Here is a 288,358-nt window from a genome sequence, read left to right as displayed (position 1 = left end):
TTTTGAAATAAACCACCTGCAAGCCTTCGATATGTGCTCTTTCAACACTCAAAACACGCAGAGATTTACATCAATTAGTTCAAAATTAATACAAAAGAGAATGAAAATGCAGTGCAAACTGTGAGACAAGAAAGAGAGAGGTTGAAAGTAGTGTAGAGAAAGCGCGCACCTTGACACGTGAGATTGGAGTTGCAGGGGCTTGGTGAAGAGATGGAGGAGAAGGATTTTAGCTGTGGTTTATATAGGCGGAGGTGTTGTGGGTTTAGGGTTTTACAAGGAACTTTTTTATTTGTTCAATTTTACCCCTTTATAGTTTGACTATTTTCATTACTGCCCTTCACAAGAATGGGCTTAAAGATGGAAGGAAGCCTTGATGCATGTTGGACGAAATAGCCTAGAAGTTTAATTTAAAAGCCCATTTTTTTTACATGGGACAAAAAAAATCAATCTACTATTTTGAAATTCAAACTCTTAAATAAAATAATGAAAACTAAAATTTATCTTTGAAAACTTTATTCCAATAATTGTATAGTCGGATTTGAGAGATATAGATTTGAAATTCTAGATCTAAAAAGTTTAAAAATGAATTTATGTATTGATAAGTTGTTTAAAAGTGATTTTTAAATGTTAAATTTATGTTTATATTTGTGTTTGGGAGTGTGATTGCGGTTACTTTTTAAAATACGAAAAGTATATCAATAATATTTTTTTATTTTTTAAAAATCATTTTTGAAATTAGTACATTAAAATGATTTAAAAACATCAAAAACATATTAATTTAAAATAAAAAATTTTAATTTTTTTCAAAAACGTTTTTAAAAGATAGTGCCAATAAAATAATCTTAAGTCTTCTTCTTCTTCTTCTTCTTCTTCTTCTTTTAAGAAAATAAAGCCAAAAACTAATATTTCAGCCGAGGTTCTAGGCTTGATTCCAATCCTAGTAGTGATTGGGCTTGATTATAAACAATATATTTTATTTTAATTTAATTTATTATTTTTTTAATATTTTTTTATCACACACATATAAATATTTCAATTTTTAAAAATACTTTATAAAAATATAATTGTATTAAAAGTTTAATTTTCATCAAATGTATATAGAAACATCAATTGCTCAAATAAACAATAAATTATTTATATAATTTAATAATAAGAAACAATTAAAAAATAAAAGAAGGAATTAGAGTAAATTATGTTTTTTAGAATTGAATAAAATTTATTAAATAAAGAGATCTATATTAAAAAGTATAAGAATTAAATTAAGTCTTATTCTATTTAAGTACGAATTTTCTATTTACGTATGGTTTTTATATTACCCATTAGAGTTCCCTCAACCAAACATTAAATTAAATTTAAGAATTAGGATTATTTTTTTAAAAAAATCGAGATTCAATAATGGAAGAATAATGCAATGTGAAATGGCCACTTAGTAACTCTTACAATGATTGAAGAATACTGCAATGTGAAATGGTGCAGGTTGTCGGCTTGAGTTTTTATTCATTTGTGGATGCTTGTCTACTTCACTTATCCCGTTCATTTAACTGAACTTGTGCTGCCATAATCTATGATTTATAAATGGTCACTAGAAATTGAATATATATATTATGTATATATCCTTTTGTTAGAAAAAATGGTGTTTAATTAACATTGAATTTTATTAATAATATGTATTTATTATGTATGTTTCATAATTTATAATAGTTGTATATATTTTAGAAAGCTTTTAATGGTTCATTTGTGTATTTATTGATGATATATATATTATGTATATATATTGATGATATATTGATTATCTCCAAGAACATGTGTTTTGATCAACGATTTTAAAAATCAATTGAGTGATAATTTTGAAATGAAAGATTTAGACGCAACCAAGAAGATTTTGGATGTGAAGTTACATAGAGATGGAAGTTTTAGCAAGTTATATATTCGTTACAAAGAAAATATCTTGAGAAGATACTTAAATATTTGATATTCAAGACCGCAAGTTAAAGAATATTGTTCTTGCATTCCATTTTAGGTTATCTTTAACTTTACCACCAAAAATTGAGATGGAGAAGAAGCACATGTCAGGTGTTTCATATGCTAATATAATTGGAAGCATTATATATGAAGATATAATCTGCACTTATCTGGACATTTCACATAAAATTAATATGGCCAATATGCTTGTGAAAAATCTTGGTAAACTTCATTATTAGGCCATTGAATTGATACTTTTGTTATCTTTGATGTATTACATAAGTTGTTTTGGTAGATGACAACGATTATAGCACTAGAAGTAATGTTGAGAATTTTATAAATTCAAATTACGTTGTGAATTGGACAAGAGGTCACCAACAAGTTATGCTTTAATTCTTTTAAGGTGTGTTATTAGTTGAAAAGAAATTCTGCAATCCACTATTACCTTGTTTAAAATAGAGGGTAAATATATAAACATTGAAAGAGGTAATTAAAGAAGATTTATAGCTGGAAGGTTTGGTTGGTAATTGCTATTTGTTACATAAGTTGATTGTTATGCATAGTAATAGTTAGAGCTCTATTCATTTGATCAAGAATCGAATATACCATGAAAAGACCATACATATTGATGTGAGATATCACTTCAATCTAGATATCAATCGAATATGTTAATGAAGTCTATCTCTACAATGAAGTTCAATAATTGTTTAAACTTAATTGGTTTGTGTAGTACTTGAGAGGTGCTTGGTGGAGGTGATTAAAGAGGAATTCAAGTTTCAAAAGTTTTCTCAATTTAAGACAAATTGAGATTTATTAGGTTTGTCTTAAATTATAGGTTCAAGTGACAAAATAAATAGCTATATACTTAGTCCATATCAAAGTCTAAAATTATCATAGTTCAAGGTAAGACTTCTTTGTATGTGCTTCCATTCTTTATATTTTGTTGGCTAGAGGGAGGACAAAAAAAAAGTGTTGGGTTACTTTTGAATTTTAGTTAAGAGAATAATTTTATGCGACACTTTGTAATCTTCTATTTATAGATATTCACTATAAAAAAAAAAAAATAGAAGATTATAAGGTGTTGAACCACGTAAATTCCATGTATGTTTTTATATGATTGATTGTACTTATTTTTTTTATATTTCTTTACTTACTGGATGAGATTTTAGAAACTATCCCACTACTTTCTCATAGAATACTTGAGTGTGTTTGATATTGTGGTTGTTGTTATGGTTGTGATTTGAAAAAAATTATTTTTATAAAAATTACTTTTAGTTGAGGTTGGTAAAAAAATATATGTTTGATTAAAATTGTGGTTAAAATTAAGATTAAGCAAAAAGTAGTTTTAATATGTGTTGGTTAATAATGCTTTTGAAATTGAGGTTATAAAATAATTTTAAAAATATATTAATATTGATGGTTTTTTAATTTAAATATTGTAGATTTAACTATTGTTATTACATCATTAAATAAATAATACTTTATATAAAAATATTTTTTATTGTTTCATTAAACTATTTACAATTTCATCACGTATGAAATACATCCGATAAGGACTATATTTTTTTTGGTTTCTTAAGCGTGCAACAACATCAGGTAAAATATAATCAAGAATAAAATTGGGATTGCAATCAAATTCTGCAATTGCTACGTCATCATGCGATCTCTGTCTAATTTATATAGTGTCATTGAATAATGTTTAAACACTAGTTTTTCAAATAAAACACAATAAAAAAATAAAAAAATAATTTTTATTTTTTATTTTACTGGGTCGGACCTTGTTCAATGCATTTTGACCTTTGAACCGGAACCGGTCTCACCAGAACAGTGGAGCTAGCTACACTATTCACGTGAATCATGCTAATTAATTAGCATGAACAGTGCAGCATGCTACATTGTTCATGCTAATTAATGAGCAGGAACAGTGCGCAGGAAGGAGCACTTGCTAACTTTTCTTTCCCTTGCGTTTTGGACACAAAAATGCTATGGAACCCATGAATAATAAATTGTTTTTTTCCTTCACCAAATGAGTTGCATCTGCGTTTTATTTAAAATACAAACGTAACCTCGTTACCAAACGTCCTCAAACTCAAATCTTAAAAAACTATTTACCCATAAGAAATTAAAATAAATTGCCCTTGAGAATTATTTTTTAACAGGAAAAGAAGAAGAAGAATGAAAGCCTAGTTAGGACAATTTAAAAAAATGAGAATCACAAAAAGGAACAAGAAACCTGCTCTCTATAGATATTACATAATTCATAATTAATATTGATAATACAATTTTTGCACTAGTGGACTATATTACAAATATCTAGAAGAATTCAATGTTTAAACCACGATCATATATGTTCGATATTTGAATTAGTACTTCGACCCAAAATCATGAATCTTTCTTACAATTGCCATGTGAAGACAATTTTTGAATTGTCATTGAATAACAGAACATGTCTTTTAAAATATGTTTATTCTAGATCTCTAGATCTAGTTACTTAAAAGTTTTTGCTATCATTGCTACAATTAAATAATTAAGTCACACACATCTCCCTTGCTTGGCATCTAAATTGTTCCATCATTTGAGAAGATAATCACATTAATAATGTTTAGATTTCAAATTCCTTTTTCTCATATAATCAAGAAAGTCTTCATAACAATCTTGAGGGGTGTAGCTTAATTGATCAGACTTCAGATTTATTCTCTAGGGTTACCAGTTCAAGTCCCACAAACCTTAGAGCCACTATAGACTTATATGGTCATTAACTTCAGGGCCCGTGGAATTAATTGCAGTGCGTACAAGCTAATTACCCAAACACTCACATTAATTAAAAAAGAAAAGAAAAAAAAGAAAGTCTTGATAACAAAAGCTTTTGTATGGTTATTGATGATCTACTTGCCCAATTATGGAGATCCGCATCATCTTTTGTCATGAAGAAAAACAAAATTTCCTTTTTGAAACATAGATAAAAATAGGTCTCTAGCCAAAACTTCTTGGAGGGGAGGATATACAATGTTTTGGAGAAGATTTTTCTTTTTTAAAGAAAGGTAAGATAATATATGCAAAGGGATTAGAGTTAGAGTTTACAGATGCATGTGTTCTAATTGCCTGTACGGGTGCTTTTGAACGCTATTATTTTGTTTCTATCTACCTAGTAGCTAACAGACATCAGAATTTAAAATCTCAAGGGCTTATCAAGATTAATTTTAAAATCTCAAAGATTTAATTAAAAGAATCATGAAACTCGAACTTTGACACAACTGGAACACGAAACTCATCGCTCCACACAAACTCACAAAAGAAGAAACACACAATATATGTCTTACTAGCTTTGATACCCGCGCGATGCCACGGGTAATTTTTTTTATATAAAAAAATAAAAATTTAAAAATCTTGGGTTTTTCTGCAAAGTTATACGTACTCAAGAATCTTGGGTTTGGCTGCAACGCCTGACCTAAGAGTAATATTTATAATATTAATAATAAAATTAAACTTGCATGACCCAAGTTTAAGTGAGCCTGACTGTAACACCGGACCTAAGAATATTGGATGTGGATCTGGCTATAAGGTCGTGTCATAAAAGTGTGATAATTAAATAGATTAATTAAAAAAACAAAGAAAAAAATCAACAGAAAGGAAAAAACTAATGAAGAAAAAGAAAAAGAAATTGAATTAATTGGGTTAACCCTTTAAACCAAGTTACCTCGCAAAACCTAGGACTTGCATTATGAAAGTTTGATAACTAAATAGAAAAAAAAAAAATGACGGGTTTACCTAGAATTAACCGGGTTAACCCATCAAACCAAGTTAACCCATCAAGCCTAGGATACGTGTCATGAAATTCTGATAATTAAATAGAAAGAAAATTAACTTTAACAAACTAAACCAAATGAAAAAAATAACTCGTTAAATCAGGTTAATCCATCAAACCCGAGATTCGTATCATGAAAATATGATAACTAAATAAAAAAAATTAACATTAACAAATTAAATCAAACAAAAAAATTCATTAAAAAAATTAAAAAGAAAAAAAAGTCATATAATATAATACAATATAATAATAATTATAATGAAAAAACGTGGGGAAAGTTTAAAGCTAAAGCTAAATTCTCAACCAACTCAATATTAAAAAAATAAATTTAACAAAAGATAATTTAAAAAATAAACATGTGGGGGAAACACTGCAGTCAAACAAAAATCATATAAGGGAAACACTATAATAATCCATAGTGTTTTTTTTTTTAAAAAAAAAAAAAACTACAAAACTAAGTTCTCAACCAGCTTAATATATAAAAAAAATCAAGATCCATGTAATAAAAGTATGATAACTAAATTAAAAATTTTTTTTTCACATTAACAAACTAAATTAAACAAAAAACATTCATGAAAAGAAAAAAAAAAGCACAAAGAAAAAAGCAAAAAAAAAAACCCATGGGCAAAACGGGAAAAAAAAAGGAAAACAAAAATGAAAAAAAAAAAGTCAAGTGTTTTACTGTGTGCATAGTTATACATTATATGTAAAAAACAGAAGAAACAAAAGCGAGGAAAAAAAAAGCTGCTACAGTGAAAAACCCACGCGTTAAAAAAATATATGAAAAAAAAGAAAAAAAAGCTGCTATAGTGAAAAAAAAATTAAAAAAAAAAGCAAAATAAAAAAAAAAAAGGAAAAACTGCTATAGAAAAAAAAAACCAAAAAAAAAATGCCATAGAAGAAAAAAAAAAAGAAAAAGCTTTAGCTACAGTGAAAAAGCTACACGTTTTAGAGTTCTTATTAACCTTTCAAACCAGGATAACCCGTCAAACATTAGTTTCGCGTCATAAAAGTTTAATAACTAAATAGAAAAAAAAAATTGACGGGTTAACCCATAATTAACTGGGTTAACTTGTCAAGCTTGGAATACGTGTCATGAAAGTATGATAATTAAATAGAAAGAAATTTAACATTAACAAACTAAACTAAATGAAAAACATTAATTAAAAAGGAAAAAAAATAAAATAAAATATCCAGTTAACTTGTCAAACCAGGTTAACCCGTCAAACTCGAGATCAATTAACAAACTAAATTAAAAAAAAAATTAAAAGGAAAAAAATTTAAGAAAGAAGCAAAAAAAAACCCATAAAGGCATAAAAAAACAAAACAAATACAGGAAAAAAAATGAAAACAAAAAATAACATATATTATAATATAATAATAATAATAATTATATATAATTATTATTATTATTATTATTATATATAAGTATAATTAAAAGGCGTGGGGAAGCTACAGTACTTTCCCCACGCCTTTTAGAGTTCTTTAATGTCTTGCAACGACGCCCTCGACATCATCATGTTGACCCCAGCACTAACGTTATTGCAGGCCTCCAATTATTTTACAAATCATCAAAACATATGCTATAAAAAATGAGTAGATATATATCATAGTTTCTTCAAAGGAGAAACATTTGTGTACTTGACAAATCATCAAACAGCCATGCTTGCCATATTGCGAGCTTTCCGGTTCTCAATCAATTTTTGCGCAAGGCTGCACAAAATCAATGCAAAGATTGCAAAATTAGACCCACATAATGATCAATCCTATTGATTTGGGTGTCCGAAGAAAAAATAAATATTATAAAAAATTATCATTTAATCAAGTTCTTACGCTTCAAGTTCGGCATCGTGCTTCGCTGCAAGATCTTCACCGATCTTCACGAGATTGTTCAGATTTTCTATGCTTGCATCGTCCATCTTGGCCTCAGAGAGTTTCATCTCAGCCTGAAAATAGTGTTAATTATCAAATTGCAGCACATCATTTGAGCATGAAATACAAGTGCATGATAAAGACTGTGACTGAAACTCTCCATTTTAAATAAGTACTGAGGTAAATCTTTGGAAATGTTTTCCTTAATTTCTACACAGCTATATATATATATATATATAGTTGGAAAATATTTAAAATGTGAGTCACTAATACCTGAAGCCGATAATAGTTGTCTTCCCAACCACAATATTGAAAGATTGTGGATATATACGTCGAAATCATCTCATCTGGTGCAGTTGTCAAGATATCAATCAATGGGCTGCCGTTGTTCTCCCTATACCAAAGCCATCTTAAGAGGCCCCATTTGCTGGGATCTCCAACCACATACCTGTCACTCTGGTCAGCTGCTCCAGTTCCAAGTGAAAGAATAAGAAGCTTACGACCATCCATCTTTTGTTCTTTCATCACCTCACACACGGCTAGCAATGACTGATAAAATTTATAACATTAATTGAAAGAAAGCATTCTGACAGTTAAGCAAGTACACAAAACTCAACCCAAGTGTTCCAGAGAGTTTTAGATCCACTTAGCAACGTTAACAACACCTGTATAGCGACATATAGCAACCCTTAACTTACAGGATTGTTGGCTGCAAGACCGCCATCAGCTAAGTTGAAATCAACATTTGTTTTAAAATAATATGGAGGGAAGTAATATGGCGCTGCAGACGTGCCAATACAAACGTCTGCTATTCCATCCGTTGATTTCTCACGTTTTGCCTGCAATTTTATTCACAATATATAGAAGATGCATGAGATCACTATATGTGTGTGTGTGTGTGTGTGTGTGTAGCACCTTCCGGAATATTGGTATGTGTTTATTAGATAATTAAGAAGAATCAATGACCTTTAAGCTGGAGAATATGACTGGCTTAAAATGCTTGATGTCGAAAGTGGGGATTATCACGTTAGTCAGAGCATCACTGAGAAGTTTCTGTCCCACTTCCTCCTTAATTATCTCATGTAGTTTGACGCCATCATACCTTGGAGAAAGTAGACCCCGAAGTTTCTTACGGATAAAGCTAGGAAGCAATCCCCACTTTAAAAGAAACTCTAATGCAGAAATGATAGGATCTACAAATATATTCCTGTTTAAGAGAATCACATCGATTTAATTATGCAGAATTCAAACTTTTTTCTCTGAAAAAAAAATTATGTTAGTATTTTGTCACGATATATATTGTTTAAATAAAAAATTAAGTGCACAATCCCGACCCTTTGATTTAATTCACCTCATTTCATTATTATATTGCTGGATCTGGTTTCTTGCTTCATCCAGGACAGATTTGATCGCAGCTTCATCATCGAAAAGTTCATCGTCTTCATCTTGTACGGTGGTTTGAGGAAATATGAGTTGACTCTTGTCCAGATAAAACTTGACAATGTCTTTTGCTGCATAAGCTGGTCGTTCTTCAGCATTCGGAGTAGTGAGCATGGCAGTCATAAGACCTCCTGTGCTTGTCCCAGCAACAAAGTCAAAATAATCTGCAATCCTCGCATCCTTGTTATCCACATCCAACTTCTATACATACATACAACAAAAATAGCAATTAGTATAAGGCTTCTCTGATCGATGTTATTAAAAGTAGCAAGAGGGTAACACTAAAGTTTTTGATGGATTCAAGAACCTGAAGCTTGGCTTCTAGAGCAGTAAGGACTACGCTAGGAACGATTCCTCGCACTCCTCCCCCGTCAATGCTGAGGATTGTTTCAAAGCCTTGATCATCAAGACCTGATCCACTCGAACTTCCATTCCCTAAGAACAACAAGAAAAAAATTAGCTTTGATTATTACAGAGTCTAATCTCTATGATTACAACTCTAGTTATAGGGTTAATGAAGTGCTCACCCATCTTGTGAAAACTGAAATAAAACTATTTAGTCTGTGACTATTTCTGCTTCACTACAACTTGAGCATCTGCTTCTCTCCCCTTTTATAGCACTACTGTGGCTTCGTACTGTAGCTTAGCAACAAAAGTATTGTCTTTTTTTTTTCTTCTTAATGTTTTTCTTGAATATGCTTAGAACATGATGGAAACTTAGGTTGCCATTGTCAAACGTCATCAGATTAAATTGAGCTGCTTTCACACCGACATCAAAGAAAAATAATTAATACATTAATTGTTTAATTAATACCTAAATAACATATTAATTACTGTACGGTCATCCAATGTACACGTCAGCTCAATGAGCTAAGCGGATTGACATCACCAATAATTAATTATTGTATTGCTGGCCGCAAGGGCAACGACTTGCTGAGCAGTGAGATAAGCTGAACAAAAATGGTCTCCATAGTTGGTGCTTTTGTATTAGGTGCTTTTGTTATCAACAGGGTTGCCACGTTAGAGGGATACAGCTATGCAGGTGAAGCTAGAATAGAGTCAGCCGCAATTTCAGGGTTTAAATCTTGATTTCTTCCATCTAATTGATTTCGTCTCACCAAAACTTTTTTTTTTTTCATTTTAAAATATTTAAAAAAAATTAATTAATGTTTTTTTATTTTTAAATTATTTTATGTGTTGATATTAAAAATTATTTTTAAAAAATAAAAAAAATATTATTTTAACATATCAAAATAAAAATTACTTTAAAAAATAATTATTACATAATCTCAAATAAATGCTAAAAAAAAAATGACAAGATTGCTTTGGCTGCCCGCTGAACATAATCCTCTCTTTTCCACCAGCACATCAATTATCTCTGGAGGTGCCTCCCTGAATGAACTCGCTGTTATCATAGAACTATGTATGAAACTTATGTCAAAAGAGATTGGCACCGTTTTTTTTTTTTTTTTCCTAAAAATATTTTAAAAAAATATTAAATTTTTATTTTTTTTCAAATTATTTTTTTATGTTTTAAAAATTATTTTAACATGTTAATGTCAAAAATAATTTTTTAAAAATAAAAAAAATTATTTTAATATTTATTCTCATCAACTGCCACGTTGTCTCCAGCCATTCAACAACTACTCCTACGGTGTCCTTATTTATTTTTGCATTTCAAAAATATTTTTTAAATAGTTAAATTTTTATTTTTTATTTTTTTTCATTGTCTTAAATTAATATTTTTTTAGTGATTTTAGATCATGATGTATTGATATCAAAAATAACTTTAAAAAAAATAAAAAAAATTATTTTGATATAATTTTATATAAAAGCATTTTAAAATAAAACCGCAACCACATTCCCAAACAGACATTTATGATAGTGTTTGGGAGTGTGGTTGCAGTTACTTTTCAAAGTATTTTTTATTCGAAAATGTATTAAAATAATATTTTTTAAAAATAATTTTTGACATCAACATATCAAAATAATTTGAAAATATTAAAAAAATATTATCTTAAAAAAATTAAAAAATTTTAAAAATATTTTTAAACAACAAAAACTTATTATCCTGAGTCACTTTTGTCCATTCAAGCAGGGTTGCTCTTAATAAATGTGAATCTGGACTCACCGATACAAGCCCAACGTTCGACATCTCCCCCGTTTGTAAAAGGTGGGCTGGACCTTGTACATTTGGGCAACTCAACTCCGATGGGCTTCCTTCCAAATATTCCAAGCCTTCATGGGTCAGTTGATGTTGCTTCAGAAGACTCAATGACCTCAGCTATTGAAAGATTTAACCACAGGCTCCTTGCCAAGTGAGACTGGATCATAAATATCAAATTCATTAAAAAATCGTGACTAATACATTGTTGAATTAAAGGTAAAGCTTCATTAGCGCCTAAAGAACATATTAATTATTGTACGGTCGCCCAATGTACATGTCAGCTCAATGAGCTAAGCGGATTGACATCACTAATAATTAATTATTGTATATTTTCACATTGTCAATGTCTGGTCAAGGAGATAATCATTAAAGGGCAACGACTTGGTGAACAAGGAGATAGCTGAACGACAGAGGCGTACGTGTTAGGACCTGAGATTTTTGCTCTTACTATAATATTTCTTCTCTTCTTTTCAGCTTAATTCACTGTTATCTCCACACTCAATTGGACAATATTGCATTGAGAATCCATCGGTCTCGAAGTTCTTTAGACGAGCACTCATAAAACGTCCGATCACCTCCAAAAACCAGCCAGGCACTTTCCTAGAAAACCATTTAACTCATAAAGGATTGGGTTTCCTGCGATAATTTTAAATGGTTGAAATTAAGAATTTATGAAGGTTTAGGAGAAACCTGGTGTTGCACCCAGCAGGGCTATTCTAAAAAAGAAAATGCCTCTTTCGTACAAGAATAATTTTGCATTTAATATGCTTTTCTTGTAAGATACAATAATTTATTAGAATTTTTGAACGTAGAGAAAACTCTACAAACTTTTAAATCATCTTTTTACTCATTTAAGTTAATAAAATATGAGAAAGGAAGTATAGTAAATTTGAGAGGAAATTAAAAAAAAAAAATCTGTGTAGAGATTTGTAAGAGACTAAAACAGAAAAGTGATTTTAAGAGTTTTGATGGTGAAAATATTATAAGACAGCTATCCAAGGGGTTAGCCGAAACAATAAATCCACAGAAAAAACAACATGAACCATAGCAATCTTGTGCTAGAACTAGTCAAAAAGCTTTCAGGACGTGGCACAATGGCCTCCGTAGTTGTGCTAATCAGCATATATAAATTAAAAATTGATGGTTTTATAGATGAAAAATGCACGTAAATTTTTTTTTTCCTTGTTGGAAATATGCTGATGGAATTATTCCTAATGGTTGAGATACCATGGGCCACCCTCAAGTTCTCAAACATAGTGTTAGAAAGTGTATACATACACCTGATTTGTATCGAGTCCACCAAAGAATCTTGTCTCCATCCACAAATCAAAATCAAAATCTAGGGGGTTCTAATGATCGTCTCTGTATCTCTTTCTCAACTAGTTAGTATATGTCTCTTGAAAATTAAAAAAGAAATCATCAAATTCAATTCAAGAAAATAATAACTTATGAAAGAAAATGGTTGAACAAACATACAACAAAGTGTTGAGCGTGGTTTTTGATGAAATGTTGCACCTTTTTTTGGCGGTTTTCACTTCGCACACGCATCTCTACAAAAAGCTCAATTGGGTTCGGCTCACGTCCAAGAGATGTAGTGTCAAAGAACCATCTCAACCCAATAGCTTAAGCTTTTAGATGAGGTTCCAAGATATGATTTATATTATTCTCTAACACACCCCCTCAAGTAAAAGCCCTTTGGGCTTGAAACTTGCACAGGTCCACATTACCTTGTGCATAATTTTTATCAAATAAATAGGGATTGTGAGATTCGAACTCGTGACCGCTTAGTCATTAAAGCTCTGATACCATGTCAAAGAACCATCTCAACCCAATAGCTTAAGTTGTTAGGTGAGGTTCCAAGATATGATTTATATTATTCTCTAACATGTAGCATGTAAGAGAAAAAATATTGCAAGTTAAATATATTTATAAATAACAAATTAATTAATCCTAAATAACATTAAAATTAATCTTACCATCCGCTTCGTATGTGCAACGAACGAAAAGGAGTCGTCAATGTGCATGGTAACCGAATCATGAATTTAAAGGTTCCAATTCTCGACACCAAACTATCGTGTGAACGTTCAAATGTCATGTGTTGAATATATTGCGCCTATAGCATTCGGGATGTATGGTAGCTTGAAATCCCTCCAAACTAACACATCATTCCAACCTGATAGAGCATTATCTCTAGAGTATATTTTTGCTTTTTTTCTGCACTTCACACCAAAAGTCATGAAACCTACATGATAGAAAAGTATTTTATATGAGTTAATAACAAATTAGATTTTAATATATAATTTTTTTTAAAAAAAAGATCATATTGTTTTTTATGTTACCTGGTTGCAGCGTGATTCTCCCACACACTCCTCTCAACATTGTCATTTGCGCTATCCTACTTGAATTTGTTCTATGTATAAATATTTTATTATAATAAATCAATAATTTGAATATAACATAAAAAATAGTTAAAATTTGACATTAACACTAACCTCAAATCTTTTAAACCATGCATTGATGTAAAGTTAGCAATTAAGATGTCTAAAAACCTCATTCCACTGAAACAATGAAATCTATATCAATGATTTAAACACCAATGTTATTATTTGAGTGGCTTCAATATTTGTGAACCTGAAAATCAATAAAATTAATAAAATATTAACTAGTTGTTCACAAATTACGTTATAAGTAAAAAAGAAAATTAAATCAAAACACATTTACATTAAAAGGTTATCCTTCCAACGTGTCTCGTAGTTGTAGGAGAATTGACCCAACTATGAAGGGACATCACTTTTACGTTGTGGAACCGCACTGGAAGAGACAGTGTTATGAGTCGCCGCAAGTGCATCTTCTTAGTCAGCACCTAATGACATGTCATCATCGTTGCTAGAAGAATTAGCCATGACCATGTGCTTAGGATGTGCAGTTGATTTTGTTTAAAGCATCTACACAAATTTAAAAAATAAAATATAGAAAAAAAAATTATTTCTATATATTCAACTAACATCTATATAAATTTAACAATAACAATTATAATTCAACAAAACAATCAAATACTCTATTATGCAATAAAATTGAGATAAAACAATTTAATTTAATCCTATATATTCAATTAACATTTAAACACAAATTCAACAATAACAATTAAAATTCAACAAAACAATCAATCATTATTGCAATAAAAACAATAAAATAGACAACAAATTAATAAAAAAAACTATAGACTATAGGAATGAAAAAAGCTTACCTTAATTAGGGGTATTCACGGTTCGGTTCGGTTTAGACTTAAAAAACCAACCGAACCGAATTACATTAATTTTGTGAAATATTAACCGAACCGGACCGAAAACCAGTTCAAACCGAACCAGTCCGGTTCGGTTAAATCCGGTTTTTTTGGCAAAAAACCAGGAAACTTAATCCCATCATATATCTTTTCAAACCAGGAAACTGGATCTTTCATATGGCAAGAAGAAAACACAAGCATAGAAAAAATATAGATTTTACAGCATCTTTTGCATAAAAGCCACATAGAAGTTCAAGACTGAAACTTCCTTGATAGAGCTGGATGAAGGATAATTATCTTTAATAACCAAAACAACTCCTCCACGGTTTCCATTGCCATTAATCCCATCGATCTCACCCATTATCACGAATATTTACCATAAGAAAGATCGGCTGAGAGATTCTTGAAATTGAGAAAAAAAAGGCCCTCGGGTCTCGACCCACAAATGAATAGGAAGCAGGGCAAGGGTCTTTCATTAAAGGGGAAAAATAAGGGTGGTGCTTTGTTCTGAGGGGCCGCCTTTCGCAGCTTTAGAAAGGAGAGCCTCGAGTTGCTGGAGTGAAAGAAAAAGTCTCGACCAAGAACTCAAAGTAGCGAAGCCTAAGGTACAACCAAGAATGAAAAGGGAGAAAAAATAATAAGAAGAAAAGGATACAAGAAGTGATAAGGATGCTCACTGTACATCAATTTTCTTTGAATGATTATGTGACGTTGAAAAATGTGATCTTCTCATTGAAAGCTCATCCAACAACCCACCAGAGAGGAAGATTGGGAAACTGAGAAAGGAAAATTGAGAATTAATTGAGAGGAAGATTGGGAATTTTTCTTGGCAAGGCGGCGATTTTTTGTGAGAGGCAGTGAAGTTATGTTAACTGTTAGGGTTAGGTTACAATTTAACTATTTATACCTCAAAGATTTGTGACTTTTGGCTTTTATGGGTCCGGTTCGGTTTGTGCCGGTTTCTGGTTCAAAACCGAAACCGAACCGGACCTGATAAAATTTACGGTTTTGACAATCGGTTTAATCGGTTTTTTATTTTGGTTCGGTTTGTTCGGTTAATTTTTCTTTGGTTTTCTCAGTTAATCGGTTATTTTGAACACCTCTAACCATAGTTTTAAAACCCGGCCCGGCCCGGCGGGTCGACCCGGGACCCGGCCGACCCGGGCATGGGACCGGTCCGGGTGAAGGCCAAAACCCGTTTGGGAATTGGCCCGGCCAGACCCGGTCGACCCGGTGGGTCGACCCGGGACCCGGTTGACCCGGCAAAACCCGGTCAACATCTAGCCCCAAACCCGTTGACTTTTATTTTTTTTTGTTTTTTTTTTTTGCTAAAACGACGTCGTTTTGATTTTTAAAAAAAAAAATTAAATTTTTTTTTTGACTCAGCCGACCCGGCGACCCGGCCGAGACCCGGTGACCCGGTCAAAACCCGGAACCCGGGCCTTGGACCGGGTCGACCACCGGGCCGGGTCTTAAAACTATGCCTCTAACCTTAACAGTGTGTCTACTTTTAAACTTTATCTACATACAAACAAAAAAAAACAAAAAAAAAAAAAACGAAAATATATGGTTAATAAATCAAAGAAAAAATGAAAAATAGAAAATCATTAAGTTGATTCACAATATATACCTTTTAAACTTTGAAGATGAAAATAGAACTAGAAATTGAAGCAAAATCGCTTGAATATAGAGGAAAAAACGAGAGAGATTTAAGTTTTTGAACAAGAGGAAAAAATGAATTGAAGGAAACAGAGCAAGCCCCCAGTCACAAGACACAGCCAAACCATGACTCTTTTCAGCTTAATTCACTGTTATCTCCAGACTCAATTGGGCATTGCATTGAGAATCCATCGGTCTAAAAGTTCTTTATATAAGCACTCATAAAACGTCCAATTACCTCCAAAGACCAGCCAGCCACTTTCCTAGAAAACCATTTAACTCATAAATGATTGGATCACCTACGATAATTTTAAATGGTTTAGGAGAACTCTGATGACGTGTGGCATGCAGCAGTGCTATTCTAAGAAAGAAAAAAAAGACCCCTTTATACAAGAATAATTTTATATTTAATACGCGCTTTTCTTATAAGATAAAACAATTCATTAAAATTTTTGGATGCAGAAAAATTCTCCAAATCTTTAAATCATTCTTTTGCTCACTTAAGTTAATAAAATATGAGAAAGGAAGTACAGAAAAATTTGAGAGGAAATAAAAAAAAATCTGGAATTATGTGTAAAGATTCAATTAGATGGAAGAAATCAAGATTTCAACCCTGAAATTGCGGCTGACTCTATTGTAGCTTCAGCTGCCTACGTCCCCAAAGACGTTATTGTCCCTGAATCACTTCTGTCCATTCAAGCAGGGCTGTTCTTAATAAATGTGAATCTGGACTCACCGTTACAAGCCCAACGTTCAACATCTCCCCCGTTTGTATAGGGTGGAACGGACCTTGTACATTTGGGCCACTCAACTCAGATGGGCTTCCTTCCAAATATTCCAACTAAGCAATTCAGCCCAGGCCTTTCTATTAGTTCAGCAGCAGTAATGTTGGTGTTACAAGGGAAACAGAGCCGAACCATGACTGTTCGCCGTGGAAGGAGAAAAATGAAAAGATTTGTTAATGGTGGAAGCCTTCACGGGTCAATTGATGTTGCTTCAGAAGACTCAATGACCTCAGCTATTGAAAGATTTAACCACAGACTCCTTTCCAATTATGATCACGCAGCAGAAGAGAGACTGGCGGATTCTGGGGAAATCAGTAATATGATTCTAGTGGGGAATTAAGTTAAGTCTTGGGAACAAACATGAACTTGGGACATACACAAATGATCTGCAAGAACAGATTGATAGGGAAAGAGAGGAATGGAGGGCCTCTCAGTAACTTGACGTGCTCTGATGTTTTTCAAGCTTTTGTATTTCTTTCTATGAAGATTGCAGCCTGGAATATTTGTGGTGTGGGTATACGGGGGAATATTCCATTTCTTTCTATGAATATTTGAGGCCACTCGTCAACTTATTCCATTTCACAGCGTCAGTTGTAGTCTTCAACCCTTTTGAAAAATGATGTTGAGTGTTGCTTTTGGCTGGAAACAAAATTACATCACTGTAATGATGGTTTCGTTTCAAGGTTGTGGAACTCCACTGCTGTGAAATGGTGTTGTATTTCCCAAGCAGCGTGCAATAAACAGCATTTAACTTTATCACTAATGAGAGGCACACCAAGATATATACCCAACTGGAACTCACAGATTCTCTATAATTTCTAAGCCATATCCATGTCATAGAGGCAAAAAAGCACTCACACTTTGCAAGATTATGCTTTATAATAACCATATACGCAGATTTAAAAAAAAAAAAATTATGCTCATAAGAACGTTGCTGACACCTCAAATCCGAACCCATAACAAAGCTTGGACGACGAAACTAGTTGTAAAACTAAAACGAATAGGATGCTTCCTGCTCAGGAATAGTTGGGGGAGCCCAAGGGAGAGAATTGCTCATTCCCTTGGGTATGCTCAAGAAAGGAGAGTCATTTTTTGGGGCGTGTCCAAGAAAGAATGGGTCCTTCCGTTTACTCAGCTGAAGGAAAGATGGTTCATTCCTTGACTGAGCCCAAAAAGAGATTAACTTCAAGGTTTTTAGGTCTGTTATAATAAAAACATTAGAATTAGAGTTTATAGATGTATTCTAATTGCCTATACAAGATATTTTCTATGTTACTACTTTGTTATTTTGTTTCAATAAAAATCGAAGCAAATAAACATCAAAATTTAAATTCTTGAAGATTTATCAAGATTAATTTTAAAATCTCAAAGATTTTAATTAAACGAATCACTATCAAGAAATTCAGAATGTTTTTAAATTATCAAATCTTATGTTTTCAAAAAATTTTACTAGTTTATGCAAAATAAATTCTGGCTTTAAAAAGATAAATGACATGCCTTGTCGATGTAGGGACTCTATACCTTATATATTAACTTGACTTTTTAAAACAATGGTATTAAATCTAACCTAGAAAACGACCGCGCAAGCTACTAGGTCTTTGTGTTATCGGTTCAATTATTGACTTTTTAAAACAATGGTATTAATTAATAATTTGGTCACTAATCAAATCAATTCAATTGTACGATAATATAAATTTTTCTTGCAACACATCATTTGAGCATGAAATACAATTAATGACGAACTGGTTCAAATTTTACAATTTAAAATAATTTATTTTACAAATGAGTCAAAGCTTGACCCGTTGGTTAAAGTGTCTAGATTTTATTGGACTTGGCCGGTTTTTGACCAGTTTTGAGAGTATCTCTCGTGGGTTTTGGTCTTTCATCTCAGTGCAAATTGGTTTGATGGCTAGATCACCAGATTTTTGGTCGATCGATATATTGATCCAATTTGGGTTTAATAACACTAATTTAAAGTTCATCTCGAGGCAACTTGTTGAGCATGGAAAGGCTTTTTGGGAGAAAGAATAAAAAGTTAAAATGGGTTCAGTTTGAGAAAATCATACTATTTATCATACGAAAATATGCATTTGAAGTAAAGAACACAAACTTGCTATGTCTGAGACATGCACCCAAAAGACTTCATCACCTTCTATTCATAGCACATGAACTTTTACACACACGACCATGGAGATCCTTTTTCTTTCGTTTTATGGTAAACTCAAGAAAAAAAATACATTATTTTTTTTACACAAAGTCGCCAAGAAGTCTTAATTTCAAACTCATCACTCCACACAAACTCACAAAACTCATCACTCCACACAAACTCACAAAAGAAGCCTGAATTTAGAACACACAACATGGCTTTGGTTTTGCAACGATATTGCCGGCCTCGACATCATGTTGACTCCAGCACTAACATATTATTGCAGGCCTCCATTTATTTCTCAAATAAAAAACATAATACAAAATAGTAGATATCATAGTTTCTTCATAGGAGAAACATTTGTGTACTTGGAATGTATCAACCAGAAATTCTGGCCAAGCGAGCTTTCCGGTTCTTAATCAGTTTTTGCGCAAGGCTGCAGAAAATCAATGCAAAGATTGCAAAATTAGACCCACATAATGCCCAAGGCTATTAATTTTGGTGCAAAACCACCAAAGAAAAAAAGTAATACAAATTTATCATTTAATCAAGTTCTTACGCTTCAAGTTCGGCATCGTGCTTCGCTGCAAGATCTTCACCGATCTTCACAAGATTCTTCAGATTTTCTTGGCTTGCATCGTCCATCTTGGCCTCAGAGAGTTTCATCTCAGCCTGAAAATCATTTGAGCATGAAATACAAGTGCATGATAAAGACTGTGACTGAAACTCTCCATTTTAAATAAGTACTGAGGTAAATCTTTGGAAATGTTTTCCTTAATTTCTACACAGCTATATATATATATATAGTTGGAAAATATTTAAAATGTGAGTCACTAATACCTGAAGCCGATAATAGTTATCTTCCCAACCACAATATTGAAAGATTGTGGATATATACGTCGAAATCATCTCATCTGGTGCAGTTGTCAAGATATCAATCAATGGGCTGCCGTTGTTCTCGCTATACCAAAGCCATCTTAAGAGGCCCCATTTGCTGGGATCTCCAACCACATACCTGTCACTCTGGTCAGCTGCTCCAGTTCCAAGTGAAAGAATAAGAAGCTTACGACCATCCATCTTTTGTTCTTTCATCACCTCACACACAGCTAGCAATGACTGATAAAATTTATAACATTAATTGAAAGAAAGCATTCTGACAGTTAAGCAAGTACACAAAACTCAACCCAAGTGTTCCAGAGAGTTTTAGATCCACTTAGCAACGTTAACAACACCTGTATAGCGACATATAGCAACCCTTAACTTACAGGATTGTTGGCTGCCAGACCGCCATCAGCTAAGTTGAAATCAACGGTTGTTTTAAAATTATACGGAGGGAAGTAATATGGCGCTGCAGACGTGCCAATACAAACGTCTGCTATTCCAGCATCCGTTGATTTCTCACGTTTTGCCTGCAATTTTATTCACAATATATAGAAGATGCATGAGATCACTATATGTGTGTGTGTGTGTGAAGCACCTTCCGGAATATTGGTATGTGTTTATTAGATAATTAAGAAGAATCAATGACCTTTAAGCTGGAGAATATGACTGGCTTAAAATGCTTGATGTCGAAAGTGGGGATTATCACGTTAGTCAGAGCATCACTGAGAAGTTTCTGTCCCACTTCCTCCTTAATTATCTCATGTAGTTTGACGCCATCATACCTTGGAGAAAGTAGACCCCGAAGTTTCTTACGGATAAAGCTAGGAAGCAATCTCCACTTTAAAAGAAACCGTAATGCAGAAATGATAGGATCTACAATTATATGATTCCTGTTTAAGAGAATCACATCGATTTAATTATGCAGAATTCTAACTTTTTTTCTGAAAAAAAAATTATGTTAGTATTTTGTCAGGATATATATTGTTTAAATAAAAAATTAAGTGCACAATCCCGACCCTTTGATTTAATTCACCTCATTGCATTATTATATTGCTGGATCTGGTTTCTTGCTTCATCCAGGACAGATTTGATCGCAGCTTCATCATCGAAAAGTTCATCGTCTTCATCTTGTTCGGTGGTTTGAGGAAATATGAGTTGACTCTTGTCCAGATAAAACTGGACAATGTCTTTTGCTGCAAAAGCTGGTCGTTCTTCAGCATTCGGAGTAGTGAGCATGGCAGTCATAAGACCTCCTGTGCTTGTCCCAGCAACAAAGTCAAAATAATCTGCAATCCTCGCATCCTTGTTATCCACATCCAACTTCTATACATACATACAACAAAAATAGCAGTTAGTATAAGGCTTCTCTGATCGATGTTATTAAAAGTAGCAAGAGGGTAACACTAAAGTTTTTGATAGATTCAAGAACCTGAAGCTTAGCTTCTAGAGCAGTAAGGACTACGCTAGGAACGATTCCTCGCACTCCTCCCCCGTCAATGCTGAGGATTGTTTCAAAGCCTTGATCATCAGGACCTGATCCACTCGAACTTCCATTCCCTGATTATTTAACATGAAAAAAATTAGCTTTGATTATTACAGAGTCTAATCTATTTGATTACAACTCTAGTAATAGGGTTAATATTGAAGTGCTCACCCATCTTGTGAAAACTGAAATGCAACCTTTTAGTCTGTGACTATTTCTGCTTCACTACAACTTGAGCTTCTCCTTTGCTCCCCTTTTATAGCACTACGGAGGCTGCGTTTGGTAGCTTAGCAACAATTGTATTGTCTCTTCTTCTTTTTTTTATATGTTTTTCTTGAATATGCTTAGAAAATTACTGTACTATTCTTAAAATATATTGAAACTTAGGTTGCCATTAATGCTAAACGTCATCATCAGATTAAATAAAAAAGATTCCAGTGACATCAAAGAAAAAAACAAGAAATCTCATCTGCTTATATAATTTTGTCCGATCACATAACATTTTCTCATTTGTCTCATCCACGTACCACTTTATTTTTTCCTGGTTGGTTAGTCGCTGCTACGTCTTATTTTACTTAGAAACATATTTTTGTTTCTTAATAAAAATATTTTGAAACTTTTATTCTCAGCTAGTTGAATTCAAAATAGAGTTTGGGTTCCGACTCATTATTTATAGTTAGTGTTAAGCTGTTCTCGAAGGATATAAAAGACTGAGAATCGAAGAAGAAAATGTGTTTGATTATGGAAACAAACTCAACCAATGGTAATATTTAGGAAATTGTCTCGCCTGGTGAAGCGGGCTCAAGTTCTATGTTCTATAAAATTGAACCTCAGGAAATTTTTAAGAAAAATTAGAGTAGAATACAACCGTTGCTACTAAGAATGGTTTAGCACCAGCAAATTTCATCTTAGATTTACTAATCTATAAGAACATATACTAGAATAATTGTATAATTTGATCTGATTACTAAAAACATTCAGCTTTTTCCGGTGTATTGCATCAAAAACAAGAAATACCGATAGGATAATAACATCAGACATGGAAGAGATTGCTATGTATTTCAGCTTCTTTTCCTTCCGAGACAGCAATGAAATGCTACTTGCTATATCTAAAACTCATAACAATTTTTTTTATTATTTATTAAGATGAATATCTAGATTAGCTTATGTGTATCTTGATTAAAATTAAAAATTATGTAAGTTTTAAGTGATTTTAAAAGAATTCAAACTTATAATTATTAAAAAAATAAATTTAAAATATAATAAGTTAAGTCATTCTTAAAAAGTTTTTTTTTTTTTTTTTTTTTTGATAACCGGGGTGTCCGGGCCAGCTTGCGCGCACCACAACTAATCCCCGGGCCCACTGAACATCCTGCAAGTCCAGTGAACAGGTAAGACACCACGGGGGTGACAAGGGTACTCTTTGAGGTTCGAACCCGGAACGTTCACAAGGATTGAACTTGCAGTTTACCACAGCAGCTAAGCCCTCAAGTGTATTCTTAAAAAAGTTCTTAGTCATACTTTAGTGTGATAAATTGAGAGTGAGATTGGATGTGCATCAAATTCGGTTTAATTAAATGTAAAGATTCATCAATGCCTAAAGAACATATTAATTATTGTACGGTCGCCCAATGCACATGTCAGCTCAATTAGCCAAGCGGACTGACATCACTTATAATTAGTTATTGTATATTTTCCCATTTTCAATGTCTGCTCGAAGAGATAATCATTAAAGAATCCATCGGACTACACGTTCTTCGGATAAGCATTCATAAATGGTTGGATTACCTCCAAAAAGTTAAAAACCAGCCAGGCACTCTACTCTGATTTTAATTTTTAATGATTTTCACAGCGGCTAGCTACCATAATATTTGTTAGGTCAGCTAAATAATAATTAATTATTGTATTGATGCCCTCAATTATAATTTAAGGGCACCGACTTGGTGAACAATGAGATAAAATATGAGAATGGAAGTATAGAAAAATTTGAGAGGAAAAAAAATACATCTGAAATTATGTGTAAAGATTCATGAGAGAATAAAATAGAAAAATGTTTTTAAGTGTTTTGATTATGAAAAGATTACAAGATAGCTATCAAGGGGTTGCACGAAACAAATTCAATAAAAAAAAATGAACCAATATAGTTTTTGTTATCAATATGGTTGCCACGTTGGAGGGCTATAGTTTAGGAGTAATGTGTTGTGATAATTAGGTTTTGGAACGCGTAGCAAATTGTTTTTCTTAAAACTTTTGAATTTTTTTTGTTAAATTTTTTTTATATATTTTTAGTTTTGATGTCATGAAATCAAAAATAATTTTTTAAAAATAAAAATAATATTATTTTTAATATATATTTAAATAAAAAAAATTTAAACTGTAATAATAATTACTACAATTCAAAACAGACCTAAACTGTATTGGTTGTTGATTGGCGGGAGGCAACATGGCAGCTAGAGGGATTTTTTTATTTTTTATTTAAAAAAAGATTTTAATGATACAAAATCAATTAGATGGAATAAATCAAGATTTCAACCCTGAAATTGCGGCTCACTCTTTGGTAGCTTTACCTGCCTACGTCTCAGAGATCGCGTATGGGACTAGTTGTGTAAAGAGAATGTATTAGCATCCAAAATATATCTTATCTACGATAAGTTGTATTTGTTTTATTGTCTGATAAAATCTAAAATCTTGTCGTGTTTTCTAGTTGTTGGTCCATCTATGATTTTAGAAAAGTCCTCTTCGGTAAAGAGATTCTTATCTTATCGGGTCAAACCTAACTGTTCTAATGTCAACAAAAGAATTTAATGTTTGGAATACATCTAACGTATAAGATCGTAACCCCAGATACTAAAAGAAAATAAAATAATTTTTTTTGAAATTTTTGAAATATTGGCCTAGTTATTATGACTTTAGTAAACTAGTTAGTAAAGCCAAAATGCATGCTGATATATATTCTTAAAATTTTTTTTTGTTGTATGAAAATACAATATATTTTTTTTATATATTTTTAAGAGACTTGGCCGTATGCATGAAAACAAAATATATTTTTAAAAAAATATTTTGACGAAAACTATGTATTTAAATACTGGATTTGTATCTTTACAGTATAAAAAATACAACTCAATATTGATCAAAATGGAGTAAATTTTTTTTGAAAAATCACAAATTTTTTTGAAATAATTTTTTTGAAGAATTTTTTTCTTCCAAGTTGGGCCCAACTTGACTCATGTAGCTGGGCTGGTGTAAAATTTTACGCGTGCATGAACAGTGTAAAGATAATTAAATTACCTTCGCAGTCTTCATCCTCCTTCCTGCCAATAAACCACAACGCAGACAACACTTTTTATTACAGGGATTGTGGAAGGAATTAAACATACCTGGTGCTGGAGAGGTGAAGACGATGGTGGTCCTGACCTCCTCTGCTATCTGCGTTCTCTGCTTTGGGTTGCTATGTGTTCCACTATTTTTTCGTTCACTCCTAAAGAACATATTAATTATTGTACGGTCGCCCAACGCACATGTCAGCTCAATTAGCCAAGCGGACTGACATCACTTATAATTAGTTATTGTATATTTTCCCATTTTCAATGTCTGCTCAAAGAGATAATCATTAAAGAATCCATCGGACTACACGTTCTTCGGATAAGCATTCATAAATGGTTGAATTACTAGGGATGTTAAAAAAAACCGACCAACCGATTAAACCGAGAAAACCAAGAAAAAATTAACCGAAAAAATCGAACCAATAAAAAAACCAAATAAACCGATTAAAAATTTTAAAAAAACCACCCGGTCCGGTTCGGTTCTAGTTTTAAAAAGCTTAAACCGATTGAACCGGACTAAACCGAACCTCCTTTCCCTTTGGAACACATTTCAACAATTTAATCCGCCGGCCCCCCCTCCAATACTTTTCCAGCCCACTCACCATCACCCTTCCCTTTTCCCCAAAATCTTTCCAGTCCACTCACCATCCCCCTTCCCTTTTCCCCAAAAGTTTTCTTTTATTTTATTAGTTTCGGTTTTTCTGGTTTCTAAGGCTAAAAAACCGACCCGAAACCGAACAAAACCGGTTCGGTTTGAACCGGTTTTCAGTTCGGTTCGGGTTATATTAACAAGAAATGGTATTTTCTGGTTCGGTTGAATTTTTATGTTAAAACCGGACCGAACCGGACCGTGAACCACCCCATGGATTACCTCCAAAAAGTTAAAAACCAGCCAGGCACTATCCTCCATAATATTTGTTAGGTCGGCTAAATACAATTAATTATTGTATTGATGCCCTCAATTATAATTTAAGGGCACCGACTTGGTGACAATGCTATAAAATATGAGAATGGAAGTATAGAAAAATTTGAGAGGAAACAGAAAAAAAATACATCTGAAATTATGTGTAAAGATTCATGGGAGAATAAAATAGAAAAGTGTTTTTAAAAGTTTTGATGATAAAAGATTACAAGAACCAATATAGGGTTACCCAAAACAAATTCAACAAAAAAAAAACATGAATCAATATAGTTTTTGTTATCAATTATGGTTGCCACGTTAGAGGGTACAGTTTAGGAGTAATGTGCTGTGATAATAAGGTTTTGGAACGTGTAGCAAATTGTGTTCTTATTTTGAATTGTTTTTTGTTAAATTTTTATATATATTTTTGTATTATTATTTTGATATATTGAGGTTAAAAATAATTTTTTAAAAAATAAAAAAAATATTATATTAATATATATTTAAATAAAAAATACTTTAAACTGTAATAAGTAATACAATTCCAAAGAAATGAAAGTTGTATAGGTTGTAGAATGGCGGAGACAACTCGGCAGTGGGAGGGATATTTTTTTTAGATTTTTTTATTTTTTTATTTTCAAAAAACAGTTTTAATGATGTAAAATCAATTAGATGGAATAAATGAAGATTTCAACCCTGAAATTGCGGCTGACTCTATGGTAGCTTCACATGCCTCCGTCTCCGAAGACGTTAGTGTCCCTGAGTCCCTTCTGTCCATTCAAGCAGGGTTGGTCTTAATAAGTGTGAATCTGGACTCACCGTTACAAGCCCAACGTTCAGCATCTCCCCCGTTCGTAAAGGATGGGCTGGAGATGTAGCTTTGGGCCACTCAACTCCGATGGGCTTCCTCCCAAATATTCCAACTAAGCTACTCAGCTCAGGCCTTTCTATTAGTTCAGCAGCAGTAACGTTGGTGTTATAAGGGAAACAGAGCCAAACCATGACTGTTTGCCGTGGAAGGAGAAAAATGAAAAGATTTGTTAATGGTGGAATCCTTCACGGGTCAGTTGATGTTGCTTCAGAAGACTCAATGACCTCAGCTATTGAAAGATTTAACCACAGCCAATTATGATCACACAGCACAAGAGAGACTAATGATGGTTTCGTTTCAAGGTTGTGGAATTCCACTGCTGTGAAATGGTGTTGTATTTCCCAATTAGCAGCGTGCAATAAACAGCATTTAGCTGTTTCACTAATGAGAGGCACACCAAGATATATACCCAACTGGAACTCACAGAATCTCTATAATTTCCAAGCCATAATATCCATGTCATAGAGGCAAAAAAGCACTCACATTTTGCAAGCTTATACCTTATAATAACCATATACGCCTTCTGTTTTTTGTTTTTTTAAAAAATTATGCTCATAAGAACGTTGCTCATGACACCTAAAATCCGTACCCTTAACAAAGCTTGGACGACGAAACTAGTTGTAAAACTAAAATGAACAGGATGCTTACTGCTCAGAAATCATTATGGAAATGCTATCTAGGAAAAACAGTTTTTATCTAGGAGCGATTAAACTTGTGTTGCTGCCTGATATCTCAAGGTCAAGGTGTGAACTAAGCAGGTATTCATTACTAGAATTTCTTAAGTTATATATAAAACGGTTGTTTCAGTACCCTTAAGCACTATTTTTATTGCTAATTCTGTGCTTCGTTAAATTTTTAATACTTTGCTATAATCCTTGACATTGACGGGGGAGGAGTGAGAGGCATCATTCCTACCGTAGTACTTACATCTCTTGAAGCTAAGCTTCAGGCTCTTACATTTTCAGGCCAGCTTTTTCAAAGTTTCAACAATGGGGTGAGTCCACACGTTAATTCAGTCAGCAATTAACTTCTGATTCTTTTGTTGAAGATTTTAATTATATGCAGCGCTAGACAAAAGAAAAGCAAATTAGAGGTGTACAGCAACTTGTTGTATCTTGTCATATAATCTTTGGTGGGTCAAGTTATGGCTTCCTTCCTGCAACTTCCTTCTTGTCGAACAATACAATAATCTTTGCCACTGTAACATTCTCTTCCAAATCTCATCTCATTATACCATTGATTTTCTCAATTTCCCTCATCAAATTTCTTAAACCTTTCTGATGATCAGTGCTTCCTTTTCTGATTGAATCGAATCATCTGGAGCTAAACATCTTGCAACTTCCTTGTTATTTTTAAACCATATATTCTTCTCTGTTGTTGTTTTTCTTCCTGCATACTACTTAAGCAAACCAGCACCTGAAGAACAACTTGAATCCATGTAGATTATTTACAATCCATCTTCTTCATTTTGTTTTTCACATGTAACTATGGTTTGAATCTTTCAAGTAAAACACAAGTTGTAGACTCAGAGTTGATGCTCATGAGAATAGAGGAGAAGCAACACAAAGAACAGATTTAGTGGATCAATTTGCTGATGATGCTTGGGTTCAGATACACTCTGCCCTTTCAAAGGCGCAGAAGCTGAATGAAATCTCTACCTATTTAAAGCATGCAGGAAGATGAGGATGTGGAGCGTCTGCATGATGCATTTGAAACTGTACCGAGAACAGAACAAGTGCAGCATCTGGAGAGAGGCAGCTCTTGTGAGAGGCCATCAATTAATCAAGCTCATGAGCCTCGAGGAGATTCATCCCAACCAACAGATCCATTGTGTCTTGATCATGGAAGATATTATGATCAACTATTTGCTCCATCAGTAAACAATGATGTTATTATGAATCATGTGCACAACATGGTTAGAGTGAGGAAAAAACCAGTGGAGGAGGAGGGCGTGGAGAATAGCGGAAGATTAGTGCAGCCCGGCGCAGGAGCTAGATCTTCTATAAGCCTTAAATACAACACAAGTGAGACTAGAGGAGTTCCATTACCTACTAGCTCTAAGAAGCTAGTGGGTCGAGCATTTGAAGAGAATACGAAGGTGATATGGTCTTTGTTAATGGATGATGAAGTTTCAACCATTGGCATTTATGGAATGCAGGGAGTTGGTAAAACAACAATACTACAACATATCCATAATGAGATTCTACGAAGACAAAATATTTGTGATCATGTTTGGTGGGTGATTGTGTCTCCAGATTTCAGTATTAATAGATTGCAGAATGTTATTGCTAAACGTCTTCATCTAGACCTTTCAAGTGAAGATGATGATATGCATAGAGCTGCCAAATTGTCAGAAAGACTTAGTAAGAAACAAAAATGGATTCTCATTTTAGATGATTTGAGGGACAATTTTGAGCTACATAAAATGGGAATTCATGTCCCATTAAAATGATGCAAGCTGATTATACAACTCGATCAGAAATGGTTTGAAATCAGATGACTTGCTACCACAAAATAAAAGTAAAGCCATTTTAATTTTGGAGTACTAACTAGACATTAAGAAAAAGTACCAATTATAACAAAAAGAGTGGGTTCTAAAGGTCCAACAAAAATAAAAAAGATAAATAATGAGAGGGTGAGTTCAACAACTTAGTGAGTAGATAACGTTCAATACACACACACGAGGTAATACAACAATGAGAAATATATATACAATTATGGCTCTAGGTTCTTATAGGAAGGTTTCTCAAATAGGCCATAACAAGAATATCATAAGGTAAAGCTCGTCAGAAAATCAAAATACAATGAGTATGAGGCTCCGTACTGTGGGATGATCAGTCCACACAGGTTTATGACTCCATCGACCAACTATGGTTCAAATACAATGAGCACAAAGATTAACACTACCCTGTTAGCATGAGTATTCTAACTGGCATACCAGAGGTTCATAATTATAATCAAACAGACATATTCATGTCTCAATGCTCAACTCATGACATCAATCAAATGAGGAGCTATCAATTCACAAGTCAATTCAAAATATATACTGGTTCATATCAAGAATTCATATTCAACAATTGATCATGCTTTATTGTAACAATGATAATAATTAACATATATATTATCAAAGAAGCATGATCCAATTCATATTAACAAATCAAATATATTATACTATTTCTCATGCATATGAAAAACTATCAACTCACCGAACTCAAAAGCAAACAGAACTTGAAAGCAGATACCAAAGTTAATTCTACTAATGTCCCGCCGGTAGAATATTAGGATTATCTGAATAAAAATAAGATATATTAAAAAAAACACTCAGAAAGAACATACAACTATTTAATACACTTAAATAAGGGTTTATTCCATAACCCCATGTGTTTTTAAATTAAACTAGTTATTTTTCCTAAAAACCCAAAAATTAAACGGTTTTCCTTAAATCTAATCCATAATAAAATAAATAATAAGACTTGATAATAATTCACTAAGTAACCCTAGATTATTCATCAATCCAATATGCAAAAGCTAATATTACAGCTAGGGATCAATCTGGAATTTATCATATTTTTAAGGGTCAAATTGTAACTTTGTCAAATTGGAGGACCAAATTGAAAGTGTTAAAAATTCATAACTATATTGGAATTCCACCCATAATTCATCTTTTGTTATGTCCAGAATCTCGTAATATGCTTTAGGGATCGATCTGTAATTTTTCAAAGTCTGGGGTCTAAACTGTAATTTTCTTAAATTGAGGGACCAAACCGAAATTTCATCATCTTCAACCTTAAAACCAGAATTTCCATAGAAAACCTACTATTATATCAAGATTTCTAACTCAAAATTCACCATTTACACAAAGCATAACTCAAAATCATCATCTTTACCTAAAATCTTCCAAAATCAACTAAACAACTCATTACCCACAACAATCAACCCATAACATTCAAATTAATTCATCATTCAACCCAAAATAAAATCTTCAAAACCCTAACATCCAACAAAAACAAAAATTTCAAGCTAAAGAAAACATATTATACACATCAAAACATAAATCTTACCTTTTTAACTTATTTTTCTTTAACTCCCTTCTCCTTCCTTATCTTTCCCTTTTTTCTCTTCTTCTCCTTTCCCTCTCACTATTTTCTCTCTAAGAACACAGCTCTATCTCTTTTTTGTTTTCTCTTCCTATTTATATTTATCATCTCTTTGTTCAATTACTACAATACCCCTTATTCATTTATACTTACTTCTAAGCCTCCAAGGGCTTTGTAGCCTTTTCCTACTCATTTACTTTCAAAACATTATATTTTCAGGTCATGTTCTTAAATAACATTCAAATACTGCATTGTAAATGTATCGATGCAAGAATTTTAGGCTATGTTTTGTCATTAAAGAATGCAACTGATCTGCAGCGCATCGATATTAAAGGTTGTAATAGCATGAAGAGCTTGGTTTCATCTTCTTAGTTCAACTCTGCTCCACTACCGTTGCCATCTTATAATGGTATATTTTCTGGTCTTAAAGAACTTTATTGCTATAAATGTAAGAGTATGAAGAATTTGTTTCCCTCTGTGTATTGCTGTCAAAACCTTGTAAACCTAGAAAGGATTCAAGTTCTACACTATAAGAAAATGGAGGAGATAATAGGAACAATAGATGAAGAAAGCAACAACTCCAATTCAATCATGGAATTCATACTCCCAAAGTTAAGAATTCTGAGGTTGATAAATCTACCAGAACTGAAAAGCATTTGCAGTGCAAAACTGATTTGCGATTCCCTCGAAGAAATTATAGTAGATAATTGTCAAAAGTTGACAAGGTTGCCAATTCATCTTCTTCCCCCTTCTCTTCAAAAAATTGATGTATATCTAAAAGAATGGTGGGAGTCAGTGGTAGAGTAGGAGCATCTTAACGCTAAGAATGTCCTTAGTCCCTTTGTTAAATGACGATATATTATTGAATTACCAATAAGCATCTTGTTTTAATTCATGGTGCTATTGAATGTGGTAATAGAGTTTGTGTGTTGTCCTGATAATTGGGATGTTACAGAGGTTGAGCAGGGTAACGCTGCAGGTTTTGTGATTGGTGATGATGATGTGCTGAGATATAAAAATAGGCTTTGTGTACCTGATGTAAATGATATGAGGAGAGAATTGATGGTGGAGGCACATGAAAGAGTTTACACAGTGCATCCAGGTTCCACCAAGATGTGTAAAGATCTTAAAGTGTGTTATTGGTGGAATATGATGAAGACAGATGTAGTGGACTTTGTTTATAGGTGTTTAACCTGTCAGAGGGTAAAGAGTGAACACTAGAAACCTCCTAGATTGTTGTAACCATTGTTGATTCCATAATGGAAATGGTAAAGGATCACAATGGACTTCATGACAGGATTGCCTAGGAGTCAGGAAGGTTATGATTCGATATGGGTGATTGTTGACAGGTTGATAAAATCAGCCCATTTTTTAACTTAGTTACTTATGGATATGTGAAGTTGGCATAATTGTTTATTAGCTAGATTGTGCAATTGCATGGAGTGCCAATCACGATAGTGTCAGATAGAGGTCCACAGTTTACATCGTGGTTTTGGGTGAAGTTCCAAGAATCTATGGGTACTCAAGTGCAATTGAGTACGGCTTTCACCCTTAGACAAATGGTCAATCTAAGAGGACTATTCAGATTTTAGAGGATATGTTGAGGGCTTGTGTTATGGATTTTGGGGTTGGTTGGGGTGAGTTCCTACCATTAGTGGAATTTGCTTACAACAATAGTTATTAGGCTAGCATAGAGATGGCACCTTATAAGGCTTTGCATGGTCGGAAATGTAGATCACTAGTTTGTTGGTTTGAGGTTGGTGATAAGAGGCTAATGGGACCAGAGTTAATTCAGATTATCTCAGAGAAGATAAATGTAATTAGAAATAAGCTTTAAACAGCTCAAAATAGATAAAAGAGTTACACGGATAAAAGAAGGCGTGACTTAGAGTTTTCAGTTGGTGATTGTGTGTTCTTAAAGGTATCACCGACCAAATGAGTATTGAGGTTTGGGAAGAAAGGCAAGTTAAGCCCTCGATTCATTGGACCGTATGAGATTCTAGAGAGAGTTGGGGCAGTTGCTTATAGGTTAGCACTACCACCAAACTTGTCTGTTATACATCCAGTATTCCATATTTATATATGACTCGACTAAAAGATTGATGTCTTCTCCCAAGTGCAGGAGTGTCGATGTAATAAATAACCCGGCAAGACCGGGGTTGAATCACAGGGAGGTTAACTATATAAATTATAAATAACAACAACACAACAACAACAACAATACTAATACTAATAATAATTAGTAGTAGTAGTAGTAGTAGTAGTACTAATAATATTAATAACAACAACAACAATAGTAGTAGTAGTAGTAGTAATGATATTAATAATAGTAATAGTAATAATAAATAGGACTTTGAGATGTAAGATTAATGTAAGGATTAAACAATAATAAAAACAAATGTCAAGGTTATAGGATCCACTAATGGTACTTCAAACAAGTATAGTATAAACTCTTATTATTCAACTGGAAACCACATACAAAGGAGGTTCCAATCAGATTATAATTGTTCACATGATTACATTAATAATCTTATTCGAGTAATGCCAATACTTGTAAATATTATCAGGTATTCATGGTGATAAATTATGTTAACAACAAATCAAGTTCCTTTCATAGCACAAGTGTAGATTAACCATACGGTTGGGCTATGAAAGTGCCAAGCATTTGTTGTACCAAGGGTTGTTCAACCCAAATCTAGATTAACCATTTAACAAGCAAAGTATTAAGAGTGAACAAGAAAATAAATATAAAACATGTTAGTATCAAGCATTAAAGTCCATGTTGAGTTTATACTATACTTATTCTTACACCATTAGTATAACCTTTTCACCTTGACATAATAGATTTAGCTAAATATAATGAAAGAAAGAAACATAAATAAACAAGATAAGAACATAATTATAAAAATAAAGGAAATGAAATGAAAAGTATAAACAAGAGATTAATATAACATAAAATAAAACTTAAACATTACAAAATACAAAGAAAGAGAGCAAGAGCATGATCTTGATCTGAATACCAAGATGCCTAAATGCATGGCAAATGCCTCCTTTTATAGGCCAAAATTTGGAACCATTGATTTGATGACTAATTGTTGAGTGGGTGGCCAACTCTTGACTTGGTGAAAATCCTTATCTTCTTGTCTGAATAAAACGCCATTGCTAACATCAGAACTGGAGCCACCTATACCAATAAAAGTTCTAGGTAATTGTCTTATCTTTTCAGGAAAAAAAATTGAGGTCATTTGGACTTCTAGAATTCGAGATATGGGTTGAACACTGAACAGTGTCTGAGTTGCAGGACAGATTTGGACTTATCCATTGTTGATATAATTTAGATTTAAAAACGGTCTTTTTAAATCTTAGACTCCACATGAAACTTGTAGGCCTATACCTTACCGAATCTTTCCAAAAAATGGAGGTCATTTGGACATAGTAAGCAATCTCCACTTTAAAAGAAACCGTAATGCAGAAATGAGAGGATCTACAATGATATGATTCCTGTTTAAGAGAATCACATCGATTTAATTATGCAGAATTCAAACTTTTTTTTCTGAAAAAAAAATTATGTTAGTATTTTGTCACGATATATATTGTTTAAATAAAAAATTAAGTGCACAATCCCGACCCTTTGATTTAATTCACCTCATTTCATTATTATATTGCTGGATCTGGTTTCTTGCTTCATCCAGGACAGATTTGATCGCAGCTTCATCATCGAAAAGTTCATCTTCTTCATCTTGTTCGGTGGTTTGAGGAAATATGAGTTGACTCTTGTCCAGATAAAACTGGACAATGTCTTTTGCTGCAAAAGCTGGTCGTTTTTCAGCATTCGGAGTAGTGAGCATGGCAGTCATAAGACCTCCTGTGCTTGTCCCAGCAACAAAGTCAAAATAATCTGCAATCCTCGCATCCTTGTTATCCACATCCAACTTCTATACATACATACAACAAAAATAGCAGTTAGTATAAGGCTTCTCTGATCGATGTTATTAAAAGTAGCAAGAGGGTAACACTAAAGTTTTTGATAGATTCAAGAACCTGAAGCTTAGCTTCTAGAGCAGTAAGGACTACGCTAGGAACGATTCCTCGCACTCCTCCCCCGTCAATGCTGAGGATTGTTTCAAAGCCTTCATCATCAGGACCTAATCCACTCGAACTTCCATTCCCTGATTATTTAACATGAAAAAAATTAGCTTTGATTATTACAGAGTCTAATCTATTTGATTACAACTCTAGTAATAGGGTTAATATTGAAGTGCTCACCCATCTTGTGAAAACTGAAATACAACGTTTTAGTCTGTGACTATTTCTGCTTCACTACAACTTGAGCTTCTCCTTTGCTCCCCTTGGCAACAATAGTATTGTCTCCTCTTTTTTTATGTTTTTCTTGAATATGCTTAGAAAATTACTGTACTATTCTTAAAATATATTGAAACTTAGGTTGCCATTAATGTCAAACGTCATCAGATTAAATAAAAAAAGGTTCCAGTGACATCAAAGAAAAAAAACAAGAAATCTCATCTGCTTAAATTTTGTCCGATCATATAACATTTTCTCATTAATCTCATCCACTTATCATTTTATTTTTTCCTGGTTGGTTAGTCGCTGCTAAGTCCTATTTTACTTAGAGAGATATTTTTGTTTCTTAATAAAAATATTTTGAAACATTTATTCTCTGCTAGTTGAATTCAAAATAGAGTTTGGGTTCGGACTCGTGATTTATAGTTAGTGTTAATTAAGTTGTTCTCGAAGGATATAAAAGACCGAGAATCGAAGAAGAAAATGTGTTTCATTATGGAAACAAACTCAACCAATGGTAATATTTAGGAAATTGTCTAGCCTGGTGAAGCGGGCTCAAGTTATATGTTCTATAAAATTGAACCTCAGGAAATTTTTAAGAAAAATTAGAGTAGAATACAACAGTTGCTACTAAGATGGTTTAGCACAAGCAAATTTCATCTTAGATTTACTAATCCATAAGAACATATATTAGAATAATTGTATAATTTGATCTGATTAATAAAAACATTTAGTTTTTTTTGGCGTATTGCATCAAAAAACAAGAAATGCCGATAGGATAATAACATCAGACATGGAAGAAATTACTATGTATTTCACCTTCTTTTCCTTCCAAAAATAATCATTAAGAACAAATTCAAAACCACTTGAAGTTAAGTTACTTTTTAAAATTACTCATAAAAAGTTCTTAGTCCTACTTTAAGTGAGATTGGATCTGCATGTAAAGATTCATCAATACCTAAAGAACATATTAATTATTGTACGGTCGCCCAATGCACATGTCAGCTCAATGAGCTAAGCGGACTGACATCACTAATAATTAGTTATTGTATATTTTCCCATTTTCAATGTCTGCTCGAAGAGATAATCATTAAAGAATCCATCGGACTAGACGTTCTTCGGATAAGCATTCATAAATGGTTGGATTACCTCCAAAAAGTTAAGAACCAGCCAGGCACTATCCTCTGATTTTAATTTTTAATGAGTTTCACAGCGGCTAACTACCATAATATTTGTTAGGTCAGCTAAATAATAATTAATTATTGTATTGATGCCCTCAGTTATAATTTAAGGGCACCGACTTGGTGAACAATGAGATAAAATATGAGAATGGAAGTATAGAGAAATTTGAGAGGAAAAAAAAAAATCTGAAATTATGTGTAAAGATTCACGAGAGAATAAAATAGAAAAATGTTTTTAAGAGTTTTGATTATGAAAAGATCACAAGATAGCTATCAAGGAGGTTGCGTGAAACAAATTCAATAAAAAAAATATATAAGCCAATATAGTTTTTGTTATCAATATGGTTTTCCACGTTAGAGGGGTATAGTTTAGGAGTAATAAGTTATGATAATAAGGTTTTGAAATGCGTAGCAAATTATGTTCAAGCATGATAGATTAATGATCAATATAAAACTTAAGTCATATGAAGAGAATTCAAACTTATAATTATTAAAAAATAAATTTAAAATCTAACCAGTTAAATTATCTTATAAATTTACTAATAAAAAGTTTTTAGTCATGCTTTAATATGATAAATTGAAAGCAAGATAGGATCTACATCAAATTCAATAAAAAATAATAATAATTATTACATGGTTTAATTAAAGGTGAAGATTCATTAATACCTAGAGAACATATTAATTATTGTACGTTCTCCCAATCTACATGTCAGCTAAATGTGCTAATAAGCGGATTGACATCACTAATAATTAATTATTGTATATTTTCCCATTGTCAATGTCTGCTCAAAGAGATAATCATTAAAGAATTCATCGGTCTAGACGTTCTTCAGATAAGCCTTCATAAATGGTTGGATTACCTCCAAAAAGTTTAAAAACCAGCCAGGCACTCCCCTCTATTTTTATTTTTTAATGATTTTCACAGCGGCTAACGACCATAATATTTGTTAGGTCAGCTCAATAATAATTAATTATTGTATTGATGCCCTCAATTATAATATAAGGGCAACGACTTGGTTAACAATGAGATTTGTGTATGTATTAAAAAGTGTTTTTTAAAAAAATTATTTATTATTTATTATTTATTAATTTAAAATTAATATAATTTTATTGTTTTTAAATCATTTTGATTTGCTAATATTAACAATAATTTTTTTAAAATAAAAAAAATCATTAACATATATTTTAATATAAAAAATTATTTAAAAAACAATTATAATTATAATAACAGAGACTTACATGTTAGGACCTGAGATTTTTTGCTCATACTATAATATTTCTTCTTTTCTTTTCAGCTTAATTCACTGTTATGTCCACACTCAAGTGGACATTGAATTGAAAATCCATCGGTCTAGAAGTTCTTTAGATAAGCACTCATAAAACGTCCGATCGATTACCTCCAATAACCAGCCAGACACTTTCCTAGAAAACCATTTAACTCATAAATAATTGGATTACCTAGGATAATTTTAAATGGTTGAAATTAAAAATGTATGAAGATTTACGAGAAACCCTGGTGTGGCATGTACTAGCAATATCCTAAAAAGAAAATGCCCCTTTTTTACAAGAATAATTTTGCATTTAATACGCGTTTCTCTTGTAAGATATAATGATTGTTAGAATTTTTTTAATGCAATTTTTTTTTCAAACCTTTAAATCACATTTTTTGCTTACTTAAGTTAATAAAGTATGAGAAAGGAAGTATAGAAAAATTTGAGAGGAAATAAAAAAAAGAATATTTGAAATTATGTGTACAGATTCATGAGAGACTAAAATATAAAATATTAGATATCAATATATAAAAATAAAAAAAATATTAATTAAAAAAAATCAAATGTTTTTAAAAACATTTTTTAAATGAAAAACAAAAGTTTTTGGTTAATGGTGAGACAAAAATAATTAGACGGAAGAAAACAAGATTTAAACCCTAAAATTGTGGTTGACACTATTTTATTATCTGTTTGAACGTGTAATTATGGTTATTTTTTTAAAATATTTTTTATTTAGAAAAAAATATAAAAGTAATGTTTTTTTATTTTTTAAAATATTATTTTTGAGATTAATATATCAAAATAATTTAAAAATATTAAAAATATATTAATTCAAAGTGAAAAAAAAAAAAAAAACGTAGAACACGTTGACCTGCCTGCCTACGTCTCCACAGATGTTATTGTCCCTGAGTGACTTCTGTACATTTAAGCAGGGCTGGTCTTAATAAATGTGAATCTGGACTCACCGTTACAAGCCCAACGTTCAACACATCACACTTTTGAAAAGGGTGGGCTGGACCTTGTACATTTGGGCCACCTAACTCTTATGGGCTTCCTTCCAAATATTCCCACTAAGCTACTCAGCCCAAGCCTTTCTATTAGTTCAGCAGCAAACACTTAGTTCAGCAGCAGTAATGTTGGTGTTATAAGGGAAACAGAGCAGGCCCCCAATCACAAGACAGCCAAACCATGACTGTTTGCCGTGGAAGGAGAGAAATGAAAAGATTTGCTAATGGTGGAAGCCTTCACGGGTCAGTTGATGTTGCTTCAGAAGACTCAATGACCTCAGCTATTCTGGGGAAATCAGTAATATGATTCTAGTGGGGAATTAAGTTAAGTCTTGGGAACAAACATGAACTTGGGACATACACAAATGATCTGCAAGAACAGATTGATAGGGAGAGAGAGGAATGGAGGGCCTCTCAGTAACTTGACGTGCTCTGATGTTTTTCAAGCTTTTGTATTTCTTTCTATGAAGATTGCAGCCTGGAATATTTGTGGTGTGGGTATACGGGGGAATATTTCATTTATTTCTATGAATATTTGAGGCCACTCGTCAACTTATTCCATTTCACAGCGTCAGTTGTTGTCTTCAACCCTTTTGAAAAATGATGTTGAGTGTTGCTTTTTGCTGGAAACAAAATTACATCACTGTAATGATGGTTTCGTTTCAAGGTTGTGGAACTCCACTGCTGTGAAATGGTGTTGTATTTCCCAAGCAGCGTGCAATAAACAGCATTTAACTTTATCACTAATGAGAGGCACACCAAGACATATACCCAACTGGAACTCACAGATTCTCTATAATTTCTAAGCCATATCCATGTCATAGAGGCAAAAAAGCACTCACACTTTGCAAGATTATGCTTTATAATAACTATATACGCCTTCTGTTTATATATATATATATATATATATATAAATTATGCTCATAAGAACGTTGCTGACACCTCAAATCCGAACCCATAACAAAGCTTGGACGACGAAACTAGTTGTAAAACTAAAAGGAATAGGATGCTTACTGCTCAGGAATCATTATGGAAATGCTAACTAGGAAAGGCAGTTTTTGAACCTAGCTAGGAGCAATTAAAACTTGTGTTGCTGCCTGATATCTCAAGGTCAAGGTGTGAACTAAGCAGGTATTCATAACTAGAATTTCTTTAAGTTATATATAAAACTCTTTTTATTGCTAATGCTGTTCTTCGTTAAATTTTTAGGGAATGGAAGTTGGAGTGGATCAGATAATGACTGTCAATACTTTGCTACAATCCTTGACATTGAGGGGAGGAGTGAGAGGTATCATTCCTACCGTAGCACTTAGAGCATCTTCAATGCAAAATGCTATTTTGAAAAGCTAAATTGATAAAATAGCATTTTAAATAATATAAATATAATTTTTTTACAATATCTATTCCAATAAAAAAAAATCATTTGAAGAGCCATTTATATTGGAGTGGAAAAAACAAATGTTTTATTATTTTTTAATAAGTTTGATGTTATTTTTTTTTCTACATAACTATATTTAATTGGTTTATTTTTTTAGTAGCCCCACTTTATTGGTTTTGACTCTTTAAAGAGAGATGTAGAAATAACATTTGTGAAAGAAAAGAAGTATTTTAACATTTTGTTTGGCTTTCTTTTTAAAGAATACAAAAAAAAAAACAAAAAAAAAACTAAAATATTAATTTTGTATTTTTAATTTTTCATTTAGCTTCTGCGAGATGCTCTTACAGCTCTTGAAGCTATCTCACATTTCCAAGTCAGCTTTTTCAAAGTTTCAACACACGTTAACTTAGTCAGCAATTAGCTTTGATTCTTTCGGTGTATCTTGTCATATAACTTTGCTAGGTAAAGTTATGGCTTCCTTCCTAGCAACTTCCTTGTCAAACAATACAATAATCTTTGCTACTGTAACATTCATCTCATTATACCATTGATTTCCCAATTTCCCCATCAAATTTCTTAAACCTTTGTGATGATCAGTGCTTCCTTTTCTGATTGAATCGAATCATCTGGAGCTAAACATCTTGCAAATTCCTTGTTATTTTTAAACCATATATTCTTCTCTGTTCTTGTTTTTCTTCCTGAATACTACTTAAGCAAACAAGCACTTGAAGAACAACTTGAATCCAGGTAGATTATTTATAATACATCTTCTTCATTTTGTTTTTCACATGTAACTATGGTTTGAATCTTTCAAGTAAAACACAAGTTGTAGAAATTTTAATGAGAAACTTTGAAGAAAGGATCATCAACAGTTTCCAGAAATGATAATTTGATCTTTCTCAGTTGTAACACTCCGTGCCTTCTGGAGTTCATAATAAATTGACCCCAAGTTAACCTTGAATTCATTGTCTTTTCTTCATAGTTTCTTTGCTGTTTGTAACTTATTATTTTAGTTTCAACCTTCCTTTTCCAATTAATGTACTTCCGTTAATTTTTATTCAATATTTTGACCCTTTTTATGTATAGGACAAAATGGTTAGACCAAATGATCCGTTTTGGAATCATGTTGAAGATATGAATGATGGAAGCATGAAGTGTAAGTTTTGTGGGCATTTATTTGCCAAGTATACTTCCATTTCGAGGATCAAATGGCATTTTTCGGGAGAGAGAGGGCATGGTGTTGGCATTTGTGGTCAGGTGCCTAAAGAAGTTCAAGAAGCAGCCTTTCTAGCTATGAATGGTGGCAACAAAAGACATAAAAGCATAGCAAGTTCAAGCAATGTTGACAGAAGTGTCTCTCCTTGGAGACTCAGAGTTGATGCTCATGAGAATAGAGGAGAAGCAACACAAGGAACAGATTTAGCGGATCAATTTGCTGATGGTACTTGGGTTCAGATACACTCTGCCCTTTCAAAGGCGAAGCTGAATGAAATCTCTACGTATTTAATGCAGGAAGATGAGGATGTGGATTGTCTGCATGATGCATTTGAAACTGTAACGAGAACAGAACAAGTGCAGCATCTGGAGAGAGGTAGCTCTTGTGAGAGGCCATCAATTAATCAAGCTGATGAGCCTCGAGGAGATTCATCCCAACCAACAGATCCTTTGTGTCTTGATCATGGAAGATATTATGATCAACTATTTGCTCCATCAGTAAACAATGATGTCATTACGTATGACGTGCAGAACATGGTTAGAGTGAGGACAGAACTAGTGGAGGAGGAGGAGGGTGTGGAGAATAGTGGAAGATTAGTGCAGCCTGGCGCAGGAGGTAGATCTTCTACCAGCCTTAAATACAACACAAGTGAGACTAGAGGAGTTCCATTACCTACTAGCGCTAAGAAGCTAGTGGGTCGAGCATTTGAAGAGAATACGAAGGTGATATGGTCTTTGTTAATGGATGATGAAGTCTCAACCATTGGCATTTATGGGATGGGGGGAGTTGGTAAAACAACAATACTGCAACATATCCATAATGAGCTTCTACAAAGACAAGATATTTGTGATCATGTTTGGTGGGTGACTATGTCTCAAGATTTCAGCATTAATAGATTGCAGAATCTTATTGCTAAACGTCTTCATCTAGACCTTTCAAGCGAAGATGATGATTTGCAAAGAGCTGCCATATTGTCAGAAAAACTCAGGAAGAAACAAAAATGGATTCTCATTTTAGATGATTTGTGGAACAATTTTGAGCTACACAAAGTGGAAATTCCTGTCCCGTTGAAAGGATGCAAGCTGATTATGACAACTCGATCAAAAATGGTTTGTCATCGGATGGCTTGCCACCACAAAATCAAAGTGAAGCCACTTTCTGAGGGAGAAGCTTGGACTTTGTTCATGGAGAATCTTGGACGTGACATAGCACTTTCACCAGAAGTGGAACGAATTGCGAAAGCTGTTGCAAAGGAATGTGCTGGTTTGCCATTGGGAATTATTACAGTGACAGGAAGCTTGAAGGGAGTGGATGACCTACATGAATGGAGAAATACATTGAAGAAATTGAGAGAATTAGAATTAAGGGACATGGATGAGAAGGTATTCAAAGTATTGAGGGTTAGTTATAATCGGTTAGGTGATGTAGCACTACAACAATGTCTCTTGTACTGTGCATTATTTCCTGAAGATCATTGGATTGAAAGGGAGGAGTTGATAGGTTATTTGATCGATGAGGGAATAATTAAAGGAATGAGAAGCAGACAATCAACATTTGACGAGGGCCACACGATGCTTAATAGACTTCAAAATGTCTGCCTATTGGAAAGTGCTAAAATGGAGTATGATGGTAGTAGATGTGTCAAGATGCATGACTTAATTAGAGAAATGGCCATCCAAATACTGCAAGAGAACTCTCAAGTCATGGTGAAAGCAGGTGCACAATTAAAAGAGTTGCCAGATGCAGAGGAGTGGACAGAGAATCTCACAAGAGTCTCACTAATGCAAAATCAAATTCAAGAAATTCCTTCCAGCTATTCACCAAGGTGTCCCTATCTATCAACTCTATTGATATGTCAAAATCTTTGGTTGCAATTCATTGCAGATTCATTTTTCATGCAATTAAATGGGCTCAAGGTTCTTGATCTGTCTTCTACAAAAATTGAGAATTTACCAGACTCTGTCTCTGATTTGGTAAGTCTCACTGCATTATTGCTGAATAATTGTGAGAACTTAAGGCATGTACCATCATTAAAAAAACTCAGGGAACTAAAAAGGTTAGATCTCTATCATACTTCACTTAAAAAGATGCCTCAAGACATGGAATGTTTATCCAACCTTAGGTATCTTAGAATGAATGGATGTGGTGAAAAGGAGTTTCCTAGTGGGATATTACCTAAACTCTGTCACCTGCAAGTTTTTATACTAGAGGACTTTATGTCTTTCAGGGATTTAAGAATGTATACTCTAGTAACAGCTAAAGGAAAGGAAGTAGGATGCTTGAGGAAGTTGGAGATTTTGGAATGTCATTTTGAAGAACACTCTGACTTGGTGGAGTATATGAACTCTCGGGATAAGAACCTTTCATTATCCACGTACAAGATTTTTGTGGGACTACTGGGCGATGATTTTTATTCCGAAATAAATAATTATTGTTATCCATGTAGAATAGTTGGGTTGGGTAATTTGAATATCAGTAGAGATAGAGATTTTCAGGTCATGTTCTTAAATAACATTCAAATACTGTATTGTAAATGTATCGATGCAAGAGGTTTAGGCGATGTTTTGTCATTAGAGAATGCAACTGATCTGCAGCGCATCGACATTAAGGGTTGCAACAGCATGAAGAGCTTGGTTTCATCTTCTTGGTTCAGCTCTGCTCCACTACCGTTGCCATCTTATAATGGTATATTTTCTGGTCTTAAAGAACTTTATTGCTATAAATGTAAGAGTATGAAGAAGTTGTTCCCTCTTGTGTTGCTGTCAAACCTTGTAAACCTAGAAAGGATTCAAGTTCTACACTGTGAGAAAATGGAGGAGATAATAGGAACAACAGATGAAGAAAGCAGCAGCTCCAATTCCATCGTGGAATTCATACTCCCAAAGTTAAGAATTCTGAGATTGAAAAATCTACCAGAACTGAAAAGCATTTGCAGTGCAAAACTGATTTGCGATTCCCTCGAAGAAATTATAGTAGACAATTGTCAAAAGTTGAGAAGGTTGCCAATTCATCTTCTTCCGTCTTCTCTTCAAAAAATTGAAGTATATCCAAAAGAATGGTGGGAGTCAGTGGTAGAGTGGGAGCATCCTAACGCTAAGGAGGTCCTTAGTCCCTTTGTTAAATGATGATATATTATTGAATTACGGGTAGGCATCTTGTTTTAATTCATGGTGCTATTGAATGTGGTAATAGAATTATGTGTGTAAAGTGGCACAAGTCTTCTTTTCTATAGATTCTTCTCATGTCTTTACGCTAACTAACATGTAATTAACATCTGATTGACGTCGATTAATATGAAATAAATATATTATTTCTGAGTTGGTTTTAAGTTTCATTCCAGTACATGTCAAGCAGATTATGTTATGCAAGCTTTGTGTAGAAGGGTAGCTGGCTATTTCATGGTTCGGTTGTTTTGTTTTATACAGGTTAAGTTAGTCTGCTTGCATCTGGTTGGTATGTGATCGCTTTCTGCACCCTTTCCTCTTTGGAAAATGGAACAAAAAATGGTATCTGTCATGATTAGACTTATGGACCCTTTTCTTTTGAAGCAAAAAAGAAAAGAAAAGAAATAGTCAAAAGATGGTTAGCGGGAATTCAAAAGCTTATAGGGAATTCGAACAACAACGGTACTGCTATATTATAAAAAGAAGAAAAAAAAGTGAAAAACAACTAGCTATATCTTAAAATACTGCAGGTTTTATAATTTGTTTCTTGTATGATTAAACAATAACCAGGGTGGAATTCTGCTGATAAGATTCGGTTCCTTTACCAATAAAATAAACAACTATTTCCCTGTTTCTCTATCATCAGTGGATTGGACAGGAGGAGTTCTGTAGTAAGCTGGCATTGTTGCCGGGAAGAATGTTGCTCTAATTCCTTCTGCCTTTAGCATAGGGAAGATGATGCCTGATCCAACCTGAAAGATGACAAAAATAAAAATAAAAATTTAATTTTGTCAAGGAAACTCATGTTGAGAATAATAGTTCAAACAAATAAGTTTTCTGATAGTAAGAGTAATGAGAGCTGGAGATACAGACCAAAATTAGTTTTGCCGCAATAAACATGCGTTTTGGTGTAGGAAATGGAAGCAATAAGCGGCCAACAGCATAGGCAAGCATGGCAAAGCAGTGGAAAACCAAACTCAACGGGTCAGGGTTTAGACCAGACAGAAGAGCCATCAGTCCTTCTGAGAACACCCCTCCAAGGCTCAAATAATTGAAGAATGCTTCTTTCATTTCCTTCCTTGATGGATCCTGATCCGATGAAGAGAATACTGTGTGTAGGGTGCTTGCCAATGTGTTTATTGCAAATGCCGTTGGCTGCAACCAATAGTAATCGAGTAATTCAAGCAAGTTATTAGTATCTACAAACCGCAAAGAAATAGGTTATTTTGTGTTTCTTTAAGCAATTCCTGTTCAATAAATGTTGTGAGGAAGATTGCCAGAAGAAATATTAGATAAGCATATGCATGCAAGTGCTGATACCTTACGCAGAATGTAAAAGGATTCAAGATATTTGCAAATGGCAGCTCCATCACTAAGATCATTCAGAGGCCTAAGAAGATCTCGCAGTAGAACAACATCAGAAAGTCCCACAGTCATTCCTCCACCAGTTACAGCGTGGCGCATATTCAAGGAATCCCCTATCATAAACGCACCAGGGGTTGGAGAGGGAGACGCAGCCATGATTCTGTTTGGCATTGTTCTTATGTTGCCCTTTTCAATTGCACATATGAAAGCATTGTGTAGCTCAGGTGGCATCTGAAATGTGCAGATCTCTGGATTAGTTTAAACAACATGTATATATTGAATAAAAAGAACTAGCAAAGATGCTAAAATGTCGCCTTAGACTGGCATTTTGAGACATTTTGCATTTTGCTTTCTGATATTATTAACAGTAAATTCGCGATCAAGCATGCTCTATAAATTAATCAGAATAAGCTTCAATTCAGTAACATTATGTCAAGCAACTATACATACTTGAGGTGCCACCACTGTTTTCAAGTAGCTTGCCATTTCACCATTGGCAATAGGTGGTTGCTTCAAGCCAGGTACATCAATTAAACAACGAATTTCATTGCTGCTAATAGGATAAGCTATGACAATTGTATCCTTCAAAATAAAGTATGCACGATTTGCATATGGAAGATTATAGTTCTCCAGGACCAAACCAACAAAGTAAGATGGGACTTCAATCTACAAGAAATGTAACACCACGTGTTAGAGAGTAATATTAAACTAATTTTAGGTTAAATTAGTTTTTTTGATATAATATCAGAAAATATTCAGAGGTTTGAATCTTACAACTCATTCTAACTAATTATATTAGTAATAATTAAGCTGAAAGTAATCATGGTGTAAACAAGTTTCAAGTTTTCAAAGAAAGTATTTTAAAGAGTAATATAAAATTATTATTTCAGATTCACCTGGAAGGTATATCTACTGGTCTATATTCTTATCAACAAAATAAAAAATTATAGTGCCTTCTCTCATTAATTACATCTAAATTTACTCATAATGCAAGATTTTCACCTTTGGATTGCAGAGATTGCGTCGTAAATTTGAAAAACAACCATCACATACTATTGTGAGTGAAGCTGAAGCTGCTAACTCCTGGCCTGCCTTAGTTTTGTATAGCACACCTTTGATAGTTCCATTTTCTTCGACAAGAGATGTTACAGTTCCTTGATCGAGTTTAACACTGGACAAAGATCAAAGAAATATGAGAAAGAAAAATCTTCACATCATGAAATGATACTGACAAACGTATATTCAGTCTATGGCTGGTTATATTGAACTCAATACTCGCAGGCTACTCTGTTCATATAGGGTGCAGGGAAAGGGCGAATACTTGGGAAGAGATGCAGCTTTTTCACGCAGTTTCTGGATGAAGCGGCCATTGTAAAAACCTCTGCCACTCGTATTGGAGGGATATGAAATTGCGGTTCTTTTCCCATCTTTGTGAACAGCAGCAAAACTGAAGACTATCTGAGAATCAGTCCCATCTAGACAGTCTGCTACCACACAACATGTTGGACATAAATAAGAGTAGTTGTTGATTAATTGAACGGAAAGTATGTTCAACAAAATTTCTACAGCTAGTAATTCTTCACCTTCAAGACCTAACTCGGCCAATTTAATGCACCCCCCGGCATGCAGGAGCTCACCAACAATTCTGTCGGGCTCAGTCAAGTCTCTTTCAATAACTTGCACGCGCCATCCATCCTGCAGTTGGAGGAGAAGACAAGGTTTCTGTTGCTTAGCGCACACAGAACAACAATAGCTCTGCTTACTAGGTTTTGATCTTTGAGTTAGAAGCAAGATCAGGTACTTAGAGTTAACTATTTACCATTGTGAAAGAGGTTATTACCTTTGCGAGAGCATAAGCAAGAGCAGAACCAGCAACACCAGCACCTACGATGATCACATCAGTATTTCCAGCAAAATTTGATCTGCACGCTCCATTTCCAGAGCTTTTCAAAGTTTTCTTGCTTCGACTTTTCTCTGAAGCTTTGGTATTCTCTCTCCCTCTTGAACTGTAGAGTATAACAAACCCGAACAAGAAAGCTGCTACAACTCCTCCAAATACATGCATGGAGTCCATTTTTCTCTTTCAGTACAAGCTCTCTTTCTCTCTGGATGTGCTGTCGAGAACCCTGCAGTTCTACCAATCGAGAGCCCTGCAGTTCTACCAAGGCACATAGTATGTTATCATTTATGGGTTTTCTGAGTCACCAAAAAGACTAATATTTATACGGCTGAGGAAACAAAGAAAGCTCCGGTCAAAGGGGGAAGAGAGACGCTGACATGGATAAAATTCATATCATTTTTTTCGTCATACTGTTTATATTATAAAAGCTAGTGATAAAGTGATAGAAAACAGAAGAGGAGGCTATGATATATGGCTACACAATTTTCAAATTGAATTTTAGGATTTATGAGCTTTAGCGGTTATCATAAGCATATGCAGGGGAGCTTCCTATGGACGCAAGAGAGTGACTTTATTGGTAGAAGAGACGTGCAAATGGATAGGTTGTTGATAGGGTTGTCTTTCCTCTGCATGATGAGATTTTTGTTTTCCTTGGAAGTTTATGGTATACCCCATATTCCATAATAATTTAGTTTAGCTGTTCTTTGGGGAAATGAGTCATTTTAAATGGTTAGGCCAATTATTGAAGGAGTGGAAAAAAGAAAAATTGGAAATCAAATAAGAAAAATACTGAATTGTCGTTTTCAAGCTTATTTTTTTGTTTCATTATTGTTTAAGACGACTGAATTGTCGTACGTTTTTCCTGTAAGAAAAACAATCGATAGATAAACAATTGTAATTCGAAGTTTAATATTATATTTTCATCCAATTTTAATTTGTATATTTAAGTTTTATCTGTCTTTATGCATTCTATCACTTTCCCCTTATCAATTGACACTTGTATTCTTGAGATTCCACTTGCCGACAAAATACTTAAATGACTTTTCTCTCTCACAAATACTATTTTTATATATTTCTCCAAAGAACTAAAACCAACAAAGAAAAAAAAAAAAATCTTGCTAAAATGAGATTGAAGTCAAATTTGACGGTTCCAATGAGTTTTCAAATTTCCTATCCAATTGGACTAAGTTGAAAATAGCTAAGGTCTAAATTCATGTTTTGCAATCAAAATAGCTAGGTAGCCGGAGGACAAGTTTTATCTCCTACTCTGGTGGGAAACCGACAATTTTAGGATTCGTATCATTAAGAAGAAATCTGATGGGATGAGAGGGATTTTCTTGATAGCTTTCAATCTCCTAATTTTCTTCCTTGATATTTTATCATACAAGCTATCTATTGGTATAAAAATAGGGGAGATCATTCTGTTACAACAAGAGGAAAATCTTCTTAGCGACTGGAAATTCCTAGAGGATAAACAACTAGTTCTTGAGTTCAATTCAAGGGGAATAGAATCCATCTCCATTAGTTGCTGTGAGAAGTAGCTAATATTACAGCTAGGGACTAATCTAGAATTTATTATATTTTTAGGGCCAAATTGTAACTTTCATCTAATAGGAGGACCAAACTAAAATTTGTCATAAATTCATGAATATACAGAAATTCTGACCATAATTCATCCTCAATTCTGACCATTCTGGAATTTTACCAAATTTTTGGGGCAAATGGTAATTTTTGTCAAATTGGAGAACCCAATTGAAAGTTTTAAAATTTCATAACTATACAGTAATTCTACCCATAATTCATATGTTATTCTGTTCAGAATCTCGGAATATGCTCCAGAGACCAATTTGTAATTTTCCAAAATTTGGGGACTAAACTGTAATTTTCGCAAATTAAGACACCAAATTGAATTTTCATCATCTTCAACCTCCAACCCAGAATTTAACAGAAAGCCCACTGTTCTCTCCAAATTTCTAACAGAAATTCACCATTCAAACAAAATCATAACTCAAAACAATTATTTTTCAATTCAATCTCTCAAAATCAACCAAATAATCAAATACCCCCAACAATTAACCTTATAACCTCCAAATTAATTCATCAATAAACTCAAAACACAATCTTTAAAACCCTAACATTAATCAAAACCAAAATTTAAAGCTAAAGAAAACATATTATACACATTAAAGCATAAAACTTACTCCTATACTTATTTCCTCCAACTCCTTTCTATTTGCCTTCTAATTTCCCTCTTTTCTCTTTCTCTTCTTCTTCTTCTTCTTTCTCACTTCACTCCTGTCGGTTCTCTCTTAACATTTCAGATCCCTCTTTCCTTTTATTTTTTACTTCCTATTTATATTTATTATCTCTTTATTCAATTACTACAATACCCTTATTTATTTATACTCTCTCTTTAAGCCTCAAAGAGCTTTGTTGCCTTTTCCTATCTCTTTATATTCAAAACATTACAATTAGTGAGCCCGAACAACCCATAACCCAAGTATTTAAGGGAACTCATCTGTTACATTAAAAGAGAAATAATGTTTAAATAAGCAATGTGATTTTTGGAGTTTTCTCTATGCAATTTCTTAGGTAAGATCATCCCTAACTCTTCAGGTTTTGAATTATGAACAATAAGTAGACATACTAGGGTTTGATGAATAAATTTGGGGTTAAAATGATTTGATGTTTTTAATGGAATCAATTATGAAAAACTTGTTAGAATATTTTATTATATGTATCTAGACCATTTAGGGTTGGGTTAGAATTATTTTGATATTGCTGAATGTGTTGTTGAGATTGGATAGAATTAGGACAAACTGCAAGTCAGGATTTTCTGGTTTACCCTTTGTTCATGTAAAGTCATATTCACATATAAAGTCATATAATATCTCATATTATATGTTACCATGCATAATAGTTATTATCTCTCACTAAATCACTAAATGTACTAAATGTTTATAATCACCTTTTTATTTATTATTTTTCAGGTTTTTAGTTTAGTTTCAGTTACAAGATCTTTCGTTGTTTTCTTCCTACTACATTGAGTTGGGTATGCCTCTTGTTCTTGAGGCTATTAATTTACTTATTTTATTAAGTTTTGTTCAATCTAGCTTAACTACGCAAATATAAATGTGTTTCCCTATTTATGGATTTATTTAATGTTGAGATTTATGTATTCGGTTTCTTTTTTAGTTTTGTTATGATTATAGATTTCAAGTTTGAGTATTTGGATTTCATGCTGCACTGTTTTATAAAATTATGAATTCAAATAATTTTGTTCCGAGCATTAGCTCAGGATTATCTCATGTTTTAATAGAATGTGCGCACACCTCGTCTGATGTAATTTAGCTTGCTTGTAATTTGCAATGGATGTTATGGTCTTTTCGACTGGAGCAAAATGCAACAAGAATGTGATTTTCAAATAACAATTATTTGGCAGCAAACTTTTCCAGTGGACGCGGTAACTCACGGAGAATTGACATTTTTTTTTTTTTTATGAAATATATCCGAGAGATTTATTAAAAAATTGTTATTGCCAATAAGAACATGGTTTACTGAGAAGAGAATACAAAATCTCTCAAAAGAATTAGAAAACGTACTTACAAGGATAAAACCCCCAATCATAATCATACTTGAAAAGTCTCTTACTTGACAAATTTTTACTCAAACAAGCCGAGATAAAAGAAAAAAAAAATTAAATCCAACGAAAGAAGAGAAAATGGAAGGCAATTCAAATCCCATATCACCACAACACTAAAAAACAATACAAGAACTAGCCATAGAAGGCCAAAAAAATTTGGAAGAAACAATCCAAGCTGATTACCAGATCCACTCGATCTTCTATGAATGATGAGCTTTGCAACCCCACTTTATGGTTGAGAGGGATGGAGAGGCTTGTACTTTTCTTATTTGATTTCCAATTTTTCTTTTTTCCACTCCTTCAAGAATTGGACTAACCATTTAAAATGACTATCATTTCCCCAAAGAACAGCTAAACTAAATTATTATGGATTCTGGGGTATACCATAAACTTCCAAGGAAAAAAAAAATCTCATCATGCAGAGGAAAACAACCCTATCAACAACCTATCCATTTGCATGTCTCTTCTATCAATAAAGTCACTCTCTTACGTCCATAGGAAGCTCCCCTGCAGATGCTTATGATAACCGCTAAAGCTCATATTTCTTAAAATTCATTAGCTCCCTCTTCAGTTTTCTATCACTTTATCACTAGTTTTCTATCACAGTATGATGAAAAAAATGATATGAATTTTATGTCTGTCAGCATTTCTCTTTCCCATTTGCCCGGAGTTTTCTTCGTTTCCTCAGCTGTATAAATATTAGTCTTTTTGGTAACTCAGAAAACCCATAAATGATACCATACTATGTGCCTTGGTAGCACTGCAGGGTTCTGATAGGTCCCAATCAAGCTAAGAATATTGTAGTGCAGATAGTATTCTCTTAGGGTGAGAATTAACCGTAAAAGTTTTTATTGTAGAAAATTAAGCTACCCTTTACTGCTGTTGAAAAGGTTTAAATACAAAGAAGGAATTAAATAACAACCACTCCTAATTCTGAGATTATATCTCTAAGAATTAGGACACGATCACATTATTAAAAATCAAATACTAACTGCAAATCAAATACTAACTGCTAGACCTATTCTTAAGCAAGCATGCTTTGTGGACATGACTAACAACTTAGACAAAGTCTTTGGCAAACATAACTTCTCCTTGCATGTTTCCTGCACATGAAAGTTTACGTGACAACTTCTTTCTGCATGTCTCCTGCACATGAAGTTGGCTTTTAAGTGACAGCATCTTAGTCCAAATACTTTGGGTTCTTCACTGCAACTCTGACGGATCTTCTTGGTTTATCAATACTCCCCTCTATGATACAAACCTTGTCCTCAAGGTTTAAATTCATGAACCTGTCCCGTAAATCTTGAGTGTTTTCCCATGTGGCATCATCTAATGAAAGTTGTTTCCATTGAACTAAACTTTCCTCAATAAATTTGGATCCTCGTTTTACCCAACGGGTATCCAAAATAGACTCTGGCTCTAGAAGCAATTCCCCATCATCAGACACTGGAGGTAAATCAGTATGAGTAGTAATTTGTTCACCAACCTTTTTCTTTAAAAGAGACACATGGAAGACTTGATGAATGCGAGAGTAGTGGGGTAGCTCGAGTTCGTAAGCAACGTTGCCAATTTTCTTTACAACAGGATACAGTCCATAGAACTGCTTGCAAGCTTTTGATAGGCCCTTTTGAATACAGATTGCTGGCAGTAGGGATGGAGCTTCAGAAATACTAAATCACCAATTTGGAATTCAATGTCTCAACGTTTGGAATCGGCCTGTTGCTTCATGCGATTATTGGCTGCAAATAAATTGCTTTTAAGCTGTTGTAACAGAGCATCTCTAGAAGCCAAGTTTTTGTCGACTTCATAAACCGGACACAGACCTTCAGTATACTGAGGAATTGTGGGAGGCAGCCTTCCATAAAGAGCTTGGAAGGGAGTCATTCCAGTAGAGGAATGATAGGTGGTATTATACCAAAACTCAGCCCATGGAAGAAAAGAATGCCACTTACGAGGCTGCTGGTAAGCAAAGCAATGAAGATATTGCTCAATGCAACGATTGACGACTTCTGTTTGCCCATCGGTTTGTGGATGGTAAGCGGAGCTCATCTTCAATTGTGTGCCAGACAATTTGAGGAATTCTCGCAAAAAATAACTGATACAAATCGGATCTCGATCACTTACAATAGACTGAGGCATGCCATGAAGTTTGACTATGCCAGCAATGAATGTTTCAGCTACCAGTTTAGTTGTATACGGGAGTGAAAGAGCCAAGAAATGTGCCGATTTACTCAACCTGTCCACAACAAGAATTGAAGTTTTGCCAGCTAAAGAGGGAAGACCATCAATGAAATCTATGGTGATTGTCGCACCCGACATCGCGGCGGCCCTAAATTTTTTTTTTAAAATCTTTGGAAATAATGGATTTCTGGCATCCTATTCTTTAATGTGGATATTCTTGTTTAAGGAGTCGCCACCTAGTATTATGGTCACTAGGAACCCTAACTGGTCAACAGAGATTCTATGGTTCGGGACTGGTTACGTAAAAGGGAAGATATTATCACCCATTAAACGTCCTGCCTAAGGCAGGCTGCATTGCTAATTTCGTCTTAAATTGCTAAATGTTTATTAGTTTATGCTATGAAAATTTGCTTATAATATTCCTGACTCTGGCGCCAGTGAATATTTAACTACGAATATTTTCAACTCTAGCGTTGATAAATATTACGTAGCTATAAAATAAATTAAATCAATATTTTTTTATTCCCGACTCTAGCACCAGTGAATAAATAAATAAATAATAAATTTATTTTTACGTATGCACATATTTTTTATTTTTCTAGCTAAATAAAATAAAATACAACGAATAAAAATAATATAAATTTAAACTGGTATTTTTATTCCTGACTCTGGTGTTAGTGAATAAACCAATAAATTTACATTATTTTATTCATCTAAATAAAATAAAATACAACGAATAAAAATAATATAAATTTAAACCGGTGTTTTTTTATTCCTGACTCTAACGTCAGTGAATAAACCAATAAATTTACATTATTTTTATTCATGCATGTGCATTTTTTATTATTTTTTATTTTATTTTATTTGTATTTTTTATTTTTTTTGGGGGCTGGGCTGGGCTAAAACCCAGCCCAGCATATGTATCTTTGTGGCTGGGCTCAGCTCAGCCCCACAGGGGCTAGGCTGGGCCCAGCCAGCCCGGCCTTGGTCACTGGCTTGGGCCAGTGACCCGGCTGCAAAAAAAACGACGATGCACGCGTGAAGCACTGTCACGCGTGCATCAACAGTGCGAAGGTAATTAAATTACCTTCGCACTGTTCAAAGGCAATTCAAACACAGGAGAAATAACGAAGAGAAACAGGCGCACCTGCTTCTGGAGATTGCAAAGAAGGCTGCAACGCTGGTGGAGTTCGACTACTTTCCATTTCTGGCGATGGTGAAGAAGGCTATGATACTGGTGTGTGTCCGAATGTTATTTTTTTGTTTCTGGCGATGGTGAGAATTGCAACGCCGGTGTGGGTTCGACCGCGTTCTGTCGATAATCGATGGTTAGGGGATTAATTGCTTTCTTGCAGGGATGAAAACAAGATCAATCTGTGACTCCTCTCAACCTTTCTCTCTTTTTCTGTATTTGTATTTTTTTTGGTTTATGCCCTGTTTCTGTGCTGTGAGTTCTCTGTTCTTGGCTATGTTTTTGGTTTGATTTTCTGCAGGGATGACAACAATGGCAGAACCGGTTCTCCTCTTTATTTCAGTCTTCTGCGTTCTGGGTTTCTGCTTTGCTTTTTGGGTTTCTCTTTCGTTTTTTTTCTGGGTTTCTGCCTCTGTCTCTGGGTTTTATTCCTCCCCGATTCAGCTTCTGTTCTGCCTTTTTATAGAGCTCAAGCTTCCCCCTAAATCAATCCCATCTTTGCAGGATTGTTATTCAAATCACGAGCGGGATCATAGGCAAGAGACGTGGTCCACGATCGATCGAATTTGTTGCAGATCTTCTGCCTGCTGAACCGGGATGGAGAAGACGACCACAGCTGTTTCCAGCAACGGCGACGTTTCAGAAAAAATGGGGATTTTCAATTAGACCCCTGAACTTTGGACATTTCACAATTGGACCCCTAAACAAATAAAAATTTCTTTTAATTTTGCCCTTTTATTGGATAAATTTCAATTAAATCCTTCAAATTGGTGCACTGTTTACAAAACAGTCCTTAATTCCTGGATTATTCAATTTGGTCCTTAATTAATTCTTTTAATTTTGCCTTTTTTGGATAAATTTCAATTAAGTCCCTGAATTTATTTAATTAATTAAATCAAAGTTTAATTAAGTCCTCAAACTTATTAATTCTTCTACTTTCATTAATTATACTAATCCAAAATTTAAATAAATTTCCCAACTTATTAATTCTTCAATTTCTAACCAAATTATTCTCAAATTTGATAATTCCCTCCATGAACTTTGAATTTATGTTGTTTTAACCCCATTCTTAAATATATTTTTATTTTTATTATTTGTTCAAAAATTGGGTTATGACAGTTGCCCCCTCTTTATAATATTTACTATGCAAAGATATTAGAAAATTTCATTTTCTTTTAGCTTTGTGTAGTAAATTTATAAAGAAAAGTAGATATAGAAAGAACTTTTGCTTCTTTTTTAGAGTCTTGAACACTTCGAAAACCAGAGATTGACATATGACTTTTATAGAGAAAACAAGTCATTTGGAAGATAGCCTCTTTTTTTTTCTTTTTTCTTTTTTTTGTAAATGGTCGAGGGCTCGAAGACGCACTGGAAAATAAATAAGACGAGGGCTCGAAGGCGCGCTCGAATGTAAATAAGACGAGGGCTCGAAGGCGCGCTCGAATGGAGGTAGGATAGAAAATGCACTACCTTTGATGGTCGAGGGCTCGAAGGCGCGCTCGAAAATAAATAAGACGAGGGCTCGAAGGTGCGCTCGAATGGAGGTAGGATAGAAAATGCACTACCTTTGAAGGTCGAGGGCTCGAAGGCGCGCTCGAAATTAAATAAGATGAGGGCTCGAAGGCGTGCTCGAATGTAAGACGAGGGCTCGAAGGCGCGCTCGAAAATAAATAAGACGAGGGCTCGAAGGCGCGCTCGAATGGAGGTAGGATAGAAAATGCACTACCTTTGATGGTCGAGGGCTCGAAGGCGCGCTAAAAAATAAATAAGACGAGGGCTCGAAGGCGCGCTCGAATGTAAGACGAGGGCTCGAAGGCGCGCTCGAATGGAGGTAGGATAGAAAATGCACTACCTTTGATGGTCGAGGGCTCGAAGGCGCGCTCGAAAATAAATAAGATGAGGGCTCGAAGGCGCGCTCGAATGGAGATAAGACGAGGGCTCAAAGGCGCGCTCGAATGGAGATAAGACAAGGGCTCGAAGGCGCGCTTGAATGGAGGTAGGATAGGAAATTCACTACCTATGATGGTCGAGGGCTTGAAGGCGCACTCGAAAAGAACTCAGACGAGGGCTCGAAGGCTCGCTCGAATGGAGGTAGGATAGGAAATGCACTACCTCAGGTGTGGAAACTGAAAGGTGGTGGAAGAATAGAGAGATTTTTCAGGTGGCAGAAGAATAGAGAGATTTTTCAGGTGGCCTAATTCTCATGGGCGGCCTGCCCAGGTTGAAAAATTCTCAAAAGATAAAATTTTTCAAAAGCAATTTCAATGTTCGCCATTTCAAGTTGGCCTTCCGCTTGATGGATTCTGTTCGAAATTTTTTTTTTCTAATGCAGAAATCATTGCTCAATGTCTCAAAGTTTAGATGATATGCATGCTTCTTTACCTGATTTGAAATATAGGCCCCCATTTCTTCACAATCTTCTTGTTGATTAGTTAGTGAGATCTTGCTATCTGATTTGAGTCATCTTTGTCGCTTAACTTCCAGCCCACTCGAGTTGGCCCATGTAAATCTACTTCCAAATTTGTTTGCATAACTCAGCATTTGTGGTGTCCATCGTGACCCACTTGCTTGCTAAAGATTTTCTGATTCGTCAAATAATTTGAGAGGATTATTCATTACCCCTCGTCTCACTGCTAAAAACATTCGGTATCACTTATTGAAAGGATCGAGCTGTCTTTTGTAAACCAAAATGCCCCCTTGTCTGGTTGAAGGAAATTACCATCTCCTTTTCTAGAATCTTTCCTTCTAAACACAATGTTGCCCCCTTGTATTGGTTATTGCCCCTAAGTGTGCTTCTGTCAACGACTTAGATAAATAAAGGTTTTAAGAGGCTATTCTCTTATTTGGTGAAGGAATATGAGTCTAGAATGAATCTTGAAATCTTGATCTTGCATTTTGAAAACAAAATTTATTTCAATGTGAGTCCAAAATAATTTGCTTTTGAAATCTTGCAACTCCTTGGTTATTTTCTTTCTGGGAAAAGAGATTATTTGCTCTTGTGTTTGGTAATGAGGTCTTCGGTGAAAATATATCATGAGATGACCTTTTGTTTCGAAGTGAAGGGCTCGAGAACAAGCTCGAGGTTTTGTATGAGAAAAACTTGTCTCTTTTTAAACATTTATTTTTATCAGCATGAATAATAATGAGTAGTTTATTCTTGATGTCATGAATCTTATGAAAAAGTATTCTTTGCATTTTGAGAGCATTATTTATTGTCCTAGATTGCTTGCTTGCTTGATTAGAAAGGACTTCTACAGGCACGTAACATAGGCTGTGGTTTTTGGCTATGAAAGAAAAGGATTCATAAGGCTCAAAGAGTGTTTCAGGGTTTCAAAGACTGAAGATCACGATCAATAGTTTGACTTTTGACATCATTCATATTTTCCTTTGCCGCTTTTCTTTGATTTGCCCCCTTTTTCTTCTTTTTCATTGCTCCGCTAGAGCATACTCATTTTTATCTTGGTTATCACTTTTTCTTGTGATATGGGCATGCCCCCTAGTATTTGAGTTTCTTGGGCTCTTTTGCCTTTTGGCTTTCTCACGGCTTTATCCTTTTTCTTGATCATTGAAATTTCACTTGCCCCCTTTTTTGTGATGTGGGCATGATCACTAGCATTTGAGTTTCTTGGGCTCTTTTGCCTTTTGGCTTTCTCACGGCTTTATCATCCTTCTTGATCATTGAAATTTCACTTGCCCCCAGTGTAGGGTGTGATCTTAGTCGGGATTTTTTTATGAAAGAAAAATTATTCAGGCTCAAAAAGGGTTTGCAAGGGATGTACTTATTTTAGAACGTGAAAGGAATAACAAAGATGGCCTTTCCTCATTTCAAGTGCAAGCAGCTACGATCAATAAACTTTGACCTCGTATAGTGTGATGGTTTATTCTTTGCAAAGATGCATTTCATGAGTTATGAGTAACAAGTTCACTACATACCATTATTCATACATTTAAAAACACATGATTCAAGAGTAATGGGGTAAGGGTGTTTATTCTTTTTTTTTTATTGTTTTTCTAATTTAGTCACCTCAATGATGGAGTTGCTTGATTCACTTGTCATTCTACAAGTAGAATGTTAAAAATGTCGTTTTTGAATAAACATCAAATTATTTTTTGAAATCAAAATGCTAGATCAATTTTTTTCAAAACTCCAATAGGGAAACTGATTTTTGGTAAAGTAGATGAATTGCGTCTATGAGATCCCACAAGGCTTCAAAGATGTGTTTGTGAATCTTTATAAGAAAACTCTCTCAGAAAAAATGAATAACACTAATCGTAAACACGATTGAATGACAAACTCATTATTTTCATTGAAACTTTAGAAAATAAGTTCAACAAGAAAGAACTTATGACAACATCTTGGGCTATGAATACTGGCATGATAACATATAAAGGGTCTAAACATTTAGCGATCATTGATTGGAATTTCTGGAATCTTTCAATCATTCATTCTCCTCGACAAGGGCATCTTTTCAATAGTCAACTGAAATCAAATGTAGATAATTCTCGACCTAATATCACCATAGCTTTATCTTCAAGATAGTTGATTTCTAGGAGTCGATGTGAAGCAATTAGCTATAGAAATGATAATTGTCTTGGCAGCCACCTTCAGTGAAACCGTTCTTCTCAGTCGGGTTAGCAATCTTACCTAACCCAATGGCTTGTTCAATCCTCTCAGCTATAACAACCAGGTCAGTGAAATGTTGTGCAGAGCTTCTAACCAAGTATTCAAAGTACGGAGCTTTAAAGGTGTCGAAAAATAAAGTGATCATCTCTTTTTCCAACATGGGAGGGTTAACTTGTGCAGCTAACTCACTCCATCTCCGGGCGTATTCTCTTATGGACTCCTTGTTGTCCTTCTCCATAGCTTGCAAGCTTAAACGATCAGGTCCCACGTCGATATTAAACTTATATTGCCTCATGAAGGCATCAACTAAATCCTTCCATTTTTTAACCTTGGTATTGTCCAACCGCATATACCAAGTGAGGGCACCATTACTCAGACTATCTTGAAAGAAATGAATCAGCAGTTTCTCATCATCAACCACCTCAGCCATTTTGTTGCAGTATGCTTTGAGATGAGTTATAGGGCATTGAGTTCCCGTATATTTGATAAATTCTGGCACTCTAAACTTTTTGGGAATGACAATGTTGGGCACCAAACACTTCTCAGCAGCCTTTATAGGATCATATAGGTGAATTCCCTCAAATGCCCTCATCCTTTGTTCTAGGGCAATGAATTTGTTCAGCTCATCTTCTTTTACCATTTTGCCCTTTTGAGATTCATTCTCTGTAGAATCAATGGTAAACGACATTCTCGTGGGGTATGCTGGTTGAAAATACGTGGCTTGTTGAAAATCAGATGACAACCCATTTGCCCCTAGATTTTGTGGATTGAAGGAATTTACAAGCATAGGTTCAGGCTGAGCTATAAGTGTTGCTTTTCCAGATTTATCTCTTAAGGCCTGCTCGAGTAGACTAGTAAGCCTTGTGACTTCTTCTTTAAGATTGTCCACCTCTTTTTGATGTTGGGCTTCCAACTGGGCTCTTTCTTCGTTTTCCATTTGTCCTTTCTCGAAAGGGTTTATTATATGTAGGTTTCAAATGGGAACCTATATTTCAACCTGTAAATGTAAATCATGCAATTTATGCAAAAATATTGATTCAATTAAAAATGCGTATGGAATGCAGACACGTCCTTCACGGGATGACAACCTAATAGGAAGATCCTAATTGTTGAGTGCATCAAAGGGTTGGTCATTATCTAGTTTTAAAGGGTCTCTCGCATGCTCAGTGATCGACCATAAAAGGTCGATATGAGGCTTACAAGTAGTGTGAAAATAGAGGCCCTGAGTAATATCAGTTTGGCATATCAACCACTTCCAAGTAAACAATCAAGCGAGAGTTGGATGGTTTCACGAGTCTTACCCAGGCTAAAGCCATTGGGGTACCGTTACTCCCCCACTTATCTTAGATTTTCAGGTGTGTGCTCTCAACGTGATGCATGACAATATAAACATGGATGCATGCTAAAGCAGTAAATTTAAGAAAAATAAACAAATAAACATAACATAAAAAACATTATAACAATTGATAAACAAAAGGCAAAGCTTAGTCCATTAGTCCCCAGTGGAGTCGCCATTCTGTCGCACCCGACATTGCGGCGGTCCTATATGTCTGGCATCCTGCTCTTTAATGGGGAATATTCTTGTTTAAGGAGTCGCCACCTAGTATTACGGTCACTAGGAACCCTAACTGGTCAACAGAGATTCTATGGTTCGGGACTGGTTACGTAAAAGGGAAGATATTATCACCCCTTAAACGTCCTGCCTGAGGCAGGCTGCATTGCTAGTTTCGTCTTAAATTGCTAAATGTTTATTAGTTTATGCTATGAAAATTTGCTTGTAATATTCCTGACTCTGGCGCTAGTGAATATTTAACTACGAATATTTCCAACTCTGGCGTTGGTAAATACTCTGGCGTTGGTAAATATTACACAGCTATAAAAAAACAAAACAAATTTAAATCAGTATTTTTTTTATTCTTGACTCTGGCATCAGTGAATAAACAAATAAAATAAATTTATTTTTACGCATGCACATTTTTTTTGTTAAATAAAAATAAAATACAATGAATAATATAAATTTAAACCGGTATTTTTATTCCTGACTCTGGCGTCAGTGAATAAACCAATAAATTTATATTATTTTTTTCTTGCTAAATGAAAATAAAATACAATGAATAATATAAATTTAAACCGGTATTTTTATTCCTGACTCTGGCATCAGTGAATAAACCAATAAATTTATATTATTATTTTTTCCATGCATACATTTTTTTTTTCTGTCTTTTATTTTTTTATTTTTTGGACTGGGCTAGGCTGGGCCCAGCCCCCACCTATGTGACCGGGCTGGGCTGGCTGGGCCTAGCGCAGCCCATGTGGGCTGAGCTGGGCCCAGCCCCCACCAAAAAATTATACTGTGCTGGGCCCCAGCCCAGCCCAGTCCAAAAAAATAAAAAAAAATAAAAGACAGAAAAAAAAAAAAAATATATGTATGCATGGAAAAAATAATAATATAAATTTATTGGTTTATTCACTGACGCCAGAGTCAGGAATAAAAATACCGGTTTAAATTTATATTATTCATTGTATTTTATTTTTATTTAGCAAGAAAAAAATAATATAAATTTATTGGTTTATTCACTGACGCCAAAGTCAGGAATAAAAATACCGGTTTAAATTTATATTATTCATTGTATTTTATTTTTATTTAACAAAAAAAATGTGCATGCGTAAAAATAAATTTATTTTATTTGTTTATTCACTGACGCCAGAGTCAGGAATAAAAAAAATACTGATTTAAATTTGTTTTGTTTTTTTATAGCTGCGTAATATTTACCAACGCCAGAGTTGGAAATATTCGTAGTTAAATATTCACTGGCGCCAGAGTCAGGAATATTACAAGCAAATTTTCATAACATAAACTAATAAACATTTAGCAATTTAAGACGAAACTAGCAATGCAGCCTGCCTCAGGCAGGACGTTTAAGGGGTGATAATATCTTCCCTTTTACGTAACCAATCCCGAACCATAGAATCTTTGTTGACCAGTTAGGGTTCCTAGTGACCGTAATACTAGGTGGCGACTCCTTAAACAAGAATATTCCCCATTAAAGAACATGATACCAGAAATATAGGACCGCCGCAATGTCGGGTGCGACAGTGATGTCATCCCAAACTTGACATGGAATGAGAAGAGGCTGCAAAAGTCTTGCAGGTGCAAAGTATCATTTTTAGTACGTTGGCAGACTTCACAGGAGGCCACATAAGTCTTCACCGTGTGGAACATGGATGGCCAGTAGAATTGTTGTGCTAGTCTTTTGTATGTACGCAAGATACTGGAATGCCCACCACTGGGAGAATCATGGAATTCATGTAGAAGTTGTGCAATGATGGTGGAATGAGGAGGCACTACCACCTGGTTTTTGTAGCAGACCAACCCGTTACGCTAGCTGTAAGGAACACCAGGATTTGTTGTCGCTTTGGAGCTGATTGTCATCATATATGGATTGGTGCAGGCTTCTGTCTTGACGATATCCCATAATGAAGTGTGAGAAACAAACAAAGAATCCAAACTAGGACTACCACTTACCCGTGACAAGGCATCAACTGCATTGTTATCATGCCCTGGTTTATAAGTGATCTCATAATCATAGCCAAGCAGTTTTGTCACCCATTTTTGTTGCTCAGGTGTTGCTATGTGTTGTTCCAACCAGTATTTGAGGCTGCGCTGGTCAGTCTGGATGTAGAATTTTCTGCCAAGCAGAAATGGTCTCCACGTTTGAATTGCATCAATGATGGCTAACATTTCTTTGGCATACACCGACCATGATTGTTTGGTAGGGCCTAAAGCGCGACTCATGAATGCAATAGGCTGCCCTTGCTGACTCAAAACTACACCTATGCCATTGCCAGAAGCATCTGATTCAATGGTAAATGGTTCACTGAAATTTGGCATAGCAAGTGTTGAAGTGGTAGTCATGGCTGTTTTGAGCTCCGTAAAAGCACTTTCAGCTGCATCAGGCCAACCAAACTTTCCCTTTTTGAGCAGATCGGTGAGGGGACGGGTAATAAGACCGTAGTTGGGAACAAATTTCCGATAATAACATGTAAGTCTTAAAAATCCACGTAAATCGGAAACATTAGTAGGTCGAGGCCAATTTAGCATGGATGTAATTTTGTTTTGATCCACCTTAACTCCTTGGGGAGTTACAATATGCCCCAAATACTCCAATTCTTGCAAACCAAAGGCACATTTGCTGAATTTGACAAAAAACTGATGATGTCGTAACATTTCAAAAGCTTTTTTAACATGTTCAAGATGCATGATCCAATTGGGGCTATAAATTAAAATGTCATAAAAAAAGACTAGTATAAATTTGCGAAGGTAAGGGCGAAAAATGGAATTCATAATGACTTGAAAAGTAGACGGAGCATTACAAAGACCAAAGGGCATAGCCAAGTATTCATAATGGCCATTATGAGTACGAAAGGCAGTTTTAGGAATATCGGTGGGATGTACTCATACCTGATGGTATCCTGCACGTAAATCAAGTTTGGTGAAATAAATAGCTCCATGAAGCTCATCGAGCATGTCATCAACTGTAGGTATCAGAAATCTATCTTTGATGGTTACGGCATTAAAGGCTCTATAGTCAGTGCAAAACCTCCAGGATCCATCTTTTTTCTTTACCAACAAAACAGGAGACGAAAAAGGACTAGTACTAGATTTTATTAGCCCTAATTTTAACATGTCATGAACTTGTTTTTCAATTTCAGCTTTTTGAAAGTAGGCATACCTATAGGGCCGCACGTTAATGGGCGTTGTTCCTTTATGTAAAATGATGTGATGATCCACTTCCCTTGTCGGAGGAAGTTGTGTTGGCTCCTGGAATAAATCTTCAAATTCTGCCAATAGATGTTTTATTTCCGGATTGACATTCTGTGATGTTGGACTAGGTGAAGATTGAAGGCAAATTGCAAACATAGAACTCCTCTGCCTCAAGTCCTTAGCAATAGCTTTCATCAAAGTAGACTGAATTGATGTATCCATCCCCTGCAACTTATCAGTTTGGTTGTGCCACTGGAACTCCATTGTGAGCTGCTTCCAATTGCATACCACCGTGCCCAATTGTTCCAGCCAATGTACTCCTAAAACCAAATCCAATCCCACTAATGGTAAAGCATACAGAGTAAGGACAAAAGGGATACCTTGGAGTGTAATATGGACGTTTTCAAATCTTCCTTGACATTTTAATGGTCCTCCATTTGCCACCCGAACATTGAAGGATTCTGTTGGAACAACTGGTAATTGTAGAAGATTCGCCACCTTTTCACTGATAAAATTATGAGTAGACCCGCTATCAATGAGAACAACCATCTCATAGGATATCCAATTTTTGCCATCACCCGCATGGTTTTATATGCTGTCCATCCAGAAAGTGCATGAAGTGATATTTCAGGTTGAAATTCCAATGAGCTTTCGATGTCATCTCCCTCTGGATATTCACAGCAGCCTTCTAACAGTAGAAGCTGTGGCCCTTTGCACCTGTGGCCAGGTGTGAATTTCTCTTCACAGTTAAAACACAGACCTTGTGCTCGCCTTTTCTGCATTTCATCCCAAGAAAGTCTTTTCATAGGTGAGCTGTTTTGAATCTTGTTAGGGGCTGGAAATCTGCAGGAGTGCGATGGGCCCTTTGCACCTGTGGCCAGGTGTGAATTTCTCTTCACAGTTAAAACACAGACCTTGTGCTCCTTCTGCATTTCATCCCAAGAAAGTCTTTTCATAGGTGAAGTTGTTTTGAATCTTGTAGGGGGTTGGAAATCTGCAGGAGTGCGATGGGAATGGTAGTCTGCAGGAGTTCGATGGATTGATCGCACACTTCTCCTTTGGTGATTCAACTGCTCATCTCTCATTCTTGCAAGGCTGCTAGCTTCTTTTAATGACTTTGGTTTGAACATTCTAATGCCATCCGCTATTTCAGGTTTGAGGCCCTCCATGAATGTTCCTACTAAAGCTTTATGTGGCCATCCGTGTACCCGATTACCCAGCCATTCAAACTCCTTCTGATATTCACGCAAGGAGCCTTCCTGTTTCACCTTTGACAAGGCTTCATCAAAGTCCTCACATTCAGTAGGGCCAAACCTCACCACAGTTCTTTTTGAAAAATATCCCATGTCACCTCCCTGTCTTCTTCTTTATAAGATCATCTCAACCACTACCACCATTGATTAGCTTCTCCCTGTAGGTGGAAAGAGGCGAGAGACACCTTTTAAGGTGCAGTGGTGCCTTGAAACTCAAAGAATTGATCCACCCTTGTGAACCATTCGGTAGGGTCATCTCCAGAAAATCGAGGGAACTCCAGGCTAGCTAATTTTGAAGAAAACAATGGTCGGCCTCCTTCTGAAATTTCTCGCGATTCCTCTCATATGGAACGAGAACGTCCATTAGGAGAGCTGGTAGTAGGGTCAGAAGGATTGCTAGCTGTTACAGTTGGATTAGCTAGAAGGATTTCAGAGAGCTTGCTAAGAACATCTTCGATGTGGTGTAATTTGTCCATAACACCCACCTCCATACGACTAAAACTGTTTTGGAGTCCACCCAAACCAGCTTCTAAACTCTCAATTCTCTCTTTATTTGTTCCCATGCTCTGATACCAATGATAGGTCCCAATCAGGCTAAGAATATTGCAGTGCAGATAGTATTCTCTTAGGGTGAGAATTAACCGCAAAAGTTTTTATTGTAGAAAATTAAGCTACCCTTTACTGATGTTGAAAGGGTTTAAATACAAAGAAGGAAATAACAACCACTCCTAATTCTGAGATCATATCTCTAAGAATTAGGACACGATCACATTATTAAAAATCAAATACTAACTGCTAGACCTATTCTTAAGCAAGCATGCTTTGTGGACATGACTAACAACTTAGACAAAGTCTTTGGCAAACATAACTTCTCCCTGCATGTTTCCTGCACATGAAAGTTTACGTGACAGCTTCTTTCTGCATGTCTCCTGCACATGAAGTTGGCTTTTAAGTGACAACATCTTAGTCCAAATACTTTGGGTTCTTCACTGCAACTCTGACGGATCTTCTTGGTTTATCAGGTTCTCGACAGCACATCCAGAGAGAGAGAGAGCGCTTGTGCTGAAAGAGAAAAATGGACTCCAAACATATATTTGGAGAAGTTGTAGCAGCTTTCTTGTTCGGGTTTGTTGTCCTCTACAGTTCAAGAGGGAGAGAGAATATCAAAGCTTCAGAGAAAAATCGAAGCAAGAAAACTTTGAAAAGCTCTGGAAATGGAGTGTGCAGATCAAATTTTGCTGGAAATACTGATGTGATCATCGTAGGTGCTGGTGTTGCTGGATCAGCTCTTGCTTATACTCTCGCAAAGGTAATAACCTCTTACAAAATGGTAAGAGAGTTAACTCTAATTGCCTGATCTTGCTTCTAATTCAAAGATCAAAACCTAGTAAGTGTTAGCACAACACACTCTGACAGCAAGCATTGTGAGGATTAAATGGAGAGATAAGGTTGAAAAAGCTACTGGAGTAATAAGGCAGAACTCTCCTACGATGCTGCCAGTGGATGCCTACAAAATTGGCACCTTAGCTGGAGAAAAGTTAGGGATAAAGATGCTTCAATGACAACAAATTCAAGTCAGAATGGTAGTCTAACAAGATAAAGAAACTGTTGTGACTCTCCTGAAACTAAAAGGATTCTATGATGATAAATCCTGATGCCACTCCATATCCTTATCCATGCAGAACAAGATAACTGCTATCAAACTGTATAGAAGATAATCTCTAGTCATTAGCTCTTAGAATCCTTGTAAATGTCCTCTTCTGTACTCTTTAAATACCCTACCACCATCACTGTAAAACTATTCTCGAGATTTATAGCTGCAAGATCTATCAAGCATTGTATGCTCACGTTCTTCATAAATAAAGAATAGCAAAACAGAGAAAGTCTTCACTCACACCTACAGTTTTCTTCTTGGTATCAGAGCTTGTGTGAGCATACAAAAACATAATGTCTTCACTGTCTCTAAATGTTGGAAACTTCATCACTCTCAAACTCACTCCAAACAATTATCCCTTGTGGCGTGAGCAAGCCTTAGCCCTTGCAGAAAGCCAAGACTTAGTTGGCCATCTAACTAATGAAGACCCTGCACCCATTCAATACACCACACCAGATATTAGTAATATCACATCCGGAGAACAACTTGAACCCAAACTAACAGAAACCTTCATTGCCTGGAGGAAAGCAGACCGCCTTCTGCGAGGGTGGATCATTGGAACACTCTCTGAAGAAACACTAAGTCTTGTTGTAGGACTTGACACGGCACATGCTGTTTGGGAAGCATTTAAAAATGCATATGCACAAGATTCACAAGAACGTGAATTCACACTTCGGCAACAAGTAACATATTTTCGTAAGGAGGAAGACCAAACCATAGGTGAGCATATTCAGAAATTCAAGAGATTATGTGACAGTCTTGCTGCCATTGGGAAGCCTGTTCCTGATAAAGAAAAAGTCTTCTGCCTCCTCACAAGTCTTGGTCCTCAGTACGAAAACTTTACAACTACCATGCTAAAACCACCAAGACCATTATACACAGAGTTAGTCTCACAACTCCAAAATCTTGATCAACGACGCAGTTGGTTTTCCAGCCATTCAGATACAACAAACTCTCCATTCAGCCCGCAGTTAGCATTTTATGGACAACAGCAACAACAACACCATCCCCCTTACAGGTATCGTAATAACTCACACAGATTTTCATCTAATGGAAGAGGTTTTCAGGCACAGCAAACCCGAGATGAAGGACAAAACCGCAATGTTGATACTCCACAACAACAACGTCCTCCTCCATTAGGAGAGCGTCGTATGACTCTAGTGGAAAGAAACCTCTACCGTAATGAAAAATGCCAATATTGTGGCACCACAAGTCATATTGCCAAAATTTGCTGGTGGGTGCCCAAAAAGTCTACAAAACTTGATGATATCCCACAAGCCCTTGCTGCACTCACTCTTGATAACACGGTAGCAGAAACTGAATGGACATCAGACACAGGAGCATCAAATCATATGACAGGTCAACCAGGTATGTTGTCTAATATTCGTGAATATTGTGGCACAGACTATGTTATTATAGGAAATGGTTCTTCCCTACCAATTCTTGGTATTGGTGATACTCTTGTTAAACAAAGGAATACTGCTCTGCCTCTCAAGAATGTTTTGTTTGTCCCAGATTTGAAAAAAAATCTGCTTTCAGTAAGTTAACTAACTACTCAATTTCCTGTTAATTGTGAATTTTCTGATGTTGATTTCTGTGTTAAGGAACGAGCAACTGGACAACCAGTAATCACAGGACAACGCAAGGGTGATCTTTATGTTCTGCACAACTCACCAGAACTATATTTTTCCCATCGTTTTAAATCTGGATCAGCAGATATTTGGCATCAACGTTTAGGACACCCTCAATTTTCCACCCTGCAGTTATTAAAAAATAAAGGATTGATTGATGTCATCGGAGCAATGAAAACTGAACATCTCTGTGATAGTTGTCAGTTAGGAAAACTCAGTAGATTACCTTTTTCTAGTTCTGAACACTCAAGTACTGATATTTTTGAAAAAGTTCATTGTGATTTATGGGGACCTGCCCCTGTTTTATCAATTGGAAAATTTAGATATTATGCTTGCTTTGTTGATGACTTCTCTAAGTATACATGGATAATCCCTCTCAAACTTAAATCTGAATTTACGAATACATACTTAGCATTTGAACAGTATGCTAAAAGACAATTCAACAAACAGATCAAAGTTTTTCATTCAGATGGAGGTGGAGAATTTGTCAACTCAAAACTCTCCTCTCATTTTCTCTCCACAGGAGTTATCCATCAGGTATCATGTCCGTATACCCCTGAACAAACAGGTATGGTCGAACGACGCCATCGCGTCATACGTGAGCTAGGTATGACCATGCTATTTCACAGTTATGCACCCTTATCTCTATGGGTAGAAGCATTTACTACTGCTGTTTATCTCATTAATCGATTGCCCTCATCATCAATTAATTTTGAAACTCCATATTTTAAGCTACATCATACTCATCCTGATTATTCTTCACTACGTATCTTTGGCTCAAAATGCTTTCCCTACACTTGGGACACACGGGTCAATAAATTTGATCCCAAAACTGTTCCTTGCATCTTCGTAGGATATAGCAATACTCACAAAGGATATAAATGTTTCCATCCAACGAGCAAAAAGGTTTTTATTTCACGACATGTGGTCTTTGATGAATTATTTTTTCCATATAAACCTGTCAGTAATTATGCTCCTACTCCTCCTTCACAACTTGCTCTTAGCATATATGATGCATGGCTGCCTTGCACTAACATTTCTGCAGAATCACCTGAGCCAGCTGAAACACCACCATGTCAGAGCTTATTACCCACTGTTGACACATCTACTCCAGCAACCCTTGATGAAACACCTTCATCTCTTGCTCCTTTAGGTCTCTCCAATAATGGCACCACACATAACTGTGTGCGAGAAGAGGCAAATGTTTCTCCCACAGCTAGTGCAACATCTGCATCCTCTACTCCTTTAGTTCCTGCCGTTGTGTGCACAACACAATCTGACAATTTTGTTGAACACACAATCACACCTACTGATTGCACAATACAGCAGACCGTGAGACTTGCAGATACTCATGCTTCAAGACTTGAATCACAGATACAAGATCAAATCCAGCAACAACTGCAATCAGTGGCCTATCATCCCCCACCTGTTGTGCCTCATGAGGAAAGCCAATTTGTTCTGCCTGAATTAGAAGCATTGACAGCTCCTATGCCTATGCTTCATCCAGATGAGCATACCAGTTTACATCCTTATCAATCTGCTCTCACTGATGACTCACCTAGTCCAAATCAGTCTCCCCAGGTCTCTATCCCCCCATCCATGACCACACGCTCACACCATGGGATTGTTAAGCCAAATCCCAAGTATGCTTTGTCCATCATATACTCTCCTTCTATCCCACGAGAGCCTCGGACTACACAGGCAGCATTAGCTCATCCAGGCTGGCGAGCAGCAATGACTGAAGAATTAACTGCTCTGCACCAAAACCAGACATGGATACTGGTTCCTCGCACTTCTGATATGCATGTTATTGGATCTAAATGGGTACTCAAGACAAAGCTCAAACCTGATGGCTCTCTAGACCGACTAAAAGCAAGGGTTGTTGCCAAAGGCTTTCATCAAATTGATGGCATTGACTTTACTGAAACGTTCTCTCCTGTTGTCAAACCAAGCACCATTCGCATGGTCATTACAGTAGCCCTTGTTCAGCGGTGGTCCATTCGACAACTTGATGTCAAAAATGCTTTCCTATATGGCTTCCTCTCCGAAGATATATTTATGGAACAACCACCTGGAATGTCAGATTCCCAATATCCACAACATGTCTGCAAGCTTCAACGCGCTCTATATGGCCTTAAACAAGCACCTCGTGCTTGGTTTGATCAGTTCAGCACCTTTTTACTTAAATATGGTTTCTTGTGCAGTTTTAGCAGATCCTTCTTTATTCACCTATCATGCTGATCATGGCTCACTAATTCTTCTCCTCTATGTTGATGACATACTACTCACAGGTTCAGATACATCACTTGTTACAGATTTTATACAAATCCTCATCAATGAATTTGCCATGAAAGATTTGGGACATGTTCATCACTTCCTTGGGATTGAGATATCTCAATCATCGGATGGCCTTCACCTCTCACAATCTCACTATGCCCTTACCATCCTTGAACGTGCGCACATGGTCGACTGTAAACCCATGAGCACGCCCCTTGAAGCAAAGACCAAGACCTCATCAGCAGACACTCCTTTGGACGATCCAAGCTATTTTCGGGGCCTTGTTGGCTCTCTACAATACCTTACTCTCACACGTCCAGATCTTTCGTATAGTGTTAATTTTGTATCACAGTTTATGCATGCCCCAAATACCACACATTTAAAAATGGTCCATCGCATCTTACGTTTTGTGAAAGGAACATTATACTCTAGGCTACATTTTACTTCACATACTACACTTGATCTCTCTGCTTTTTCAGATGCTGATTGGGCAGGTTGTCCTTCCACCAGACGCTCTACTACTGGATATTGCATCTTTCTTGGCAAAAATCTTATCTCTTGGTGTTCAAAGAAACAACATACAATCTCTCGCTCAAGCACTGAAGCTGAGTATCGCTCCATGGCTAACACAGCAGCTGAAATCACTTGGTTGACATTTCTCCTCAAAGATCTGCACATCCCACTCACTACCCCTCCAGTCCTATACTGTGACAATTTGAGTGCACTACACATGACAATTAATCCAGTGTTTCATGCTCGCAGTAAACATATTGAGTTGGACTATCATTTTGTACGAGAACGAGTTGCTATTGGACATCTTATCACCCGACATATAAACTCCAGTAATCAGATTGCTGACATCTTTACCAAACCCATTTCAAAAGCTGCCCTCCATTATTTTCAGCCCAAACTTTGCCTCCAGCCCCGGCCAAGTTTGCGGGAGGATGTTAGCACAACACAATCTGACAGCAAGCATTGTGAGGATTAAATGGAGAGATAAGGTTGAAAAAGCTACTGGAGTAATAAGGCAGAACTCTCCTACGATGCTGCCAGTGGATGCCTACAAAATTGGCACCTTAGCTGGAGAAAAGTTAGGGATAAAGATGCTTCAATGACAACAAATTCAAGTCAGAATGGTAGTCTAACAAGATAAAGAAACTGTTGTGACTCTCCTGAAACTAAAAGGATTCTATGATGATAAATCCTGATGCCACTCCATATCCTTATCCATGCAGAACAAGATAACTGCTATCAAACTGTATAGAAGATAATCTCTAGTCATTAGCTCTTAGAATCCTTGTAAATGTCCTCTTCTGTACTCTTTAAATACCCTACCACCATCACTGTAAAACTATTCTCGAGATTTATAGCTGCAAGATCTATCAAGCATTGTATGCTCACGTTCTTCATAAATAAAGAATAGCAAAACAGAGAAAGTCTTCACTCACACCTACAGTTTTCTTCTGTAAGCAGAGCTATTGTTGTTCTGTGTGCGCTAAGCAACAGCAACCTTGTCTTCTCCTCCAACTGCAGGATGAATGGCGCGTGCATATTATTGAAAGAGACTTGACTGAGCCCGACAGAATTGTTGGTGAGCTCCTGCATGCCGGGGGGTGCATTAAATTGGCCCAGTTAGGTCTTGAAGGTGAAGAATTACTAACTGTAGAAATTTTGTTGAACATACTTTACGTTCAATTAATCAACAACTACTCTTATTTATGTCCAACATTTTGTGTGGTAGCAGACTGTCTAGATGGGACTGATTCTCAGATAGTCTTTAGTTTTGCTGCTGTTCACAAAGATGGGAAAAGAACTGCAATTTCATATCCCTCCAATGCGAGTGGCAGAGGTTTTTACAATGGCCGCTTCATCCAGAAACTGCGTGAAAAAGCTGCATCTCTTCCCAAGTATTCGTCCTTTCCCCTGCAACCTATAGGAACAGAGTAGCCTGCGAGTACTGAGTTCAATATAACCACCATAGAATGAATATACGTTTGTCAGTATCATTTCATGAGGTGAAGATTTTTCTTTCTCATATTTGTTTGATCTTTGTCCAGTGTTAAACTCGAACAAGGAACTGTAACATCTCTTGTCGAAGAAAATGGCACTATCAAAGGTGTGTTGTGCTATACAAAACAAAAGCAGGCCAGGAGTTAGCAGCTTCAGCTTCACTCACAATAGTATGTGATGGTTGTTTTTCAAATTTACGACGCAATCTCTGCAATCCAAAGGTGAAAATCTTGCATTATGAATAAATTTAGATGTAATTAATGAGAGAAGGCACTATAATTTTCGATTTTGTTGATAAGGATATGGACAGGTAGTATACCTTCGAGGTGAATCTCCGATAATAGCTTTTATTACTCTCTAAAATATTTTTTTTAAAGAACTTGAAACTTGTACAGGATGATGATTACTTTGAGTTTAATTATTATTAATATAATTAGTTAAAATGGGAGTTATAAGATTCAAATTTATAACTGAATGTCAAAGAACTAATTCAACATAATAATAATTTAATATTACTCTTTAATAATGCAACACATTATTGTTACATTTTATGTAGATTGAAGTCCCATCTTACTTTGTTGGTTTGGTCCTGGAGAATTATAATCTTCCATATGCAAATCGTGCGTTCTTTATTTTGAAGGATACAATTGTCATAGCTTATCCTATTAGCAGCAATGAAATTCGTTGTTTAGTTGATGTACCTGGCTCGAAGCAACCACCTATTGCCAATGGTGAAATGGCAAGCTACTTGAAAACAGTGGTGGCACCTCAAGTATGTATGGTTGCTTGACATAATGTTACTTGATTGAAGCTTATTCTGATTAATTTATAGAGCATGCTTGATCGCGAATTTACTGTTAATAATATCAGAAAGCAAAATGCAAAATGTCTCAAAATGCCAGTCTAAGGCGACATTTTAGCATCTATGCTAGTTCTTTTTATTCAATATATATATCTTGTTTGAACTAATGCAGAGATCTGCACATTTCAGATGCCACCTGAGCTATACAATGCTTTCATATGTGCAATTGAAAAGGGCAACATAAGAACAATGCCAAACAGAATCATGGCTGCGTCTCCCTCTCCAACCCCTGGTGCGTTTATGATAGGGGATTCGTTGAATATGCGCCACGCTGTAACTGGAGGAGGAATGACTGTGGGACTTTCTGATGTTGTTCTACTGCGAGATCTTCTTAGGCCTCTGATTGATCTTAGTGATGGAGCTGCCATTTGCAAATATCTTGAATCCTTTTACATTCTGCGTAAGGTATCAGCACTTGCACATATGAAAGCATTTATTGAATAGGAATTGCTTAAAGAAACACAAAATTAGTTTAATATTACTAATAACTTGTACATACTAATAACTTGCTTGAATTACTCGATTAATATTGGTTGCAGCCCACGGCATTTGCAATAAACACATTGGCAAGCACCCTACACACAGTATTCTCTTCATCGGATCAGGATCCATCAAGGAAGGAATGAAAGAAGCATTCTTCAATTATTTGAGCCTTGGAGGCGTGTTCTCAGAAGGACTGATGGCTCTTCTGTCTGGTCTAAGCCCTGCCCCGCTGAGCTTGGTTTTCCACTGCTTTGCCATGCTTGCCTATGCTGTTGGCCGCTCATTGCTTCCATTTCCTACACCAAAACGCATGTGCATAGCGGCTAGACTAATTTTGGTCTGTATCCCCAGCTATCTTTACTCTTACTATCAGAAGCTTTTTTGTTTGAACTGTTATTCTCACCATGAGTTTCCTAGACAAACTAAAATTTTTATTTTTGTCAATTTTCAGGTTGGATCAGGCATCATCTTCCCTATACTAAAGGCAGAAGGAATTACAGCAACATTCTTCCCGGTAACAATGCCTGCTTACTACAGAACTCCTCCTGTCCAATCCACTGACGAAAGAGAAACAGGAAAATAGTTGTTTATTTTATTGGTGAAGGAACCAAATCTTATCAGCTGAATTTACGAAGCATGCGGTACAACATGAACAAACATGAAACAATCCTCATGATGTACCTCATGAAATGAATAAGATGAATCTCAAAATTGTATCTCCATTGTATTTTGAGTTTTCCAAAAATAATAATAATAGAAATAATATATATAAATGTTGTTTTTAATGGTCATGTATCCATTTAGTTAAATAACGTTGAGAAAGGGTTTTGATAATTATTTTTCCCTTTTTCAGCTGAAATCAGCTATGCCTGTAATGCAGCTGGGGTGGGAATCATTCCTTTTTTTGCATGGGACAGGCTGACTCATCAGCCCTGATGCATGTATATAATAAGCCTTCCTTTCTCTTTGTAAAATGAGAACATAATAAGAATAAAACACGAAGCTTGAAAGCCTTTTAAACCAAAACGTTCTTATTCTCTGGTCTTCTTCTTCTTTCTTTATTTTCTTGGACTCTGCAACCTCTAACATTTCTTTCAGGTTTTGATAGTTATTGCACACAAACATGAATGAGCTTTGTCTTCACGATTTGACTCCAGAAATAGTCATCCAATTCCAGATGAAATATATATTGATAAAAATAATAAATAAACAGAGCAATCAATAAACTAAAAGAAGAAGAAGCTATAAGGTTTCGAAGATAACAACAAAAATATGGAGTGTGAAGGCATCGAGAAAACCTTATATCTGAAATTGCCAGAAATGGATGAGGTGTTCCTCTCTAAACGTTTTACTTGTCTTCATCTTCAGTTTCCAACTTCCTCAAGTATGCTACTTCTTTTCCTTTAACGGTTACTGGAGCTGCACGCCAAACACCAAATCCATCGAGTACGAGGACTTGCAGGTGAGGGAGTTTAGGCAATATCCTGGTAGGAAACATCTTCTGACCGCATGCATTGAGTCCAAGATACCTGAGGTTGGATAGACATTCCATGGCTTAAGGAATCATTTCAAGTGCAGTACCATAGAGATCCAACCTCTTTAGTACCCTAAGCTTTCTTAATGATGGTACATGTCTTAACATATCACAAGTAATGCAATGAGCAATGAGCAACAATGCAGAGACTCACCAAATCGAAAGACAAAATTAGGCAAATTATCAATGCGCAAGATAGATCAAGGACCTTGAGCCCATGCAATTTTTTGAAAAATGATTCGGCAATAAATTTCAAGTATTTATTAGTGCATGACAGTAGAGTTGAAAGACTGGGACACCTTGGTGAATAGCTCGAAGGAATTTCTTCAATTTGGTTTTGTATTGGTGAAACTCTCACAAGATTCTCTGTCCACTCCTCTGTATCTGGCAATTCATTTAATTATGCACCTGATTTAACCATGCCTTGAGAGTTCTCTTGTTGTAGTTGGATGGCCATGTCCCTAATCAAGTCATGCATCGGGACACAGCTATGATCACCATATCTTGTAGCACTTTCCAATAAGGAGACATTTTCAAGTTTATTAAGCATCGAATGGCCTTTGTAAACTTCTGCCACCCTACTCTGCCGTTTTATCACTCCCTCATCAGTCAAATAAGCTATCAAATCCTCTCTAGGGAATACATCCTCTTCCATATCATCTTGCCTAACTCTTGATTGCCTCAGGTCCTCTAAAGCATTCCTCCGCTCGTTAATGTCATCCACCCCCTTCATGGCTCCAGCCATTGTTATAATTCCTAGTGGCAAACCATCACACTCCTTTGTGATAGATTTTGCAATTTGTTCCACTTCTGGACAAAGTGTTATGTCATGTCCGAGTCTCTTAATAAACAAAGTCCAAGCCTTTTCCTCCAAAATAGGCTTCACTTTGATTATGTGTAGGGTATCCATTTGTTGACAAACCTTTTTTGATCGAGTTGTGAGAATAAGCTTGCATCCTTTTTTGATCCCTGCATCTGTAACTCAATAGTGTTCCACAAATCATCTAAAATCAAAACCCATTTCTGTTTCTTCATTAATTCTTTTCTCATTTCAACTGCTCTGTGCCGCTCCTCGTCTTCATTAAAAAGATTTAAACCAATACATCTACCGATACTGCCCTGCAATTTTTTAATGCTGGTATCTTGCGAAACAGTAATCCAGTAAACATGAGAGAAAGTATCTGGTCTACATAGAAGCTGATTATACATATACATCACCAAAGTTGTCTTACCCACTCCGCCCATGCCATGGATTCCAATACTTGAAACTTCATCGTCATCAACCAGGACCAGATAGTCTTCTTATGGTCTTCGAATGCTTGACCCACCAACTTAGTCGTTGGCAGTGCATCATCTGCTTCAATCTCATTTGTGTTGCATGCAAGCCCTCCAGAAGAGCTAGCTCCTCCACCAGGCTGCGCTAATCTTCCTCTATAGTTCTCCACATCATCATCATCCTCTTCCACTGGTTGTGTCCTCACTCTTACCATATTCTGCACATCATTCATAATTACATCATTGTTTACCGATGGAGAACAGAGTTGATCGTAATGTCTTCCAAGTCCAAGACACAATAGATCAGTTGGTTTGGATGAATCTCCTCTAGGCTCATTTTGACTAACTGATAGCCTCTCAAGAGAGCTCCTCTCTCAAAATGCTGCATCAATCCCATGGTTTGGTTTTCTATGTTATTGTGAGTGACGTTATCATCCACAAAAAAAGAACAGAGATCACAGATTCCTCGTCCGCACTCTTGACTTGCTTGCTCGGTTATTGGTCTAGTCTCCGGTGCAATATCCACAAGTTCAATCCCTCCAATCAAGTCATTTGCCCATGCAAGTTCTCCAGCGAAAACAGCTTCTCCTTGTTGTGCTATTTCTACATGTATCACTTCATTGTTCTGTTCTTGTGAAGAAGTTGAAATTGCATTAGTGACCTCATTATTGCTTGAGCCTGCTACAGTTTTCAGTTTTTTTTCCAGAGGGCCATCGATTACTGCAAGGGCTGCATTTTGAACTTCTTCTGGAACATTTTTACAAATTTTAACATCACGCCCTTTCACTCCTGACAAATGCCATTTGATCCTCGAAATGGAAGTATCCTTGGCAAATGGATGCCCACAAAACTCACACTTCACAATACCATCATTCATATCTTCAACATGTCACCAAAATGGATCATTTGATCGAACCATTTGTCCTACAGAAAGAAAAAAAAAAATCAAGATATTGAATAAAATTAATGGAAGTTATATTAATCGGAAAAGGAAAGGTTTAAAACAAAAATAATAAGTTAAAAACAGAAAAAGAATTGTAAAATAAATAAATTCAAGGTTAGGGTCAATTCAGAAAGAACTCCGCAAGGCATGAAGAAACTATTGTATTTTGCTTGAGCTTCAAACAATAGTTACACAGAGTATAAATAACAAAAACAACAGCAAAATGAAAAAGATAAAGTACAAATAATTTACCTGGATTCCAGATGTTCTCCAAGTGCTGGTTTGCTTAAGCAGTATTCAGAAAAAGAAAAAAAAACAAAAAAATACAAAACCACAAAGCACGTGCTTGTAAGCCCTCCAGAAGAGCTAGCTCCTCCGCCAGGCTGCTCTAATTTTCCACTATTTTTCTCATCAACTGGTTCTGTCCTCACTCTAATCATGTTCTGCAAATCATACATAATGACATCTTTGCTTAGTGATGGTGCACAGAGTTGATCATAATATCTTCCATGGTCAAGACACAATGGATCTGTTGGTTGGGATGAATCTCCTCGAGGCTCATCAGCTTGATTAGTTGATTCGAGGCCGCATGCACACAAGCAAAAAGGCACTGGCATGTATTGAAATGAAACTTAAAACCAACTGAGAAATAATCATAATTTAAGCTGCTTTGGAGCTCTTATATAATTGTACGACATACATTTTCAAGCTCCACACATCAGTCAAGGAGTTCGTAGTTCAACACTATATATATATATATATATATATATATATATATAATATATATATATATATATTTATGCCTCTCTTTCAAAAGATCTCAGAATCGAACTTCTCCATCATAATCCAACAACATTAGCTTATCTGCTATCCCTTTTAAGAGAAGAAGATTTCGAATCAGTCCATTCATTCCCATCTGTAGGCATCTTTCTCAAACATTAAGGAGAATTACTTCTTGATTCTGAGTTTCCACTAAAAAAAACCCTTATGAAACTAATTAATCTCTCAGTCCTTAAATTAGTTTCCTCATTGTTTTCACAAATTTGTAAGAAAAAAAATGAAAAAATACAATAAAAAAGGAAGAATAAAAATATGATCTTAAGCTATACATCTAACACTCACTTGAAAGAAAATTGATAACCATGCAAGCAGTTTACATGTCAGTATTTGATAAGGGGTGAGAAATATTGGAGACAAATTAGAGGACACAAATAGAATGTATTTGGTGAATTGCCCGTGCGGTGCGCGGGTTATAGCATGAACTGGGCAAAATCTAAAAGCATTGAGATCGAAATAAAAAGCAAAGATTTGCATGTGGCTAGTGAAGTAGACTGATGCTGGCAAATGGAACTCCATGAAGAACAGCTAAAATAGCATGGGATTTTTGACGGTGCCGCTCAAAAGTGCGGATGCAAGGTCTGATGCCCAGCAGGTCTCCTGTTGCGAGGAAAGAGTGTTAGCTTTCATCTAAAAGATGATAGGTATTGCCAGGCCAACGCTTAGGGAAAGCAAGGTAATGTGCAAAAGAATTGGAGCAATTAGTTTGTAATGTTAAAACTTTGGAAAGCAACTAAAAAAGACTAAAAGCTATTTGAGGCAACACAAAGCCAACCAACATCACCCCTACAGAATGGGATAAAGCTCATAATCATTCTGGAAAAAATAAAATTTTAATATGATAATATTAAAAATAAATTTTAAAAATTAAAAAATATTATTTTAATATATTTTTAAATAAAAAATACTTCGCAATGAAACATGTATCTTAATGAAACATGTATCTTCATGTATTGTGGATTAACCAATCTTTTTAGTTTTCTTATATTGTTCATAAAGACTGAAAAAACTTAAAAATAAAATTTTAAAAATCATGAGATAAAAAAAATAGGATGAAATTTTTATTGAGGAAAATAGATAGAGGTGTGGATATTTATTCTAAATATATCCTTATAAAAATTTCAAAATTTCAAGTATTATCATTCTACTTTTAAAGTGTCTTCTCTCTCTCTATTTTTCTTTTCAATTTGTATTATATATTTTTTAAAAAATAATTTATTGCTAGTTAATGATATAAGATGATTTATACTAGTGAATAGATCTATTATTTTATTAGGTTAATAAATCAATATAGTATTTTTTTTTTTTATGGAATTTTCATCTTAAAGATACTCAATACGACAAATATATAATATTAATTAAACTTCAAAATTATAATTATTTATCTATCCAGTTAAAAAAAAATATATAACAGTTCAATGGTCTTAAGAGATGATGAAATATATATAAAAAATGAAAAATGTTATTTATGTTAATTGTAAACACACGATATAAATAAGAAATATTTCATATTAATAAACGCTTAACGAGTCCAATCAATCAGAAATTAACATGACAAAGATAATGCTTACCCTTTGTTCTATATTATATATATTTTAAGGGCAGAGTAGCCTCCTCCTCCTCCCGAAACATTACAAAAGGACCAAGGACATCCTTCGCATTAGGATGCTCCCACTCCACTACTCTCTCCCACCATTCTTTTGGCCTTGCATTGATTTCTCTAAGAGAAGGGGGAGGGGATAGCTTGCCATTTTCAAGCAACGGAAGACAAATTGCCATCCTCTTCAGCTTCTCACAATTGATTACACTAATATCTTCGAGAGAATTACAAATCAATTTTACGCTACAAATGCTTTTCAATTCTGGTAACCAACACAAATTCAAAGATATTAACTTTGGGAGTATTAATTCCGTGATGGAATTGGAGGTGCTGCTTTCTTCCTCTGTTGTTCCAATTATCTCCTCCATTTTCTCACAGTTAATAACATCAATCAATTCCAGGTTTGGGAGCAACACAAGTGGGAACAGCTTCTTCATATTGTTACATCCAACACAATAAAACTCTTTAAGACCAGAAAACATAACCTTATATGATGGTAATGGTGGTGGAGCAGAGCAGAACCAAGAAGATGAAACCAAGCTCTCCATGCTATTGCAATCCCGAATGCTGATGCGCTTCAGTTCAGTTGCATTCTCTAATGACAAAACATCACATAAACTTCTTGCATCGATGAATTGACAAACCAGTCCTTGAATGCCATTTAAGAACTTGACCTGAAAATCTCTATCTTTGTTAATACTCAAATTACCCAACGCAACCGTTTTACTTGGAAAATCATCAATGCGTTCCCAAAAATCCATCATTCCTACTGAAATTTTGTATGTGCTCAATGATTGGATCCCATCCCGAGATCTGAGATACTCCACGAAGTCAGAGAGACCTTTGAAATGGCATCGCAGAGTTTCCAAATTTCTCAAGGATCCTACTTCCTTTACTTCAACTGTTATCCTTCGATAAGAATCCACAAAACACTCTTCTAGTACAAAGACTTGCAGGTGAGAGAGTTTTGTTAATATCCCACTAGGAAACTCATTTTTACAACATCCAGTCATTCTAAGATACCTTAGGTTGGACAGACATTCCATTCCTTGTGGCATCTCATCAAGAAAAGTATGAGAGAGATCCAACCTCTTCAGTGCCTTGAGCCTCTTTAATGATGGAACATGACTTAAGTTCTCACACTCATTGAGCAATAACACAGTGAGACTCACCAAATCAGAGACAGAGTCTGGCAAATTTTTAATACCTGTGCAAGCCAGATCGAGGACCTTGAGCCCATGCAATTGAATGAAAAATGAATCCGCGATAAATCCCAACCTTTCATTATCACGTAGAAATAAAGTTGACAAATTTGGACACCTTGGTGAATGGCTAGAAGGAATTTCTTCGATCTCGTTTAGCATTAGTGAGACTCTTATGAGATTCTCTGTCCACTCCTCTGCATCTGGCAACTCTTTTAATTGCGCACCTGCTTTAACCATGACTTGAGAGTTTTCTTGCAGTATTTGGATGGCCATGTCCCTAATCAAGTTATGCATCTTGACACCCATACTGCCATCATACTCCATTTTAACACTTTCCAATAGGCAGACATTTTCTAGTCTATTAAGCATCGTGTGACCCTCGTCAAATGCATCTCCCCTGCTCCTCATTCCTTTAATTATTCCCTCATCGATCAAATAACCTATCAACTCCTCCCTTCCAATCTCACAATCTTCAGGAAATAATGCACAATACAAGAGACACTGTTGTAGTGCTAAATCACCTAACCGATCATAACTAAACCTCAATAACTTGAATACTTCATTGTCCCTAAATTCTGATTCTCTCAATTTCTTCAATGTATTTCTCCACTCATGTAGGTCATCAACTCCCCTTAAGCTTCCTGCCACTATACTAATTCCCAAAGGCAAACCAGCACATTCCCTAACAATAGCTTTTGCAACTTCTGGTGAAAGTGCTATATCACATCCAAGTTTCTCCATAAACAAAGCCCAGGCTTCTCCCTCAGAAAGTGGCTTCACTTTGATTTTGTATTGGCAAGCCATCCGATGACAAACCGTTTCTGATCGAGTTGTCATAATCAGCTTGCATCCTTTCAACGGGACAGGAATTCCCACTTTTTGGAGCTCAAAAGTGTTCCACAAATCATCTAAAATGAGAATCCATTTTTGTTTCTTTATTAGTTCTTGTGATAATTTGGCAGCTCTATGTAGATCATCAACCTCCCTTGAAAGGTCAAGATCAAGATGTTTAGCAATAAGATTCTGCAATCTATTAATGCTGAAATCTTGAGACACAGTCACCCACAAAACATGATCACAAATATCTGGTTTTTGTAGAAGCTCATTATGGATATGTTGCAGTATTGTTGTTTTACCAACTCCCCCCATCCCATAAATGCCAATGGTTAGGACTTTATCATCCATTAACAAAGACCATATCACCTTCGTGTTCTCTTCAAATGCTTGACCCACTGGCTTTGTAGAGCTAGTAGGTAATGGAACTCCTGTAGAATTGTTGTATTTCAGACTTTTAGAAGATCTAGCTCCTGCGCCAGCCTGCACTACTGATCTTCCACTACTCTCTACATCCTCCTCCTCCACTGGTTCTGTCCTCACTCTAACCATGTCCTGCTCATCATTCATAGTTACCTCATTGTTTACTGATGAAGCACAAGGTTGATCATATCGTCTTCCAATTTCAAGACAAAATTGGGATGAATCTCCTCGTGGCTCTAGAAGCTGCACATGCTCTGTTCTTGGTATAGTCTCAAATGCATCATGCTGAAAAGATCCTTCACCAGTGTTTTCTATGCCATTTTCTACTTGTAAATGCGACTGAATTCTCTCTTCTCCGGGACCTTGTTCCATGCCCTGAACTCCCACTTGTATCCTTCCAGCACCCCCTGCCAAATTGCCAAGTACTGCATTGCTTTGTTCCAACGCTAGATCCACTGGTTCTGTCCTCTGTCTACTCTCGAGTGCCTCTTTGGAAACTCTATCTTCATGTGCTATCATTCCTGTCATGCTTGCTTCGTCGTTTCTTGCTATTGCATGTGAAGAAATCCTCTCTTCCCCTACTCTGGGTTCTACAACTTGAACTTCTCTTTGTGCCCTTCCAATACCTCCTCCCATGTTAATCTCAATGTTTTGTTCTTCTGGACAAGTTGAAATTCCACAATAATTTATAATATTGATTGAACTTTCTATGATTTTATGTCTCTTGCTGACATCATTCATAGCTTTCGAGGCTGCTTCTTGAACTTCTTTAGCCACCCCACTACAAATGGCAACACCATGCCGTCTCTCTCCTGATAAATGCCATTTGAACCTTGAAATGGAAATTTTATTGGCCCATGTACGTTGACAAAACTTACACTTCACGCTACCATCAGCCCTATCTTCAATATAATTCCAAAATGGATCCTTTGATCCAACCATTTCAACCTATAGAAAAAAAAAGTGGGTCAAAAAAAAGAATAAAAATTGATGGAGGTTACACCATATCCAGATGGATGAGAAACTACTTCAGCGCTGTTACCCTTATTTTGCTATTAAAATTGATAGTTAGTTTATTGCACAATCATAGAGGGGGGAAAGACGACAATAATTCAGTTATACTTCTTACTTGTTGAGTATTTAAACCCCTATTTTGACTTTGCAGGGAAGTCTCAAGGCCAGGATTTGAGGCATTTGGCGTAGCAGTTTGATTTTGCAATCCTTTGACTTGGAGGTCATCCTCAGATTTGGAGCTTACTTCGTCGTTTCTTGCTATTGCATGTGAAGAAATCCTCTCTTCCCCTACTCCAGGTTCTACAACCTGAACTTCTCTTTTTACCCTTCCAAAACATCCTCCCATGCTAATCTCAATGTTTTGTTCTTGTGGACAAGTTGAAATTCCACAATCATTAACATTGATTGAACTTTCTGTGCTTCTATGTCTTTTGTTGCCACCACACATAGCTAGAAAGGCTGCTTCTTGAACTTCTTTAGTCACCCCACTACAAATGGCAACATTATGCCCTTCCTCTCCTGATAAATGCCATTTGATCCTTGAAATGGAGGTTTTATTGGCAAATGTATGTGTACAAAACTTACACTTCATGCTACCATCAGTCCTATCTTCAATATAATTCCAAAATGGATCCTTTGATCCAACCATTTCAACCTATATAAAAAAAAGGTAGGTCAAAATAAAGAATAAAAATTAATGCAAGTTACACCATAACTAGATGGATGAGAAACTACTTCTTCAGTGTTGTTACCCTTATTTTGCTATTAAAATTGATAGTTAGTTTATTGCACAATCATAAGGGGGGAAAGACGACGATAATTCAGTTATACTTCTTACTTGTTGAATATTTAAACCCCTAATTTGACTTTGCAGGGAAGTCTCAAGGCCAGGATTTGAGGCATTTGGCGTAGCAGTTTGATTTTGCAATCCTCTGACTTGGAGATCATCCTCGGAGTTGGAGCTTACTTCGTCGTTTCCTGCTATTGCATGTGAAGAAATCCTCTCTTCCCCTACTCCAGGTTCTACAACCTGAACTTCTCTTTGTACCCTTCCAATACCTCCTCCCATATTTTCAATCCTAATGTTTTGATCATGTGGACAAGTTGAAATTCCAGAATCATTAACATTTATTGAACTTTCTGTGTTTTTAAGTCTTTTGTTGCCACCACACATAGCTAGAAAGGCTGCTTCTTGAACTTCCTTAGTCACCCCACGACAAATGGCAACATTATGCCCTTCCTCTCCTGATAAATGCCATTTGATCCTTGAAATGGAGGTTTTATTGGCAAATGTATGTGGACAAAACTTACACTTCATGCTACCATCTGCCCTATCTTCAATATAATTCCAAAATGGATCCTTTGATCCAACCATTTCAACCTATAGAAAAAAAAAAAAAAAAAAAAAAAGGAGGGTCAAAATAAAGAATAAAAATTGATGGAGGTTACACCATATCCGGATGGATGAGAAACTACTTCAGCGCTGTTACCCTTATTTTGCTATTAAAATATTTTGCTATTAAAATTGATAATTAGTTTATTGCACAATCATAGGAAGGAAAAAGACGACGGTAATTTAGTTAGACTTCTTACTTGTTGAGTATTTAAACCCCTAATTTGACTTTGCAGGGTAGTGTTAAGGCCAGGATTTGAGGCATTTGGCCTAGCAGTTTGATTTTGCAATCCTCTGAGTTTGAGGTTATCCATCTGTGACCTGTATAAAAATGAAGTGATCATATTATAAAACCCAAAATCAATGGTGTATCTAATTAACAAAAAGGTATTAATACTGTGTTAAAACACAACAGCTAGACTAGAAGTCAATCAGTACCTAGTAGAGTTGCCAAAGTGCCGAGGCACGAAGTTCTCTTGTTGTATATTGTCTATGCTAGGAATTACAGCAGCTTGATTAGAAAAATATTGACTCCAGAATCCAAAATCATTCGCAAACAAAATGAAGCATTACAAACTTATGTTTAGTTTGCTGGGTTCATGTTAAAGCTATGATGTTTCTTTCCTGATTGAAAAAATAAACTTTTTTACAGGTGGTGGGAACTCCTTCCATCTCACCACAAGTACATGATAACTAGTACCGGAGGTGAAAAAAGAACAGAAAGCACATATCAGAGAAGATTATATACATATATAGTTTTAAAAATGACAAATCTGAGAAAAAGATCAATTCATTTATTATGGATTAGGTAAAAGATTCAAACCATGTTACAAATATAAAAACAAAAACACCAACAAGATGAAGAAGATTAAGTACAAATAATTAACCTGGATTCAAGATGTTCTTCAAGCGCTGGTCTGCTTGAGCAGTAATCAGCCAAAAAAAGAGAAGAGAAATCACAGATCAGAGAAGAATATAAGGTTTAGAAAAATAATAAAGTTGCAGTATACATAAATCTAGTTCGCACTGGTGAGATGTGGAAATGAAAATAGGTAGAAGATGATTAGTACGTCCTGAGGATTAAAAAGAGAGGAGAAATCACAGATCAGAGAAGAGTATTATATAATTTAGAAAAATAATAAAGGGGCAGTACTGAGGGGGAAAGCAAAACAGAGAATGGTAATAATAATAATAAATAAATAATTATTGTATTGTTAAGGAAGTTGCTAGGAAGGAGCCCAGCGCTTACCTACCAAACATTATATTATAAGATATAGGAAGTTAACGTGTGGACCCCCCTAATGTTGAAACTTTTAAGAAGCTGCCTGGAAAATTTAAGTTGCTTGGAGATTTGATTAATCAAACTAATTTTTTTTTTTTTTTAATGTTATTATATAAAAAACATTAAAAATATATTTTTTCAAGACTAATAAATTTTTAAAATATATACAATTTAAAATACAAAAAAAAAAAATTATATTTTAATTGTATCGTAACAATCTTCATCTTCAAAGATAAATTATTAAATGATTTAATATTAAAGAACAAAAAAATAATTTTCAATACAGATTAATGAAAAAGGTTTAAATTCTACAAAGAGCAGATAGTCGGAATCCCTGGCACGCATTTAATATTTTAATTATTTTTATTTTGTTGAATAACTCAATTTGAAGTTTAATTCCCCAAAGTTCCACTTAAAAGGTTTAAAAGGTATAGATAATTAAATCAACATAAATGTAACCCTTTTTGAAAAATCATTCACCACTTTCTTTTAAATACGCAAATGATTTATCCCAATTAATAAAAATTCAATGACAACAACAATATACACCAGCAGCAATATTATAGTAAAATAAAAAATAAAATTTAAAAGACCCAGTTTAACTGATTAGATTTTAAATTTATTATATAGAGATCACTTGTTCGAGTCCCACAAACTTCGGGACTACTAGAAACTTACATGGTCATTAATTTCAGGATCCGTGAAATTAGTGAAGGTAAATACAAGCTGGTCTGGATATCCATATATATATCGGCAAAAAAATTAAATCAATACATATGAATAAAATAATTAATCCATTCAGTAGAAAAAGCGTGACTGAATGCATAAACTGCATAAATCCTATTATTATTTGGAGAACATCAGCTATGTAAATTAAGATATCATCTTATAAGTATTTTCGATAGCAAGCTATATTGAATGTATAAAGAAAATTCAAATTTCCGACCTTTATAAGAGATTTTTTTGCAGGGAAGACGACCCAATGCCATCTAAACAGAAAGACAAAGACAAAGGCTTAAAAAGCAGAACAAAAGTCCAGATCATGGGCTCAAATGGTTTCAGATGAAGATAAAATTTTCCAACTTGACAGAAGCAAATTAAAGGTTCTCCCTTTGGAAACCTTGATCATGTCGGATACCAGCAATGAGGAGAGACTAGTGATGATGGATCATGTTACGTAACTTTAATCATGTCCGATACCACCAACAATATTCCACCAGGTAATTAATAATTTCATTCAGATAGTTCATCAATGAATCTTACATAGCTGCTCATTTCTCATCAGTTGCGTTAATATGGTCCACCAAGTTTGACTTAGTTTGAAAGTGAGCCAACAATGCTACCAATTCCTCAGTCTCAAAACTAACCTTCTCATCCAACAACTGGCCTCCTCACCTCTTGAATATGAGCCAAACCATCATATAGACTTTATGCTCAAGGAATCGGCAACAACATTCGCCTCTCTCGGGTAATAATGAATCATGTAATCATAATCACTTAACAATGCTATCCATCTTCTTTGTCTTATATTCAGATTCTTCTATTGGAAGATATATTGAAGACTCTTATAATCTGAAAACATTTCACATGTCTTCCCAAACAAGTAGTGTCTCCAAATCTTAAGAGCAAACACTATTGTAACCATCTCCAAATCATGTGTGGGGTAATTTTGTTTATCTTTCTTCAATTTTCTCAAGGCATAAGCAATCACATTATCATTTTGCATTAAAACACAACTCAACCCAATTCTTAATGCATCACAATATACAATAAAGGCACTGGACTCTGATGGTACTATCAAAATCAAAGCCTCAAATATCCTTTTCTTCAACTCTAGAAAACTCTTCTTACACTATTTTGGCCACCACATTTTGACTTTTTTATGTGTGAACTTAGTCAATGAAGCTACAATTCGTGAAAAGCTCTTAATGAACCACTTATAGTATCGTGCTAAGCCCATGAAACTCATAATCTTAGATACTATAGTTGGTCTAGGCCACTTCTTAATTGCTTTCACCTTTCGTAGATCAACCTCAATCCTATTTTTCAACATCACATGTCCTAAAAATCCAACATTCGCTAACCAAAACTCATTTTTTAAAGACTTTTCATAGAACTGATGATATCTTTGAGTTTAAAGAACCAGTAACAAATGCTTTTCATATTCCTCTTCACTTCTCAAATTAAATACACCAAAATGTTATCAATGAATACATTAACAAATATATCAATAAATGGCCTAAAAACTTGTTCATCATCTTTATAAAGGCTATTAGTGCATTCATTAACCCAAATGACAATACTAGGAACTCGTAGTGCCCATAACAAGTTCTAAATGCAGTTTTAGAAATATCATCATTTCTAATCCTTAACCGGTGATTCCTGAATTGCAAATCAATCTTTGAGAAACATTTAGCTCATTATATTTGTTATGATAAATTTCCTCCAATTCATGCGTAGTTTATGCTCATGTGTCAATATATGTGAGCTGTTAACGTTACGTTTTGTGGTGTGCGTGTATCAGCACTTGCAAATTAGAAACATCATCAACATGGTTAACGAGGGTTTGGGCCCATTATAGCACAAAAATGCTCGTGAATTATACCAAAACTACTAGCTAATCAATCACCAACATGGTTAAAGAGGGTTTTGGATCAATATTTGATGGCAACGAATCAGCAAGAGGAGATATGCTTCTTTCCAAGTCCTTAAATAAGAGCTATCAATATTCAAGAGCACAGTAAATCAAACGACTTTGAGTTGCATTACTCATTAGCACTTTGATAGACAAATTAATATTTTTAAAACAAATAATAAGTAAACAGAGCAATCAATAAAGTAAAAGTAGAAGAAGCTATAATGTTAATGAACTGAAGCATATTATGATTAATTTATAGAGCACGCTTGATCACGGATTTGTTTTAATAATCTCTGAGCTATACAATGCTTTCATATGTGCAATTGGTAAGGGCAACATAAGAACAATGCCGAACAGAATCATACCTCATTTGCTGCTGAAGAAGCGTTTTTTGGAGTTGAAACGATTGAGTCAAGATCAGCTCCCACAAGTTAGGAAGTTAGTAGCAAATAAAGCTGCTGTAGAACAACTCTTATTCTATTAAATCATGTCATTATTTTTCTGCGATTAGTTATCAAAACTCTTGTCTAAAAGAGTGATTCAATCAATAAAAATAGTAATGATTTTGAAGTCTCAAAACAACCCTTTATATGTGCTGGTTTTCTCTGTTTTTTGTGTCTCTATTCTGCTAAAAACTACACTGCATCTCCCTATCCAAACCCTGGTGCATTTATGATAGGGGATTCATTGAATATGCGCCACGCTGTAACTGGAGGAGGAATGACTGTGGGACTTTCTGATGTTGTTCTACTGCGAGATCTTCTTAGGCCTATCCTAAAGCATGAGGTTGGATCAGGCATCATCTTCCCTGTACTAAAGGCAGAAGGAATTAGAGCAACATTCTTCCCGGCAACCACGCCTGCTTACTACAGAACTCCTCCTGTCCAATTCACCAATGATAGAGAAACAGAGAAATAGTTGTTTTATTTATTGGTAAAGGAACCGATTCTTATCAACTGAATTTATGAAGCATGAGGAACAACATGAAGAAACATGAAACAATCCTCATGATGTACCACATGAAACGAATAAGATGAATCTCAAAATTGTATCTCCATTGTATTTTGAGTTTTCCAAAATAATAATAATAAAAATAATATATATAAATGTTGTTTTTAATGATCATGAATCCATTTAGTTAAATAACGTTGAGAAAGGGTTTTGATTGTTATTGCACACAAACATGAAAGAGCTTTGTCTTCACGATTTGACTCCAGAAATAGTCATCCGATTCCAGATGAAATATATATTGATAAAAATAATAAATAAACAGAGCAATCAATAAACTAAGAGAAGAAGAAGCTATAAGGTTTCGAAGATAACAATAAAAATATGGAGTGTGAAGGCATCAAGAAAACCTTATATCTGAAATTGCCAGAAATGGATGAGGTGTTCCTCTCTAAACGTTACACTTGTCTTCATCTTCAGTTTCCAACTTCCTCAAGTATGCTACTTCTTTTCCTTTAACTGTTACTGGAGCTGCACGCCAAACACCAAATCCATCGAGTCCCGGTTGCTGTAGTACGAGGATTTGCAGGTGAGGGAGTTTAGGCAATATCCCGGTAGGAAACATCTTCTGACCGCATGCATTGAGTCCAAGATACCTGAGGTTGGATAGACATTCCATGGCTTAAGGAATCATTTCAAGTGCAGTACCATAGAGATCCAACCTCTTTAGTGCCCTAAGCTTTTTTAATGATGGTACATGTCTTAACATATCACAAGCAATGCAATGAGCAATGAGCAACAATGCAGAGACTCACCAAATCCAAAGACAAAATTAGGCAAATTCTCAATGTGCAAGATAGATAAGGACCTTGAGCCCATGCAATTTTTTGAAAAATGATTCAGCAATAAATTTCAAGTATTTATTAGTGCATGACAGTAGAGTTGAAAGACTGGGACACCTTGGTGAATAGCTCGAAGGAATTTCTTCAATTTGGTTTTGTATTGGTGAAACTCTTACAAGATTCTCTGTCCACTCCTCTGTATCTGGCAATTCATTTAATTATGCACCTGATTTAACCATGCCTTGAGAGTTCTCTTGTTGTAGTTGGATGGCCATGTCCCTAATCAAGTCATGCATCGGGACACAGCTATGATCACCATATCTTGTAGCACTTTCCAATAAGGAGACATTTTCAAGTTTATTAAGCATCGAATGGCCTTTGTAAACTTCTGCCACCCTACTCTGCCGTTTTATCACTCCCTCATCAGTCAAATAAGCTATCAAATCCTCTCTAGGGAATACATCCTCTTCCATATCATCTTGCCTAACTCTTGATTGCCTCAGGTCCTCTAAAGCATTCCTCCGCTCGTTTATGTCATCCACCCCCTTCATGGCTCCAGCCATTGGTAGAATTCCTAGTGGCAAACCATCACACTCCTTTGTGATAGATTTTGCAATTTGTTCCACTTCTGGACAAAGTGTTATGTCATGTCCGAGTCTCTTAATAAACAAAGTCCAAGCCTTTTCCTCCAAAATAGGCTTCACTTTGATTATGTGTAGGGTATCCATCTGTTGACAAACCTTTTTTGATCGAGTTGTGGGAATAAGCTTGCATCCTTTTTTGATCCCTGCATCTGTAACTCAATAGTGTTCCACAAATCATCTAAAATCAAAACCCATTTCTGTTTCTTCATTAATTCTTTTCTCATTTCAACTGCTCTGTGCCGCTCCTCGTCTTCATTAAAAAGATTTAAACCAATACATCTTCCGATACTGCCCGGCAATTTTTTAATGCTGGTATCTTGTGAAACAGTAATCCAGTAAACATGAGAGAAAGTATCTGGTCTACATAGAAGCTGATTATACATATGCATCACCAAAGTTGTCTTACCCACTCCGCCCATGCCATAGATTCCAATACTTGAAACTTCATCGTGCATCAACCAGGACCAGATAGTCTTCTTATGGTCTTCGAATGCTTGACCCACCAACTTAGTCGTTGGTAGTGCATCATCTGCTTCAATCTCATTTGTGTTGCATGCAAGCCCTCCAGAAGAGCTAGCTCCTCCACCAGGCTGCGCTAATCTTCCTCTATAGTTCTCCACATCATCATCATCCTCTTCCACTGGTTGTGTCCTCACTCTTACCATGTTCTGCACATCATTCATAATTACATAATTGTTTACCGATGGAGAACAGAGTTGATCGTAATGCCTTCCAAGTCCAAGACACAATTGATCAGTTGGTTGGGATGAATCTCCTCTAGGCTCATTTTGACTAACTGATAGCCTCTCAAGAGAGCTCCTCTCTCAAAATGCTGCATCAATCCCATGGTTTGGTTTTCTATGTTATTGTGAGTGACGTTATCATCCACAAAAAAAGAACAGAGATCACAGATTCCTCGTCCGCACTCTTGACTTGCTTGCTCGGTTATTGGTCTAGTCTCCGGTGCAATATCCACAAGTTCAATCCCTCCAATCAAGTCATTTGCCCATGCAAGTTCTCCAGCGAAAACAGCTTCTCCTTGTTGTGCTATTTCTACATGTATCACTTCATTGTTCTGTTCTTGTGAAGAAGTTGAAATTGCATTAGTGACCTCGTTATTGCTTGAGCCTGCTACAGTTTTCAGTTTTTTTTCCAGAGGGCCATCGATTGCTGCAAGGGCTGCATTTTGAACTTCTTCTGGAACATTTTTACAAATTTTAACATCACGCCCTTTCACTCCTGACAAATGCCATTTGATCCTCGAAATGGAAGTATCCTTGGCAAATGGATGCCCACAAAACTCACACTTCACACTACCATCATTCATATCTTCAACATGTCGCCAAAATGGATCATTTGATCGAACCATTTGTCCTACAGAAAGAAAAAAAAATCAAGATATTGAATAAAATTAATGGAAGTTATATTAATCGGAAAAGGAAAGGTTTAAAACAAAAATAATAAATTAAAAACAGAAAAAGAATTGTAAAATAAATAAATAAATAAATTCAAGGTTAGGGTCAATTCAGAAAGAACTCCACAAGGCATGAAGAAACTATTGATGATCCTAACTCCAAAGTTTCTCAATACAATAAGTTGTATTTTGCTTGAGCTTCAAATAATAGTTACACAAAGTATAAATAACAAAAACAACAGCAAAATGAAGAAGATAAAGTACAAATAATTTACCTGGATTCCAGATGTTCTCCAAGTGCTGGTTTGCTTAAGCAGTATTCAGAAAAAAAGAAAAAAAGAAAAAAAAAAAAACCACAAAGCACGTGCTTGTAAGCCCTCCAGAAGAGCTAGCTCCTCCGCCAGGCTGCTCTAATCTTCCACTATTTTTCTCATCAACTGGTTCTGTCCTCACTCTAATCATGTTCTGCAAATCATACATAATGACATCTTTGCTTAGTGATGGTGCACAGAGTTGATCATAATATCTTCCATGGTCAAGACACAATGGATCTGTTGGTTGGGATGAATCTCCTCGAGGCTAATCAGCTTGATTAGTTGATTCGAGGCCGCATGCACAAGCAAAAAGGCACTGGCATGTATGGAAATGAAGGCCCTGTTTGTTTGCTGAAAGTAGTTTTTTTTTTTTAAAGTGAATTTTAGAAAAGTATTTTTTAATATTTGGTAGTGTAATGAAAAATAAGTTGGAAAATACTTTCTAGTGTTTGGTTATGTCATGGAAAATAACTTATTAATATTTTATTTTTCTCAAGTTTATTAAAATAATGAGGAACAAATCTTACAAATTAAAAAGTTGAAATGAGAATGAAATTGAAAAAAAATATATTTTTCATAAATTATCTCAAATAAAAATAAATAATAGAGATCAAATCTAAAAAATTTTAAAAAAAATAAAAGATGAAGAAATTAAAACAATAATAATCAACATTTCATAAAATTATTTCAAATAAAATAAATAACAATCAAAAGAATGAGGACCAAATTTGATAGATAAAAAATTTCAATAAAAAAATGATAAGGAAAAGGCAAATAGTAATTATAAAAATAAGGATCAAAGTTAATATAAAAAATAAAATTTTAAGAGATGAAATTGAAAAATAAATATTCAAAACAAAATATATATATAGCAATCAAAAGTTTGAGGATCAAATTTGATATAATCAGCAAATAATGACATTTCTAAATTTTTCACAACTTCCGGAAAGTATTTTCCCCCCAAATTTTTCAGGAAAACACTTTCCTGAAAACTAGGCCAAATTTTTCTTTTACTGAAAAGTGTTTTCTATTGACCAACTTTCCTACTGGCAAACAAACACAAGAAAGTTTGGAAAGTGATTTTCTAGAAATCACTTTCCGGAAAAACAAACACAGCTAAATGAAAAACACTTTCCTGAAAACCAAGTCAAATTTTTCTTTGACTAAAATTGACCGGAAAGTGTTTTCCATTGACCGGAAAGTGTCTTTCGTTGATCGGAAAGTATTTTTCGTTGACCAACTTTTCTAATGACAAACAAACATAGAAAAGTTTGGAAAATAGTTTTCCGGAAACTTCTTTCTAATAAACAAACATGAGAAATAATCATAATTTAAGCTGCTTTGGAGTTCTTATATAATTGTACATGACATACATTTTGAAGCTCCACACATCAGTCAAGGAGTTCGTAGTTCAACACTATATATATATGCCTCTCTTTCAAAAGATCTCAGAATCGAACTTCTCCATCATAATCCAACATCATTAGCTTATCTGCTATCCCTTTGAAGAGAAGAAGATTTCGAATCAGTACATTCATTCCCATCTGTAGGCATCTTTCTCAAACATTAAGGAGAATTACTTCTTGATTCTGAGTTTCCACTAAAAAAAACCCTTATGAACTAATTAATCTCTTAGTCCTTAAATTAGTTTCCTCATTGTTTTCACAAATTGTAAGAAAAAAAAATGAAAAAATAAAATAAAAAAAGGAAGAATAAAAATATGATCTTAAGCTATACATCTAACACTCACTTGAAAGAAATTGATAACCATGCAAGCAGTTTACATGTCAGTATTTGATAAGGGGTGAGAAATATTGGAGACAAATTAGAGGACACAAATAGAATGTATTAGGTGAATTGCCCGTGCGGTGCCGCGGGTTATAGCATGAACTGGGCAAAATCTAAAAGCATTGAGATCGAAATAAAAAGCAAAGATTTGCATGTGGCTAGTGAAGTAGACTGATGCTGACAAATGGAACTCCATGAAGAACAGCTAAAATAGCATGGGATTTTGACGGTGCCGCTCAAAAGTGCGGATGCAAGGTCTGATGCCCAGCAGGTCTCCTGTTGCGAGGAAAGAGTGTTAGCTTTCATCTAAAAGATGATAGTTATTGCCAGGCCAACGCTTAGGGAAAGCAAGGTAATGTGCAAAAAAATTGGAGCAATTAGTTGTAATGTTAAAACTTTGGAAAGCAACTAAAAAAGACTAAAAGCTATTTGAGGCAACACAAAGCCAACCAACATCACCCCTACAGAATGGGATAAAGCTCATAATCATTTTGGAAAAAATAAAATTTTAATATGATAATATTAAAAATAAATTTTAAAAATTAAAAAGTATTATTTTAATATATTTTTAAATAAAAAATACTTTTGCAATGAAACATGTATCTTCATGTATTGTGGATTAACCAATCTTTTTTAGTTTTCTTATATTGTTCATAAAGACTGAAAAAACTTAAAAATAAAATTTTAAAAATCATGAGAAAAAAAAATAGGATGAATTTTTATTGAGGAAAATAGATAGAGGTGTGGATATATTTATTCTAAATATATCCTTATAAAAATTTCAAAATTTCAAGTATTATCATTCTACTTTTAAAGTGTCTTCTCTCTCTCTATTTTTCTTTTTTAATTTGTATTATATATTTTTTAAAAATAATTTATTGCTAGTTAATGATATAAGATGATTTTATACTAGTGAATAGATCTATTATTTTATTAGGTTAATAAATCAATATAGTTTTTTTTTTTTTTATGGAATTTTTCATCTTAAAGATACTCAATACGACGAATATATAATATTAATTAAACTTCAAATTATAATTATTTATCTATCCAGTTAAAAAAAATATATAACAGTTCAATGGTTCTTAAAAGATAATGAAATATATAAAAAAAAATGAAAAATGTTATTTATGTTAATTGTAAACACACGATATAAATAAGAAATATTTCATATTAATAAACGCTTAACGAGTCCAATCAATCAGAAATTAACATGACAAAAGATAATGCTTACCCTTTGTTCTATATTATATATATTTTAAGGGCAGAGTAGCCTCCTCCTCCCGAAACATTACAAAAGGACTAAGGACATCCTTCGCATTAGGATGCTCCCACTCCACTACTCTCTCCCACCATTCTTTTGGCCTTGCATTGATTTCTCTAAGAGAAGGGGGAGGGGATAGCTTGCCATTTTCAAGCAACGGAAGACAAATTGCCATCCTCTTCAGCTTCTCACAATTGATTACACTAATATCTTCGAGAGAATTGCAAATCAATTTTACGCTACAAATGCTTTTCAATTCTGGTAACCAACACAAATTCAAAGATATTAACTTTGGGAGTATTAATTCCGTGATGGAATTGGAGGTGCTGCTTTCTTCCTCTGTTGTTCCTATTATCTCCTCCATTTTCTCACAGTTAATAACATCAATCAATTCCAGGTTTGGGAGCAACACAAGTGGGAACAGCTTCTTCATATTGTTACATCCAACACAATAAAACTCTTTAAGACCAGAAAACATACCCTTATATGATGGTAATGGTGGTGGAGCAGAGCAGAACCAAGAAGATGAAACCAAGCTCTCCATGCTATTGCAATCCCGAATGCTGATGCGCTTCAGTTCAGTTGCATTCTCTAATGACAAAACATCACATAAACTTCTTGCATCGATGAATTGACAAACCAGTCCTTGAATGCCATTTAAGAACTTGACCAGAAAATCTCTATCTTTGTTAATACTCAAATTACCCAACGCAACTGTTTTACTTGGAAAATCATCAATGCATTCCCAAAAATCCATCATTCCTACTGAAATTCTGTATGTGCTCAATGATTGGATCCCATCCCGAGATCTGAGATACTCCACGAAGTCAGAGAGACCTTTGAAATGGCATCGCAGAGTTTCCAAATTTCTCAAGGATCCTACTTCCTTTACTTCAACTGTTATCCTTCGATAAGAATCCACAAAACACTCTTCTAGTACAAAGACTTGCAGGTGAGAGAGTTTTGTTAATATCCCACTAGGAAACTCATTTTTACAACATCCAGTCATTCTAAGATACCTTAGGTTGGACAGACATTCCATTCCTTGTGGCATCTCATCAAGAAAAGTATGAGAGAGATCCAACCTCTTCAGTGCCCTGAGCCTCTTTAATGATGGAACATGACTTAAGTTCTCACACTTATTGAGCAATAATGCAGTGAGACTCACCAAATCAGAGACAGAGTCTGGCAAATTTTTAATACCTGTGCAAGCCAGATCGAGGACCTTGAGCCCATGCAATTGAATGAAAAATGAATCCGCGATAAATCCCAACCTTTCATTATCACGTAGAAATAAAGTTGACAAATTTGGACACCTTGGTGAATGGCTGGAAGGAATTTCTTCGATCTCGTTTAGCATTAGTGAGACTCTTATGAGATTCTCTGTCCACTCCTCTGCATCTGGCAACTCTTTTAATTGCGCACCTGCTTTAACCATGACTTGAGAGTTTTCTTGCAGTATTTGGATGGCCATGTCCCTAATCAAGTCATGCATCTTGACACCTATACTGCCATCATACTCCATTTTAACACTTTCCAATAGGCAGACATTTTCTAGTCTATTAAGCATCGTGTGACCCTCGTCAAATGCATCTCCCCTGCTCCTCATTCCTTAAATTATTCCCTCATCGATCAAATAACCTATGAAGTCCTCCCTTCCAATCTCACAATCTTCAGGAAATAATGCACAATACAAGAGACACTGTTGTAGTGCTAAATCACCTAACCGATCATAACTAAACCTCAGTAACTTGAATACTTCATTGTCCCTAAATTTTGATTCTCTCAATTTGTTCAATGTATTTCTCCACTCATGTAGGTCATCCACTCCCCTCAAGCTTCCTGCCACTGTAATAATTCCTAATGGCAAACCAGCACATTTCCTTGCAACAGCGTTCGCAATTCCTTCCACTTCTGGTGAAAGTGCTACATCACGTTGAAGCTTCTCCATGAACAAAGTCCAAGCTTCTCCATTAGAAAGTGGCTTCACTTTGATTTTGTGCTGGCAAGCCATCTGATGACAAACCGTTTCTGATCGAGTTGTCATAATCAGCTTGCATCCTTCCAACTTTTCAGGAATTCCCACTTGGTGTAGCTCAAAATTGTTCCACAAATCATCTAAAATGAGAATCCATTTTTGTTTCGTCCTTAGTTCTTCTGACAATTTGGCAGGTCTGAGCTGAACATCATCTTCCCTTGAAAGATCTAGATGAAGATGTTTAGCAATAAGATTCTGCAATCTATTAATGCTGAAATCTTGAGACACAGTCACCCACCAAACATTGTCACAAATATCTGGTCTTTGTAGAAGCTCATTATGGATATGTTGCAGTATTGTGGATTTACCAACTCCCCCCATCCCATAAATGCCAATGGTTGAGACTTCCCCATCCATTAACAAAGACCATATCATCTCCGTATTCTCTTCGAATGCTTGACCCACTGGCTTTGTAGAGCTAGTAGGTAATGGAACTCCTCTAGTCTTGTTGTATTTCAGACTTTCAGAAGATCTAGCTCCAGCACCAACCTGCACTGATCTTCCACTATTCTCCACATCCTCCTCCACTGGTTCTGTCCTCACTCTAACCATGTTCTGCACATCATACATAACGACATCATTGTTTACTGATGGAGCAAATAGGTGGTCATAATATCTTCCATGATCAAGACACAATGGATCTGTTGGTTGGGATGAATCTCCTCGAGGCTCATCAGCTTGATTAATTGATGGCCTCTCCAGATGCTGCACTTGCTCTGTTCTCGGTATAGTTTCAGATCCATCATGCAGACGCTCCACATCCTCATCTTCCTGCATTAAAAACGTAGAGATTTTATTCAGCTGTTGCTCCTTTGAAAGGGCAGAGTGCATCTGAACCCAAGTAGCATCAGCAAATTGATCCACTAAATCTGTTCCTTGTGTTGCTTCTCCTCTATTCTCATGAGCATCCACACTTCTGTCAACATGCTGAAAAGATCCTTCACCAGTGTATTCCATTCTTGAACTTGCTATGCTTTTATGTCTTTTGTTGCCACCATTCATAGCTAGGAAGGCTGCTTCTTGAACTTCTTTAGGCACCTGACCACAAATGCCAACACCATGCCCTCTCTCTCCCGAAAAATGCCATTTGATCCTCGAAATGGAAGTATCCTTGGCAAATAAATGCCCACAAAACTTACACTTCATGCTTCCATCATTCATATCTTCAACATGATTCCAAAACGGATCATTTGGTCTAACCATTTTGTCCTATAGATCAAAAGGGTCAAAATATTGAATAAAAATTAATGGAAGTACATTAATTGGAAAAGGAAGGTTGAAACTAAAATAATAAGTTACAAACAGCAAAGAAACTATGAAGAAAAAACAATGAATTCAAGGTTAACTTGGGGTCAATTTAGTATGAACTCCATAAGGCATGGATTGTTACAACTGAGAAAGATCAAATTATTTATTTTTGGAAACTGTTGATGATCCTATCTCCAAAGTTTCTCATTATAATTTCTACAACTTGTGTTTTCCTTGAAAGATTCAAACCAGAGTTACATGTGAAAAACAAAAAGAAGAAGATGGATTATAAATAATTTACCTGGATTCAAGTAGTTCTTCAAGTGCTGGTTTGCTTAAGTAGTATTCAGGAAGAAAAACAAGATCAGAGAAGAATATATGGTTTAAAAATAACAAGGAAGTTGCAAGATGTTGAGCTCCAGATGATCATCGGAAAGGTTTAAGAAATTTGATGAGGGAAATTGGAAATCAATGGTATAATGAGATGAGATTTGGAAGAGAATGTTACAGTAGCAAAGATTCTTTTATTGTTTGACAAGAAGTTGCTAGGAAAAAAGCCATAACTTTCCTACCAAAGATCATATTACAAGAGACAACAAGTTGCTGTACACCTCTATTTCGCTTTTCTTTTGTCTAGCGCTGCATATAATTAAAATCTTCAACAAAAGAATCAGAAGCTAAAAATTATTTTAAAAAAAAAACATTTTCTGACAATAATGCCAAACACTTTAACTCGTGGACCCACCCCATTGTTGAAACTTTGAAAAAAGCTGACCAAAGTCTAGGACTTCGATAATACTTAAATAATAGTAATGTTCCTACAATAACAATGACGTTACATAACTTAAAGAATATATATATATATATACATAACTTAAAGAATACACACACACACAAAGCAGCACAAATAATAATAATAATTTTGGATGCAAAACACAGGCTGCAACGCAGATAAATTGAGAACGCTAGTTTCATTCATCAAAATTATAAGTTATTCCAACTTTCTTTCTATCCCAAGAAATTGAGAACGCTAGTTTCATTCATCAAAATTATAAATCCTATATTTAGATAAATTAGTATAAGGACAAAAATCCTAGTGCAAAATACCTATAAACTATATTATAAGATATAGAAAGCTAACGTGTGGAGTCTGTGGGCCCATCCAATGTTCAAACTTTGAAGAAGCTGCCAAGAAAATGTACACACATGAATATGAGAAAGAATATTATATTTCAAGTTTCTTTTAAAAAAACATTTTTTACTTAAAATAATATTTTTAATTTTTTTTTATCACCTCAAAAACAATTCAAAAATATTAATAGCAGACAATCACTTGATACACTTTTACAGGCTTTTGATTAGCCTCACTCATCTTAGCCCTGTTATTGTTTAATGGTTGCCCTCCCTGGAACAACCAAACCAAACCCCTAGCAAAAATAATAATAATAATAATAATAATAATGCTGTTGAACCATGCTTTTAAAATAACTTGATATATTTTTAATTTAATTTTTTTTATTATTTTCACATATTAATGTTCAAAATAAATTTAAAAAATAAAAAAAATATTATTTTAATATATTTTTAAATTAAAAATATTTTAAAAAACAATTACTGTCATAATATCAAATATTATTTTAGTCACATCTTACCTGCTTTTCCGGTTTTAAAAAATAATTAAAAATAAAATTCAAGATTTGTGTTTTTTTTGGCAACATGATGCACTGCTGTTATACCTGCATTTAGCCAATAAAAATAATAAAATTGTTGTTTTTTTTTTATGGTTAACCTCCTTAACAAACGAGGTTTTAATTAACTCGGATTGTTGGAATAACTTAATCTTATGACAAAGTTTGTTTTTAAATATATATTCTCCAAATCCTTACTAAATTATCAAAATAACTTTACAGCATTTTCAAGTTACTTAATTTATTTGGTTTAAGATAATTTTTTAATATAATACCATAACTTAAGAATTATTTATTAAGTTAATTCAGATTAATTATTTTATTAAAATAATATCATTTCATTTTTTTTAGTAATCCAATTAGATATGAACTAGTTTGGTTTGATTCATCGATTAAATTCCACCCAATCAATATCTTATTTAGTTTAATTACAAATCCAATCCAAGTTAAATTTTAAATTTTAAGTTTTTAAAATAAACACGGTTTAACCTAAAACTTTGAAGTGTGTAAACTTTCACACTCGGTGTGTGTGTATATTATTCAACCAAATAATTGCTTGTGCCATATATGTGTAGAGCTTCCTAGTATTAAAAATCTTAGATTATCAAATAATTAAACTTTTAATCCAAACCAATAAATTTTATGTGTCTATTTTAAATTTTGGTTTTAAAAAAGAAAATCAAATTAATATATCAAACAGTACCTATAAATCTTTTATATTACAGATTAGCTATAACCAGTGCACCCATTTATCATTCTTAAGGTCAATATTTGAAAATAAATGAATAAATAAATAAAAGCTACGTACCAATATTTAATTTAAGTAACCTGAAAGACTGCTAATTTAGTTTTTTTGATATTAAAAAGGTGTATATTGTTACTCTCTGCCTAGTGATGAGGCAAATATCAGGTCTTCTATCTGCATAATGGTTAGATGTGGAAAGGGAAAGAGGCAATTTTTTTTTTTAAAAAAAAGCAAAACACCTTGAATTACGTACTATTTTTATATAGTGATTCTCCAAGTCTCTTAGCTTTTCTTGTAATGAAAATTAATAACCTTATAATATCTTTCTTGTGGATGCTCTGTCGTTGCTAAATTAAAATATCTTTTTTTATCTACAACTATGTGAAACTTTTTAAAAATAAAAATATCAAAAAAGATAATGTTTTTAAAAAATATTAATTGTTATTTTAGTTTTTTTTAAAATAAATACCATTGTTTTAGTTTTTATAAATAAATAATATTATAGGGATCAAAACATCTTGTTTTTTTTTTGGGTGACTTTTTTTCTTTCATCTCAAATTAACTTGTGAATAAAAAAAAATAAACAAAATAAAATTTTAAACCAAAATAAAAAATAAAAAATATAAGATGCAAAAAATTATAGGGATCGAAATTTTTAAAAATCACGCCTATGCTTCTTTTTAGTTTTAGTATTAAATTTGTTTGTAGATGTTTCATTTATTTTAATCAATTAAATTGAACAAAATCTTGTCAAGTCAAACATCAACTCTTTATTGAATCGTCTTTTCTTTTTGGATAATAAGAGCTTCATAAAAAGCTTATTAAAATAAATTATTAAATGAAATTAAAAATAAAATGCTTTTTTATTTAAAAAAACAAAAAAAAAACAAAACAGAGAGACATCTACCGTGTTTTCTCTATTGGTACATGGTAAAAGTCTGAACATATTTTTTTATTATTTTTAATCTTACTAATAGTACTGTTATTTCTACAGCCAAGAAATCAAGAAAGCTAGCTAATTTTTAATACAATGCTAGAGTTCTTAACTTTGGGAGAATGAATTCCGTGATGGAATTGGAGGTGCTGCTTTCTATTATGCACTGATCATGAGATGTGGAAGAGAATGTTACAGTCGCTATCTCTTTTACATAATATTATTTATTAGTAAGGTCGCCTCAATAATAATTAACTAACGTATTGTTTGATATATTATAAGATATATAAAGTTAACGTGTGGACCCGCCCCAATGTTGAAACTTGGAAGAAGCTGCCAAGAAAATGTAAACACATGAAATTTTCTAAAACCAATAGCATAATTAAAAAAATATTTTTTATTTAAAAATATATTAAAATTATTTTTTTTATCAGCACATCAAAATAATTTAAAAATATTTAAAAATTATTTTTTAAAAAATCAAAAATTTTTAAAAAACACATTATGACTGTAAATATAAACCAGTCAATATTCTCAAGGTAGCAATTACTAATTGGGATAAAAAGAAATTAAAAGACAAATTAAAGGTTTTGAGTCAACGCCATTACCAATATTCGCTTGCAGGTGTGTATGGTAGTTATTATGCTTCTGCCTTCGAGTGTGTATATTAGAGCAGAGTGATTTTATTTAACCATGAAAATTTTGTGAGACAAATTATAGTGAATGTTTTTCTATTTTACCAATATACCCAAGGTGTTTATAATAGAGTGATGCTACATGCTGAGGTGGATATTAGCAACAGAGGAAAGCATACAAAAAGTAACAAAAAAAAAAAACATCAAATGAAAAGAAAAAAACAAAAAAAACAACCTTTAGAAACACGCGTCTTTGGATTAACCAATTCTTTTAGTTTATTTTTTATGTTGTTCATAAAGACAGAAAAAACTTTAAAATACAAATTAAAAAATCTTGAGGAATGGATTAACCAATTCTTTTAGTTTTTTTTTTATGAGGACAGAAAAAACTTAAAAACACAGATTAAAAATAAAGATTTAATAGAGAATGAAATTTAATTTTAAATGCAAATTAAAATAAAGCAGAGTGACTAATGGAGAAAGTACTACTGGAATTCTACAAAGAGTAGAGCGTCGGGAATCCTTGCACACATTTGGTATTTTAATTATTCTTATTTCGTTTAATAACTCAATTGGAAGTTCAATTCCCAGAATTTCCGCTTTTTAAAAAATCATTCATCACTTTTTAAATAACGCAAATGATTATTAAGAAAATTCAACGACAACAATATACTCAAGAGCAATATTACAGTAAGGAAATCAAATCAATATAGATAAATAAATGATCCAAATATAATCAAAGAATTAGTCCATTAAATTGAAAAAACATTACTGAATCCATAAAGTTAGCAAAAATATACAAAATAACATCAATTTAATCTCATGTCACCTCACCTTCCATTTTTTTTTATGGTAGCAACAAGTCCAAGAAATAATATCCAAATATCCCACCAAGCAAGACATGTATTTCAAGTTCTCTCTGAGTCTTTGTCGTCTCTCTTTATAGTTAATAAATAGTTAGTTTAAAACACAATATTTATCTCTATATAGGTATTCATATCTCTTATTTTACTCCTTTAATTCCTCATCATCTACCTCTGTCTTCTCATGGTTTCGATCCTCCGATCATGCTTTCCCGGCCTAAAATACAGTATAAGGCTTCCCCATACCCAAGATTCTCTAATGCTGGTGTTAGTCTGCTAAGATTGAAAATTTGAGATATGTAGTGGAGTGTTAGGGGACTCGAACAGGGAGGCAGTAAATTTTTTAACTTTTGCGGGTTAAAACTCGAAATTGGTCAAACTCGGTCTGATTTTATCGATTTTAACCGAGTTTGACCGTTTTGAATTTTAACTCGATTTGACATGTTATATATATATTGACTCGTAAAATTGTAAAATTTTAAGAGTCAACTTGTAATTTTTACAATATTGTGTGAGAGCTTCATAATAAGCATACTAAGCTTATTGAAATAAATTATTATTGTCGCACCCGACATCGCGGCGGCCTTAAAAATTAATTCTCGAATCTTTGGAAAGAACGGATTTCTGGCATCCTTTTCTTTAATGTGGATATTATTGTTTAAGGAGTCGCCACCTAGTATTATGGTCACTAGGAACCCTAACCGGTCAACAAAGATTCTATGGTTCGGGATTGGTTACGTAAAAGGGAAGATATTATCACCCCTTAAACGTCCTACCTGAGGCAGGCTGCATTGCTGATTTCTGTAGCAATTGTCAACATTTTCTCAACCACCCTCTCCTTTACTCAACCACTATCAACCACTCTCTCCTTGCTTTTTGACCACCATCACTTCCCACCAAGGCTCTCCTATAAAGATAGAGACGAGAGAGTGCAGAGAAGGGATGAAGAGAGGAAGTGTCAAGTGCAGAGGAAGGTGTGGTGAGTGCAAGTGAGTGCAACTGTGAGAGTGAAAAAATACAGATTTGAGAGAAACACCGAGTGTAGAGAGAAACACTGGGTTTTGGGTATGTATTGGGGTTGAGTTTGAGTGTTTGTATTATTCCTCCAAATATATACAATCTGCTGCCTCCGTGGACGTACCCGGTTTTGGGGAACCACGTAAATCTGTTGTTTGTGTTTTATTTTGTGTTTGCTTTCGATCCAGTATGCACAACAAATTGGTATCAGAGCATTTGGGAAGCTAGAACACTGAAAAAAACACGTTTTTCAGCTCTCGGTTCGAAGTTGCAGAATTTTCAAAGTTCTCAGATCTTGATTTTGACCAGCTGCGGAGATTCCTCTCGTCGATACGAGTCCGGCAATATAAAGATCATCGAAATCGGAGTTAAAACGAGCCCTGTAGAGCTCGCCGAAGTTTCGCCGGAAATCTGCCGGAAAAACCAGACTGCCGGAATTCTTGCCTGAGAAGACTGCCACGTCATCCGCCACGTCACCAAACAGTGACAGAATATTCTCTTGACAGAATGAGAATATTCCGCTAACAGAGACAGAATATTCCCTTGGCAGTGACAGAATATTCTCTTGACAGAATGAGAATATTTCGTTAACAGAGACAGAATATTCTCTTGGCAGTGACAGAATATTCCCTTGGCTTTGGCAGAATATTCTTTATCAGAGACAGAATATTCCTTTCCTGAGTCAACTCGGTCAGATTGGTTTTTTGGCCAACTCAGTGATTTTGTAGCCCGTTTTTTGGCCGAGTCAAGCTTGTTCCTAGCATTTTCAACAGTTCCGGACGCAACCGTGGTGTCCGTTTTGTGAAACAGCACACGGAAGTTACTTTTTTGGCTCTTTTGAGCATAAAAGTGCATGTTTTAACAATTTCGGGAGTCCATTTGTAATCCAAAGGCGTCATAATGGCTGATGTTCCAGAAGAAAAATCAGCGGGGAATGCTAGTATACCTCCACAATACATCCCGGTATCGAATACCAAATTTGAGGTGGAGAAGTTTGACGGGAAAGGTAATTTTGGCATGTGGAAATGTGAAGTTATGGATATGCTTGTCCAAATGAATTTGGATTTCACTCTAGAAGATAAACCGAAGGATTTGGATGAGAAAAGCTGGGAGAGGATAAATCGGTTAGCTTGCAGTTCCATCCGACTTTGTCTTGTTAAGGATCAGAAGTACGCCTTTTCAGAACAAAACTCTGCAAAGGAATTATGGCAAGCACTAGAGGACAAGTTTATGAAGAAGAGTATAGAGAATCGTCTCTACTTGAAGAAAAGAATCTTCCGTTTTCAGCACAAGAAAGGTACTTCCATGAATGAGCATCTGAATGATTTCAATAAAATGATAGTTGATTTGAAGAATTTAGATGTGGAAATAGATGATGAAGATAAAGCTCTGTTATTATTGAATTCACTGCCTGACACATATGAACATCTCGTCACCACTTTACTGTATGGTAAAGAAAAGATTAAATTCATTGATGTGTCCAATGCTTTGGTGAACAATGAGTACCGGAAGAAGGACCAGATTGTTCACAAGGAGTCAACGTCAGAAGCATTGACAGTTAGAGGCAGAACAAACCCTAGAAGATTTCGAGGGCGAGGGAGATCTCGCTCAAAATCTAGAGGAGAATCATCAAACAGGCGATATCTTGCAAAAGATGAGTGTGCCTTTTGTCATAAAAAGGGGCACTGGAAGAAAGATTGTCCAATCAAGGGCAATAAGGAAAAAGATGAACCAACTGTGAACGTTGCACGAGAAGAAGATGAACGAGACTCTGCATTTATGGTCTCATCACCAGAAAAACATTGTGGTGAATGGATTCTTGATTCTGCATGTTCTTATCACATGTCCCCTAACAAGCACTTATTCTCGAGACTTGAGGAGTTCGATGGAGGAGTTGTGTTTATGGGCAATAATAATGTTTCTGAGGTCAAAGGGATTGGGACTATCCATCTGAAGATGCATAATGGGGTAGTCAAGACACTAACAGAGGTACGATATGTACCTGACTTGAAGAAAAATCTCTTCTCACTTGGAGTCCTTGAATCCAGTGGTTATAAGATTATCATGCATGGTGGAATCCTAAAAGCAATCCGTGGTGCATTAGTTGTCTTAAGAGGCACGAGGATAGGAAACATATATTTCCTAGATGGATCTACTGTTACTGGTATAGCAGCTGTTTCCAAAAGCTTAGAAGATGCTGAAGCAGATAATTCCAGACTTTGGCACATGCGCTTAGGGCATGCTGGTGAAAAGGCTTTGCAAGGACTAGTCAAGCAAGGTCTATTAAAAGGCGCCAAGACTGGGAAGCATGGGTTCTGTGAGCATTGTGTTCTTGGAAAACAGACAAGGGTCAAGTTTGGCACTGCAGTACACAACACAAAAAGGATTCTAGATTATGTTCACACAGATGTATGGGGACCTTCAAAGAATGAATCTATTGGAGGTAATCGTTGGTTTGTTACTTTTATTGATGATTTCTCAAGACGAGTATGGGTGTACATGATGAAACACAAGGATGAGGTCCTTGGTATCTTTCTGAAATGGAAGAAAATGGTGGAGACTCAAACGGGAAAGAGAGTTAAGACTCTTCGGTCAGATAATGGTGGTGAGTACACTTCAGATCCTTTCTTTGAAGTTTGCCAGGATGAAGGGATCAAGCGACATTTTACTGTGCGCAAAACACCACAACAAAATGGAGTAGCAGAACGCATGAACCGCACACTGGTGGAGAAAGTCCGATGTATGCTATCACATTCGGGACTAAGCAAAGTGTTCTGGGACGAGGCATTAAGCTATGCCCGTCATATTGTTAATCGGTTACCTTCAGCAGCATTAAATGGAAGAACCCCCTTGGAGGTATGGTCAGGCTCTCTTGCAAATGATTATGACTCTATGCGTATATTTGGTTGCTCAGCATATTATCATATTACTGAGTCCAAGCTAGATCCTAGAGCCAAGAAAGCTATATTTTTGGGCTTTAGTGGAGGAGTAAAAGGTTACAGACTCTGGTGTTCTGAATCAAAGAAAGTGATTTTGAGTAGAGATGTCACTTTTGATGAGTCTGGCATGTTACAGCAGGAGAAATCACAGGAGAAGGAAAAACAGTCTGGTGATGCACAACAGGTGGAGTTGGAGACTTCAGTCATCCCTATAAAGACTGTTCAGACAATCCCTACTGAAGGAGATTCAGATGAAAGTTCAGATGAAGAGGATGCAACAACTCCAACAACCACACAACAAGAATCCATTGCAATGAGTAAACCAAAAAGAGTTATCAAGAAACCTGCTCGGTATTGTGACATGGTGGCTTATGCACTTCCAGTGATTGATGATGGAATCCCCTACACCTACAAAGAAGCAGTACAGAGTGTAGAAAGTGCAAAATGGAAAGAGGCAATGGATGAAGAGATGAAATCTCTCCACAAGAATCAGACTTGGGATTTGGTACAACTACCTAAGGAAAAGAAGACAATTGGTTGCAAGTGGGTATATGCCAAGAAGGAAGGTAATCCTGGAAAAGACAACATCCGATTCAAAGCAAGATTGGTAGCAAAAGGCTATGCTCAGAAGGAGGGGATAGATTATAATGAGGTATTCTCCCCAGTTGTTAAGCATTCATCAATTCGTATTTTGCTAGCCTTAGTTGCACAATTTGATTTGGAGTTAGCCCAACTTGATGTGAAAACTGCCTTCCTACATGGAGATTTGGAAGAGGAAATTTACATGTCTCAGCCAGATGGTTTTAAAGTCACTGGGAAAGAGAATTGGGCTTGTAAACTGAAGAAGTCATTGTATGGCTTGAAACAATCTCCTCGCCAGTGGTATAAGCGATTTGATAAGTTCATGACAGAACATGGATACACACGGAGTCAGTTTGACAACTGTGTATATTTTCGCAGACTTCTTGATGGTTCTTTCATCTATTTGCTCTTATATGTGGATGATATGTTGATTGCATCAAAGAGCAAGGTGGAGATTGATAGACTGAAAGCTCAATTGAGAACTGAGTTTGAAATGAAGGACCTTGGAGAAGCTAAGAAGATTCTTGGCATGGAGATTCAGAGAGACAGAAGAAAAGGCACAGTCTGTTTGACACAGACCCAATACTTGAAGAAAATTCTACAGAGATTTGGGGTAGATGGTAAGACCAAGCCGGTAAGCACACCTTTAGCTCCTCATTTTAAGCTAAGTGCTTCAATGTCTCCACGCATAGAGGAAGAGCGCAAACATATGGCTCAAATTCCGTATGCAAATGCAGTTGGTGCATTAATGTATGCAATGGTTTGTACGAGACCAGATATTTCACATGCTGTCAGTATGGTGAGCAGGTATATGCATGATCCGGGAAAGGGTCACTGGCAGGCAGTTAAGTGGATTCTACGGTACATTCATGGCACAACTGATATTGGTTTGAAGTTTGAGAGGGATGATAGACTCGAACAAAATTTAGTTGGTTATGTGGATTCGGATTATGCTGGTGACTTAGACAAGCGTCGTTCCACAACAGGCTATGTGTTTACACTTGCTAAAGGGCCTGTAAGTTGGAGGTCAACTTTACAATCAACAGTAGCTTTGTCAACAACTGAGGCAGAGTACATGGCAGTAACAGAAGCTTTCAAGGAAGCTATTTGGTTACATGGGTTGATTGAAGATTTGGGAATTGTTCAAGAGCACGTGGATGTCCATTGTGATAGTCAAAGTGCTATTTGTCTTGCAAAGAATCAGGTTCATCATTCCTGCACCAAGCACATTGATGTTCGATTTCATTTTGTTCGAGAAATTGTGGATGAAGGGGATATTCTGCTACAGAAGATTGGTACCGCAGATAATCCAGCTGACATGCTCACAAAATGTGTCTCAGGGATCAAGTTCCAACATTGTTTGGACTTGGTCAACATCTCTCGGTGTTGAGCACCTTCAGGGTGCAGCGCCATATGGCGCAATGGAGGCGGCATTGATTAATCACGAGGATTGGATGGAAAAATCTTGCCAAGGTGGAGATTTGTAGCAATTGTCAACATTTTCTCAACCACCCTCTCCTTTACTCAACCACTATCAACCACTCTCTCCTTGCTTTTTGACCACCATCACTTCCCACCAAGGCTCTCCTATAAAGATAGAGACGAGAGAGTGCAGAGAAGGGATGAAGAGAGGAAGTGTCAAGTGCAGAGGAAGGTGTGGTGAGTGCAAGTGAGTGCAACTGTGAGAGTGAAAAAATACAGATTTGAGAGAAACACCGAGTGTAGAGAGAAACACTGGGTTTTGGGTATGTATTGGGGTTGAGTTTGAGTGTTTGTATTATTCCTCCAAATATATACAATCTGCTGCCTCCGTGGACGTACCCGGTTTTGGGGAACCACGTAAATCTGTTGTTTGTGTTTTATTTTGTGTTTGCTTTCGATCCAGTATGCACAACAATTTCATCTTAAATTGCTAAATGTTTATTAATTTATGTTATGAAAATTTGCTTATAATATTCCTGACTCTGGCGCCAGTGAATATTTAACTACGAATATTTCTAACTCTAGCGTTGGTAAATATTACGTAGCTATAAAAATAAATTTAAATCAGTATTTTTTTTATTCCTGACTCTGGCGTCAGTGAATAAACAAAGAAAATAAATTTATTTTTACGCATGCACAATATTTTTATTTTTCTAGTTAAATAAAATAAAATACAATGAAAGAATAGTATAAATTTAAACCGGTATTTTTATTCCTGACTCTGGTGTCAGTGAATAAACCAATAAATTTATATTTTCTTTATTCATGCATACATATTTTTTATTTTTATTTTTTACTTTTTATTTTTTTGGACTGGGTTTAGCCCTATCGCGTACGGGCTGGGCTGGAACCAACCAGCCCAAACCCGGTTACTAGCATAAGCTGCTAACCCGTTTTCCTTTTTGCTTTCATTTTTTTTTACCTGCAGGCGTGCATAAACTGCTCACTCACGCCTGCTACAGAAACATGGTAATTAAAATGCAGACCGAAGCTTACCTGTTGCTGCACTTGAAGATGAAGATGACAGTGATGGAGGGCTGGACAGTTGAAATGTTTTCTTCTCCTCTGTTTTCTTTTCGTTCTTCCCCTGGTCTTCTTCCCGTGCTCTCCTTGTCTCTACTGCGCTCCTCCATTTTCCTTCTCACTCTTCTGGTTTTCTTTTCATGCTACTGCTGAGGAGGGAGGTCTGCAACCGTGGTTGAGAAGAAACAGTTGTTGTTGCTCAAGGTGGCTGCTGCTTAAATCACTGAAATTCGTGCTGCCACTACTGAAAAGAGAAGGCTGCTGCTGGAAGTGCAGGGGTGTAGCTGACGCCGGTGATTGTTGCTTTAGGCGAGGAGGAAACAAAAGATGGGTTCCCTCTGCTGTTGTCGCTGTTACTAATCTTGACTGCAAACAATGTTGAGGATGGAATTCTCAGTTGGAGGCAACACTTTTTAATGGCTGAGGATGGAGTCCTGCTGCTGTCAACGTGAAACAACTTTGCTGCTGTATTTCTCATGAATAGGAAGCCAGCCGTGAGGGGCAGGGATGGTGCTATGCAGAGAGGATGGTTTGCTAGAGATACGGCCGGTGCAGGATGGACAGCTGATGCAAGGGTGGAGACGCACGGTTGCCGCTGCGTTGCTGCTGGAGTTGTAGGAAATACATAGTGCTGCGGCAACAAGTTGCTTTTTGGCAGTTTTGTTGTTTTAGTTTCTTGTTTCCTCTCGTGACCGTGGGGAAGAAGATGACAGGGAAAGGGTTCCCGGCTGTGAGGAAAGAGCTTTTCGCTCTCGGAGGGAGCGGCCTCAGGCTGAGGAAGATGGCTTCTTTTTTTTTTATTCTGCTCTGTGTAGGTTATAGGGATGAGCTGAGGTGGCTCGGGCCAGAAAAATAAAGGAAAGGAGCTGAGGGGGCGGCGGCTAGTATAGGGTTCGCCGCCCCCTTCTCTCTGTTTTTTTTTTTATATTTTTTTCTTTTAGGATTTTTGGTAATGGCTTTTCTCTGGAGTTTCCTCAGTTTAGGGTTTTTTCCTTTAATTTCCTCTCTCTTTTTTGCATAGACTGGGATCAATATTTATAGTGCAAGAGTCTCATCGCTTGTAAGAAGTACAGTCTCAATCAAACTCATTCTCTTTTTTGAAGTTCGAATTAGAATCGAATTCGAAATCAGACAACTATCATTATCTTGAAGGTAAGGATTATCTCGAAAGTAAGGATTATCTCAAAGATAAGGATAGAATGACAAAAGCACATTATAGTCCTTAATTTTCACGAAAGTTGACAAATCACACTTTTCATCGAAACAAGTTTCTGATATTTTAATTTTACATTTTAAACCCTGTAAAAATTAAATTAAAAAATCAATGGGCTAAAATTGGGTTATGACAATTATAATGAAATCAAAAACAAAAATGCTTAAAAAAAACAACAGAGAGACGCCGTGTTTTCTCTATTGCTACATGGTAAAAGTCTGAGCATATTTATTTATTTATTTTTATTTTTATTTTTATTTTAATAATATTACTGTTCTATCTACGGCCTACAAATGAAGAACGCTAGTTTCATTTAAAAGATTCTAAAGTTCATATTTAGATAAATTAGCAGAAAGGGCGAAAACACAACAAATCATACCCAGAGAAGCAAAAGCCAGAAACCAGCTACCTCAATTCTTGCTCCACCTCCAGCAAATGATTCCAAATATCTTCTAAAAAGAACAATGAAATATGTTTTTTTATTTACTGTAAGGAAAGATATTAATGGAAAAAATAAAAAAATCAATTTAAAAAATATATAATAAGTCAAAATCTAGACTTAAAATCTAACTCGTATCAGGTTACCAGTTTAATTGAATAATTGAATAAGAAGGTGGGAAAGGGAGACAGCGAAAGGTACCAAAAAAAAAAAAAAGATCCATATTGTGGCCCGTAGTAGTATTCCAGAGGAGAGGGTCAAAGATGGCGGCTGGTTCAAAGGACGAGCTTAATCTCATGAATCATTTTTTAACCTTTATCGTAAGACTTGACACGTGTCCTCTAAACCCTCCTGTCCCTCTTCCGATCCTTGCTAAAACCAAACCCTTGTTCTGGTCGTAATCATCCATTAGCGTAAACCTAAGCTTCTCTTGACTTTGATCCCAATAAACCAACCCATAGAGTTGGTGGTAATGTAATTTGTATTACTTTTTAAATTATTTTTATTTAAAAAATATTAAATTAATTTTAATATGCTGATATTAAAAAAAATTAAAAAATATTATATTAATATATTTTTATTTGAAAAATATTTTTAAAAAAACCGTATGTAGAATTACTAAACACCCTTAAGCCAGTGGACGAAGACACAAACGACAAAATACAAAGTAAAAGGGATAAAAACAGATATTTGGAGATGACAAAAGGGCATTGAGATCAAAAGAGGATAAGTTTTTCCAGTGATGGGACTGGATGGTGATGAAGGATTGTGTGGATAAGAGCATAGTAATTAATCCTTTACTAAAAAGTTCTTCAATGACCTAATTCTGTGGCCCAACAAAATTATCATTATCCAATTAACTATTTGATTAATTCAGTGTTGCTTAATCCCAGTTTGCTATTTCGTTTTAAATGGGTATTGGTTAAATTTAATTTTTTTATTTAAATTTTTTTATTTTATATTTATATATGTTCTGTTGCTATAAAATAATTTTTTAAAAATAAAATTTTTTATTATTTTAATATATTTTTTTAATAAAAAATATTTTTAAAAAATTGTTACAATGATAATTTTTCTTTATTGATTAGTGAATCTGGTTAGACTTAAGCCCTACGAGGATCACATGTTGCGAGGCGAGCAACTCCATTTTATTTTCCAGTTCAGGATAGTTTTCTGAAATAATAATAATAATAAAAAAAAGAGCTATAACACAAAAATCATCTGAGCAAAAAGCCAAGAAAAGTGGCCCACGCTGCGTAAGTATTTTATTCAAGAACCTAGCTAGAGCTTAGCTTCAAGAGCGGCAAGGACTAAGCTAGGAATGATGCCTCTCACTCCTCCCCCGTCAATGCTAAGGGTTGTTGCAAAGTAAATAGTAAACTTCATCCATAGACAAATCTGTTCTGATCGGGTTGTGAGAATCAGCTTGCATCCCTTAACTTGGACAGGAACTCCCAGCTTTTGTATGCCAAAAGTCTCGCTCATACCATCTAAATCAGAACCCATTTGATAAGAGATATTGGAGACAAATTAGAGTACACAAATAGAATGTAAAATTTAGAAAACTGTTTTGAAAGCCATTTGATAGCTAAAAACTCACTAGTTTCCAAGAATCAAACAAGTTGCCCTATATATTTTTATCGAATTGCAAATTAATTTAACTCCATCTGCTATCTCCAGATCATTACAAACCACCTACTTGATTAACTTCTTTACCCGTTTTAATTTCACCAATATCAACTAAATGTTCAATTGTAGCTGTTTGAAAAACTTGTAATTACGCTTGCAAGAAGTACTAACAATGTTAACAATAAAATTCAAGTTTTGAAAAAAAATATGAACATCGGATATTTTTCTAGTTGCAGCAATAAAAGCCAATTGTAATTGATGAGCTAATCAATGTACATAATATGCATAAGGGCAATCATTAATAAATAAAGCTTGCAATCCATTCCACTCTCCTCGCATATTACTAGCATCATCATAGCATTGACCCCTAATATTTTCAACATCAAGATTGTGATGAGATAAAACAAATAAAATCTCTTTATTAAGAGTTGAAGCAGTTGTATCTTTGACATGAACTATATCAAAAAATCGTTCTCGTATAAATCCACTTCTATCAACAAACCTAATAACAAGGGTCATTTGCTCTCTTCTGGATTCATCTTGAGCTTCATCAACAATTAAGCAAAATCTTGCATCACCAATCTCATGACGAATTGAAGACTGAACATTTCTAGCAAAGACATGCAAAATTTCTTTTTGAATTTGAAGCGAGGTGTATTTAACATTTTGTGGAGCATTATCCAAAACAAGAGCACCTATTTATTCATTGTATGATGCTAAAAGTTCCAACATTTTAAGAAAATTACCTTGGTTGTTTTATTCTGAACGTTCACAATGTCCTCTAAAAGCACATGCTTGAAATGTGAGCCAACAAACAATATCTATTGAAGCTTTAATACGCAATCAATTATTTAGAATTTCTTGAGTAGTTTGCCTCTTAACTACTTTCTCAATATGACATGACTAATTTTTCAAAATTTTCAAGCACTTGGTAGCAAATCTATAAGCTGAATTCAAACCTTTTTCCATATGAGTTAAAAAAACACATCGTTCTCCATCATTAACTTTCTTCCAACAATTGAATCCTTTAACAGTAAATGTGTCTGATCTTGGCTTTCCAGATGACTTACTTGAAAATAGATAACAAGGGAAACAAAATGCAGTATTTTTCTCTAAATATTCAAGCCATGGATAACTTTTGAACCAATTAATGAGACTGGAATCGACGAGGATGTTTTTTTACCAGTCAGCGGATATTCAGAAATCAAATGTTGATATAGCCCCAAATTAATGCTTGCCCTTCTAATTTTATCTTGTTGATTAATCGGGTATTCTTAAATTTGAGGACGATTGCTTGGATCTCTGATCAGATGAGCAATATCAATTCTAGTAGGAGGGTGCTCATTAATCAATGCAGGTTCTTCATAAACTGAAACACATTGGGGTTGTTCAACCATAACTTCAACATTACACATTAAAGTTGATTTACTAGGTTGTGAGTTATCAATATTTTTTTTCTCAAAAAAGGAATCAATTTTTCTTATTTTGTTTGTTGCTACCCAATTTTTGACCCATGTTTTGATTTTTAAAAACATATATAAAAAAAAAACTAAAAAATAATATAAATATAAGGGTTTACATGTGGCGATAACCTAGAGTATCATGGCTAATATGGAAGCAATATGTCAAGGAGGTAATTACTAAATAATAAATAATTTGGTTTGATTTGTGCTGGTTATGAAAAATAATCAATATAATATAAAATATCATAGATATATGATTTGATTCGTACTGGTTATGGAAAATAATTATTGCAATATAAAATACCATAGATATATGATTTGATTCGTGCTGGTTATGGAAAATAATCAATGCAATATAAAATACCATATATATGGGATTTGTTAGTGCTAGTTATAGAAGACAATCTCTGCAATAATTATTGCAATATTTCCTTGAATAGCACACATAGAGATTTTCTATATAAATGAACATCAAGTCATAAAAAAAGGGGGGAGAACAGAAAAGAGAAAATTGGAGAGGAGAAAATTTGGAGGAGAGAATTTTAAGACAAAAAATTAGGGCATCTACAAAACCCTAAACCCATCTCTTTTAAGCCAGCCGGCTGCACACCCTCTTTTTTTTTTTTAAAAAAAAGAGCCACCGCCCAAGGAAGCTCTCTTCCTTCTCCTTTCAGCTGACAAAGCTTCCCTGCACTCTCTTTTCCCTACCGCCAACCAATCAAACCAAGAGCTAACCTCCAAACCACAACAGCCACACACTTCGCCTCCAGTCCCTGCCTCGCAGGTAAGTCTTGCAAATTTTGAGAATATATTCACATGGTTTCTTGTCTTTGATTGCGATTAACTGTGATGCTTGTGTTTTTTTGACAAAAAATATAAAAAATGTTTTTGTGTGTTGCATACGGCCAATACCCTAACATGTTTTTTTTAATGTCTTAAAAAAAACAAATATTTGGACTTTCAAAAATGTGTTTTCGCATGGATTTCTTAAACACAACAAAAAAATTATTTTCTTGCATTTCTGGATTTTACAACATATTTGTAAAACTCCAAAGGGTATTGGCCAATATTCCAAAAAATACAAAAATCTTATTTTTGGGGGGAATTTATTTATTATTCACCGTTAATGTTTGGATAAAGAAATCCCAAAGGGATGAATATCCAAAATATTATTGGGAATAACTTGTTATTATTCACTGTTAATATTTGGATAAAGAAATCCTAAGTGGTAAATATCCAAAATAATTTTCTAGGAATAATAAGTCACCACATATCATCGAAAGAAGCCTTGATTATAATTGAGGACATTTCAAATTTTTTACTCCACGGTTTACGAGCCGTGAAAGTATAAAACACACATCCTTGAAAGAAGCCTTGATTATAATCAAGGACATTTCAATTATTTTTACTCTACGGTTTACGAGTCGTGAGAGTATGAAACACATGAGGCAAAAAAATAGACTTTTAAAGCACCATGAAGTTCCTTTGATTTCTAAATTTTTATCCCTCCTCATTGCGATATACGAGTCGCAAACTCTTGAAATACTAAGGGAAAAATGAGCTTTTAAAGCACATGGAATCTCCTTGGATTTCTATCTTAATAAATTTAGTTTGAATCAAACCTAGGAAAAACTGATGGGATTACAAAACATTAACACCGTAACAATTATAAAGAAAACCAAACACCAAGTAACTTACCTTAGGTAGGACGTACTAAGGGTACTAATACCTTCCCTTTACGCAACCAGTCCCTTGCCTTAGAATCTCAAAAAGACCAGTTAGAGTTCCTAGTGACCATAATACTAGGTGGCAACTCCAAAGAAATAATACAAAGCAAAAACAAACGAAAAAAATCACCATCGAACGCCGCGCGGGGGACGTGCGACATTGTTCATGGTTCAACCTAAAATCAAAACATCATAAATTTTTATTGTTTCCTATTTAAAAAATAAATACAAATAATGATGTGTTAAAGCAATAATCAAAACCAAAAATATTTTTTTTACATGTAAACCACAAAGACATATGAAAGCAAAATTAACAAATTAAAAAAAGAAATTGATATATAAAAGCATATCTAACATAAAAAAATGGGATTACTAGTTCCTAAAAAAAGAAAACTTACACTGAATCAAAGTTGGGTATGTGCTCTTCAAAGAACTCAATTTGGCTACAAAGATTGTGTCTAATTGTATATTGGACCTGGTGATAGTAATGTACATGTAAGAAAAAAAATTAATAATTTTGATGGCTCTGCTAAAAACAAAACATAAAAAAATCCAAACATAATCAAAACAAACTCATAAAATATATCCAATTAATTAGAAAAAATAACATTCACTATAACAAGAAATAAAAAATGATAAAACTAGTAGATCTGGAAAACAAAAATAGCAATATATATATATATATATTAAATTCTTAACAAACATTAAAAAAAAAATTAAGTCACTAATTATTTTATTTTGATGAAGAATTAATTGGCAGCTTTGCTTTAACCTTTATGCCTTGTATTATTAATTTTTTTGGTTAGGGTTGTAGAGAAAAAAGAGAAAAAGAGAGTAAAGAAAGAAAATTAAATTAAAAAGCTTATTTGTCCTTTTTGTTTTCCACTTACATAGAGATACAAGGAAATATAGTTTTAAAGTAAAACATAACTAATAAAATAATAATTTAATAATAAAAAGTCTATTATTTGTTATATTTTTTTTTAAAAAAGTTTTGCAGGCCCGGCTCTGCTGGCCTTCCCTTGGTTCCGCCGTTGAAACTCAGAATCCATGAAATGAAGTATTTGGCAAAGCCTTCCCCGTGATTGTCGACGAAATGGCTAAAATTGTTTTCCTCTTAACTAATCATGCTACGATCTTTAGCAATTTATCTGAGTAAGGTATAAGTTTGATCTATTACTATCAACTGCCAGAACTCCTGACAAGTAATCACGACCAATTTTTTAACATCCAAGTTCTTGTACTCTCACAAACACTTGAGACCCAAACCCAATTATCAACAGAGAGAACCTTTATTTGTTAAGGCTCCATATACTTTCTCGACAAGAACCGGAGGACGAGGCTGTGGGGTGTTCGATGGTTGAAAAGGGAACGTGAATTATGCTGGAGAGCATGCCGGCGGCGATGTGTTTGGAGCTTAGCCTGGTGTTTTCCGACGGTTTCAACTCATGCATTCAATTCCAAGGCAATAGCTGAGATTTCGTAATCTGTATTTTGAGCGACTTTTTGGAGAGGGAGGGGCAGCGCGGGAACGAAAAGAAAGGGTAGCAGTCTCAAGCCTCGCCAATAGCCCAAGAGTAAAAATAACCCTTCTCCTAGCCCAAGCCACCCAACATCACCTCCAACAGATTGGTAAAATGCTCACAAGTCACAACCATTTTGAATTTAGGATCCTTTTAATGTCAAAAATAAAATAAAAATCTTAAAAGCTAGGTATTATCAAAATGAGAAGGGTGCAAAAGCTAGCTTGGAGATTTTGAGATTATCATAGAAATTACTATTAAATATTATGGCAGAAGGTATACTTAGACGCCACCATTGAAGTAACACTGATCTAAAAAAATTATATGCCACACCACAAACTAATAACAATGGTATACTAGAAAGTGAAAATAAATCGGTATTAATCATGAAAAAAATCGTAAGTAGAAACCAAAAAAAATAAAAATTGTTCATACTACTCCATCTTATTGATGGGAATGAATTCTAACCTGCATACATATGTAAGGACTCCGGCCAAAATTATCTGATAAATTATCTTGAAAAAATTTAATAAAGTCAGAAAAAGAATAATGAAATGCTTTGTAAATTAAAAGTGTGTTTGATAATGCGGTAGCTGTTTGTGATTGTGGTTCGAAAAAAAATTATTTTATAAAAAATATTTTTAGTTGAGGTTGGTTTGAAAAAATAGGTGTTTGGTTAAAAACTGTTGTTGAAATTGAGGTTGAACAAAAAGTAGTTTAATGTGTTTTGGTTAATAATACTTTTGAAATTGAGTTTATAAAATAATTTTTAAAAAACTATATATTAATATTGATGGATTTTAATTTAAATATTGTAGATTTAACTATTGTTATTACATCATGAAATAAATAATACTTTATATAAAATATTTTTTATTATTCCATTAAACTATCTACAATTCCATTACGTACAAAATTTATTCGAGATGAACTATAGTTTCTATAATTTTTTGTGCTTGCAATAAAATTAGATAAAATATTATCAAGAATAAAATTGATTTGATATTACAGTGCGAGTGAATTTAATTCACTCTACACTAGTTTTTTGGGAAAAAAATATTGTTCACATGACAGTGTGAGTGAATTTAATTCACTCTAAACTAGTTTTTTTTTTAAAAAAAAATGTACAAAAAATAAACATACTAGAAAAAAAAAAACTATTCACACGAATAGTGCAAGTGAATTGAATTATTCATTGTTTTAAGTGAACAGTGCAATTCACTGAAACACGGAGTGAAGAAAAGCAGCCAGGAGTTGCTTCGCCAAAATCATGCTGCAAACATGAATTATCATGGGGCCCACCAAAAATAAATTATGTTTTTTACATAACTAAACATTTGTTTTGTTGTGGTTGCTTCAAACGTAGAAGCAACCACACAAACAAACGGCCTCTTAAACATGAAGAAAACTCAGCTAATAAATGTTCAATTCACTTTCAAGCTAACGGTAAAAAATGAAAGCATTTATATTCACTAATACTTCTTGGCTCACAAATAAGCTGACAACAATTATATGAGAATCAAATCTCCCCAATCACATGATCGTATAAAATGCTAAGCACTCAGAAAGCAAATTTACAGAGTAACAAATCTAGTAAACTTTTTGATTTAGAGCAACAAAATAATGTAAACAAAATGTAAAAGTTGAACTCACTTTTTCTCGGAAAGGATCCAGATCATCTGTCACCAATAACTTCTGGATTACTAGGTTAACTCTGTTTAACTGTGCAGGTGGACAACAAATTTACAATCCAAGAAACAAAATTAGAAAGCATTCCTCAAACAAGTTGGAAAAGATACCATAGGCAACAAGATTATAAGCAATAATAGCAGAGAATATAGAGAGCATTATCCTGGCAGAAAAATATGATATAATGACAAGAAAAGCTCATCCTAACTTCTCTGGCTAGTGCTTATGATGGCAGTTTCAGGTTTAGAAACCAAAACTCATCCAAAAAATAAATGTTCAGTTCATACTCTCTCAGAGTCATTTAATAGAGAATCTTAGCCTTCCTCATTTGATCTCCTTAGAGCATACTCGTTCTACTACTTCATAGAACTCATTGAACAGAGTTTTTCAGTTATTTTTCCAAATCGAGTTGATAGACAGGAATTAGCTTTAATTTGATGAATTAAGCAAGGTTGGAAAGGGGAAGAGTGCTACATCTTGTGTACGTGCAGTAGTTGTACTGAAAGTCACTGAGGTAGAAGATTACTTTTGACATGTTTACAATGTTTGTTGTGATTTGGATCGACCAAAATTCAAGAATGTTCAAAGACCCACTTCCTCAAACAAACAACTATATAATTCGATTATCATTCTTTTTTTTAAAGTGTCTTCTCTCTCTTTATTATTATTATTATTTTTTAATATGTGTTATATATTTTAAAAAATTAATTTATTGCTAGTTAATGATATAAGATGATTTGTACTAATGAATAAATCTATTATTTTATTAGTTTACTTTAATAATAAATCAATATAGTATTTTTTTTTTTTTGGGATTTTCATCTTTTGAAAAACTCAATAGGATGAAAATATAATATTGATCAAACTCAAATTATAATTATTTATCTTTCGAGTTAAAAAAAAAGGTACAAAGGCACGAAGGATTATTTCAATATTAATTAATAAGAATATCCTTGTTGATTTAAAGGATTATTTTCATCATTCATATAGAAAATAATTATGTTTTGCACATGATTTTTAACAAAAATGATTGAAAGAATGATATATTATTGAATATGAGCAAATTTAAGGTTACAATCAATTAGTATTCTTACAACGAAAGGATTAACGAAAGGATGAGATGGCTCCTCAAACTAACCCAAACTTTACAAAGGGATGAAGGACATCCTTTGCGTTAGGATGCTCCCACTCCACTACTGTCTCCCACCATTCTTTTGGTTCTATATACATTATTCTTAGAGAAAGGGGAGGAGATGGCTGGCCATTTTCAAGCAACGGAAGACAAATTGGCATCCTCTTCAGCTTCTTAGAAAACGTTACAGTAATATCTTCAAGAGAATTGCAAATCAGTTTTGCACTACAAATGCTTTTAAGTTCTGGTAAATATCTCAGTCTCAGAGTTCTTAACTTTGGGAGAATGAATCCCGTGATGGAATTGGAGGTGGTGCTTTCTTCATCTGTTGTTCCTATTATCTCCTCCATTTTCTTACAGAGCATCACTTCAATCCTTTCCAGGTTTACGAGGTTTGGCAGCAGCACAAGCGGGAACAACTTCTTCATACTATTACATCCACTACAATAAAACTCTTTAAGACCAGAAAACATACCATTATATGATGGCAATGGTGGTGGAGCAGAGCAGAACCAAGAAGATGAAACCAAGCTCTCCATGCTATCGCAATCGTAAATTTGGATAACCACCAATTCAGGTGCATTCTCTAATGACAGAACATCACATAAACTTCTTGCATCGATGCTTTCACAAACCAGTTCTTGAATGTCATTTAAGAACTTGACTTGAAAATCTTTATCTCTGTTGATACTCAAATTACCCAACCCAACTGTTTTACTTGGAGAATAATCACTATATTGCCAAAAATCTTCATCCACCATTCCTACTAAAATTCTGTATGTGCTTAATGATTGGGTCTTATCCCGAGATCTGAGATATTCCACAAAGTCAGAGAGACCTTCGAAATGGCATTCCAATGTTTCCAAATTTCTCAAGGATACTACTTCCTTTACTTTAACTGTAATCGGACGATAATATTCGTCTAGTACAAAGACTTGCAGGTGATAGAGTTTTGGTAATATCCCACTAGGAAACTCCTTTTCACCACATCCATTCATTCTAAGATACCCTAGGTTGGTTAGGCATTCCATTCCTTTCGGCATCTTTTCAAGCGTAGTATGAGAGAGATCCAACCTCTTCAGTGCCTTGAGCTTTTTTAATGATGGAACATGTCTTAAGTTCTCACAATAATTGAGCAATAATGCAGTGAGACTCACCAAATCAGAGACAGAGTCTGGCAAATTTTTAATACCTGTGCGAGACAGATCAAGGACCATGAGCCTATGCAATTGCTTGAAAAATGAATCCGCAACAAATCTCAGCCCTTTATTATCACATAGAAATAGAGTGGACAGATTTGGACACATTGGTGAATGGCTGGAAGGAATTTCTTCGATCTCGTTTTGCATTAGTGAAACTCTCGTCAGATTCTCCGTCCACTCCTCTATATCTGGCAACTCTTTTAATTGTGCACCTGCTTTAACCATGTATTGAGAGTTCTCTAGCAGTATTTGGATGGCCATGTCCCTAATCAAGTCATGCATCTTGACACGTCTACTATCATCATAGTCCATTTGAGCACTTTCCAATAGGCAGACATATTCAAGTCTATTAAGCATCGTGTGGCCCTCATCAAATGCATCTTCCCTTCTTCTCTTTCCTTTAATTATTTCCTCATCGATCAAATAATCTATCAACTCCTCCCTTTCAATCATATAATCTTCAGGAAATAATGCACAGTACAAGAGACATTGTTGTAGTGCTAAATCACCTAACCGATCATAACTAAACCTCAATAACTTGAATACTTCTGTGTCCCTAAATTTTGATTCTCTCAATTTCTTCAATGTATTTCTCCACTCATGTAGATCATTCACTCCCCTCAAACTTCTTGCCACTATAATAATTCCCAATGGCAAACCAGCACATTCCCTTGCAACAGCTTTCGCAATTCCTTCCACTTCTGGTGAAAGTGTTATGCCACCTCCAAGTTTCTCCATGAACAAAGTCCAAGCTTCTCCCTCGGAAAGTGGCTTCACCTTGATTTTGCGGTGGCAAGCCATCTGATGACAAACTGTTTCTGATCGAGTTGTCATAATTAGCTTGCATCCTTTCAATGGGACAGGAATTCCCACTTCGTCAAGCTCAAAATTGTTCCACAAATCATCTAAAATGAGAATCCATTTTTGTTTCTTCATTAGTTCTTCTGATAATTTGGCAGCTCTATGCAGATCATCAACTTCCCTTGAAAATTCTAGATCAAGATGTTTAGCAATAAGATTCTGCAATGTATTAATGCTGAAATCTTGAGACACAGTCACCCACCAAACATTATCACAAATGTCCAGTCTTCGTAGAAGCTCATTATGGATATGTTGCAGTATTGTTGTTTTACCAACTCCCCCCATTCCGTAAATGCCAATGATTGAGACTTCATCATCCATCAACAAAGACCATATCACCTTCGTATTCTCTTCAAATGCTTCACCCACTAGCTTTTTAGAGCTAGTAGGTAATGGCACTCCTCTAGTCTCACTTGTGTTGTATTTAAGAGATCTAGAAGATCTAGCTCCTGCGCCATGCTGCACTAATCTTCCACTATTCTCCACACCCTCCTCCTCTACTGGTTCTGTCCTCACTCTAACCATGTTCTGCACATCATACATAATGACATCTTTGCTTAGTGAAGGTGAACAGAGTTGATGATAATATCTTCCATGGTCAAGACACAATAGATCTGTTGGTTGGGATGAATCTCCTCGAGGCTCATCAGCTTGATTAATTAATGGCCTCTCACAAGAGATAAGTCTCTCCAGATGCGGCAGTTGTTCTGTTCTCGGTATAGTTTCAAATCCATCATGCAGAAGCTCCAAATCCTCCTCTTCCAGCATTAAATAGGTAGAGATTGCATTCAACTTCTGCTCCTTTGAAAGGGCAGAGTGTATCTGAACCCAAGTACCATCAGCAAATTGATCCACTAAATCTGTTACTGGTGTTGCTTCTCCTCTATTCTCATGAGCATCAACTCTGAGTCTCCAAGGAGAGACACTTCTGTCAACATGCTGAAAAGATCCTTCACCAGTGTATTCCATGCCACTTGCCGCTTCTAAACGCGAATGAATTCTCTCAGGCCCAACACCTTGTGCCAAATTACCAAGTACTGCATTGTCTTGTTCTTGTGGACAGGTGGAAATGTCAACATTGCTTGAACTTGCTATGCTTTTATATCTTTTGTTGCCAACATGCATAGCTAGAAAGGCTGCTTCTTGAACTTCTTCAGGCACCTGACCACAAATGCCAACACCATGCCCTCTATCTCCTGATAAATGCCATTTGATCCTCGAAATGGAAGTGCCATTGGCAAACAAATGCCCACAAAACTTACACTTCATGCTTCCATCATTCATAACTTCAACTTCCTTCCAAAACGGATCATCTGATCTACCCATTTTGTCCTACAGATAAAAAGGGTCAAAATATTGAATAAAAATTAATGGAGGTACATTAATTGGAAAAGGAAGGTTGAAACTAAAATAAAGTTATAAACAGCGAAGAAACTAATAAGAAAAAACAATGAATTCAAGGTTAACTCGGGGTCAATTTAGTATGAACTGCATAAGACATGGATTGTTACAACTGAGAAAGATCAAATTATTTATTTTTGGAAACTGTTGATGTCCTATCTCCAAAGTTTCTCATTAGAATTTCTACAACTTGTGTTTTACTTGAAAGATTCAAACCAGAGTTACATGTGAGAAACAAAATGAAGAAGATGGATTATAAATAATTTACCTGGATTCAAGTTGTGCTTCAAGTGCTGGTTTGCTTAAGCAGTATTCAGCAAAAAAGACAAGAACAGAGAAGAATATACGGTTTAAAAATAATAAGGAAGTTGCAAGATGTTGACCTTCAGATGATTCGATTCAATCAGAAAAGGAAGCACTGATCATCAGAAAGGCTTAAGAAATTTGATGAGGGAAATCGGGAAATCAATGGTATAATGAGATGAGATTTGGAGGAGAATGTTATAGCAGCAAAGATTATTGTATTGTTTGGGAAGAAGGAAGTTGCTAGGAAGGAAGCCACAAACTTTACCTACCAAAGATTATATTATAAGATATGGCAAGTTGCTGTACACCTCAAATTTGCATTTCTTTTGTCTAGCTCTGCATATAATTAAAAACTTCAACAAAAGAATCAGAAGCTAATTGCTGTCTGAGTTAACGTGTGGACCCACCCCATTGTTGAAACTTTGGAAAAAGCTGGCCTGAAAATGTAAGAGCCTGAAGCTTAGCTTCAAGAGCTGTAGCAAAGCATTGACCGTCATTATCTGATCCACTCCAACTTCCATTCCCTACAAATTTAACGAAGAACAACATTAGCAAAAAAAAAAAAATCTTGCTTAGGGGTACTGAAACTACCGTTTTATAGATAACTTAAGAAATTTTACTTATGATTACCTACCTACCTAGTTCACACCTTGAGCTTGAGGGATCAGGCAGAAACACAAGTTTGATCGCTCCCAGAAAGGTTCAAAAACTGCTTTTCCTAGTTAGCATTTCCATGAGCAGTAAGCGTCCTATTCGTTTCGTTGTCCACGCTTAGTTTCGAGGTGTCAGCAACGTTCTTCTGAGCATAAATTCTTCTTTATGAGTTTTTATCTTATGATTCAACAAGTTTATATTGTAAATTCAAGAATTTTAAGTTTATAGTCAATTTTATAGTTCATAAAAATATTTGATCCCCGAATTAGTTTTCCAATTGTGTTTTTAATTCCTGAACTTGTTTTCTAATTGTTTTGCATAAATTCTTAAGAAAAAAAATAAATGTTTAATTCACTTTCAAGCTGAAAGCATTTCTATTCAATGATATTTCTTAGCTCACAAATAAGCTAGCAACAATTATAAGAGAATCAAATCTCCCCAATCACATGCTCAGCACTCAGAAAGCAAATTTACAGAATAATAAGTCTAACAAACTTCTTGATCTAGTGCAACAGATAATTCTAAATTTATTAAATAGACTCATTAACATTTTTTATATATTTATTGACATAAAATAATTCTAAATTTATCTAAGTAAAATAATATACAAAACGTGGTTAGTATAACTAAACACACTGACTTTTGGCTACCAAACTAGCTTTTGGCATTAAGTGGCTTGTCCCCAGAACCTGCTCCCAAAATGCCAGCAACCGAGCATGAAAAGGTTTCAACCCTGTGCCTTTTTCCTTGTAAAAATATAAATAAAATTTTAAGTCAAGGAGGTCCAGTCTTTAAATGCTCCAAACATTATCCATGTCTCAAGCTTATGTGATCCAAGAATTCATATTTATTATAAAATTATAATTTTATATGAGTTTTTATCTTATGATTCAAGAAGTTTATATTGTATATTCAAGAATTTTAAGTTTATAGTTAATTTTTATAATTCATAAGAATATTTGATCCCTGAATTAGTTTTATAATTGTTTTGCATAAATTCTTAAGAGTAAAAATATTTTAACAATAGTTTTCGTGCTAAAAAATGATACTCTATTCGACTTTTAATTCAAATTGTATTTTTTAAGTTTTTTATTTTTGTAAAATTGATTGGAAAAAAAAAATCAGGTCATGTGGACTTAACTCGAATCCGCAAAATCAAAGACACAAGTAAATAATAAATTTCAATATTCAGAGTTGAAGACCAGTGGAGCAAAAATCTGACTATGATATAAAACGTGTTGAAAACATCATGCAAATCGTGTTCCTTTAAAAATTTTAATTATTATTTTTTAAATTAATTTTTTTATATTTTGAAATCATTTTGATATGCTAATGTTAAAAATAATTTTTAAAAAAAATATATTATTTTAATATATTTTTAAGTAAAAAATACTTTCATCCGCAATAACATTTCATGCTTGTTTGGGATTGGCAAAGTCAAATGTTTAGACCAGTCATATAACAAACTGTCTTTATAAATTGGATCACATGTAAATAAATTTTAATTAGTGTAGAGACACCATTGAGTAAATTGGGACCAAAGTCTAGGACTTCGATAATACTTAAATAATAGTAATGTTCCTACAATAACAATGACGTTACATAACTTACAGTGTGTGTGTGTATATATATATATATATTGGATGTGCAAAGCACAAATAATAATAATTTTGGATGCAAAACATAGGCTGCAACGCAGATGGAATCCAAATATAAGTTATTCCAACTTTCTTTCTATCCCAAGAAATCGAGAATGCTTGTAGCTTTTGATGTTTAAGAAATCGAGATAACCATTTTTGAAAGCAAAGGCTTTAAATATTCAAAACAAGGATCCACTGTAGCTTTTGATGTTTACGGGTTTTGGAAATGCGCTTACGCTTTTAAATGTTTTTTTATGTTTGTTTTTAAAAAATAATAATTTGATAAATTTTTTCGTATTTTTTAATAATTTTAATATATTAATATTAAAAATTAAAAATAATTTAAAATTTTATTTTTTTAAAAAACTTCTAATACATACTTTATACCACAATACCAAACACTTTTTTTTTTTTTTTTGGATTCGAGGAAACCCCACTCTCCGGAAAGCGTACTTTGTGGGTCTAGATAAGTAAGTAAAACCCCGGCTGTCCCAGGCTCTTACAAGAAGTACACGCCCTGACTCGAACTCAAGACCTGCTGTGCAGATTTCAAGCCTTTTGACACCACGCTACACCCCTTGGGGATACAATACCAAACACGTGAAAACATTGAAGTGAAGTAGTAGGATCTTAAATGGTCCCAACATTAGTACCGCAAAGGCTATTGGTGTTTGATGAAATTAGTTGTCACTGAAAATAAAATCATTCTTTGTGAATTAATTAATTACTCAATTAATCCCTAAATTAGTTTTCTTGTTTTTCACAAAATTTTTAAGAATAAAAATATTTTATTAGATGTTTATTATAATATTTTATTTAAGTTTAGATTTTTTATTTTAAAAATTGAATTTTATTTAATGTAACAAATATTATGGATTGTTGTTTTATTTGATGACGACGATCAATTCTGAAATATTATTTGATTTTATTAATTTTAAAAGAATATAATATTTTATAATATAATGAAATGTTGTGTGAATTTTATATGTATTTGTTTTATTGATTTAATTTTCTATTTCCTGTATATGCTACGCAGATGAATTAATCTTCATTTTATATGCTACGCTCCTAAATTCTTACATTTTTGTTAACAATAAGAGATGAAGAGGAGGAGTTGGGTATGGAGGTGAAGGTATAATGTAACCAACAATCGACACAATTGTCCCTTCCACTTTTTGTCTCTCTTCCTTGAACTCTTAACTTAGCATCTATCCCTTTTACTCAGACAAAACCACCTGGCACCAGTGGAAAACTTCATTTTGATATTTTTTTTAAAAAAATGAGGTAGCTTGTTGCCGCCAATATGCAGTTTTTGCACCCTTTAGAAACATGCGTCTTTGGATTAACCAATTCTTTTAGTTTATTTTTATGTTGTTCATAAAGACAGAAAAAACTTAAAAATACAAATTAAAAAATCTTGAGGAATTGATTAACCAATCCTTTTAGTTTTTTTTTTTTAATGTTGTTTATAAAGACAGAAAAAACTTAAAAATATAGATTAAAAAATCCTGAGAAATATAGAACAATAGAATGAATTTTTGTACGAGGAAAATAGAATAGATAGAGGTATGAAATTTTATTCTAAATATATCCTTATAAAAGTGTCTTCTCTCTCTCTCTTTATTCTTTTTAATCTGTATTATATATTTTAAAAGAATAATTTATTGCTAGTTAATGATATAAGATGATTTGTACTAGTGAATAGATCTATTATTTTATTAGGTTACTTTAATGATAAATCAATACAGTATTTTTTTTTTATTTTTGGATTTTCATCTTGGAGAAACTCAATAGAATGAAAATATAATATTAATCAAACTTCAAACTATAATTATTTATCTATTGAGTTAAAAAAAAAAAAGGTACAAAGGGACGAAGGACTATTTTCATCATTCATATAGAAAATAATTATGTTTTGCACATGATTTTTAACAAAATGATTGAAAGAATGATATATTATTGAATATGAGCAAATTTAAGGTTACAATTGATTAGTATTCTTACAACGAAAGGATTATCAATAGTCAAACTTTACAAAGGGACGAAGGACATCCTTTGCATTAGGATGCTCCCACTCCACTACTGTCTCCCACCATTTTTTTGGATATACTTTGATTTCTTCAAGAAAAGGGGGAGGAGATGGCTGGCCATTTTCAAGCAACGGAAGACAAATTGGCATCCTCTTTAGCTTCTTACAACGCGTTACCCTAATATATTCAAGAGAATTCCAAATGATCAGTTTTGCACTGCAAATGCTTTTCAGTTTTGGTAGCCAACCCAATAACATAAATCTTAACTTTGGGAGAATGAATTCCGTGATGGAATTGGAGCTGCTGCTTTCTTCATCTGTTGTTCCTATTATCTCCTCCATTTTCTCACAATCACTAACTTCAATCCTTTCCAGGTTTACGAGGTTTGGCAGCAACACGAGTGGGAACAGCTTCTTCATATTGTTACATCCACCAAAACTAAAGTCTTTAAGACCAGAAAACGCACCATTATATGATGAAACCAAGAAGATGAAACCATTATATGATGGCAATCGTGGTGGAGCAGAGCAGAACCAAGAAGATGAAACCAAGCTCTCCATGTTATTGCATCGCATAATGTCGATGCGCTCCAGTTCAGTTGCATTCTCTAATGACAAAACATCACATAAACTTCTTGCATCGATGCATTCACAAACCAGTCCTTGAATGCCATTTAAGAACTTGACCTGAAAATCTCCATCTCCGTTGATACTCAAATTACTTGGATAATAATAATAATTCTCTTGCCAAAGATCTTCACCCACCATTCCTACTAAAATTTTGTATGTGCTTAATGATTGGATCCCATCCCGAGATCTGAGATACTCCACGAAGTCAGGGAGACCTTCGAAATGGCATTCCAAAGTTTCTAAATTTCTCAAGGATCCTACTTCCTTTCCTTTAACTGTTATCGAAGCATAACATTCCCCCGAAAACTCTTCTAGTACAAAGACTTGCAGGTGAGAGAGTTTTGGTAATATCCCACTAGGAAACTCCTTTTCACCACATCCATTCATTCTAAGATACCTCAGCTTGGTTAGGCATTCCATTCCTTGCGGCATCTTTGCAAGTGGAGTGCGAAAGAGATCCAACCTCTTCAGTGCCGTGAGCTTCTTTAATGATGGAACATGTCTTAATTTCTCACAATAATTGAGCAATAATGTAGTGAGACTCACCAAATCAGAGACAGAGTCTGGCAAATTTTCAATACCTGTGCAAGACAAATCGAGGACCTTGAGCCCATTCAATTGCTTGAAAAATTAATCCGCAACAAATCTCAACCCTCTATTATCACATAGAAATAGAGTGGACAGATTTGGACACCTAGGTGAATGGCTGGAAGGAATTTCTTCGATCTTGTTTTGCATTAATGAAACTCTCGTCAGATTCTTCGTCCATTCCTTTGCACCTGCTTTAACCATGTCTTGAGAGTTCTCTAGCAGTATTTTGATGGCCATGTCCCTAATCAAGTCATGCATCTTGACATATCTAATATCATTATAATCCATTTTAAAACTTTCCAATAGACAAACATTTTCAAGTCTATTAAGCATCGTGTGGCCCTCATCAAATGCATCTTCCCTTCTCCTCTTTCCTTTAATTATTCCCTCGTCGATCAAATAATCTATCAACCCCTCCCTTTCAATATAAATATCTTCAGGAAATAATGCACAGTACAAGAGACATTGTTGGAGTGCTAAATCACCTAACCGATCATAACTAAACCTCAATAACTTGAATACTTCCGTGTCCCTAAATTCTGATTCTCTCAATTTCTTCAATATATTTCTCCACTCATGCAGGTCATTCACTCCCCTCAAGCTTCTTGCCACTGTAATAATTCCTAGTGGCAAAGTGCTACATCACGTCCAAGTTTCTCCATGAACAAAGTCCAAGCTTCACCCTTAGAAAGTGGCTTCACTTTGATTTTTTGTTGGCAAACCATTCTATGACAAACCATTTCTGATCGAGTTGTCATAATCAGCTTGCATCCTTCCATCTTTTCAGGAATTCCCACTTCGTGTAGCTCAAAATTATTCCACAAATCATCTAAAATAAGAATCCATTTTTGTTTCTTCATTAGTTCTTTTGACAATTTAGCAGCTCTATGCAGATCATCATCTTCGCTTGAAAGGTCTAGATGAAGACGTTTAGCAATAAGATTCTGCAATCTATTAATGCTGAAATCTTGAGACACAGGCACCGACCAAACATGATCATAAATATTTGGTTTTTGTAGAAACTTATTATGGATATGTTGCAGTATTGTGGATTTACCAACTCCCCCCATCCCATAAATACCAATGGTTGAGACTTCCCCATCCATTAACAAAGACCATATCACCTTCGTATTCTCTTTGAATGCTTGACCCACTGGCTTTGTAGAGCTAGTAGGTAATAGAACTCCTCTAGTCTTGTTGTATTTCAGACTTTCAGAAGATCTAGCTCCAGCACCAACCTGCACTGATCTTCGACTATTCTCCACATCCTCCTCCACTGGTTCTGTTCTCACTCTAACCCGATTAATTCTCTCTTCCCCGGCACCTTGTTCCAGCACCCCCTGAACTCCCACTTGTATCCTTCCAGCACCCCCTGCCAAATTGCCAAGTACTGCATTGCTTTGTTCCAACGATCGATCCACTGGTTCTGTCCTCGGACTGCTCTCGAGTGCCCCATCGGAAACTCCATCTTCTGGTGCTTTCATTCCGGTCATGCTTACTACGTCGTTTCCTGCTATTGCATGTGAAGTAATCCTCTCTTCCCCTACTCCGGGTTCTACAACCTGAACTTCTCTTTGTACCCTTCCAATTCCTCCTACCATTGTTGAAATTCCACAATCACTAACATTGATTGAACCTGCTGTGATTTTCTGTCTTTTGTTGCCACCACACATAGCTTTCCAGGCTGCTTCTTGAACTTCTTTAGGCACCCCATGACAAATGGCAACATTATGCCCTTCCTCTCCTGATAAATGCCATTTGATCCTTGAAATGGAGGTTTTATTGGCAAATGTATGTGGACAAAACTTACACTTCATGCTACCATCAATCCTATCTTCAATATAATTCCAAAATGGATCCTTTGATCTAACCATTTCAACCTATATATAAAAAAAAAAGGTAGGTCAGAATAAAGAATAAAAATTGATGCAAGTTACACCATATCCAGATGGATGAGAAACTACTTCTTCAGTGTTGTTACCCTTATTTTGCTATTAAAATTGATAGTTAGTTAATTGCACAATCATAGGAGGGAAAAAGACGACGATAATTCAGTTATACTTCTTACTTGTTGAGTATTTAAACCCCTATTTTGACTTTGCAGGGAAGTGCCAAGGCCAGGATTTGAGGCATTTGGCCTAGCAGTTTGATTTTGCAATCCTAGCTCGGACTTGGAGGTTATCCATCTGTGACCTATATATAAATGAAGTGATCATATTATAAAACCTTTCCATAATTGGTAGTCTCTCTTAAGCAGTAAAAGTTAATACTGTGTTAAAACACAACAGCTAGAAGCCAATCAGTACCTAGGCACGAAGTTCTCTTGTTGGACATTGTCTATGTTAGGAATTACAGCAGCTCGATCGACTTGTCCTTGATTAGAAAAATATTGACTCCTGAATCCAAAATCATTTGCAAACAATATGTTTAGCTTGTTGGGTTCATGTTCAAGCTATGATGTTTCTTTCCTGATTGAAAAACTAATTTTTTTTATATAGAAAATACAAAACATGAAAAATTGGATACCGGGGAGCAGGAAAAGAAGGTCCAGGTTGAATGAAGCCACCATGTTCTGAAGTGGTTGCGTTCGGTGTCATATAGCCATGTCCCGGCTGTGGTTGATGAATATTGGAGTACTGATGCCTGAATGATATTCAAATAGTTAAACTTAGAACTGTTATTCTAACTTGGTTGATTTTCTAGTTCCATTATGTGCACACAAAAAAGAGAGATAGAGAGCTCAAAAAGACTTGAAAGATCCTCGTCAATTATGGTCAAGTTCATTGTTTTCATGATTAAAAAAGTACTCACCATGGTTTCAGGAAATGAAATTGGAAACTGAGTTGTTTGTTGAATACTATCGTTGACCACATTGTTCTGTCCACCTTGATCATTGCATGATATGGAGCCTTGGTTGACGTCAGCCGGCCTGCTTCCATGGAATAATATAGAGGATAAACTGAAGAATAACTAAATTGCAAGCAATCATCTTCTGATAAAAAATGCTTAAGAATGACGTACGAGAGAAGCTCAGACATATTGAATGGATCTTCTGATTGAAAATACAGTGATTCAAGATCGAACTCTGTCAACTCATCCATAGAAGATGGTGGGAACCCTTCCATCTGACCAAAAGTACAAGATGATTAGTACATACTGAGGTGAAAAAAGAACAGAAAGCACATAGCAAATTATATATATATAGTGGATTACTGGGTACCACGTAAGTCAAAACAAATGAAAAACAAATAAATGGTGAAAAGCATATTTTAATGGCAGTCCCATTAATTGGAAAAGAAAAGGGTGAATCTAAGAAAAGAAAAGCCTATTTTTTTTTAATATTAATATATAAAAAATATTAATTTAATATTTTTTTTTAAAATAAACAAATTTTCAAATGCACTCAAGCATAATTCTGAGTACAAAAACAAATTATATTTTTAATTGCGGGCATAACAATCTTGGCAGTACCGTTGCCGTTTTCTAGTTTACTAGAGAGAGGGCAGAAAGCCTTAAGAAAATAATCTAACATTCTCGATCTGGAGTGTCGATTCCACATTGAAGCAAATTAAAAGAATAAAAGCAAATATTAAATGATTTAATAAAAGTGACTAATGAAAAAAGTGCTTAAATTCTACAAACAGCAGATGGATAGTCGGAATCCCTTGAACACATTTGATATTTTAATTATTCTTATTTTGTTTAATGTAAGGTAATTACCGATCAAGTTAATTCTTTGAATCATTGTAAGAAAAAAAAAAAGTTGAAAAATATTGAATAAAAATGAATGGCAGTCCCATTAATTGGAAAAGAAAAGGAGTACTTAAAAACACTACTTTACCTACCCAATTATGAAGCTTAGAAGAAGATGCCTAGAAAATGTAAACACATGAATATGAGAAATAATAATATACTTTGCTTTTTAAAATATTTTTTTATTTAAAATAATTTTTTTATTTTATTAAAATTTATTTTTAATAAAAAAATAATAATTTAAAAAGAAAATAATTCAAAGTTTTTGAAAAGCATGTGCTCTAACAATAACAGATTAAATATGTGATTAATAGCATGTGATTAAAGGTTTTCAGTCGATGCCATTACATGCAGTCAAAGACTCCATCCTTGCTTTTAATAAACAAAACCTACACTCAATAATATGTCCTAGTTTTTTAAAAAATATAAAAAATAAAATGTTAAGAGTGAAGAAAGTTTGTTGGCGATATTATTAAATCTGGTTAGGGGAGTTGATATTAAAATCTTTTAATCTAATTTTTTTATTTAATTTAAGTTTTTAATTAAATTGTATGGAAATTAACTTAATTTAAATCAATTATATATCTAAATATAATTTGAAAGTCTGGTAAAGCATGGCTTAGTTTTTTTATAAAAAAACTCTAAACAACAACTTTTAAAAAAAAATATTAAAACAATAATAGATTTGATCGATCTCGGTCTCTCGTGACCTGGGTCATGAATTCTATTGGGTTTAATAATTTTTTATAATTTTTTTTATTTAATTATATGATAAAAATAAATGCTAATAAAATTAAGTATTATTCTTAAAATAAATATTTATTTAAAATTGTGATAATTTTATAGAAAACAAATAAAAATAAATCATGTTGTCTATTTCCAAACCAATCTAATATTAAAAGATAAAATTAAAAAAATTAAAAAATAAAAGAAAAAAAAATATATCAAAGAAATCACATAAGGAGTTGCTAAGAAGGAACCCGCCGCTTACCTATAAACAATATATAAAAGAAGTTAACGCGTGTACCACCTCAGTTATGAAGCTTAGAAGAAGATGCCTAGAAAATATAAACACATGAATATGAGAAACAATAATATTTTTTAGCCCAGAGGTTTTACAGTTCCATTGAGGAAAAAAAAGAAAAAATCAATATAGTATTTTCAGGTTATGCTATTTTCTAGTTTTAGTATTAAATTTAATATTTAAAAAATGTGTTTATGAATATGGCAGTTTCAGGTTTAGAAACCAAAACTGCCATATTCATACTCTCTCTTAGACATTTTAAAAATATGTGTAGATTTATAATAGAGAATAGATTTATTATTTTATTAGGTTACTTTAATGATAAATCAATATAGTATTTTTTTTATTTTTTGGATTTTCATCTTGGAGAAACTCGATAAGGATGAAAATATAATATTAATCAAACTTCAAATTATAATTATTTATCTATCCAGTTAAAAAAAAGGGACGAAGGGACGAAGGATTATTTCAATATTAACTAATAAGAATATCCTTGTTGATTTAAAGGACTATTTTCATCAATCATATCGAAAATGATTGAAAGAATTGAATATTATTGAATATGAGCAAATTTAAGCTTACAATCAATTAGCATTGCAAATCTTCAAACTCTGCAAAGGGATCTTCAAACTCTACAAAGGGACGAAGGACTTCCTTTGCATCAGGATGCTCCCACTCCACTACTCTCTCCCACCAGTCTTCTGGATATGCCTTGATTTCTTTAAGAGAAGGGGGAGGGGATGGCTGCCCATTTTCAAGCAACGGAAGACAAATTGGCATCCTCTTCAGCTTCTCACAATGTATTACCTTAATATTTTCAAGAGAATTGCAAATCAGTTTTGCACTGCAAATGCTTTTCAGTTCTGGTAAATCATACAATTCCAGAGTTATTAACTTTGGGAGAATGACTTCCGTGATGGAATTGGAGGTGCTGCTTTCTTCATCTGTTGTTCCTATTATCTCCTCCATTTTCTCACAATCACTAACATCAATCCTTTCCAGGTTTACGAGGTTTGGCAGCAACACAAGCGGGAAGAGCTTCTTCATACTTTTACAGTGATAACAAACAAACACTTCAAGACCAGAAAACGTACCGTTACATGATGGCAATGGTGGTGGAGCAGAGCAGAACCAAGAAGATGAAACCAAGCTCTCCATGTTATGGCATTCCCGAATGGTGATGCGCTCCAGTTCAGTTGCATTCTCTAATGACAAAACATCACATAAACTTCTTGGATCGATGCATTCACAAATCAGTCCTTGAATGCCATTTAAGAACTTGACCTGAAAATCTCTATCTCCGTTGATACTCAAATTACCCAACCCAACTGCTTTACTTGGAAATTCTTCAATGCATTGATCTACATATCCACCCACCTCTCCTACTAAAATCTTGCATGTGCTTAATGATAGGATCCCATCCCGAGATCTGAGATACTCCACAAAGTCAGAAAAACCTTCGAAATGGCACTCCAAAGTTTCCAAATTTCTCAAGGATCCTACTTCCTTTCCTTTAACTATTACCGGAGCATTCGTAAACTCTTCTAGTACTAAGACTTGCAGGTGAGAGAGTTTTGGTAATATCCCACTAGGAAACTCCTTTTCACCGCATCCATTCATTCTAAGATACCGCAGGTTGGTTAGGCATTCCATTCCTTGCGGCATCTTTTCAAGTGCAGTACGAGAGAGATCCAACCTCTTCAGTTCCCTTAGCTTCTTTAATGATGGAACACGTCTTAATTTCTTACAATAATTGAGCAATAATGCTGTAAGACTCACCAAATCAGAGACAGAGTCTGGCAAGTTTTCAATACCTGTGCAAGACAGATCGAGGACCTTGAGCCCATGCAATTGCTTGAAAAATGAATCCGCAACAAATCTCAACTTGTCATTATCACATAGAAATAGAGTTGATAGATAGGGACACCTTGGTGAATAGCTGGAAGGAATTTCTTCTATCTCGTTTCGCATTAGTGAAACCATCGTCAGATTCTCCGTCCACTCCTCTGCATCTGGCAACTCTTTTAATTGCGCACCTGCTTTAACCATGACTTCATATTTGTCTTGCAGTATTTTGATGGCCATGTCCCTAATCAAGTCATGCATCTTGACACATATAATATCATGGTACTCCATTTTAGCATTTTCCAATAGGCAGACATTTACAAGTCTATTAAGCATCGTGTGGCCCTCATCAAATGCATCTCCCCTGCTCCTCTTTCCTTTAATTATTCCCTCATCGATCAAATAACCTATCAACTCCTGCCTTGCAATCATATCATCTTCAGCAAATAATGCACAGTACAAGAGACATCGTTGTAGTGCAAAATCACCTAACTGATTATAACTAAACCTCAATAACCTGAATACTTTCTTATCTATGTCCCTAAATTCTGATTCTCTCAATTTGTTCAATGTATTTCTCCACTCACGTGGGTCATCCACTCCCCTCAAGCTTCCTGCCACTGCAATAATTCCCAATGGCAAACCAGCACATTCCCCAGCAATATCTTTCGCAATTCCTTCCACTTCTGGTAAAAGTGCTATGTCACGTCCAAGTTTTTCCATGAACAAAGTCCAAGCTTCTCCCTCCGAAAGTAGCTTCACTTTGATTTTGTGGTGGCAAGCCATCCGAAGACAAACCGTTTCTGATCTAGTTGTCATAATCAGCTTGCATCCTTTCAACAGCACAGGAATTCCCACTTCATCAAGCTCAAAATTGTGCCACAAATCATCTAAAATGAGAATCCATTTTTGTTTCGTCCTTAATTCTTCTGACAATTTGGCAGCTCTATGCACATCATCATCTTCATTTGCAAGGTTTAGATCAAGACATTTAGCAATAAGATTCTGCAATCTATTAATGCTGAAATCTTGAGATACAATCACCCACCAAACATGATTACAAATATCTTTTCTTTGTAGAAGCTCATTATGGACATGTTTTAGTATTGTTGTTTTACCAACTCCTCCCATTCCATAAATGCCAATGGTTGAGACTTCATCATCCATTAACAAAGACCATATCACCTTCTTATTCTCTTCAAATGCTCGACCCACTGGCTTTATAGGGCTAGTAGGTAATGGAACTCCTCTAGTCTCACTTGTGTTGTATTTAAGGCTTATAGAAGATCTAGCTCCAGCGTCAGGCCGCACTGATCTTCCACTATTCTCCATATCCTCCTCCACTGGTTCTGTCCTCACTCTAACCATGTTCTGCACATCATACATAACGACATCATTGTTTACTGATGGAGCAAATAGTTGGTCATAATATCTTCCATGATCAAGACACAATGGATCTGTTGGTTGGGATGAATCTCCTCGAGGCTCATCAGCTTGATTAATTGATGGCCTCTCACAAGAGATACCTCTCTCCAGATGCTGCACTTGTTCTGTTCTCGGTACAGTTTCAAATCCATCATGCAGACGCTCCACATCCTCATCTTCCTGCATTAAATACGTAGAGATTTCATTCAGCTGCTGCTCCTTTGAAAGGGCAGAGTGTATCTGAACCCAAGTGCCATCAACAAATTGATCCACTACATCTGTTCCTTGTGTTGCTTCTCCTCTATTCTCATGAGCATCAACTCTGAGTCTCCAAGGAGAGTCACTTCTGTCAACATGCTGAAAAGATCCTTCACCAGTGTATTCCATGTCATTTGCCGCTTCTAAACGCGAATGAATTCTCTCAGGCCCAACACCTTGTTCCATGCCTTGAACTCCCGCTTGCATCCTTCCAGCATCATTAACATTGCTTAAATTTGCTATGCTTTTATGTCTTTTGTTGCCACCATTCATAGCTAGAAAGGCTGCTTCTTGAACTTCTTTAGGCACCTGACCACAAATGCCAACACCATGCCCTCTATCTCCTGATAAATGCCATTTGATCCTCGAAATGGAAGTACCATTGGCAAATAAATGCCCACAAAACTTACACTTCATGCTTCCATCATTCATATCTTCAACTTCATTCCAAAACGGATCATCTGATCTACCCATTTTGTCCTATAGATAAAAAGGGTCAAAATATTGAATAAAAATTAATGGAAGTACATTAATTGGAAAAGGAAGGTTGAAACTAAAATAATAAGTTACAAACAGCAAAGAAACTAAGAAGAAAAAACAATGAATTCAAGGTTAACTTGGGGTCAATTTAGTATGAACTCCTTAAGGCATGGATTGTTACAACTGAGAAAGATCAAATTATTTATTTTTGGAAACTGTTGATGATCCTAACTCCAAAGTTTCTCATTAGAATTTCTACAACTTGTGTTTTCCTTGAAAGATTCAAACCAGAGTTACATGTGAAAAACAAAATGAAGAACATGGATTATAAATAATTTACCTGGATTCAAGTTGTGCTTCAAGTGCTGGTTTGCTTAAGCAGTATTCAGCAAAAAAGACAAGAACAGAGAAGAATATACGGTTTAAAAATAATAAGGAAGTTGCAAGATGTTGAGCTCCAGATGATTCGATTCAATCAGAAAAGGAAGCACTGATCATCAGAAAGGCTTAAGAAATTTGATGAGGGAAATCGGGAAGTCAATGGTATAATGAGATGAGATTTGGAAGATTATTGTATTGTTTGAGAAGAAGGAAGTTGCTAGGAAGGAAGCCACAAACTTTACCTACCAACTATTATATTATAAGATGTGGCAAGTTGCTGTACACCTCAAATTTGCTTTTCTTTTGTCTAGCGATGCATATAATTAAAAACTTCAACAAAAGAATCAGAAGCTAATTGCTGGCCGAGTTAACGTGTAGACCCACCCCATTGTTGAAACTTTGAAAAAGCTGACCTGAAAAGGCTATGAATGATGCCTCTCACAGATTCTCTATGAATGATGCCTCTCACTCCTCCCCCATCATTATCTGATACACTCCCTAAGAATTTAACGAAGAACAGCATTAGCAAAAAAAAAAAAAAAAAATAGTGCTTAGGGGTACTGAAACAACCGTTTTATATATATAACTTAATAAATTCTACTTATGAATACCTACTTGGTTCACACCTTGCGATTGAGATATCAGGCAGAAACACAAGTTTGATCGCTCCTAGAAAGGTTCAAAAACTGCTTTTCCGAGTTAGGATTTCCATAATGATTCCTGAGCAGTAAGAGTCCTATTCGTTTTGGTTTTACAACTAGTTTCGTTTCCCACGCTTTGTTATGGGTACGGATTCGTGGTGTCAGCATAAATTCTTCTTTAAAACAAAAGCCATAATCCTGCAAGTGTGAGTGCTTTTCTGCCTCTATGACATGGATATGGCTTAGAAATTACAGAGAATCTGTGAGTTCCAGTTTTGTATATATGTTGGTGTGCCTCTCATTAGTGAAAAAGCTAAATGCTGTTTATTGCACGCTGCTAATTGAGAAATACAGAACTCAGTTCAACCCAGCAAGTTGCTGCATCAGAGGTAAAACTCCATAGCAGTCAGCACAATCTATGAAGATAAAATTGAAAACAAAACAATCAATGACTAAAATTAAAAAAAAAATGCATCTAAGGCTTAGAAAAAACTGAGATAAAACACTATTTTTCTCTCTTGATACATGGTAGAAGCCTGAGCATATTTATTTATTTTTAATTTTAATTTTAATAATAGTTGTGTTCTTTCTACCCCAAGAACGCTAATTTCATTAAACAAGATTCTAAAGCCCGTATTTAGATAAATTAGAAGAAAGGACTCCAACCCTAGCGCAAAAGACCTATAAACTACTAGCCTAACAAATCATACCCAGAGAAGCAATATGTTTATTGACATAAATAATTCTAAATTTAATAAGTCTATTTAATAAAAAAAAAATTGAGCTAGCTTGTTTCTGGCTTTTGCTTCTCTGGGTATGATTTGTTAGGCTAGTTTATACTTTATAGGTCTTTTGCGCTAGGATACGTGGTTAAAATCAAGGTTGTCAATTTTGTTCCGTTTTGTTCTACTCGGAATGACCGAAACATTCCATACCAATTCAAAAAACAGAACAAAACGGAACAAATTTCACATCATTTTAAATCTCTGTCCGTTCCAGATTTTTTGGCTAAATTTCACCCGAAACGTTCCGGTTTCATTCCACATGTTCCGTTCCGCTCTTGAAAAGTCATTGAATGAAATTGAACCTTACTCAATTTCATTAATTAAACCACCCAATTATAAAAAGCTCTTTTTCATTACTATTTTCAATAGTAATGATATTAATAATAATATTGAAATTTATTATTATTATTTTCATTAACAATGATATTAATTTTTTAAAATTAGATTTATCACTAATATATATGGTTTATATTCATGTTTTTTTTTTATGTTTATACTTTGTAGGAATTTGAGTAAAACAATGGATGCTTTAGATTCCATTAGCCACTTGATAACATTGACCTAACTTTACATTTAAAATATTTTTGTTAAAACATTTTACTTTCATGATATTTTGATATTTTGTTTAAGTTGAATTACTTTAAGTTAAAGATCTATTTAATCTTGACTATTTAGAAATATTTTAAATTTTAAAATTATATTTGTTTGGCATTGTATTTGTATTGCATAATTTATAATTAATTTATCTTGAATTTGAATTATGTTTGTTGAATATATATATATATATATATGAACAGTACAACCCCGAAACGGCACGCCGAAACACTCCGAAACTGAAACATTTCATTCCAATTGAAAAAACAAAATACCTACCGAAACGGAATTGACAACCTTGGTTAAAATAACTAAACACATTGACTTTTAGCTACCCAACTAGCTTTTGTGAGATTTATTTATTTTTTTAAAAAAAAATATTTTAAAAAAAATTTAAAATTTAAAATTTAAATTTTTTTATTTAAAATTAATATTTTTTTATATTTTCAGATCATTTTAATGTACTGATATCAAAAATAATTTTCAAAAATTCAAAAAATATTATTTTAATATTTTTTCAAATAAAAATACTTTAAAAAACAATCATGACTGCACTTCTAAACAACTCTTTTTAACCCAAAAGGTCAAGTACATGTCCCAAATGCCAACAACCGAGCATAAAAAGGTTTCAAACCCATGGTGCCTTTTCGTTATTATAAATATAGAATAAAAATTAAGTCAAGGAGGTCCAGTCTTAAATGCTCCAAACATTATCCATGTCTCCAGCTTATGTATGATCCAAGAATTCATATTTATTACAAAATTATAATTTTATATGACTTTTTATCTTTATGATTCAAGAAGTTTATATTGTAAATTCAAGAATTTTAAGTTTATAGTCAATTTTATAATTCATAAAAATACTTGATCCCTGAATTAGTTTTCTAATTGTGTTCTTAATCCCTGAATTAGTTTTCTAATTGTTTTGCATAAATTCTTAAGAATAAAAATATTTTAACAATAGTTTTTGTGCTAAAAATGCTACTCTATTCGACTTTTAATTCAAATTGTATTTATATAGTTAAATGTTTTTCTCTTTAATAAATCCATTATTGGATTTGAAATTTATAACTTATTTTATAATTCAAAATGGAGATTTGGTTTGTTTTTTAAGTTTTTTTATTTTTGTAAAACTAATTGAAAAGATAAAAAATTATATCAAGTCATGTTGGCTTAACTCGAATCGGCAAGATCAAAGACACAAGTGAATAATAAATTTTAATATTCATAGTTGAAGACTGGCGGAGCAAAATCCGACTCTGACCTAGAGCGTTGCACTGCATTCTTTTAAAATTTGATATTGTTTTTTTATGTTTTTAAATTGTTTTGATGTCCTGATGTCAAAAAATAATTTTTAAAAAATAAAAATACATATTATTTTAATATATTTTTAAACAAAAAATATTTTAAACCATAACTATTATTATATTACCAAACACACCCTTCCCGTTCCTTTGTATAGACCACGTAATTTCCAAGACAACCTTAGCCATTCCTTTATGCAAGTGCACGCTTTGCCAAGCAATCCTTTAGGATAATGGGTTGCCCTCCGACGGCTTGCCATAACAGGACTAATTTCGACTCTTCGTTGGCGATAGCAGTGATGGGAATGATGACACTCCTATGCATCCTTGACCATTTCAATTCCGAGAAACTCCCCCACCATCCCATAAAAAAGTAGTCCTTTTTCTTTGAAGGATTTTCCCAATTAGTCCTTATATTTTAGATATGGTCTTCAACATGCTTTTACAAGTTTAATTACTCTTAAATTACCCTTAAGACATTTTCTAACCTATCCTTTTAATAAGTATCTTTGTTTAAGCTAATAAAGATAAAATTATTAATTACTATAAAAAACTCAATCCTACCTAATTTATTAAAAAAAAAATAAGATTTTTTTTATGTTAATTTTTTTCTCATGGTTATTTGTAAAGAAGAAACTGTATCTAACCATTAACATGTTATTTAATAATTAATTAAATTTCAAATCTTTTGTTTTATTAATTTTGACTTAAACTAATAAAATCAACCCATGACACTATTGATTTTATTATTAATTAATTTTTCCCAAACAATATTATTTTAATTTAAAAAAAATAATTCAAAATTCTTGAAAAAAAACTATATTAAATTGATTGGTTAATTTACCAAACTCATAAATAAGTCATGTAACAGACTATTTTTATAAATTTAATCACTTGTAAATAAAGTTTAATAAGTCTAGAGACACTATGGAGTAATTTGGGACCAAAGTCTAGGACTTCGATAATACTTAAATAATAGTAATGTTCCTACAATAACAATGACGTTACATAACTTAAAGAATTGTTTTTTTTTTTTTTTTTGGATGTACAAAGCACAAATAATAATAATTCTGGATACAAAACACAGGCTGCAACGCAGATGGAGCAAGAAATTCCACCCCAGGAAAAATATAAATCAATGAGAGGCGAAGAGTTCTTGGTGTTTCTGCCATTATCAATTTTATTTTATTTTTTACTCTCTTCATGTGAGTATATAAACTATCTTAACATTTACAATTCAAGCCAAAATTGATAATGGCAGAAACACCAAGAACTCTTCGCCTCTCATTGAAGACCAGGCTCCTCCTCGCCGCCCACTCCTTTGGGATTCGCGCCGCCAGCCGTTCCGACCACACCGTAAACCGCAGCGTATTGAACATCTTCGACCCCAAGGCCGCTGCTTCCGCCAAACCAATCGATGGGGTCTCCTCTTTCGACATCACTATTGACCCTACCCGCAACCTGTGGTTCCGCCTCTACGCCCCCACATCTACCGCCACTACCGATGCTCTGCCTGTGATCATATTCTTTCATGGTGGGGGCTTCGCATTCATGGCGGCTAACTCAAAATCTTTGACGTACTCTGCCGGCGACTTGCCCGTGAAATTAATGCAGTTGTTATCTCTGTAAACTATCGGCTTGCTCCTGAGTACAAGTACCCATGCCAGTACGAAGATGGCTTTGATGCATTGAATTACATCGATGAAATGACCTTTGAGAATTTCCCAGCAAATTTGGATCTTGGAAGGTGTTTTATTGCCGGTGATAGTGCAGGAGGTAACGTGGCTCATCATGTCGTGCTCAAAGCTTGTGAACACACATTTTCTAACATAAAGATCAAGGGACTCATAGCAATGCAGCCATTTTTCGGAGGGGAAGAAAGAACAGAATCAGAAATCAAGCTTGTTGGGGTTCCTTTAATATCAGTGGAAGGTACAGACTGGATGTGGAAGGCGTTTCTGCCTGAGGGATCGGACCGAAACCACTCGGTGGTTAATGTTTTCGGACCAAATGCGGTGGATATTTCAGGCGTGAAGTTCCCTGCGACGTTACTCTTTGTCGGAGGGTTCGATCCCTTGCAAGATTGGCAGAAGAGGTACCATGAGGGGCTGAAGAAATCTGGGAAAGAAGTACATTTGGTAGAGTATCCAAATGCTTTTCATGGGTTTTATTGCCTGCCTGAATCGCCTGAATGTTCTTTGTTGATCGGTCAGGTGAAGAGTTTTGTGCAAAAGCAGTCATCTCTTACATAGGGTGAGGAGACGACGATCTCTATTTTATTATTATATCTTATTTTATTCACATTCAATAATTAAATCGTATTTAAATTGCAATGATTTTATTTACTATTGAAGATAGATTATTATATGGGTATTGAAATGTTCAATTATTTGATGTATTAGATTTGACTTTTGAGGGAACGGTAATTTGTTTTAAATGGTGGAAGCACGTCTGGTTGGAAAAATATTAAATTAATATTGTTTTTAGATGTTTTTTAATATATTAATATAAAAATATATTTTTAATTAAATAACAACATTAAAAAAATATTTTGCTTTCCATTACTAATCACACTAAAATAATGTTGTGTCCTTTGAGCCATTTGGTGAGGCATGGTGATGGTGGTTTTTTTGTTTTTTTTCATTTATACTAATTCATAAGTTGTGGGGTTGCCATGTTAAATTTTTATTTTTAATTGAATAATATTGTTTTAGAAACAAAACTTACACAACATTCTTTTAAATAAAAAAAAAATCTTTGGAGTTCATACTAGTAGATTTCACAATAGTTGACTTAGAGAGTCATAAATTAATCTGTTAAGTTTCTTGAGTGCTAATTGATTTGTTAAGTTATTTAAATTTAATAAGATTAATTTGATTTGTTAAGTTATTTAAATTTAATAAGATTAATTTTTTATCTAGATGAAAAGCAAACTCGGTTTGAATCAAATTTCAAATCAATAACATCATCGAGTTGACCCAGCTAGCTGGTTTTTTGCAGGCTGTTTTTTTGTACATGTGGAGGGGAAGGGAAATAATGTACAATGAAATGTGCTTGACAACTGGGTTGATGGTTGATAGTTTGACACAGTTCATTTTTCATTGTATGTGGGAGAGAAGCAATGAAGAAGAGAAGAGGACAAGATGCCAAGAAATAAAACGACGACTTATTGGATGCTTGGGGGCATATCAAAAATTTCAGGCTGTAATGTAATTTAAAATATTTTTTATTAAAAAAATATATTAAAATAATATTATTTTATTTTTTAAAAATTATTTTTAAGATCAGAACATTAAAATCATCTGAAAACATTAAAAAAAATTAACAAAAAAAATTGAAATTTAAAGGAACACTATTTCAACCGCGTTCCCAAACACTCTCTTCATATTTTTTCAATGATAAAGTTACCATAAAAATAAATGTATATTTGGTATTATAGTATAAAAAAAATTTTTGCTTGAAAATATATAAAAAATAATATTTTATTATTTTTAACATCAATATATTAATATCATTGAAAAATATTAAAAACTCATCAATTTAATGTTATTTTGAATCAAAACACATTTTTAAAAACATATTTAAATACATTTTCAAACCCAAAAATAAATGATATCTTTATAATTATAGTTCAGGAAACAATCTCCTACATCCAAGCATAAAAAGGTTTCGAAGTTAAAAATAATCTTATAGAAGCATGTGTATCGTCTTAACTATAGATGTAGTAAAATGATTTGATTTAGTAAATATGTAATTTAAAATCAGATTCGGGTTAAGTTTTAATTTACACTTAGTTTTGGTTAAGTTTTAATTTATATTAATTTTGATATTAATATGGTTAATCCCAAATAATCTTCCTACAATCCAATTTACTCTCGTTAAAACTCAACCAAATCAAAACTAGGAAATATCTTTCCTTATAAAAAAAAAAAAGGTTTTGAAAATCCAGATTGATCCTCTAACTCATAAATTAACCAAGTGACTTGAGCTCTTTTCGAGATTTTAAGATCAGATCCCAGGCCAGTTCTGACTACTATAATCTCAAGTGACTGGCCCAATTCAAAATCATGTTTTCGACGTTTCTCGTTGGATCAAAGTGGGCTACCCTTTGTTCCTGAATGCTGAAAGTTTACTATTTTTTCACAGAGATGAAAGCAATTAGTAAAAGCAACTGAGCCAAGAAATATCCAACCAACTTGAGCACATCTGGAAGATTTAGTCTCTGTATTATTTCACTTCTCTGAATAATTTTTCAGGTTCCTTTTGCTGTTATATAAAAATTGCTTTCTCTCATGAGTCAATATCCATTCTATGAAATTCTAGCGTTAGAGAGAGGTGAAAGTTTACACTTTGTATACCATGTTTGTTTGATTTAAGAGCAGTGATGACCCTTGAAAGATTGCTCTATAAAACAATGTCCGGTCATCTTTACAACTTATTTTCACAATCCTTCGCCGGCCCGCTGAAGAACTCTTTGAAGCTCATCTGCCATCCCTTGTAAGAGAACTGGTTATCGGATCATTCCATTCATTCCCATCTGCAGGCATCTCTCCCAAACATTATCCTCAGCACTGGAAGTCACAGCTATAATCAATGGCCAACTACGACTTCGGATCTTCCGGATTCGCGTTGCCACTTCGAACCCATCCATTTCTGGCATTTGAATATCTAAGACAAGTAGTCTGAAAGAATTTTCAGCAGAGCTAAGAGCACTAAGGCATTCAAACTCGGATGAAACAGCAGTCACTTCACAAACTAACTTCTCAAGCAACTTCTTGGTAACGGTTCTGTTTAAAGCATCATCATCAGCAAGTATAACACGAATGGAACTTGGTTGTTCTGAGGAAAGTCCCGAGGCAAATGTGGCTCTTCCATAAGATGGTCGAATTTGAAACTGAAGAACCAGAGTCATGCTTTGTGCAAAACCCAGAGGGTTCAAAGATATCCAGATATTACCTTGCATCATCTGCATATACACTTCTTCTTAATATTGTTTCATATAGTATAGTTCATGCATCTTAAATCTGCTACAGGAAGATAAATTGGAAAAAGAAAACAAAGCTCTTTATTTCAAGTATGCTTTCATAAAAGCCACAGCGCAAACAAAGGCATGATATAGTGTTACGATCCTAGTCTCCTAGTCTACTGATGGGGAAATCTGTTGAAGATATTGTTTTACGCATCTTTTGTTTGAATTAGTCAATAATGTTGCTGTTAAATTCCTTAGAAGCAGGAGTCAAAATAATTAGTTTGTTAAGTAACAAACTATGAGTACAAGTAGGCATAAACTGAGGAAACAACTCCTCTGATTCTCTGTATTTAAATCTTTGTTGGAAATGAAATAACATGCAGAATTCAATCCTTAAGAAAAGACCAATTGTCTTTTGGAGGCTAAGCTATCCTCGAAGTTAGTTTACATTCTTTTCTATATTTATTAGCCAGCTCCAGCTAAGAAATATAACAGTGGTATCAGAGCCAAACTTCCTCTACCATTTTCATCAGTAACCTTTAAACCCAAAACCCCTCCCCTTCTTATAAATATGGCTAACCAAGACGCCCCAGGAACCCGTTTTAATGTCTTATCAGAAACAGTTTCCAGGCAAGGTTCCATGTTGCAACAAATCAACACCCATATGACCGATATTCAACAACAAATTACAGCCCTCACCTTATCCATTGAAAAGCTCTCCAAAGAACCACAACCTGTGAGAGAAGAACACAGTGTTGGACCTTCAGTAAGGCATTCACTGGCTTCTGATTCCAGCGGGTTACCAACAAAAGGGCTAAAGATTGATCTATTCAAATATGATGGCACTGAAGACCCTTCTGGCTGGATTTTACTAGCTGATCAATACTTCCTGCTACATCAGATCCATCCAGCACAACGTCTCCTCTATGCTTCTTTCCACTTGAAGGGAGCAGCACTCCAATATTACAAATATTTACAACATGCAGGTGAGCTTAATGATTGGGTGTCGTTTATCCAAGCCCTTGAAAAGCGGTTTGGACCTACAGAATATGAGGATCCAGAGGGCGAACTGTCAAAACTTCGTCAAACTTCCACAGTTGCAGCTTATCAAAGTCAGTTTGAGAATTTGGCTCAATGAATCGATGGTCTTCCTGACAGATTTCTCACACGCACTTTCATCAGTGGTCTCAAAGATGATATAAGGACAAATGTTAAGTCATTCCGTCCCACTTCTTTAAAAGATGCCATCGGTCTCGCTCGTCTCCAGGAGAAGAGTTATTCAAGAGATCGTAGAAGTTTTCCAAGACCCAAGCATTCACCCATGCAGTTCCAGACCCAAAGGTGAAAAAGATATCTTTTGAAGAGATGAAAGAGCGCCGGGAAAAAGGGTTGTGCTACAATTGTGATGAGAAATTCAAACCTGGCCATAAATGTAAATCTCTTACTCTCTTCCTTATTGATGGAAACGATTATTGTGATGAAGATATGGACTGCTCTCCTGATAGCGATGCTGTTCCACATCCAGAGATATCTCTTCATGCAATTGCAGGTGCTGCTAACCCCCAGACGATGCGTGTCACTGGTTATTATCACAATAAACCTCTTTACATATTACTGGACTCTGGTTCTACTCATAATTTCTTGGATCCTTCAGTTGCATCAAAGCTTAATATTCCTATATCTTGTAAGACCTCCTTTAATGTCATGGTGGCTAATGGAGATCGCTTATATAGTGAGGGGCAATGTCAAAATATATTCATTGACATCCAAGGAGTTCCAGTTACCTCAGATTTTTATCTCCTTTCCCTCGGAGGATATGATGCTGTTTTGGGTGCACATTGGCTGCAGACCCTCGGTCCTATTTTATGGGATTTCTCCAAGCTGACCATGGAATTCTGTTCCCAAGGGAAAACACATATGTTGGCTGGTATACCTACAAAGGAGTTGTCCGTCCTCTCATGTCATCAACTGGAGAAACTTTTTCGAGTCAGATCACCAAGTCTGCTTCTAAATGTTTCACAGATTTATGCCATCGACAACGTTTATCAGGTTCCACCCACCATTCAGGCAGTCATTGATGTTTTTTCTGATCTGTTTTGTCCACCATCAGGTTTGCCTCCTACTCGGTATCATGATCATCGCATAATACTTCCTCCAGGCACATCGCCTACTAATGTGCGCCCATACCGGTACCCGATGCTTCAAAAGGCTGAAATTGAACGCATGGTCAAAGAGATGCTCCATGAAGGAATAATTCGTCCCAGTCGCAGCCCATTCTCATCTCCTGTCCTGTTAGTTCGCAAACATGATGGCACTTGGCGATTATGTGTTGATTATCGTGCTTTAAATGCTGTCACAGTCAAGGATCGATTTCCTATACCTGTGGTAGATGAGCTTCTTGATGAGCTTCATGGCGCAACCATTTTCTCCAAATTAGACCTAAGATCATGTTTCCACCAGATCAGGGTAGCTGACGAAGATATTCCTAAAACTGCATTTAGGACCCATGATGGCCATTACGAGTTCCTCGTTATGCCTTTCGGTCTCACAAACGCACCATCAACTTTCCAAAGCCTCATGAATGAAATCTTTCGTCCATTTTTAAGACAATTCATTCTGGTCTTCTTCGACGATATCCTGGTTTACAGCCATTCAGAGGAAGAACATGTCATTCATCTTCAGAAAACTTTGGAGATTCTTCGTCTTCATAAGTTGCATGCTTAACTATCTAAATGTCGTTTTGGGTGCTCAGAAATTGATTATTTGGGCCATGTGATTTCTGCTGCCGGGGTTGCTGTTGATAAGAAGAAGATTGAATCCATTCTTCAATGGCCTTTTCCATCTTCGCTGAAATCCTTACGTGGATTCCTTGGCCTCACTGGATATTACAGAAAGTTTGTGCACGGGTATGGACAGATTGCAAGACCTCTTACAGACATGCTCAAGAAGGGGGCTTTTCAGTGGACTCCTACATCTGAATTAGCTTTCAACGAACTTAAAATGGCTATGACTCGGCCGCCAGTTCTAGCACTTCCTGATTTCTCAAAAAAATTTGTTATCGAGTGTGATGCATCAGGAAGTGGGATTGGTGCAGTTCTCATGCAGTCAGGACGTCCCTTGGCTTATTTCAGCCAAGCCTTGCATGGTAAAAATCTCCAACTTTCTACTTATGAAAAAGAGCTGCTTGCGCTTATTCTTGCTGTTCAGCGATGGCGTCCTTATTTGCTGGGTAGCTGTTTTATAGTTAGAACTGATCATCACAGCCTGAAATACTTGCTTGAGCAAAGGGTGGGAACTCCTTCTCAACAACGTTGGTTGTCCAAGCTTCTGGGATACGACTTTACTGTTGAATATCGCAAGGGATCACTGAATGTGGTGGCAGATGCACTCTCTAGGCGTGATCCTGAAGTTGCTATCCATTTAGTTTCTCAGCTGGAACCAATTTGGATTGAGGCAATTGACAAAATGACTCATACTGATCCATATATTATTGACAAGCTACAGTCTTATGCAAATGGCCAGCTTGATCAATCCAAATTTTCTGTTCACAATGGCAGGGTGTTCTATAAGGGAAAATTGTACATTGGGGCAGATTCATCTTTTCGCAGCTTGATCTTAAAGGAGCTCCATTCCAGTCCAGTTGGAGGTCATTCTGGTTTCCTTCAGACACTACAACGAATTCGACAGAACTTCTACTGGCCTCACATGCGCTCCTTTATAAAACAGTATATTCAGGAGTGTGAAACCTGTCAACGCAACAAGTCAGAAAATGTTCATCCTGCAGGTCTTTTGCAGCCACTTCCAATTCCACACTAGATTTGGGAAGATATATCGATGGATTTTATCGATGGGTTACCCAAATCCAGCGGTAAAAATGTCATTTTTGTTGTTGTGGACCGCTTGTCCAAATATGCTTACTTCATCGCGCTGTCCCATCCTTATACAGCCTCCTCTGTTGCACAAGCCTTCTTTGATAATGTGTTCAAAATCCATGGTATGCCTAAAACCATAGTAAGTGATCGTGATCGTGTTTTTCTTAGTGACTTTTGGCAGCAGTTATTCAAGTTACAAGGGACAAGTCTCCATTTCAGTTCTTCCTATCACCCTCAAACGGACGGCCAGACAGAAGTAATCAACAGGTGTCTTCAGAATTATCTTCGGTGTTTTGTTAGCCTTCGGCCTAAAGATTGGATGCAATTCCTCACATTGGCAGAGTATTGGCATAATACTAACGTGAACTCCTCTACTAGTTATACTCCATTTGAAGCAGTTTATGGATGTAAGCCTCCAAAGCTAATTCCATAGATTGAACAGTCCTCTTCTTTACCTCAGCTAGATGAACTCCTAAGGACTCGTTCATCTATTCTTCAAATGTTGCGACAAAATCTGCTTGAAGCTCAAAACCGCATGAAGACTTTTGCTGATAGAAAACGCACTGACCGTGAATTCGAGGTTGGTGATTATGTTTACTTACGCCTACAGTCGTATCGCCAATGCTCAGTTGCACTAAGAAGATCTCTCAAGCTTTCACCTCGATATTATGGTCCATTTCAGATCAAAGAAAAGATTGGGGCAGTGGCTTACAAGCTCATTTTGCCTTCATCTGCAAGAATTCACAATGTTTTCCATGTATCCCAGCTAAAGAGGAAGTTAGGTACTGCAGACGTATCACAAATTTCCCTTCCAGATATTTCAGATGAGGGAATCCTGAAGCCCAAACCAGCTCATGTGTTGGATGGTCGCATAGTTCGTCGGGGTCGACGCAATGTTACTGAAATCCTAGTTCAATGGGAAGGCACTTCTCGAGCTTCTGCAACCTGGGAGCGATTATTTGATATGAAGAGGCAGTTTCCTGAACTTAACCTTGGGGACAAGGTTAGTTTTGAGGGGGAGGCATTGTTACGATCCTAGTCTCCTAGTCTACTGATGGGGAAATCTGTTGAAGATATTGTTTTACGCATCTTTTGTTTGAATTAGTCAATAATGTTGCTGTTAAATTCCTTAGAAGCAGGAGTCAAAATAATTAGTTTGTTAAGTAACAAACTATGAGTACAAGTAGGCATAAACTGAGGAAACAACTCCTCTGATTCTCTGTATTTAAATCTTTGTTGGAAATGAAATAACATGCAGAATTCAATCCTTAAGAAAAGACCAATTGTCTTTTGGAGGCTAAGCTATCCTCGAAGTTAGTTTACATTCTTTTCTATATTTATTAGCCAGCTCCAGCTAAGAAATATAACATATAGCACCAAATTATTTATAACCTGACCCCCCCTAAAAAATAAAAATAAAAGCTTTTGAGTCCTATATGGAGGTGGCACCAACTGAAAAACAAATGAGATATGGATGAAGAGTCCATTTGGTATGACTTACAGAGAATCTTTTTTGACTTCGAGTCATAATTCTAAAGTTAATTGTCATGAATGACTTCTGACAAAAATAATTTAAGTTGGAAATATCTTTGGGAGGCATTGGCTGAGAACAATTTCTTTTCGAAATGGAGATGGTAAAAATTAGAATCAATAGGTTACAAGTTAGAAATTTCAACTTTTAACTTGATTGTAGAAATAAGTTTTTGATTCAAGAAAGTTATTTCAAACCAAACATATGGTTTTTCTTTGAGTAAAAAACAAATAAAAACTTAGATAATTTGCAAAAGTCATGCCAAACGAAATCTAAGTTGAGTAATATTTAGTGAGGTTATTTGGAAGCGGAAGTGAGTTATAATTTCCAGAAATGGAACTAGCTAAGAGAGATTGCCCATGGAACAAGGTCATATTGAAACATTCTGCAAGGGGAGAATGCCTCAAATCTCATCAGATGCATTTACAAGAAGTTGTAAACTTAGAAAAGAAAGTTTTCTTTCGTAAATTTTACTAGCAATTCTCTCTGTGCAATGCATTTTCATCTCTAGATTTAGGTGCATAAAATGACATCATTTCACCTCACAGGGTGTCTGCTGCCATTGCCTCTATTGCACAATAAGGCAGCAATAATTATCAACTACTGGCATGTGTAGTCCACGTAAAAATAATAATATTTGATGCCTCACCTGTATACAAAATCAAAACCTTTATACACACACAAGCACTTAGCAAGGCAACAAGCTTCTTTGATCATGGAGCGTAGACGAAAGGGCACCTTCCGGTGTTATCTTCTGCTGAAATATCCACCACATCGTTAATCAAAGTTGAAAGCACATTGCTGGTTTTCACCAATGTGTCAATAACAATCCTTTGCTCGACGCCCATATTATCATTTTGGAACATAAAAAGCAATCCCAGGATTAAAATAACGCCCTTTACGATACCTTTCCAACGCATCAAGAATCACAGCAATCCGATATGTGTGTGGAAAGTTATGATTAAAATACTTTAAGTGTATCTAGGCTGTTTCTAAGAAAAAGAACATTACTTTTAAGTTTATCCAGGCTTTTGTTTAAAAAGTCAAGAAAATAAAGTTCTGGATTAAATTAAATAAAATAAAAACTTTAAGGAAAAGAAAAAAAAGCACGCCTATGAAGCTTGATAGTATATCAAATTAAATAGAAGCTCGATTAAAAAATGCCCTTTAATTTCTATTATTTCTATTCACATTTTAGCATTTTATTCCAATGACAGAGCATTTGGAATGCACTTTCATAGACTCATCAAAACCCCAGGAACGCCATCAAGCATTAGCTTCAAACAACCAGATCCGGAGCTTCAGTGCAGTAGAAAACTTTAACATCTACTATGAAGCTTGATTTGCTATCCAATCCACACACAAGTTTTCAATTGATACAAAGATATTGTATTTTTAACCGTCTAGTAAGTGATTTAGTGGTAAGAGATTTGTTATCCAATCCTATAATTGCTAATATTGATGGTCACTGGAGGCTTAGTTGGTCATTAACTTCAAAATCTGTGAGGATTAGTCAAGGTGCATGCAAGTTGGCCCGGACACCCCTAATAAATAAATAAAAAAATACTGTATTTTTTGTTGTCGGCAAATTATCAACCAATAACTTTTTATCTTTTTCCAAGTTTTCTAGGTGACTTTGTTTTCCTCTCAAAATCATGGATAAGTGAATAAAATAAAATTTTGAATCATAACTAAAAAAAAAAAATAATAAAAGATGCAAAAAGTCTAGGGATCAAGATTTTAAAAATCACGTCTATGCTACTCTCTAGTTTTAAATATTCAAAACAAGGCTCCATTATCATATATTCATAGAGACATACCAATGTAGCTTTTGATGTTTACCGGTTTGGGTATGTCCATATGCTTTTAAATATATTTTAAAATTTATATTTTTCTTAAAAAAATATTAAATTAATAATTTTTTAGTTGTTTTTAATGATTTTGATGTTTTGATATTAAAAACAAAATCTAAAAAACTTATTTTTAAAAAATTCTCTATATAACAGTATCAAACACATGATAACCTGGTCCAAAAGCTTTCCACCGAGCATAAAATGGTTTTCAACCCAATCATACTTTTTCCTCATTATAAATATAAAATAAAGTTCAAGTGAAGTAGGGTCCAATCTTAAATGGTTCAAACATTTTTTTTTTATTATTATCGTGGGTGTTCGGGCCAGCTTGCGCGCACTTCGACTAATCCCACGGGCCCTAAAGTTAACGACCATATAAGCCTCCAGTTGTCATCATATGAGCAATCTAGAGATTAAACCTGAGATCACAAAGGAAGCAAACCTCTTGGTCTCAAGCTTTTACCGTCGGGCCACCACCTAGATGGTTAATGGTTCAAACATTATTGTTAGAACGTGACAGTGTCCCAGCATTAGTAGTGTAGCACGTGCCATGTTAAGCTTATGTGATCCGAAAACAAGGCAATTGGTGTTTGATGAAATTAGCTGTCACTAAAAATAAAATAAAATAAAATCCTCTTCGAACTAATTAATTACTCAATTAATTCCTAAATTAGTTTTTTATTGTTTCTCACAAAATTTATAAGAATAAAAATATTTTATTAGATGTTTTAGATACTCTACTATTATAATATTTTATTTAAGTTTAGATTTTTATTTCAAAATTGAATTTTATTTAATATAACAAATATTACATGTTTTATTTTTATCTGATAAATTTTGAAGTATTATTGGATTTTATTAATTTTTAAAAAATAATATTTTAAAAGAGTACGAAATGTTGGATACGATGTTTTTACAATAACGCAAAACACAACAAACATTGATGCTATGCTGAATCCTTGAAACCGTAATATACACTTCATAAGAAACTGTAATATAACAAACAGAGGATCTGTAAGTTTCAGAGAACGACATCAATTTAATTACGCGAAGTTCAATCCTTTTTCCTCTACAAATTAAATCATGTACGTAAACCTGTTAGCTACATTTTGTAATATTTCTGGATCTGCTCTTTGATTCATCAAGGACAGAGTTGATTGCAGCTTCGTCATAGAAAAGTTCGTCTTCTTCATCTTCTTGGTTGGCGAGGAAATATAAGTGGAAGTATTTGATAGCTAAGAACTCAAATCCATGAGATGAAGTATTTGGCAAAGCCTTCCCCGTGATTGGAGCAACCTCACTAATTTATCGACGAAATGGCTAAAATTGTCTACCTCTTAACTAATCTCTAGCAAATTATCTTAATATGGTTTTACCAAAAAGAAAATAATAAATTTGTTCTATTACTATCAACTGCCAGAACTCCTGACAAGTAATTACGACCAGTTTTTTAACATCCAAGCTCTTGTAATCTCACAAACGCTTGAGACCCAAACCCAATCAACAGATCAGAGAACCTTTGGAAAGTTCTGGCAAAAGAATACATTTTGGAAAGTTGAATCATGCTCCTAGCCCAAGCCCACCAACATCACCCCCAGTAGATTGGAAAAATGCTCATAACCATACCGGAAAAAACACACCTAGGCTACTATGGTATACTAGAAAGTGGAAATAAATCGATATTAATCATGAAATAAATCGTTAGCAGAAACTAAAAATAAATAAATAAATTGTTCATGCTACTTCATCTTATTTATGGGAATGGCTTTTGACCAGCATACATACGACTCTGCTAAAATTATCTGACAAATTATCAGGCTTATAAAAAAACTTAATAAAAAAAAAATCATTTTTATTCAATAAAATAGAGAAGAAAACTCAGGTAATAAATGTTCAATTCACTTTCCAGCCTACAATAAAGAATGAAAGTATTTTTTATTCAATAATACTTCTTGGCTCACAAATAAGCTGCCAATAATTATATGAGAATCGAATCTCTCTGATCACGTGGTCGTTTAAAAATGCTCAGCACTCAGAAAGCAAATTTACAGAATAATAAATATAGTAAATTTCTTGATTTATATATATATAATATATATATATATATATATATATATATATATTACTCAACTAAATAATTGCTTGTGACATATATGTTGCTAGCTTCCTAGTATTAAAAATTTAAGATTATCAAATAATTAAACTTTTTATCCAAACCAATAAATTTTATGTGTCTATTTTAAAATTTGGTTTTAGAAAGAAAATCAAAATGACATATCAAACAAAACCTATAAATCTTTTATATTACAGATTAACTATAACACCCATTTATCATTCTTAAGGTCAATATTTAGGAATAAATGAATAAAAGCTTCGTATCAATATTTAATTTAAGTAACCTCAAAAACTTCTAATTTAGCTTTTGATAGTAAAAGGGTGTATGTCGATACTCTCTGCCTAGTTGATGAGTCAAATATCAGGTCTTCTATCTCCACCACTCCCTGCTAACTTTTTGCCTCATATCTTATGTTATATCCATCAAGTTTGCTTAATTAAGATGGAATATTTATGTTATATCTTATGACTTTTATATGTATTAAATCAATATAATTGTTTTGACTTATCATGATAAACATGAAGTGATCATATTATAAAACCAAAAATCAATGGTGTATCTAATTATCAAAAAGGTATAAATATTGCTAGGAAGTTAACGTGTGGACCACCCCAATTATGAAGCTCGGAAGAAGATGCCTTGAAAATGTAAACACGTGAATATTGAAAACAATAACATACTTTCCTTTTTAAAATGTTTTTTATTTTAAATAATAATTTTTTATTTTGAAAAAAAAATTTAATAAAAATAATAATAATTTAAAAAGTAAAAAAAATTCAATTTTGTTGAAAAACGTTTGCTTTAACAATGACATATTAAATATGTGATTAATTAAGAGCATGTGATTGCTTTTGTTTTTAGTTGTTTTTTCAAAAAAGATATATAGATTTTTTTAATGTTTTTTTTATAATTTTAATGTATTAATATTTAAAATAAAATAAATAAATAAATCATGTAGTCTATTTCCAAACCAATCTAATATTGGAAATCGAAATTGAAAAAAAAAACCAATTAAAAAAATTAAAAGATAAAAAAAAAAAAAAAAAAACATATTCGATCAGTGAGTAAATCTATCAAACCTGTGAATCAGGTAACTTGAGCTAACACATCAAACTCATTAACAAGGTTATGGACTCTAGTAGGATTATATTTTTTTAAAAAAAAAATTATTTAACAATATGATAGTAAAAATGGATAATTATAAAATTAAACACTAGCCCAATACTAATATATATTGTTTTAGACCGCAATAACATCATCCAAAGAAAAATAAACTAATTATGAAACTACATTCTAAACCAACTCAAATATGAAATAAAAAAATTCAAAAAATTGATAACCAAAAAAAAGAAAGGGAAAGAAAAACAAGAAGTAAAACACTATAGATTATTATTGTAATTCATAATGAAAAGGGTGTGAGTGAGTATTGATTCTCCTACACCGTTTAGCTTTTTTTTTTTTAATTAATAAACAAAAAAAATACTTCATTAAACAAGTAAACTAGTATAAATCACGTTAACTTTATAAAAAGATAGAATAAAAATAAATAAATTATAAAATTGAATTTTAAACACCCAATATGAAATAAACAAAAACAAATTTTAAAAAATAAAAATAAAACACATTGGATTACTTATTATAATTTATAATGAAATAGGTGTGAATACGTCTCTTAACTATTCGTGAGCTTCTTATTCGTTCTTAGTTTTTCTTGAAGTTATTATATTGAGGAAAAAGAGAAGAAAAAAACCCTACTTCTTATTTGTAATGATTTCATACCAATTCAAAAATAAAATAAAACAAAATAATTTTCATCTCATTTCAAATCTCGGTCCCTTCCAAATTGTTCGGCTAAATTCCATTCAGAATATTCTGGTTTCATTCCACATGTTCTGTTCCGGTCTTAAAAAGCTATTGAATCAAATTAAACCTGATTCAATTAATTAATTAAACCATTAAAGTATAAAAAGCTCTTTTTCATTACTATTTTCATTAACTATGAAATTAATGTTTTAAATTTTGATTTATCACTAATATATATAGTTTATATTCATGTTGTTTTTTTTTCAAGTTTATACTTTGTAGGAATTTAAGCAAAAATATAGATGTTTTAGATCTCATTAGCCTTGATAACATTGACCTAGCTTTATATTTAAAATATTAGTGTTAAAATATTTTAATTTCATAATATTTTGATATTTTATTGAAGTTGAATTGTTTTAAGTTAAAAAATTATTTAATCTTAACTATTTAAAAATATTTTAAAATTTAAAATTATATTTCATCACGTCTCCATGATCCCCGTTGTGTCAAAAACAAATTGCCTAAATTTTAGGCTTTAGCAGTTCCTTTTTTTAAAATCCTCATTAGTGAAATTTTAAAACTCACGCCTATGCTACTTTCTAGTTTTAGTATTAAATTTAGTATTTAAAAAATGTGTTTATGAATATGGCAGTTTCAGGTTTAGAAACCAAAACTGCCATATTCATACTCTCTTAGACATTTTAAAAATGTGTGTAGAAGAATACTTTCATTGATGATTTATAATATTAGGTTACTTTAATGATAAATCAATATAGTATTTTTTTTTATTTTTTGGATTTTCATCTTGGAGAAATTCAATAGGATGAAAATATAATATTAATGAAACTTCAAATTATAATTGTTTATCTATAGAGTTAAAAAAAATATGACAATTCAGTAGTCTTTAATGAAATAAAAAAATGAAAAATGTTATTTATGTAATTGTAAGCATACTATATTATATTACTTTACAAAGGGACGAAGGACATCCTTTGCGTTAGGGGGAGGAGATGGCTGGCCATTTTCAATTAAGAGAAGGGGGACGAAGGACATCCCACTCCACTACTGACTCCCACCATTCTTTTGGATATACGTCGATTTCTTTAAGAGAAGGGGGAGGAGATGGCTGGCCATTTTCAAGCAACGAAAGACAAATTGGCATCCTCTTCAGCTTCTCACAACACTTTACACTAATAACTTCAAGAGAATTGCATATCAGTTTTGCACTGCAAATGCTTTTCAGTTCTGGTAAATCAAACAATCCCAGAAATCTTAACTTTGGGAGAATGACTTCCATGATGGAATTGGAGGTGCTGCTTTCTTCATCTGTTGTTCCTATTATCTCCTCCATTTTGTAACAGAAACTCACATGAATCCTTTCCAGGTTTACGAGGTTTGGCAGCAACACAAGCGGGAACAGCTTCTTCATACTTTTACAGTCAAAACAAAAAAACTGTTTAAGACCAGAAAACGTACCGTTACATGATGGCAATCGTGGTGGAGCAGAGCAGAACCAAGAAGATGAAACCAAGCTCTCCATGTTATGGCATTCCCGAATGCTGATGCGCTCCAGTTCAGTTGCATTCTCTAATGACAAAACATCACATAAACTTCTTGCATCGATGCATTCACAAATCAGTCCTTGAATGCCATTTAAGAACTTGACCTGAAAATCTCTATCTCCGTTGATACTCAAATTACCTAACCCAACTGTTTTACTTGGAAAAGTTTCAATGCATTGCTCTAAATATCCACCCACCTCTCCTACTAAAATCTTGCATGTGCTTAATGATAGGATCCCATCCCGAGATCTGAGATACTCCACGAAGTCAGAAAAATCTTCGAAATGGCACTCCAAAGTTTCCAAATTTCTCAAGGATCCTACTTCCTTTCCTTTAACTGTTATCGGAGCATTCGTAAAATTTTCTAGTACAAAGACTTGCAGGTGAGAGAGTTTTGGTAATATCCCACTAGGAAACTTCTTTTCACCACATCCATTCATTATAAGATACCTCAGGTTGGTTAGGCATTCCATTCCTTGCGGCATCTTTGCAAGTGCCCGACTACCAGAGAGATCCAACTTCTTTAGTGCCCTGAGCTTCTTTAATGATGGAACATATCTTAAGTTGTCACACTTACGGAGCAATAACGCAGTGAGACTCACCAAATCAGAGACAGAGTCTGGCAAATTTCCAATACCTGTGAAAGACAGATTGAGGACCTTGAGCCCATGCAATTGCTTGAAAAATGAATTCGCAATCAATTGCAGCTCTTTATTCTCATGTAGATATAGAGATGACAAATTTGGACACATTGGTGAATGACTGGAAGGAATTTCTTCGATCTTGTTTTTCATTAGTGAAACAATCGTCAGGTTCTCCGTCCACTCCTCTGTATTTGGCAGCTCTTTTAATTGCGCACCTGCTTTAACCATGACTTGAGAGTTGTCTTGTTGTATTTGGATGGCCATGTCCCTAATCAAGTCATGCATCTTGACAGCTCTACTATCATCATCATCCATTTTAGCACTTTCCAATAGGCAGACATTTTCAAGTGTATTAAGCATCGTGTGGCCCTTATCAAATGCATCTGCCCTGCTCCTCATTCCATTAATTATTCCCTCATCGATCAAATAACCTATCAACTCCTCCCTTTCAATCTTACCATCTTCAGGAAATAATGCACAGTACAAGAGACATCGTTGTAGTGCTAAATCACCTAACCGATCATAACTAAGCCTCAATAACTTGAATACTTCATTGTCCCTAAATTCTGATTCTCTCAATTTGTTCAATGTATCTCTCCACTCATGTATGTCATCCACTCCCCTCAAGCTTCCTGCCACTGTCATAATTCCCAATGGCAAACCATCACATTTCTTTGCAACAGCTTTCGCAATTCGTTCCACTTCTGGTGAAAGCGCTATGCCACGTCCAAGTTTCTCCATGAACAAAGTCCAAGCTTCTCCCTCAGAAAGTGGCTTTACCTTGATTTTGCGGTGGCCAGCCATCCGATGACAAACCGTTTCTGATCGAGTTGTCATAATCAGCTTGCATCCTTTCAACTTCTCAGGAATTCCCACTCTGTCAAGTTCAAAATTGTTCCACAAATCATCTAAAATGAGAATCCATTTTTGTTTCTTCATTAGTTCTTTTGACAATTTGGCAGCTCTATGCAGATCATCATCTTCCCTTGAAAGGTCTAGACGAAGACGTTTAGCAATAAGATTCCGCAATCTATCAATGCTGAAATCTTGAGACACAACCACCCACCAAACATGATCACAAATATCTGGTCTTTGTAGAAGCTCATTATGGACATGTTTTAGTATTGTTGTTTTACCAACTCCCCCCATCCCATAAATGCCAATGGTTGGGACTTCATCATCTATTAACAAAGACCAAATCACCTTCTTATTCTCTTCAAATGCTCGACCCACTGGCTTTATAGAGCTAGTAGGTAATGGAACTCCTCTAGTCTCACTTGTGTTGTATTTAAGGCTTATAGAAGATCTAGCTCCAGCGTCAGGCCGCACTAATCTTCCACTATTCTCCACATCCTCCTCCACTGGTTCTGTCCTCACTCTAACCATGTTCTGCACATCATAATATCTTCCATGATCAAGACACAAAGGATCTGTTGGTTGGGATGAATCTCCTCGAGGCTCATCAGCTTGATTAATTGATGGCCTCTCACAAAAGCTACCTCTCTCCAGATGCTGCACTTGTTCTGTTCTCGGTATAGTTTCAGATCCATCATGCAGACGCTCCACATCCTCATCTTCCTGCATTAAATACGTAGAGATTTCATTCAGCTGAACCCAAGTGCCATCAACAAATTGATCCACTAAATCTGTTCCTCTATTCTCATAAGCATCAACTCTGAGTCTCCAAGGAGAGACACTTCTGTCAACATGCTGAAAAGATCCTTCACCAGTGTATTCCATGCTTTTATGTCTTTTGTTGCCACCATTCATAGCTAGAAAGGCTGCTTCTTGAACTTCTTCAGGCACCCGACCACAAATGCCAACACCATGCCCTCTCTCTCCTGATAAATGCCATTTGATCCTCGAAATGGAAGTACCATTGACAAATAAACGCCCACAAAACTTACACTTCATGCTTCCATCATTCATATCTTCAACTTCATTCCAAAACGGATCATCTGATCTACCCATTTTGTCCTATAGACAAAAAGGGTCAAAATATTGAATAAAAATTAATGGAAGTACATTAATTGGAAAAGGAAGGTTGAAACTAAAATAATAAGTTACAAACAGCAAAGAAACTAAGAAGAAAAAACAACGAATTCAAGGTTAACTTGGGGTCAATTTAGTATGAACTCCATAAGGCATGGATTGTTACAACTGAGAAAGATCAAATTATTTATTTTTGGAAACTGTTGATGATCCTAACTCCAAAGTTTCTCATTAGAATTTCTACAACTTGTGTTTTCCTTGAAAGATTCAAACCAGAGTTACATGTGAAAAACAAAATGAAGAAGATGGAGTATAAATAATTTACCTGGATTCAAGTAGTTCTTCAAGTGCTGGTTTGCTTAAGTAGTATTCAGGAAGAAAAACAAGACCAGAGAAGAATATAAGAAATAACAAGGAATTTGCAAGATGTTTAGCTCCAGATGATTCGATTCAATCAGAAAAGGAAGCACTGATCATCGGAAAGGTTTAAGAAATTTGATGAGGGAAATTGGAAATCAATGGTATAATGAGATGAGATTTGGAAGAGAATGTTACAGTAGCAAAGATTCTTTTATTGTTTGACAAGAAGTTGATAGGAAAAAAGCCATGACTTTCCTACCAAAGATTACATTACAAGAGACAACAAGTTGCTGTACACCTCTATTTTGCTTTTCTTTTGTCTACCGCTGCATATAATTAAAATCTTCAACAAAAGAATCAGAAGCTAAAAATTATTTTAAAAAAAAATATTTTCTGACAATAATGCCAAACACTTTAACTCGTGGACCCACCCCATTGTTGAAACTTTGAAAAAGCTGACCAAAGTCTAGGACTTCGGTAATACTTAAATAATAGTAATGTTCCTACAATAACAATGTCGCTACATAACTTAAAGAATATATATATATATAATAGTAATGTTCCTACAATAACAATGTCGTTACATAACTTAAAGAATATATATATATATACATAACTTAAAGAATACACACACACACAAAGCACAAATAATAATAATAATTTTGGATGCAAAACACAGGCTGCAACGCAGATGGAGCAAGAAATTCCACCCCAAGAAAAATCCAAATATAAGTTATTCCAACTTTCTTTCTATCCCAAAAAATCAAGAAGGCTAGTTTCATTCATCAAAATTATAATTCTATATTTAGATAAATTAGTAGAAAGGACAAAAATCCTAGTGCAAAATACCTATAAACTATATTATAAGATAAAGAAAGCTAACGTGTGGAGTCTGTGGACCCACCCAATGTTCAAAACTTTGAAGAAGCTGCCAAGAAAATGTAAACACACATGAATATGAGAAAGAATAGTATATTTCAAGTTTCTTTTTAAAAAATATTTTTTATTTAAAAATATATTAAAATAATTTTTTTAATTTTTTTTTATATTAACACCTCAGAACAATTCAAAAATATTAATAGCAAACAGTCACTTGATACACTTTTACAGGCTTTTGATTAGCCTTACTCATTTTAGCCATGTTATTGGTTAATGGTTATCAACAACTCTCTATCCCATGACGTTTCCGGCCCTCCCTTGGAAAAATAATAATAATAATACAGTTAACCATGTTTTTAAAATAACTTGATATTTTTTTATTTTAATTTTTTTATTATTTACACGTGTTAATGCTAAAAATAAATTTAAAAAATATTAAAATTATTATTTTAATATATTTTTAAATAAAAAAACACTTAAAAAAATAATTGTTACCATAATATTAAATACTATTTTAGTCACAATTTACCTGCTTTTCCGGTTTTCAAAAATAATTAAAAATAAAATTCAAGATTTGTGTTTTTTTGGGCAACATGATGCACTGCTGTTATACCTGCATTTTGCCAATAAAATAAATAAAAATTGTTGTTTTTTGTTATGGTTTACCACCTTAACAAACGAGGTTTTAATTGACTCGGATTGTTGGAATAACTTAATCTTATGACAAAGTTTGTTTTTAAATATATATTCTTCGAATCCTTACTAAATTATCAAAATAACTTTACAGCATTTTCAAGTTACTTAATTTATTTGGTTTAAGATAATTTTTTTAATATAATATCATAACTTATAAATTATTTCTTAAGTTAATTCAAATTAATTACTTTATTAAAATAATATCATTTCAAATTTTTTTAGTAATCCAATTAGATATGAACTAGTTGATTTGATTGATTGATTAAATTCCACCTAATCAATATCTTATTTAGTTTAATTACAAACACAATCCAAGTTAAATTTTAAATTTTAAGTTTTTAAAATAAACACGGTTTAACAATTATTTTCTTATTAAACTATAGCTAAAAGGACTCAGTCTTTTACTATAGACTGCATAGTGCAGTCCACAGTAAAAGCTGAGCTGTATTTTTTTTTTTTTCGTTTTTTTTTTTTACTTTGTGTTTTTTTTAAGTTGTTTTTTTCTTCATTTTTTCTTTTTTTAATGGATATTTTTTAAAAAAAAATTTCTATTAATGTTAAAAAAAAATTTCTATGTCAACTTTTATAACACGCATTCCGGGTTTAACGGGTTAACCCATATTTTTTTTCTGGTTTTTCTTTTTAATTAATTTTTTTGTTTAATTTATTTTGTTAAATTAATTATGGGTTAACCTGGTTTCATGGGTTAACCAAATTAATTATGGGTTAACCAATCAATTTTTTTTTCTATGCAGTTATCAAACTTTCACGACGCGAATCCCAGGTTTGACGGGTTAACTTGGTTTGAGGGTTGACCTAGTTAATTCAGATTTTTTTATCTTTTTCTTCATTGGTTTTTTTCTTCATATTGATTTTTTTTTAGTTAATCTATTTAATTATCACACTTTTATGACACAACCTTGCAGCCAAACCCCCATCCAAGGCTATTGGTCTGGTGTTGCAGTCAGACTCATTTAAACTTGAGTCATGTAAGTTTAATATTATTATTAATATTATAAATATTACTCTTCGGTCAAGCGTTGCAGCTACACCCAAGGATTTTGGGTATATCTTTGCAGAAAAACCTAACACTCTTAGATCTTAGTCTTTTTTGATATTTTTTATGAAAGAAAAAAAATTTACCCGTGGCGTGTGCCTTTGTTTTTTTTTTCTTTTTCTTTTTAAGTCTTTTACTGTGGACTGCACAGTGCAATCTACAGTGAAAAAACTGATGACTTTAGTTTTTTTTTCTTTTTTCTTTGTTTTTTTTATTTTTTAATTATTTTTTAATATTATTTTTTTTCTATTTAATTATCAGACTTTTATGACATGGATCTCAGATTTGATGGGTTAACCCAGTTGATTCATAGTTAATTAAGATTTTTTTTCTCTTTCTTCTTTAGTTTTTTTCCTTTTATATGTTTTTTTCTTTTATTTTTCTTTTTAATTAATAATTTTTTTATTTAATGTAGTTCATTAATATTAAATTTTTTTCTATTTAGTTATCGTTTGATGCCTTTAGTTTTTTTTTTCTTTTTGTTTTTTTTATGCCTTTAACTGTGGATTGCACAGTGCAGTCCACACTGAAAAGGTTGATGCCTTTTGTTTGTTTTTTTTTTAGTTAATTTTTTTTCGTTTAATTTAGTTTGTTAATGTTAAATTTTTTTATATTTAGTTATCAAACTTTCATGATACGGATCCCGGGTTTGATGGATTAACCTGGTTTCACAAGTTAGCCCAATTAATTCTGGGTAACCCATCAATTTTTTTTTCTATCTAGTTATCAAACTTTCACGACATGAATTCAAGGTTTGACGGGTTAACTTGGTTTGAAAGGTTAACCCAGTTAATTCAAAAAAAAATTCCTTTTCTTCGTTAGTTTTTCTTCCTGTTGGTTTTTTTTTCTTTATTTTTTTCTTTTTAATTAATCTATTTGATTATCATACTTTTATGACACGACCTGGCAGCCAGACCCACATCCAAGGCTATTGGGTCTAGTATTGCAGTCAGACCCACTTCAACTTGGGTTATGCAAGTTTAATGTTATTATTAATATTATAAATATTACTCTTGGGTCAGGTGTTGCAGCCATACCTAAGACTCTTAGGTATAACTTTACATAAAGACGTAACACTTTTAGACTTTAGTTTTTTTTATATATATAAATTTTTTAAGCAAAATTAAATTAACCCGCAGCATCGCGCGCGGGTAATGTCACTGGTCTTTAACTAAACTTTGAAGTGTGTAAACTTTCACACTCAATATGTGTGTGTGTATTATTCAACCAAATAATTGCTTGTGCCATATATGTGGCGAGCTTCCTAGTATTAAAAATCTTAGATTATCAAATAATTAAACTTTTTATCCGAACCAATAAATTTTATGTGTCTATTTTAAATTTTGGTTTTAAAAAGAAAATCAAAATAATATATCAAACAATACCTATAAATCTTTTATATTACAGATTAGCTATAACCAGTGCACCCATTTATCATTCTTAAGGTCAATATTTGGAAATAAATGAATAAATAAATAAATAAATAAAAGCTACGTACCAATATTTAATTTAGGTAACCTTAAAGACTGCTAATTTAGCTTTTTGATATTAAAAGGGCGTATGTTGTTACTTTCTGCCTAGTGATGAGGCAAATATCAGGTCTTCTATCTGCACAATGGTTAGATGTGAAAAGGGAAAGACACAATTTTATTTATTTATTTAAAAAAAGGCAAAACACCTTGAATTACGTACTATTTTTATACGGTGATTCTCCAAGTCTCTTAGCTTTTCTTGTAATGAAAATTAATAACCTTATAATATCTTCCTTGTGGATGCTCTATCGTTGCTAAATTAAAATATCTTTTTTTATTTACAACTATGTGAAACTTTTTAAAAATAAAAATATCAAAAAAGATAATATTTTTAAAAAATATTAATTGTTATTTTAGTTTTTTTAAAATAAATACCATCATTTTAGTTTTTATAAATAAACAATATGAGATGGTTTTGTTTTTTACTTTGGAATACGTCTCTTAACTATTTGTAAGCTTTCTATTCGTTTTTAGTAATTAAAATATACATTTTTTTTTTTATTTTTAATATTAATATATCAAAAAATATGAATTTAATATTTTTTTTTAAATAAAATTTTTTTTTAAATGCACTCAACACATAATTCTGAGTACAAAAACAAATATATATTTTGATTGCGGGCATAACAATCTTGGCAGTGATAAAACAAAAGAGTTAGAATAAATGGAAATCTGAACAATTTGTCTACCTAGGGGTGAGCAAATTCGGTTCGGTTTAGTTTTTATAAAAAACAATAACCAAACTAATTTAAAAAAAAAAAATCAAAAACTGGTTCGAACAAGCCAGTTTCGATTCGGTTCGATATTTTTTTGCTTACCCTACCCATCAATGTATTAATTAGCCATTCCTTTCCTTGCATGTTCTCCTTTTTCTTTTCTTTTTTCTCTGGCGCAATTGCCAAAAAACACTCCTTTTTCTAAGGAGGCAACCCTCCTTTTTCATCAAAAACCTAAATTATAGGACTTCTTAGGCCGCCACGTACATGCTTTAGGGTTCTTTTTTCGAAATCCTCATTTGAGGCTAATCTAAAACAAATTAAAATAATTGTGATTAAAATAATTAAAATTATTAAAATAATTTAAAAATATAAAAAATTATTTAAAACAAATTAAAATTTTTAAAAACACAACATTCTCAAACAAGATAAAACATCAAGAATCACAACAATCCAACATATGAATGGAAAATTGTGATTAAAATACTATAGTGCATCTCACTTTTAGAATGATTTTGACAGTGCAAAAGTGAATGTAATATATGTTATTTTTTAAAAGAATTAAATATTTTTTATTTAAAGATATATTAAAATAATATATTTTATTATTGAATAACTCAAAAATTAAGTCTAGGTATTCAATCTTCACAAACTTTAATATGTGTTAAGTCAGATTTGTGTAATTGATTTATCAAGTTTGCTTAATTAAGATGGAATATTTATGACTATTTTAATCTATAGTGTCTTCTCTCCTGTTACATGGTAAAAGCCTGGGTAGTTTTTTCTTTTTTAATTTTAATAATAGTTCTGTTCTTTCTATCCCAAGAAATCAAGAATGATAGTTTCATTCATCAAGATTCTAAATACTATATACAGATAAACTCAAGAATGTGTCTTCTCTCTCTCTATTTTTATTTTTAATCTGTATTATATATATATTTTAAATAATTTATTTATAATTAATGATATAAGATGATTTATAATAGTGAATAGATCTATTATTTTATTAGGTTACTTTAATGATAAATCAATATAGTATTTTTTTTTTTTGGATTTTCATCTTGGAGAAACTCAATAGGATGAAAATATAATATTAATCAAACTTCAAATTATAATTATTTATCTATCGAATAAGAATATCCTTGTTGATTTAAAGGATTATTTTCATATAAAAAATAATTATGTTTTGCACCTGATTTTTAACAAAAATGATTGAAAAAATGATATATTATTAAATATGAGCAAATTTAAAATTACAGAAATGATTAATATTTTTACAGATGCATAGAATTGATAAATGATGCAACAAAGAAGGATATGTATGATTACATTTAACGGAGTAATTAACCATTCTACATAATAATTAACAGTAGAAAACTTCAACATCTACTGTGAAGCTTGATTTGCTATCCAATTTGCACACCAGTTTTTTATCCCACTGCAGTAGAACTTTTTATCTTTTCCAAGTTTTTTTTGGGTGACTTTTTTTTCTTTCATCTCAAATTAACTTGTGAATAAAAAAAATAAAATTTTAAATCAAAATAAAAAATAAAAAATATAAGATGCAAAAAATTATAGGGATCGAAATTTTAAAAATAACGCCTATGTTTCTTTCTAGTTTTAGTATTAAATTTGTTCGTAGAAGTTTTCATTTAATTTTAATCAATTAAATTGAATAAAATCTTGTCAAGTCAAACATCAACTCTTTAATGAATCGTCTTTTCTTTTTGGATAATAAGAGCTTCTTAAAAAGCTTATTAAAATAAATTATTAATTAATGAAATTAAAAATAAAAAATGCTTTTTTTATTAAAAAAAAAAAAACCAAAACAGAGAGACATCTACCGTGTTTTCTCTATTGGTACATGATAAAAGTCTGAACAGATTTTTTTTATTATTATTTTAATTTTAATAATAGTACTGTTATTTCTACCGCCAAGAAATCAAGAAAGCTAGCTAATTTTAATACAATGCTAGAGTTCTAGACTTTGGGAGAATGAATTCCGTGATGGAATTGGAGGTGCTGCTTTCTTCCTCTGTTGTTCCTATTATGCACTGATCATGAGATGTGGAAGAGAATGTTACAGTCGCTATCTCTTTTACATAATATTATTTATTAGTAAGGTCGCCTCAATAATAATTAATTAACGTATTGTTTGATATATTATAAGATATATAAAGTTGACGTGTGGACCTGCCTCAATGTTGAAACTTCGAAGAAGCTGCCAAGAAAATGTATACACATGAAATTTTCTAAAAAGAATAGCATATTTCTGCATGCTGTAAATTTTTTAAAAATATATTTTTTATTTAAAAATACATTAAAATAATTTGTTTAAATTATTTATTTTTTTATCAATACATCAAAATAATTTAAAAAATATTAAAAAATAAAAATATTTAAAAATTACGTTGTAACTCTAAAGATAAACCAGTTCTGACAATGCTAAATGTGCAAATGGGAGTGAGGCTCCAAATCTAATTACGTAGCAATTACTAATTGGGATAAAAAGAAATTAAAGACAAATTAAAGGTTTTGAGTCAACGCCATTACCAATATTCGTTTGCAGGTGTGTTTGGTAGTTCTTATGCTTCTGCCTTTGAGTGTGTACATTAGAGCAGAGTGATTTTACTTAACCATGAAAATTTTGTGAGACAAATTATAATGAATGTTTTTCTATTTTACCAATATACCCAAGGTGTTTATAACAGAGTGATGCTACATGCTGAGGTGGATATTAGCAACAGAGGAAAGCATACAAAAGTAACCAAAAAAAAAATTTATTTGATAGCAAGGACGAAAGCATATCCTCCCTCGGAACACAACGTTTTTATTTTGTAGATTATTAGTTTTTATTTTTCAATCCAAGTACAGTAATTGATTGCCAACGATCACTTTGTACAGTAAACAGACTTTGTACGCAAATGATTATCCCTATTAAGAAAATTCAACGACAACAACAATATACTAAAGAGCAATATTACAGTAAAGAAATCAAATCAATACAGATAAATAATTGATCTTATAATCAAAGAATTAGTCCATTTAATAGAAAAAACATTACTGAATCCATAAACTACATAATTCCCTTTTCTTTTTTCTTTTTTGGTTCTTCTCTGGTGCATTTCCCACACGAAATACTCTTTTCAAATTAGGCATTAATTTGAGTACCCATCACTGTATTCATGGCCATTCCTTTCCTTGCGTGTCTCCTTCTTCCTTCTTCTTTCTCTGGTTCCCACACGTCTTCTTTATGCCAAATACCCCTCTTTTCAAAGGAGGCAGCCCCACTTTTCAACCTCTTTTTTCATCACGTCTCCATGATCCCGTTGTGTCAAAAACAAATTGCCTCAATTTTAGGCTTTAGGAGTTCCTTTTTCGAAATCCTCATCAGAGACTAATTTGTAGCCCTTCAAGATACCTTTTCAACGCGTCAAGAATCACACCAATCCGATATGTGACTGGAAAGTTATAATTAAAATACTAAAGTGTGTGTAGGCTGTTTCCAAGAAAAAAGAACATTACTACTACTTTAAGTATATCTTTTGATGTTTTCCGGTTTTGAAAATGAACAGTGAACAGTGTATATTAATATACTTTTCATCTGAACAATACAAGAAAATTAACTCTTTACTTGAAAAAATAATGCACAGTACAATTCACTTGCACTGTTAATGAGTGTATTGCAACTTTTTTTTAGTGTGTTAATTTTTTTAACATTTTTTTTTTAAAGAACACTAGTTTAGAGTGAATTAAATTCACTTGCAATGTGATATGTGAACAATACTTTTTTTTCCCGAAAAAATAGTATAAAGTGAATTAAATTCACCCGCATTGTAATATCAATTTTATACCTGATAATATTTTATCTAATTTTATTACATACTCAAAAAGTTATGAAAACTATAATTCTTGTTGGAAGTAATTCGTACATAATGGAATTGTAGATGGTTTCATGGAATAATAAAAAATATTTTATATAAAAATATGATTTATTTCATGATATAATAACAATAGTTAAATCCATAATATTTAAATTAAAAATCATCAATATTAATATATATTTTTTAAAATTATTTTATAACCTTAATTTCAAAATTATTCTTAACCAAACACATTAAATTATTTTTTCTTCAACCTCAATTTCAACTACAGTTTTAACCAAACACCTATTTTTTTCGAACTTATCTCAATTAAAAATATTTTTTATAAAAATAATTTTTTTCAAATCACAACTACAATATTTATCGCAATACCAAACACACTAAAAGACACATAAAGTAGCCCAACAAATCATACCCAGAGAAGCAAAAGCCAGAAACAGCTACCTCGATTTCTTGCTCCACCTGGGTAAGAAATGCAGCATGCCCACTTGGAATTATACAGCGTCCAAATTCCATGGCAAATAATTGGTTGGAATTGTTTTCTGAGGGTCATTTCAAAATCTGAAAAAAAAAAACAGAAAATAGATCCAGCAAAATGATTCCAAATATCTTCTAAAAAGAACAATGAAATATGTTATTTTATTTACCGTAAGGAAAGATATTAATTAAATTTTTTTAAAAAAAATATATAACAAGTCAAAATCTATACTTAAAATCTTTCTCGTATTAAATTCTTAATTCAATCAAATAAAATATTAATTTAATAAAACGTAGTTAAGTTTTTGATACTCTAGTTGAATATTTAGTATAACGGTGACGTACTAAACTTTTAAATCTTAAACATAAAAAGGAATTTTTTATTTATACCACGAATCGATACAAAATCTATAGGTTTTTATAAAATGAATTCCTGAACCTAGTCGAAGAACTGTGGCAAAAACAGTTTAAGGACTCCAACCTAACACATGAATGGGGTGGTTATATTTTGTCTTGTACACTGCTGGGCTAGAAAATGAATGTTGCCGTTTTTTCAGTTTATTAGAGAGAGGGCAGAAAGCCTTAATTAGAAAAATAACTTCATATTCTGGGGGTAGAAACCCCACGAACGCAATCAAGCAGTGGCTTCAAACAACAAAAGGGAGCTTCAGTGCAGGAGGAAACTTCAACATCTATTATAAAAGTTGTGTTTGGTAATGCTGTGTAAATTATGGATTTATAAATTTTGATTTATTTTATTAAAAATTATTATTATTATGTTTTCAAATTATTTTGATGTGTTATATTAATAAAAAATTAATAAATATTAAAAAATATTATTTTGATATATTTCTAAATAAAAAAACACTTTGAACTACCATCATTACCACAATCTCAAACACACATTTATGATTTGCTATCCAAGATTTTTTCATTAATACAAAGATGGTGTTTTTTTGTTGTTGAAAAATTATCAACCAATAACTTTTTATCTTTTTCCAAGCTTTTTGGTGATTTTTTTAATGTTAAATTCATGAACTAAAAAGGTAGCAGCGTGAAGCCTCGCCAAAAGCCCAAGATTAAAAATAACCATGCTCCTAGCCCAAGCCCACCAACATCACCCCCAGCAGATTGGAAAAATGCTCATTACCATTCCGGAAAAAACACACCTAGGCTACTATGGTATACCAGAAAGTGGAAATAAATCGATATTAATCATGAAATAAATTGTTAGCAGAAACCAAAAATAAATAAATAAATTGTTCATACTACTCCATCTTATTGATGGGAATGACTTCTGACCTGCATACATATGTAATGACTCCTGCTAAAATTATTTGATAATAAATTATCATGAAAAAACTTAATAAAGTCAGAAAAAACAACCACGAAATTCTTCTTAAATTAAAAAAATGAAGAAGAAAACTCGAGTAATAAATTTTTAATTCACTTTCAAGCTGAAAATAAAGAATGAAAGCATTTCTATTCAATAATACTTCTTGCTCACAAATAATCTGCCAATAATTATATGAGAATCAAATCTCTCCAATCACATGGTTGTTTAAAATGCTCAGCACTGAGCACTAGGAAAGCAAATTTACATAATAGTAATTCTAGTAAACTTCTTGATTTAGTGCAACTAGATAATATAAGCAAAATGTAACGGTTGAACTCACTTTTTCTTAAAAAAGGATCCAGATTCTCTATTACCAATAACTTTTGGATTCCTAGGTCAACTCTATTCAACAAGCATCCCTCAAACGGGTTGGAAAAGATACAAGAGGCAAGAAGATTTGTAACACCCTCTAATTATTATGTCATTAAATCTCAAACATTTCTTTACTAATATCAAGTATTGAATAATATGTCTAAGATTATGAGATTTTTTTCTTTTTTTTTTTGAAAATTTCGGCAGAATTTCCTTTGTTTTCTGATGTTACCAAGTTATCGACTAGTCTTTATTCAATCACAATACTCAAATCTTTCACTTTGATCCAACCATCCTGAATCATATCCCATCTCATCATACAATATTCCACATAACTATACTTCATTATATTTTGTCAACCTTATATCATCAACAAATAAAACATTAATTACAAACAATTATAAACTCAAAGATTCATATTAAACTAATTATTACATTAAAATGCATCCATCTTTTAAACATGCATGATTATAATTACTAAATATTCTTTTTGAATAGTTTAATAATATTAGTTCCTTACTCATACTTTTTAATGTATAAGTACCAAAAGCAAACATTTTCATGATACAAATATTACAATCTACGTATAATACAAATTACATATAAAACAAATATATTACATCCCACAAAATAAATAGATTAAAACACAAAGTCTATATATATAACGCTCCGCATCACCTCATGAATAACCTGTATACATAACATTAATAAGAAATAAGGAAGATAACATATTAAAAAAAATGATAAAGCTATTATATTCACAAGTCTTCAAAATATATCAACACTAATAACCATTTCATAATTTATTAATCCTGTACTTATAAGACCTATGTAACCAACACTCATTGCTTAATTTTTAATTTGGTAATTCATAATTTTACCTCAAACCTGACTAACCCTCTTAAATGACCAACAATCAAACCGGTAATTCCATACGAATTACCCAACATCCGGCTATTCTCTATCAATAACCAATAGAACCTGCAATTCCATACGAATTACTCAACATCCGGCTATTTTCTATAATAGCCAAAATAACCAATATAATTGGTAATTCCATATGAATTACCTAACATCCGACTATTCTCTATCAATAGTCAGTCTAACCGGTAACACCATACGAATCGATAATTCCATACTAACAGGTAATTCTTTACTAACTAGTAATTCATGCTAACCAACCGATAATTCTATACTAACTGGTAATTTTACACTAACATGTAATTCTATACCAACCAACCGGTAATTCCATACTAACCAGTAATTCATGTCAATCAACCAGTAATTCTATACCAACCGGTAATTCTATACTAACCAGTAATTCTATACCAACCAACCGGTAATTCCATACTAATCGGTAATTCATACTAATCAACCGGTAATTCCATACCAACCACCTGACATCCCCATTATAATACCAACAATTTCTTCTACTTCTTCCATATCAACATATCATAAACAACTCATAACTAATAATACAACTTTGAATTTTAAAGAAAGGGATGAATCACCTACCATCTGCTCGTGATGACCCAGCTCCTCCTGCCTGATGCCCTGCTCCCGAAACAAATCCTGAATAAATCAAATTGTACTATATTATTAATCCATTATTATTTCTCCTATGTGTCTAAATTTGAAGAACGTAATTTTTTTTTTATTTAATTGGGGTTTACATCAAAATTTTCTTTCATTTATCACTTCATTTTTCAACATATAGTTTTAATCAATTTTCTTCTTTTAATTCACTTAAAGAATTCTCCCATGAACTATTCCACCATTCTAGTTTTAGTATTAAATTTGTTCGTAGAAGTTTCATTTATTTTTAATCAATTAAATTGAACAAAATCTTGTCAAGTCAAACATCAACTCTTTATTGAATCGTCTTTTCTTTTTGGATAATAAGAGCTTCTTAAAAGCTTATTAAAATAAATTATTAATTAATGAAATTAAAAATAAAAATGCTTTTTTTATTAAAAAAAAAAAAAACCAAAACAGAGAGACATCTACCGTGTTTTCTCTATTGGTACATGATAAAAGTCTGAACAGATTTTTTTATTATTATTTTAATTTTAATAATAGTACTGTTATTTCTACCGCCAAGAAATCAAGAAAGCTAGCTAATTTTAATACAATGCTAGAGTTCTAGACTTTGGGAGAATGAATTCCGTGATGGAATTGGAGGTGCTGCTTTCTTCATCTGTTGTTCCTATTATGCACTGATCATGAGATGTGGAAGAGGATGTTACATAATATTATTTATTAGTAAGGTCGCCTCAATAATAATTAATTAACGTATTGTTTGATATATTATAAGATATATAAAGTTAACGTGTGGACCCGCCCCAATGTTGAAACCTGGAAGAAGCTGCCAAGAAAATGTATACACATGAAATTTTCTAAAAAAAATAGTATAATTAAAAAATATTTTTATTTAAAAATATATTAAAATTATTTTTTTATCAACACATCAAAATAATTTAAAAATATTAAAAAATTATTTTTTAAAAAATCAAATTTTTTAAAAAACACATTATGACTGTAAAGATAAACCAGTCAATATTCTCAAGGTAGCAATTACTAATTGGGATAAAAAGAAATTAAAAGACAAATTAAAGGTTTTGAGTCAACGCCATTACCAATATTCGCTTGCAGGAGTGTTTGGTAGTTCTTAATATTCTTATGCTTCTGCCTTTGAGTGTGTATATTAGAGCAGAGTGATTTTACTTAACCATGAAATTTTTGTGAGACAAATTATAGTGAATGTTTTTCTATTTTACCAATATACCCAAGGTGTTCATAACAGAGTGATGCTACATGCTGAGGTGGATATTAGCAACAGAGGAAAGCATACAAAAGTAACCAAAAAAAAGCATCAAATGAAAGAAAAAAAACAACCTTTAGAAACACGCGTCTTTGGATTAACCAATTCTTTTAGTTTATTTTTTATGTTGTTCATAAAGACAGAAAAAACTTTAAAATACAAATTAAAAAATCTTGAGGAATTGATTAACCAATCCTGTTAGTATTTTTTTTTCTATGAAGACAGAAAAAACTTAAAAACACAGATTAAAATAAAGATTTAATAGAGAATGAAATTTAATTTTTAAATGCAAATTAAAATAAAGCAGAGTGACTAATGGAGAAAGTACTACTGGAATTCTACAAAGAGTACAGCGTCGGGAATCCTTGCACACGTTTGGTATTTTAATTATTCTTATTTCGTTTAATAACTCAATTGGAAGTTCAATTCCCAGAATTTCTGCTTTTGAAAAATCATTCATCACTTTTAAATAACGCAAATGATTATTAAGAAAATTCAACGACAACAATATACTCAATAGCAATATTACAGTAAAGAAATCAAATCAATACAGATAAATAAATGATCCAAATATAATCAAAGAATTAGTCAATTTAATAGAAAAAACATTACTGAATCCATAAACTACATAATTCCCTTTTCTTTTTTCTTTTTTCTTCTTCTTCTCTGGTGCATTTCCCACACGAAATACTCATTTCAAATTAGGCACCCCCCTTTTTCTAAAGGAGGCAGCCCCCAATTTTCAACCTCGTTTTCCATCACGTCTCCATGATCCCCGTTGTGTCACAAACAAATTTTCTAAATTTTAGGCTTTAGGAGTTCCTTTTTTGAAATCCTCATTAGATGCTAATATCTAGCCCTTCAAGATACCTTTCCAACGCATCAAGAATCACAACAATCTGATATGTGAGTGGAAAGTTATGATTAAAATACTAAAGTGTGTGGAGGCTGTTTCCAAAAAAAAAAAAAAAACATTACTACTACTTTAAGTGTATCTTTTGATGTTTCCGGTTTATATTGATATATTTATTCATGTGAATAATATAAGAGAATTGCACTTAAAAAATAACGAATAATTTTTTTTTTTAGTATGTTAATTTTTTCAATATTTTTTTTTATAAAAACACTAGTTTAGAGTGAATTAAATTCACCCGCATTGTAACATCAATTTTATACCTGATAATATTTTATCTAATTTTATTACATGCTCAAAAAATTATGAAAACTATAGTTCTTGTCGGATGTATTTCGTACATAATGGAATTGTAGATGGTTTCATAGAATAATAAAAAATATTTTATATAAAGTATGATTTATTTCATGATTTAATAGTAATAGTTAAATCTACAATATTTAAATTAAAAATCATCAATATTAATATATATTTTTAAAAATTATTTTATAACCTCAATTTCAAAAGCATTCTTAACCAAACACATTAAATTACTTTTTTTTCAACTTCAATTTCAATCATATTTTTAACCAAACAACTATTTTTTCAAACCAATCTCAACTAAAAATATTTTTTTTCAAATCACAACCATAATATCTATCGCAATACTAAACAAGGTTATAAACTAGCCCAACAAATCATACCCAGGGAAGCAAAAGCCAGAAACAAGCTACCTCGATTCTTGCTCCACCGGGGTAAGAAATGCAGCATGCCCACTTGGAATTATACAGCGTCCAAATTCCATGGCAAATAATTGGTTGGAATTGTTTTCTGAGGGGTCATTTCAAAATCTGAAAATAAAAACAGAAAATAGATCCAGCAAATGATTCCAATACGATGAAATATGTTTTTTTTATTTACCGTAAGGAAAGATATTAATGAAATTTTTTTATAAAAAAAAATCAATTTAAAAAATATATAAACAAGTCAAAATCTATACTTAAAATTTTTCTCGTATTAAATTCTTAATTCAATCAAATAAAATATTAATTTAATAAAACATAGTTAAGTTTTTGATAGTTGAATATTTAGTATAACGGTGACGTACTACTTATTATTTCTATTATTTTTATTCCATTTTAGCATTTTAGCATTTCATACTCATCAAAACCATTGGAACACAATCAAGCTTTATCTTCAAACAACCAGGGAGATTTTATAGGGATAAAATTTTTAAAAATCACATCTATGCTACTTTCTAGTTTTAATATTAAATTTAGTATTTAAAAAATGTGTTTTATGAATATGGCAGTTTCAGGTTTAGAAACCAAAACTGCCATATTCATACTCTTTTAGACAGTTTAAAAATATGTGTAGAAGAATACTTTCACTGATGAGTTATAATATTAGGTTACTTTAATGATAAATCAATATAGTATTTTTTTTTATTTTTTGGATTTTCATCTTGGAGAAATTCAATAGGATGAAAAATATAATATTAATCAAAACTTCAAATTATAATTGTTTATCTATCGAGTTAAAAAAAATATGACAATTCAGTAGTCTTTAATGAAAAAGAAAAAAAAAATGTTATTTATGTAATTGTAAGCACGCTATATTATATTACTTTACAAAGGGACGAAGGACACCCTTTGCATTAGGATGCTCCCACTGCACTATTGTCTCCCACCATTCTTTTGGATATGCATTGATTGTTTTAAGAGAAGGGGGAGGAGATGGCTGTCCATTTTCAAGCAACGAGAAACAAATTGGCATCCTCTTCAGCTTCTCACAACCCATTACAGTAATATCTTCAAGAGAATTGCAAATCAGTTTTGCACTGCAAATGCTTTTCAGTTCTGGTAAGTCTAACAATTCCAGAGTTATTAACTTTGGGAGAATGACTTCCGTGATGGTATTGGAGGTGCTGCTTTCTTCATCTGTTGTTCCTATTATCTCCTCCATTTTCTCACAATCTTCAACTTCAATCCTTTCCAGGTTTACGAGGTTTGGCAGCAACACAAGCGGGAACAGCTTCTTCATACTTTTACAGGTATAACAAGAAAACTCTTTAAGACCAGAAAACGTACCGTTACATGATGGCAATCGTGGTGGAGCAGAGCAGAACCAAGAAGATGAAACCAAGCTCTCCATGCTATTGCAATCCCCAATGTTGATGTGCTCCAGTTCAGTTGCATTCTCTAATGACAAAACATCACATAAACTTCTTGCATCGATGCATTGACAAATCAGTCCTTGAATGCCATTTAAGAACTTGACCTGAAAATCTCTATCTCCGTTGATACTCAAATTACCCAACCCAACTGTTTTACTTGGATAATCTTCAATGCATTCCTCTAAAAATCTACCCACCTCTCCTACTAAAATCTTGCATGTGCTTAATGATAGGATCCCATCCCGAGATCTGAGATACTCCACGAAGTCAGAAAAACCTTCGAAATGGCATTCCAAAGTTTCCAAATTTCTCAAGGATCCTACTTCCTTTCCTTTAACTGTTATGGGAGCATATCTTCCATAAATTAACCTTTCCTCTAGTACAAAGACTTGCAGGTGAGAGAGTTTTGGTAATATCCCACTAGGAAACTCCTTTTCACCACATCCATTCATTCTAAGATACCTCAGGTTGGTTAGGCATTCCATTCCTTGCGGTATCTTTTCAAGTGCAGTATGAGAGAGACTCAACCTCTTCAGTGCCTGGAGCTTCTCTAATGATGGAACACGTCTTAATTTCTCACAATTATTGAGCAATAATGCTGTGAGGCTCACCAAATCAGAGACAGAGTCTGGCAAATTTCCAATATCTGTCCGAGACAGATCGAGGACCTTAAGCCCATGCAATTGCTTGAAAAATGAATCCGCAATAAATCCCAACCAACGATTTTCACATAGCAATAGAGTTGATAGATAGGGACACCTAGGTGAATGGCTGGAAGGAATTTCTTCGATCATGTTTTCCATTAGTGAAACTCTCGTCAGATTCTCCGTCCACTCCTTTGCATCTGGCAACTCTTTTAATTGTGCACCTGCTTTGACCATGCCTTGAGAGTTCTCTAGCAGTATTCGGATGGCCATGTCCCTAATCAAGTCATGCATCTTGACATGACTAATATCACTTTCCAATAGGCAGACATATTCAAGTCGATTAAGCATCGTGTGGCCCTCATCAAATGCATCTCCCCTGCTCCTCTTTCCTTTAATTATTCCCTCATCGATCAAATAACCTATCAACTCCTCCCTTACAATCTCATCATCTTCAGGAAATAATGCACAGTACAAGAGACATTGTTGTAGTGCTAAATCACCTAACCGATCATAACTAGACCTCAATAACTTGAATACCTTCTCATCCATGTCCCTAAATTCTGATTCTCTCAATTTGTTCAATGTATTTCTCCACTCACGTAGGTCATCCACTCCCCTCAAGCTTCCTGCCACTGTAATAATTCCTAATGGCAAACCAGCACATTCCCTTGCAACAGCTTTCGCAATTCCTTCCACTTCTGGTGAAAGTGCTACATCACGTTGAAGCCTCTCCATGAACAAAGTCCAAGCTTCTCCATTAGAAAGTGGCTTCACTTTGATTTTGTGCTGGCGCTGGCAAGCCATCTGATGACAAACCTTTTCTGATCGAGTTGTCATAATCAGCTTGCATCCTTCCAACTTTTCAGGAATTCCCACTTTGTGTAGCTCAAAATTGTTCCACAAATCATCTAAAATGAGAATCCATTTTTGTTTCTTCCTTAGTTCTTCTGACAATTTAGCAGCTCTATGCAATTCATCATTTTTTCTTGAAAGATCTAGATCAAGATGTTCAGCAATAAGATTCTGCAATCTATTAATGCTGAAATCTTGAGACACAGTCACCCACCAAACATCATCACAAATATCTGGTCTTTGTAAAAGCTCATTATGGATATGTTGCAGTATTGTGGATTTACCAACTCCCCCCATCCCATAAATGCCAATGGTTGAGACATCCCCATCCATTAACAAAGACCATATCACCTTCGTATTCTCTTCGAATGCCTGACCCACTGGCTTTGTAGAGCTAAGAGGTAATAGAAGTCCTCTAGTCTTGTTGCTGTAGTTCTTTTGGATATGCATTGATTGTTTTAAGAGAAGGGGGAGGAGATGGCTGTCCATTTTCAAGCAACGAAAAACAAATTGGCATCCTCTTTAGCTTCTCACAACCCATTACAGTAATATCTTCAAGAGAATTGCAAATCAGTTTTGCACTGCAAATGCTTTTCAGTTCTGGTAAGTCTAACAATTCCAGAGTTATTAACTTTGGGAGAATGACTTCCGTGATGGAATTGGAGCTGCTGCTTTCTTCATCTGTTGTTCCTATTATCTCCTCCATTTTGTAACAGAAACGCACTCTAATCCTTTCCAGGTTTACGAGGTTTGGCAGCAACACAAGCGGGAACAGCTTCTTCATACTTTTACAGGTATAACAAGAAAACTCTTTAAGACCAGAAAACGTACCGTTACATGATGGCAATCGTGGTGGAGCAGAGCAGAACCAAGAAGATGAAACCAAGCTCTCCATGCTATTGCAATCCCCAATGTTGATGTGCTCCAGTTCAGTTGCATTCTCTAATGACAAAACATCACATAAACTTCTTGCATCGATGCATTGACAAATCAGTCCTTGAATGCCATTTAAGAACTTGACCTGAAAATCTCTATCTCCGTTGATACTCAAATTACCCAACCCAACTGTTTTACTTGGATAATCTTCAATGCATTCCTCTAAAAATCTACCCACCTCTCCTACTAAAATCTTGCATGTGCTTAATGATAGGATCCCATCCCGAGATCTGAGATACTCCACGAAGTCAGAAAAACCTTCGAAATGGCATTCCAAAGTTTCCAAATTTCTCAAGGATCCTACTTCCTTTCCTTTAACTGTTATGGGAGCATATCTTCCATAAATTAACCTTTCCTCTAGTACAAAGACTTGCAGGTGAGAGAGTTTTGGTAATATCCCACTAGGAAACTCCTTTTCACCACATCCATTCATTCTAAGATACCTCAGGTTGGTTAGGCATTCCATTCCTTGCGGCATCTTTTCAAGTCGAGTACCAGAGAGATCCAACCTCTTCAGTGCCCTGAGCTTCTTTAATGATGGAACATTACTTAAGTTTTGACAATATTTGAGCAATAATGCTACGAGGCTCACCAAATCAGAGACAGAGTCTGGCAAATTTTCAATACTTGTAAAAGACAGATCGAGGACCTTGAGCCTATGCAATTGCTTGAAAAATGAATCCGCAACTAATCTCAACCCTATATTATCATGTAGAAATAGAGTTGATAGATAGGGACACCTTGGTGAATAGCTGGAAGGAAATTCTTTGATATTGTTTTGCATTAGTGAGACTCTTGTGAGATTCTCTGTCCACTCCTCTGCATCTGGCAACTCTTCTAATTGCGCACCTGCTTTAACCATGACTTGAGAGTTTTCTTGCAGTATTTCGATGCCCATGTCCCTAATCAAGTCATGCATCTTGACACATCTAATATCATCACCATATATTTTACCACTTTCCAATAGGCAGACATATTCAAGTCTATTAAGCATCGTGTGGCCCTCATCAAATGCATTTCCCCTGCTCCTCATTCCTTTAAGTATTCCCTCATCGATCAAATAACCTATCAACTCCTCCCTTTCAATCTCATAATCTTCAGGAAATAATGCACAGTACAAGAGACATTGCTTTAGTGCTAAATCACCTAACCGATCATAACTAAACCTCAATAACCTGAATACTTTCTCATCTATGTCCCTAAATTCTGATTCTCTCAATTTGTTCAATGTATTTCTCCACTCATGTGGGTCATCCACTCCCCTCAAGCTTCCTGCCACTGCAATAATTCCCAATGGCAAACCAGCACATTCCCCAGCAATATCTTTCGCAATTCCTTCCACTTCTGGTAAAAGTGCTATGTCACGTCCAAGTTTTTCCATGAACAAAGTCCAAGCTTCTCCCTTCGAAAGTAGCTTCACTTTGATTTTGTGGTGGCAAGCCATCCGACGACAAACCGTTTCTGATCTAGTTGTCATAATCAGCTTGCATCCTTTCAACAGCACAGGAATTCCCACTTCATCAAGCTCAAAATTGTTCCACAAATCATCTAAAATGAGAATCCATTTTTGTTTCGTCCTTAATTCTTCTGACAATTTGGCAGCTCTATGCACATCATCATCTTCGTTTGCAAGGTCTAGATGAAGACATTTAGCTATGAGATTCTGCAATCTATTAATGCTGAAATCTTGAGACACAGTCACCCACCAAACATGATCACAAATATTTGGTTTTTGTAGAAGCTCATTATGGATATGTTTGAGTATTGTCGTTTTACCAATCCCCCCCATGCCATAAATGCCAATGGTTGGGACTTTATCATCCATTAACAAAGACCATATCTCCTTCGTTTTCTCTTCAAATGCTTGACCCACTGGCTTTGTAGAGCTAGTAGGTAATGGAACTCCTCTAGTCTTGTTGTATTTCAGACTTTCAGAAGATCTAGCTCCAGCACCAACCTGCACTGATATTCGACTATTCTCCACTTGTTCTGTCCTCGGTCTGCTCTCGAGTGCCCCTTCGGAAACTCCATCTTCTTGTGCTCTCATTCCGGTCATGCTTACTACGTCGTTTCCTGCTATTGCATGTGAAGTAATCCTCTCTTCCCCTACTCCGGGTTCTACAACCTGAACTTCTCTTTGTACCCTTCCAATTCCTCCTTCCATATTTTCAATCTCAATGTTTTGTTCTTGTGGACAAGTTGAAATTCCCAAATCATTAACATTGACTGAACTTGCTGTGCTTTTATGTCTTTTGTTGCCACCACACATAGCTAGAAAGGCTGCTTCTTGAACTTCTGTAGTCACCCCAGGACAAATGGCAACATTATGCCCTCTCTCTCTTGATAAATGCCATTTGATCCTCGAAATGGAAGTATCCTTGGCATATGTATGTGGACAAAACTTACACTTCATCCTACCATCAGCCCTATATTCAACATAATTCCAAAACGGATCATTTGATCCAACCATTTCGACCTACAGAAAAAAAGGGGGGGTCAAAATATAGAATAAAAATCAGTCAAAATAAAGAATAAAAATCCTATCTGGATGGATGAGAAACTACTTCAGTTCTGTTACCCCTATTTTGCTATTAAAATTGATAGTTAGTTTATAGCACAATCATAGGGGAAAAAAAGACGACAATAATTCAGTTAGACTTCTTACTTGTTGAGTATTTAAACCCCTATTTTGACTTTGCAAGGAAGTGTCAGGGCCAGGATTTGAGGCATTTGGCGTAGCAGTTTGATTTTGCAATCCTCGGACTTGGAGGTTATCCATCTGTGACCTATATATAAATGAAGTGATCATATTATAAAACCTTTCCATAATTGGTAGTCTCTCTTAAGCAGTAAAAGTTAATGGTATTAAAACACAACAGCTGGAAGTCAATCAGTACCTAGGCACGAAGTTCTCTTGTTGCACATTGTCTATGTTAGGAATTACAGCAGCTTGATCGACTTGTCCTTGATTAGAAAAATATTGACTCCTGAATCCAAAATCATTTGCAAACAATATGTTTAGTTTGTTTGGTTCATGTTCAAGCTATGATGTTTCTTTCCTGATTGAAAAACTACTTTTTTTATATAGAAAATACTAAACAAGAAAAATCGGAGCAGGAAAAGAAGGTCCAAATGAGTATTGGAGTACTGATGCCTGAATAATATTCAAATAGTTAAACTTAGAACTGTTATTCTAACTTGGTTGATTTTCTAGTTCCATTATGTGCACACAAAAAGAGAGAGAGAGAGAGCTCAAAAAGACTTGAAAGATCCTCGTCAATTTTGGTCAAGTTTGTTGTTTTCATGATTAAAAAAGTGTATATTCGAGGTTAATACCATTGATTCATCGCAGGCACATGATTGCTCATAATTGGTAACTGATAATCAGTCCATTGTTGGTCCCTAAATTAGCAACATTTGTTAGTGATTTCTTTATACATATGCATAATTCTTTGCTATTAATCCACTAAGCATTTGATATCATTTTAGCTTACCTCAAAGGCATTGATGGTCCAGGCAGCATGGGATTGACACATTGAGGATCACGTAAATTAGGATTAGGCTGATACCTATATTCAAACATAATGAATTCACTTTTAAGTACAACAACAAGAGGAAGAAGAAGAAGAAGTTAAATAATGATTGAAAAACTTTTTTTTAAAAACAGAAAATACTAAAAATGAAAAATTGGATACCGGGGAGGAGGAAAAGAAGGTCCATGTTGATTGAAGCCACCATGTTGTGAAGTGGTTGCGTTCGGTGTCATATAGCCATGTCCCGGCTGAGGTTGATGAATAAAGGAATTATGATGCCTTGATGGAGTTTGAGGCCAATTTGGTTCATTTTGATTGATCCATGATGATGATGTTCCATCCAAACCTCCCATTGTTGTCTGTTTGTTTAACAATAAACAATTAGAAGATGCTCGAGATAAATCGATACACTAAACTTTTTGTATAACACAAACACTTGCTAATTCAATAGACATTGTAGCAAATTGGAGTAAGCATGAGTACTCACCATGGTTTCAGGAAATGAAGTTGGAAACTGAGTTGTACTATCGTTGATCACATTGTTCTGTCCACCTTGATCATTGCATAATATGGAGCCTTGGTTGTCTGCCGGCCTGCTTCCATGGAATAATATATAGGATAAACTGAAGTAACTAAATTGCAAGCAATCATCTTCTGATAAAATATGTTTAAGAATGACGTACAAGAGAAATAGTGATTCAAGATCGAACTCTGTCAAGTCATCCATAGATGGTTGGAACCCTTCCATCTGACCAAAAGTACAAGATGATTAGTACATACTGAGGTGAAAAAAGAACAGAAAGCACATCTGAGTGGATTACTGGGTACACACGTTACGTAAGTCAAAATAAAAGAAAAACAAATAAATGGTGAAAAGCATATTTTAATGGCAGTCCCATTAATTGGAAAAGAAAAGGGTGAGTCTAAGAAAAGAAAAGCCTTTTTTTATTATTTTTAATACTAATATATCAAAAAATATTAATTTAATATTTTTTTTTTTTAAATAAACAGATTTTAAAAAAACAAATTATATTTTGATTGCGAGCATAACAATCCTCGCGACGTGGGTCATGGATTCTATTGGGTTTAGTAATTTTTTATAAGTTTTTTTTATTTAATTATATGATAAAAATAGATAATCATAAAATTGAGTATCATCCCTAAAATAAATATTTATTTAAGATTTTAATAACCCTATAAAGCAAACAAAAATAAATCATTTAGTCTATTTCCAAACCAATCCAATATTGAAAGACAAAATTGAAAAAAAAAATTAAAAGACAAAAAAAAAAAAAACATATTCGATCAATGGGTAAACCTATCAAACTTGTAAATCGGGTAATTTGGGCTAGCACATCAAACCTATGAACCAGGTTATGGACTTAACTAGGATTATAATTTTTTTAAAAAATTATCTTTATTTAATAATATCATAACAATATATATATATATATATATATATGCTAATTCGGCCCAAATATGAAATAGACAAAAAAAATTAAAATGATAAAAAAAAAATAGAAAAGGCAAAACACTATGGTTTACAATTGTAATCCATAATGAAATGAGTGGGTGAATAATGATTCTCTTACACTTTTTAGTTTTTTTTTTAATTAATAAACAAAAAAATATCCCGCTAAACCTGAAAACTAGTATAATTTGAATTATTTTAACAAACTTGTAAATCACGTTAATCTTATAAAAAAAATAGAATAAAAATAAATAAATTAAAGCTGAATTATAACCAGCCTATTATAAAATAAACAAAAATAAATTTAAAAAAACAAAACAAAAAAGCAAAACACCTTGAATTACATACTATTGTAATTTACAATGAAATAGGTGTGGATATATAGTGATTCTCCCACGTCTCTTAGCTTTTCTTTTAATTAATGAAAATTAATAACCCTATAATATCTTTCTTGTGGATGCTCTATTGTTGCTAAATTAAAACATCTTTTTTTTTTTTATCTATAACTATGTGAAACTTTTTTAAAATAAAAATATTAAAAAAATAATATTAAAAAAACGTTATTATTTTAGTTTTTTATTTTAATAAATATCATCATAATATGATGTGGTTTTGTTTTTTACTCAGGTTATTCAGTTAATATGTGAGTCAACCAGTTAACTAAACTTTGAAATACGTTTCTTAACTATTTGTAAGCTTCCTATTTATTCTTAGTAATCAAAATATTTTTTTATTTTTAATATTAATATATTAAAAAATATTAATTTAATATTTTTTTAAAATAATCAGATTTTTTAATAAACATAACTCTGAGTACAAAAACAAATTATGTTTTGCATAGTAAGCTTTGTAAAGAAAAGAAAAAGAAAATGATCTTATTATACTCACTCAAACACACTGATCTGTTTTCACGGGCGACCTGCCCATACATACTCACTCTAGTCTATTTTCAGGGGCGACCGACCCACACACTCACTCTGGTCTATTTTCAGGGGCGACCGACCCACACTCTCACACTGGTCTGTTTTCAGGGGCGACCTGCCCACACATACTCACTCTGGTCTATTTTCACGGGCGACCTTCCCTTTTGATTGTGTTTACCTGAGATCTCATCTGGCAATCTAATAAGAACAAAAAACGATGTGTAGCTCGGTTAACCTGAAATCCTATCTAGTGATTCACTTTAATTAGAGCCAAGGTTTGTGTGGTTAGACTGAACTAAGATCCCTTCGCCGATCCCCTTCAACCAGAACCAAAAATCCTTTCCAATTAGGTTAAACTGAGATCCCTTCGCCGATCCCCTTTAACCATAACCAAGGTCTGTGTGGTTAGACTGAACTGAGATCCCTTCGCCGATCCCCTTCAACCAGAATCAAAATCCTTTCCAATTAGGTTAAACTGAGATCCCTTCGTCGATCCTCTTTAACCATAACCAAGGTGTGTGTGGTTGGGCTGAACTGAAATCCCTTCGTCGATCCCCTTCAACCAGAACCAAAATCCTTTTCAATTAGGTTAAACTGAGATCCCTTCGTCGATCCTCTTTAACCATAACCAAGGTGTGTGTGGTTGGGCTGAACTGAAATCCCTTCGTCGATTCCCTTCAACCAGAACCAAAATCCTTTTCAATTAGGTTAAATTGAGATCTCTTCGTCGATCCCCTTTAACCATAACCAAGGTGTGTGTAGGGTTGGGCTAGACTGAGATTCCTTTCAGCAATCCCCTCTAACCAGAACCAAAATCCTTTCCAATTAGGTTAAACTGAGATCCCTTCGTCGATCCCCTTTAACCATAACCAAGGAATGTGCAGGGTCGGGCTAGACTGAGATTCCTTTCGGCAATCCCCTCTAACCAGAACCAAAATCCTTTCCAATTAGGTTAAATTGAGATCCCTTCGTCGATCCCCTTTAACCATAACCAAGGAATGTATAGGGTTGGGCTAGACTGAGATTCCTTTCAGCAATCCCCTCTAACCAGAACCAAATCCTTTCCAATTAGGTTAAACTGAGATCCCTTCATCGATCCCCTTTAACCATAACCAAGGAATATGTAGGGTTGGGCTAGACTGAGATTCCTTTCGGCAATCCCCTCTAACCAGAACCAAAATCCTTTCCAATTAGGTTAAACTAAGATCCCTTCGTCGATCCCCTTTAGCCATAACCAAGGAATGTGTAAAAAGTGGTCTCATTATAATGGGTGACCTACCCAAGTGGAAAGGAGGAAGAGTGGTCTCATTCTTATGGGTGACCTACCCAGGGGGAAAAATATGAAGTGTGGTCTCATTGTAATGGGTGACCTACCCAGATGGAAAAAATATGATGAAGTGGTCTCGTTGTGATGGGCGACCTACCCAAATAGAAAGAATGTGAAGTGCGGTCTCATTGTAATGGGTGACCTACCCAGATGGAAAAAATATGATGAAGTGGTCTCGTTGTGATGGGCGACCTACCCAAATAGAAAGAATGTGAAGTGCGGTCTCATTGTAATGGGTGACCTACCCAGATGGAAAAAATATGATGAAGTGGTCTCGTTGTGATGGGCGACCTACCCAAATAGAAAGAATGTGAAGTGCGGTCTCATTGTAATGGGTGACCTACCCAAAAATGGAAAAAATATGAAATGTGGTCTCATTGTAATGGGTGACCTACCCAGATGAAAAAAATATGATGAAGTGCGGTCTCATTGTCATGGGTGACCTACCCGGATGGAAAAAATATGAAAAAGCGTGGTCTCATTGTCATGGGTGACCAACCCAAATGGAAGATGTGATATGACAAGTGTGAAAAATAAGACTTACCTGGCGAAGTCTTGAGGGGATGACAGAAGAAGGGCTGGAAAACTTGGTGCTTGCTGCTAATTCCCGATCATAGGTTTTGAAAAGAGTAAGAATAAATTTAATACTAATATATCAAAAAATATTAATTTAATATTTTTTTTTCAAAATAAACAGATTTTTAAAAAACAAATTATATTTGGATTGCGGGCATAACAATCCTGGCAGTACCGTTGCCGTTTTTTAGTTTACACATTCTCTGGAGTGTCGATTCCACATTGAAGCAAATTAAAAGAATAAAAGCAAATATTAAATGATTTAATAAAAGTGACTAATGAAAAAAGTGCTTAAATTCTACAAACAGCTGATAGATAGTCGGAATCCCTTTAACACATTTGATATTTTAATTATTCTTATTTTGTTTATTGAAAGGTAATTACCGATCAAGTTAATTCATTGAATCATTGTAAGAAAAAAAAAAGTTGAAAAATACTGAATAAAAATGAATGGCAGTCCCATTAATTGGAAAAGAAAAGGGTGAATCTAAAATAAGGAGTTAAAAACACTACGTACTTTACCTACCCAATTATGAAGCTTAGAAGAAGATGCCTAGAAAATGTAAACACATGAATATGAGAAACAATAATATACTTTTCTTTTTAAAATATTTTTTATTTAAAAAAATTAAAATAATAATTTTTTTATTATTTTTTAAAATTTATTTTTAATAAAAAAATAATAATTTAAAAAGAAAAAAAATCAAAGTTTTTTGAAAAGCATGTGCTCTTAACAATAACAGATTAAATATGTGATTAATAACATGTGATTAAAGGTTTTCAGTCGATGCCATTACATGCAGTCAAAGACTCCATCCTTACTTTTAATAAACAAAACCTACACTCAATAATATGTCCTAGTTTTTTTGGCCAGTGTTTTTCCGTGGTTGGATTAATTTTTTTAAAATATAAAAATAAATTGTTAAGAGTGAAGAAAGTTTATCGGCCATATTATTAATCCTGTTCAGAGGAGTTATATTAAAATCTTCTAATCTAACTTTTTATTTAATTTAAATTTTTAATTAAATTATATGGGAATTAACTCAGTTTAAATCGATCAATATCCAAATACAACTTAGAAAAACTAGAAAAACATGGCTTAGCTTTTTAAAAAATTTCTAGACAAAAACTTTTTTTTTTAAAAAAATATTTGAAACAATGACAGATTTGATCGATCTCCTTCCCTCACTACTTGGGTCATGGATTTCTATTGGGTTTAGTAATTTTTTATAAGCTTTTGTTATTTAATTAAATGATAAAAATACATACTCATAAAATTGAATATCATCCCTAAAATAAATATTTATTTAAGATTTTGATAACCCTATAGAAAGCAAACAAAAATAAATCATTTAGTCTATTTTCAAACCAATCCAATATTGAAAGACAAAATTAAAAAAAAAATAAATTAAAAAAATTAAAACACAGAAACAAAAAAAAAAACCATATTCGATCAATTGGTAAACTTGTCAAACTTGTAAATCAGGTAATTTGGGCAAGCACATCAAACCTATGAACCAGGTTATGGACTTAACTAGGATTATAATTTTTTTAAAATTATTTTTATTTAACAATATCATAACAAATATATATATATATATATATACATGCTAATTCTGTCCAAATATGAAATAGACAAAAAAAAAAATTAAATGATAAAAAAAAGAAAAGAAAAAAAAATAGAAAAGGCAAAACACTATGGATTACTATTGTAATCATAATGAAATGAGTGTAGGTAAATAGTGATTCTCTTATACCTTTTAGTTTTTATTTTAATTAATAAACAAAAAAATATCCCACTAAACCTGAAAACTAGAATAATTTGAATTATTTTAAAAAACTTGTAAATCACGTTAATTTTATAAAAAAATATAATAAAAATTAATAAATTAAAGCTGAATTATAACCAACCTATTATAAAATAAACAAAAACAAATTTTAAAAAACAAAACAAAAAAGGCAAAACACCTTGAATTACGTACTATTGTAATTTACAATGAAATAGGTGTGGATGTATAGTGATTCTCCCACGTCTCTTAGCTTTACTTTTAATGAAAATTAATAACCGTATAATATACTTTCTTGTGGATGCTCTATCGTTGCTAAATTAAAACATCTTCTTCTTCTTCTTTTTTATCTACATCTATGTGAAACTTTTTAAAATAAAAATATTTAAAAAGATAATGTTTAAAAAAAAAGCATCGTTATTTTATTTTATTTTTTTAATAAATACCATTATAATATGATGTGGTTTTCTTTTTTACTCAGGTTATTCAGTTAATATGTGAGTCAACCAGTAAACTAAATTTTAGAATACGTTTCTTAACTATTCGTAAGCTTCCTATTTATTCTTGGTAATCAAAATATTTTTTATTTTTAATATTAATATATTAAAAAATATTAATTTAATATTTTTTTAAAATAATCAGATTTTTTAATAAACATTAACTCTGTACAAAAATAAATTATGTTTAGATTGCGGGCATAACAATCTTGACAGTACCGTTGTTGTTTGGACTTCGAGAATGATAAAACAAAAGAGTAAGAATAAATTTAAAATAAAAAATTAATTTTCTAAAATACTTTTAAATACAAAAACAAACTAATGATAAAATAGACTTTCATACACTTATCAAAATCGCAGGAACGCAACAATCAGGCATTAGCTTCAAGCAACTAGAGGGAGCTTCACTGCAGTAGAAAACTTCAACATAGCTTGATTTGCTATCCAATCTGCACACCAGTTGGATAGCAATTTCTTTTCATAACATTTACCTTTGTAAAAACTTTCTACTTATTTTTAGTTTTAATATCAAATTCAGTCTTGAATATTTATCTTCAAAATTTTAATATCACATTTGACGGTCAAAATATAAAACATAAAACTTTTTGCATAATACAAACACTTGCTAATTCAATGGACATTGTAGCAAATTGGAGCACTCACCATTGTTTCAGGAAGGACGTTGGAAACGGAGTTGTTTGTTGAATACTATTGTTGATCACATTGTTCTGTCCACCTTGATCATTGCATGATATGGAGCTTTGGTTGACTGGAACCTCCGGTGGCGGCCTGCTTCCATGGACAGTGACGACATTATTTTGGTTTTTTGCGAATAAGAGGATAAACTGAAGAATACTAAATTGCAAGCAATCATCTTCTGATAAAATATGCTTAAGAATGACGTACGAATGAAGCTCAAGGTCGGACAGTAGTGAATGAAGATCGAGCTCATCCGATATCATGTTGACATCCTCTTCTATAGAAGATGGTGGGAACCCTTCCATCTGACCAGAAAAGATCAGAAAAGAGAAAAGGAACTGAGGTTTAAAAAGAACAGAAAGCACAGATCAGAAAAGTATATATTGTTTGTTAAAGAAATTCGGATGAAAAATATGAAATATAAATGTTGTTGTTAATGATTTAATCCTTTGTCTTTATGTTGTTGTTAATGATCCTAAAACTCTAGAATGATAAATAGAAAGATGATGCAGGATAAATGTTGAAGGTAGAAGAGCTGATTGTTTTGACAAACCTCTTTCAATTCCCTCTATTTTAACCCTTAGTTACACATCATAAAAGACACATACAAAAATAATAAACAATATTGAATCATTGTAAGAAAAATAATAATAGGATATTGTTTTGTTCAAAAAGATTCAGGTAATTACTGATCAAGTTAATTCATTGAATCATTGTAAGAAAAAAAAAGTTGAAAAATATTGATTAAAAATCAATGGCAGTCCCATTAATTGGTAAAGAAAAGGGTGAATCTAAAATAAGGAGTTAAAAACAGCAAAGAATCTTGAAAAGACGAAAACAATGAATTCAACGTTTAGGGTTAATTTAATCAGTATGAACACCACAGGGCATGGATTATAAAATCTGAGAAAAAGACCTATCTATTTATCATGGATTACTTTAAAGATTCAGACAAGATGAATGACAACTAATTTACCTGGATTCAAGATGTTCTGCAAGTGCTAGCTGGTTTGCTTGAGCAGTGATCAGCCAAAAGAAAAGGAAGAGAAATCACAGATCACAGAAGAATATATGGCTTAGAAAAATAATAAAGTTGCAGCATATATAAATCTAGTTCGCACTGATCATGAGATGTGGAAAGGAAAATAGGGAATTCTATAATGAGATGAGAAGTGGAAAAGAATGTTACTGCCGCTAGCTCCCTTAAATAATACTATTTATTAGTAAGGTACTGTTTGATAGGAAGGAAGTTGCCAGGAAGCAACCCAAACATTACATTTAAGATATAGAAAGTTAACGTGTGGACCCGCCCCCATGGTGACACTCTGAAGAAGCTGCCAAGAAAATGTAAACACATGAATACGAGAAAGAATAGCATATTTCTGCTGTGAAGTTTTTTTTAAAAAATATGTTTTATTTAAAAATATATTAAAATCTTTTTTATATTCCCACATAAAAACAATTCAAAAATATTAATTTGCAAACAGTCACTTGATACAGTTTTACAAACTTTTAATTAGCCTCACTCCATTTCGTGACCTTTCTGGCCCTACCTAGCACAACTAACACCCGCGAAAAATAATAATAATTTCACAGGTGAATATGTTTTTTAAAAAAAACTTGATAATTTTTTTATTTTAAATTAAATTTTTAATATTTTTAAATTATTTTGACATTTTAATGTTAAATTTTTTTTAAAAAATAATACAAATATTATTTTATTATATTTTAAAATAAAAAAATAACTATTATCACAGCATCAAAGATTATCTTATTCTATTCTATGATACTTTAACTTTTCCACACTGGAATTTTTTTTTTTTTCCCAACACCCTTCTACAGATTTATATTTTAAGCCCTCGACCTATAAAGCATGATTTGCTAGCCAATGTGCACACTAGTTTCCAATTAATACAAAGATGATCGTGTTTTGTTTTTACCAAAATTGTCGGCCAATAATTTTCCATTTTTTTCCGAGTTTTTTAGTGATTTTTTTTTATCTCAAATTCATAAATTAAAAAATTAATAAAATAAAATTTTGAATGAAAATTAAAAATCAAAATCAAAATTAAAATGCAAAATGCAAAATGCAAAAAACTCTAGGGAACAGAATTTTGAAAAACACACCAGGCTACTTTTTTATTTCAGTATCATATTTGGTGTTCAAGTTTCAATTATTTTTAATGAATTAAATTGAATAAAATTTTATCAAATCAAATACCAACTTAAATTAATCGTTGAAGCTTTTTTTTTTTTTTTTTACCTTGAGAACTTCATAATTAATTAAAATAAATTATTAACCTCAAATTCCCATAAATATAAAATTAAAAATAAAATAATCAGCTCAAATAATAATTAATTAACGTATTGCCTGATAGTAAGGAAGTTGTCAGGAAGCAACCTACCGCTCACCTACCAAACATGAGAGTGTTTGGAGCTTATTTTGGTTTTTTTTTTTATGGTCATATAAAAATTATATTTTTTTAATTTTAAAAAATATAATATATATTTTAAAAAAATTATTTTTTTAATAAAAAAAATTATCACATCTCCATACCAAACACACATATTATATTATAAGACATAAAAAGTTAACGTGTGGACCCCACCAATGTTGAAACTTCGAAGAAGCTGCCAAGAAAATGTAAACACGTGAAATTTTCTAAAAAGAATAGTATATTTATGCATGCTGTAAAATATTTTTTTAAATTTTTTATTTTTTATACCATAATATCAAAATAATTAAAAAATATTAAAAATATATTTTTAAAAAACACATTGGGATTGTAAAGATAAACCAGTTTAACATTTAAATTATTTTAAAAATATTTTTAAAATGTAAAAATAACAGGGTTTAAATTTGGTAACTTTTATCCTTCTGCCTTTGAGTGTGTCTATAAGAGCAGAGTGATTTTACTTAACCATGAAATTTTTGTGAGATAAATTATAATGATTTTTTTTCTATTTTACTAATATACCCAAGGTGTTTCTAACTAGATGCTACTAGCTGAGGTGGATATTAGCAACAGAGGAAAGCATACAAAAGTAACCAAAAAAAATGGATTGCAAAGACGAAAGCATATCAAGCTAACAAAATCAACCCCACCAATCCTCAAATGTTCAGATTTTAAAAAACACAAGGAAATAATAATTTAAGAAGAAACCTGTTTTTCATGCTGTGTCAAATGCAGAATGCTTTAATTAATACGAGGAAAATCTTGTTGATAATATAGTTCGGTATAGCGCACTGCCAGTTTTAAAATTACAATCATTATTGATTTTTTAAAATATTTTTTATTTAAAAATATATAATAATTTCAGAATCATGTTTTTTAAAAAACTTAATATTTTTTATTTTAAATTAAAATTTTTAATAATTTTATATTATTTTAACATTTTAATGTTAAAAATAAATTTTAAAAAATAATAAAAATATTATTTTAATATATTTTTAAATAAAAAAATTATTTTAAAAAAATTATTATCACATTATCAAACAATATCTTATTTTATGATAGTATACATGAACTTTTCCCCACCAATGGAAATTTGTTTTTCCCAACACTCTTCTACATATTTATATTTTTAGCCCTCCATCTATAAAGTATGATTTGCTATCCAATCTGCACACTAGTTTCTTATTAAAAAAAGTTGGTATTGCGCTAATTGTTGTGGTTGTGATTTGAAAAAAATTATTTTATAAAAAATTATTTTTAGTTGGGGTTGGTTTAAAAAAATAGATGTTTGGTTAAAACTGTGGTTGAAATTAAGATTAAACAAAAAAATAGTTTTAATGTGTTTAGTTAAAAATGCTTTTGAAATTGAGATTATAAAATAATTATAAAATATATATATTAATATTGATGTTTTTTAATTTAAATATTATAGATTTAACTTTTTCTATTATATCATGAAATAAATAATATTTTATATAAAAATATTTTTTATTGTTCCATTAAACTATCTATAATTCCATCATGTATGAAATACATCTGACAAGGACTATAGTTTTCATAAATTTTTTAAGAGCGTAAACAACATCAGGTAAAATAAAATCAGGAACAAAATTGAGATTGCGATTAATTTCTGTAAATGCGGCGTCATCAAGCGATCTCCGTTTAATTTATGTAGTAATTAAATAATGCTTAACACTAGTTTTTTGAATAAAATACAATTAAAAATTAAAAATATATATATATATATATATATATATATATATATATATATATATTTTTATTTTGTTGGGTCGGACCTGGTTCAATATATTTTTAACATTGAACCGGATTAGTCCAATCGGAACAGTGAAGTCTACTGTCAATGCATAAAACCCATGAATAGGGAACCATGCGCCATGTATTCATGGGTTGTCTCATTACAAGAAGCAACAACGAGCTGCTTTTTGTAACCTATGGTTGTGCCACAATTAATAGTGGAACCCACCAGCATAAAACTGTGGCAGGAGCATTATCAAATAAGAAAAATTGTTGCTGCGGGTCAACTTCATCAACAGCCATAATACCAAAATTAATAACCAATAATGTTTTGAGTTTTTAGTAATTTTTTTTATCTTAAATTTATAAATTAACAAAATAAAGTTTTAAATTAAAATTAAAAACCTCCAGGAAACAGAATTTTGAAAAACACACCAAACTACTTTTGATTTCAAAGTTTCAATAATGATAGGAAGGAAGTTGCCATGAAGCAACCCACCGCTCACCTACCAATGAGAGTTAACGTGTGGACCCGCCCCAATGTTCAAACTTCGAAGAAAGCTGCCAAGAAAATGTAAACACATGAAATTTTCAAAAAAGAATGGTATATTTATGCATGCTGTGAATTTTTTTTAAAAAAAATATTTTGGCATTTTAATGTTAAAAATAATTTTTTTTAATTTTTTTAGATTATTTTGACATTTTAATGTTAAAAATAAATTTTAAAAAATATAAAATTATTATTTTAATATATTTTTAAATAAAAAAATTATTATCACACCATCAACCGTTGTCTTATTCTATGATAGTATACCTGAACTTTTCCACACCAATGGAAATTTTTTTTTTTTTCCAACACCCTTCTACAGATTTATATTTTTAGCCCTTCTACTAGTTTTCCATTAAAAAATTACTATTTTAAGTGCGTCCAGACTGGTTCAAAGTGAATTTCACGACTTTTCTGTGAGAGCTTCAACTCTATATTGAAATGTTTTTTCTTAAACTGTGAGAGCTTCATAATAAGCTTATTGAAATAAATTATTATAATGAAATTAAAAATAAAAATGCTTAAAAAAAAAACAGAGAGACGCCGTGTTTTCTCTATTGCTACATGGTAAAAGTCTGAGCATATTTATTTTTTTATTTTTATTTTTATTTTAATAATATTACTGTTCTATCTACCGCCTAGAAATCGAGAACGCTAGTTTCATTTAAAAGATTTTAAAGTTCATATTTAGATAAATTAGCAGAAAGGACGAAAACACAACAAATCATACCCAGAGAAGCAAAAGCCAGAAACAAGCTACCTCAATTCTTGCTCCGCCTCCAGCAAAAGATTCCAAATATCTTCTAAAAAGAACAATGAAATGTGTTTTTTTATTTACTGTAAGGAAAGATATTAATGGAAAAAATAAAAAACAAATCAATTTAAAAAATATATAATAAGTCAAAATCTAGACTTAAAATCTAACTCGTATCAGGGTCCTAGTTGAATTGAATAATTGAATAAGAAGGTGGGAAAGGGAGACAGCGAAAGGTGTCAAACAGAAAAAGAAAAAAAAAAAGATCCATATTCCAATATTCCAGAGGAGAGGGTCAAAGATGGCGGCTGGTTCAAAGGACGAGCTTAATCTCATGAATCATTTTTTAACCTTTATGGTAAGACTTGACACGTGTCCTCTAAACCCTCCTGTCCCTCTTCCGATCCTTGCTAAACCCTTGTTCTGGTCGTAATCATCCATTAGCGTAAACCTATGCTTCTCTTGACTTAATTTGATCCCAATAAACCAATCCATGGAGTTGGTGGTAATGTAATTGATATTATTTTTTAAATTATTTTTATTTAAAAAAAATATCAAAGTAATTTTAATGTGTTAGTATTCAAAAAAATTAAAAAATATTCTATTAATATATTTTTATTTGAAAAATATTTTTTAAAAAACCGTATGTAGAATTACCAAACACCCTTAAGCCAGTGGACAAAGACACAAACGACAAAATACAAAGGAAAAGGGATAAAAGCATGTATTTGGAGATGATAAAAGGTCATTGAGATCAAAGAGGATAAGTTTTCCAGTGATGGGATTGGATGGTGATGAAGGATTGTGTGGATAAGAGCATAGTAATTAATTATTTACTAAAAAGTTCTTCAGTGACCTAATTCCGTGACCCCACAAAATTATCATTATCCAATAAACTATTTGATTAATTCAGTGTTGCTTAATCCCAGTTTGCTATTGCGTTTTAAATGGGTATTGGTTAAATTTTATTTTTTTATATTTATATATTATTTTGATGTGTAGATATAAAAATAATTTTAGAAAAATAAAAATAATTTTTAAAAATATTATTATAACACCAACTTATAATAATTTTCTTTATTAATTAGTGAATTTGATTAGACTTAAGAATCTCCATCACAGCCCAACATCATTAGCTTATCTGCCATCCCTTTCAAGAGAAGAAGATTTCGAATCAGTCCATTCATTCCCATCTGTAGGCATCTTTCTCAAGCATCAAGGAGAATTACTTGTGGATTCTGAGTTGCCAATAAAAAACAAAAAACCCTTATAAACTAGTTCGTCTCCCAGTCCTTAAATTAGTTTCCACATTGTTTTTCACAATTTTTAAAGAAAAAAAATAAACAAAGGAAAAATAAAAATATGATCATAACTTCATAAGCTATATATCTAACACTCACTTGAAAGAAACTGATAACCATGCAAGCAGTTTACATGTCAGTATTTGATAAGGGGTAAGATTTTGGAGACAAATTGAATGTACTAGGTGAATTGCCCGCGCGGTGCTGCGGGTTATAACATGAACTGAGCAAAATCTAAAGGCACTGAGATCAAACTGAGCAACCACACAGAGTAAATCTGAAAACATTGTAACCATTGAGATCGAACTGAGCAACCATTTGGCTGTTAGCACGGTACCAGAAAAATTCAAAAGGGGCCTAAGATTAAACATCATGAGTGCAAATAATGGTTGAGCCAGATGAAATAAAAAACAAAGATTTGCATGTGGCTAGTGAAGGAGACTGATGCTGGCAAAGCAGGACCGACAATAGAACTCCATGAAGAACAGCAAAAAAATGCATGGAATTTTGACTGTGCCGCTCAAAAGAGTGGATGCACGGTCTGATGCCCAGCAGGTCTCCTGTTGCGAGGAAAAAGTGTTAGCTTTCATCTAAAAGATGATAGGTATTGCCAGGCCACCGCTTAGGGAAAGCCAGGTTATGTGCAAAAGAATGAGAGCAATTAACTGTAATGTTAAAACTTTGGAAAGCAACTAAGTAAGACTAAAATATGTGATTGAGAATTTGGTATTAATTAGGATATGATTTATATCTTGATCTAATAACTTAAACTGTTATATAATGTTTCAGGATATAATTTATATTATTCTCTAATATATTTTTTTAAGTGAAAATCTTTCAAGCTTGAAACTTGCACAAACTTATATTATTTTATGTTTAATTTTTATCAAATAAATGAGAATGATAATATACAAACTCGTAATTGTTTGGTCATTAAAGTTTTGATATCATTATTTTAATTTAATAGCTTAAATCATTAAATAAAATCTTAAAATATAATTTATATTATTATTATATTTCAATAATTTAAACCTAGCCAGTTAGGCATGGATACACAACTCGCTAGGGATACGATGAACCTTTTTTTGACGGCCTTGTAACTAGCAGATGGTATGCTAGAAAGTGGAAATAAATCGATAATAATCATGAAATAAATCGTAAGCAGAAACCGAAAAAAATAAATAAATTGTTCATACTACTCCATCTTGATTGATGGGAATGACTTCGGACTTGCATACATATGTAATATGTAAGACTCCTGCTAAAATTATCTGATAAATTATCATGAAAAAAATTAATAAAGTCAGAAAACAACCATGAAATGCTTCTTAAATTAAATAAAATGGAGAAAAAAAACTCAGGTAATAAATGTTTAATTCACTTTTAAGCTGAAAGCAATGATATTTCTTAGTCACAAATAAGCTAGCAACAATTATATGAGAATCAAATCTTCTCAGTCACATGTTCAGCACTCAGAAAGCAAATTTACAGAGTAATAAGTCTGCACACCTTTGGTATTTTAATTATTATTATTTCGTTTAATAACTCAATAGGATGAAAAAAAATATTAATCAAACTTCAAATTATAATTATTTATCATTTGAGTTAAAAAAAAAAAATATGACAATTCAGTACTCTTTAATGAAATATTATATTTATGTAATTTATGTAAAATGTTATTTATGTAATTGTAAGCACACTATATTATATTACTTTACAAAGGGAGGACATCCTTTGCATTAGGGTGCTCCCACTGCACTGTCTCCCACCATTCATTTAGATATACCTCGAATTTTTTAAGAGAGGGGGGAGGAGAGGGCTGGCCATTTTCAAGCAACGGAAGACAAATTGGCATCCTCTTCAGCTTCTCACAATGCATTACAGTAATATCTTTAAGAGAATTACAAATCAGTTTTGCACTGCAAATGCTTTTCAGTTCTGGTAAGCAAACCAATTCCAGAGTTATTAACTTTGGGAGAATGACTTCCGTGATGGAATTGGAGGTGCTGCTTTCTTCATCTGTTGTTCCTATTATCTCCTCCATTTTCTCACAGAAACACACTTCAATCCTTTCCAGGTTTACGAGGTTTGGCAGCAACACAAGCGGGAACAACTTCTTCATACTTTTACAGTAATAACAAACAAACTCTTTAAGACCCGAAAACGTACCGTTACATGATGGCAATCGTGGTGGAGCAGAGCAGAACCAAGAAGATGAAACCAAGCTCTCCATGTTATGGCATTCTCGAATGCAGATGCGCTCTAGTTCAGTTGCATTCTCTAATGACAAAACATCACATAAACTTCTTGCATCGATGCGTTCACAAATCAGTCCTTGAATGCCATTTAAGAACTTGACCTGAAAATCTCTGTCTTCGTTGATACTCAAATTACCCAACCCAACTGTTTTCAAACTTTCAATGCCAAATCTACCCACCTCTCCTACTAAAATCTTGCATGTGCTTAATGATAGGATCCCATCCCGAGATCTGAGATACTCCACGAAGTCAGAAAAACCTTCGAAATGGCATTCCAAAGTTTCCAAATTTCTCAAGGATCCTACTTCCTTTCCTTTAACTGTTATCGGAGCATTCGTAAATTGTTCTTGTACAAAGACTTGCAGTTGAGAGAGTATTGGTAATATCCCACTAGGAAACACCTTTTCACCACATCCATTCATTCTAAGATACCTCAGGTTGGTTAGGCATTCCATTCCTTGCGGTATCTTTTCAAGTGCAGTATGAGAGAGACTCAACCTCTTCAGTGCCTGGAGCTTCTCTAATGATGGAACACGTCTTAATTTCTCACAATGATTGAGCAATAATGCTGTGAGACTCAATAAATCAGAGACAGAGTCTGGCAAATTTTTAATACTTGTGTGAGACAAATCGAGGACCTTCAGCCCATGCAATTGCTTGAAAAATGAATCCGCAATAAATCCCAACCAATGATTTTGACATAGCAATAGAGTTGATAGATAGGGACACCTAGGTGAATGGCTGGAAGGAATTTCTTGGATCATGTTTTTCATCAGTGAAACTCTCATCAGATTCTCCGTCCACTCCTCTGCATCTGGCAACTCTTTTAATTGTGCTCCTGCTTTGACCATGCCTTGAGATTTCTCTAGCAGTATTCGGATGGCCATGTCCCTAATCAAGTCATGCATCTTGACACGTCTAATATCATCATACTTCATTTTAGCACTTTCCAATAGGCAGACATTTTCAAGTCGATTAAGCATCGTGTGGCCCTCATCAAATGCATCTCCCCTGCTCCTCTTTCCTTTAATTATTCCCTCATCGATCAAATAACCTATCAACTCCTCCCTTACAATCTCATCATCTTCAGGAAATAATGCACAGTACAAGAGACATTGTTGTAGTGCTAAATCACCTAACCGATCATAACTAAACCTCAATAACTTGAATACTTCATTGTCCCTAAATTCTGATTCTCTCAATTTGTTCAATGTATTTCTCCACTCATGTAGGTCATCCACTCCCCTCAAGCTTCCTGCCACTGTAATAATTCCTAATGGCAAACCAGCACATTCTCTTGCAACAGCTTTCGCAATTCCTTTCACTTCTGGTGAAAGTGCTACATCACGTTGAAGCTTCTTCATGAACAAAGTCCAAGCTTCTCCATTAGAAAGTGGCTTCACTTTGATTTTGTGCTGGCAAGCCATCTGATGACAAACCGTTTCTGATCGAGTTGTCATAATCAGCTTGCATCCTTCCAACTTTTCAGGAATTCCCACTTTGTGTAGCTCAAAATTGTTCCACAAATCATCTAAAATGAGAATCCATTTTTGTTTCTTTCTTAGTTCTTCTGACAATTTGGCAGCTCTGTGTAGATCATCATTTTTTCTTGAAAGATCTAGATCAAGATGTTCAGCAATAAGATTCTGCAATCTATTAATGCTGAAATCTTGAGACACAGTCACCCACCAAACATGATAACAAATATCTGGTTTTTGTAAAAGCTCATTATGGATATGTTGCAGTATTGTGGATTTACCAACTCCCCCCATCCCATAAATGCCAATGGTTGAGACATCCCCATCCATTAACAAAGACCATATGACCTTCGTATTCTCTTCGAATGCTTGACCCACTGGCTTTGTAGAGCTAAGAGGTAATAGAAGTCCTCTAGTCTTGTTGTATTTCAAACTTTCAGAAGATCTAGCTCCAGCACCAACCTGCACTGATCTTCGACTATTCTCCACATCCTCCTCCACTGGTTCTGTCCTCACTCTAACCCGATTAATTCTCTCTTCCCCGGCACCTTGTTCCAGCACCCCCTGAACTCCCACTTGTGTCCTTCCAGCACCCCCTGCCAAATTGCCAAGTACTGGTTCTGTCCTCAGTCTGCTCTCGAGTGCCCCTTCGGAAACTCCATCTTCTTGTGCTCTCATTCTGGTCATGCTTACTACGTCGTTTCCTGCTATTGCATGTGAAGTAATCCTCTCTTCCCCTACTCCGGGTTCTACAACCTGAACTTCTCTTTGTACCCTTCCAATTCCTCCTTCCATATTTTCAATCTCAATGTTTTGTTCATGTGGACAAGTTGAAATTCCAGAGTCATTAACATTGACTGCACTTGCTGTGATTTTTTGTCTTTTGTTGCCACCACAGTACATAGCTAGAAAGGCTGCTTCTTGAACTTCTTTAGTCACCCCACGACAAATGGCAACACCATTCCCTTCTTCTCCTGATAAATGCCATTTGATCCTTGTAATGGCAGTTTTAATGGCAAATGTATGTGGACAAAACTTACACTTCAGTTCTTTTTTGATTAATGATCCAACCATTTTATCCCTCTTTTCAACATAATTCCAAAACCGATCATTTGATTCAACCTATAGAAAAAAAAAGGGGGGGGGGGTCAAAATATAGAATAAAAATCACATCTGGATGGATGAGAAACTACTTCAGTGCTAGTACCCTTATTTTGCTATTAAAATTGACAATCAGTTTATTGGAAAAAGACGACGATAATTCAGTTAGAATTCTTACTTGTTGAGTATTTAAACCCCTAATTTGACTTTGCAAGGAAGTGTCAAGGACAGGATTTGAGGCATTTGACCTAGCAGTTTGATTTTGCAATTCTTGGACTTGGACGTTATCCATCTGTGACCTGTATAAAAATGAAGTGATCATATTATAAAACCAAAAATCAATGGTGTTATTATAAAACCATTCAATATTTGGTAGTCTCTCTTAAACAGTCAAAATCAATGGTGTATCTAATTATCAAAAAGGATTTAATACCGTGTTAGAACACAACAGCTAGAAGTCAATCAGTACCTCGTAGAGTTGCCAGAGTTTCGAAGCACGAAGTTCTCTTGTTGCATATTGTCTATGTCAGGAATTAGAGCAGCTTGATCGACTTGTCCTTGATTAGAAGGAAATTGAATCCTGAATCAAAAACCATTCGTAAGCAATATGAAGCATTACATACTTATGATTATCTTGTTTGGTTTATGTTCAAGCTATGATGTTACAGAAAATACTAAAAATGAAAAATTGGATACCGGGGAGCAGGAAAAGAAGGTCCAGGTTGATTGAAGCCACCATGTTGAGAAGTGGTTGCGTTCGGTGTCATATAGCCATGTCCCGGCCGAGGTTGATGAGTATTGGAGTACTGAAGCCTGAATAATATTCAAATAGTTAAACTTAGAACTGTTATTCTCACAAAAAAGAGAGATAAAGAGCTCAAAAAGACTTGAAAGATCCTCGTCAATTTTGGTCAAGTTCATTGTTTTCATGATTAAAAAAGTGTATATTCGAGGTTAATACCATTGATTCATTGGAGGTTGAGGTCCAGGTAGCATCGCAGGCACTTGATTGCTCATTGGTAACTGATAATCAGTCCATTGTTGGTCCCTAAATTAGCAACATTTGTTAGTAATTTCTTTATACATATGCATAATTCTTTGCTATTAATCCACTAAGCATTTGATATCATTTTAGCTTACCTCAAAGGCATTGATGGTCCAGTCAGCATGGGATTGACACATTGAGGATCAAATAAATTAGGATTAGGCTGATACCTATATTCAAACATAATGAATTCACTGATAAGTACAACAACAAGAGGAAGAAGAAGAAGAAGTTAAATAATCATTGAAAAACTTTTTTTTTTTCAGAAAATACTAAACATGAAAAATTGAATACCAGGGAGCAGGAGAAGAAGGTCCAGATTGATTGAATTCACCATGTTGTGATGTGGTTGCGTTCGGTGTCATATAACCATGTCCCGTCTGAGGTTGATGAATAAAGGAATAATGATGCCTAATTCAATGGACATTTTAGCAAATTGGAGTAAGCATGAGTACTCACCATGGTTTCAGGAAATGAAGGTGGAAACTGAGTTGTTTGTTGAATACTATCGTTGATCACATTGTTCTGTCCACCTTGATCATTGCATAATATGGAGCCTTGGTTGTCTGCCGGCCTGCTTCCATGGAATAATATATAGGATAAACTGAAGAATAACTAAATTGCAAGCAATCATCTCTGATAAAATATGCTTAAGAATGACGTACGAGAGAAGCTCAGACATATTGAATGTATTTTCTAGTGATTGAAAATCCAGCTGATCCCATGTCATGTTGTCAACCTCCTCCATAGAAGATTGTGGGAACCCTTCCATCTGACCAGAAAAGATCAGAAAAGACAAAAAAAACTGAGGTCTAAAAAGAACAGGAAGCACAGATAAGGAAAGAATATATATATATGTATGTATGTATGTATGTATGTATGTATGTATGAATGACTTTCCTGTTTGTTAAAGAAATTCGGATGAAAAATATGAAATATAAATGTTGTTGTTAATGATTTAATCCTTTGTCCTTTAAGATAAATTATCATACTCAAATTCTTTATATGACACGAGATCCTAAAACTCTAGAATGATAGATAGAAAGACGCAGGATAACTGATGAAGAAAGCAGGGGAAGGAAGGTAGAAGAGCTGATTGTTTTGACGGGGTGAACAAAAACCTCTTTCAACTCCTATTTATTCATAATTTGGGGAGCAAAACAAATGCAAGATATTGTATTGTTCAAAAAGATTCAGGTAATTATTGATCAAGTTAATTCATTGAATCATTGTAAGAAAAAAAAAAAGTTCAAAAATATTGAATAAAAATCAATGGCAGTCCAATTAATTGGAAAAGAAAAGGGTGAATCTAAAATAAGGAGTTAAAAACAGCAAAGAATCTTGAAAAGACGAAAACAATGAATTCAGTATTAATTTAGTATGAACTCTCCACTAGGTATGGATTATAAAATCCGAGAAAAAGATCAATTTATTTATCATGGATTCCTTGAAAGATTCAAACCATACTTGCATATATAAAAACAAAAACACCACCAAGATGAAGTACAAATAATTAACCTGGATTCAAGTGCTGGTTCGCTAGCTTGAGCAGTATTCAGCCAAAAAAAAAATGAAGAGAAATTACATAAATCTAGTTCGCACTGGTTTGATGTGGAAAGGAAAATAGGTAGAAGATGATTAGTACGTCCTGAGGATTAAAAGAGAAGAGAAATCACGGATCAGAGAGGATTTTTATATGATTAGAAAACTAAAAAAGTTGCAGTATACATAAATTATTGTTTTGTTAGATGTGGAAGGAAGTTGCTAGGAAGCAACCCACTACTTTACCTACCCAATTATGAAAGCTTAGAAGAAGATGCCTAGAAAATGTGATTAATAGCATGTGATTGTTTTTGTTTTTAGTTATTTTTTCAAAATGAAAATTAAATTTTTTTATTTTTTATGGTTTTGATGTGTTGATATTAAAAATAAACAAAGATAAATTTAAAAAATATTTATTTAAGATTGTGATAATTCTATAGAAAGCAAACAAAAAATAAATCATGTAGTTTATTTCCAAACCAATCTAATATTGAAGAATAAAATCGAAAAAAATCAATTAAAAAAAATTAAAAGACCATAAAAAAAAAAAGCATATTCGATCAATAAGTAAACCTGTCAAACTTGTGAATCAGGTAACTTGGCTAGCACATCAAACCCATGAACTAGGTTATAGACTCAACTAGTTTATTTTGATGTATTGATATTAAAATAAAAAAGATAAATCTTAAAAAATATTATTTTAATATATTTTTAAATAAAATATATTATATATCATAATTTAAATTCAATCTAAAAATTAAAAAATAATTATTTAACATGAAACGAATCTGATTATGTAACAAGTAACAATAGGGAAAAAATTAGAAGACAAATTAAAGGTTTTTAGTCGATGTCATTACTTACCTGTTGCTGATTAGAGGTCCACGCAGTCAAAGACTCCGTCCTTACTTTTAATGAACAAGACCTACACTCAATAATATGTCCTAGCTTTTTTTAGGGGATTAATTTTTAAAAAAATATAAAAATAAAATATTAAGAGTGAAGAAAGTTTGTTGACGATATTATTAAAACCTGGTTAGGGGAGTTAATATTAAGATCTTTTAATTTAATTAAATTTTTTAATTAAATTGTATGGGAATTAATTCAATTTAAATTGATTAATATCTAAATGTAACTTGAAAAGACTGATAAAACATGATTTAGCTGTTTTTTTTTTTTAAAAAAACTCTAGATAATAATTGTTTTTAAAAATATTGAAATAATGACAGATTTGATCGATCCCGGTCTCTCGTGACCTAAATCATGGATTTTATTGGGTTTAGTAATTTTTTATAAGCTTTTTTTTATTTAATTATATGATAAAAATAGATATTTATAAAATTGAGCATCATCCTTAAAATAAATATTTATTTAAGATTTATGAAAGCAAATAAAAATAAATTATGTATTATATTTTCAAATCAATCTAATATTAAAAAAATAAATTGAAAAAAAATAATTAAAAAAAATTAATAAACCAGAAAAAAAATATATATATTAGAGAAATCACATTTGTTGATAGTAAGGAAGGAAGTTGCTAAGAAGGAACCCGCCGCTTACCTACCAAACATTATATTATAATATATAGGAAGTTAACGCGTGGACATTATAATGTTTGAAACTTTGAAGAAGCTGCCTGTAAAATGTAAACACGTGAATATGAGAAAGAATAGCATATTTAGGTAGTAGATATCTCTTCCTTCTTTTTTTTTCCTCTTCATAATGCATGGATTTAAGTTGCTTGGAGATTTCATTAATCAAATTAATTTTTTTTATTTTTAATATTAATATATTAAAATATATTTTTTAAGATAAATAAATTTTAAAATATATTCAAACACAATTTGAAATATAAAAATAATTATGTCTTGGTTCTATCGTAACAATCTTCATCCTCAAAGATAAATTATTAAGATCGTGACCTATGTTCTCGATTGAACCAGGAAGGTATGGAGTATTGATTTCACATTGAAACAAATTAAAAGAATAAAAGGAGATATTAAATGATTTACTATTAAAGAAAAAAATTAATTTTCAATGCAAATTAATAACGTGTTTGGAAGTCTGATTGTTGTTGTTTTTAAAAAGTAAATTTTACTCGAAAATATATTAAAATAATATTTTTTTATTTTTAAAAAATTATTTTTAATATTAACATTTTAAAATAATTTAAAAATACCAAATAAATACATAAATTATTGTTTTGTTTGATTGGAAGGAAGTTGCTAGGAAGCAACCCACTACTTTACCTACCAATCATTATATTATAAGATATAGGAAGTTAACGCGTGGACCACCCCAACTATGAAGCTTATAAGAAGATGCCTAGAAAATGTAAAAACACGAAATATTTTTTGGCCCAGAGGTTTTACAGTTCCATTGAAGAAAAAAAGAAGAAAAAAACCCTTTTTTTTTTCCCTCTTCATAATACATGGATTTAAGTTGGGTGGAGATTTAGTAATCAAAATATTTTTTTATTTTTGATATTAATATTAAAAAAATATTAATTTAATATTTTTTTTTAAATAAACAGATTTTTAAATACACTCAAATATATTTCTGAGTACAAAAACAAATTATGTTTTGATTGCGGGCATGATAATCTTGACAGTACCATGATCCCCGTTGTGTCAAAAACAAATTGCCTAAATTTTAGGACTTTTTGGCAGCCACGTACATGCTTTGGGAGTTTTTTTTATTAAATAAATATTATAGTAAAAAAATTAAATCAATACAAATAAATAAATGATCCAAATATAATTAAACAATTAATCCATTTAATAGAAAAAACATTACTGTATCCATAAACTACATTAATGCCTTTTCTTTTCTTGTTTTTTTTTTTTTTCTTTCTTTGGTGCAATTCCGATTCCCACACGTCTTCTTTATGGGCAGCACCCTTTTTCTAAAGGAGGCAGCCCCACTTTTAAACGTCCTTTTTCATCACGTGGCCCACACGTTTTCATCAAAAACCTAAATTTTAAGATTCTTTGGCAGCCACGTACATGCTTTAGGTTTTTTTTTTTAAATCCTCATTAGAGATTATTTTGTAGCACGAGCGTTCCCAAACAAGATAACGCATCAAGAATCACAGTAATCTGACATGTAAGTGGAAAGTTGTAATTAAAATATAGAGGCTGTTTTGAAAATACTGTTTCTAAAAAGTATTTAGGAACATGATCAAACTGCATTTTTAAAAAATTCAAATTTTTTTTATTAAAAATTAATTTATATATATATTAAATTATTTTGATGTGCTAATTTCAAAAATAATTTTTTAAAATAAAAAAAATATTATTTTGATACGTTTCAAAATAAAAAGTACTTCAAAAAATAATTTTAATCATACTTTTAAATAAGCTCAGAGCGATTTTGACAATGTGATAGGAAATGTGATTGTTGTTATTTTTTAAAATTTTAAAATATTTTTTATTTAAAAATATATTAAAATAATATATTTTAATATAGAATAACTCAAAAATTAAGACCAAGTCTTCAATCTTCACAAACTTTAATGTGTATTAAGTCAGATTTGTGTAATTAGAATTATCAAGTTTGCTTAATTAAAATGGGATATTTATGACTTTTATATGTATTAAGTTAATATAATTTTTTTTGAATATATACTTATCATGATAAACTTTTATTGATATTTCTATTTTTATTGACAGTATATGGTGTGCGTTTATTTAAGAGGCGCATCAGTCAATGAGTTTTGGAGTACAATGAACGTCATACTCATACCCCTTTCTTTCAAAAGATCTCAGGATCAACTCTGAAAACTTGTCAAGTGATAAATTAATTTTTTTAAAACTTATTAATTTAAATTTTATAAATTTAAGAATGATTATAAATTTATATAATTATAAATTCTATAAAATTAATTAAAATACATATCAGTTAACCCGAAAATCTATATTAATAATAAAAAAAACCATGTCATGATCGCACACTTTTCCATAACCATGGAAATTATTTTGTTTCCAACTCCCTTCTACAAATTTATATTTTTTAGCTCTCGATCTATAAAGTATGATTTGGTATCTAATCTACACACTAGTTTTCCCTGAGAACTCCATAGGCGACTTTCTGGTTTCAGTATCATATTTGATTTTCAAAGTTTCATTTATTTTTAATGAATTAAAATAAACAAAATTTTGTCAAGTCAAACGTCAACTTAACTTAATGTTGAAGCCTTTTCTTTTTTTTTTTGACCCTGAGAACTCCATGACAAGTTAATTAAAACAACTTATCAGTCTCAAATTGCTATCAACATAATGATAAAATTAAAAATAAAATAAATAGTGATTAAAAAAAAAAAGAAGACTATTTTAATCTATAGTGTTTTCTCTCCTAGTACATGGTAAAAGCCTAAGGAGTTTTTTTCTTTTTTTATTAATAATACTTCTGTTCTTTCTATCCCAAGAAATCGAGAATGCTAGTTCATTCATCAAGATTCTAAATCCTATATTTAGATAAATTGGTAGAAAGGACAAAAACCATAGCAAAGAAATGCAGCATGCCCGCTTTGAATTATAGATCATCCAAATTCCAGGGTAAATAATTGGAGAGTAATTTGATAGTGTTTATAGATTAATTAATTACATTTTATTACTTATTTTTTATATTTATTTTAAAGAAAGAAAGTGATATAACTAGAAGAAGAAAATTTCAAGATGAAAATATTCTTATTATTTTTTATGAGTCATGAATTTTATATTTTTATTGTATTTATTTTTTAAAATGAATCTAGAAAATAACTAATAATATATCCCTAGTTATTCCACTAAATAATTAATTGCTTATTGCGTGGGAAATGCAGGTGAAGAATTAGAAACAAGGAAAAATGTCGAGACAATCAAAATTAATTTGTTATATAATTGTACATGGCATGCACTTTAAAGCTCCGAACATCAGTAAATGATTTAATAGAGAATGAAATTTAATTTTAAATGCAAATTAAAATAAAGCAGAGTGACTAATGGAGAAAGTAGTGGAATTCTACAAACAGTAGAGCGTCGGGAATCCTTGCACACATTTGGTATTTTAATTATTATTTATTTCGTTTAATAACTCAATTGGAAGTTCAATTCCCAAAATTAAATCAACATAACACCAAATGTAACCCTTTTGAAAAATCATTCATCACTTTTAAATACGCAAATGATTATCCCTATTACGAAAATTCAACGACAACAATAAATATACTATGGGGCGGAGACAGGGGGCTAGTAGGGGCTGGACCCCTGCAAAAAAAATTGTTTTTCTAACTCCTCTCTTAATAACCTATTGATTTTAGCTAAAATAATAATATAACTGAAACCTCAGCCTCCCTTAATTTTAATTTTTTGGCTCCACTCCTAAATATCCTAAAGATCCTAAAGAGCAATATTATGGTAAAGAAATTAAATCAATACAGATAAATAAATGATCCAAACATAATAAAGAATTAATCCATTTTAATTGAAAAATTAGGACTTTTTTTGGCAAGCCACGTACATGCTTTAGGAGTTTTTTTTTTGAAATCCTCATCAGAGACTAATTTGTAGCCCTTTAAGAAACCTTTCCAACGCGTCAAGAATCACAGTAATCCAATATGTGAGTGGAAAGTTGTGATTAAAATACTCAAGTGTATCCAGCCTGTTTCCAAGAAAAAGAACATTTAGAATGCAATTTAATGCACTCATCAAAACCACAGGAACGCCATCAAGCTTTAGCTTCAAACAACCAGAGAAAAAAAAAAAAAATGAAAATAAACGTTCACAAAAATAAAGATTATGTGCAGTAGAAAACTTCAACATCTACTACAAAGATCCTTTATTTTATGCCGCGTGATGCTGCGTGGACAAATTTTAAATTATCTTTTTTTTTTATTTAATTCTATTATAATGAAAATAAACATTCACAAAAATAAGGATTTGAATTCTAAAAAATATATATTTTTTAAATCAAAGTCGCCATTTCTTATGCAATTTTTTTGACAAAAAATATCTTTTTTATTAATAATATTGTTTTTAATAAAAACTCAAGGTAATTAAAATAAATATTTGTAAGAGTCTCAATAATTCCTACACCATCAATTATTATCAATTTATTATTATTATTCAAAACAAGGAAGAATGTCGAGAAAATCAAAATTAATTTATAGTTGATAACAATTTTTGAAAGCAAAGGCTTTAAATATTCAAAACAAGGCTCCGTTATCATATATTCATGGAGAGATACCAATGTAGCTTTTGATGTTTACTGGTTTTGGAAATGCGCTTACGCTTTTAAATGTTTTTTATTTCTGTTTTTATATCAATTTAATAATTTTTTTAATGTTTTTTTAATAAATTTTAATATATTAATAATAAAAATTAAAAAAACATTATTTTTAAAAAACATTTTTAATAGATATAGAGATATACCAATGTAGCTTTTGATGTTTACCGTTTTTGGAAATGCACTTACGCTTTAAATGTTTTTTTATGTTTGTTTTTATATAATTTGATAAATGTTTTTAGTGTTTTTTTTAATAATTTTAATATATTAATATTAAAAATTAATAGACACTTGTATATTACAAAATCAAACAGTGAAAACAGTCCCAAAAGCTTTCGACCAAGCATAAAAAAGGTTTTCAACCCGATCATGCTTTCTCCTTATTATAAATACAAAATAAAGTTGAAGTGAAGTAGGGTAGAATGTGACAGCGGTCCCAACATTAATGTAGTATGGGCCATGTCTCAAGCTCTTGTGATAAAAAAATATAGGCGATTGGTGTTTGATGAAAATAGTTGTCACTAAAAATAAAATAAAATAAAATCCTTTGTGAATTAATTTTACTCAATTAATCCCTAAATTAGTTTTATTGTTTTCCACAAAATTTTTAAGAATAAACATATTTTATTAGAATATTGGCCTTTGTACGCTTCAGACCCTTTTATCACTCCCTCATCAATCAAATAAACTATCAAATCCTCTCTAGGGATATGAGAGTCTTCAGGAAATAATGCACAATACAAGAAACATTGTTGCAATGCTGAATCTCATATTAATAAATGCTCAAGAAATTTAATTTACTGCTCAGATTTAATATCTAACCATGTGTTGGGCTTTATGCTTTCCGTTCTTCCTTTGATTTTTCTTTGCAATATGGAATTGGCAATACCATTTCAAACCGACCCAAATCCACCCATTGAGCATCTTTAATCCAAAAGCATCATGCTTAGATTTAAAGGACTGTTTTGATCATTCATATCGAAAATAATTACATTTTGCACATGATTTTTAACAAAAATGATTGAAAGAATGATATATTATTGAATAAGAGTAAATTTAAGGTACAATTCGTTTAAAGGGATTATTCTTTATTAAAAATTAATATAAATCATATTTTGATATTTTACTTAACAATTTAAACTATTAAATTAAAAAAAATTCTTTAACAACCTCCATACTAAAAGCTTATAAAGGCACGAAGGACATCCTTTGCGTTAGGATGCTTCCACTCCACTACTGACTCCCACCAACTCCACTACTGACTCCCACCATTCTTCTGGATATACGTCGATTCGTTCAAGAGAAGGGGGAGGAGATGGCTGGCCATTTTCAAGCAACGAAAGACAAATTGGCATCCTCTTCAGCTTCTCACAACACTGTACACTAATAACTTCAAGAGAATTGCAAATCAGTTTTGCACTACAAATGCTTTTGAGTTCCGGTAATGTCTGCAATGTCAGAGTTCGTAACTTTGGGAGTATTAATTCCGTGATGGAATTGGAGGTGCTGCTTTCATCATCTATTGTTCCTATTATCTCCTCCATTTTCTCACAATCACTAACATCAATCATTTCCAGGTTTACGAGGTTTGGCAACAACACAAGTGGGAACAACTTCTTCATACTTTCACATCCATAACAATAAAACTCTTTAAGACCAGAAAACATACCATTATATGATGGCAACGGTGGCGGAGCAGAGCAGAACCAAGAAGATGAAACCAAGCTCTCCATGCTATTGCAATCCCTAATGGTGATGCGCTCTAATTCAGTTGCATTCTCTAATGACAAAACATCACATAAACTTCTTGCATCGATGCATTCACAAACCAGTCTTCGAATGTCATTTAAGAACCTGACCTGAAAATCTCTATCTCTGTTGAGACTCAAATTACTCAACTCAACTGTTTTACTTCGAAAATAATCAATGTATTGCCAGAAATTTGTATCCAACATTCCTACTGAAATTGTGAATGTGCTTAATGATTGGGTCACATCCCGAGATCTGAGATATTCAACGAAGTCAGGGAGACCTTCGAAATGGCATTCCAAAGTTTCCAAATTTCTCAAGGATCCTACTTCCTTTCCTTCAACAGTTACTGGAGCATATCTTCCATCAATAAACGATTCATGTAGTACAAAGACTTGCAGGTAAGAGAGTTTTGGTAATATCCCACTAGGAAACTCCTTTTGACCACATCCATTCATTCTAAGATACCTCAGGTTGGTTAGGCATTCCATTCCTTGCGGCATCTCATCAAGAAAAGTATGGGAGAGATCCAACCTCTTCAGTGCCCTGAGCTTCTTTAATGATGGAACATGACGTAAATTGTCACACTTTTTGAGCAATAACGTAGTGAGACTCACCAAATCAAAGATAGAGTCTGGCAAAGTTTTAATACCTGTGTAAGACAGATCGAGGACCTTGAGCCCATGCAATTGCTTGAAAAATGAATCCGCAATAGATCGCAACCCTTCATTATCACGTAGAAATAGAGATGACAAATTTGGACACATTGGTGAATGGCCGGAAGGAATTTCTTCAAATCTGTTTTGCATTAGTGAAACTACCGTTAGGTTCTCTGTCCACTCCTCTGCATCTGGCAACTCTTTTAATTGCACACCTGCTTTAACCATGCCTTGAGAGTTCTCTAGCAGTATTTGGATAGTCATGTCCCTAATCAAGTCATGCATCTTGACACTTCTTCTACCACCAAACGTCATTTGAGCACTTTCTAATAGGCAGACATATTCAAGTCTATTAAGCATCGTGTGACCCTCATCAAATGCATCTTTCCTGCTCCTTATTCCTTTAATTATTCCCTCATCGATCAAATAACCTATCAACCTGTCCCTTTGAATACTATGATCTTCAGGAAATAATGCACAGTACAAGAGACATTGCTTTAGTGCTAAATCACCTAACCGATCATAACTAAACCTCAATAACTTGAATACCTTCTCATCCATGTCCCTAAATTCTGATTCTCTCAATTTCTTCAATGTATTCCTCCAATCATGTAGATCATCCACTCCCCTCAAGCTTCCTGCCACTGCAATAATTCCCAATGGCAAACCAGCACATTCCCTTGCAATAGCTTTCGCAATTCCTTCCATATCTGGTGAAAGTGCTATGTCATGTCCAAGTTTCTTCATGAACAAAGTCCAAGCTTCTCCCTCGAAAAGTGGCTTCACTTTGATTTTGGGGTGGCAAGCCATCCGATCACAAACTATTCTTGATCGAGTTGTCATAATCAGCTTGCATCCTTTCAACTTCTCAGGAATTCCCACTTCCTCAAGCTCAAAATTATTCCACAAATCATCTAAAATGAGAATCCATTTTTGTTTCTTCCTTAGTTCTTCTGACAAATTAGCTGCTCTATACAGATCATCATCTTCGCTTGAAAGGTTTAGATGAAGACGTTTAGCAATAAGATTCTGCAATCTATTAATGCTGAAATCTTGAGACACAGTCACCCACCAAACATGATCACAAATATCTCGTCTTTGTAGAAGCTCATTATGGATATGTTGCAGTATTGTTGTTTTACCAACTCCTCCCATCCCATAAATGCCAATGGTTGGGACTTCATCATCCATTAACAAAGACCATATCACCTTCTTATTCTCTTCAAATGCTCGACCCACTGGCTTTATAGAGCTAGTAGGTAATGGAACTCCTCTAGTCTCACTTGTGTTGTATTTAAGGCTGGTAGAAGATCTAGCTCCAGCGCCAGGCTGCACTAATCTTCCACTATTCTCCACGCCCTCCTCCTCCACTGGTTCTGTCCTCACTCTAACCATGTTCTGCACATCATACATAACGACATCATTGTTCACTGATGGAGCAAATAGGTGGTCATAATATCTTCCATGATCAAGACACAATGGATCTGTTGGTTGGGATGAATCTCCTCGAGGCTCATCAGCTTGATTAATTGATGGCCTCTCACAAGAGCTACCTCTCTCCAGATGCTGCACTTGTTCTGTTCTCGGTATAGTTTCAGATCCATCATGCAGACGCTCCACATCCTCATCTTCCTGCATTAAATAGGTAGAGATTTCATTCAGCTGCTGCTCCTTTGAAAAGGCAGAGTGTATCTGAACCCAAGTGCCATCAACAAATACATCTGTTCCTGGTGTTGCTTCTCCTCTATTCTCATAAGCATCAACTCTGAGTCTCCAAGGAGAGACACTTCTGTCAACATGCTGAAAAGATCCTTCACCAGTGTATTCCATGCCACTTGCCACTTCTAAACGCGAATGAATTCTCTCAGGCCCAACACCTTGTTCTTGTGGACAGGTGGAAATGGCATAATCATTAACATTGCTTGAACTTGCTATGCTTTTATGTCTTTTGTTGCCACCATGCATAGCTAGAAAGGCTGCTTCTTGAACTTCTTTAGGCACCTGACCACAAATGCCAACACCATGCCCTCTCTCTCCTGATAAATGCCATTTTATCCTCGAAATGGAAGTACCATTGGCAAATACATGCCCACAAAACTTACACTTCATGCTTCCATCATTCATATCTTCAACTTCCTTCCAAAACGGATCATCTGATCTACCCATTTTGTCCTATAGATAAAAAGGGTCAAAATATTGAATAAAAATTAATGGAAGTACATTAATTGGAAAAGGAAGGTTGAAACTAAAATAATAAGTTACAAACAGCAAAGAAACTAAGAAGAAAAAACAATGAATTCAAGGTTAACTTGGGGTCAATTTAGTATGAACTCCTTAAGGCATGGATTGTTACAACTGAGAAAGATCAAATTATTTATTTTTGGAAAATGTTGATGATCCTAACTCCAAAGTTTCTCATTAGAATTTCTACAACTTGTGTTTCCCTTGAAAGATTCAAACCAAAGTTACATGTGAAAAACAAAATGAAGAAGATGGAGTATAAATAATTTACCTGGATTCAAGTTGTTCTTCAAGTGCTGGTTTGCTTAAGTAGTATTCAGGAAGAAAAACAAGAACAGAGAAGAATATATGGTTTAAAAATAACAAGGAAGTTGCAAGATGTTGAGCTCCAGATGATTCGATTCAATCAGAAAAGGAAGCACTGATCATCAGAAAGGTTTAAGAAATTTGTTGAGGGAAATCGGGAAATCAATGGTATAATGAGATGAGATTTGGACGAGAATGTTACGGTAGCAAAGATTATTGTATTGTTTGACAAGAAGGAAGTTGCTAGGAAGGAAGCCACAAACTTTACCTACCAAGGACTATATTACAAGATACAGTCAAGTTGCTCTACACCTCTGATTTGCTTTTCTTTTGTCTAACGCTGCATATAATTAAAATCTTCAACAAAAGAATCAGAAGCTAATTGCTGGCTGAGTTAACGTGTGGACCCACCCCATTGTTGAAACTTTGAAAAAGCTGACCTGAAAATGTAAGAGCCTGAAGCTTAGCTTCAAGAGCTGTAAGTACTACGTTGGGATTGTTGCAAAGTATTTACCGTCATTATCTGATCCACTCCAACTTCCATTACCTAAAAATTTAACGAAGAACATCATTAGCCAAAAAAAAAATAGTGATTATTAATATAAATATATTGGAAATATTGTAAGCATGCTGTATAGAAAATATTGTAGTTATATTTTTGTATTATAACCTCCGTTATTATTTTTGTATATTGCTATATATATATATATATATATATATATAGTTGACTAACTAATAGGTTAAGCCTCCTAATTATTCTTAACATAGTATCAGAATCTTCTGCTATCAGAACTCTTTTTTTCCTCTCCCTCTCCCTCTTGTAGTCGGCCCTTCTTTTTGTTTTTTCAAAATGGATTCTACTGCTACTAGGGGTGATCATTTTCGGTTTGATTCGGTTTTTACCTAAAAAACCAAACTGAATTTTTTTTAAAAATCAAACCGAAAATGGTTCAAACCGACTGGTTTCGGTTCGATTATTTTAGAACAAAAAACAAAACTCTACCGGCTCATTTTCAGTTCGGTTAAGTTATTTTATATTAAAAACCAAAAACTATATTGTTTTTTAGGGTTTTTTTTTTGTAATTTCCAATGGGTTTGGTTTCGGTTCGGCTTGGTTTTGTTCGGTTTGGCTTGGTTCGGTTCAGTTTCAGGCTTATTAAACCGATACTGAACTGGTCGATTTTTTAAATATTCTAATCAGTTTTTTTCATGGTTTTGATTTTTTTTTTGTTATTTTTTTTTTTGTTTAATTTTTTTTTTGGTTTTTTTGCTCACTCCTAGCTGCCGTCGATTTCTCCCTCACCACTGGTGGTGCCACCCAGCCAATCAAACATCTACAAGCTGTTGTCGATGGTGTCTTTCCTCCACAACAGCGGCCTCCACTTGCAAAGAATGTCTTTGACTCCTCCTCGCAAGTTTTTACAGTTTCTTTGCACGTTATAGGAACAGAAACTCCAGCTATCGTTGCTTTATCAAATACCTACCAAATTATTTTGTTGAAACTTATGAACACAAATTATCTCTATTGGCGAATGCAGATGAAACCCTATCTTCTTGGTCAAGGTGTTTTTCACTTCGTTAACGGCTCAATGTCGTGTCCTCTGTCTCATGTTTTTTATAGTTCTGCTGGTCCTTCCTCTACAATCAACTCTTCTTTTTCTTTGTTGGAAGCAACATGAAACAACTTATTTTTGAGTGCATTACTCTCCTCTCTTTCCATGGATGTGTTGCATCTCATAGTAGATTGTCATATCTCATATTGTGTTGGCACACTCTTGAGAAAGCCCTTGCATCTCTGTCCAATTCTCACATCATGCAACTCCATGGTTCCTTCCAAGCTCTTTGGCAAGGTGACTCATCGGTAAGTATCTACATGAAGCAAGCCAAATTGTTATTTGACGAATTGGCTGCTATTGTCCCTTGAAGACTTCAATCTCTATGCGTTTTGTTGTTTTTGTGGTGAGTTTAAAGACTTGGTAACGAGTCTTATAATCAAGGTAAAACCGTTGTCGTATATTGATCTACACAATCATCTTCTCATCCATGAATTTCTACACAAAAACTCTCTTCAGTCCTTGGACGCCAATGCCTCTCACTCCTCCCCCATCAATTTCAAGGATTGTTGCAAGGTATTGACCGTCATTATCTGATCAACTCCAACTTCCATTCCCTACAATTTAACGAAGAACAACATTAGGAAAAAAAAAAAAGTGCTTAGGGATACTGAAACTACCGTTTTATATACAACTTAAGAAATTTTACTTATGAATACCTACTTGGTTCACACCTTGAGCTTGAGAGATCAGGCACAAACACAAGTTTGATCGCTCCTAGAAAGGTACAAAAACTGCTTTTCCTAGTTAGTATTTCCACAATGATTCCTGAGCAGTAAGCGTCCTATTCGTTTTGGTTTCACAACTAGTTTCGTTGCCCACGCTTTGTTATGGGTACGGATTCGAGGTGTCAGCAACGTTCTTCTGAGCATAAATTCTTCTTTAAAACAAAAGGCGTATATGGTTATTGTAAGTCATAATCCTGCAAAGTGTGAGTGCTTTTTTGCCTCTATGACATGGATATGGCTTAGAAATTATACAGAATCTCTGAGTTCCAGTTTTGTATATATGTTGGCATGCTTCTCATTAGCGAAAAAGCTAAATGCTGTTTATTGCCCTCTGCTAATTGGGAAATACAGAACTCAGTTAAACCCAGCAAGCTGCTGCATCAGAGCTAAAACTACATAGCAGTCAGCACAATGTATGAAGATAAAATTGAAAACAAAACAATCAATGACTGAAATTAAAAAATGCATCTAAGGCTTAGAAAATACTGAGATAAAACACTATTTTTCTCTCTTGATACATGGTCCCAAATGCCAACAACCGAGCATAAAAAGGTTTCAACCCCATGGTGCCTTTTCCTTATTATAAATATAAAATAAAATTTGAGTCAAGGAGGTCCAGTCTTAAACGCTCCAAACATTATACATGTCTCAAGCTTATGTGATCCAAGAATTCATATTTATTACAAAATTATAATTTTATATGAGTTTTTATCTTATGATTCAAGAAGTTTATATTGTAAATTCAAGAATTTTAAGTTTATAGTCAATTTTATAATTCATAAAAATATTTGATCCCTGAATTAGTTTTCTAATTGTGTTCTTAATCCCTGAATTTGTTTTCTAATTGTTTTGCATAAATTCTTAATTCATCCTAATCTCGTAACTTTTAATTATAGACCTCTAAATTTTCAAGAGAGCCTTAACCATTCCTTTATGCACGTGCACGCTTTGCCAAACAATCCTTTAGGAATATGGGTTGCCCTCCGACGACTTTCCATAACTGGCCAGGATTAATTTCGACTCTTAGAACAGTGATGGGAATGATAAAACTTCTCTACATTCCGAGAAACTCCCCCACCATCCCATAAAAAAATAGTCCTTTTACTTTGAAGAATTTTCCCGATTAGTTCTTATATTTTAGATACGGTCTTCAACATGCTTTTACAATTTAATTACTCTTAAATTGCCCTTAAGACATTTTCTAATCTATCCTTTTAATAAGTATCTTTGTTTAAGCTAATAAAGATATAATTACTTTAAAAAAACTCAAACCTACCTCATTTATTAAAAAAAAAAATTAAGATTTTTTTTATGTACATTTTTTTTTTCATGGTTATATGTAAAAAAGAAACTGTAATCTAACCATTAACATGTTATTTAATAATTAATTAAATTTCAAATCCCTTCTGGCCATCTCAAAACTTGGAATCTCATTTGGCGATTCCACAACCAAAACAAAAATGCGTGTGTGGTCTCATTATGATGGGTGACCTGCTCGAGTGGAAAAGGGAAGAGTGGTTTCATTCTTTGGGTGACCTACCCAGGGGGAAGAATGGCCTCATTATTATGAGTGACCTACCCAGGTAAAAAAAGATAGAGAATGGTCTCATTCTTATGGGTGACCTACCGAGAAAAAATAATGGTCTCATTGTGATGGGTGACCTACCTAAGTGGAAAAAGGAAGAGTGGTTTCATTCTTTGGGTGACCTACCCAGGGGGAAGAATTGCCTCATTATTATGGGTGACCTACCCAGGTAAAAAAAAAAGATGGAGAATGGTCTCATTCTTATTGGTGACCTACCCAGAAAAAATAATGGTCTCATTGTGATGGGTGACCTACCCAAGTGGAAAAAGGAAGAGTGGTCTCATTCTTTGGGTGACCTACCCAGGGGGAAGAATGACCTCATTATTATGGGTGACCTACCCAGGTAAAAAAAAAGATGGAGAATGGTCTCATTCTTATGGGTGACCTACCTACCTAGAAAAAATAATGGTCTCATTGTGATGGGTGACCTACCCAAGTGGAAAAAGGAAGAGTGGTCTCATTCTTTGGGTGACCTACCAGGGGGAAAGAATGGCCTCATTATTATGGGTGACCTACCCAGGTAAAAAAAAAAAGATGGAGAATGGTCTCATTCTTATGGGTGACCTACCCAGAAAAAATAATGGTTTCATTGTGATGGGTGACCTACCCAGAAAAAATAATGGTCTCATTGTGATGGGTGACCTACCTAAGTGGAAAAAGGAAGAGTGGTCTCATTCTTTGGGTGACCTACCAGGGGGAAGAATGGCCTCATTATTATGGGTGACCTACCCAGGTAAAAAAAAAAAGATGGAGAATGGTCTCATTCTTATGGGTGACCTACCTAGAAAAAATAATGGTCTCATTGTGATGGGTGACCTACCCAAGTGGAAAAAGGAAGAGTGGTCTCATTCTTTGGGTGACCTACCCAGGGGGAAGAATGGCCTCATTATTATGGGTGACCTACCCAGGTAAAAAAAAAAAGATGGAAGAGAATGGTCTCATTCTTATGGGGTAACCTACAAGTAGTGGTCTCATTCTTTGGGTGACCTACCCAGGGGGAAGAAATTATTATTATGGGTGACCTACCCAGTAAAAAAAAATGGAGAATGGTCTTATGAGTGACCCACCTAGAAAAAATAATGGTCTCATTGTGATTGTGATGGGTGACCTACATATTAATGGGTGTGGTAAAAAAAAAAATGGAGAAGATTGTGGTCTCAGTGGTTTCATTCTTTGGGTGACCTACCCAGGGGGAAGAACCCCGGAGAAAAAAATAAAAGGCCTCATTATTATGGGTGACCTAACCCAGGTAAAAAAAAGATGGAGAATGGTCTCATTCTTATGGGTGACCTACCTAGAAAAAATAATGGTCTCATTGTGATGGGTGACCTACCCAAGTGGAAAAAAGGAAGAGTGGTCTCATTCTTTGGGTGACCTACCCAGGGGGAAGAATGGCCTCATTATTATGGGTGACCTACCCAGGTAAAAAAAAAAAGATGGAGAATGGTCTCATTCTTATGGGTAACCTACCTAGAAAAAATAATGGTCTCATTGTGATGGGTGACCTACCCAAGTGGAAAAAGGAAGAGTGGTCTCATTCTTTGGGTGACCTACCCAGGGGGAAGAATTGCCTCATTATTATGGGTGACCTACCCAGGTAAAAAAAAAAGATGGAGAATGGTCTCATTCTTATGGGTGACCTACCTAGAAAAAAATAATGGTCTCATTGTGATGGGTGACCTACCCAAGTGGAAAAAAGAAGAGTGGTCTCATTCTTTGGGTGACCTACCCAGGGGGAAGAATTGCCTCATTATTATGGGTGACCTACCCAGGTAAAAAAAAATGGAGAATGGTCTCATTCTTATGAGTGACCTACCCTAGAAAAAATAAATGGTCGAAATGGCCTCTGACAAGTAAAAAAAAGATGTTCATTCTTATACCTGATGGTCTCTGACCTACCCAAGTGGAAAAAGAAGAGTGGTCTCATTCTTTGGGTGACCTACCCAGGGGGAAGAATGGCCTCATTATTATGGGTGACCTACCCAGGTAAAAAAAAGATGGAGAATGGTCTCATTCTTATGGGTGACCTACCTAGAAAAAATAATGGTCTCATTGTGATGGGTGACCTACCCAAGTGGAAAAAGGAAGAGTGGTCTCATTCTTTGGGTGACCTACCAGGAAGGAATGGAATGGCCTCATTAGTCTTATGGGTGACACTAACCTACCTAGAAAAAATAATGGTCTCATGTGATGGGTACCTAACCCAAGTGGAAAAAGAGAGTGGTCTCATTCTTTGGGTGACTTACCCAGGGGGAAGATTGCCTCATTCATTATGGTGAACCTACCCAGGTGGAAAAAAATGACCTAATGGTGCCTCATGGGTTGTTATGGGTGACCTACCCAGAAAAAATAATGGTCTCATTGTGAATGGGTGTCCTACCCAAGTGGAAAAAAGGAAGAGTGGTCTCATTTCTTTGGGTGACTACCCAGGGGGAAGAATGGCCTCATTATTATGGGTTGACCTACCCCAGGTAAAAAAAAAGATGGAGAATGGTCTCCAATTCTTATGAGTGACCCCCTAGAAAAAATAATGGTCTCATTGTGATGGGTGACCTACCCCAAGTGGAAAAAGGAAGAGTGGTCTCATTCTTTGGGTGAGGTTGCCCTTACCTAGGGGGAAGAGATGGCTTCATTATTATCGGGTGACCTACCCAGGTAAAAAAAAGATGGAGAATGGTCTCATTCTTATGGGTGACCTACCCGAAAAAATTAATGGTCTCATTGTTGATGGGTGAACCTACCCAAGTGGAAAAAGGAAGAGTGGTTTCATTCTTTGGGGTGACCTAACCTAGGGGGAAGAATTGTACCCAATCTCATTATTATGGGGTGACCTACCAGGTCGAAAAAAAAAAAAAGATGGAGAATGGTCTCATTCTTATGGGTGACCTACCCAGAAAAAATAATGGTCTCATTGTTGATGTCCTGGTGACCTTTAACCCAAGTGGAAAAAGGTGGAAGATAGTTAGTTTGGAAAAATCTCATGGTTCATTTGATGGTGACCTAGCCCCAAATGGAAGTGAAGGGAAAAAAAGAATGGCCTCATTATTATGGGTGACCTACCCAGGTACAAAAAAAAAGATGGAGAATGGTCTCATTCTTATGGGTGACCTACCTAGAAAAAAATAATGGTCTCATTGTGATGGGTGACCTACCCAAGTTGAAAAAGGAAGAGTGGTCTCATTCTTTGGGTGACCTACCCAGGGGAAGAATTGGCCTCATTATTATGGGTGGACCCTATTCCCAGGTAAAAAAAAAAAGATGGAGAATGGTCTCATTCTTATGGGTGACCTACCTAGAAAAAAATAATGGTCTCATTGTGAATGGGTGACCTACCCAAGTGGAAAAAAGAAGAGTGGTCTCAAATTCTTTGGGGTGAACCTACCCAGGGGGGAAGAATTGCCTCATTATTATGGGTGACCTACCCTGTAAAAAAAAGATGGGAGAATGGTCTCATTTCTTATGGGTGACCCTACCCCAAAAAAATAATGGTCTCATTGTGATGGGTGACCTACCCAAGTGGAAAAAGAAGAGTGGTCCTCATTTTTGGGTGACCTTACCCAGGGGGAATAATATGCCTAATTATTATGGGTGACCTACCCGAAGATGTGAGAATGGTCTCATTCTTATGGGTGACCTACCAGAAAAAATAATGGTCTCATTGTGATGGGTGACCTACCCAAGGGGAAAAGGGGAAAGAGTTGGTCTCATTCTTATGGGTGACCTACCCAAGGCGAAGAATGGCCTCATTGTAATGGGTGACCTACCCCAAGTAAAAAAAAAACATGGAGAAGTGGTCGCGTTGTAATGGGTGACCTCCAAATAAAAACATGGAGAATTGGTTCGCGTTGTAATGGGTGGACCTAACCCAGAAAAATGTTGGTGAGGGCTCAATGGCGCCCTTGAAATGAGGTAGGGTTAGAAAACGCAGGGTGCTCTACCCGAGAGGTGAGGGCTTCAAACGATCACTCGAAATGAGGTAGGGTTAAAAAAAGCACTACCCGAGAAGTGAGGGCTCAACGGCGCACCTCGAAAAGAGGTAGGGTTAGCACTTTAAAACGTTACTACCCAAGAAGTGAGAGGGCTCAAAAGGCGCACTCGACAGAAATGAGGTAGGGTTACAAAACAAAACGCACTACCCGAGAAGTGAGGGCTAAAAATGGCGCACTCGAAAAAGAATCGGGGTAGGGGTTAGAAAACGCACTACCCAAGAAGTGAGTGACGGCTCAAAGGCGCACTCAAAATGAGGTAGGGTTAGAAAACGCACTACCCAAAACACCGATACGACAAATGTTGAAAGCAATGCATTATGATCAATATGCATGTATACTTACTTGAGAAAAATAGGTCCCCCTTTCGTTGTAAACTTCTTCAAGCTCTTTTTTCCATTTGTTTGTCCAACATTTTCTCATGAACCAAAATATACTTTATATCCTCTTAGTAAAGAGATCTCTGGTTCCTTATGGGGCCCTTTCTTACTCCATTAAGTATTGTGCTTCATTATTATTTTAAAAGGAAAACTCACAAAAGTTGGTTTTGTTCATGAAAAATGAAACTTTCAATGCAATTGCCAATTCTCATAAAAGATGCTTTTTTTTTAGAAGTTTTTAATTATGATACCCCTTTGGGCTTTGGTTCACTATGGACCCTCTATAATGCATTTCGTGCACTTTCTTACCCCCTAGTGTGGTGTGCAAAAAAATATGTCAAGCAGATTTGATTTTGGTTTTCTCCAATTGATGGAGTCATCTCCTTGGTCAGTTTGCGTAAAAAAGTTCTTTTTAAGTAAAAGATTTTTTTCAAATGATATGAGATCATATGTTTTATAAAAAAGGTTCGTTTACAAAGAGAATTCATGGCGAACTTTATTTTTATTGACTGGGAAATTATGAAATACATCAAAGCGTAGTATTTCCTTACAGAGTCAGAATTCATGGGCCTAACTAGATCTTCTCCATCCATTCTTGACAGTAACAAAGCTCCTCTGAGAATGCTTTCTTCACACACGTAAGGCCCCTCATAGTTTAGGCGCCCATTTACTTTGATCCTCTCCAGGTCAAGACGATATTTTCTTTAGTACAAGATCTCCTTCGTGGAAACCTCGAGGTCGAACCTCTTGTTGTATGATTTGGCCATCCTTCTTTGATAAAGTTGATGATGACAGAATTGCGGCTATCTCTTTTTCACTTATCAGAGATTCAACTGTTCACATTTAACCTTCTCCCATTCTAACTCTTCTAGCTCAAAGTCTATCAATACTCTTAATGAGGGGATTCCACTTTTAAAAGCATCACCACGGCGCTTCGGCCTCCATTCCATATACCAACATTTATGAGGTGGCTCCTATTTAAGGTTCGAAATGCGGTGCGATATGCATGAAAAAATTTTGGTATGTTTGAAATTTGATTTTTATGAAAATGACAACATCTCATGCCAATCACTTATAGATTGACTACCATCTTCTGAATAATCTTTTTGACATTCTTGTTAGCAACTTTCTGACCGCACCATTCATCTTTGGTCTATATGGCGAAGAATTGGAATGCTTGATTTTCCATTTATTGCAGAGCTCCATTATCATCTTGCCGTTGAAATTCTGGGCATTATTAATTTTTCTAGTGGACCATATCGATAGATCAAATATCTTTCCACAAATTTCTTCACCACTTTTTTTTCACGTCATCGAAACATCTCAACAAAGTTTCGTCAGATGATTTCTTATACAAAGGTTTCCCCATCAAAATAGAAATCCATTTGGCCAACCTCCTCAACGTCTTCTTGTTGATTTTGGGATGCCCCCATGGGATATGCCTGGTTTTGGATGAAATTCTTGATATCATAGTACCACGGGTTTCCATCCACTTCTCTTTCGATTGAGCAACAATGAGCGGGGTTATTTCTTATATCAATGTGTATTAGTTTGTACCTTGTTCCTAAAGTCTATCTCTAGGCCATAAAGCTGGCGTGACCAAGAGCGTCAGAATGGTTTTCTTTCCCTTTCCTAGATGGTGAACTTTATTTCCTCAAATTCTCTAACCAATTTAAGATAGGTATTCTTAAGTAAGGTCTTATCTTTCTCATCCTTGTTGTTTGCCATTTTCCTTTCTCTTGGTAATAATCAAAATCGAGTCTCCATACATATCTTATCTTTTTCTAATATTTCTTGCCCCCAATGCACCTCTAAAACGAGAATGCAAGCTTCATACTCTATGTTATTATTGCACCCAAACTGCAACTTAACTAAAAACCGGATACATTTTTCTTTATACAGTGAGAGATTAGCATTGCCCCCACTCCATTACCACAACAGCCATCAACAGCTACATTAATCCACCAATTTGAATTCCCTTCCTCGACTGAAAGCACATCTTTACTCAAAAAATCAAATTTTAGACGGCGCTTCATGCAATTTTCCACCCGCGGATGGCGTCAAGCAGGTGATTTGGTTAATGACATTCCATGGCTTTCCTTGTCATATATACTATGTTGTACTTCAGCTAGTAAGAACTTGGCCATTTTTCAATTCAACTCGATTAGATAGGTGGATTCATAGGTATTGGGCTTGATTTTTTGTGAAATTTGTTCCACATCTTATTCCAAAAATTCCAAGATTCTTCTCCTTAACAATTTGAAGTGAGGTCAAATAAGCCATGGTTAATTTGGGATATAAACCGAGCAATGTAATCTCAAACCTTCCCAAGAACTTCTTACATCCTTCTTATTTTCTATTAGATTGAAATTATCGTTTACTTAACCGCGGGTCCATTTCTATTCCTTTGTCCACTCATCATAAATCCAACAACTTTCCATAGATTTCAACCCCGGGAATGAACACCTTGCATGGTTAAGCCTCAACTTGTACTTTCCTTAATCTTTTCAAATTTTATATTCCCTTACAACTTATTTGGACATGATTCTCTCCCTCTCTAGATCCACGCATACTTTAATCTCTTTATGCATCATGTATTAATAGAAGTCAAACATTAAGCGCTTTGGTAGGTTGCCCCCCAACGTCTTTAACCCAAACGGCATGACCTTTGTAGCGGTCCAAGCTTGTTCATGTTGTTCATTTTTTGTGAATCCCCTAATGTTAATTTTCCTTACCATTCGTTCCTCTTTCTACAACTAATATGGATTTTTCTTTAAAGTCCGGCCATTTCATTCTCATGTCCTGTAAAGTGCAGGCTGTAGTTATGGAAGATTCGCTTTGAAAAGAAAAATGATGTGTAAAACACCAAGATGAACTTTTGAAAAGGGCTTTGGAACCACGATCGATTTAAAAAGTTGAAAAAGGAAAACTAACACAATATCATGATCAAACAAGCATTGTTGATTAAATTTTGAACACCAATGGAGTTTTCTTTGTTGCCGGGTTCTCCCAATTCTAGAACATCCTCTCCCTTGGCTAGCTTTTTGAATAAAGGTCTTGAGCATTCAAGATGCTTTAAAGCTTAGGTTGTTTTGGATGCAAAAAGATATTATGGAGCATACATCCTAAGGATAGGCTCTAGTTTCCTTTATGTGAGACATTGGGTAGGTGGACCTTTACTACTGGGTCCTCACTAAAAGAGGGTACTCTTGCTGTTGCACGTGATCACCCCTCGTAAAGGTCCCGATATGGAGGTCTAGCAGATATCGTGGGATGTACCGCGTGTAACCAATCACAATCAGTCTAAACACTCAGCAAAGAGTTGGGTTTACAAAACTTTTATTTATTAAAGCTTAAAGCAGAAATCCGCTGACCTTGCACTCAAGTTCATTAAGGCTAAGCTGCTAGTCCCCCACTTAATCTTAAAGTTACATGTGTGTGCCCTCCAAAACATAATAATAATAATAAAGTGAGGATGCATTACTATGCATGTATGATAGAATGTAAAGATGTATGCTAAAGCTTTAAACAAAGCATCATAAGAAAAAAACAAAAACCCAAAATAACACATAGCATAAACAAACAAAAAAATCAAGCTTAGTCCAAGGGTCCCAGTGGAGTCGCCTTATTCTGTCGCATGTCCAAAAAAAAATCCAAGCGCGCGTGGCGTTCCGATGGCGATTTTTTTTTCATTTTGTTTTTGCTGATTGGTTCTTTGGAGTCGCCACCTAGTATTAATTGGTCACTAGGAACCCTAACTGGTCTTTCAGAGATTCTAAGGCAAGGGACTGGTTGCGTAAAGGGAAGATATTAGCACCGTCCCTAGACGCCCGAGCCTTACGCTTTGGGGAAGGTAAGCTGCTTGGTGTTTGGTTTGCTCTATAATTGCTACATTGTTGGTGTTTTCTAATCCATCAATTTTCCTAGGTTTTTTTTGATTCAAATAAAATTTATTTGGATGGAAATCCAAGGAGATTCCATGTGCTTTGAAAGCTCATTTTTTCCCTTAATTTTCAAAGAGTTTGCGACTCGTTAAATCGGCAAGAAGGAGGGACAAAAAATTTAGAAATCTAAGGAAATTCAAAGCGCTTTTAAAAGCCCTCCTTTTGCCTTAGTATTTCATACTTTCACGGCTCGTAAACCGTGGAGTCCAAAAATTTAATCTGAAGTTTTAAAATGTCCTCGATTATAATTCAAGGTTCTTTCAAGGATGTGTGCGGATTTATTACTCCCAATAATATTTTGGATATTCATCCTCTTTTAAGGATTTCTTTATCCAAACATTAGCGGTGAATAATAGATGAATTCCCCTCCAAAATAAAGATTTTTATAGTTTTTGGAATATTGGCCAATACCCTTTGGAGTTTTACAAACATGTTGTAAAATCCAGAAATGCAAGAAAATAATTTGTGTTTAAGAAATCTATGCGAAAACAACATTTTCAAAACTTCCAATATTTTTTTTAACATAAAAAGAACATTTCAAAACATGTTAGAGTATTGGCCGTATGCATGAAAACAAAACTTTTTTTTTAAAACATTTTTTTTTTGTTGACGAAAACCGGGTATTTTAATACCGGATTGTATCTTTACAATATAAAAATACAAACCGATATTGACCAAAATACCAGTAATAAAATTACAGAAAAAATCACAAATTCTTTGAAATAATTTTTGAAAATTTTTTATTTTTTATATTTTTTAGGGCTGGACCCTAGCGGGGCCCACGTGGCTGGGCTGAACCCAGCAGGCCTCATGTGAAACAGTGAAATGTCTGATGTGAACAGTGAATACCGCATTTCACTGTTCAACGAAGAGCGTGAATTATATTTGATGTGAACAGTGAAATGCAAGAAATTGCATGCACAACGACGAAGAGGGTGCAAACCTGGTGGCAGAAACAGATGTTGAAGACGATGGCGAAGTCTCCCAGTGATTGCTGGTGGCGGTGGAGAGGCAGTCGGCGAGGTCTCCCGGTGGTGCTGACGGTGGCAGTGGTTGGGAAGCGGCAACTTGTTTTCTGCAGTGTTTCTTCTCCTTTATGCAGACGCACGTACCCTCTGTCTTCCTCCTTTTTGCTTCTGTCTGGTTCTTCTCCTCTGATCTCCAGGTGTTTTCCTTCTGTTAGCTGTTCATCCTTCTCTGTGTACAATGGTCTCCCCTCTCGGTCGTCCCCTCACTGTCTCATTGCTTTTTTGTTTTGTTTCCTCCTCCCTCTCTTCTCTATCCGTTCCTTCTCCGGTTTCTTCTCTCTCTCTCTTCGGGTTCTCTCCTCCTCTCTCTCTCTTCGGTTTTCTTTGTTTTTCTTTGGGGTTTCTTTTTTTTTTTCCTCTTCCTTTTTTTTTTTTTTTTTTTTTCCCTCCCTTGTTCTCCCTTTCGGTTCCTATTTATTAGAACCATGGGCGTGGCTTTTCACCGTGGAGCCAAGGAGCGGGTCGGGGAGCGGCTGTCCAGGCGGGCCTCCCTCGGGCTTCGACAGCGCGGCGGGTGGTCGCCAATGTCTTCTGTCGGTGGCCCACCGGCGGTGGGGCTCGGTCGCTGGCAAGAGGGACCTGCAGAAAATTAAATAATGCAAACTTTTCCTTCTTCCCCACTGTAATGTTCGAGGAAGAAGAAAGTAAACAGTGCGTTCAAAACGGCAGCCCGTTCGGTCTCTCTTTTTTTTTTTTTTTTTTTTATGCATGAAACGACGTCGTTTGGATAAAACGCGCCGGTTCAATTTTAAAAATAAAGGCGCCAAGAACATTTTTTGAATCAGTCCTTAATATCTTTGTTCAATTCAAGTTCGTCCCTGCCAATTTTCGGTCCGTCCCATAGTTGGGCCGCGTTTTTTCCACTTTGGTCCTTGGCCTCTGATTTATGCAATTTAGCCCTCAATTGATCAAATAAACTTCTAATTTCTTCAATTAAGCCCCTGAATCAAATTCAAACAGCCCCCTCCATCTTTGCGCCTTCTCCAAATTGGTCCCTTTTTTCAGATTTTCACAATTAAGTCCCTAATTTGGCCATTAAACTTCCAATATTTTATGAATTAAACCCCTGATTTGACCTAATAAATTCCTAAAAAATATATTTTGGCCCCATAACTTAAATTTCATCTAATTAAAGCCCAAATTGACTTAAAAATCAATTTTTCTTGCAAAATCAAAATCCCCTATAAATCTATTTAAAAAAAAAATCCAAAATAGTCCATAAACATCCAAATTTGGGGGGTTTTTCTCCTCAAAATTCAAATTTTTCCTTCTCAATAGGGCTCTCATCCTTCAAGAATATACTGTCAAAAAAATCCCGCATTTTGCATTTTTAAATTCCCTTGACCAATTTCCTGACCATTTTCTGAGTGCTTCTGCCTTCCCGTTATTTTTTCTAACCTCCTTTGGCTATTTATTTTATTTTTCATGGGGACCCAAAATGGGGTTACAAACAACTGTCACCCTCCCAAAATTTGCTAAACCACACCCATCGCTTACCCGTTTTCACTAGCCACCCAAACAGCCCACAACACTCCGCTTTTGCCACTCCAAACAGCCACCGCCGACCACAGCCTCCACCCATCCCTTGGCCATCATCCCATGCTTGTTTATCTAACCCTTATGATGCAGGTTCAGATCGTCAATTGCGTCCTCCTCTCCTCATGGTCTTGGGGCACTTTATTAGTCCCCTCCTCTGCTTCGCCTCCCTGGCTAGCACTCCTGCCGCTTCAGTCTCTACCTTCCAGCCCCTCCTCTACTGACAGTCCTATGCTTGAGGCTACTTCTTTATCATCCCTCTCGCCGCTGGTCTGCAACTTATGGTTGATTTGTCTTCTTATCAGCTGCCATAGGTCTCCTCGCTACAACTGTCTTCCTGCGTCTCCACTAGCACACAGCAGACATCCTATGACTCTTAGACCGCAGCAGCTAATCTAGTTGCTTCCACTGCCGCTACTTCTACCTCCACACGGTACTGTATTCTCCCTGCTTCTGAGCCTTTTTGCATTCTCTGATGCTGATCCGATATGCAGTTTGGCATAATGCTATGTGTGATGAGATCGCCGCTTTACGGGAAAATCGCACTTGGTCTTTGGTTTCCATTTTCATCCTTCGATGAACGTTGTTGGCAGTAGAATGGGTATATGGATCAAACGTCATGTTGATGGTAGTATTGATGATCGCAAGTCTAACGGGCGGCTATCTTTGTCTTTTTTGGTCAGACGCCGATTTCTTTGGAAATCCGGCAAGCAACGCACTGTTGCTCGCTCCTCTACACTGAGGCTGAGTATAAAGCCCTTGCTGATGGTACCGCTGAAGTCATTTGGCTTCAATACTTGTTAACAGATTTGCAGGTTCCCTCAGTCTCTGCCCCTACCATTTGGTGTGATAATCTTGGTGCTACCTATCTCTCAGCAAATCCTATCTTCCATGCTCGTAACTAAGCATGTTGAAGTGGATTATCACTTTGTTCGTGACCGTGTTGCCAAGAAAGAAATTCAGATTTCGTTTTTATTCCCGTCTCGAGATCAACTTGCCGATGTCTTCACTAAACCGCTTCCTGTTGCATCCTTTACTGCTTTTCGATTCAAGCTTCGGGTTGATCCCCCACCCTCAGCTTGAGGGGGCATATTATAGAATAGGATTCTAATATAGGATGTTGTAATCATTACAGTTACTCATGTATCTATCAGAATAGGATTCTAATAAAGGATGTTGTAATCATTACAGTTACTCATGTATCTATCAGAATAGGATTCTAATATAGGATGTTGTAATCATTACAGTTACTGCAATGTTCTACTGCCTCTATATAAATAGGAAGGTTGGCTAAGGCACAACCCAACACATTCTATTATTCTCAACACATTCTAATATAACAAGTTCTGTTTAGGTGTCATGTTGTTCATACCAGACTGGACAAATTACTTCGGAAAACTCATGGATATTTGAAGACCGAAACTCTTGAATTGAATCCCTTTTTCGTTGAAATTCTTGAACTATCTTGATTGTTTGTTATTGGTCAAGCCGTTGGAGATTGAAGATTGAATATCAGTGTTTATAAATTGTCATTTCAGACCTCTTAATGCATTGAAGAGTTGATGTGTGGTAGTTGCAGCTGAAGAATATACGGACCAAATTAATAAATCTTTTTCGTAAAAATTAATTGGTCTCGTTGATTATTTGGTGCTGAAACAGTCTTTGAGAGTACTGACGTACTCCGAATTGATGCGAGGCTGGAACCTGTCAGTTTCGTCGAGAGTCAACCAACGAAACTAGAATTAATTAAGTTTGTTGTTGGACGCAACATAAGGACTTGACAAAATTGAAAGACTACATTTTGGAAGACTTTCATGGATATTTGGCGATTTTTCATTGAATTGATGGGTGGGTTAGAGACAGAAACTCTTGAATTTAACCCTTTTTTTCGATGAAATCAATATTGGAGGTTTCTTTTGTATTGGTCAAGCAGTAGGATATTGAAGAAAACTAATTTAGGCTTCACAAATCAGTAGAACATGGAGATATTAAAATTAGAATCCACTGCATCGGTCCACTTTCTGGGATACAACTTTTTTATTTATTTGATTTTTTATTCTTGAAGTGTTTTTTTATCAACGAAAAAATCATTTTTGCTTCTTAATTTTATGATTTTTTTTTGCAGTTTTAAGTGCATCAAATTTCGTTTTCTTTTTCTGCTTCATAGGGATTATCAATATCAAAAAACAGAATTAATCTTCAAAAGTGTAGTGTCATTTGCCTTGTAAAGCAATTGTAATGGATAATGGCATAACCTTTGTTGCACTGCGCTTGCCAATCTCTTAAGGTATCTCATGTATCTAATATTAATTATTTTATCATTTTTGGCTAATAAAAATATTTATTCCTCATTAAAATAACTACTATCTTGCACCATACCTAACTAGTAATTCTCTGAAAATAAACTTCCCTTTTAGATTATAAAATGATTGATTAATTTCCCTCCTATATATATGTTATATGTCAAAAAAATAAATTTGTTTGCTATCGCAAATAATATACTATATATGATGATCACTAGGGAAGGCAAACCCCATGTACAACGTACAATATTTAGATTTGTGATAAAAATCTAAAAAGAAAGAACAAAACCTGGTACATACAAAAAAGAAAGCAACAACTGTAGTGACAAACTAGTAGTTTAGCTATCTAAATCACATTGGAGTTTGCGGTCCTCTTTGTTTAGAGGGCTTTGGAGGCGGTGGTGGTGACGGCAACGTCGCTTTTATTGACAATCTCTTCAACTTGTGACTGGGAAAATTACTTGAAGGAACATCGTTTGATGCCCGCCCCGGAACATGCATGGAGGAGAAAAACAGGGCGCAAATTAACATGAACCTCAGGAAGCATGAAAGAAATGGAGCCATCGCTGCAACCACTTGAAGTATGAAAGAACCCCAGGAAGTATGACTTCAATTCATCGACATATCCATCATTTATATAGGCTTTCATATTAGTTTTCAACCCTTTGATTGTGTCTGCGTCCATAATTTATAGTCAACTTATTCCCGTTCGTAAGCATGAATGCATAAAAAAATATGCTGACAGAAAATTGATATATTCAGCATTTTACACGACAGAACTTTTTATATTTGTCAATATTTCTAATTAATAGCTTTGAAATTGTCAAAGTTTTCCAGTCCATACGAGGAGACATCAACCTTCAAGGGGAGAATTTAAGCGTTTTTGATATGAGTAAAGGTGTTTTTATTTCTTGCGGTCAAAGAGAGGTTGTCTCGATAATTTTTTTTTGTTTAATTTCTCCCTTTTTTTTTAATTTCTGTGTCCAATTACTCTTTTATTAGTTCTTAATTTCTTAATTCTTTGTCAACATTGACGTCTTCGTTTTTTGTTTTTTTTTAATACCACCTTTTCACCAAGATAGTGTTCTTTAGGAAATTTCTCTCCAAATGTAATCCACCAAACATATAACAGCCTAATTTTGGCTCACCATTATTTTCAAATCTGAATCTCGACAATCAGCCTAATTAGCTAGGAACAAGTTTCAAATTGTCCAAATCAAATTTTAGATAGAACACTTCAATTTGATCATATTTTGCTCAGTGTCATAACCTAATTTTTGATCCTTTTATTTTAATTTTTTTACTAAAAATGATAAAAAAAAAATTGATAAATAATAATAATAATAATTAAATAAACATGTAAAAATAAAATAAATGAAGAATGAATTAAAATTTGGATTAAGGGCAACATGATTGGAAGTTTAAAAGATTTAATTAAATTTTTTACTAGTTAGTTAATCAAGTTAAGGGTTTAATTGGAGAATTGATAAATTTTGAGACTTAATTAAGCTTTGGAATTAATTTAATTAATCCAAATTTCATAACCCAATTTTTGACCTTTTTATTTTAATTATTTTATTTTCTAAAAATTGATGAAATACAAGTAAAAATAAAATAAATAAAAAATAAATTAAAATTTGGGTTAAGGGCAACATGATTGGAAGTTTTAAAGATTTAATTAAACTCTCGACTAGTTTAATTAATTAAATCAAGGGCTTAATTGGAAAATTGATTTAATTAAAATTTAGATTATTTTAATTAATGAAATCAAGAGTTTAATTGAAAAATTAATGAGTTTTGAGGACTTAATTAAACTTTGATTTAATTAATTAAAGAAATCAGGGGTGTAATTAAAGAAATACCAAAGTTTGGAGCTGATTCAAGGAAAAATTGCTAAGAAAATTAAAGTTCAAGGACCAACTTGAATAGTCCAAAAACCCAAGATTGTTGTGTAAATGGCGCTATAACTCAAGGATTCAATTGAATTTAATCCAAGGGCACAATTAGAAATCAATTATTTCTGATTAGGATCCCAATTGTTAAGTTTAAACTATTTAGGGACCAAATTGAAAAATAGTCATGCCCAAGGACACAACGACGCCATTTTGGAAGTATTGTTCATCGTCTCTTACGTTTGCGCGGATGAAGCCGGTTCAACATGGAAATCTGCAACAATTCAATCCGATCAAGGGCCGCATCTCCTGCCCATTATCCCCAGGTTGCTATTTCCAGAGCTAGGAGTTTAATTGCAGAGAGGTGGCACTCTGTTTTTTCGAGAAAAAAAAAACAGAAATGAACATGCCTCACGATCGTGAGGCACGAAGCCATTCTCTGGCTTTTATATAAAAGCCAGAGAAGGCCATAAGAGAAGGGGGGGAGGGCCTCAGCAACAAAAGGGGAGCTGATGAAAAAAATCAACCCAGAAACCAGAGCAAAGACAGTAGGACGAACACTAGAAACCAAGGTTGTCAATTCCGTTTCGATAGGTGTTTCATTTTTTTCAATTGAAATGGAATGTTTCAGTTTCAGAGTGTTTTGGTGTGCCGTTTCGGGGTTGTACTGTTCATATATATTATATATATATATATATATATATATAATTCAAATTCAAGATAAATTAATTATAAATAATGCAATACAAACACAATGCCAAACAAATATAATTTTAAATTTTAAAATATTTCTAAATAGTCAAGATTAAATAGATCTTTAACTTAAAGTAATTCAACTTAAACAAAATATCAAAATATTATAAAAGTAAAATGTTTTAACAAAAATATTTTAAATATAAAGCTAGGTCAATGTTATGAAGTGGCTAATAAAATCTAAAACATCCCTTGTTTTGCTCAAATTCCTACAAAATATAAACATGAAAAAAAACAACATGAATATAAACCATATATATTAGTGATAAATCTAATTTAAAAAAATTAATATTATTGTTAATGAAAATAGTAATAATAATTTTGAATAATATTATTAATATCATTGTTATTGAAAATAGTAATGAAAAAGAGTTTTTTTAATAATCGAGTGGTTTAATTAATGAAATTGAGCAAGGTTCAATTTGATTCAATGGCTTTTTAAGAGTGGAACGGAACATGTGAAATGAAACCGGAACGTTTCAGGCGGAATTTAGCCGAAAAATCCGGAACGGACCAAGATTTAAAATGAGATAAAATTTGTTCCGTTTTGTTCCGTTTTTTGAATTGGTATGGAATGTTTCGGCCATTCCGAACGGAACAGAACAGAATTGACAACCTTGCTAGAAACAGAGAAGGAGTGGAAGACGAATAACACAGGGGATTGAAACAAGAAAAAACAGGGGGCAGAGCTGGAACCGAAACAACAAAACTGGGGAAAGAATCGGCAAATCACAGAGCTGAACAAAGACTAAAACCTGGGGAACTAGAGAGAGGGAGAGACTGGGAACGAATAAACAAACTAGAGACAGAGAGAACAAGAACATAGACACACAGAATAACAGAGACGGAGAGAAACAGAACCAGGAGAAACAGAGAAACAGAGAAACAAAGAACGATCAGAAAGAAAGAAAGTGAAAAGGGAAACATAAGGTTATTGTCCAGCCAGCGCGCCTTCACCATCATCATCATCTTCATCCCTTTCGTTTCCTGTACCGATGTAAGCCCCGCTTCCTTTGCATTTCGGATCATGTCAACGACGACTCCTTAAACAAAGAATATTTCCATTAAAAAACAGGATGTCAAAAATCAATTTTTTTCAAAGATTTAATAATAATTTTTAAAGCCATTACGATATCTGGTGCGACAATTGTCATTAACATTTTTTTGTCAATTTATTAGTTCATATATTTTAAGATTTATTTTTTTTTTCTTAAATAACTTATTTATTTTTTCTTGATTAAGAGAATCATGATATAGTGAAAATGTACTTGTAACATTGTTTTATTTTTCTATTATATTAAAAATTAAAATTCTATTTTTTTTTATTAACTCATATGATGCTAGCTTAGCTTTATTTTATTATATGTAATCATCAATTTTTTTATTTACATTTATATTTTTTACTTGAAATATAAAAATATGTTAACGACTTCTACATATTTATTTTTTTGTATTAGAAAACAAATTATCTGACATGCAGCTAGGCGAGTTAAATAAATATGTTAATATATATTTTTTTTGTATTTATTTTTACACATAGTTCTTAATTAATTTTATTTAATTAAATGCATATATAATTTTTTAATTAATGATTAGGGATTTTCTCTTTTGTTAAAAGACGTGTTAAAAAAAGCTTGTATATTCTTTATGTTTTATCAAAAATACTTTTATCTATATGAGTAAAATACAAATCAAAATTTTATTCATTTGCTATTTTTCCTCAAAAACAAAATCTCGGTAATTTTATCCATTTGCGAAAGCAATAACGAGTATGTGTGTGTATATATATATGCACAAGTTATCTCATTAAATTCAAAATTTAAATAGAAAAACAAAATTTCATGCTAAACTCACAATTATATTAATAGCAAGAGATTAACATTGTCATTATTCTTTTGTGACAAAATAACAATCCAAAACGGACTTGCGTGAATCACAGACAGCAGGACAACGCATGTGAACATATTAACGGCACGTCTGACAATACAATGCCATCAATGGTGGTGGTGTGGTGGCGGCGGTGGAAATATAATGGGTTCGTGATGAATTTGTGTGTTGGGTTTTGGAGAAGACGGTTTCGGCGTCCCAACTCTTCTAGATTCTGGCTTCACCTTCACTTCAGCAGTGACATGCTCAGTGGAAGCTATTTTAACAGTGCCTGACTCGCGATCACTGCTGTCAAGAGCAAGCATGATGTTGATGCCTTTGCTTGGATGATATATTTGCAACATCACAGCAAGAATTATAATTATAAGAAGGAGAAGAAGAAGAGATTGTTGATGGTTATATGAGTTTAAATTTTAATACCTCTCATCTTTCCCAGTGGGTATGCTGCCTTCAGTTTATGCGGAAACTTCCGGTGGGTATACTCAGCCGTGTCATAGGCCTGAACCATGCAGATAGGTGGAGGAGTTAGTACTATGAGTCCATGAAGCAACATGAACACGATCGAGTTTGAAATTTTACTCATTTGGGAATCGATGTAGAGATGTTATGTGTATGTGAAGTGCTCTATGTTCTTATGCTGTCTTGGTATGTGAACTAATTATGCATCAAATAGCTAGGAAGGCTAAAGCAAACCGTGTCTTGGTAGTTGATGGCTGCAAAATTTCAACCTTGCTGGCGACACGCGGCACGAAGTTTCCTACAAAAGATGATTGAAGTTAATTTTGGTCCTCCAACTTTCCAATTTCAACTCTTATGGTTTCCATATTTTCTCCAAATGGGGAATTCATTTTCTTTGGCGATGATGAGAAGTATTATTCTTTTGTTCTTTATTTCTTGGAAACAAAAATCCCAATCCATAACAAAGAAAAACTTATTGGTATAAGAAAGAATAATTATATCAAAAACATTATATCAACTTAAAAATTAAAATTGTCGCTCTATTAAATTAGAAAACACTGTTTTTCATCTAAAAACTTGTGTGTTTCTTTAATAATAAAATGAATTTTGTTCATCAGTTTTTTTATAATATAATCAAATATGAAAAAAGATTTCCAACAAACAATCGAGAACTAAATTTAAAGGCATAGGATCAATTTATTTTTATGTTTATTTTATAGCTATGTTTTGCTAAGATTATAGAAAATTAATCATTATTTTTATTTATTTTTGGGTTTTCGAGAAACATATATTTGAAATTATATTACTCTTATTATTTAAATTTTATTATTATTTATTATAATTTCTTGTGAAAAATTCCTATTTAATGAATTTCTAATTAAGTGACAGTAGAATAATTTTAAATATATTTTCATAAAAAAGGTTAAGAACAAGTTTAAAATAATTTTTCCCAAATTTTTGAAAAATAATTGATTTAAAAAACAATTGCTTAATAATTAAAAGAAGAAGTAAATAGGAAAAAGCAAAATGTGTTTGGTCGGACCAAACATGAATGGCCTCGAAAAAAAGAAAGAGAAAAGAGTGAATTGATTTTGGTTCATCTAAACTTCAATTGTACTTCATTTGAAAAAACTAAGTTTTATAAGCAGTTTTATATCAAAGAACTATCCTAATCTCTTAAATAAAAGTTTTTTTGAAATTTAAAATTTATATATACTCAAGTTATTTTAAATAAAAATAATAAAATTTAAATATATAATTACTAAATTATCAAAACTCTAATATCATTTTAAAAAATCTTCTCCATCATTGTAACATAAAAACCTAGTTTTTTTTTAATATTTTTTTAATGAGTTTCATTAACAAACTTGGCAAGGTGCTAGCTTTTAGTCTTTTGGAAGACGCGTCATTTCCTGACAGTCAGGCCACTTTTTAGGCGAGTCCATGTCCCTGTGAAAATTTTTTGTCATATTTCCATCAGTACTTTTCTTGCATGTTGTCAAATTGCTTTTGTCTACTCGTTTGCCCATGTCTTGTTTTATATTTTAAATTGTAATTACATAGGATCTTACGCCAAGTTCTTTTAGTTACTCTTTATTTCTTCACCATTAATGAATATATAGAAAACACTAGGAACGAGAAAAAACCTAAAAAATCAATTAAACTAAGAAAACTGGAAAAAAATAATTGAAGAAACTGAACCATAAAAAAAAAAACTGATTAAAATTTTTAAAAAACCAACCGGTTCGATTTAGTTTCGGTTTTATAAGCTTAAAACCGAAAAAACCAAACTGAACTAAACTCAAACGGAGCCAAACCGGTTTGAACTGATTTTTTTTCTAAAAAAACTGAACCAAAAACAGTTGGTTTGAACCGGTTTTGGTTTTTTTAAAAAAAATTGGTTTTGTTACTTTTTTTATATATATAAAAACGAACCGAATAAAAAATGATCACCCCTAGAAAAACACTAGATCATTGCTTGCCTTACATCGAGGGTATGATGACATTATATTTAAATGTTAAAAAAATATTCAGGTGTTGTTAATGTATTTTTTAATAGATTTTTTTTTTAATTATATGAAAAATCAACATGATGTAACTTGGTCAACTTAATAGATTTAAAGACAACTCGAACAACCAATAAAAATATAGCTTGATTAAAAAAATTAAGACATCATCTTTTTTATATTAATATTAAAATGACAACATATTAGATCTGCTCAGATCAACTCAAATATAGATCATAAGACTCTGATAATCCTATAAATAACAATTTTTTAAAAAATATATTATTTAATTTAATTAAAAAAATAAACTGGTCAACTTTGATTATGCTGAGGAGAATCATCATCTGGGATACGTCTTTGCAAGACCATCTTGTTGTGTGTATTCACTGTATTGTAGCTGGTTGTGTGTATTCACTGTATTGTAGATTGAGTTGATCATCTTGTACTTATAATAATTTATTTTGAGTTCAGGAATTTATTTATATGCAAGATATATAGGTTTTAACATCTCAACCATGTGTCAATTATAACATAACTTTTTTATTCTTATTTTCTTTCCTACTTCTCATCTTATTCCTAAATCAAATGTTTTATTATCAGAAGCAAAAATGAAGTTTGAAAATTTTGAAGTCATAATTGATGTCTAAATTAAAGAGAAATGGATTTAAATTTGTTTAATTTGGATACAATTGAAAGAAATTAAAGTTAAAGGATGAGTTTGGAATAAATAACCAAGTTAGAAATCAATAAAGAGCGTAATTTAAGAAAAACAATTGAAATTCAAAAAACAAATGAAGAATTGAAGGACTAAGGACTAGAATGGATAAACTGGAGGATTTAGAGGACATGTTATAATTCTTTCAGGGGTACGATTGAAAGAAATGAAAACAAAAGTGAAATTGACTGAATTAAGAAAGATTCAAAGCCCCAAGGACTGAAACGCAAAAGGCGCTAAAATACATGAAATCAGGCTTTAACTCTTAGAATCCACTACAGATTTCGTGCCAAAATGCTCACTCAATCAGCCTCCCTCCAAGACTTGCAGCCATCCTTTTTATTTTGATGCAAGATTTAGCTTTCAAAATCTGATCCTATCTCCACGAATCAAGAAAAGACCAATCAATGGTCAATAACTATGTTGATTTCCAAGATTACCTCCAAAGATTGGATGCTAATAAAGGCAGTGATTTTCTTTCCTTTCATATAAAGACCAAGACCCTCCTATAAAAGAAAAAAATAGAGGAAGCACAAGGCACAAGGAGAGAAGATAAGTGGAAAAAAAGAAGAGAAAACACTAGAGAAAGAACGCTGGATAGAAGAAAATCGTGAGAAGGAAGGGAAAAAGACAGAGAATGGAATAAAAGAAGTTAGTGATAAGAAGAGGAGAAGAAAGGCCGAAGCAACGTTGTTTTCTTCTACTGCTACAGATTCTCTTTTAATTCCAAGTCTCTGCAAGTCGTCCTTTATTTTTCAGCAGCTTTTAAAAACCATGATCAAATTACCTTTTATTCGTTTTATATTTGTTAGATGAATAGTGAACTGAGATGGGAGTCCCATATCATCACCACCATGAATGTTTTGAGTATGTTGTAATCTTTCAAATCCCATAGTTGAAGGCAAGAACATGATACACGAGTTTTGCTCTCTCATTGAAGTTTTTTTTTTTTTACCGTTGATTGCCACAGAACTTGTAAGGAGAACTTTGAAAATTTAAGATTGTAAGAACCCCTCACCTGCGGTATGCTAGAGTAATTTGAACTTTTGACGCCTTTTATTTCTTCTCTGAAATTTAAGCTGACACCTGCAATATGCAGAAGTAAACAAAAAAAAGAAAGCAGTTCTCGTACTTTGGTCATATATTTTGAATAGAAACAGAAGTGAAAAAGAATGACTTCTTTAGGATGCATTGGTTGATGATTCAAGAAAATTAAAGGAGATGTAGGTGGCGAAGAAATTTCAAAAACCAAGTTAACTTGTAGTTTTACATAATTCAATGACTAATGTACCTCAAGAAAAGGGAGTCTTGGGAAATGAATCCTGCTTTGCCCGTGAACTCCAATGAATGATTAATGTTGAAATATTGCTAGAGGTTCTGCCTTAACAAACAACAGCTCTATTATGAGTGCCATTGTCTGGCGTTATGAACTAGTAATCTCTGTTTCACCTTTTATTGTTTCTACACCCGAAGGTAAACTTTTGACCATATATCTGTTGAATATTGCTGCTTTTCTCTTGGAAGAAATTACAGATGTGGAGTGAAATTCTTCAAATTTATTGAATTTAGTTGTGAAGGACAAACTCACAGGGTGATGAGCATGTGCATGTTCATTTTATAAGTTTAAAAGTTCGAAGCAAACGACTCTTTGAGTAGCTTTGACATCTTCCATGGTTTCTTGAGCATGCCCCCAAATCCGATCCACAAGTAGAAGTCGTCCAACGTGACTGGTTGAGATCATATATTTTTAGATTCAACGACTAAGTAGATATCAATGTCATAGTCCAGGATAGCTTTACTAATTGTTCTACATTTAGACATAGAACCCAGTACACAACATTCCATGATAAAATCATAATAGAGGATAAAAAAAAAAACAAACCTGACTTTGAATTCTGGAGTTTACTGCTCGAATGCTAGAGTCCAAAGAGTCTTGACTCTGCTCTGAATCGCCTGACACAAAACTGCTTTTTTTAGTTGATTATAACATTCTTCTCGCTGCTCCTAAGAGTGATGATATTTCATACCATCTTGCAGGCTTACATCAAGAGGCCTAACTGCTATACTGGAAGATTTTTGGGTCGTGTCCTCAAAATCCATGACGCCCAGATCATCATGGCTTGTAGTTTTACTTCGGCCCATGCATGAGTTGGGTTGCAACACTAAAGCCTTCTCTTGTAATTCTGTTTCTTCTGAGGCTAAAATAGCCAACAGCAAGGTCGTACAATCAAGAACATTTTGTTGCTTTTCAAATTCCATAATTTCAGGAAACAAGGATAATGGATGTACAGGCATGTTTGCTGCAGCATTGGGATCGAAGATAGCAGCCTTTTCCAATCTGTCAAGGCACTGATTAATAATAATCTCAACGTCATGAACATCAGCTTTCCAGGATGAGGATGGTCAGAGGGGATAGCCTTGTCATCGTTTACAGTTTGTGTGTCTTCATCTTCAGATTCTGAGTTTAGAGTTGTATCCTTGGAATGCTCAGTAGATGATAAACATGGACGAAGGGATGGATTTATCTCTGATATTGTAATATCTACCTTCTCACCATCAATCTCTAACTTAAATGTATCATTCGGTGGAGCAAGAGAGGTTGTACCAAGTAAAACTCAAACTCCAAAAACTGAGTTGTGGCTAATACTACTAAGATCATACTCAATAATCTTTCCCTGATTTTGTTAAGACAGAGCTGATGTAGTCCTTGTTCTATGCTGCTGAAGGTAGACCAGAGATGTTAACCCATGCAAATCTGTCTGACGCCCTGTCAGTACATATCCATTCTCTAAGCTTTTCAAAAATGGTTTTCCAATCCAAAAATTCTGATTCTCACGCATCCGTCATAGCTTCATGTGTGTTGAAGGTTATGACTGCCTGAGTTGCACCCCAAAATCTAAAACGAATCAAGTTTTTCCCATTTCATAGTAGCTTAGATTTGATGTCAGTATAATCCCCATTAGGAGGGACAACACCCACCAGACTTCTTTTCAACCATTCGACATCTTTAGATTGTCAGATTGCAAAAATTATAGTTATGGATTTCCTAACTTGCTCGAGGACTTGGGTCCCTTGGAGCAAGTTATTATTTAAATTATTTTGTTCTGTCTGAAATCTGAATGTTTTTTCAGGATAGTAAGTAATATCTTAGCACTTGAACTCAATATGAGGAAATTATTAGCTAATTTCCAGAAAACAAATCCATTATCGTAGTATTAGTACAAATACTATTAACCTAAACTACGAAATGAAGTTTATTACGACAAGCACTTTAGGTAACTTTCTTGTCGCCGGAAAACCATTAGCCACCAGTTTAAGTCCTCTAAGATTCCATTGATATGTATCATATTTGTGATGATATTATTGGAATGAATAAGAGTATTTTACATATAATGGTATACCTCCATTAATTAGAATAATATTTGAATGAATATAAGTATCTTTTGTATATTGTTATGTATCAAATTTATTATTAGGATGGATATAATTACCTTACATTGATAGTAATAAAAACTTCTAAAAGAGCATCTTTTATGAGAATTGCTAATTGCATTGAAAGTTTCAGTTTTCATGACCAAAACCAAATCTTTTGAGTTTTCCTTTTAAAATAATAATAAAAGACAATACTCAATGGAGCAAGAAAGGGCTCCATAAGGAACCAAAGATCTCTTCACCAAAAGGATAGGAAGTATAGCGCGTGGAGCATATTCTGTTTCAAGAGGACGAGTCGGACAAACAAATGGAAACAGAAGCTCAATAAGTCTACAACAGAAAGGGGGACCTATGTTTTCAAAATAGGTAACAAAAAAAAACATACATGCTATATTGTCATAACACTAACCTGGCAGGAGAATGTGTGACGAAAGCCAAAATAGTTCCAAGTTTTTGGGAATCACTAAGAGACAATCTCAAGTCAACGGAGCTATGGAAAAGAATATGAATTGTGAACCAACACTGTTTCATTTCCTCAAGGTAAGATGTTTTCTTTTGAAGTTTGAGATGGGCAGGTCACCCGATATTGAGACCATTTCTTAGAAAAAACGTGGAGTTTTCTAAGAATTTTTAGGATGGGCAGGTCACCCGATATTAAGACCATTTCTTAGAAAAGCGTGGAGTTTTCTAAGAATTTTAAGAGGGGTCGATCGCCTGATATTGAAACCGTTTCTTAGAAAAGCGTGGAGTTTTCTAAGAATTTTAAGATGGATCGGTCACCTGATATTGAGACCATTTCTTAGAAAAGTGTGGAGTTTTCTAAGAATTTTTAGGATGGGCAGGTCACCCGATATTAAGACCATTTCTTAGAAAAGCGTGGAGTTTTCTAAGAATTTTAAGAGGGGTTGTTCGCCTGATATTGAAACCGTTTCTTAGAAAAGCATGAAGTTTTCTAAGAATTTTAAGATGGGTCGGTTACCCGATATTGAGATTTATTCCTTAGAAAAACATGGAGTTTTCTAAGAATTTTAAGATGGGTAGGTCACCCAATATTGAGACCATTTCTTAGAAAAGCGTGGAGCTTTCTAAGAATTTTAAGAGAGGCCGGTCACTTAATATTGAATCGTTTCTTAGAAAAGCGTGGAGTTTTCTAAGAATTTTAAGATGGGCCGGTCACCCGATATTGAGATTTATTCCATAGAAAAGCGTGGAGTTTTCTAAGAATTTTAAGATGGGTCGGTTACCCGATATTGAGATTTATTCCTTAGAAAAACATGGAGTTTTCTAAGAATTTTAAGATGGGTAGGTCACCCAATATTGAGACCATTTCTTAGAAAAGCGTGGAGCTTTCTAAGAATTTTAAGAGAGGCCGGTCACTTAATATTGAACCGTTTCTTAGAAAAGCGTGGAGTTTTCTAAGAATTTTAAGATGGGTCGGTCACCCGATATTGAGATTTATTCCTTAGAAAAGCGTGGAGTTTTCTAAGAATTTTTAGGATGGGCAGGTCACCTGATATTGAGACCATTTCTTAGAAAAGCGTGGAGTTTTCTAAGATTTTAAGAGGGGTTGTTCGCCTGATATTGAAAACGTTTCTTAGAAAAGCATGGAGTTTTCTAATAATTTTAAGATGGGTCGGTTACCGATATTGAGATTTATTCCTTAGAAAAACATGGAGTTTTCTAAGAATTTTAAGATGGGTAGGTCACCCAATATTAAGACCATTTCTTAGAAAAGCGTGGAACTTTCTAAGAATTTTAAGAGAGGCCAGTCACCTAATATTGAACCGTTTCTTAGAAAAGCGTGGAGTTTTCTAGGAATTTTAAGATGGGTCGGTCACCCGATATTGAGATTTATTCCTTAGAAAAGCGTGGAGTTTTCTAAGAATTTTAAGATGGGCAGGTCACTTGATATTGAAATCGTTTCTTAGAAAAGCGTGGAGTTTTCTAAGAATTTTAAGATGGACCGCTCACCCGATATTGAGATTTATCCCTTAGAAAAGCGTGGAGTTTTCTAAGAATTTTAAGATGGGCAGGTCACCCGATATTGAGACTGTTTCTTAGAAAAACATGAAGTTTTCTAAGAATTTTAAGAGGGGCCGGTGACCTGATATTGAAACCGTTTCTTAGAAAAACGTGGAGTTTTCTAAGAATTTAAGATGGGCCGGTCACCCGATTTTGAGACCATTTCTTAGAAAAGCGTGAAGTTTTCTAAGAATTTTAAGAGGGGCCGGTGACCTAATATTGAAACCGTTTCTTAGAAAAGCTTGGAGTTTTCTAAGAATTTTAAGATGGGTCGGTCACCCGATTTTGAGACCATTTCTTAGAAAAGCGTGGAGTTTTCTAAGAATTTTTTTAAATGGACCGGTACTTGATATTGAAACCGTTTCTTAGAAAAGCATGGAGTTTTCTAAAATTTTAAGATGGGCCGGTCACTTGATATTGAGACTATTTCTTAGAAAAGCGTGGAGTTTTCTAAGAATTTTAAGATGGGCAGGTCACTCGATATTGAGACCATTTTTTAGAAAAGCGTGGAGTTTTCTAAGAATTTTAAGAGGAGCCGATCACCTGATATTGAAACCGTTCCTTAGAAAAACATGGAGTTTTCTAAGAATTTTTAAGGTGGGCAGGTCACTCGATGATGGGTCCATATTCTTAGAAAAGCATGGAGTGTTTTCTAGAAATTTTAAGATAGGCAGATCACCTGATAGGGAGACCATTGTTTAGGAAAAGCACTAAGTTTTAGCATGATCGGACAATTTATCTTTACAACACTTACTACGCGAAGCACTTGACAAATTTTGCTTCGTAAGCATTTTGCTTCGTAACCAGTGTATACCCGTTTTGAACCGAGTATAGCTCATGTTTGTTGGAAAAATTGATAAAAGCATAAAAAGAAATATTTTTTTTTTGAAACCCTGTTTGAGCTGTTTTCTGCTCTCTTTATCCTTCCCCTTTGCTGCCAAAATCATCAGGTTTCTTAGATTGACTAGAATGCTAAATTCATTCTTCGTTATCTTGTTTTTGAGGTTGAATAAATCCTTCAGAATTTGCACTAAAAAATGGTTCTGCTGTTGTCGCAATTTTTTGTTCCAACTTAGGCTATGATTCTGACTCAGTTTCGTACGATATCTGACCATCCTAGATATATTCTATCACTTATTACATGTTGAAAAATTGGCGTACACCTTTATTAGGTCCTAGGGATCATTGTTCTTAGGGCAGATTCTCAGTCAGATTTGGATGTTCAGCATTGTCAGATCAAACACCTTTTTGACCAACTAGATTACTGCTAGTTTCTGTTATGTAAAAAGATTTTATCTCACTTTGACTCCTTCATCAAAGTTGTAGTCCTAGACGCATAGATGAATTTGAGCTTTTGAATCACTTGATTCCTATATCAGAGGCTCAAGATGTTCCCGTTTGAATATCCAGCGTGAAGGTAGAGAATTCTGCCGCGAGAAGGATATTGACCCGAATCTGCACTAAAGAAACTCTATTTTTGGCCTAGTTTTTGTGATTTTTGTTCTTAGTTCATACTCTCAGTCATATCAAGATTCTTGGCATTCATCAGTTTTTGAGTTAGATCCGGAGATCCCTTTTGACCAACCAATTTACTGCTAGATTCTGTTCTATAAAAGGATTTTATCTCACTCCGACTCCTTCATCAAAGTTGTAGTCCTATACGCGTAGATTAATTTGGGCTTTTGAATCACTAGATTTTGAAATCAGAAGCTCAAGATATTTCCATTTGAATATCTAACGTGAAGGCAGAAGTTCTGCCGCGAGGAGGATATAGCCTAAGTTTGCGGGACTAATTCGAAGGATTTTTTTTGGACCAAGGACTGAATCGAAAAGTGCTAAAATGAGGATTTAATTGAAGAAGGATATTGGAAGCTGGAGAGGGAGCTAGATCATCATAAATGACGGGATTTCTACCACACCGAATGAGGAAAATCACGTTTTTGTGCAGCTATAATTCATAGGAGACAACAGCCTTTGACAGCTGCAAAATGCCATAAAAAGAATAACCTCACAGTCGCACCCCAAAAAAAAATCAGGCGCGCGGCATCGGCTGGCGATTTTTCTCGTTGTTGCGTTTGCTTTGAATTCGTTCGTGGGAGTCGCCACCTAGTAATTTATTGAGGGCTACTAGGAAACCTGATGTACTGGTCTTGTCAGAGATCATGGGTAAGGGACTGGTTGTGGTTAGGGAAGGTATTAGCACCCCTAACACACCCTACCTGAGATAAGCTGCTTCGTGTTCTGATGTGATTTGAAAATTTAAAATATTAATTAGATTCTTAGGCTTGAATAAATCAGTTATTAAATCCCCGAATATATGTAGAAACTTGTCCTCATATTTTCATGGAAAATACAACTTGATTTTATTTGTCCTTGAGATATTTAACCATATTTAAATTAACAAATAATTCTTTTTGTCCTTTTTTTATTTTTAATTCAATAACATAAATAAATAAAAAAACAAACATGCAATCACACACAAACATTTCTTTTTTTTTTTTATTATCACTTTCTCTTTTTCTTTTCTTTTCTTTTTTACATCACATTTATACAATAAAACAAATAACAAAAATTCAAAACAAATCAAATACAATAATATCTAAATACACACAGCATCTAGAAATTACAAAAAGGAAAAAGGAAACCCTCGGGAACAGTGCTGCACAGCCTTGGTGCCATCTGAACAGTGGCGGCGCGTGGGCTTCCTGCACCGCCGCCGCTGGCGCGCGTGGTTCACGCGCCGTCTCGGAAACTGGGCAAAACAGAGGTGCATGGAGTGGATTCCTCCCGGTGACCTGCAAAGAAAAAAAATCAAAGCACAAAAAGCCAGTTGATTTTAGTTATTTTCTCATCACTGTTTCGGATTAGCTTCTCCTCTTTTTCTTCAAATCTGCCGAATCTGAAGCTGGGCTTTACACGCGCCGCCGATGACAGATCAGGCATGTGGATGGCAGGATCGGCAACTTCCCTCTTCCTCCTTCATTTCTACGCCGGCGGTGAAGATCACCGCCACCTGCAACAACAACAAAAAAACTCACAAACAGCAATCGGTTTTTTATTTTTTTTTCTTTCCGTTACAGATCTGCTTCTCTTTGATCTGCAGAAGCAGATCGGTTCTTTTCCTTCTTCCGATCGATCTCGCCTCTGTTTTCGTTCCTCTGCTGGTTGCTGGATCTTCGGACGGCAGAGGGCTGGAGGCTGGAGCTGCTGCGGACAGAACTGAGATCGGTGGCTGTCGATCTGTGGACGGCGCTGCTGGGGTTGCTGCTGTGGTCGCTGCTGTTGTCGGAGGCTGGACGAAGAAGAGAGGTCGGGGAAGATGGTGAGGCAAACCGGCAAGATGCTCGCTCTGGCTTCTGTCCGGCGTGTGGCTTGTTGGAAGTTTCCGACCGGGGGGTGCTGCTATTTGCCGGTTGATGGTGGGTGGCTGAGAGATGAGGGGCTGCTATGTTTGGCCGGTTGGGGAAGAAACGGCTGAGAGGGGAAGATTTGTGGGATTTGAAAGTAAAGGTGGGGGGGCGGCCGGCCTTTGTGATCAGGGAAAGGGAGGCTGCGGCCGCCCCTGTTTTCTCTTTAATTTTTTTGACCGGGGCTATGAGCGGCTGAGGCTGGAGAGAAAAAGGGAAAAAAAATTTGATGAGAGGCTGCTGGCCTTGGTGATCGGCTGGGGAGAGGTTGAAGAAGAAAAAAAATCAAAACAGGGATGTGTGGGGGAGCTGACGGCTGGAAAAATCAAAACCAAGGAGGGGCTGGCGGCTGGTCCCTTGTGAGGGAGAAGAAGCTGTTAGTTTTTTTAGGGTTTTCCCCTTTGTGTTGCAAGTGTTGGAAACCAGTATTTATAGGCAAAAAAATATTGCCAAGTTTTCAAAATTGGTCCCTTAACTTTCTTTTTTTGTAAAATTTGATTTTTCTTGTTTTTTTGTATTTTTTGAAAATGAGCAATATCAACGTCGACTCGATGAGGAAAATCAATGATTTTAAAAACGACGCGTGAAAAGTCGAACGCGTTTGAAAATCTTTTGAAAAATTAAATTCTTTTTTGGACGACGTTGAAAATGCTAAAATGATGAAAATATATTAAAAAACATATTTTTTGGATTTTCTTTGTTTTTCTCTATTTTTGGAATTTTTTGAAAATATATCAAAAACATGGGTCAAAAATTGGGTAGGAACAGATGCCCCCTCTTTACAATGCTTACGAAGCGAAAATCCTCGAAATTTTGCATAGTAAGCTTTGTAAAGAAAACAAAAGAAAAATGATTTCATTATCTTGGGCAACCTGCCTACACATACTCACTCTAGTCTATTTTCATGGGCGACCGACCCACACTCTCCCAATAGTCTATTTTCACGGGCGACCTGCCCACACATTGGGTTTACCTGAGATTTCATCTGGCGACCTCATTCAACTGGAACGAAAATATTGCGTAACTCGGTTAACCTGAAATCCCGTCTGGCGATTCCCTTTAACCAAAGCTACATGAGATCCCATCTGGCGACCTCATTCAACTGGAACTAAACTGTGTAACTCGGTTAACCTGAAATCCCATCTGGCGATTCCCTTTAACCAAAGCTACATGAGATCCCATCTGGCGACCTCATTTAACCAAAACAAAAGAATGTGTAAAAAATGGTCTCATTGTACGGGTGACTAACCCTAGAAAAAAAAGTTGGTCTCATTGTACGGGTGACGAACCCTAGAAAAAAGCTGGTCTCATTGTACGGGTGACGAACCCTAGAAAAATGGTGGTCTCATTGTACGGGTGACGAACCCTAGAAAGATGCTGGTCTCATTGTACGGGTGACGAACCCTAAAAAAATGGTGGTCTCATTGTACGGGTGACGAACCCTAGAAAAATGCTGTGAAGTGCGGTCTCATTGTAATGGGTGACCTACCCACGTGGAAAAAATATGAAGTGTGGTCTCATTGTAATGGGTGACCTACCCAGATGGAAAAAATATGATGAAGTGGTCTCGTTGTGATGGGCGACCTACCCAAATAGAAAGAATATGAAATGTGGTCTCATTGTAATGGGTGACCTACCCAGATGGAAAAAATGTGGAAAACTGCGGTCTCATTGTCATGGGTGACCTACCCGGATGGAAAAAATATGAAGAACGGTCTTATTATGATGGGCGACCTACCCAGATGGAAAAAATATGATATGACAAGTGTGAAAAATAGGACTTACCTGGCGAAGTCCTGAGGGGATGACAGAAGAAGGGCTGGAAAACTTGGTGCTTCCTGATAATTCCCGATCATAGGATTTGAAAACTCGGTGTTTCCTGACTGCAAGAGTTGAAAACTCGAGGCCTCCCGATTGCAAGGTTGATCTTTTCATTTCTTTGGGATTTTCCTAATGGTAAGGTTCATCCCATCTTCCCTTTTATTCCATGATCAAAACTGATTCTTTATTATCATCACCACAATGCTTCTTTCTTTTTCCACCATCTTGCTGGACCTCATTAAGGATTTTCCTGTAACAATTCAAAAATATGTGCAAATTTTTTTTTTTTTTTTTTTTAGGTTAGATGACATGCATGCATCCTTACCTGATTTGAAATATAGGTCCCCCCCTCTTTGATGCTCCATCTTCATAGGGTGCCTTTGTTTGCATTCCAAAGCTTTCTTTGTGCTTTCGATGCATTGGCTCATTCATGTGCTAGCCATCCACTCAGCTGTACATGCAGTGCCCATCCCGGGCTGTCTTCGACAATTACTGCTTGCATCGTTCATCAAGCTTGACCCTGTCCCCCAAGTGTGGTACTGCTTGATTCATCATGAAGGATTTTCTCTCCTGGCTTCTTCTGAGAATTATCCTCTGATTGATTGTGTGCATCATGCCAATACCCATCAAGATTGTTAATCAGTCATGATCTTGCCTCCAGTTGAAACAGTACTCTTCAAGTACATGTTATCATCAGCCTTCTTGGAAATCATCCAGTCGTCCAGACATGCATCTCATAGCTTGCAGTACAAAGGCTCATGGTTGTATGCTCAGTGTTCTTCTCAATAGATTCTTTTCAACTCTTCTAATCAGATTGTGAAAAGAAATGTCTGAGCCTCATCAATGATGCTGCTCTTATCACTCATACTCATGTAGTGAAGCACTCCTCTGGCTTCAGAATAAGTTGTCCCACAATCAGTCTTCGAGATGGGTGCCTTTCCGACATTCATTCAGTGCAGTTGTGTGATAACATCTGTCTATGACCATGTTTCAAAGAATGACAATATGAGATTGTCCTTTAAGTGCAGCATTGTTCCACAGTCAGTCTTGGTGATGTGCATCTTTTCACCATTCAATTGCATTCATTCATGTATCCTCAACGATTGCTAGCCATGCTTCAAAAGATGATGGTATGAAAGTGTCCTTCAAGTACATCCTTGTTTCTCCATTGCTGACAGGGTTCCCTAGAGCATCGGCTATTTTGGAACGACATTGCCCCCAATATCATCTGAATGTGCTCGTTCATTGATTATCTGTCTTTGAACATCATTGTCTTCAGCTCACTGATTCGTCATTTAATCATCTTTCATTGCCTCATAGCTGATCTGAGCACTGCTTGTTTTTCCTTTTCAAGGTCTACTGTATTGCCCCCAGCTGCTCAACTTTTCAAGTAGTGTCGAGGATTTCAATGTCATTTCTATCAACGATTTTGCATACTCAATCAATGTTCTTCTGTGTTTGATAATCTTCCTTCTTCTGGAATGAACTCTCATACTTCAAAGATCTTGTCTATTCAAAGTCTAGTTTGTTGAAATGAAATCAGAGATGTCCTTTTTGAAAATCTTTTGAAAATCAAGCTTTTTGATCAAAGACCCAACACACGTTATTCGAAATACGCAGTCCTTTGATTGTCTTGTATTTTGAAAATAGAAATTGACCCAATATAGGATTAAAAATGGCTTTTTCCATGGTTCTTTGTATCAATTTGAATCCTTGATATTGCGTATATCATTTTATAGTCTATGATGAGGTGACCGTTGTATGAATTTCAAAAGAAACAAAAAATGCTCAAGTCAAAACTCAGGCTTTATCAAGAAAGGTTGTTTCTTTTCTTAGCATTTATTTTATCAACATGCATAATAACCAGTAGTTTAATTCATGAAGCCACGACTCTTATGGAAAAACTCTTCAAGTTTTGAGAGCGCCATTTATCGGTTCAAATTTCTTGCTTGATTAAAAAGGGCTTTTAAAAGCACGTAATGCAGGCTATGGTTCATGGCTATGAAAGAAAGGAATTTCACAGGCTCAAAAGGTGTTTGAGGGTTTCAAAGACCTAGGATCAACATCAACTATTCATCAACTCTTTTCTATTGTTGTCTTTGTAGAGGAAACGACATATAACCTTGTTAACCTCAAAGTTTAGACTTTTCTTAACATAAGTCATAATGCAAATCCACATTTCCTTGATGAATAACCAACCTTAATCATCTGATAACATCAGAGGCTTTATAATGGACACCAAAAGTCACGTTTATAGCTTAGTCTTTTTTCTGGTATTGACTTTTGTTGTACCTTTCCTTGATTGAAATTTCTTTTGCTCTTCATAGACTTGATAGGCGTTCTCCTTCCTTTACCTTTGACTTGTATTTAAGTGAAGGTAATTTCAACTTCCCCTTTTTTTTTCGTTCTCTTTTTTTCATAGCCTTCCTCAAAACTTTCTTATATGCCCCCAGTCTATGTGTTTACTTTTAGCTCTCTCTCAATCATTGCACTTTTGTTCTAAGCCTTCCCCTTTATCCATTAATCATATCAGTGTCTCCAACATATCTATCATTTGCCCCTAGTGTGGGGTGTGATCCTAGTCAGGGTTTTCATGAAAAGATATTTTATCCAGCTCAAAATGGGACTACAAGGGATATAATCTTTAGAAAGTGAAGGGATATCAAAGATGGCCTTTTCTCATTTCAAGCAAGGACGGTTAGAGCCGATAAATTTTGACCTCATCCAGTGTAATGATTTGGACTTGTAAGAGTCAATGATTCACGAGTCCATAACTACCAAATCCACTACATGTCATTATGCATACTGCTAAAACTTAGCTATATAATATGTGGTTCAGTTTCAAGAGGTATGAGTTCAAAATTGTTTAGTCACCTCATGTCATTTCAACAAGAATCGAGTCATTTCTGCAATCAAAACACTTTTAATCTTCAGGATTGATTATCCTTTATCGCATGTTGGAGTTTGATCAAAATATTTTATCAAAATAAAATGTTAAACATCTGTTGATTTCAAAACAACAAAAAGACAAGAGCAAGGCATGTTTCGTTGAAGGATGAGATGTGATCCCAAAACAAAATGCATAATTCCAAAACAATATGATTGATTGTTCATCACCATTCTTGAATCAGCTTTTGTGGCAATATTTGCGTTTTGCCAAGCACTTTCGATCAACATGTCATTCTGAAAATGTTCGGGGGACAATATAGCCAATGACACCCTTCTTCACCGACTCCACTTGTCTCTTGCTCACCAACTTTCAAACTCAATTCTTGCAATTCTTGAAACTGTTCACTTGAAATGGTTGAGGACCCCACCATGACATCACATCTCTTATCTGGATTATACCAACTAGAAATTGGTGGTTGCATGGGATTTGTCGGAGTCAAGCAAAATTATGGAATCTGGCAGATGCTGGTCGACAAACTTAAACGGCAGAGGAATGTCCCATCTTGGCAAAGACATTTGAGCAATTGATGCTACCGTGAGACCTGGCTATACCCCATAATTAAGGGTTCACACCGTCAAAGTCATCTCCTGATTCACCTCTCATCATTGTTCTGGAATCCATGGCAGATCCTTCAATCTTTCCTCTCTTCATAGCTTGTTCAAATCTTCGGCAAATCCTCACAACATTATTTCAATCTTCCAATGTTGCTATGGTTGGTTGAGGATTGTTAGAAAACTTTCCAACAGCTTGGTAATCTTGGCAGCGCCCAGAAACTTGTATTATTGCCACTACCGACGTGTGGAATCACACATTGTCTTATTGGAAGAAAACGATGAACATGAATCTCCTCTATTTCTTCTTCGATTTCTCTTGAACGATGCAGCAAACAAGCACCAATAGAGGGAGTTCTGCTATGTTGAAGTTTTAGTCTTCTTCATGTTTTTCAGTCTAGGCATGTCTCTTCTCTCTACTTTTGTGTTTTAATACTGACATTGTTGGAGAGAAATCATAGATGATCTGAAACTACTGTATTCCTTCTTGGATTTCCCACTTGCGGATCCACAAACAGATTCCTGCCGAGAGAGCTCTGCTACGTTGAAGTTTGAAGTCTGCTCATATTTTCCAGACCAGGTCTGGCTCTTCAACCTACTAAGATGTCTTCGTGCTAAAACTGATGAGAGAAATATTTGTAGCATATGCAACTTATAAATCCCCTCTTGCATTCCCAATTTGCAGAGCCATAAATGGATTTTTGTAGAGAGAGCTCTGCCACGTAGAAGTTCAGTGTCTAATCATGGTTTTTCAGACCAACATCTTGTGTTGCTGAAATGGAATTGAGCTCATAATTGGGGTAGCTTCAAAGAAGACTAATGCACCATGTACAAGAGGCTAGTAGTCATTTGGTTCCATTAGATGATGTGGAGGTAATGAACCAGAGTTGTCATTAGTTGATGACTGAAGGCGTTGTTCTTTGTTCATGACTGAAAATGAGAGATATAGCTTCAATTGGATGTGAACAAGCAGTGTTCCTATAGAAGACTATGCAGACATTCTCTTTCCATTTGATGCTCAACACTTGTTCGAGCAGATCTGAGTCCAGCTACTTCACCTTCGATGCTCTCAACCTTAATCTGATAATGAGCCTCTATCTGACACATTTCTTCACTTTCATCATCTTTCTTCAATCACGTGCAGCACAGCTTGTGCGGGGACCTACCTTTCAACCCGGTTCATGCATGATAAATGTATGAACATGTAATCTATATGATGAACTCGCCCTTCGAGGGGTGACAATATAATCATAACTCTTGTATGATGGAACAAGAATCGTGATTTTGCCCAGATGCAAACAACGATAGCACATACAACTTAAGGACAAGTTCTATTTATTTTACGTGAGACAGGGTAGGTTTGCTACTTGGTCTCTAAAAGGGTCTCTTGTTGTCCCAGTGATTGCCCTCGTAAAGGCAATATAGGGGCCCAGCAGGTAATTGGTTGGCACGTGTCCAACTATTACCAGTCTAAGCACTCAACAAAGAGTTGGGGTTTACACAAACTTCAACCTTGACTCAAGTCGTAAGGTAAGCTGCTAGTCCCCCACCTAACCTAAAGCTTGTGTGTGCTTTCAAAAATTAAAACTTGTGATGCATGAGAGAATTATATATAATGCATGAATAAAACACAAATAAAATAAAACAAAGTACAAAAAAAACTTAAACACATCAAAACACAAAGCTTAGTCCGATAAAGTTGAAAACAATACCTTCCCCAGTGGAGTCGCCATTCTGTCACACCCCCACAAAATTTTTTTTAATAAGGGCACGACATCGGTTGGCGATTTTCGTTGTGTTCTGATGATTTGGTTCTTTGGAGTCGCCACCTAGTATTTGGTCACTAGGAACCCTAACTGGTCTTTCAGAGATTCTAAGGCAATGGACTGGTTGCGTAAAGGGAAGGTACTAGCACCCCTAATACGCCCTACCTAAGGTAAGCTGCTTGGTGTTTGGTTTGCTTTATAGTCTATGGTGTTGGTGTTTTCTAATCCCGTCAACTCGTAAATCGCAAGGATAAGAGAATAAAAGAATGAAGAAAATTTCACAATTCTTAAAAAAAACAATTACTTTTCACGACTCGTAAACCGTGGAGAAAAAAAATTAAAATTTTGAAATGTTCTCGATCGCAACCAAAGCTTCTTTCAAACATGCGCGTTGATTTATTACTCCCGATAATATTTTGGATGTTCGTCCTTTTAAGGATTTCTTCATCCAAACATTAGCGGTGAACAATAACCACAACTTCTCCTCCCAAAATAAGATTTTTATAGTTTTTGGAATATTGGCCAATACCCTTTGGAGTTTTACAAACAGGTTGTAAAATCCACAAATGCAAGAAAATGATTTTTGTGTTTAAGAAATTCTATGCGAAAACACATTTTCAAAACTTCCAATATTTTTTTTTTATATATAAAAAGAACATTCAAAACATGCTAGTGTATTGGCCGTATGCATGAAAACGAAACATTTTTTTTTTATAAACTCTTTTTTTTTTTTTTTTTACGAAAACAGGTGTTTTTTTAAATACTGAAATTATATCCCCATAGTATAAAAAAATGCAAATCAATATATATCAAAAACAACAATATATATATTTTTTTACTTTTCAGAAATTTTTTATTTTTTTTGAGAAAGAAAAAAAAATATACATATATACACACACATGCATAATATAATAATATAATATAATATTAATATATTAAATGGGCTGGGCCGGCCCAATTAACTGGGCGGACTCCAGGCCCAAAAATTGTTGGGCCGGACTCGGCCCAACAGCAACCTACTTTGGTCTGGGCCGGACCGGCCCAGACCCATATCATTGGGCCAGACACTGTCTGGCCCAACAAAAAAAAAAGAAATGAACGGGGGGGGGAATTATTTTCCCCCCACCTCCTGCATGCAGAAACGATTCTGCATGCAGGAGGCCAAAACTTGCGCCCGGATTAACAAGAAAGTGTGCAGGGGGGAGGAGACGTACCTGGCGCGGCGGAGACGATGGCTTGCTGACGGTGCTGCAGTGTCGTGGCTTCACGGACGGCGGCTCCAGGGCGGCGCTGCGGCTGTTTTCCAACGGTTCGTCGTCGTTCAACCGGTTCGTTCCTTCTGTTTCAGCTTCTTGAGTTCCCTCTCAGTTTCAACTATCCCAAGCTTCTCAACTTTTGGGTTTTCGGTGGCTGTTTCTTGAGTTCGGTGGTTTCTCTCTCTTTCAGTCTCTCTCTCTCTCTCACTGTTTCGGTTCTTCTCTTTCTTTTGCGGGTCCTCTCTTGGTCCTCTCTCCTTTTTTTTTCTTCGGTTTTCTCTTCTATTTATAGGGGCAGAACCGGTGTGGGGGACCATTGTTAGTGCGCCTTGGAGCGGGTTTCGCGGGTGGCTGGTCGGCCACCACCCGCGACAGCAAGGTGCCGTTTCTTTACTTTCGGCCGGTGGTCGGCCAATGCCTTCGGTCGGCGGTCCCACGGTGTGGGGGCTTCGGGTTGTTCGGTGGAGATGCAAGGGAGAGAGAGGCGGGAAGTTTATTTCAAAAACAAAGCTTTTCCTTCTGTTGCAGGTGCGGGGGAAAGGAAGAAGAAAGGGGAACAGTGCCGTTCAAAACGGCACCGTTCGGTCTTTTTTTTTTTTTTTTTTTTTTTATGCATGAAACGGCGTCGTTTTGGATAAAACGCGCCGTTTCATTTAAAAATAAAGGCACCAGAACATGTTTCGAATCAGTCCTTAATCATCTTTGTTTAATTCAATTTTGTCCCTGCTAATTTCGGTTCGTCCCCATAGTTGGCCGCGTTTTTCACTTTGGTCCTTGGCCTCTGATTTATGCAATTAAGCCCTCAATTGATCAATAAACTTCCAATTTCTTCAATTAAGCCCCTGAAACAATTCCAAACAGCCCCCCCTATCTTTGCGCCTTCTCCAAATTGGTCCCTGGTTTCGGATTTTCACAATTAAGTCCCTAATTGGCCCTTAAACTTCAATATTTATGCAATTAAGCCCCTGATTTGACTTAATAAAATCCTAAAAATTAAAATTTGGCCCCAGAACTTAAATTTCTTCAATTTAAAGCCCAAATTGACTTAAAAATCAATTTTTCTTGCAATCAAATCCCCTATAAATCCAATAAAAATCAATTAAACCCATAAACATCCAAATTTGGGCTTCTCTCCTCAAAATTCAAAATTTCCTTCTCAATAGGGTTCTCATCCTTCAAGAATATATTGTCAAAAATCCAATCTTTGTATCTTTATACTCCTTGACCAATTTTCTGACCATTTTCCGAGCGCTTCTGCCTCTTGTCATTTTTCTAGCCTTCTTTGGCTATTTATTTTATTTTTTTGCGGGGACCCAAAAATGGGTTACAACAGATGCCCCCTCTTTATAGAGCTTACGGAGCGAAGGCTTTGCGCAGTAAGCTTTATAAAGATAGTCCCAACTAAACTCCCGAAAACTGATCTAGTCGAAGCTTGATCGATCTGAAACTCTTTCTTTACAACAATCCTCTTCGGCCCTCGGAATCCCATCTGGCAATTCCCTTCAACGAAAATGAAATATGGGGGTCCCTTCTGGCGACCCTTTTTGACAAATATCGAAATGTGAGATCCCTTTTGGCGATCTCCTTTAATCAAACTTAGAATCCCATTTAGGATTCCTATTAACAAACATGAAGTACGAGGTCCCATCCGGCGACCTCCCAAAATAGTGAAACACGAAATCCCTTCTGGTGAATTCAAACAACCTAGAATCCCATCTGGCGATTCCTTTTAACCAACCAAAAGTGTGAGGTCCCATCTGGCGACCTCCACAATAGTGAAACACGAGATCCCTTCTGGCGATCTCAAACAACCTGGAATCCCATCTGGCGATTCCTTTTAACCAACATGAAGTGCGAGGTCCCATCTGGCGACCTCCACAATAGTGAAACACGAGATCCCTTCTGGCGATCTCAAGCAACCTGGAATCCCATCTGGCGATTCCTTTTAACCAACGTGAAGTGTGAGGTCCCATCTGGCGACCTCCATAATAGTGAAACATGAGATCCCTTTTGGCGATCTCAAGCAACCTGGAATCCCATCTGGCGATTCCTTTTAACCAACAAAGTGTGAGGTCCCATCTGGCGACCTCCACAATAGTGAAACACGAGATCCCTTCTGGCGATCTCAAGCAACCTGGAATCCCATCTGGCGATTCCTTTTAACCAACATGAAATACGAGATCCCATCTGGCGACCTCCAAATAGTGAAACACGAGATCCCTTCTGGCGATCTCAAACAACATGGAATCCCATCTGGCGATTCCCTTTTATTCAAAGCTGAAATATGAAGTCCCTTCTGGCGATCTTCATCGAAAAAACGAGATCCCTTCTTGCGATCTCTTTTAACCAAACAACTTGGAATCTCATCTGACGATTCCCTTTTACCAATTGCTATCGATGTCGTTCTTCCTGCTGGCAGGGTCTGAAAAATATTATCTTCTCTTCTTTCTGTTCTAGACTCAACTCAATGATTCTTTCTTCGTCCACAATCTCGTTGGAATGCACTAAGATCTCCTCCTGTAACGATAAAAAAACATACGTGCAATGACTTTATGATTAGATGCAATGCATGCATTCGTACCTGGTTTTGAAACATAGGCCCCCATCCTCTTTTCTAGTTCATGAGACTTCCTCGTAACATGAGCGTGCTTTTGAAGTCGTATGCCGGATTCATCTCTCGTGTTGCCTTTTTTCTTATCATATTCTTGGAGAAAAAGTATTTGACTTTCCTCAAGTAGCCCTTTTCTCAAAATGTAAGACTTGTTCTTGCTTTTATGTCATTGCTTTTGTCAAATGCTTTAGCTTGGTTTTCAAATCTATAGGCTTCCGTAAAAACTTTTCATAAAACATCTTGTATTGCCCCCAGTGTAGAGGTGTGATCCTAGTTTGAGCTTTTATATAGAGAAGAAATTCGTTCAGTCGATGCTAAACTTTTTAAATGAGTGAGGAGATGCACTGTTGGGATTAATGCAAAAAATGATTGTTGTGAGATCAATGCACAAAAGGAAAGAAATCAATGGCCAAACTTTGCTTTATTAATTTAGGGAACTACATCAAGCGTAATATCTTTTTTACAGAGTCAGAATTCACAGGCCGAGCTAGATCTTCTCCATCCATTCTAGCTAACTTCAAAGCTCCTCCTGAGAATGCCTTTGTTACTACATAAGGACCCTCATAATTTGGTGCCCATTTGCTTCGATCATCTCCTGGTAATGACAATATTTTCTTCAATACTAGATCCCCTTCTTGAAACATACGCGGTCTAACATTCTTATCATACGCCTTAGCCATTCGTTTCTGGTAAAGTTGATGACATATTGCAGCCATCCTCTTCTCACTGATCAAGTTCAATTGCTCGTATCTCACTCTGGCCCACTCGGCCTCTTCTATCTCAGAATCTATTAACACTCTTAACGATGGGATTTCCACTTCCAAAGGCATCACTGCCTCCATACCGTATACCAAAGAATATGGGGTAGTCCCTGTTGAGGTTCGAACTGCGGTGCGATATGCATGAAGGGCAAATGGTAACATCTCATGCCAATCCTTATAGGTGACTACCATCTTCTGAACAATCTTTTTGACATTCTTGTTAGCAGCTTCTACCGCCCCATTCATCTTTGGTCTATATGGCGAAGAATTGGAATGCTTGATTTTCCATTTAGTGCAGAGCTCTATTATCATCTTGCCGTTGAAATTCTGGGCATTATCAGTTATAATCTGTTCTGGGGGACCATACCGACATATCAAATCTCTCTCCATAAATTTCTTCACCACTTTTTGTGTCACATGAGCAAATGACCCGGCTTCTACCCATTTTGTGAAGTAGTCAATAGCCACGAGGATAAATCTATGACCATTGCTCGCTTTTGGGTTTACAGGTCCAATCACATCAATTCCCCATATCGCGAAAGGCCATGGAGATGTTAAGTTAAACAGAGGAGCTGGTGGCATATTGACCTTATCACTGTAAATTTGACATTTGTGACATTTTCTGACATAGTCGATACAATCTTTTTCTAGTGTCATCCAAAAATAACCAGCCCTTTGGATTTTCCTTGCCATCATGTGCCCGCTAGCATGGGTTGAGCAAATCCCCTCATGGACCTCTCTTAATGCCTTTCTAGCATCTGCCTCATCCAAACACCTTAACAGGGTACCATCAAATGATCTTTTATATAAAATCTCTCCATCTAAATAGAAGTCTATAGCCAACCTTCTCAAGGTTTTCTTATCCGTGTTAGAAGCTCCCACCGGATATTCCTGATTCTGCACAAGATTATTGATATCGTAATACCAAGGTTGTCCGTCCATCTCTCCTTCAACTAAACAACAGTGCGCTGGATCATTTCTAATATTAATGTGTACTGGTTGTACCTTGCACTTGAGGTCAATGGTAGTCATAGCAGCTAGTGTGGCCAAAGCATCCGCAAAATGGTTCCCCTCCCTTCCTAGATGGGTGAATCTAATTTCTTCAAATTCCTTTGCTAGCATAGATAGGTATTCCTGGTACGGCCTCAACTTCTCCTCTTTGGTTTGCCATTCCCCTTTGACCTGGCAGATGATCAACATTGAATCCCCATATACATCTATCTTCTTTATCTTTAACTCCAATGCCGCTTCTAAACCGAGTATACAAGCTTCGTACTCAGCTGTATTGTTGGTGCACTCAAAATGTAGTTTGACCGAAACTGGGTATTGTTTCTTATTAGGAGAGATTATTACCGCCCCTGCCCCGTTACCATGTACATTTACTGCCCCGTCAAAAAACATGGTCCACCAATCTGTCTTCTCTTCTTCCTTTTCTATTGACGATATATCTTCATCAGGGAAATCAAAATCCAAAGGCTCGTAATCTTCAACAGCATTATCGGCCAAATGGTCTGCAATGGCACTCCCTTTTATGGCTTTCCTTGTCATGTACACTATGTCATATTCTGCTAATAAAACCTACCACCTTGCAATTCGACTTGAGAGAAAAGGCTTATTACAAATATACCTCAGGGGATCCAATTTTGAAATCAACCAAGTGGTATAGTATAACATGTAATGTCGCAACCTCTTTGCCGCCCACACCAATGCACAACACAGCTTTTCTATCTCCGTGTATCTGGACTCACATTCAGTGAATTTCTTACTCAAGTAATAAATAGCTCTTTCCTTCCTTCCGGTTTCATCATGCTGACCCAATACACATCCCATGGCTACTTCAGTTACGGTTAGATATAATACTAGAGGTTTCCCTGATACAGGAGGCACCAGTAGAGGTGGATTTTGTAAATAATGCTTGATTTTATTGAACGCCTCCTCACACTCCTCATTCCAGGTTCCAGGGTTCTTTTTCCTTAGTAGTCGGAATATAGGCTCGCATGTTGTTGTTAGCTGAGCTATAAATCGAGCAATGTAATTCAACCTTCCTAAGAATCCTCTTACTTCTTTCTCCGTCTTAGGGGATGACATAGCTTGAATGACCCTTACTTTGTCTGGATCCACCTCTATACCTCTATCGCTTACCACAAATCCCAACAGCTTGCCCGACTTAACTCCGAATGAACATTTTGCAGGATTAAGCCTTAGTTCATACTTCCTCAACCTCTCAAATAACTTCCTCAAAACTTCCGACGTTCGCATGGGGTCAAACCAATCATTTCCAAGCATACTCTGAGATACCCCCGGGAAAGGGGCCGACGGTGCTCCTATAGGTGGTTGGGTAGATGTTCCCTCCCCATTCTTGGCTTTTAAAAGTTGCTCAAGCAGATTGGTCAACCGGGAAACTTCATTTTTCACGGATTCCAACTCGGTCTGGTAGTGTGACTCTAACTGAACTCTTTCTTCGTTTTCCATTCTTGATCTGGACCGGGTTTGGTGGACTCTGGATGTGGGACCTATGTTTCACGATCTGGAGATGCATGCATAGATGTATGAGAAAATGTATGATTGTGATGGATGCATGCATGTTTTATTGTGAACGAAAAATAACCATCCCATTATAAGCATTCTCTTGTCACATTGCTTTGATAGAAGTTCTGCCTTTCGAGTCGTTTTGCTAGAATCATGTTCACTAAGAGACAGATTTTGCATAAGAAGATGGGTCAACGCCCTTTTCATTAATGCTTGGATAAAAATACATTTAAAAAAATACAACATGCTAATCTCTTTCCTCCATAAACTCCTTAGCCAAAGGTAAGAAAGCAAAGTCGCGGTTCTCAATCTTCCCTAAAAAGGCATCGGTTTCGGCTAGGCTTCGGCGATAGTGAATGATGTCTCCTCCCACATTCCGTGCATTGATTCTAATAATTCGAGCATGTGCAGCAGCTTCGTCCATTTGCTCATCGGTTTTGGTCATTTTTTCTATGAGCAACATGTTTGTTCTGTTCAAAGCAATGTTGTTGGCGTCGATTCGATCCTTGTGCTTTTCCGTTGCTACTAGCTTCTCGTCCAAATACTTCGACTTTTCGCGTTCTTTGTCGAGCTTTATCCTTGCAACTTTTATCTCACTCCTCTTGGCTGCTAACTCCGCTTTAACATCCTCGAATCCTCCCCTTTTGCTTTCCAACTCTATATATTTCTTATTCAAATCCTTATACCTCCTAATCCTATCCATTAGTTTGAATTGCACTTGCACAAATTTTTCTTGGTAATATTTTGCACTTTCTTGGCAATCGCTAAAGTCCATCTCCATTGCTTCAAGTTCAGAACAACTTTGCATCCAATCCAAACTCAACCCTTTAAGCTCCTTCTCACTCCTTTCCCTAGCAATCTTCTCCTCAACCAACTTTAACTCAAGCTTGGTTATTTTCGCATCTCTAGACTGTATTTGCTCATCTAGAAATGTTCTCCTTTTATCCTCTTCTAGCATCATTCCTTCCAGCGTCGCCTTGTCCTTTCTGCTCTTGCTCAACTCTATTCTTAGTTTGTCCACTTGCCTTCTCAATTCACCGTTAACCCTCTTTCTTTTGAGGGGTTCCTCTATGGTTTGAGGAGATTTGACTTCTACACGAGGCATGGCTGAAGCAGCTAAATCATCTTCAATATTAACCTCTTTTCCCTTAATAGGCTCCTCTATAGCGCAAGGCATGGCTGAAGCAGCTGAGGCTCTCCATTTTACATATCCTTCGCTCACACTTGGATCTCTCAAACCTTCTATTTCCCACAACACTAGATGCTTCCAATCTTGTTTGATGATCTCCAAAACTTCTTTTGCCATGGGATCTTTGAACAGACCAAAGAATTGAGCAATTCCCATAGTTCTGGGAACAAACTGTATGCCCCCAAATTGTCTTACCACTAAAGTCGGAGCATAACTCACATAACCCGTAATCCCCACCAATGTTACCCAATGCCTTTGTCCACAACTCATTAGGACCTTCGTTGTTGTTACCCATGGTGCTCTCCATTTAAAATCGCTATTAGGTAATCCTTCCAATTTATCAACCCAACCCTGGTTGTCTAGATCTCCCCATTCTTCTTCTTCCACAATCTTTAGGGGTTTTTGAGTGAACCACCAAAAATTATTGAAGACAAGTTTCTTTGTTTCGATATGGCTCACCATCCAAATATACAACAGTTGCGTGCAGCATCTCATTGCTCCTTTTCCAGCTTTTTCTACAATGGTTAAGTGTCAAAAATGTTTCGGCTAAGATAGCAACCACTGGATTGATCTGTGTGTTCTCATACTCCACATAAGCAGCGGCGGCCTCCAAGCTTACTAAACCAGTCTGACTTGGGAACAACACAAGGCCAAATATACCTAAGGCAATCAATCTCTCTTTTTCTACTTCTGACTCCTTTTCCAACTCTAGCATCCTCCATTTCAAACCGGTGCCATTCTTTTCCAGAAACTTTTCCAAGTTGGAGATTCTGAGCAGTTTTGACAGCTCAGGGATGATCTTGTCGGATCTCAAAGGAGAATAAATCCGATACAGGTCATTCGGAAACTCGGTCAACAATCCATATTCCTCAATCGTGGGCACAAGTCTATGCTTCCAAAGGAGAAACATCGGTATTCTGGATCCCAAAAATGAACTAAGGCTCGCACCGCTGGGCTTAACACTTCTACCTTTGCGATTTCCATCAAACGTCCGTATTTCCTAAAAAAATGCATCTTTATCCACATTCTGAAAATGAGTCGTTAACTTGTTCACCTCATTCAATATGCAATTCAGGTTCTTGATTGGCGACATCTTCTTAGCATCGCTTCTAAGGCAGTCTCCTTCAATCAATTGTGACAGTTCGGAATTCTTTCCATACTCTATGGAAGATTTGGTGATGGTCATTTCGTTCATAAATCCTGCAATTCAAAATGCATGGGGGGTTAGTCTTGTTTCGATGCAAAAGATTTATATCGGAACATACACCCTAAGGATAGGTTCTAGTTCTTTTACGTGAGACATAGGGTAGGTTTACTACTAGGTCTCTAAAAGAGGGTCTCTTGCTGTTCCAGTGATCACCCTCGTAAAGGAGATATGGAGGTCCAGCAGATAGTGGGATGGCACGTGTACCAATCACTATCAGTCTAAACACTCAGCAAAGAGTTGGGGTTTACACAAACTTAAGCCTTGACTCAAGTCATAAGGCAAGCTGCTAGTCCCCCACTTAAACTTAGAGTTACATGTGTGTGCCCTCCAAAACATAATAATAATAATAAAGTGATGCATGACTATGGCATGTATGATAGAATGTAAAGATATATGCTAAAGCTTTTAAACAAAACATCATAAGAAAACAAAAACCAATAACATATAACATAAACAAACAAACAAATCAAGCTTAGTCCTAACATCCCCAGTGGAGTCGCCATTCTGTCGCACCCCAAAAAAAAATCAGGCGCGCGGCATCGGCTGGCGATTTTTCTCGTTGTTGCGTTTGCTTTGAATTCGTTCGTGGGAGTCGCCACCTAGTAATTTATTGAGGGCTACTAGGAAACCTGATGTACTGGTCTTGTCAGAGATCATGGGTAAGGGACTGGTTGTGGTTAGGGAAGGTATTAGCACCCCTAACACACCCTACCTGAGATAAGCTGCTTCGTGTTCTGATGTGATTTGAAAATTTAAAATATTAATTAGATTCTTAGGCTTGAATAAATCAGTTATTAAATCCCCGAATATATGTAGAAACTTGTCCTCATATTTTCATGGAAAATACAACTTGATTTTATTTGTCCTTGAGATATTTAACCATATTTAAATTAACAAATAATTCTTTTTGTCCTTTTTTTATTTTTAATTCAATAACATAAATAAATAAAAAAACAAACATGCAAGCACACACAAACATTTCTTTTCTTTTTTTTTATTATCACTTTCTCTTTTTCTTTTCTTTTCTTTTTTACATCACATTTATACAATAAAACAAATAACAAAAATTCAAAACAAATCAAATACAATAATATCTAAATACACACAGCATCTAGAAATTACAAAAAGGAAAAAGGAAACCCTCGGGAACAGTGCTGCACAGCCTTGGTGCCATCTGAACAGTGGCGGCGCGTGGGCTTCCTGCACCGCCGCCGCTGGCGGCGTGTGGGTTCACGCGCCGTCTCGGAAACTGGGCAAAACAGAGGTGCATGGAGTGGATTCCTCCCCGGTGACCTGCAAAGAAAAAAAATCAAAGCACAAAAAGCTAGTTGATTTTAGTTATTTTCTCATCACTGTTTCGGATCAGCTTCTCCTCTTTTTCTTCAAATCTGCCGAATCTGAAGCTGGGCTTTACATGCGCCGCCGATGACAGATCAGGCATGTGGATGGCAGGATCGGCAACTTCCCTCTTCCTCCTTCATTTCTACGCCGGCGGTGAAGATCACTGCCACCTGCAACAACAACAAAAAAAACTCACAAACAACAATCGGTTTTTATTTTTTTCTTTCCGTTACAGATCTGCTTCTCTTTGATCTGCAGAAGCAGATCGGTTCTTTTCCTTCTTCCGATCGATCTCGCCTCTGTTTTCGTTCCTCTGCTGGTTGCTGGATCTTCGGACGGCGGAGGGCTGGAGGCTGGAGCTGCTGCGGACAGAACTGAGATCGGTGGCTGTCGATCTGTGGACGGCGCTGCTGGGGTTGCTGCTGTGGTCGCTGCTGTTGTCGGAGGCTGGACGGAGAAGAGAGGTCGGGGAAGATGGTGAGGCAAACCGGCAAGATGCTCGCTCTGGCTTCTGTCCGGCGTGTGGCTTGTTGGAAGTTTCCGACCGGGGGGTGCTGCTGTTTGCCGGTTGATGGTGGGTGGCTGAGAGATGAGGGGCTGCTGTGTTTGGCCGGTTGGGGAAGAAACGGCTGAGAGGGGAAGATTTGTGGGATTTGAAAGTAAAAGGGGGGGGGCGGCCGGCCTTTGTGATCAGGGAAAGGGAGGCTGCGGCCGCCCCTGTTTTCTCTTTAATTTTTTTGACCGGGGCTATGAGCGGCTGAGGCTGGAGAGAAAAAGGGAAAAAAAATTTGATGAGAGGCTGCTGGCCTTGGTGATCGGCTGGGGAGAGGTTGAAGAAGAAAAAAAATCAAAACAGGGATGTGTGGGGGAGCTGACGGCTGGAAAAATCAAAACCAAGGAGGGGCTGGCGGCTGGTCCCTTGTGAGGGAGAAGAAGCTGTTAGTTTTTTTAGGGTTTTCCCCTTTGTGTTGCCTTTCCCCAAAATTACCAAATGAACCCCCCCTATTGCAAGTGTTGGAAACCAGTATTTATAGGCAAAAAAAATATTGCCAAGTTTTCAAAATTGGTCCCTTAACTTTCTTTTTTTTGTAAAATTTGATTTTTCTTGTTTTTTTGTATTTTTTGAAAATGAGCAATATCAACGTCGACTCGATGAGGAAAATCAATGATTTTAAAAACGACGCGTGAAAAGTCGAACGCGTTTGAAAATCTTTTGAAAAATTAAATTCTTTTTTGGACGACGTTGAAAATGCTAAAATGATGAAAATATATTAAAAAACATATTTTTTGGATTTTCTTTGTTTTTCTTTATTTTTGGAATTTTTTGAAAATATATCAAAAACATGGGTCAAAAATTGGGTAGCAACACTCACCATCATCTAATGGCTAGGATTTTATCCCTAACATAGATGGCTGGATGATGTGTTAATGTTGGAAAGAAATCACTAGAATCAGCACATAATCAATGAGAATATTGTAGCTTCCTCATTTGTATTATTTGGATGCAAATTAGCTGGGATTTGCATCCTAGATTAATGCATTGAATCTTTCCTAATAAGATCTGAGTATAGACTATATAAACTATGCCTCTGCTGACCTTAAAAAAAGAGGAAGACGGCAGCAAAAAAGAGCACAAAAAGAAAAAAAAAATGGAGAGAAAAGAGCAGGAAAAAAAAAAAAGAAGAAGCCAAAGACAGGAGAAAAAACACAGAATAGAGAAGGTTTCTTTCATTCTCACAGTAACGTTACTGTGAGGTTGGGAGGATTGACAGTAGAAGAGAAGAAAAAGAGAGCAAGAAAAGAGCATAAAAAAGAAAGAAAGAAAACCAAGGCGAAAAAAGGAGAAGAAAAACGAGAAAAGAAGCAGGGACTGCTTTCCAGATTGCTCCCTTTTCTGTAAAATAAAATCTGTAGAATAAAGGAGAAGAAAGTGCAGATAACCAGTAGAGAGAGAGGGACGAAGATTGCAGAAGTTAAAACTCAGGAGATGAACAAAGAATAGGGGAGAAAGAGCTGGAACAGATGACAACACTGATAGCCTCGCCAGCAGCCTTCAGCAGCATTGCAGCTCCTTCGTCTGCCTCCAGAAAGTGTAGATAACCAGTAGAGGGAGAGGGATGAAGATTGCATAAGTTAAAACTCAGGAGATGAACAAAGAATAGGGGAGAAAGAGCTGGAACAGACGACAACACTGATAGCCTCGCCAGCAGCCTTTAGCAGCGTTGCAGCTCCTTCGTCTGCCTCCAGGTATGTTCTCTTCACCTTTTTTGCATGCATTTTCCTTTGTGTTTGTACTATTCAAGTGAAATATAATTCACTTAAACAGTAGCCGGGTCTTCTTTAAATGTTCTTTCCCTTTTGAATAATGTCTTGGCGTGTGAATGTGTCATCCCTGTACAAGCATGGTTTATCAATTATAGCAGTGGAGTTTGTTTGTTATAAAAAAGTGTGCACTAGTTTATCATTTATGCTTAAGCACTAGAGTGTTTGTTATAAGAAAAAATATATTTTCTTGTGTGTTGCATACGGCCAATACCCTAACATGTTTTGAACGTTTTTTTTATATACAAAAAATATTGGAAGTTTTTAAAAAAATGTGTTTTTTTGCATGGATTTCTTAAACACAACAAAAAATTATTTTCTTGCATTTCTAGATTTTACAACATGTTTGTAAAACTCCAAAGGGTATTGACCACTATTCCAAAAAATATAAAAATCCTATTTTGGGGGAATTCATCTATTATTCACTGCTAATGTTTGGATAAAGAAATTCTTAAAAGACGAATATCCAAAATATTATTGGGAGTAATAAATCCGCACACATCCTTGAAAAAAGCCTTGATTATAATCGAGGACATTTCAAAAAAAATTTACTCCACGGTTTACGAGCTGTAATAGTACAAAATACTAAAAAATATAGGTTTTTTTAGCGCCCTAGAATTTCTAAATTTTTTTTTTGTTCCTCCTCCTTGCAATTTACGAGTCGCAAACTTTTGAAATACTAAGGGAAAAATAAGCTTTCAAAGCACATTGAATCTCCTTGGATTTGTATCCAAATAAATTTTATTTGAATCAAAACCTAGGAAAATTGATGGGATTAGAAAACACCAACACCATAGCAATTATAGAGCAAACCAAATACCATGCAGCTTACCTTAGGTAGGGCGTATTAGGAGTGCTAATACCTTTCCTTTACGCAACCAGTCCCTTGCCTTAGAATCTCTAAAAGACCAGTTAGGGTTCCTAGTAACCAAAATACTAGGTGGCGACTCCTTTACACAAAAACAAAAAAAATCCTGAAATTCAATCGAAAGTCGCTGCTCTGCCGCGCTTCGCCACGAGGGTGCGACAAGGTCCTTATTTTATTTTTCTAGATGTAGAAATATAATCCCCGTATTAATTATATTCTACTTCTTAATTTCTAAAAAATATTTAATAAAGTCATATTTAATTAAATCATCCCAGATAAATTTCTGACTAATAGTTCTTAATGTGTGCAATCCATTAGATTCCTAATATGTTGGTCCAAATATAAATTATAATTATAATTAAATAGAATTAAATATATTAAACAATTTAATTTATTATTAATTAAATAATTAATTAATTTATATTTGAAGATTAAGTATATCGTCTAACAATATATCATAATCCCAAAATATTAAAAGATTAACCTCATGGCAACCTATTCTAACCATCCAGTATTGCAACTTGAGTCAAGATAATGAGATAAACCCATATAAGCAAATTGTCAAAAAACAATAAAACTTGATTCTTAACTAACTCAATATTAAAGGATGAAATTAAAATAAAATACCAATTAAAAAAAGATTGAAAAAAAAACAACTTGAATCCACCCAGATTAACATATCAAACCTTTGATTCGGATCAAGATACTGATATAACCCAATTAAAAATAAACTAAAAAAGTTACAAATCTCAATTCCTAACCAAATAAATATTTAAGGATTAAATTAAAAAAAAAAACTCAAATAATGAGAATCAAATTTAATATTCAAAATAAATGACATCTTACTTTGCTATTTTAAAAAAAGTGAGTTGTGGAAACAATAAAAAAGGAGAGAGAAAAGAAAACGAAAAGTAAAAAAGATTAGACCTTTGGAGCCAAACCCTATTTGACATTTTATATTTTTGTGATCATGCACTAACACAAATTATTTTAGGTATTGTTTAGAAACGCGGTGCAAATTATATTTTTTAAAATTTTAATTTTTTTAATTAAATTTTTTATGTTTATGGATTGTTTTGATGTGTTGATATCAAAAATAATTTTTTAAAAAAATATATTATTTTAATGTTACAAATTCTCCACTCGTAATAACGGACCATTTAATGAACAGAGAAGAGTGGAATCTCGCAATATAGTCAAAGTCGGGGCCAATTTCACTTGATCTTTGCTTCAAATTTCTTAACAATTACTCCAAGCTTACGTGGTTCAATATGAGCCATAAACATAGCATCAATTCTATTGAATTTTAATACAAAACGCGTATAGAAAAGTTGGCGATTTATAAGTGTGTTAAATTCAGACCGTAGATCTCGCAATATAGTCAGACTTTTGAAGTCTTCCTCTTCATAAATATTATAAGTTTCCTGTGGGGCCGCAATTACAGGCTCGACGCATGCATACAGTATACAAATCTGTTATAAGGAAAGATGACTTCCAAAATTTTATTCATTATAATTATATATTCACTTCCAGGCTACCTGTGTGACCGTGTCCACAAAAAAATCCTATAAGGAAACAAAGAGTCGTCGCCATAGCATAAAACTCATTACAAGCGACTACATTATCGACAGAGAATTGAAGATGGGGGACAGCGCTTCCACAACGCCGGAGTTGTATGCAATGAATGGTGGAGATGGCAGATTTAGTTACGCCAAAAACTCCTTTTTGCAGGTGATTTAGAAAATATCGGATATATTAGAATAATTTATTCAATGTACTTAGCATTCAGATTTAGAAAATATTAAATATTTTTTTATTTAATAAAATTATTATAATATAAGTTTCCTTTAATGACCTGTAATCTTATTTTGCTTTGAATTTGCAGGGACATAATGTAACTGCTTCAAAGGGAAAAATTGGCGAGGCAATTGCTGAGAAGCTTGACCTGGAAATTCTGCTTTCTACTTCAAAGACTATACGTATTGTAGATGTTGGATGTTCAGTTGGACCAAATACCTTCTTAGCAATACAAAGTATAATAGAATCTATCGAAAGGAAGTATCAAGCACAAGAGCTCAACATTAATCAAAAGCCTGAATTCCAAGTATTCTTTAACGATCTAACATCAAATGATTTCAACACTCTGTTCTCCTCTCTCCCTCCCGATAGGCAATACTTTGCAGCGGGCGTTCCAGGGTCTTTCCATGGCCGATTGTTTCCTGAGGGTTCTATTCATTTTTTTTATTCTTGTATTGCACTCCATATCCTCTCCAAGGTGCCCGAGGAGTTACTAGACAAGAGCTCTCCGTCATGGAACAGGGGGCGGATTCACTATATTAATGCTCCAGATGAAGTGGTAAATGCTTATGCTACCCAATATGCTAAGGGCATAGAGATCTTTTTAGATGCTAGAGCAAAAGAGATGGTGCCTGGAGGGATGGCAGTGATGATCTTCCCAGCCAACCCAACAGGGATCCCTTATTCCCAAACATTTACAGGGGCCATGTTTGAACTTTTGGAGTCCAGCATACTGGATTTGGCGAGAGAGGTGAGTCAAATAATTAAAGTGCAAAATACATATCTTAGAAAACATCTAAAAAAATCTCTGCGTTGAGTCCTAGAAATTCAATCGTTGTATTGTTTTATTGTCTATCCTTTTTTTACAGAATATTTATTAAGTGCTTCCATGTGATGTCTTCTCTAACAATTCTGCCATCATATTAATTATATGGGGGGTAACACAAATGACAAATATATATTTACTAATATCTGCTGCGCGCAGGGGAAGATAAGCGAAGCTCAAGTGGACTCTTTTAACTTGCCAATGTATGTACCATCTCTTGAGGAGATGATGGAGCTTGTACAGAAGAATGGATGCTTTGACATTGAAAAAATGGAGCTGACTAGTCCAGGAGTGCTCCACGAATCAATGACTAACACCTCGAGCATGGGGAAGGCGATCGTGATGCACGTAAGAGCTGGCATGGAGAGAATGCTCATTCAACACTTTGGAAGTGAAATTATTGATGAATTGTTTAACCGATATGCTAGAAAATTCGAGGAGTTTCCTCACCATGTGCAGCCAAGCAAGAAACTTCAACTTTTTGTTGTTTTGATACGAAAGTGATGCGTTTTGAAGTCGTTTGACGCTTCATTTAAAATTGCTGCTTTTTCATTGCTTTCAGGAATAAAGACCAGCTGGATTGATTCTCATCATGTATAAAGCACAGAAACTTGAGGGGTGTTTTATAATGTCTGTGAAGGAAAAAATGGTTCTCTGGATCATCTATGATGGGTCAATCCAATTCATATTAATATTATTTATATGACTAATATAATATAAAGAAAAATGATGAAGAGTTATATCTGGTAATAACTTTAACTTTTCATCTTTATAAATATATTTATTAACATAGATAGAAAACAACCGGAAGATGAGAGAACGTGTTCTGAGAAGGGACTCTTAAAAACAAGGTACACTTCCAACATTGGCGTTAAAGCGAGGTTGTTACATGTTTTCTAGTTTAATAACATGTTTGATTCTGTTTATATAATGTTTTTAATAATTAAATGTTGTCTGAGGACCTGATATTTCTGATATTGTGCAAGTTTTTTCTGTTTAATTGCAATCCTTTGCTTTCTGCAATTTTATTGGTATTTGCCAACTGCAAGTCAAATTGTCTGTGTGGTGCGCATGTATGTTACGTGTCTGATTTATATGCACACATGTTTAATGACGGACTCTATACCGACACAAGAGGGTGGTTGAATGGTGTGTTGCATGACTCTTTCAAGACAGGTTGGGACCTACCTTACCAGGTCTGGGTATAAAAATTTAGAGAGCAATGATTCATTGTACAAATTCAAATAATATAAAAATTAAAAGATAATTTGAATCCCATTTAATTCTTGTTACAAAGGTTCGAACTTATGCCATGAGATAAACTTTAACAATTCCTTACCATTGGACCACATAAATGTTAATAAAAAAACAATATATTTCTAGAAATTGAGAGTAGATAAAAGAAGCAAAAACAGAGGTTGTGTGAAAGTCTGATGCCGCCAGGCTACTGTGTTGTTTTGGAGATGTGCATACACAATTTATCTTAATTTGCACTTAGCTTCTGTCAGTTCAAACTTGAATAAAAATATGGAAGCAAAAGTGTAATAGCCTGATTCGACAGAGGCCAGCCCAGGTTCTAGGAGGAGAGTACTCAGGGTAAGATATATCATATAATTCAGGAGAATATAAAGTTGTACCAGATGTTATGACATGTATATTATAGTTAGAATCTATATAAGTTTATGCTTTGTTTGATCCAAGACCAAGTCATTTTTTTGCATCACATCGGATTGTGAATCACTTGCATATGTTGCCTAGTACCACTGCCCAGTCAACCAACTTCCTTTTTTTTCTTCGTCTTTTTCATCACATTTACTTTTTTGCAGGTGAACAGTGGAGAGTTTTATCACTGTTTACTGTGTCGATTCAGTCAGTTACAAAAAAAAAAAAATATATCTTGTGGGCTGAACCAGCCTAACACCTTTAGGCCGCTCTCAGGCCAGCCCCTGTCTTGGGCCATTGTTGGCCCAGATACTTTTTGGACTGAACTTGACCCCAAATAGGTTGGGCTTTAGCCCAGATTATTAGGGTGGGCCCAACCCAATGTTATTTTATTATTATTTTATAATAATATATAATATAATATTATATATAAAAAAAGACAAAAAAACTTCTAGAGGTTCTTCTACAAAAATTTGTGATTTTCTCAGAAGTTTTTCTATCAATTTTGATTAATATCGATTTGTGTTTTTACAGATCTGGTATTAAAATATCTAGTTTTCTCTGAAATGCTACAAAAAAATTTATAAAACAAAAAAATATGTTTTTGTTTTCATACATACGACCAAGTTTCTCAAAACTTATATAAAAAAATTTCGTATCATATTTTTCATACAACAAAAATTCAAAAAAATATGTACTAGTATGTATTTTGGTTTTAATAACCAATTTATTAAAGTTATGAGAACTAGGCCAATATTTTAAAATATAAAAAATAAAAATATCTTGTTTTGCTTTAATATCTGGGATTACAAAGTTATATGTAAAATATATTCCTGATATTAAGTTGTTTTTTTATATAGATATTAGAACTATTATAATTTTATCCAATAAGATAAGGATCTCGTTATCGAGGAGGACTTTTTTTAAACTATTGATAGACCAATAATTAGACCTTAGCATATATCAGACAATTAAACAACGTAGCTTATCTTAGGTAGAGTGTATTTGAGGTGCCAATACCTTTTCTTTATGCAACCAGTCCCCGTGCTCAATTTTTGAGACCAATTAGAGCTCCTAGTTATCAAAATACTAGGTGGCGACCCTCATTCCTTCTTTCTACTGATAAAAAAAAATAAGAATTCATTGTCTCTTTCATTTTCTCGATTATCTGAATAAATACCTGAGAGTGAACGATTGCCGCGACATTATACATATACAACAATTATTATAAAATAATGACAATTCATTCACAAAACTAGGTTAGCACTTTGACAATACTAATTCCTTCCATCTAGAATTTTTTATTGAGTTTAATCGCCATATCTATTTGTAAGACATTGATTTGTTTTTACCCAACAAAGAACCAATACCCAAACCACCTTTATCCTTCTCTCTCACTATGATACTCCATTGAACCTTGCAATTTTTCCTTTGTTTAAAGACACCTGCCCATAAAAATCTTTTCTGAATTCTGGTAGGTATCCCTGTGACTCCTATAGAGGCATTAAAAAAACAAACATATATCATAATAGAAGGGAATTTAAGACACTTTTGATTAAGCATATTCTTCCGACCATACTTAGCAGTTTTTCTCTTGACATTGACAACTTGTTTATGAGCATCAAAATAATTAGTTTCCATGTACAGATCCTTTTAGGATTACATCCTAAGGGCATCCCCAGGTAAGTGAAAGGCAAAAAATCATGTCTACATTAAATTGAGTTTATAAAAGTTGCGCTCTATACCATATCGATATTAATACCGATCATTGAACTCTTATAAAAGTTTATTTTGAGTCAAGGACATAATTCAAACCACCAGAGGATACTCTTGATTATTTTCAAAGAGTTTAGATCATTTGGAGAAAAGACTAGGGTGTCGCTGCATACTGAAGGTAAGAAATCAGATCACCATTACCATACTGATAGGTTTGTAATCTAAGAATCCTATTGGTGTTTTTTTTAGGGATCAAAGTAACATATGCATGATTTACACCTTTCGGAAGCTTGCCTGATTGGAAGAATTCATTCACCAGATCATATAAATCATAACAGATTAAATTCCAAATCTTTCTATAAAATTTAAAATTGAATTAAACCGTTTGGCCCGAATTAAATAAAAATTGATTACACATATATTACTATTAATTAGCAAGACTCTTTGTAGCCTACATTTATAAGATATTTAAATATGCATCTTCTTTTTGCTTCTTATTAGGAAGATCAACTTTCAACTTAAGTCCTTAATTAGTGTTCACAAGGTTTGTCTTATGATTTATCAGTTTATACATATTTTAATTAATTATATTAAAACATTCATACAATTGATATTTTATTTTTTTTATGTTAGAAATTAACTTTGAATACTACCTGTAACGTAGTATAAGTGCAATAACTTATTTTTTTGAATTCATAATTTAGATTTAGTGACCGAAATAAAGCATAAAAGTAGAGAACATGAGAGAATCCATCATGTTTTCAGTATTTATTCAATTAATCCTTTGTTTTTAAACATCTCTCCATGTTAACTATAAATAATAATTATGTATCATTATTAAATATTTTAGTAATAAAATGACTTTTTATATTTATATAGTATTTAAATCACCAAATAATTTGTCTTAAAAATATATTAATAATTCTTAAAAAAACTCGAGGAAATAAAAACTCAATGATTGAATCATTTGTTTCCTTTTACTAATTTGGCTTAGTTTTTTGTTTTTCTATATATATTTTCTCCATTATGCTATGTTTGTCTAGCTTTAAACATATATATTAATTTATTGTTAATATATTCTAGACCAAGTCACAATTAGAATGATTAATTGTCTATTATGAGATAATTCATTAGGTTTTATAATTATTAAATTCACTATATGGATAATTCGTAGATTAATTGAACAAATTTAGAGAACAATAATTCATTAAACAAATTCAAATAATATAAGAGTTAATAGATCAAATTAAAAATAAAATAATGGAAACACCCATAAATTTACAGTAAAGGGCCACACAAAAAAAAAAAAAAAAATAGCCATTGCTCCAGAGCTAGGAAGAGCTGCGGCTGGTTTTATTTTAAATTAAATGAAATGGAATCCATTATTTAGTGTTGAAACAGTCATTGAGAGTGATGAACTCCGAATTGTTGATGGACGCAATCCATTAATTAAGCCAATAGGAGCTATGATCAATCTTCAAACATAAGACTGGACAAATTACTTCGGAAAACTCATGGATATTTGAAGACCGAAACTCTTGAATTGAATCCCTTTTTCGTTGAAATTCTTGAACTATCTTGATTGTTTGTTATCGGTCAAGCCGTTGGAGATTGAAGATTGAATATCAGTGTTTATAAATTGTCATTTCAGACCTCTTAATGCATTGAAGAGTTGATGTGTGGTAGTTGCAGCTGAAGAATATACGGACCAAATTAATAAATCTTTTTCGTAAAAATTAATTGGTCTCGTTGATTATTTGGCGCTGAAACAGTCTTTGAGAGCACTGATGCACTCCGAATTGATGCGAGGCTGGAACCTGTCAGTTTCGTCGAGAGTCAACCAACGTTAATATGTCCTGGTTTGTTGTTGGACGCAAACATAAGGACTTGACAAAATTGTAAGACTCTACATTTTGGAAGACTTTCATGAATATTTTGCGATTTTCATTGAATTGATGGGTGGGTTAGAGACAGAAACTCTTGAATTTAACCCTTTCTTCGATGAAATCCTCTTGATTGCTTGTTATTTTGATTCACATAGCCAATATTGGGAGGTTTCTTTTGTATTGGTCAAGCAGTAGGATATTGAAAAAAACTAATTTAGGCTTCACAAATCAGTAGGACATGGAGATATTAAAATTAGAATCCACTGCATCGGTCCACTTTCTGAGATACAACTTTTTTATTTATTTGATTTTTTATTCTTGAAGTATTTTTTTATCAATGATGTTGCTACCCAATTTTTGACCCATGTTTTTGATATATTTTCAAAAAATCCAAAAATAGAGAAAAATAATGAAAATCCAAAAAAACATGTTTTTTAATATATACTCGTCATTTTAGCATTTTCAACTTCATCTAAAAAAGAATTTAAATGTTTAAGGGTCTTTCGAACGCGTTCGACTTTTCACGCGCTATTTTTAAAATCATTGATTTTCCTCATCGAGTCGACGTTGATATTGCTGGTTTTCAAAAAATACAAAAAATTAAGAAAAATCAAATTTACAAAAAGAAAGAAATTGAGGGACCAATTTTGAGGCACAAGCAACATTTTGCCTATAAATAACAGCTTTCAACACACAAAAAAGGGGAGGGCAATTTTGAAAAATCCAAGAAAAAACACAAAAAACCCTAATCCTAAACTTAACTCTACCCACACCAAACAACCCCCCCTAGTTTTGATTTTCTCTCTAGTCGTCGGCCAAAACTTCTCCTCCCTTAGCTAACAGGCCATTCCCCACAGCAGCCGGTCACCAGACCTCTCTCCCTCTCAGCCGCTCCTTCTTCCCTCAGCGACAGCACCCGCACCGACACCCACTGATCTGTCCATTCCTTCGCCTCAACACCGCCAGCAAGCTCATCTCCATCGTAGATTTTTTTTGATGTGCGACAAACGAAAAAATCGTTTTTGCTCTTAATTTTATGATTTTTTTTGCAGTTTTAAGTGCATCAAATTTCGTTTTCTTTTGCTGCTTCATAGGGATTATCAATATCAAAAACAGAATTAATCTTCAAAAGTGTAGTGTCATTTGCCTTGTAAAGCAATTGTAATGGATAATGGCATAACCTTTGTTGCACTACGCTTGCCAATCTCTTAAGGTATCTCATGTATCTAATATTAATTATTTTATCATTTTTGGCTAATAAAAATATTTATTCCTCATTAAATAACTACTATCTTGCACCATACCTAACTAGTAATTCTCTAAAAATAAACTTCCTTTTAGATTATAAATGATTGATTAATTTCCCTCCTCTATATATGATATATGTCAAAAAATAAATTTGTTTGCTATCGCAAATAATATACTATATATGATGATCACTAGGGAAGGCAAACCCCATGTACAACGTACAATATTTAGATTTGTGATAAAAATCTAAAAAGAAAGAACAAAACCTGGTACATACAAAAAAGAAAGCAACAACTGTAGAGACAAACTAGTAGTTTAGCTATCTAAATCACATTGGAGTTTGCGGTCCTCTTTGTTTAGAGGGCTTTGGAGGTGGTGGTGGTGACGGCAACGTCGCTTTTATTGACAATCTCTTCAACTTGTGACTGGGAAAATTACTTGGAGGAACATCGTTTGATGCCAGCCCCAAAACATGCATGGAGGAGAAAAACAGGGCGCAAATTAACATGAACCTCAGGAAGCACGAAAGAAATGGAGCCATCGCTGCAACCACTTCAAGTATGAAAGAACCCCATGAAGTATGACTTCAATTCATCGACATATCCATCATTTATCCATCAAATAAGGACGGTTAGGCAGACGATTTCTGACCTGATTAGGAAACATGGCTGGTCTAAAGTTGGCAGCGGGGGGGGAGGAACGAGAATTGTTCCCAGCAGAAAAAGAAGATGAGCGCCAGTTGGTTCTTGAAGGGCGCCAATTATTGTTGTGTGACTGTTTGGTAAAAGAATTAGCAGTAACAGGACCAAGCCGGGAGGGGTGTGATCGTGTTTGTAGAGATGCTTCAAACAGGAGAAGCTTCTCATGGAGTTCATCAAAGGAGATAGCAGCCTCACGTGCTTGGACAGCCCTAACAAGTTCTGTGTAATCTTCATCTAAACCATCGAGAATGTATTCAGTGAGATCATCAGCATCCAAGGGAGCACCAAGAACAGCAAGTTCGTCAGACCTTGCTTTGATGGAGTAGACAAAATCTGTGATAGTCATAGAACCTTTTGTGAGATTTTTTAACTGATTTTTCACCTGTCGTATACGTCCACGGGATGGTTTGGCATATGTTGTGGCAAGAACATGCCATGCTTCATGTGAAGATTTGGTACGTGCTACAAAGGAGATAAGTGGAGGGGAAAGACTGCCAACAATGGCATTCAAAAGGAGTTGATCTTGCCTCACCCAGAGGCTATATGCAGGATTGGGAAGAGTGATATTATCAGTAATGAGAGTTGGTGAAGGGCACGATTTTGAACCATTGATATAGCCAAGGAGATCGTATCCAATAAAGAGAGTTTCAAACTGAATTTTCCAGGAAGCATAGTTGGAAGATGTAAGTTTGAGAGGAGCTTGAGCAGCTGTGTTGATAGTGATGAGGTGGTTTTCTGTGTTTGATGATATGGAAGTTGACATGGTGATTGAGAAGAGGAAGAGAAGAATATAAGTAGATGAGGCAGAGAAAAAAAAAAAAAAAAAAAAAAAAGAAGGATCAGAGACGCTCTGATACCATGATAGAACTGAAGCAGGGGAGAGAATCGCTTGCTTATATTATTAATAGAAGACATATATATATACATACAGAGGCGAAGCTAACTGATTTCTCTACGTTGCAAGAGGACCAGTTCCTGAAGATTACAAACTGTTGCAGCAAGAGAGTCCTAGTGAATAACAAACTCTCACAGCTATACATTGGATTACTATTAGTTAACAACTGGATTATTATTAGTTAACATGCCCCCTCAAGATAGGCCACGATCTGAGAGGCCAATCTTGTCACGAAACAACTGAAATGTAGAGGTTGACAATGGCTTGGTCAGAAAGTCTGCAAGTTGATCAGCAGAGGAGACATGAGCTACACGGAGCTGACCAGTTTGAACACGATCACGAATGAAATGATAATCCACGGCAACATGTTTCATGCGAGAATGAAAAATTGGATTGGAACTTAATTGGGTGGCTCCGATGTTGTCACAGTATATCACAGGTGAAGATGAAGGAGTAACACCAAGTTCAAGAAGCAGGGATTGTATCCAACATAGTTCAGCAGCAGTGGCAGCAACGGAGCGATATTCAGCCTCTGTTGAAGACCTGGCAATGGTCTTTTGTTTCTTTGAACTCCATGAAATTAAATTACTGCCAAGATAGACTAGATAAGCCCCGGTGGATGAATAGTCATCTTTATTGCCAGCCCAATCAGCATCCGAAAAGGCATGAAGTTGATCAGTAAAGGCATGAAGATGTGGTGATGAGTCACGATGCAACAGAAGGCCCTTGTTCAGCGTCCCAACAAGATATCGCAGAATTCGCTTAACGAGACTCCAGTGCTCATCAGTTGGACTGTGCATGAACTGAGATAATTTGTTCACAGCAAATGACACATCTGGCCTGGTTAGGGAAAGGTACTGAAGACTCCCTAGAACTTCACGATATTCAGTTGGGTTATGTAAAGGTGAGCCAGACCGTAATGAAATAGCAGAAGCAGAACTTGGAATAGGAGTGAGCACTGGTTTGGCATCCAACATGTTGAGACGAGTGAGCAGGTCTGTAATGTACCTGCGTTGAGAAAGTAACAGACCATGTTTGTGGGACAAAACTTCAACCCCCAAGAAGTATGATAGGCTTCCAAGATCCTTAAGAGAAAATCGTTTAGCAAGGCTGGAGACAAATGCTGATAAAATGATATCACTGCTGCCGGTGACAATAATGTCATCCACGTAAACCAGTAGAAACAAAACATGCTGAGGACCATTAAATATGAACAAGGAAGGATCAGAGTGAGAGTTGCGGAAACCAGAATCCAACAGAAATGAACGTAATTCATGATACCAAGCCCGGGGTGCCTGTTTAAGTCCATAAATGGCCTTTCGGAGTTTGCAGACAGATGACGGATTGTCACGATCAACAAATCCAGGAGGTTGAACCATGTAAACAGTTTCAGAAAGATGACCTTGAAGGAAAGCATTGTTGATGTCCAGCTGCTGAAGAGACCATTGGCGACTGACAGCAAGGCTTAACACTAAGCGAACAGTTGTTGGCTTTACAACAGGGCTAAAGGTCTCATGATAGTCTACTCCGGGACGCTGGTGGAACCCTTTTGCAACAAGCCGTGCTTTAAATTTGTGAATGGAACCATCAGAATTTCTCTTAATGCGGTAAACCCATCTGCAACCAACAATGTTAGTGATACCATCAGGAGGAACAAGTTCCCACGTGCCATTGCAAACTAGAGCATCATATTCTGCAGACATAGCAGCACGCCAGTTTGGATCTTTAAGTGCTTGAGATGGAGTGGAAGGTTCTGTTTGAGAGAGGACTGGTTTAATAGTGTGAAGACTGAGTTTCTGAATTGGTTTTCTAATATTGTTTTTAGACCGAGTAAGCATAGGGTGCTGGGAATGTTGGGATTGTGTTTGAGCAGGTGGAGGTGGAGCTGGAAGTGGAGGATTAAATGGAGAAGTAGATACCTGAGATGTGGAAATGATGGAAGGAGGTTCTGTGACAGTGTCGGAAGGACATGATGAAGAAACCATAGGGGGTAAAACGTCTGCATGGCATTGTGAAGATGGAGCAGAATGAGCCGGTTGCTGTGAAGTTGGAGGTGTGACAGGAATGAGGGAAGGTACCCAATCGGACACGGGTGAAGAAATCTTGGAAGGCATAAGAGAACCAGAGTCATAAGGAAAAATTGATTCAACAAATTGTACATGCCGTGAGACATGCATTTTGTTGGTGGACTTGTTAAAGCATAGATATGCATTTTGAGAAAGGGAGTAACCAAGAAAAACACAAGGTTGAGATTTTAAATCTAGTTTATGAGATGCATATGGACCTAACCAAGGATAACATAAACATCCAAACACTTTTAGTTTAGAAAAATTGGGACTCTTGTTAAAAATTGACTCATACGGAGAGGACATGTTCAATGTTTGAGTAGGCATTCTGTTGATTAGATAAACAGCTGTGGTGAAGGCATAAGTCCAAAAGGTAGTGGGGATGGATGCTTGAGAAAGAAGGGCAAGACCGGTTTCGACAATGTGACG

The 288,358-nt window shown here is 34.4% G+C and overlaps 14 protein-coding genes, 3 long non-coding RNA genes and 4 pseudogenes across 23 annotated transcripts; 4 read left to right on the top strand and 17 right to left on the bottom strand.

The window, feature by feature from the left end:
• Positions 1-277, bottom strand: part of LOC118035579 (peptidyl-prolyl cis-trans isomerase CYP19-3-like) — a 1,493-nt pseudogene extending 1,216 nt beyond the window's left edge.
• A 7,142-nt stretch (positions 278-7,419) lies between these two features.
• Positions 7,420-9,610, bottom strand: LOC118035573 (patatin-like protein 2). The gene is made up of 8 exons (XM_035041172.2): positions 9,607-9,610; positions 9,387-9,514; positions 8,991-9,280; positions 8,606-8,846; positions 8,338-8,478; positions 7,913-8,188; positions 7,601-7,713; positions 7,420-7,480 (listed from the first exon to the last, which is right to left on the bottom strand). Exons 1-8 carry the CDS (start codon positions 9,608-9,610, stop codon positions 7,420-7,422), a joined length of 1,254 nt encoding a protein of 417 aa, XP_034897063.1.
• A 9,490-nt stretch (positions 9,611-19,100) lies between these two features.
• Positions 19,101-21,786, bottom strand: LOC118035577 (patatin-like protein 2). Its single transcript, XM_035041178.2, has 8 exons — positions 21,656-21,786; positions 21,431-21,558; positions 21,035-21,324; positions 20,648-20,891; positions 20,385-20,528; positions 19,960-20,235; positions 19,679-19,791; positions 19,101-19,555 (listed from the first exon to the last, which is right to left on the bottom strand). Exons 1-8 carry the CDS (start codon positions 21,657-21,659, stop codon positions 19,498-19,500), a joined length of 1,257 nt encoding a protein of 418 aa, XP_034897069.1. The 5' UTR covers positions 21,660-21,786; the 3' UTR covers positions 19,101-19,497.
• Positions 21,787-40,274: 18,488 nt separating this feature from the next.
• Positions 40,275-44,600, top strand: LOC118035574 (putative disease resistance protein At4g10780). 2 transcript variants are annotated; one of them, XM_035041174.2, is made up of 3 exons: positions 40,275-40,562; positions 40,902-43,004; positions 43,259-43,427. In XM_035041174.2, the coding sequence occupies exons 2-3, from the start codon at positions 40,908-40,910 to the stop codon at positions 43,289-43,291; spliced, it is 2,130 nt and encodes a 709-aa protein (XP_034897065.1). In that variant the 5' UTR covers positions 40,275-40,562; positions 40,902-40,907; the 3' UTR covers positions 43,292-43,427. The 2 variants fall into 2 exon arrangements, with proteins under 2 accessions (XP_034897065.1, XP_034897064.1); XM_035041173.2 differs by having other exon boundaries at positions 40,902-44,600.
• A 90-nt stretch (positions 44,601-44,690) lies between these two features.
• Positions 44,691-48,120, bottom strand: LOC118035575 (squalene monooxygenase SE1). The gene is made up of 8 exons (XM_035041176.2): positions 47,401-48,120; positions 47,144-47,255; positions 46,882-47,044; positions 46,563-46,731; positions 46,011-46,226; positions 45,516-45,791; positions 45,069-45,350; positions 44,691-44,947 (listed from the first exon to the last, which is right to left on the bottom strand). Exons 1-8 carry the CDS (start codon positions 47,632-47,634, stop codon positions 44,816-44,818), a joined length of 1,584 nt encoding a protein of 527 aa, XP_034897067.1. The 5' UTR covers positions 47,635-48,120; the 3' UTR covers positions 44,691-44,815.
• Positions 48,121-62,482: 14,362 nt separating this feature from the next.
• Positions 62,483-65,211, bottom strand: LOC140955033 (uncharacterized). The gene is made up of 3 exons (XM_073406559.1): positions 64,412-65,211; positions 63,563-64,370; positions 62,483-63,310 (listed from the first exon to the last, which is right to left on the bottom strand). Exons 1-3 carry the CDS (start codon positions 65,209-65,211, stop codon positions 62,483-62,485), a joined length of 2,436 nt encoding a protein of 811 aa, XP_073262660.1.
• Positions 65,212-66,176: 965 nt separating this feature from the next.
• On the top strand, positions 66,177-74,618 carry LOC140955032 (squalene monooxygenase SE1-like; annotated as a pseudogene).
• Positions 74,619-75,181: 563 nt separating this feature from the next.
• Positions 75,182-134,330, bottom strand: LOC118035587 (uncharacterized). Its single transcript, XM_073407013.1, is given in 11 exon segments — positions 75,182-75,564; positions 75,869-76,535; positions 76,538-76,688; positions 76,898-77,034; positions 77,328-77,597; positions 80,421-83,634; positions 83,816-84,355; positions 84,539-85,081; positions 133,619-133,743; positions 133,857-133,946; positions 134,077-134,330. Coding segments are annotated over 9 exon segments (5,574 nt in total). The 5' UTR covers positions 133,885-133,946; positions 134,077-134,330; the 3' UTR covers positions 75,182-75,564; positions 75,869-75,969.
• On the bottom strand, positions 89,454-93,543 carry LOC118035572 (uncharacterized). 2 transcript variants are annotated; one of them, XR_012168918.1, is made up of 4 exons: positions 93,137-93,543; positions 90,921-92,821; positions 90,372-90,617; positions 89,461-89,893 (listed from the first exon to the last, which is right to left on the bottom strand). It is a non-coding gene; the product is annotated as an uncharacterized lncRNA (long non-coding RNA). The 2 variants fall into 2 exon arrangements; XR_012168917.1 differs by having other exon boundaries at positions 89,454-90,617; positions 93,137-93,532.
• Positions 94,874-100,243, bottom strand: LOC118035585 (probable disease resistance protein At1g61300; annotated as a pseudogene).
• LOC118035583 (probable disease resistance protein At1g61300) lies at positions 122,144-165,015 on the bottom strand. Of its 3 annotated transcripts, none has more exons than XM_073407012.1 (2): positions 164,708-165,013; positions 122,144-125,631 (listed from the first exon to the last, which is right to left on the bottom strand). In XM_073407012.1, exon 2 carries the CDS (start codon positions 125,623-125,625, stop codon positions 122,233-122,235), a length of 3,393 nt encoding a protein of 1,130 aa, XP_073263113.1. In that variant the 5' UTR covers positions 125,626-125,631; positions 164,708-165,013; the 3' UTR covers positions 122,144-122,232. The 3 variants fall into 3 exon arrangements, with proteins under 3 accessions (XP_073263113.1, XP_073263112.1, XP_034897076.1); XM_073407011.1 differs by lacking the exon at positions 164,708-165,013 and adding an exon at positions 125,969-126,503 and having other exon boundaries at positions 122,145-125,631; XM_035041185.2 differs by lacking the exon at positions 122,144-125,631 and adding an exon at positions 160,991-164,367 and having other exon boundaries at positions 164,708-165,015.
• LOC118035581 (probable disease resistance protein At4g27220) lies at positions 136,916-140,897 on the bottom strand. Its single transcript, XM_073406558.1, has 2 exons — positions 140,676-140,897; positions 136,916-140,335 (listed from the first exon to the last, which is right to left on the bottom strand). The coding sequence occupies exon 2, from the start codon at positions 140,327-140,329 to the stop codon at positions 136,916-136,918; it is 3,414 nt and encodes a 1,137-aa protein (XP_073262659.1). The 5' UTR covers positions 140,330-140,335; positions 140,676-140,897.
• Positions 145,295-146,334, top strand: LOC118035586 (probable carboxylesterase 18; annotated as a pseudogene).
• On the bottom strand, positions 148,551-148,952 carry LOC140955031 (protein EIN4-like). The gene has a single exon (XM_073406557.1). The coding sequence runs from the start codon at positions 148,950-148,952 to the stop codon at positions 148,551-148,553; it is 402 nt and encodes a 133-aa protein (XP_073262658.1).
• Positions 165,016-181,027: 16,012 nt separating the features above from the next.
• On the bottom strand, positions 181,028-183,412 carry LOC118035584 (probable disease resistance protein At4g27220). Its single transcript, XM_035041187.2, has one exon. The coding sequence runs from the start codon at positions 183,410-183,412 to the stop codon at positions 181,028-181,030; it is 2,385 nt and encodes a 794-aa protein (XP_034897078.2).
• LOC140954308 (probable disease resistance protein At4g27220) lies at positions 183,360-188,435 on the bottom strand. 3 transcript variants are annotated; one of them, XM_073406718.1, is made up of 7 exons: positions 188,036-188,435; positions 187,711-187,907; positions 187,510-187,584; positions 187,352-187,417; positions 186,913-187,002; positions 186,681-186,801; positions 183,360-186,491 (listed from the first exon to the last, which is right to left on the bottom strand). In XM_073406718.1, exons 1-7 carry the CDS (start codon positions 188,294-188,296, stop codon positions 183,495-183,497), a joined length of 3,807 nt encoding a protein of 1,268 aa, XP_073262819.1. In that variant the 5' UTR covers positions 188,297-188,435; the 3' UTR covers positions 183,360-183,494. The 3 variants fall into 3 exon arrangements, with proteins under 3 accessions (XP_073262819.1, XP_073262820.1, XP_073262821.1); XM_073406719.1 differs by lacking the exon at positions 187,352-187,417 and having other exon boundaries at positions 188,036-188,434; XM_073406720.1 differs by lacking the exons at positions 187,352-187,417; positions 187,510-187,584; positions 187,711-187,907; positions 188,036-188,435 and having other exon boundaries at positions 186,681-186,803; positions 186,913-187,007.
• A 6,004-nt stretch (positions 188,436-194,439) lies between these two features.
• On the bottom strand, positions 194,440-196,056 carry LOC140955020 (uncharacterized). Its single transcript, XR_012168751.1, has 3 exons — positions 195,805-196,056; positions 195,036-195,133; positions 194,440-194,918 (listed from the first exon to the last, which is right to left on the bottom strand). It is a non-coding gene; the product is annotated as an uncharacterized lncRNA (long non-coding RNA).
• A 7,217-nt stretch (positions 196,057-203,273) lies between these two features.
• On the bottom strand, positions 203,274-209,216 carry LOC118035571 (probable disease resistance protein At4g27220). Its single transcript, XM_035041169.2, has 10 exons — positions 209,042-209,216; positions 208,189-208,295; positions 207,983-208,097; positions 207,818-207,903; positions 207,619-207,693; positions 207,440-207,526; positions 207,175-207,291; positions 206,948-207,058; positions 206,657-206,777; positions 203,274-206,499 (listed from the first exon to the last, which is right to left on the bottom strand). The coding sequence occupies exons 2-10, from the start codon at positions 208,293-208,295 to the stop codon at positions 203,356-203,358; spliced, it is 3,963 nt and encodes a 1,320-aa protein (XP_034897060.2). The 5' UTR covers positions 209,042-209,216; the 3' UTR covers positions 203,274-203,355.
• A 7,289-nt stretch (positions 209,217-216,505) lies between these two features.
• LOC118035582 (probable disease resistance protein At4g27220) lies at positions 216,506-220,577 on the bottom strand. The gene is made up of 2 exons (XM_035041183.2): positions 220,250-220,577; positions 216,506-219,909 (listed from the first exon to the last, which is right to left on the bottom strand). Exon 2 carries the CDS (start codon positions 219,901-219,903, stop codon positions 216,544-216,546), a length of 3,360 nt encoding a protein of 1,119 aa, XP_034897074.1. The 5' UTR covers positions 219,904-219,909; positions 220,250-220,577; the 3' UTR covers positions 216,506-216,543.
• A 21,311-nt stretch (positions 220,578-241,888) lies between these two features.
• LOC118035576 (uncharacterized) lies at positions 241,889-242,551 on the bottom strand. The gene is made up of 2 exons (XR_012168740.1): positions 242,340-242,551; positions 241,889-242,235 (listed from the first exon to the last, which is right to left on the bottom strand). It is a non-coding gene; the product is annotated as an uncharacterized lncRNA (long non-coding RNA).
• A 34,093-nt stretch (positions 242,552-276,644) lies between these two features.
• On the top strand, positions 276,645-278,755 carry LOC118035578 (loganic acid O-methyltransferase). Its single transcript, XM_073406782.1, has 3 exons — positions 276,645-276,863; positions 277,018-277,680; positions 277,915-278,755. The coding sequence occupies exons 1-3, from the start codon at positions 276,774-276,776 to the stop codon at positions 278,257-278,259; spliced, it is 1,098 nt and encodes a 365-aa protein (XP_073262883.1). The 5' UTR covers positions 276,645-276,773; the 3' UTR covers positions 278,260-278,755.
• The last annotated feature ends 9,603 nt before the right edge of the window (positions 278,756-288,358 follow it).

Source organism: Populus alba, chromosome 19 (assembly GCF_005239225.2).
Source record: "Populus alba chromosome 19, ASM523922v2, whole genome shotgun sequence".
Lineage (NCBI taxonomy): Eukaryota > Viridiplantae > Streptophyta > Magnoliopsida > Malpighiales > Salicaceae > Populus > Populus alba.
Note: the sequence above shows the minus strand (reverse complement) of the source record. Positions and strands in the feature narration are given on the sequence as shown.

Coding starts and splice junctions, on each gene's coding strand:
- LOC118035581 (XM_073406558.1), bottom strand. CDS start 140,329: ATGGGTAGATCAGATGATCCGTTTTGGAATGAAGTTGAAGATATGAAT.
- LOC118035575 (XM_035041176.2), bottom strand. CDS start 47,634: ATGGACTCCATGCATGTATTTGGAGGAGTTGTAGCAGCTTTCTTGTTC. Junction 47,256..47,400: donor TTGCTTATGCTCTCGCAAAG/GTAATAACCTCT, acceptor CTCCAACTGCAG/GATGGATGGCGCGTGCAAGT. Junction 45,351..45,515: donor CCTTTTACATTCTGCGTAAG/GTATCAGCACTT, acceptor TATTGGTTGCAG/CCAACGGCATTTGCAATAAA.
- LOC140955031 (XM_073406557.1), bottom strand. CDS start 148,952: ATGACTCTGGTTCTTCAGTTTCAAATTCGACCATCTTATGGAAGAGCC.
- LOC118035574 (XM_035041173.2), top strand. CDS start 40,908: ATGGTTAGACCAAATGATCCGTTTTGGAATCATGTTGAAGATATGAAT.
- LOC118035577 (XM_035041178.2), bottom strand. Junction 21,325..21,430: donor CTCTAGAAGCTAAGCTTCAG/GTTCTTGAATCT, acceptor ATGTATGTATAG/AAGTTGGATGTGGATAACAA. Junction 20,892..21,034: donor CAATATAATAATGCAATGAG/GTGAATTAAATC, acceptor TCTCTTAAACAG/GAATCATATAATTGTAGATC.
- LOC118035584 (XM_035041187.2), bottom strand. CDS start 183,412: ATGGATGGGGATGTCTCAACCATTGGCATTTATGGGATGGGGGGAGTT.
- LOC118035578 (XM_073406782.1), top strand. CDS start 276,774: ATGGGGGACAGCGCTTCCACAACGCCGGAGTTGTATGCAATGAATGGT. Junction 276,864..277,017: donor CCAAAAACTCCTTTTTGCAG/GTGATTTAGAAA, acceptor TTGAATTTGCAG/GGACATAATGTAACTGCTTC. Junction 277,681..277,914: donor TACTGGATTTGGCGAGAGAG/GTGAGTCAAATA, acceptor TGCTGCGCGCAG/GGGAAGATAAGCGAAGCTCA.
- LOC118035573 (XM_035041172.2), bottom strand. Junction 9,281..9,386: donor CTCTAGAAGCCAAGCTTCAG/GTTCTTGAATCC, acceptor ATGTATGTATAG/AAGTTGGATGTGGATAACAA. Junction 8,479..8,605: donor TCATATTCTCCAGCTTAAAG/GTCATTGATTCT, acceptor ATAAAATTGCAG/GCAAAACGTGAGAAATCAAC.
- LOC118035582 (XM_035041183.2), bottom strand. CDS start 219,903: ATGGGTAGATCAGATGATCCGTTTTGGAAGGAAGTTGAAGATATGAAT.
- LOC118035583 (XM_073407012.1), bottom strand. CDS start 125,625: ATGGGTAGATCAGATGATCCGTTTTGGAAGGAAGTTGAAGTTATGAAT.
- LOC140954308 (XM_073406718.1), bottom strand. CDS start 188,296: ATGGAAGGGTTCCAACCATCTATGGATGACTTGACAGAGTTCGATCTT. Junction 187,908..188,035: donor CTTCATTTCCTGAAACCATG/GTGAGTACTCAT, acceptor TTAAACAAACAG/ACAACAATGGGAGGTTTGGA. Junction 187,003..187,351: donor GTGCCTGCGATGAATCAATG/GTATTAACCTCG, acceptor TTTTGGATTCAG/GAGTCAATATTTTTCTAATC.
- LOC140955033 (XM_073406559.1), bottom strand. CDS start 65,211: ATGGGATATTTTTCAAAAAGAACTGTGGTGAGGTTTGGCCCTACTGAA. Junction 64,371..64,411: donor ATTGGATATCCTATGAGATG/GTTGTTCTCATT, acceptor TAATTTTATCAG/TGAAAAGGTGGCGAATCTTC. Junction 63,311..63,562: donor TACGTGCAGGATACCATCAG/GTATGAGTACAT, acceptor CGACATCATCAG/TTTTTTGTCAAATTCAGCAA.
- LOC118035571 (XM_035041169.2), bottom strand. CDS start 208,295: ATGGAAGGGTTCCCACAATCTTCTATGGAGGAGGTTGACAACATGACA. Junction 207,694..207,817: donor CCTTCTTCTCCTGCTCCCTG/GTATTCAATTTT, acceptor GTTTGAATATAG/GTATCAGCCTAATCCTAATT. Junction 207,527..207,618: donor GGACCATCAATGCCTTTGAG/GTAAGCTAAAAT, acceptor TTGCTAATTTAG/GGACCAACAATGGACTGATT.